Raw genomic sequence first — 288,358 nt, 5'->3', positions numbered from 1 at the left:
ATCTATGAACGCATTCTCACGGATCAACAAACTAGCACAGTCTCTTAATTACCTCCTTCACACTCTCAAGAATGTAAAGCAGTTACTGAAACCCACAAACTACGAATCAAAGTCCGCAGCCTAATCATCTCCCGCCTCAACTGTGGCAAAGCTGTTCGTGCAGGTCTTCTAATATCTTCTCTCCCTCATGAAGGCTGTCTTCCAAGCTACTGCGCAGCTCCTCTTCAAGGAACTGATCATATGACTCCGGTACTGAGGGTACTCTTGACTCCTCACCCACGCCAGAATACAATTCAAATTCGGATGCCTCACTGACCAGGCCCTTCATCTTCAGATTTCTCCCCTGGTCATGGCTCTTCTCATATCTCAGAGAGAGAGAGAAGTCATTGGAAGCAAAAATTCCCTCCTCTTACAAACTCTGTCCTTGGGCACATTCCTAGTTCAAAAACATCCATTCTCTGGGGCTGTTTCTAGCCCCTGGAGCTGCCTCCCTCCATCCATCAGAATCCAATGCGCCTTACCTTTAGGACACTTCGAAAAACCTACTTGTTCTGTCTTTACCTCAGCTAATTTCTTCTGATGCATTTAACTGACTCCCTTCCTCCCTTCGACTGCGTGTGTATCTCTTTCTGAATTTTATGCCTCTCTCCTGTTTAACATCTATTTTTTGTAAGTCACACTTTACACCTTCTTGGTATTGCCACGTTACAGGAGACTAAAGAAATAAATAAACTGATGGGGACGTCAATAATTTAATATACTTTGTAGCCATTCAGCATGTCACACAACCCGCACCTGCAGATCAAGAAACTAAACTAGCTGACCTGGACTCACTTGGGTTATGTGAAGTTAAGCACACTTGGAACCATGGGAAACACCAAAACAGTTTCTGCTCCTATGCACAAGTCTGACATACACTTCCTCGTGCCTTCGGGGGTATGGTGTTTGAACTGTAGTAGTTGCACGCTCAGCAATTGATTGGCATGCTAAGGAAAGAACCTGAGCTATTCTGCCAAGAAACCCCAATTTTTAATAATTGACTGCAGATCCTCGTGGGAGGCTTTCAAATCATTCGTATGGGGGAAGGTGATGACATACTTTTTTATGGCATCCTGGAACAGGCTGAAGTCTGCCACCGAGTCAGAGCCCTCAGTGTTAGAACTTAAACTACTGGTGCAGGGGAAATACTGACATACATGGAGATAGAAGGGACAAAATGAATCCAGAGTTAGTTGGCTAATATCAGAGAGCCACACATACAAATGTGGCAATATCATGGAAATTATTGTACTGCTAAGTAGGAGTGCACCGGCGTGTGTACCATTGCAGAGTGAAAGTTTGTCTGGTGAGCTTGCAAGTACAAAGGAGGGAACATGCAATAACTTTGCTTGATACTGTTAAGATCTGTACACATTTCAGAGGCAAGACTCCCATCCAGATCTATGGGAATTTTTGCAAAGCTCAGCAGTCAGAAGACTCTCCTGGACAGAGGTAAGATACTGAAGATATACCTCTTGGTCCAACGAATTATTGACAGCTCTAGCACACCTGCCGTCTGAAAAAAAAAATCCATGACCAAATGGCCTTCTATTTGAAATTTTAAGTGGCCGTTGGAGAAGTGATACTCCCCAAATCCTCCTAAAGCAGCGATTGCTGGAATCCCAAAGGCCAACCTTTAGACTGAGCTTCTTGTAAACACCAATTTTCTTGGTCAATTCAGAGGCCAAAATTCTGGCAACGGCTCTTGGTAATCCTCTGATTAGGATGGCCGAACTGTTGTGTCATTTCGACCAGAGTGGTAGAATGCGCAGAAGCTCACCTTTTTACAGCATCAGACCTCTCAAATATGCCCTGGTGCCGGCACCCAGACTTAACTGTCCTCTTGCAGATATGCCAGCACACCTAAGAAAACAGTTTTCAATACAGTGAATGGGATTACCTTTGTCTAATTGTTTGTAAAAAGAACTTTGACCTGCTGTTTTTGAGTTATGTCGAACTCCTTTACAAACTGTCAAAAGCGAACCTTAACATGAACGATGAACTATCAGCCATTTCCCACTAGTAAGGGCAAAGGGTAAGGTTGCTTCCTGTCCTCATAGCTCTTCGCTCTGTAAATCAAAACACTCACCATGCAGATTTGGACAGATACTCAAATGGGTTCCAGACCTGGAATACCGAGCATTTGTTTACACACATGATCTGATTTTGTACTGGGTAGCCTGGGACAGTCAAACCCTCAAGCAAAGCAGACCCTCAATAACATTGTGACTCTTTGGGAGTTCACATCCAGTGACCTAAATCAATTCTGTTTCCAGGCAGTGGAGCCAAAGAGGACAGCTAGATGGTAGATGCACCTCAGGGTGGAGACCATTGGTTAAACTCTCTGCAAGTGTTTGTTGAAAAAGACAAATCAATTTGCTTTGCACATGTTATGGGTCTAATGCTAAAATCCCTCAGGATTGATCTTTATGACCAGCATGCCCATCTTTTCCCAGTTATAGTTTGATTTGTCCTGTTTAAAATGGTAACTATCCCAAAATTGCTGTACCAGTTCCAAAGCTACCACTTCAGTTGATTCATCGAGATCCCTCAAGCAGGCTTATGCCATGATTCCATCCTTCTTAGGGGGGCAGTGGGTTGCCAAGAGACTTGATGGCCAAAATATTGTAAATCTTTATGTGACGGAGCAAAGTATAATGGGCATACACTTCTACTACTATATTTCCCATCTTACCATCATGAATGGTTGATGCTTCAGCACCATCCATGAGTCTGCTAACCACCTAGAATTGCAGGCTTTGGTGGGCATTAGGTTTTTAATACAGCAAACACATTTGAAAAACTCGCTGGAGATGTTGGCGTACTTAGTGAAGGCTGGCAAAATGTGGTCAAGATGGCAACAGCGATAGTGATGTCTCCACATTTCAGATTAGTACAATTCAAATCCTTATACAGAGTCCGCTACAGAAGTCAGTGAACCATGAGGTGTGGCTCTTCATTCTCTTACTTATGATAAGATCCGACTCTTTATCAGATTTTAGGATTTTCCATAATTCAGAATTTCTCAGTAGTAGTGGCTGGGGTCCTGTGGAGAATCCTGGGATGTTATCTCTTTCTCACTAGCATTGCACTGCTGGGACTAATGGTAGCCTAGATTTAGGTACACTAAGAAGTTTATAAACTTTGGACTGCTCATGGCAGCAAAGGACATTGTGCATAGCTGCTGTGCCAAAGAGGTGATGGCTGTTGGAAATTGGGAACATACACAGTGTGCAGGGTGATCATTCAGAGTTCTGGGTCCCCATCTCTTAAATAAACTTCCCTTTTGGCTAATTTCACAGGAAACTTGCGCTGTTTCTGTAAAATTTCTCCCTTGGTTGGTTGTGTTTAATGCTGGTGTCAACACGCCTTTGGGTGAAAATGTGTAATAAGAATAAAGACACAATAGCAAGGGTTAAATTGATGGTTACAAATGCACCCATCTACCAGGCAAGGTGCTGTCCGTCACCACATGACATGTTCTGGGTTTGTCAAGGTCTCATTTTAATCAGTACTAGATTAACCTAACCCTGATGTTAAAGCAGGGTATGAATGTTCTTTGGTGCAGCTGTAGTGGACTCTAGCAGGTATCAATAGGACATATTGTGCAGTGTGCCATTTGCTTCATAATTTGTGGCTGTGCATATATACTGTTTAATTTTGCTGTGAAAATGCAAAAAAGTTGTTCAAGAAACATTATGTAGACCAGAGTTGGCAAATTCTGCACCCCTTGAAAAAATCTAACAACATTTTTAGCTTAGAAAATTTAGGCCTCTATCATCCAAAAGTGTTGCAAAATGTGGGCTGGGTCCACTGATTATGTGTGACAAGATACATGTCAACCTTTCTTTGACTGGTATTTTTCTTCACATGTGGTCATTCCAACATTTGTGCATTTTTCTGCGGTAAACATCGATATTGCACAATCATCTTCTTCACTTTCACTTGCTACTAAAACTGAAAAACATTTTGACGATGATGTAGATGACAATCAACTTTGTTTGGTGTTGATTTGTCTTAACTGATATTGTCCTGTGGGTGTGTGTCGAACGCCACTTCTGGAACGTTAGGTCTGACATTTTGTCTTCTTGTTACACACTTACTTTTTCTTGCAAACCGATACAAAATGGGTCTCTTTCCCCACAGCTGCTGCATATCTGTCCAATGGCATAACATTTACCTTTGTGTGGAAACGACAGTCCACACCTGAAACACAACTTTTTTGGGTTGAGCGTAAGCGTTCGACCTCGGGTATACTTTTAGTATACTTCTTATGGCTTAAAGCAATTTCATTTGTTGGTTGCAGTGTCCTTTATAAATTATTGCTCAATAGTGGTCAGTTCTGCCTTTTTCTACCTCCTTTTTCTGTTTCAGACCAGTGACCAACTACTGTAATATTTCACTGTGGTTTCTTTATCTGTTGCTGACTTTTTTAGTCATTTTTGTTGCTGCCTTTTCATCGTGGGTGTTTTTAGCTGGTAGCTGCCTTTTTTAGTGCAGCATTCAGTTCCTCCCACCTCCTCCCATGTTGCTGACATTTGTTTTGGCTTTATTCCAGTGCTGTCCTCGTTTACCTCTGGCTCCTAAAATAAGCTTATTTTACAAAAGAAACACAGTCATTTAGCTAATTGCTCACAAAAGCCACAATATGCCCTTTCTGGTAGAATGTAGCTAAACCTAAAAGCAATGATGTGAAACTTGCTTTGCCTCGCAGAGTCCCTCTCTCATGGGCCCGTCCCTGCCAGCACCCAGGACATCACACACACAGGGCATTGATTATCTCCTTTATTGGGGCCATCATTCTTCCGAGGCTCCTGTGCTATTGCTAGCTTACTTAGAGCTTTGTTGAAATACATGGCAAGAAATCTTGCAAGACTTTTCATTCTATGAAAATAAAAATAAAATACCTTTCCAGCCTTGTTTTCCAATTTCTGTTCAGACATTTCTAATGTCAGTAGCCGCCAGTGACCATCAAAACATGGCAGGAAAAGACTAAATTATGAGACTGGGTTGACCAATTTATGTGCAAGAAAAAAGTCTGGTTCTGAATTCACAATGCCAATAGCTCTAACTCAAGAAAATGCGAGACTTACTGCATTGCAAATGCTTGTTTTCCTTGGAGACATCAACTTGTATCTTTTAGCTGTCGGTTTCTGCTTGCATTTCATGTTCATGACTGACTCTTTTTGGACACCTCTGGCCTCCATGTCAGCAGCTCGTCAGCTGGCATGCTCTTCAGCTCTAGCAGCCATGAGATCTTGCTCCTAAGAGTTTCAGCATTTGTCGTCTGAATGAGTCTGACAGACACCCATCAATAACTCTGAGACGCAGTGCTTCCTCATCATTAAATTAACTGAACTTACAGTGTTTGATAAGCGTGTCCAGCCGCTCAACAAATTAGTCTATGGTTTCACCAACTCTTTGATGCTCCTGACTGAATATGTACCTTTCGTAATCTACATTCAGCCGTGGATTGAATTTGAGATTCAAGGCTTCTTTAATTTGACAATACGTAACTTCATCAGCTCGCTGCATTTTCTTTATGACTTTTATTACACCATCACTGTAGGAAAGTACCATCTTGCCTGGCATGTTACCCCCATATTTCACTGTATGTATGTTGTTTTAGCCCTTGTGCCACTGGGATCCTGCCAGGCAGGACCCCAGTGCTCATAGTATGTGCCCTGTATGTAATCCCTGTGTGGTGCCTAACTGTATCACTGAGGCTCTGCTAACCAGAACCTCAGTGTTTATGCTCTCTCTGCTTTCTAAATTTGTCTCTGCAGGCTAGTGACTAAATTTACCAATTCTCATTGGCACACTGGTACACCCATATAATTCCCTTGTATATGGTACTTAAGTACCCAGGTTATTGGGGTTCCAGGAGATCCCTATGGGCTGCAGCATTTCTTTTTCCACCCATAGGGAGCTCAGACAATTCTTACACAGGCCTGCCACTGCAGCCTGCGTGAAGTAACGTCCACGTTATTTCACAGCCATTTTATACTGCACATAAGTAACTTATATGTCCTATATGTCTAACCTTCACCTGGTGAAGGATGGGTGCCAAGCTACTTAGTCTGTGGGCACCCTGGCACTAGCCAAGGTGCCCCCACATCGTTCAGGGCAAATTCCCCATACTTTGTGAGTGCAGGGACACCATTACACGCGTGCACTATCCATAGGTCACTACCTATGTATAACGTCACAATGGTAACTCCGAACATGGCCATGTAACATGTCTAAGATCATGGAATTCTCACCCCAATACCATTCTGGTATTGGGAGGACAATTCCATGATCTCCCGGGTCTCTAGCACAGAACCCGGGTACTGCCAAACTGCCTTTCTGGGGTTTCCACTGCAGATGCTGCTACTGCCAACCCCTCAGACAGGATACTGCCCTCCTGGGGTCCAGGGAGCCCTGGCCCAGGAAGGCAGAACAAAGGATTTCCTCTGAGAGAGGGTGTTACACCCTCTCCCTTTGGAAATAGGTGTGAAGGGCTGGGGAGGAGAAGCCTCTCCCAGCCTCCCGAAATGCTTTGATGGGCACAGATGGTGCCCATCTCTGCATAAGCCAGTCTACACCAGTTCAGGGATCCCCCAGCCCTGCTCTGGCACGAAACTGGACAAAGGAAAGGGGAGTGACCACTCCCCTGACCAGTACCTCCCAGGGGAGGTGCCCAGAGCTCCTCCAGTGTGTCCCAGACCTCTGCCATCTTGGAAACAGAGGTGTTGGGGGCACACTGGACTGCTCTGAGTGGCCAGTGCCAGCAGGTGACGTCAGAGACCACCTCTGATAGGCTCTTACCTTTCTTGGTGGCCAATCCTCCTTTCTTGGTAGCCAAACCTCCTTTTCTGGCTATTTAGGGTCTCTGCTTTGAGGAATTCTTCAGATAACGAATGCAAGAGCTCACCAGAGTTCCTCTGCATCTCCCTCTTCGACTTCTACCAAGGATCGACCGCTGACTGCTCCAGGACGCCTGCAAAACCGCATCAAAGTAGCAAGACGACTACCAGCAACATTGTAGCGCCTCATCCTGCTGGCTTTCTTGACTGTTTCCTGGTGGTGCATGCTCTGGGGGTCATCTGCCTTCACCCTGCACCAGAAGCCAAGGAGAAATCTCCCGTGGGTCAACGGAATCTTCCCCCTGCTAACGCAGGCACCAAAAGACTGCATCACCGGTCGTCTGGGTCCCCTCTCATCCTGACGAGCGTGGTCCCTGGAACACAGGAACTCTATCCAAGTGACTCCCACAGTCCAGTGATCCTTCAGTCCAAGTTTGGTGGAGGTAAGTCCTTGCCTCCCCACGCTAGACTGCAAACCTGTGTACTGCATGATTTGCAGCTGCTCCGACTTCTGTGCACTCTTCCAAGATTTCCTTCGTGCACAGCCTAGCCTGGGTCCCCAGCACTCCGTCCTGCAGTGCTCAACCCGCTGAGTTGGCCTCTGACATCGGGGACCCTCTTTTGTAACTTTGTGTGGACCCTGGATCACAAATCTCCCAAGTGCCTGTTCAGGTACTTCTGCGGGTGCTGCCTGCTTCTGTGAGGGCTCTCGGAGTTGCTGAGCACCCCTTCTGTCTCCTCCTCCAAGGGGTGACATCCTGGTCCTTCCTGGTCTTCAGCAGCACCCAAAAACCTCTACCGCGACCCTTGCAGCTAGCAAGGCTTGTTTGTGGTATTTCTGCGTGGGAACACTTCTGCAACCTTCATCACGACATGGGACATCTTCCATCCAAAGGAGAAGTTCCTAGTCCTCTTCGTTTTTGCAGAATTCCAAGCTTCTTCCATCCAGAGGCAGCTTCCTTGCACCTTCATGGGGGGTTTCCTGGACTCCTGCCCCCCCTGGACACTGTCGCGACTATTGGACTTGGTCCCCTTGCTTTGCAGGTCCCCAGGTCCAGGAATCCGTTTCAGTGCACTGCTGGTGTTTGTTGTTCTTGCAGAATCCCCCTATCACGACTATTGTGCTCTTTTGGGGTAGTAGGTGTACTTTACTCCTACTTTTCAGGGTCTTGGGGTGGGGTATCTTGGACACCCTGACTGTTTTCTTACAGTCCCAGTGACCCTCTACAAGCTCCCATAGGTCTGGGGTCCATTCGTGATTCGCATTCCACTTTTGGAGTATATGGTTTGTGTTGCCCCTAGACCTATGCTTGCCTATTGCATCCTATTGTAATTCTACACTGTTTGCATTACTTTTCTGACTCTTACTTACCTGTTTTGGGTTTGTGTACATATAACTTGTGTATATTACTTACCTTCTTACTGAGGGTACTCACTGAGATACTTGTGGCATATTGTCATAAAAATAAAGTACCTTTATTTTTAGTAACTCTGAGTATTGTGTTTTCTTATGATATTGTGCATATGATATAAGTGGTATAGTAGGAGCTTTGCATGTCTCCTAGTTCAGCCTAAGCTGCTTTGCCATAGCTACCTTCTATCAGCCTAAGCTGCTAGAAACACCTCTATTCTACTAATAAGGGATAACTGGACCTGGCACAGGGTGTAAGTACCGCAGGGTATCCACTATAAGCCAGGCCAGCAAGATTCTCCAGGTTTTTGATCATCTTTTTGTTATCTGTTCCTTCTAGTGCATCAATGAAATCATTAAATGTCTCTATCTAGGCAGTCCATCTATCACCAATATTTTGCTTTTAGGCAGTATTAAATGAAGGTGGTTTCAGGAAGGCGGCAGCAGTGTAACTGTTTACTGGATTGGCTGAGGCTGCGACTAGAGGTCTCTCAGACTCCGCTTGTCAGTCTTGCTGAATTTGTTCATGGACACCATCTCTAAGGCCTTGTCACATGCTGACCTCTGTCTCATCTTTGACAGTCTGTGGAACTGTGACCTCTTTCTTGGGGTTTATTAGAGTCCTTCACTTTCTGGAGACTTCTGACTTGTTTTGAGCCGCCCCTGGCAGGTTTGGTGGTGTGCCACTTCAGGTATTGGACAACTCAGTAAGCATAACCCTTGTGCTTCTTCTTGAGTCTCCTCACCCGCCACTGAGGTTGTAAAGCTCTTCTGCCCGAGGCTCTGGTAAGTGTAACAACAGTCTGCTTTATCAACTGCTCTATCAGCTAACGCTCTTTTCTGTATTTGTTTGTAGCTGCCTCTAGTGTTATCACTCCATTCACTGTATGGTTTTATATTGTATAGCAGCATTGTACCTCTCTGAATTGCATTGCTAGTAGGTTATTGGCCAACGATGCGTAGACTTCTTAGTGAAGCTTTCTTTATCATCAAATGCTTCTCATCGGCTGGAATTGTGCTTTCACTGCACATACACCAAACGTTGATTCTGCACTTCGATGAAGGCGCACATGGCACACGCAAGCAATTAGCTTGGACCACGGCAAACTCTCTGTTAGAGCAGTGTCGATCTTCAGGCTACTTGTCCCCTATCTCATTGCCCGGTGTAGCGTCCAAACTAGCCTGGGTGCCAAAGAACACGCCACACACAGAGCTATGTATTACATGTCCATTAGTCTGCGTGTAACCACAAACTAAGCATTATAAACCTGCATTCACTTCACCATATTCTAACACTTACGTCACAGCTGTACAGAGTTGTTCAGGAGCCAAAATGGTTCAGTTATTCATACTCACACGACACTGCAACCTTTACTCTTGTTAAAGAAAGCTGCTGCATTTGTTCATATCCAAACGGGAGACTGGATCCACATCCTATTATAAAAATATTGTCTCTCAACATCTGTGCTATTATGTACCAAGTCCAGATATGATTTCTGCTTCTGCTGCTATAAGTCTGGAATAGCCAACTCCGCATAATCGCAAAAGTAACACACTTACAGGAAAGCTGATTTATAAGATCCGAGGGACAATCTACTTGTAGCAAAAATTTTCTTGCCTAGAGAGTCAATGTGTTTGGATTCTCTGTCAAGTGGAATGCTGTGAGTATTGCCCAGCTTTAACTTTCTTGAAGTATGAAACTTGCTGGAAAAGGATGTGCCTAGAAGTAAGGCAGGTCCTGTAGGTGCAGGCCTGTACTTGGGTGATGCCCTCTTGAAACTATCTCATTTGATTGAGGCTTATTGCTGATTAGAGAACTAGTCTAGATATTCCTCATTTAAAATGTGTTCAGCCACATCTTGAGCAGCATTCGATTTACAAAAAGCTGATGCTTGCTTTCCTGATATTTCAAGTGAACGGAGAATGTTTAGTTTGCTCAGCAGAAACTGTATATTTCTGTGCTTGAAATTCCAATCAAGCTGTCTTCGTTGTTGGTATTTTGAAGAGCTGATAGGACAGCAGCGTCAAGAGTGGAGGGGACAAACTGTCCCCATTCATGTCGTCATCATCCTGTTTGTGCAGGAAAATAAATGTTATCAGATATAAACCAAAAGGTTTGGTCATTCTCATCAAAGACTTCTGCCTGGAAACCCGAGGAATGCTTGAAGACCACTTTCCTTTAGGAAGGCTTCAGTTTTGGACTTTGCTGTGTCAAGTTTCAACTGAAAAATAGAACAGACCTTGTCAAAAGCAGCACCACACAAGTGGAGCTCTATGTTGTTACTGGCTCCAGCTTTTAAAGATGTACAGAAATCGGTTAGTGAAGGCTTAAAAAATTCACAACCCTCCAAGGCGCTGGTCTGGAGTTCGGAGCCAAAGCTGAACCAGAGTCTGGAGTAGACAGGGACACCAGAGGTGCGACAGCGAAGGATAGTATGCCAGAGAACAGGGTGGCAAAAATAGCCAATACAGCTTATTTAAATGCATCAATCTGCTCTTAAAGGGCCTGTAGAAATAAGATCTGAGGCCCCATAACAGGAACTGGTTCTGACATGTCACAAAGAATGTCGTCTACACAATGAAAACCTCACGTCTCATCTTGCCACACCTTGCCAACCAACATAAACTGCAAGATCGTGCTAGTAATCTCCAAGCTTGAGAACAGCCTATAATTTATATTGCAGGGAACAAGGGTCATTAATGCATTTTTTGTTGTGACACGATGCAGGGCCATTAATTGTAAGCTAGCCTGGTTCTTACTTCTTCATGTATCTCAGGTTGTGCCAGAATTGGTGTGATTTTATATTGAGATTAGATGGCGCTGAATCGGTATGGTGGTTGGTAACACCTACGCCCCTTCCCCCCATTTTTTTATTACAGCATCATATAATGGTTGAGTTTGTCCCCCTTTTTTTTCGCAGCAGCTAGCAAGGAACCCTCTGATTCCCACTGGAACTCTTTATTTCCTTCGGAGGAGGTTTAAAGTGTTTACTAGTTAGACGCACATTGTTTTCCAGTCTGGACTTGTTTTTCTCTTTTTGTGATTTGCCTGCACTTTCTGGACTCTCACAGGGTCTGGTATCACTTTGCACTTTCCAGCATGGAGTATTGTAAAAGCACAGTTGCCTTGACACGAATTGCGTGATCATTGGGCCTCTATTTGTCTGGGTAACATGGGTATGTCTGTTTTAAATAGAGAAATAATTTTCTTGATTTTAATTCATTCTCTCCATTTCCTCCTCTTTCCCCTCCTTCACCCTTCAGCAAATTAATATGTCTAGGCTCTCAGGCACTATGACAGAGTCCTGATGATGATCCCATGCACATTGCCTTAAGGGATAGAAACTTCGACAATTTGCCAATCATAACATGAGTTATGGTACATCAGTGTTTCTGTTTGAGTATGGATACTGGCTTTACCTGACATATTTTGCTGTCTCTTATTATGTCCGCTCTTTATGTCTAAGTTTAATTAATGATTATCGGCACAAGTGTATATATGACTCCCATTATTTATCATTTGTGTACATACTGACAATTTGTGCTGAAAAAGTCATTTTTTATATTTTATGTGCCCCTTATGTGTTTTTTCTTTATTTTGAATAATTATTTATCTAATAAATATTGTATTACATACTATACATAGACTTCATTGTTACTCTATGTATAAAATTATGCTCTATCTTGCTGTTGAGGGACCCTTGTTCCCTGCAATATACTTTGACCCCAGGTCCCTGTACACTCTTGGGTTTCCCTTGTGTTTGTAAACTAACAACCTAGATCTTGGCACACCGCATTCATTCTACACAAAATACAACACATCTCAAAGGCTGCAGGAAGCCTTCACCCAAGAAATCGCATGACCTAGTCCTGATGTTGTATATCTATTTTAGGCATATATTAGACACAGTATTTTATCGAACTAGGCCTGCCTTTGTGCACTTTAGCCCAGTTACATTTTATTCAGCATTGCTTTATTTTTCTAGCAATAGCCACGTTTGTGGTGGTGTTTTATTTCTCTCTATCTAATTGTTATTTTGCCTAGGAAAGCAATACGTTCTCAATAGGACAAACATTTCACTTTGTACTTTCTTCAAGGCTACAGTCAGATAGGTTGCCGACAAAAGTGGTACGCTGTGTCTCCAACATTCACAGAAACATACACACTCACACATGGGGACCATTTCTTAGAATGTCAACTGTTTTATTATAAAAACACTCCTTTGCCCCATACACGTTAAAGGGAGATTCCAGCCAGATGACCACAACTGCATGCTGATTGCCTCGCTATAGATGCATGCTTTGATGGCTGAACCCCTGACCTACATGGGGACGGTGTCTTTCTACTGTAGACTACAGGTTTCTTTACTAAGGTATGAGGGATGATGTTTTCCCAGGGGGAAACCTGAAGGGCAGATTAGACTTGTTATGCTGTGCTCAAACATAGCAAAACTATATCTCACTCCTAGTGACAGTGTGGTGGGACTGTTTTTGTGTTTCACTCTCTTTGTCACCCTCTTGCTTTTATTGTGTTTTATCATCCTAGTTATTGCAGTCATGCTATTTTATATAAGATGCAGTTACTTCAATAAACCCTTATTGAACTTTATTCTGCCTCTGTTGTCTTTGCCTATGGGAGACCAATGTAACTGAGAGAAAGAGATAGGATCTGATCGACCACGAATCCCCTGAGGAGTCTTCCTTGTCATGCGCCTGGTTGCCTCAATCATCCCTGCTCTTGGGTAGAGATGAGGTGCTGCTAGTTAGCCAGGAAACCCGGATTAAGCCGACATGCGTCACATGGTGTGGAATTGTACTTAGTCCTCCACAGTCTATGGTATTCTGCTGCCCAAATCCAGTAGCCTCATTAGCATAATGAGAACGTTTGGTCGGGCACTAATTTTCAGATCCTCCTAAGTATCTACGTCTCACTAAAGGCTAAAGACACCTCAATACTATATATGGAGACGAACGTGGTATTGAGGATTTCCTCCTCAGCTAAATAGATAGTACCTATCTAAAGCTGTAGGTTGTTCAAGCTTGAACCTTAAAAGGATCAATCCCTAATTGGTGTCCTTATCGGTGAACACTCATTTACCATTAACATGGTGAGCCCGCAACAGGTTGTAATTGCAGTAAATATGAGACCGCCCCTTACTGCACACTTATTGGCAAATGACCTACCTGCCCAGGTGGGTCCAGACACATTTGTTGTTAAGATTCATCCAACCTACAGAACAGAATTTTGTTTATTCTTGGGTCACTTTTCCAGCAGTTGATGGGAACACAAACACATTTCATCACCATACACCTGCAAACATACCCGCCCAATACAGAGCTTATGCATAGTTAGAAATACCTTTATCTTATAAAGACCATAATAATTGGCTTGATGGCGCCCTACCACATTCAATATTACACGTTAGGTTAGGACCTCTGGTAACGATGGCCCGACCTGGCCTTTACTGGCCACATATACACCACACCCTGATGCAGCAACCTTAGCAGTAGCTGAGGTCCGCCGCTTATATATAGAGCTCACTGGAATATACAGACTGTTAGTACAGTTTGTAATGCAAACTCTAAATACTAACCCAGCGCAACCACATGCAATTACGCCCGGTATTACCCCGGCAACTGTACATCCCATCATGGGTAAAGCACCCACCAAGTGGGAAGAAATTCCGTTTTGGTTAGCTCAAAAAATAAACGCGCTGGAACCAGTGTTTCCCCATACAGGTACTCAGGACAAACATAGAATACTTACCATTTGGGATGGTTCCCACAGTAGATAACTGCAACACATGGGACACAGTATTTGTCGCACCCTATACTACCACACAAGTTACACCAACACTTGCCAATCTTCCGGAGATGTTAAAACAAATTTAAGATGAATACGGGCCTGCCCCGGCCCTGGATTTGGGGATGCAACTAATGGGCAACTTTGCCACTGTGTTTTCAATCATATTAAGTAACCTTAAAAGGGAAGAAGTTGGACTAGCAGTGCGCATGCGGCTCCGGGCCATTCCTGTAAAGGACCCAGAATGTGAGCTGCCAAAGATTATCGCTGAGACCTAACCTAGTATTGTTCGAGATAGTGTGAAGGCCAGACCAATCAAACCACAATTTTGAGGCAGATCTAATAAAGATTCTATTAAGCAAGCACCTGATGTTTCTAAAAAAACGCTGGGATAATGAACAACAAACATCAAAAAAAGAAAGGGGAGAATCTCAGCATTCGGAGACACCTCAGAATAGATATAATCTTAGAAATAGAGATAATATAAAAACGCCTGACAGATATCAATATACTGATACACACCAATCTCATTCCTTTCAGAACTCACTTGAAAAACGCAGTGAGAGAGGTGGCCAGTCAGAGAAGCGAACAGAGTACGTGAAACCGAGAAAGGACTCACAACGCTATTCTGAAGTTTCTGTTAAGAAACAAGAGAAAGTTCCCCAACAAAATCTCCAGTTTAAAAAGAAAAAGGTGGCAGCAGTTGTGATATGACATAACACTCAGGAAAAGTGCTTTACTGAAGAACAGGAAGTGGGCACTGGCACTGCTAGACAGTGCAGCAGAGGTCACAATAGTTTGCCAGGATCTTCAAGAGCATCTGGCGGTGAAAGCAACAAATGACTTCTTACAAGTTGAGATTGTGAGAAGCACAATCAGCGCTATCTTTTGGGACTGCGTCATTACCATTTATGATATTTTATTAGTCGAAAAAGATTGGCCACCAGAATTTGTCCATGATCTCCCTTTGGAGAAGAAGTTATTGAAAACTCCTTCATGCCCCTAGTTCCCCGACTGCTCGTTGAAATACACGCCATTGATTGGGCAGTGGCACAGACACCTGCGTTATACCGCAATCACACAAGGTTGGATAAAGATTTCCCCTATCACGTAATACCAATTAAAAGAGAATCTCAACCCAAATAGCCAATAAGGTATGAAGCTAAAACAGCTGTTAGGGAAATCCTCAAACAATTAGAGTACAAAGGTGTAAATTGAACCCTGTGTTTCACCAATGAATAATCGGTTATTTCCTGTCGCTAAACCCGACCATTCATATTGTCGCATAGGCTCTCATTATTCTAATGAGACTACTGGATTTTGAGCAGCAAGATCATCCACATTGTGGGAGACTGAGTCTGACCCACGGTGGGTGACACCTGTTGCTCCAAATCCGGGTTTTGCACCGGCTAACTAGCAGTGCCTCATCTCTCCTGAAGGTAGAGATGATTGGGCAGCCGAGCGCATGACATATCATACTTCTCAGGGAAGTCGTGGTCACTCAGGTCGCATCCGGTTCTCTCATTCACAGTTCGGTCTCATATATAAATGACAATGAAAGCAGTATAAGTTTTAAAGACTGGTTTAATAAAACAACTGCATTTTAGATAGCAAAGCGTGAGCTGCAATAACCAGAATGACACAATATAACAATATTAAAATGGTGACGATGAGAGTGAAGCATAAGAATAATGCTATCATATTGCCACTAAAGTCGATGGACTATTTTCTATCTGAATCATAATTTGAGCACGGCATGTTAAGCTCTAATCCTGCCTTTCAGGTTCCCCCGGGAGGACATCAACCCTCATACCTGAGCAAAGGCCTGTAGTCTGCGTTAGCATCTGCAGCGAAGCATTCAGCATACAGTTGTGGTTCCCTGGCTGGAATCTCCCTCTTAACGTGTGATGGGACTAGGAAGTGTTTTTATAATAACCCAGCTAATGTTCTAAGAAAATGTCCCTACGTAAGGATGTGTATTTTCTATGAATGTTGGAGACTAAACTTCTACCACGTTCACCGGCAATGTACCAAACTGTAGCCTTGACTGAAGCACAAAGTGACCAAGAATGTGTTGTTTGTGAACTTAAAACAAGACCGTAAAACTGGTTATTGTAAAAATAACAATGCGAAGCTGAATAAAATATTTCTAGGTCAAGGTGCACAGCGGCCTAGTGTATTAAACTAACGTGCATGGAGCTATAACTAAAATGGCTACACAACAAAATAGAATAGTTTTAGACTACAGATATTTAAACAGTCGCACATGCACATTTGCGATACAAAATGCACACAGCACAGCACTTATGAACAACATAGTGTGCAAAAAATACAAAATGATCCTGGATATTTCCAATGGGTTTTTCTGCCCAAAAATAGCACCTGATAGGAGGGACTTAACAAGTTTTAGCTCTTTAGGCTCTTAGAAAAAATTCTGCCAACTCCCACAACAATACAAGAACAGTCTAGGACTGTCCTCAGCTTGTGTTATATCTATTTTACACAACATTGATCCTGAGGCATTCTCATACGTGGATGACATCTAGCTCACGGACGATAACCTCATGCAACATATAAGACGGGTAGCCCTCATTGCTGTAGGATTTTCTGAAATTCAATTTAAAAAAAACAAAAATAGTCTTCCTTACTGTCCTGTTTTTGGGATACGAACTGTCGGATGAAGGCAAGAGCCTTACGCCCCAATTTGTAGAAAAATGTGCACAATTACAATCACCAAACACAATAAAAAAAGCTCCAGTCCTTTTTAAATTTTGGCAGAACATATATCCCAGATTATGCACAACGCATTAAACCATTGTATGACTTAATAAGTCCTGACTTTACCAGCAAATACTAGACAGTCAAACACACACATATTTCAGAACATTACAAAAAGACATGCTTGACGCAAAACACCTACATACAAGGGACAACAAAAAACATCTGGTCATCACAGTAATTGCTGGTGCCATTGGTTTCACCTATGTGACATTCAATGAGGGTGAGACCGTTCCGACTGCATACAAATCACATTTGCGTTCTACAGCAAAACAACGATTTGCTCCCACTGAGAAAATTCTCACTGCTGTTCAGGTGGCTGTCATTAAAGAGAGACCTCTGGCCCAGGGGAAACTTATTATTCTCGTATCCCCCATTACAACCCTCAAGGCTGTTACTAAAGCTAGTGTTCCTAACGCTAAAGCATTGCATTCACATTGGATCCAATGGGAAACGTCTCTGATGGCCACTGATGTTATGTGATGAATTACAAACCCAATAGTTTTTGCAATATGAACTTGAATATCCAGTTGCAGCAAAAACATTGCCTATTGAACAATATCAGACAATTTTGTACACTGATGGTTCAGCTCAACCAGCTATAGGCACCAAATATCAATATTCCGCCGCTTGCGCAGTCGTGAGTGGATACATGAAGGATGGCAAGTTCCATCCACAACATACTTATACGCAGACCCTAGGGGACTGCACTGCACAACTTGCAGAGCTCAAGGCTCTGGTGATGGCTCTGGTGATGGCACTGGAACATACGATCCTGAGCAGATGACGCAGATTGTCTGTAATTCGTACTATGGTGTCCAGTCCTTCAATGAATATCTGCATTACTGGCGCCAGAATGGGTTCATAGATTCAAAAGGGCACATCATTGAACACATACTTCTGTGGGGCAAAGTAGCAGATCTGAAAGAAACGCTACCCAATGGCCATATTGTACATACACTAGGACATCAGTGCGTTGGAATACACATAGCAGGCAACACCTTGGCTGATGAAGCAGCCAAATAAGCAGTAGCTACGGCTTCTATTGCTGAAGTAACTAATTCTAGAACGAAATTGGATGATGAAACACCGACAACTGTGAAAGCTTCAGCTGATGGCACGCCCTTACCAAAAACATATCCTGCTAAATACTCCTACCGCATATCATGCCTCAATAAAGCCCTAGTAGTGATACCAGGGGTGGAAAATCATGTAATTCCCAATAAAGACCAAAGACCAGAATTGATTAAAGCATCACAAGGGAGTTGCTTCTGCCCGTGCTGGTGCGGCAGCTACAATTTCATTGTTACACACATGTTACTGGTGGCCAGGTTTCTATAAACAGATTAAGCAGTATGTCCTTTGTTGTGACATCTGCCAGCAAATTAAAGGATCCACCGTCAAACACCCACCGCAGACATCCCTCCTTATATCCGACAAGCCATTACACTGTGTGTACTTAGACCATTGTGGTCCCCTGACACCTGATAGTCCATACAAATACATCTTAGTTGCTGTTGTTTCATGCTCCAGACTTCTGTTGGTTTGGCCACAACGCTCGGCTAACGCTCAATCTGTTATTAAAGATTTGCAAGTCTTTATCTGCCCATATGCTGTTGCGGCTTTCTACTCGGACCAGGGCCCTGCTTTTGCCTCAAGGGCTTTCAGGGATGCCATTGCTTCATTAGGGGTCCAACTGTGTTACTCGTCTCCATTTCATCCCAAGGGAAATAGTGCTGTGGAACAACGAAACCGGAGTTCAGAGAGCACTTAACCTGACTAGAGGGTCTCTGGAAGGGGCGTACTTCATACAAATGCCTGTTCAGAACACAAATGTATGTTCCAGATTGTGATGGTCCTGGCGTGGAAGTGGCAGATATACCTTTTGACGTAAATGAACATGTCATTGTCTTATAGGACTTACAACAGTTCCTTGATGACAATGCATCTGCCAGTACTGCCTCCTTGGGAGTAAGGGATGTACCAGTAACATCTACCGGCTGGATTCCAAAACTTGGGGATCTAGTGTGTGGAAAGGTTGCTGTGAAAAAGGAGTTTGGTCCTTCTTACCATGCACCGGTTCCAGTCCTGGGAATACACAGCACCAGAAATGTCATTCTGCAACCGCTGCCTGGTTCTAAAGAAAATCGCTCCGTCTCCATCGACAATGTCAAGCTACACCATGTGGCCCATCCTGCACAGCAGACCTAGGGGACTCCTGGGTAGTACCCGAATCCCTCTCACTACGGACCAGGATGTTCCTCTACAGGTTTTCAGCAGCAACGCTGACAACTCTACGAACTTGGGGAGGGTGGAAAATGAGCTTTCATTGGCTCCACTAACTTCTACTACTACGAATAACACTAATAATATTGATCAATTTTATTCAAATTCTACACAAACGGATGGCATAATCTACTATGAACCACCAAGGAAGTCTTCTGCAAGCTCTCCACTTCCAAACACGGCTCCAGTTTTTGCACAAACTGCTTCTGGATATTTTGATGACATCAATGACACTTTCAGTGACTTATCTGCCTCTCCTGCAACAGAACTGTCTAGAGAATGTAAGCTGATAATTTGCCTCAAAAATAATTACTTTATTCTTCCATGGAACTACCTATGGTTCTTACTAACTGAACTTGCCTTTGTCCTTTGGATTGGATTTGTCATTGTTTTCTTTTTACTCATACATGGTCATTACCTAGTCATTACCTAGTGGGTGAAGTCCTAAAACCACATTTTTCATCACATAAAGTCCGCAGAGACTTGTCCCTAGTGAACATTTCTGCCTGATGGGATTGTTTGGGATAACGTATTATTTGATATATATGGACCGACGGAAGTCATTCAAATTCTATAAATATTCACATTTTCTATAACATAGGTAATTACAGCTGGAGTAGTTTCTGATGATTGGGATGTGAAAACAGTTGATTCTATGATGTCTGATTTACAGTATTATACAGTATTTGAAAATGAAGATGTGTATCAATCCAAACCAAATGATGGTGATGTGTTCTGTTAGAATTATCATGGCCATTATTTTATTCACAGAGCATTAAACACAGTGGAAACAATGACCGACTTCACCAGTGGATCACACAGCAAGCACCCCAAGGACAATTTTTAATTATACACAGTGGGAACAATACTCCACCAGTGGAGAGTTTGAAAACGTATACTGAAAAGTTTGCATATTTTTCTGGGCACAATGTAAAAAATGCTGAGTCGTATTATTTCAAATTGCCTGTGATGGAAAGTCAACATATTTTATTGACAGGCACAACATTAAATTATTCTGATTCCTTTGTTTCCCTATTGGCTATAGAAGGCTATGAGTACAGGTTGAAGTCTATAGACTTGAAAAGTGTGTGGGGAACTAAAAAGTGGCAGATAAGGGGAAAGGAAGCTTTATTTAGTGCATGCGTGATACCTTTTCAAATGATATTTTAAATGAAAATGTACAACAAACTGGTTGTTTAGGCTTAACAAAAATTAAGGAATTGAATGCGCCCAGCATTCCTACCCCTGCCAAATTTTACAAATGACAAAAATATATAAACGCTACTGAACAACAGCCCGATGAATGGGTCCACAATGGTACATTTAACACATCACTTTCACGTCCAGGTGGGTGGTTATTCTGGCCAGTAGACACAAATGGGTGCCATACATGTTTTGTAAACTGCACGGGGGTTTTTAGAATGAATAAATCGGACCCTCGCTATGTGTCCTCAGAACACTCAGGTATAGTGACAACATATAGTTTAGGGAAATTATGCCAGCAATGGTTGAAAAGTTCTTCACCAGATGCTGTTAAAGAACACCTCAGTCTCCTGTCCAATGAAACAGATATACAGGATTTCCTGTTAGGCCCCAGAACACAATGCAGAAAACGCTTCTTATATGCAGTATAAAATGAGGTTTGGAAGCTTTCCCAACAAGAAGCCGCTGCCAGGTTAAGGCAAATTGATCAGGAAAACTTACAGTAAGCACTAGCTGTTGTAGATAATGGGATTAACACCTTGTCCGACTGGATAGACACATAATATTGTATCCACTGCAATAGATATAGTACAGAGTGACATGTCATCTTTACACCATGGACAAAGTCAGCTAAGGTCCATTATGCACGTAGGTTGGACACTATAAACTCTGAAAGCAGGTTGCGTTCCCTGGCAACATGTTAGCGCGAGGGATATTTTTTCAACATTCAATTTAATGCAACAACAACAAATAACGGCTAAGGAGGAAGCACCTTCATGCTAAACATCGGGAAATTAGAAAAGTTGCCTTTTACGGTGGCTGAAATATCATCTGCTGAATGGTTAATACACTGGGTTATAAATCTGCCATTTATAACACTTAGATAGTTATATACACAAGGTGTGGGAACTTGCCTTTTCTTACAAATGTTTCAATGGCATGAAAGAGGTCTTTCTTAGCTGTCCTTGCACAGGTTAGAGGGAGATTCCAGCCAGATGACCACGACTGCATGCTGATTGCCTCACTACAGCTGCTTGCTTAGACGGCCGAACCTCTGACTTACATGGGGGCGGTGTCTTTCTAGACTACAGGCTTCTTTACTAAGGTATGATGGGTGATGTTTTCCCAGGGGGAAACCTGAAGGGCAGATTAGGCTTGTTATGCTGTGCTCAAACATAGCGTAGGTAGGAGAACTATATCTTACTCCTAGTGACAGTATAGTGGGATTGTTTTTGTGTTTCACTCTCCTTGTCACCCTCTTGCTTTTATTGTGTTTTATCATCCTAGTTATTGCAATAAATGCTATTTTATCTAAGATGCAGTTACTTCAATAAACCCTTATAGAACTATATTCTGCCTCTGTTGTCTTTGCCTGTGTGAGACCAATGTAAAAGGGAGAAAGGGATGGGATCTGATCGGCTATGATTCCCCTGAGGAGTCTTCCTTGTCATGCGCCCGGTTGCCACAGTCATCCCTGCTCTTGGGTAGATATGAGGTGCTGCTAGTTAGCCGGAAAACCCAGATTGGGCCAACAGGCATCACATGGTGTGGGATTGTACTTAGTTCTCCACAATCTATGCGATTCTGCTGCCCAAGTCCAGTAGCCTCATTAGCATAATGAGAACCTAGGCAACACTGCAATCGCTCTACTGGCTACCTATAGCTAGAAGGGCAATTGTCAAGGCACTCTGCATTGTCCAGAAAGCCTCTCAATGAAAAGGACCAGTATACCTACAATTTAAATTCAGGCAATACAAACCAAACTCCAGGCTTGCACCACTACAAGAAAATTGTAGGAGGCGTTGGGTTCTCAATACATGCCGCCAAGCTCTGGAACTCATAACCAGCCAGCATTAAAAGAACCCAGGAGCATATACACATCTGAAGACAGCTGGAAACGTGGCTATTTCATAGACAACTGCACTGCCTGCATCCCGGGAACAGAGCTCAGAAAACAATTGAAGCCTCAAGAGCAATCCTCATCTTATAACCCACAAATTGCAAACAACTAAACCAGCAAACTGCTTTCGTTAGGAAGGTAAGCAAAAAAAGGGCTGACCTATGGTTTGCCCTGGTACTATATAGTTACCTATTTCCATATACAACTGTTATGGGTGCAATAATGTTAAAACCATAATATGCTATGATCAGCAACATACTGTAATATATACCTCTTAAATTCACGTATGTGCTTTGAGGGTTGTCCATCACTAGCACTCTACAGTCTAAAAGCGAGCATCACCAAGGGAACAAGCGTGGAATAACTGAAGAGATCTGTCACACTACAGGAAAACTTGGAGGATGACTTTAAAAGAGTCCATTCATTGCAGGTCACAAATAACTGGACAGTCTGACCACTTATTTACTTCTCGCAAAGACACTCCGATATAGACGGATAATAAAAATGCCCATCTCAGCAGATTTCTCTCTCCCACAAAGTATGCCAGTTCAGGACCACAGCTATACACTAAATCTTAGATTGGACAACCCAGTGCAGGAACCAGCTATGCAGACTATATCATATGAAATACCATTTAGACACCTACAAAGCTGTTCAAAGCTCTAACATACTGAGAACTATAACACTGAGGGGGTTATTCTAACTTTGGAGGAGTGTTAATCCATCCCAAAAGTGACGGTAAAGTGACGGATATACCACCAGCCGTATTACGAGTTCCATAGGATATAATGGACTCGTAATACGGCTGGTGGTAAATCCGTCACTTTTCCGTCACTTTTGGGACGGATTAACACCTCCTCCAAAGTTAGAATAACCCCCTGAGTGTCTGTCTCTTACACTTCTTCATCCAACACATTGCTTCCTATAACACGGTAACCGCACCTCTGTGGTCATCACGCACAACATGGAAACCCTTCCCACATCGGAATAAAAGAAAAACATCCTTCCAGCCACACATCCTGCACTGCGTAGTGTGCTACTCTTGTAAGCAAGTACTTCAGCGCGCCACATAGGGATAGCAAGCACTATATAGATGCTACAATACAATGAAAAGATCTTCTCCTTAGGTCTAACCCTCTTCATGCTGTGGTGTCAAGGAGATGAATGTGTTTATTTTTCTATGCTTGCTTAGATATAGTGGAAGAGCTGTTCCTAGTACTAGAGAAAGAGACACCATTTCAAAGAAAGTCACAACCTAATTGGCCTCTCTCACGCATATTGCGTTGGAATACAGAAGGGGCACAGACTGAGAAAGGGGGTATCATGGAATTTTCCCAAACTCCACATACGGTTTGAATGTTGATCAGCAATTGAAATACGCCAGCGACTAGATCCACATGGCTTATAGCCTAAAGATTTTAAAGGAGACCTCAGTAAAAAAACAAAAACAAAAAAAAAAAATATATATATATATATATATATATATAAATAAAGAAAGTGATAAAACGTCAATAAAAATTCAAAGTAAATTTTGAGTGGTTCGGATTCTACATCTTTGGAGGTGCAGAAAAAAAACACAAGTACTCAAACTGCCTTTTTTTAAAAAAAATGTTTTATTAAATTTTCAGTGCAGATCTGCTTTCCATCATTTTGCATTTACAATATCAGGATTTGGTTGAGCTGACATAAAATAAACATACAAAGCAAACAATAAAAACTTAACTTAGGTCTTATTATAATGCTCAGAAAGTATTTGTCTGTTGTGCCTGGGTGATAAGTCTTGCAGTGTGGTGTTAGTCGCCATGTAATCAACAGCTTGATTATGCTCTTTCCTGCTAGTGTATGATTTGTTTGTGTTGGTGGGGGATTCCGGTCTAGTATCTGTGGGTGGCATGTGGTGCAGTAGTACTTATTGTTCATATTCTAATTGTTTACGCCTCTCTTGTTAGTCGCTGTAGGTTGCAGCAGATTGAGGGTGTGGGAATGGGAGCGCTCTCGGCCTTTATAGTTTATCTCGTTCGGCTTGCTTAGTAATGTTGGAGGTAATCGGGTACAAGCCTATTTATCTCAAATGTGTCACTTAGTCGAGTTCATGGCAGCCTCTCATCATTCTTGGCCTCTAGTCTGCTTACTAACGTTTCCCAGGCTTCACATCATGTGTGGTGTTGGCCCTCCCTTGCTAATTTTCGTATTACCAGAGATTCTGTACGAGCCCACCGCAATGTCATGTTGTGCCAGGTTTTCAAATCTGGTGCTATGGATGCTTTCTAATTCATAGCTATCAATCTTTTGCACATCACATATGCTAGGTCTGTGAACTTATGTAGGTGCCTATGTTTCTTTTCTCTCGGTCTCAGCCCTAACAGACAGGATTTAGGATCCACTGTAAGCGCCAGCCTCGTCAGCTCTGAAACTTCTTCTACCACTCCACTCCACTCCCTGTTCACATTCCCAGACCATATGATAAAAATGTGCCAGTGGGGCTTTAGATCTAGGGCAGGCTGGGTCCGAGCCGGGGAACATGCGTTTAATCCTAGCTGGTGAAAGGTATGTTTGGTGTGTGTAGTTGAATTGTGTGTAGCGGAATCTGGGGTTTCTCGATACCCACGTGTGTGCTGTAAAACATTCGGCCAGTCCTCTTGTAGTATTGGGTTTGGCAGAACTGTGTTCCATCTTTCCCTTGCATTCTCCAGGTTAGGTTCTGGGAGTTTATTCAGGGTTTTATATAAATTCGACACTACCTTTATTTGATTGTCATACTGCAGCATGTGGTGCAGTGCAGGGGAGATCGCTGGTTCTTGGTTTCAAGCCTCCCATGCCTTCTTAATTGAGTGACATATAGCATGATATATTATAAATTGCCCGGGATTCACTGCTGTGAGGGCTTGTATAGATTCGAATGACATCAGTGTCCCTTCCTCAAAGCAGTCTCCTGCTGACACTATGCCCGCCTCTGCCCAGGCCGTTAGAGAGTGCATCCTAGCCGTGTTGGTCTGTCCAGGAATCAGTCCCAGTGGGATGAGCGGCAAATAGGGGAGCGCACTATGACCGTTTTGAATATATCTCTTCCAACATGCATGTGCAACTAGCATTAGCGGATTGTCAGACGCCCCTTTCGGTGTTTTGTTTGCTAGCCATATTATCAGAGGTTCTCCCAGTAGACTCGCCAGCACCCAGACAGACTCCGCCTGTGTGGGTCTATGTATCCAATTCAGTATCCACTGTAGCTGTGCAGCCACGTAATAGAGTTCGAAGTTGGGAGCGCCCAGGTTGCCCGCGTTTACTGGGCGCTGCAATGTGGTGAGTGCGACGCGCGCTCTGCCCCCTCCCCATATAAGCTGCAGCAGGATTGCGTTCAAGTCGCAAAATAAACTCTTGGGGACCGGGAGTGGCAGTGCCGCAAAGTAATATAACAACTGGGGCAATAACAGCATGTTTGCTACCGCCACTCTGCCCAGGGGTGACAATGGTAGTTTACTCCAGAATCGCAGCGACCCCTTCATAGAGGCCAATGCTCTCCCCAGATTTCCATCTCTAAGGTCTTCAGTTCTATGGTATATATGGACCCCCAAATATTTGAACGTGTCAAAACACCATTTCAGGTGTCCAACTGGGGCCATTTCTTTTCTCGACGGGGAACATATGGTTAATGGGAATACACACGATTTTTCCCAATTTACCACCAGACCCAATATCTCCCCGTATTCAGTCAAGAGTGAGATTGCTAAGGGTATCATCTCGCTACCTTTCCGCACGTATATCAGGGCGTCGTCTGCATATAATGATATAACGTGGTGTAGCCCATTCCTGGTTATTCCCCAACTGTCTTCCATGGCCCGTAATCGAGTCGCTTGTGGTTCCATCGCTATAGCGAACAACAAGGGGGAAAGGGGCATCCCTGCCTGGTGCATCTAGCAATCGGGAAGCTATCAGATATGACCCCTCCTGTTTTCACCTGAGCTTTTGGGCTGGTGTATAATGTCTGTACCCACTGTATGTAATTAAGGCCGATTCCCATTTTCTGCATGGTGGCGAACAAGAAGTCCCACCCTAGTGTGTCAAATGCTTTCTCAATATCTAGCGAAAGTACCATTTCCTCATAGGCATCCGGGGGGGTGCCCCCCATTACACTCAGCAATCTGTGGATGTTTAAAACAGTGTTACGTTTTGGGATGAATCCATTTTGGTCGTCGTGTATCAAAGTGTGTATGATGGGAGCTAACCTGTTAGCCAATATTTTACCTAGTATTTTACAGTCGAGATTTAGGAGTGAGAGTGGTCTATAGGATTTAACATCTGTGGGATCGTGTCCTTGCTTAGGAAGGACCACTATCATTGCCTCTCTCTGTGTGGGGGGCAGTGCCTTACGGTTCCATGCCTCCTGGAACATTTTCAGCAGGTGAGTCTTTAAGTGTTTTGAATACATCGCGTAGTATTCTATAGGGAGGCCGTCTATACCTGGCGCTTTGTTCCTGGGCATCTGTGCTAATGCTAAGTCCAGTTCCTCCATGCCCAGAGGGGCCTCCAGCTTCTCCCCATCCGCCTGTGACAGTTGCGCCAAGGGGGATCCTGCAAGAAAGGATTCAAGTTGTACGGCCGTGCAGACTGTACGTTTTGTACACAGGTTTGTGTAGTATTCCCAAAACGCCCCATTTATCTCTTCTTGCGTGGTGGCCATTTTACCGTCGTCTAGTTTTAAAGCCCCTATGGGAGACTGCTGTCAGTTCTCACGAAGGAGCCATGCCAGCAGCCTGCCCGATCTGTCCCCCTTCGATTGTAGGCGCATTAAATGATATTTGTGGTCGTGTCAGCGGAGACGAGAATCTACTTCATTATATTTTATGCGCACCTCTTTTAGCACTGTATAGGGTGTCTCCTTCTGTGCCACAGCTGTTTCCATTGTTCTCAGTTCCTTTTCCAGTTGACTAATCTCTGCGTGAAGGGCACGTCTCACTCCCCAAGTGGACGATATACAATGTCCTCTGACGACCGCCTTGTCTGCTTCCCACTCTACCTCTCTTGTGTCTGTGGAGTCTTTATTGATTTCCCAGTACTGACTCAGTGTCGTGTTCAGTCCCTCTGCGAATGCCTGGTCCTGGAGAGCTTCCACTTGTAATCGGCTTGTAGGGATCACCGAGCATCTCCTACCCCAATTTAGTGTCAATCTAAGCGGCGAGTGATCCGATAGTGTCTTGGCCAGGTATTCTGTCCCATTGGTCAGTGCGCATATGTCCAGAGTCCCCCATATTATATCTATTCTAGTGTGTACTTTATGGAGTATTGAGTAAAATGAGTATTCCCTCTGTTGGGGATGTTTCATGCGCCATAAGTCATAGAGTCTCACGTCTCCCGCCCATGTCAACAAGGGGCACCTGGCATTTCTATTTGTTGATCCTTTCGGGGGTGTTTGATCTGTCTAAAACTGCGTTCGGAATACTGTTGAAGTCACCCCCCCATATGGCCGGGGCTGCAGGGTTTACTAGTAGTGCTGGGGTGAGCATGCCCAGGAATTCCACTAACGCATTGTTGGGGGCATAAATCCCTATTATCGATAATTGTCTCCCGTCTAATTGCCCGTCTGTTGCCACATATCTGCCCCCTTGATCTATCCTATGCGAGGTTTGGGCAAATGGGACGCCATCTGCTATCCATATCAGCACTCCGCTAGCGAAGGCTGAATATGTTGTGCCTGTTATCTGCCCGCCCCATTTCCCGCAAATCTCCTGTAGATCAGGCTCCAGTAGGTGTGTTTCCTGTAAAATAGCGATATGTACTCTCTGGCGTCTGAGACGTGCATATACCCGAGCTCTTTTACTTGGTGCACCGAGTCCTCTCACGTTCCATGTGACTATTTCATATTGGTGTGTATTGAGATTTGCGTGCGGAGTCATGTAGTATTATATGATATACCTATATGAAACCCGCTCTGGGTTACAATGCCAGTCCGGGCCCCCGCCCTCCTCACCGAATATATATTTAAGGCTGATAACCACAGCAGTGTTCTCTCTGTTCTGAGTTGACCTATTGTATACAACTTAACTATCTCCCCCCCCTCCTCCTGCCTCAACTAGTTCCCTCACACAACTACAAACACGTAGTAAACTACACAACACACTACTACTTAAGGAAACCTGTATCCTTGAGAATACCTGTAGGGGAGCTATTTTGGCAACCAGATGTGGCTCTTATACGGGCCTCACATCCTTCCACAGACATGGTCTGCGTATGTATAAATGGGCGCTCCCTGAGTGTTAGCCCCCCCCCCCCGAACCGCATGCACAGTAATATTAGACAATGTTCACAGTGAAGAGGAATTAATTGTTCAAAAGATAGTCGTGGGTGGCAACAGCGTCCAACGAGTTGATTCCTGCATCGTCCACCCCTGCCTCCTATCAGCTTGTCACACAGTTCGGGTGGGGATGTGAACTAGCTGTTTACATTCACAGTGCATCTGCAGATCTGGGGGGTGAGGTTACTGTGGAGTCCGAGCTAGCTGAGTCTGAGTCCGAGCTGGCCGCGGGGGCCACCCGGAGTGGCTCAAAAGAGTTTTGCGTGTGCAGGGGGTTTCTTTCATCACTTTTGCCCTTTCCTCTGCTGCCTGTCTCTCCGTGGGTTGACCCTTGGGATGTCTCTTGGTGCGCTTCCTCGATGAGGAGGTTAGCCATTCCTCACCTTCATTCATTCCCTCTTGGGATTGTGCAAGGCCTTTGGCATGCAACCACGTCCAGGCATCTTCAGGGGAGGTGAATATGTGAGTGCGCTCTTCTGAAATTACTCTCAATTTAGCAGGGAAAAGAAGGGCATATTTAATGTTGTGCTCGCAGAGGCGTAGTTTAATTTTTACATAGGAGTTACGTTGTTTCTGTACCTCTTGCGTGAAGTCTGGGTAGGCATTACCCACTGAGTCTTCGTGTCGAAATGGGCCTTTGCTGCGGAATTGCTGCAATATTAGATCGCAATCTCTGTAGTTTAAGAATCTTGCTATCAGTGGTCTAGGTGGTTGACCCGGGGACGGCGGCCTCCCCGGGACTCTGTGCGCCCTTTCCACAGAGAAGAACTTCGATGGGGACCCATTTAATACTTCTTTGATTAGCCATTGCTCTAAGAATATTTCCGAGCTCTGTTCTGGTAGTCTCTCAGGAAACCCTAGGAAGCAAACATTATTGCGCCGGGATCTGCTTTCTGCTTCTTCAGCGCGTCACCATAGGATCTTCACCTCTGCATCTAGACGCTGGATTTGTTTTTGATTATCCGAGACTATAGGATTCGTCGCATTTAGCACATCTTCCGTCAACTTCACTCTCTCCGCTAGGTTGCAATGGTCTACTCTAAGTAGATTCAGATCTTGTGATACTGTGTCTATTCTGAGTTCCAGAAAGGATTTAGTGTCCATGATTGCCTGTAGCACATTTTCAAATTGTGTAGAGTGGGCTTGGAGTGTGCTTTCCAGCGACTGTAGGGTTGGAATTAACTGTTGGTTGCTCAGTGCCGGTCCAGGCGCATTTCGTTCTTGATTTTTGGCAGATTTAGATTTCCCAGCCATGTTGCGTGTCTATTGGGCAGCTCTCGTGATTTGGGGCAGCGTTGTTATGTGCTGCTTAAACGTCTGTATTCACTGGTGGCGCGGGCGCACTCCCAGGTGTGTGATTCCCCGCTGTAGCTCCGCCGAGCTTGCCTGCGACTCCCCTCGGTCAAGCCGGTCAGCGACGGCACAGGTCGAGGGCAAATGGGTGGTAAACACTACCACTGGTAGTTAAATGCCATGGGATAGGAGTGAGTGTGTCTTCCTCCTTCAATGTGCCCAACCACCGCCAGCCAAATTAAATTCTGGGCAGCCCGGGTAACCCCCTATGGTCCACCACAGACACCGCTCCCGGTTGTGTATGTGGCCTCTGGCAGAGACGAGGAAGGGAGGCCGGAAGGAGAGGCTGGCAGAGAAAAGATGGCGGGGCGGGCGGGGGGGAGAGAGCCTGGGCCCTCCTGCCCGAACAGCCCCCCCACCAGTACAGTGTTGTTGTTGCCCCCCGCTTTACAGGGGGGGAAGGAGTTCAATTTTATGTGGTGCAGTGGGAGCCGTCCCTCAGTCGTGTGGGTGCCACCCCCGGATCGGGGTGAGCGCCCGTTAGTCCGGAGCAGCTCCTCACCGGCCGCACCGTGACCCCGTCACCGCCTCCGCCTCACTTTGGCCGCTCCAGGGGGAAAAGGAGAGAAGCCGTACGTTAATGGGGTCCCCCCCCCAATGAGATCCCCCCTCCGTTTGGTCCCCCTCACCTCCTGCCGGTGTTCGCCGATTGCCGAGGCATGCAGCCCAGCGCCGTCTCCGCCGCCGCCCGAAGTCCAGCAGTGTTGTGGCCTCTGGCTGCCTCGCGGCACACGACCGATCCCGGCTCCTCCGTCCTCCCGCACGGCTCTTCAGCGGAGCAACGGCTTCCGGTTAAGTGCAGTGTTTTGAGCACGAGTTCCACTCCGGGAGCGCCCTGCAGGATAATTACCGTAAACCCGAGTCGGAGCTCACGGATTAGGCGTCTGACACAGCCGCCATTTTGGCTCCTCCCTCGTACTCAAACTGCCTTATATGTACCAGTGATGAGGTATTGCTCTAGAAAAAAAGGATGAATCCATTCTGATGCCAGCAAGGGGCTCACTTAAATAATTAGCAGAAGCTTAGTCTTAAAACCATTAGGGGCCTTGGATCTGGGTACTCATATATGAGGCACTACTTTTGGACTAACTGATAGTAAATGAAATGCCCCATCAAGCAGTGGTTCGAAAATGTAAAATTATCAAGGGACTTCTGGGTGGTGCAGTTTCACAGCATAAGGCTGCTTTGGGATTGTTTTTGAAGGATATATGTGGCTACACCAGAGCAATAAATGATTATGGTTCCCCAAAGGGGTAGGATTTTCATTTAGGACCCAAAAAGGAACAATTGTGGTCTCCCACTTGTATAGCACCTCAAAGGCTTCCAATAGGGCAGCACTTTTAGAGATGAGGAGAGCCCGTTCCTAGCCAAATGCAGCTGGGGGGATGGGTTACTTCACGAGGCCATATGTTCTCCCCATCAATCCCACAAACCTTGCATGTTCTGGTACAGGGGAAAACTCTTCGCTGTTGTAAATATTTCACCATTTGTGTCACTTAACGTCATAGCTTGTAGATTGACCTACACATTTCAAAATAAAGTAGTTCTTGGGCAGGGCACTAGTATTTCCTGGTTCTTTCACCAAACTCTTTCTGATATCCAACAATACTTTGCTCCACCAATAAGCTTTATCTTTTGATTTCCCTTCTTTCTTTTTGGCAAGTGGTAAATCTAGATAGGTGGGCAGCCGTAGATGGCGCCCCCTTGAAAAGCCAATATTACATAGAGCATTACCTTTTCCCTTATCCTCACCACACCCCTTTTAATTTCCGGTACCAGGTGGTTGGTGGGCTCTCTTCCAGTATCCATTCTTTTATACACATTAAGACTGCCTGGTTGGACTTAGTGACTACTCAAGTGCTTGCACCAGTCATTGTCTCAGATGCAGATAACTATGTAACAGGGTTATGCTGATGCAGCACCAGATCCATGCAGTCTTGCATGTCTGCAGTGACCCTACACAAGCAGATTTTGGGTTAATTGCTGCAGTCTGCAGACTCTGACCTCTACTGCATAAGGTATGGTGGAAGGTTGTGGGGATAAACAATGCCTGTTGCTGTGTTTCTTCTAGCACCGAGCCTGGGGCCAGATGTATCAAAGGTTTTTACCCATTCTGTATCTATGGGAAAATATGTTCGTACATATGGCCCTTAGTGTCTGCATCTGGTTCAGTTCCAATACTTGTCCTTTTGAAGACTGCGCTTCCTGTGAATACTCTTAACTGCGTGGCTTCCCACTCAGACACCCCCTATGACGACAGGACAAGTTTTCTTGGTTAGTAAGGAACGGTTCACAAAAGTCTTGGTTGGGCCTTACAGATAAGCACGTGTAGAGAGCAGGTTGTGAACATGGGGAATACTCCAACGGGGAGGAGGCCAATATTTGCACTCTTGGGAGATCTCTAACAAAGGTTCTAGTTGGGGAACCAGGGAGGGCTCTAGAGGTTGCCTCGTAAATCGTTGTCAGTACATCTAGAGTCAGTCTTTGCAGATGCTGCCAGAGGTCTATGCTGCCAGAGTAGCTCCTACTTCCAGATTTCAGCAGCTATTAGAGATCTTATAGTTTCTATACTGTACATCTTCAGATGTTTAATCCAGTCATGTAGGAAAGTGGCCTTTCTTCTACATAATTTGACCATACTAGTGTTTGCAAATTGTAACATTGAGGTCTGGTGTGTTTAACCCTCTGCTCTTTCAGCAGTATCATACATGTATTGAGGAACAAAGGACTGTTTCGGCCTTTTGCCTAATTTTAGTTAGGTTACTGAAAAAGGCCTCGGCGCTGACATGCATTTTTACTACTGCAGCCATAGTACTGGACTTCCAGTTGAAAGCAAGTGTCCATGTCTCTGGTACTGTGGTTTGTGTCAAGTCATCTTAACTGTAAATGGCCACCCTGGTTAAGTAGCCATCATTGCCATTTTGACAGTTGTATGCTTTCATACGTGGCCTACAGCTCCTGAATCAGGGTCTTTGCATTCATGTTCCTTGTTGATATGGCTTACTGGCAGTGCGGGGTAGGATTAAGGCCGCTCAAGTGACACGTTCCAAGCTACTATACAAGCTGTGGTCTAATTGTGTCCTTAAGAGTCATTTGCTAGAGTGTTTGTGTCTCCTGCAGATGCGGACCTCTTCTTCTCTTTGGATCCTGGAACCCAGTGAGCTATCTAGCGCTCCAATTTTGCTGGTTCTCCTGACGACACATTCATTTTAAGCTATATCCTGGAAAGCTTGAGGGGTTAGCATTTTGTTGCCATGCTTTACTATCCCTTAATACTATGGTGGCTTAAGCCCCCTTATCTCGTTAAAGGGTGTAGCCTATTTGTTTTTAGTTTGTCCCTGAAGCACAGCTTCATTTTGGCTATAGTGCTTACTGAAGGAGTGTTGGCCTCCACAACGTTTGGCTGATTGTAGAATCTGTGGATCCCAGTCCTTACACCGGATTAAAGATTAATAATTTTCGGTTCTGGCGACAAAGGAGAGGTCTTATTTCTATGAGGACTGTCATCTCGGTTTTTGTTCTAGGAGCATCTTCTCTGAGCCCTACTGTTAGGCGAATGGCCATCACTGCTTAAACCTGGAGAGATATGACTGCCCTATGTCAAGACTGGTCATGCAACCCCTAATTGCTGCACCCTGGCTTGTTGTACAAGTTACTTACCTTCAGTCACGAAATATCTGGTAGAGACATATTCTAGTTGCAGATTCCTTACCTTAGAATTTCCCCCAGGCGTCAGACTGTAGCCAGAGATTTTACTTAGAGCAATCTTCAGTACGATTAAGAAAGAACGCTGATGCTCTTTTTGGGTCCAGACAGTGGAGTCTCTCCTCCTCATGAGAAGGATGTGGGGGTGCATAGAAAGTAGGCAGGGTAATTGACTTGCCTACATGAAAAGGGGTAACCACCTTTGGGAGGAAGGAAGCCTTAGTGCGAAACACCACTATGTCAGGGTGTACATAAAAGTATGGAGGTTTGGACTGAAAGGGCTTGAAGCTCACTCACCCTGTGAGCAGAGGTGATGGCAACAAGAAAGACAGTTTTGAAGGTGAGGAGCTGCAAGGGACAATTGTGCATCGGCTCAAATGGAGTACACATTAAATAAGTAAGAACAAGATTGAGGTCCCACTGAGGCATGATAAATGGTGTAGGAGGAAATAAATGGGTGAGGCCTTTTAGGAATCTACTCAATAGGAGATTTAAAAAGTGAGGGCTGATCAGGTCACCTAAGGTAGTCCGAAATGGCAGATAAACACTCTTTAAGGGTGCCCAAAGCAGAGCCCTGCTGGGTCAAAGAAAGAATGAACAGAAGAACCTAGGATAGAGGGGCAGAGAAGGCAATCAACAGATTTCTTGGTGCACCATGCCACAAATGTATTCCAACGACAGGCATATACAGTTTTGGTTTAGGGATGCCTGGCTGCCAAGATAACATCGCAGACTTCGGGTGGGAGATCAAAAGTCGTCAACTGTCGCTGCTCAATCTCCACGCATGAAGGCGGAGGTTGGACAGGTTCGGGTGAATAACTATTCCCTGTTGCTGTGACAGAAGATCCGCCCGAAGAGGCAGTCTGAGTGGAGGATTGATGGACATGCTCAATAGCTCTGGATACCAGACTCTCCGTGCCCAGTCCGGACCCACCAACATGACTTGGGCCCTGTCGTTCCTGATCTTCTTGAGAACTCTGGGCAGAAGTGGTATAGGCGGAAAGGAGGCCAGAGTTTCACTCGAGACTAAAAGAGTCTCTGAGCAAGTGCCGCCTTGGAAACTCCAATGCTCAAAATAGCTGACATTGCGCGTTCTCTGCGGAGGCGAACAGATCTAACCAAGGCTCTCCTCAATGCTGAATGAGACCTTTCGCCACCTCCGGATGGAGACGCCATTCATGATCGGCTGTGCATCGACGGCTGAGTTCGTCCGCTCTGGCGTCGAGAGAACCCACCACATGTTGAACCAGCAGGGTAATGCCCTGATGTTCCAGCCATTTCCAGAGGCATAGTGCCTCCTGACAAAGGGTCCAGGACTCTACTCCGCCCTGTTTGTTGCAGTACCACATGGCGGTAGTATTGTCCATGAACACCTGCACTACTTTCCCTTTGAGAGAGGGAAGAAATGCTTTCAATGCAAGCCTGATCACCCGGAGCTCCAGAAGATTGATAAGGAACCCAGACTCCGCCAGAGACCAGAGACCTCTGATCTCCACCTCTCCCATGTGGCTGCCCCAACCCAGAAGTGACGCATCTGTCACTATAGATAGATCTGGTTGGGGAAGGGATAGGGATCTGCCATGGACCCAGATTCGAAAGCCACCACTGTAGGTTTTTCGCAGTCCCCTCCGAGATCTGGACAATGTTGGAGAGATTCCCCTGATGCTGCGCCCACTGGAACTTCAAGTCCTACTGCAGAGCCCGCATATGCCATCTGGCATGTGTTACTAGCAGGATGCAGGAGGCCATGAGGCCCAGCAGCCTCAGTCAGTTTCACCGAAACCAAAGACCAAGGCCGAAAGATCGGAATCATTGCCTGAATGTCTTGGACTCGCTTTTCAGGAGGATAAGCCAGAAAATGTCCAGAACAGCTCCGATGAAGGGGAGCGTCTCAGAGGGAGTCAGGTGTGACTTCGGCACGTTTATAGTGAACACCAGCATGTGCAGGAGGTTCGCCGTAGTCTGAAGGTGGGAGACGACTTTCTGGGGCGAGTCTGCCTTCAAAAGCCAGTCGTCGAGGTAGGGAAAGACTAACACCCCTAACCTGCGCAGATGAGCTGCAACCACCGCCATCACTTTCGTGAACACCCAAGGGGCGCTGGTAAGGCCAAAGTGAAGCACAATAAACTGAAAGTGCTCGTGACCTACCATGAATCGTAGGTAAAGTCTGTGGGCAGGCAGGATGGGGGTATGGAAATAAGCGTCCTGCAAGCCCAACGCTACCATCCAGTCTCCTGGGTCCAAGGCAGACAGAACCTGAGCCAGGGTGAGCAATTTGAATTTCTCCTTCTTGAGGAAGTAGTTCAGGTCCCGAAGGTCAAGGATAGGATGTAAGCCCTGGTCCTTTTTCAATACCAGCAAGTAGCAGGAATAACAACCACCACCTACTTCGGGCACAGGGACCTTTTCTATAGCCCCTTGGCCAACAGAGCTGCGACTTCCTGGCAGAGAAGTGCCAAATGATCCTCTGGAAGGTGACTGAAGGGTGGAGGCATGGCTGGTGGGGCAGATTCGAAAGGGAGGGAGTAGCCCTTTCGAACGATCTGCAAAACCCACCTGTCCAAAGTGATGGATTCCCAGTGGGGCAGGTGATGGCGAATCCTGCTGCCAACTGGATGGGAGTGATCTGTCCAGAGTCGGTTGTGTTCAGCCCACAACGGATAGTGAACTTTGCCACATCTCTCCCATCGTTCACAGCTTGGGAGATGATAGCACGGGCCTCCGCTGGTATCTGCGGCAGGACTTGCGCAACTGTATCCCACAAAGAGTGGGTATGGCAGCCCAAAAGGCATGCGGTGTTCACAGACCACAGCGAGAGACTGGAGGAAGAAAACAACTTCTTACCAAACTGTTTGAGCCTTTTGGATTCCCTATCCCGGGGTGCAGAAGGGAATGCGCCTGAAGAAGAGGAAGCCTGGATAACAAGACTGTCAGGCGTGGGGTTTTGGGACAGGAATTTAGGGTCGTTCGGAGTGGGCCGATGGCGGCATGCGATAGTCCGATCCACAGGAGACCCTGTGATGGGTTTGGACCAAGTACCCAAAAGGACATTTGTGAGGGCTTCATTGAATGGCACAAGGGGTTCTGAAGTGGAAGCCCCAGGCTGAGGCACCTCTGTCAGGAGACTAGACCTGACCTCTACAGTAGGAAGCTCAAGGCCAAGGACCTCAGCTGCCCTACTGACCACCATACCATAAGTTGCTCCCTCCGCCGTAGCCACAGTAGGAGAAGACAGCATGCCAGCATCAGGAGAAGTATCCCGACCACTGGCGTCGCCCAATTCCTGAGCCCAGTCAGGTATTCAAAAGGGTCCAGGGACCCCTCCAGTCTCTCCCCGAATTCGTACCCATAGGAAAAAGGGTCCAAATCCGACCTGGGGCGAATAGGCCCCATCGAAGACAAAGGCGGCGTCGGGTGACGCCGTTCCGACTCCGAGTCGTCGGGGATAAGGATCGGGTCGACGTCGATAGTGGGCACTACCGATGTCGGGAGCGTCGACAATCAACCTGCCGCCGGGGAATGTCTCAAGGGTGCGACCGGCGCCAGTGCGGATCCGCGAACAGATCAGGAGGAGACCTCGGTGGTCGGAGCCAAAGGCCCCTCAACTAAACCCCTTGGGCCCGAAGGCGCCGTATCGGGGTTGGGCCACCCAAAGATGAGGCGCATGGCCTCGTAGAACTCTTTAAGCTGGGAGTGGGTCGCTCCGGCTCTGGGAAACTCAGGGAAGTGCAGAGCGGACCCAGACGCAGGCTCCGAGGATGGAGGCCTTGAACGTCGACGCTCTTCCCGCTTCGCATCAGCCGAGCAACGGGGCGAAGTCGGAGAGCGATAGGACTGCTTTGACTTCTTCTTACCTGCACCTAAAGATTTAGAAGAAGACGAGTGGTGATGGCTCCGTGAACGGTCTCGAGACCTTCCTCTCGAGCGAGACCAGGACTTGAGCTTAGTCGATTCCCAGGCCTCCATTAGCTTTAGGAGACCGCTCCCTCAAAGCCTTCGGGTGCATGGCCCAGCACTCAGAGCACGACTTCGGGTCATGGTCGCGCTCGAGACACCACAGACAAACCTGGTGATAGTCCTCGCACTGCTTGAAACCGGTCTTCGGGGACATCCTCGATGCACCAAAAATTGTCTCACAAACTTGACAAAACGGTTTAAGTCGGTCAAAAAGAGACCAGGGTAGCTTTTCTCCAGATCAGCGCGTGGCGCAGAAAGAAAAGAACTGACGTCACTGTGGGAAGGCGGCGTCTATATACTACTCCCGACGTCATCACGATGACTATGACGCCAACGATGCCTGCAGAGTCGACAGACACAACCTACCGACGTGCAAAGGTACTGCTTGAAGAAAAATCTCCGGATCCAGTCTGACGCCTGGGGGAAATTCTAAGGTAAGGAATCTGCAACTAGAAGTCTCTATCAGATCTCCCATTTTCTTTGCAGAGGCGTTGCAGCTCTGGCTTGTGGCCTACAACTACAGAATTGTGGTTTTAGTGTAACAGTGGTCCTTACCAGTGCTCCCACGGATCTTGATGGGCAAGAGGGAGGCAGAGGGCCAATATTTGGGTCCTAATGTACAGGAGGGGCTGTGGTCTTACATGGGGACACATCAAGGCCTCTTTTTTAATTTAACTGCCACTCTATTGCTTGTGGTAAATCAGAGATAGTTTGATTTGAGAGCCATGTTTAATTTGCTCTCCCTACCGGTTTGATCACAAAACAAGGATGGGTTCTGCTATTGTTTGTAGGTGGAGTGGGATTTGGCAGTAAGCGATATTCAGAGTTACATCCTGGAGACAGCAGCTTTATGCGCTGTGTGCAGGCGAGGTTTTATATGCAATGCCAGTCAAAATCCAGTCTGGGCTTCCCTTGAGGAGGACCCTAATCTTGCTTTCAACTGGACATGCCCCGTCTTATCTCTTTCTTTAATCGGATGCCCTCTGGGTGATGTCTCTGCAATGGATTCTTCTGGCCTCTAGTTTCATGCACTACACATGTGCCAATTGATATGTGCTACTTGATTGAAGGTGCCTTGCTGCTGTGTTGTATATCATCAAATGAGGACTGCTGTCAGGAAATTGGGACGAAGTGGTAATCCTCGGATTACTCACTGGTAAATGTAATTATCTCTTCCCCTATTCTCTTTGCTGCAGTTCTGATGGCTTTCTTGTATGTCTAGTTTAACATTCCCATTCATAAATGCATGATTAAATGTACTATAGAACCACAAGTATTTGGCCTACTTACTGCTGACACTGAGATTAGAACAGAACATTAATTTCCGTGGCCTGCATTGGTATAGCGCAATGGCACAATCTGTCGGATCCCAAGATTATTTTCTGAGATTTCTCATTAACTGGCCGCATGGTGTTCAGATGTCATTAGGTTTTGTCAGTGAGGTGACGATAGGACTGTTTGACGTGTTGCTTAGTTGAGGACCGGCAGGGCCTTGTGGCACTGGGGGACCATTCAGAGGGGCCAATTCAGCCTGGTGCCAATAAACAGCTGTGTGATTGGCAATTTCAGGGGTCCTTCTAAGCATTCAGCAGTGGGTGTCACATCATTAGGTCACAGCCTATCAGACAGCACAGCTGTCTGGTTTGCTAAAGACATCTTGGGGGCTTTCAGAAAGTTGACCTAGGAATGCGTTCCAGTCATTGATTACCATTGACTTTGTGGTTTCTAACTCACACTTTGTGACTTTCAATTTGCTACCTTTATTTACTTTAGGCTCTACAGGTACAGTTTGTCCCTCCCGTTGCCAAAAATGTGTTTTCTTTATTCTTCTACAAACTCACCTTCTGTTAACAGTCTTTTAAATGTTTTTCTTATCTCGTCACATTTGCTGTGCATTCAAAAACCGAAGTCAAATGTCAGACGCTGTCTTCCAAGGGCGCTGGTTTACTTTTCTTTCTCTGACTTCAAAGTGAGAGGATTTATGTGACAATCTTGCTGGATACTAGGGGTAGGAAAGAGTATTTTTCCTAGCATGCAACATTTGAAGGAACTGTGTAAGTATTTAAAAATATATCAGAATTATAAACGCACAAATTAAGCACAGTTTTTGTTATTTCTGAAGTGTGTAGGAAACAAATATTTTAGTATGATCAAAACGAATCATTACATTAGGTGATTTTATTTCCACAAATTTTCATTTGTGCACTGCATAGTTTTATTAGTAAAACTACATATCTGTGCAAATGTAATTGTCATTTCAATTGAAAATGTGTTGTCGTTAATGGCAATGCGCTACCATACTATGCATACTCCACTTTACAACACTCCACTTTACTCTGCACCACTCCACTTTACACCATCCACGCCACTGCACTCTGCCATTTCACATCACACCTCTATACTCTACCACTTTACTCTATACCAATGCACTCTTTGCCATTCTACACCACTGCAGTCTAGGCCACATCAATCTACTCTGCACAACTCCACTCTGTGCCACTGTACTCTACGCCACTCTGCAACACTGCACTCTATGCCAATGCACTTTCCTCTCTTAGCACTCTACTCCGTATGTCTGCACTCTATGCCACACCACTGTTTGCCACTCTAATCTACTATGCTCCACTGCACTCTATACCACTTTACTCTACGCCATTACACTCTGCCACTCCACGCAACTGCACTTTACCTTGCACCATTCCAATTGATGCAACTTCACTCTACTCTAAAACACTCTAATCTGCACCACACCACTCCGTTCTATTCCATGCAACTGAACTCTATGCCACTCTACTCTTAACCACTACACTTTACGCCAATGCACTCTACACAACTGCACTCTGTCACTGCACCCTATTCTAGGCACCACTGCCCTATACACCACTGTACTCCACTCTACACCACTGAACTCTGATACTTCTAAACCACTCACTCTGGAACTCTACTCTGTAACACTGGACTCTATGCCATTGTACTCTACTCTGCAAAACTCCACTCTACACCACTGCACTCTACAGCACTATACTCTGCAACACTATATGCTACCCTACTCTGCGCTACCCTACTCTGCACCACTCCATGCCACTGCCCTCTGCTTCATTCCATTCTGCAGCAGTCTACTTTGTGCCACTCTAACCTGCCCCACCCCCCTCTACTATGCACCACTCTAATTTGCGCTACTGCATTCTACGCTGTTGCACTGTATGCCGCTGAATTCAATGCCCCTGCACTCTATACTACTATACAACACTGTGTTAATGCACTCTAGTCTAGTTCACTCTATGCCAGTCCAGTGTATGCCACTCTATGCGAGTACACACTATGCCACTCCAATTGATGACACTGTCTACCACTCCACGACACTCTACTCCACTCTTCGCCATTTCACTCTACCACACTCTACACAACTCTCCTCTAGGCCACTAACTTTTAGCCAAGCTGAATAGTAGCCACGGTGGTGTACAACTAATACACGCTGGCAGAGCCAGTAGCCCCAGTGAGACCTATTGGCTTTGCCGACGCTTGTTTTGTGTTACACCACTGGGCAGGGCCAGCATTGGGCATGGGTAAGCCAGGCCCAGGCCTGGGGCGACAATATTCCAAGGAGCGCAGCAGGGGGCTGTCTGACTTAATGACATGTAAACAGCACCTCCTACATCCCACTTGGTCATAATCAGGTTCTGTTAATGCCTTTGTAATTATCTCTTAATGTACCTTAGCATAGTTGTTAGTATTAGTTCCCTCCTCCTCCCTCCCCCAGTTCCCCCCATCCCACCCAAACAAAAAACACCAAATTTTCTTTCCACCCAGAGCGCAGTCCCGGTCCATCCTATTTAGGACCGAGGACCGGGCATTTTATTTGGGCTGGAGCATATGCCAAAGGACTTTATTTAATTCGAGCACCCTAGCCTGTGTTTGTGGCCCATTAGACCACAATTATAACTGTATTTTGCCCCTAAACTGTAGCTGTTTTTCTAAAAGACACGCAACATTTCCACAGCTTCTTTTAAAATGAAATACCATAATTTTTCAAAAACTCGCTTACGGAAAAATCATAATTTTTATGACTAACGTCTAGTTTGACAAAGCTGTGAGTTTCTTTCGTTAATCGCCGGCAACTAGGCAATTCACTTCTCTTTTAGAAGGATAATTATACCATTTCACAAAAGATGCATTTGGTACATATGGAACAAAAGGTGCACACAGATTTCTACGGCAAGAGTTCAGCTTGTTTGGTTATCTTTTCAGTTTATTAGTGAAAGAATCAATCGCAGGGTTGTGCTAAACTGGATCCCTTGTTCCAATAGCGCCCTCGCTAGTGCTGGTAAATAAAATGAGGCGGCAGCAGCTTCTTTTCACAGACCAATCCCTAGCTGGCTTCATCAGAGCAGCGACTTACCCCTGGATACACATCTCCGCGCCTCCCCCAGCTCATCTGACCCACCCACAAGGTAGCTGCGAGGCTGGCTCCAAGTGGGCTGGGGATGGGGTGTTGGTGTGTGTCATCAGGGACTTAGAGAAAAAGGGGGAAGGCGAGGTGGGGCCTGATGGGGATCTAAAAACAGCGGCTGTGGCTTGCGTGTTAAAAACGATTAGAAGCACTTTAAAGGAAATCGCTGGACCCAAGGTAGAGGGGAGCCGCTATTTGCTGGACCTTTATGAAGACAGTGTATTTCGGCAAACTGAATAGTGGCGCCCTGGGCCTGGGCTCAGCTCCCCGATGCCAAAAGGCGAGTGTGCTTCGGGCACCTCTGCTGTCGCCTTGTAGGTGGCGGCACTCCACGTCTCTGATATTTCTCCAAATACAGTGTTTTGGGCCTTGTATAGAACAGTGTAAGATACGGGGGCAATCTACAGTCAAAACTTCGTGTTCTCAAGATTATGCAAACGATTCGTTTTCCTTATAAGAGTCTGATTCTGCAGTGCGGCTGGGCCCACAATTCCAACCATAGTACATTAGGACAGAAATGAGCGGGGTCAAACGAGGACACAAGAAATGCAAGGAAGGAGCGCCACCTACTGCTCAAGCACTACAACCGCGGCTACATTAACAACGCAGCATTAATCTGTTTTATTCAGTTTGGGTAATCCACACTGAACAATTTCACAGAATTCAACACACACTCTTGAGTACATAAATTATAAGTTTTATTTGAGTCAGACTCGCATTACACCTGAGATGAACAGACATTAGCTTTACCCAGACCGCAGCCAGTGGCACCTCAAGAGATGATGCTCTATGAACCTTGTGTACTTTGGGTTTAAGCGCTGTGCTACAAACCCTTCCTTAGACTTAATGCAGAGCTTTGCCGCACAACTCTAGGAATGCAGCTGAACTCCGGGCCTACACCCCTGATTACTTACTGTGCCCAAAACACACTGAGGACCCAGCACACTGGAGACGCCTAATACTGTCCCATGTAGCAAGTTACCAGCAGCACCCAGAGCACATTACCGTCATGGCATACTTCAACACTGCAGTTGAAAGCAACCAGAGGCAGGGAAAGTTACTAGCTCTGCAACGATAGGCATTGCAAAAACACAAACTCAGTGACAGTGGACATCATTGTATAACAGAGAAAGATACAAGTGACTGAGGATTGCTGCCTATATGTTACGTACATGTAGCCGGTGGGCAGGAGTAGTACGCCCTTGTGTGCCGCTTAGGCCACTACAGCAGTGGTTCCCAAACTTTTGACTTCTGTGGACCCTCAGTTTATCATTACTGGAACCCAGAGACCCCCACTGAATCATAATTGAAATCTGGGGTCTCCACACTGAGTCATTACTGAAAGCTGGGAACCTAATCTGTTAATATTATTTAATTTTCTAAGCAGTCGTGGACACCCTGAGAAGGCTTCGTGGATCCCCAGGGGTCCACGGACCACAGGTTGGGAACCACTGCCCTACAGTATAGAACACAGCCTATACACATAGCTCTTTACCTACGTCCACAGAGTGCTGCAGTCTCAGAAAGCTGTAGGGCCTGTGCACAAGACTCCTTGTATCACCAGTAGATACGATTTCCTGCATCCCACACACGTATCTCTGCTCTAGGATGTAGGGTAACCATTCTCATCACTTCACACAGTGCACCATTCCTTTCATGAAGGCTAAGCAATGCTCAACATTCTCCACTGGCTGCGACGAATACTGATGAATCTCGAAAAAAGCATAACGAAAACATAACATGTTGGTATGAAAGAGTAGGCCACACATGGACTTTGGGGAGCACAGAAAGTTAGGATATGGAGGACTGGCCACAGTACACCTAAACACTGGGAGCAAAACCCTTATCACAACAAAGGGCGCCAGCTTGGGAGCAATGGGGTTCTGGGAAAGTGGATGGTGGGTGGGTAGGGGTAGCAGGAAGGAGAAGGGTTGTAAATCACAGGAATTGGAAGAGGTACGACCAAAATGGGTATCAGGACTAAAAACAAGGTGGAAGGCATGAGACAGAGAGATGGGGCTGGGTTCAACCTAAATAGGGAACTACACAGATACACACTGATGCCTAACCTAAAAGCAGACGGAGCTACAGGACTGTCTTTAAAGTTCACAGTTTTCACATTTGTGGCCCTTTTCATCAATTTAAAGAAGAACAATACCCCATAAACCTTCAAATGTTCTTCTCTTATTATAACTGACAGTGAAGAACATCAGAAAAATCACTGGCCAGGCTGTAAAGAAGGTGTAATGTATGCAGTTCAACAATACCACACTCCCTCTGGCGTTTTACAGTCAGTGAATATACAGAGTAAACGTCCCAGCAAAGTCAAGATGGGAATCCCTACCTAGTACTATAAGTGGGTCAGGCTTTAAGTCTGGCTTGAGCCAAATGTTGCTTGAGCTCAGCTCTACGCCTTGTTTAAGCACAACGCCAGGTCTGGGACTTGGCATCACTCACTCGCTCCTCACCCCGTGAGTTTGTTCAAAGAAGAAAGTAATTTATTAGGATGTGCCATAATAAATCCTGAGGAGCATGTGCTTTCTGCTGAACATGCAGTTTAGCATAAATGCTAGACAAGAAAGTGAAAATGAATCTAATGACTGCAGTCAAAAAGTTCTTCGCAGGTACATCCCTCAGAGAACATGCCACCCAAAAGCAATCTCCATGGGATTTCTAAATCCGAATTACTTTGCTGATCTAGGTTCTTGCCTCTAGTGAGGTTCTTGTGAAACAGTTGTGTTTGTTAGATCAGAGGACGCTAGAGAGAGAGAGAGAGAGAGAGAGAGATAGATAATAGTAATCTGCTTTCTTAATGTTTATTATTGTGACGATCACAGTTGCATGTTTTATTCAATGAAGAGTATTCGGCTGCTTTATGACCATTTTGGAGGTATACATTACATTTGGTGCTCGTCGCTATTTTGGGATTGTATTGTATCAGGGTTGCCTAATTTCTCCCTGTAAAATTTTCGTATGTAGTGTCAGGTTGATTTATCATGTCATTTGTATACTGTCAAAGTCAGCTTTATTGAACACAATGTAGTTATTTCACTCTTAATTTGGTGTGTGATTTACATGAGGTTTCTTTAGATATATCAGTTCCAGACTCGGCTCGGCCGATCAATTTTGTCTCTTGTCCACCACTATCTTGCACCCTGTGCCCACCCCCTTCACGTTCCAGTGCATCATGTGTGCCCTCGAACTGCACTGTGTCTCTTTTCGCAGCCATAAGTTCGACTCTAGCTAGGTGCTTTTCATTCCTTTCTGAAGACCTCCGACCGTGGCAGTAGATATGAGAAACATTAGCAATGAGAACCCATATCGAACCCCTATTACCACCCCAGGTAAACCACAGTTTTCTAAGAGCACACTTTGAAAATGGAACTGCTCTGCCAGATGGTGTGTAGCAGCCAGGTCAACTCTGCAACACAAAGATCAGCATTGCAGAAAATACCTTTACCCCAAATGTAAGAGGTGTGAGGCCCAGGTCCAAAGAGTACAAGTGTTCAGTATGCACACAGTGCAGAAAATTCATTAAGCTCGCACACTCAATAGCAGATTACTATACTAAAAATGTTATGGTGGGGGGGGGGGAAACGCTTTTGTAACTGAACCCAATAACGGCATATGTTTTCCCTGGAGTGTACCTGTCCAGCACGCCTAGAGAACCGTCAGCTCGGACACTGTCCCACTGGTCAGTATATGTTGTGTTGAATCTGCGATGAATGGTGACGCTCGTTGTCAGAGTTCATCATTTGACGTAACGGATTTACACCTGTCAGTTTTTTATGAATCTCTTTGTCCAAGAGGGTTCAATGGATTTGGGGCACGCTCTTGCTTACACCTTAGGCAGTAGGTAAACAGCTGTTCGAAGAGTCTAGAACAGGTGACCAAGAGAACACTGCTAGAGTCCACGGCACACAGGATATCAGGCAGAGCGTCATACACAAGATAACTACACGTGGACACCGTGGCGGGGTTGAGGAATAAGGAGAAAGAGGAAACCAGCACCACCCATGTGACCAAACGTTTGGGCAGAGCTCAAGGAAAGCTCAAGGCACAAGTGTTTGGGCAGAACCTAGGGCGACAGAGAGAGCTGCTACCATTCAATTATGCGTACAGCGTCTAGAGGCAGAGTCTAGCAAACAGGTGGAAAGACCAGGTAATAAGGCTGTTTGCAGCCGAGGGGTAGGTCCATGTATCTGTAGGCCAGAGCATGGTTCCTGTGTCTCTGAAGCATAGGGCATGTGGCCAGTGCCCTCGAACCACGGGACAAGGAATGTACTCTTGTGGGACAAGGCTCTGTCTCTATGCAGTGCTTGGTGTTTGTGCACGTCACCCAGCGCTCCATCTGTACATCGGTATGGCAAAGCTATGGGTCAGGGCTGATGTCTCAGTCCTATCTATGGGTATCTAATGTTTAAGTACATTTTCTGCGGGCTTCAAACTACATCTTAAAATTCACTGGAAGAGACATTCAGCCTCAGGAACACCTAAATATTTTTGAAATAACAATAGTTTATGTTCGTATACAACACTAGATTGTCCCGCTATTTGCAACCCATCAATAATTGATGAATTGCAGAAGGATGAATCGCTGAATAAGTGCTGCAAGAATGTAAACCTGTGACCTGCAGGTTACACACAGACAGACAACCGCACAGATCTCAACAATGGATAACGGAGGGGGGGGAGAAGGGGGGGGAGAGGGGGGTTTACTGTCTGTACCTTCTGATGAACCCAGAACAGGTCTCACATCACAAAGAAAAATAAAATGCACTACTCGACCCACCTGGTCATGCTTGGTCCGATTCAAAAGCTTAAGGGGGTAATGTCAGCAAAATGTAGACTATCAATGCAATACAAAAAAAAATTGCTATTTACTACTAAAATAGTTACATGTGTGCAGGTGCCCTTGGGTGATCAGTCCAGTAACTCAATCTGGATAATGCTGGACCAGCCAGCTGCATAAAAAACTTTGGGGCCAGCCACCTACTATTGCATCTCACTCTGTTTTTGGAAGGCTCCCACCTAAAACAACTTTGGTCTTTGTTTGCAGCCATTCAAATTTGGCCACAGTGACTTTGTTCACAAACTTGCAAACCTAAAAAAACTGGGTGAGATGGGCAAAGCTTCCAGCTCATCACTGCCTAAACAGCCAGAGAGAGGCAATGTAAGGGGCATGGTAATGGAGAGGGGGGGATAGGGCTTAGAGCCGATCATAACCTAAGAGGTGCTTCCTACCCTTGGGACTGAAGATACAAGAATTCTGGACCCAACCACTACGTGGCAGAATGATGTGCATCATGTGAATCCAGAAAAGACTGACGCTACAAAACAAAAGCTTCTGAATCTGCTTTCATTGTCCTGGGAAGGATGCAAAACTCTAGATGGACTTCGAAGGTGCACAGCCGTCAACACACAGACTGGACTCCTACTCTATGTAGGAGTTTCCAGCTCACCATAAAATATCACCTCCTTATCATGTCACCACATGAAATGTAAACAGGGAAGACCTGTAATCTTAGGAGCGAGAACCCTCAAGCATCACTCTGGATGACTAGCATCATCATTGGGAAAAGCTCCTCGCTAGGCCGGCGCTGCAATGCCTAGTGGGCACCCCGAAGTGGGGGCTCTCAGCCGACTTTTTAGGATAGTGACTGAAAAGTTAAACTATGCAAAACAAGGGTGCTGTGAGTCACCACCAGAAATAAAGAAAGAGGTTTAAAATTGGTTATTCATCCGTTAAACTCCATCATTTAATCAGTCTAATATAACAAGGATGAAGACCAAGGTTAAAAACATAGTTTTATTTAACTAAATGTAGTAGAGTGTCCTAACCGTTAAAAGGAACCTCTACAATATGGTTGACATGTTCCGGGTGGCTGTCTCCGAGGGTAGGTCCCACTACAGGACCAGTGACTGATTATTGTCACCTTGAGTCCCAGAGACGCTTTACCTATGGAGCCTGTTCTCGAGTAGGTGGTGGGTACCTGTATTACCAGTCAACTTAAGTAAGTGACCGGTCTTCTTGTATCTTTATCGATGATACACACTTTAAAGAGGTCTGTTATCTAGTTACGTAGGTCCTGATGAAGCGTCAATGGATCTGGATGGACCAATAGACGCGAAACATGTCGACCATATCGTAGAGGTTCCTTTTAACGGTTAGGACACTCTACTACATTTAATTAAATTTTTGAAAGGTTTTTGAGCATAATCCTCTACTTTACTTTCAAAACCTTGGTCTTCATCCTTGTTATATTAGACTGATTAAATGATGGAGTTTAACGGATGAATAACCAATTTTAAACCTCTTTCTTTATTTCTGGTGGTGACTCACAGCACCCTTGTTTTGCATAGTTTAACTTTTCAGTCACTATCCTAAAAAGTCGGCTGAGAGCCCCCACTTCGGGGTGCCCAATAGGCATTGCAGCGCCGGCCTAGCGAGCAGCTTTTCCCGATGATGATGCTAGTCATCCAGAGTGATGCTTGAGGGTTCTCGCTCCTGAGATTACAGGTCTTCCCTGTTTTCATTTTCCATTTTTTCTCTTGGAACAGTGTACCTTTATTTAGTTACTATTGTTGGGAGATCGTACACTGGACCATCAACACTCCCGGTCCCCTTTCTTTTGTTGTTAGCACCACATGAAATGTGCCAATAATGTGAGACACAGGGATGCACCAAATACGCATAAGAAAAGGGTGGAGTCTGGCTCTAGGAAACCACTCCACCTGGGGTCACAGACCCAGAGAGAAAGGGGATCGAGGGTTGATGTCAGCCACATTTGTTCCACTTACCAAGACTAAGCACCCCATGCCCTAACAACCATTGCCACAAAACCCCTAAATCTCTCATCACAATTTTCCAGACAGACAGAAGACCATCTATTCTTCCTACACAAAGCCCAGATCTAATTCTGACATACAAGAGACCATTCTATAGATTAGCACCTATCTCAGGCAATGTTCTGAAATCCTCAGGAAAATGAAGGCAAAAATGAATGGTATTTGCCCCCCCCCACCCCCCTTTCATTTTAGCAGCTTAACAATTTAAAATGCCTGACTACATCTGAATTACAACAGAAACTAGGAGGGTTTTCAACAGCAGCATTCAGCAATTCAATGCACCATGAAAGTCACTGGAAAACACTGAGCCTGCTCAAGAAGATCAGTGACCCGTTCCTCGCCTCCCCATGGCAGTTAGTCAGTGTTCAACTGCTCTTTGAGCTAGTTATCTGGAAGAAGTCATACCAGGGCCAATACCAGGAAAGAGGGCTTGAGGATGAGAGGTCATGATGAAGATCTAGTGACTGACACGTCCTGGAGCAGATGTTCATCTTACACACTGGTCTTGCCTGGAAGGTGCTGGTTTTGCAGTGATGTGCTTGGTTTGTTCCTTAGAGTTCACCACGAAAAGTCTGTAATTTCAGGTTAATTCTCAAGGAATGTTAATGAGATCTTCTGGATCTGGAGCAATAATGCCCCTTGCTCGCTAGAGTCATTAGGTGATCTTCAAATCACAGGCTGGTGACATCCTCAGTCCCCGGGTGAGGAGATGGGGGACCCACCACTCTGACAGTCAGTGAGGCTATACTATTTGGATCTGCCCAGAGTACATTGTGAGTAGCAGCATTATGGTAAATCCTGTCAGCAGACCAGCATTCTGTATTGCAAAGGCAGTCAATGCACGTCCGTTGCGCTCATCCTCCTTACTGACCTCATTCATTTCTGGGAACTGCAGAAACAATGGGGACAGAGGTTAAAGAAGAACAGAAAAAGCATGATCATCACACAATTCTTGCAAATAACATCAATGAGAAACTACAAGGGAATGAACCCAACAGAAGTTGTGCATGCAGCCAGTGAGGTGGGATTGAGTAAGAATCTATCTTAGTGCATAAACCCAGTTATGTGGAGTTGCTGAGCTGCTGTTCACATGCATAAGGCAATCTACATGGTAATTAGCGAGACTGCAGAAATATTTAGGGGAGTCACATGCATCTTCTAGAGAAAGCTTGCTTGGAAACTCCAACAAACGTTTGGACACTGCATGTTCTTGTCTGTGGTGAAAAACATAGCCAGGATTTTCCCTTTAGAAGATGCCCAGTGCCATCTCAGGGTGTAACTGCCATTCATGACCAGTGAGACATCGCCGGCTTGTCTATTTCACCCCAGCGTTTAAAGATATTATGAGGCGGTTTACAATCAGAGAGATGCCCTGACACCCCAGCCAACTCCAGAGGTGCATAGACTCATGGTATAGGATTCAGCACCCCACTTCACCCTGCTTGTTGCAGAATGTTGGACCTGGCCCTTTTTGCAGTGTTATCCCTAAACCTTTTGCCTTCTACCTCCTATTTTTTCTGACCTGTTTTTGTTGGCTTTAGGGCTCTAGGCACTTTACCTCTGCTAACCAGTGCTAAAGTGCATATGCTCTCTGTCTAAAGTATATTGGTGATTGGTTTATCCGTGATTGACATATCTGATTTACTAGTAAGTCCCTAGTCTAGTGCAACAGGTGTGCCCAGGGTCTGCAAGTCAAATGCTACTAGCGGGCCTGCAGCACTGATTGTGTCATCCACACGAGTAGCCCTGTAAACATCTCAGACCTGCCACTGCAGTGTCTGTGTATGCAGCTGTAAACTGCCATTTTGACCTGGCAAGTGCACCCACTTACCTGGCCCAGACCTTCCCTTTCACTACATGTAAGTCACCCCTAAAGTAGGCCAAAGGCAGCCCCATGGGCAGGGTGCAGTGTATTTAGAAGGTAGGGCATGTACTGGTGTATTTTACATGTCCTGATAGTGAAATATTGCTAAATTCGGTTTTTACTATTTGCAAGTCCTATCTATCCCACAAAGTAACATGGGGTTTGCCTTGAAATGTCTTTTAAGTGTAATTTCCCAATGGGAGCAGATGGAGATTTGGAGTTTGGGGTCTCTGAACTCACAATTTTAAGTTTGAAAATACCATTTTTGGAAAGTGGGCATTTACTTGCTTAACCATTCTGTGCCTCAGCCCGTCTGCTGAACATACGTCTGGGTCAGGATGACAGGCTGTTTGTGTGTTCACTCTAGAAAGCCACACAAAGGGAGCGGAGGTGTGCCCTGTATATCCCGATGGCCCATCACCAGGCTGATGAATCTTCCTGAGCTACAGTGGTGGGAGGAGCCGAAACTAGCACCTGAATAGGGCTGTGCCTGTCCTCACACAAAGCAGTCTCCAACCCCTTGATGTGTGTCTGGGCCCAGGACAGGGAAAGGCAAGGTCTTGTGCACTACAAAGACTTATCTTTGAAGTTTGCCTACTTCAAAGATAGAAATGGGTGTAAGTACTGGATCTCTGACACCCCATTTTTAGAACCTTTATGGACTGAGGACATTCTGCCACGGAGAAGAGCTGGATGCTGTAGGAGGGACTGCAACTCTGCCTCTTGCTATGTTGTGCTTGCCTACTGCTCGCTGCTTCGGTCCTAGGAGTGAAAGGACTTGGCTTGGCTTTCTACATCCTGCTTCCAAATGTTCTCCAAGGACTTGGACTGAGTATGCCTTCTGTTAAGAAGTATCAGGGACATCAAAGACTTCATCTGCCAGTCCCTGGGCTCTTCTGCTGAGAGTTCTGACTTTCAAGGGGGTGCAAACTCCAGTCCCTGGGCCCTTGGAAGTGTAAGCTGGTGATTTGAAATAGAAAATCCTCAATCAAAGTGCTGGAAGAATCGACGCAGCACCTATATCGCAGTTAAAAAATAAATAAAAAAATGATGATGTAATGCCTGCACAATCGACGCAGCGCCTGTCTTGCGGCTCAAAAATCGTTGCTGCGTCTACAGAATCGTCACAGCGCGTCTGGATTTTCCACGCATCGTCCATGGGCATCAATTTGTCATCAATCCCGCACCACAGTAAGAAACTGAGGCTTTGTGTCTGGAAATTGACACATCGTCTTTCCTGTCTGGAAATAATCAACATCACCTCCCCTCTCTGTAAGGAACCAACGCATCATCTCACCAGCGAGGAAAGATTTGACACATCACCTCACCTGCCATTAAGGAACTGATGCATTGCCTCACCTGTGAGGAGATAATCAATGCATCACCTCCCCTGCACAGTAAGAAAGCGACGCAATGGTTTGCTTTTCCAGCACCTCACCTCCCCTGTGGCCCGCTTTGTCTTTGTGTTTGACTTATCCCAGGTAATTTGTGCTAAAGAGAGACATCAATTGATTCCTATGGATTAAGACTTGCTTAAACTTTAAAAAAATATATATATTTTGACTTGTGTATGTTGGATTTTTGTCGTTCTGGTCTTGTTTTACTCAGATAAAGTTGTGGTGTTTTCACTGTGTGAGTGTACAAATACCTTACACATTGCCTCTGCGATAAGCCTCACTGCTTGAGCCAAATTACCAAGAGGGTGAGCAGGGGTTAACTTAGCAGTGTGGCTCCCCTACCCAGACTAAAGTGAGGGTCCCTACTTGGACAGGGTGCAAACCACTGCCAACTAGAGACCCCATTTCTAACACAGATCGACACAGTGGAGTGTGGTCCACGAATGCCTGTTCCAGCCTCCCCTTGGTGGACGGTAGGAAGGCCCTCAACACCAGGTGAATGGCGTGTAACTCCATTAGACTGATGTGGGGTGTGTTTTCTCCCAGATCACGCCCCCAACCCAGCAGGGATGCATCAGTGACCACCGTCAGCTCTGGTTGGGGCAAGGAGGGAGGTTTGCCACTAATCCAACTGTGGTTGAGCAGCCACCATTGCAAATCCTTCACGTTCTGCTCCAAAATGTGGATGGAATTCAATAGGCATCCTTGGTGCTAGGACCACTGAGATATCAGATTCCCCTGCAGACCCTACATGCGCCACGTGGCATAGTTGAGGCGCAAGACGCAACAGGACAAGAAGCATTAGAACCACTCATTTACACCCAGGTCCAAGGCTGTCCTGGACTTATTCTGTTGGAAAGAAGGCCCTGAAGTGTTCTGTATCCTAGACAGCTCCTATGAAACTAAGCCTATACAAAGGAGTTAGGTGTAACTTTAACATGTTGATCAAGAACTCTAATGATGTTAGGAGGTTCACCATTGTCTGGAAGTGGTCCTCAACGGACTGGGCAGCCAGTCATCAGTGTACGGGAAAATTGGTACCGCAACCTGCAAAGATGGGCATTAACCAAGGCCACTGCTTTCATGAACACCTGACGGGCGCTGGTGAAGCTGAAGGAGAGAAAGGCAAATTGAAAGTGCTTCTGGCGAACCACAAGTAACATCTGCAAGACGGGTATATGTAGAACATGTCCGGCAGGTCCAGTGCTACCATTCAGTCACCTGGATCTAGGGCAGACAGAACCTGGGCTTGCATGAGCATTTTGAATCTTTCCTTCCACTGTAAGGCATTTAGAGGACATAGATCTAAACTAGGATGAGGCCCCCATCCTCATCGGCACAAGCAAATAGCAGAATTCAAATCCCTTCCCTAGTTCAGAGGCACAGAACTTCTAGATGACTCCTTTGGATATAGATCTCGCACCTCCTGCAACAAGATATAAAGGTGTTCCACTGGTGTTTCCGCTGACGATCTGGAAGACCAATCTGTTGGAGGTGTTGGACCGCCACCCTGAGAGACAGTGTCGGATCCTGTCTTCCACTGGATGGCTGTGCACCACTAAGGGCAAGCTAAAGTGGTTTGCAAGCTGATGTCACAAGGGGAGGAACTGTGAAGACCAGTGCCCCTTGAGACCTCACTTTGTCTGCCTGATCCCCACTCCCAGACACAAAAGTGCTGAGGTGACTTCAGAGTGAGGGGGGCCTGCAGCTACACTTGCATCAAACCTCTGGAATGGCTTTTACAAGGCCCAAAGCTGATAGGAAAATTGTCTGGCATGGGTCAAAAGGGCAAAGAGCACACCGTGACCCAGCTTTCCTTGAAGTGCTCCAGGACAGAATAAGCATTTTTTGCCAAAATGTCAGGATTTGTCAAAAGGCATATCCACAACAGATGCCTGCATATCTCCACAAAAGCCTGTGGAATTCATCTACGCTTGGCATCGGAGCACCCCACTAGTTCGGATTTCTCGCGACAAACAATCAGTAGTATTCAGACCAGCCCATATCACATATTTGGCTGCAGCCTGACCACCTTGAATGGTATGAGTCAAGTAGGCCCTAAACTCTTCTGGGACGGTCAACAAGACCTAGCTAGCTATCTCCCAGATGGTGTATGTATAACGGCCTAAGAGGTAACTTGCATTGGTCAACCTTAAGGGAAGGCTGACCGAAGTGAACAAACATTTGCAAAAGGTCTTAATCTTTCCCCCCTCCCTTTTTAATTTCCTGCCAAAAGGGGGGGTGGGGTGTCATGGGAAACAAATTAGAATTCACCTTGCTTGATGGAAGTTTGAGCCACCAAACTCAGGTTTAGGATGCGGTACAAGAAAACCAAGGTTGCTAGGCACTGGTCAGTGGCGTCGGGCCACCTGCCTGTTCGCTGGTGAGCAAGAACAAGGTTTAGACCAAGTGCCCTTTAGAGTATCAGTTAGGGTTTCACTGAACGGTAATAAGGGCTCAAAAGAAGTGATCCCATGCTGTAGAATTTCAGTACGCACATTTGTTTGAATCTCAACAGAAAGAATATGTGAATGCAGGTCCACAGCAGCACGTCTGCTGACTACAGCAGAGGAAGTACTCTTCCATTGGTGGGCAATTTAACACTGTATCGGGGAAGTATCATGCCCACTGGCCTCTTGCAAAGTGGGCAAATTATCCTCATAACCATCTCCTAGTAGTGGCAAGCTCTGGTTAAAGTTGGAACCGAAAAGCTGATGGAGCAATTGAGCCCAGGTCAGTTGTAGAGGGAGTGTTTGTCTGACTGACACTGGGTGAGCAGGAGTGGAGTCAGAGAATAACATCAGTCTGGGTCGGACAGTGACGTCTGGGAGAGGGCCTCACTCTTGCCCCCGCGATCAGCGATGTCTGGTCCAGCATAAACAGAGAAGGGACTGGTGCTGGGTTTGGTGCCGAAATGGAAGTTGGCAACAGAGTTTGTGCAGAACATGAGGTGGTTTCCAGGTATCAGACAGCACCGAAAACAGATCCACTGGTAGTAGCTAGAGTGGAAGCTCTGTGGATCCTTGGGACCCAAAGGCACACTAGACAGAGCCAGAGCAGTGCTAAAAATATGATGCACATCCGTACTAAAGACTTCCTACAGCATCGCCAAGGGAACTCCAAGCACATCAGTATCAACTGTTGGTTCGGCACTTCAATCAAAGACCAGGAGCAAAATAGTAGCAGCTTGACACCCTCACAACTTCTCTTCAGATAAAGTGGTGGGATTAGGTCCAGCTTTGCCTTCTTCTGTTTACACTTCCATTTAAACTTCAACGTATGAGATGACCGACAGTTGTCAGGTCTGAACCCTGGACTTGATATAGGAACTCATTTCATCTAACTTTTTTTTTTTTAATTAAATTTATTTAGCATCATTACAATTGTTATACAGGTGTCAGAAGAGTATCAGCATCTGTACAGATGATTGTTCCATCCTACCCACAAACATCATTCTCCTTGACCCCTTTCTCCTCCTCTAATTTACCTCCTTTTCACCCTGCACACCCACTTCTTTTGACAGAGTGTTCAGTGGTATGCCTGCTGGGCCAATGTAAACTGCCCTGTTCAAATGGCCCAATTTCCTGAAGAATCAGATCACTCAAACATACTTATGGAAACTGCTCTTCAGCAAGCTACTTCTTTCTCTTCCCAGATATGGTTGCAAATGAGTGATACAATCCAGGGAAGCATCAGCACACTATTCTTTCCCACTATGTTCCTGCAAGCAGCAGCTGGTTTCCAGTTTTTTGATGTTGAGATGCAAAGGTGATGGTAAAGGTGGGAATGTCTAACTAAACTACAAAGCTAGAAGAGGGCGACTATTAGGTCAAGGGAAGCATTGAATGGAGCTGGCAGGACAAAGGGCATGGTAAAAAATGAGACTTACATACAATAAGCAAGTTCCTCAGCCTAAAGAGCTATTTCGGACAGCACCTCTCAATGTACCTCCCTATCTGACCACCATCACCCCCTATTTGTGGTTGCAGGACTGATCCTGCAATACTCTGCTGAAGTGCCCAGGTTTTGATAAAAAATAAAGTATCAAAACATTTAGGCCCTTGTTATGATTGATCCAGACAAGGGTGCAATATTAATTGGTCGTGATGAAATCTGGTACTGCAAGGGTCGGAAGTTATTGGGTGCAATAAATAGCACCTATCACATGTTTTGCCCTGAAAATGATGGTGCTTACCATGCAGCATTTGGTGATCACTATTTCAAAATATGAATGATCTTTCATTCACTTCTAATTCATGTACATACAAAGGAATTGTGAGCATCCCATTCTGCATATTTCTAGGTTAATAGTTTGATGGGTTTGTGCAATATATTTTTTTTGATAACCAATTTTATTGATTTTTGCCACAGTATTACCACACAGTATGACCAGTTAAACACATTTAGGCAGCAGGCATATATCCATTTTACATAAATCAAGAGCCCACATCTAGTCCATGGTAGTCCCACCACTTGTTCCAGATTATCGTGTTTGAGGGCAACCCCATGCTTCGTAAACCGGCTTTTCCTGGCAGCACACCAGTCAACTCCATTCCGCACATTAATTGGGTATCTGGGGACTTCCATTTGTGGGCAATGTTATGATTGGCCACCATTGTGGTCATTGGAATACCAAGGCATTGGAATACCAAAGTGGATTATGATATGGGAGTACCAAAGTTGATTATGGAGAATTTTATGTATATTGATCTTTTGATAGAACATTGAATTCCAATCATTTGAAGAACTGGCAACACTGGGATCTTGTGCTACTTTCAAGAACTAAGGAGTTTTTTGTTTTTTTTATAATTTCTAAAAGAGCTTGTTTAAGATTTATATGAAGGATTTATTATAGACAGAGACTTCTGATTCCGTTAATATATATATATTTGCCAAATATGGTATTGTTATATTGTAGTAATATGTGATATATGTTATATTCATCAAATTATCTATGTTATATGTTGAATATTTGTCAAATGTGTATGTCGGGATTTGTTTAGAGTGTGATGTTGAATGTTTGTCTTGACCTTAGTCTGTGTATTTGTATATTTATGTTGTGTTGTTGATGATTTCTGTATGATTTACAGTGAATAGTATTGATTTTGTTATGAATTGATCATAGGAGGGTAGGTGTAATATATTTTTTTTGCATTAAAGGTGGTTGCTATAGATTTTGGATTGTATCTGTTTTCATTGTTGTTTTTGGTACTTTAAAAAGGAGGGTGTTATGCTTTTTTTGTACCATTGTGGTCACCCCAATAAAGGTCCATTACCTCCTCCATCCCCCAACCTCTTCTAATAGACCCAACAATGCAATCCAGGGGGTAAGGTCAATCTGGCAACCCAGGATGATAGAGAGCTCTCTTCCTGTCCCGTCCGAGAAGGGGGTCAGTGCGGGACAGGACCAGACCATGTGAAAGAAGTCAGCTTCTACCAGGAGCAGTACGCACTGGGCTGACAGGTTCTGCCAGCGTGTTGTAGCCGCTGAGGGGTCACACAGGTGAGGTGTAGATAGTTAAGATAGAGCATGCGGAGAAATGAAGTGATAAAAATTTCCCTAGGGGCCAGTATGGCCTCACGCCAGTCATCATCAAGGACCCCCACCCCAGATGCAACCCTTGGAAGTGGTCGGGAGCATTAATGACTAGAGAGCCATAGAATCCTAGAGAGGGCTCCCTTTCCTAGTCCTCCCATCAAGATCTTAGCTTCAAGAGGGATACATTCTGGAATTTGTGTGCCCATTGGGACCTACGCCAGGAGGGGGTTGCACAAATGCAGGTATTGATGAAATTGTGTGCGGGAGAGCAGGTACTGCTCTTGTGTCCTGGAACAATAGCATGGTGTCACCTCGCCAAGCCTCCCCCAGGAGAGTAATCCTTATTCAGTCCCACCACCCAAAACCTTGCAAGCCAGCAATGCGCTGTAACCACGTTCCTCGCCACAACTGGATCATCCCAGTGAGTTTGGGGTCCCATTTTATGAATCAAAGTGCCACCCTCCAGCACAAGGTCACCACTGTACAGTCAGAAGTGTTTGGGTGGGTTGGGCCCCATAAAGCAGGCCCAGGAGACCATCAAGGCCCAGCAGAGTCAATGCCACCGATTTAAAGAATCTTTTATCCACAATTAAACCAATTATTGATTGTCACCAGTTGTGCAGCCAGATAATAACCCTAGAAGTCTGCTATTCCCAGCCTTCCATCATAGGGAGAGTGTTGGCCAATGACAAAGGCTATGCGCTGGGGACCGTCCGCCCAGAGAAAGGCAGCAACCTTCCAAGCCAGCGCCTGAAACCACTTCCTAGGGATGGGTGGGGGAAGTTCAAAGAAGTGCAGAAGACTAATCGTTTTAAACAGGGCTACCCACCCTAGTGGATTCAAGGGTAGCCGGCTACATCGTTGCAGATCTCTATTTAGCCCGGCCATCAGGGGATAGTTGAGTGGAACTGCGATGCACCAGCCAAGAATATCCCCTAGCATTTCCGTTAACTAGATCCACAGGGATTTAGATTTGTTAACTCTGAGCACACAGGCCTCTCCATAAAGACTGAGAATCTCCAAGAATCCAGGTCCCAGCTACTGTGGGTCCTCCAAGAACAGCATAATACCATCAGCGTATAGGGCTAGTTGCTCCTCTGGACCCCTCCCCAGGACCGTTCCAGCACCTGAGTGTCACAACGAGTGAAGCACGATAGCGGCGAGGAGAAGGGAGAGGAGGCAGCTCTGGCGAGAGCCTCTGCAGATTGGAAAGGTAGGCCAGAGAGTCCGTTTAACCTTAACCAGGGCAGTTGGGATGGTGTAGAGGCCTTGCAGGAGGCCAAGATGTCTGCAGAAGGAAAGCCAGAGACCTGCCCTCTGTAGTGTCGCCACCAAAAAAGACCCAGGCAATGGCACTGAAGGCCTTCTCAAAATCTATTAGGAGTAGAACTATAGGGCTGTTGATATGGTGGGCCTAGGATAGAGCCACATATACTCTGCCAATACAGTGGCGGATGCTCCAGTTTGGCAAGAATTCACATTGATCCGGGTGGATCGGGTAAGGTAGGGTCCGACTGAGAAGGGCAACCAAGACCTTTGTGAACACCATGACATCAGTGTTACGAAGGGAAACAGGCCTGTTCAAGGAGCAGCAGTCCATGGGCTGGTCCGCTTTTGAGATCACAACCCCTGGTCTGCCTTCTCAGTGTATAACGCCAGAAGGCGGGAAAGTAGGAGAGACCGGAAACGCGTAAGAAATTAGATTGGAAACCATACGGAGTATTTCCCAGAGCGAAAGCAGAAGGTGCCTCGCCAATCTCTGCAATATATTTATTATAACTCCATAATGCACACAGACGTTCCTATAGCGTGTGTTTAGTTTCAAAAAGAAAGAAAAGCATATTTTGTGTATCTAGAGTGCGCATTGAACACTGGCCCTTATCAGGATTTGTGACCCAGGATAAAAGAAGGCTCAATCCACTATTTAGGATGAACAGTAATGTCAGACTTTGGAAGATATTCTGCGGTTCTGTCACAATACACATTACTAAATATTTTTTCTTTGTAGTTAAATAAATCACCACAACTAGATAAGTAACAAATCACTGGTGAATAATCACCAAGTGTGGGATGACAATGATGACGAGACTAACAGTTCCAGTTTAGTGTTGGGCACCGGAAGCACATGGAATGTGCAAGGAATTTAGAAAAGAAAAGTTTGTTATTGATGTCATACCCTCCCAAAATGGCCACTTTCAGAGCACATTCTCTACTCTCCAGAGGAAATGTCAACTCACCATGTCTGCCAGTGCGATGTAAAGAAACATGCCACCAGCCAGCGCAAAGATCCAGTTGGCCGAGAAGTGGCTGCCAGCAAGGATCCCAAAGGCCAGTCCGAGGTAGCAGCAGCAGGCGGAGATGAAATTGAAGAAGAGGGCTTGCTGGATACTCATTCCAGCATTCAACAGAATCACAAAGTCACCTAGGGAAGGGACGGAGTGGAAAAATACACCAAATAATGTCAAATAAAATACAAGATTTAAGATTTCGAACAAAGAAACCAAAGTGTATTTCAACTGCAGGTCACCAAGTGCCACTGCATATTTCATCCGGCGACCTCAGACGTACAATTCAGCACTGGACTCTCAAACCTACAGCTCAGCCCTGTACTGCTATGTCTTCCATCGTTATAGACTACATCTAACAGAACCAAACTGCCAACCAATCTGATATTAAAAGAGGGTGCTTAAAATACTGTGGCAGGTATAAAGTAGGAGTTTGCTATAGCAACATTACACTGCTGCAAATCTTTTGTGAAGGCATGCAATACATTTAGGAGCTGCTTCCTTAGATGATGTGTGTTTTTAAAAAGTTCTCCAGATGGATTATTCCAGTACACAATCTAGCTTACTTAACCAAGCACACTGTGGCTCTTTCAAAATACAGCTACAGCTTGAAGTTTAAAAGTAGATCCTGAAATCGAGCTGCATAATGGCTGCTGTGTGACTGGAAATTCTTCATGAGTCTTGCGAGAGCGTTGGAGAGGAGGCAGTGGTGGACATGCAAAGCAGGTGCATTTTACACCCAGACAGAGCAGTCCCTTTGCAATACAGAAAGAGACGCAGCTAAATCCGAGTTACTAACACTAAAGGGTGGTGAGACTGACTGCAGACACATACGTTTTGTGACTTACGACCATACCTTTCCTCACAAACGTACATGTGTGTGACACTGTAAATGGGATAGAGTGCGAATTATTACTTGGGGGTGGGGACAGACATCTCAAGATCACAGACTCTGCTCCATAATGCTGGATTTGTTTAGAATATATTCCATTAATGGTTTTAATCATACAGCCACTAAAATTGAAGAGAAAATGCATTAAAGAAAATAAGACCCACAACGGGAAACCATATTCATACCTGATCAAATATCAGACACATTCCAATTTTGTATTAAAATATTTAGTCCAGAGGTTAAACACTGGTCTTGTTCAACTATTGGGGGGTATCATACTGCTGCCACTGTCACCAAAGGTGAGCCGGTTTCTGTGGGGATCCTCCATTTTCATACACTTGTTACTCTAGCATCCTACAGCGGTCAAGCCCCACTCATTCGTTCTCCATGATTGAGCCCTCTTTTTTTTTTTTTGCAAATGTATGTCCTCTTCTAATAAGGATTTTCATGTACCTATTAGAGCTCAATATTTAATTGTGCCATTTGTGTAGAGAGGATAATTGGACATTATATACATTTCAAGAGGATATCTTCTATCTCCCGCAAGTAGTTCTACAACACTCGACATCCCCAGCCAGAATACTGAAAATACTCCCTTCCCTCATTGAGTCTTCGACAAATAGAAGATGCTTCTCTTCTCATAGCCCAGAGTTTCTTCTTTGTATAGAAAAATAAGATGTAAGTATTTCAATTGGATTAGCCTATAATACACTGAGATTCCAATTTCTTTAGAGGACATCAAAGCATTGTGCCAGCCTTCATTCTCAATTGCGCCAATGTCTTCTTTACAGTCTTTTCTAAACTGCCGGGTGTATGTGGGGTGTGGATGACTAGTGATTTGTATGTTCATGATTTTTGTTTTGTCTGGAATGGGGGGTTATGGTGATATTTGCCTCCGGAGCACTGAATTCAGGGAGCTCCTCAAAAGAATTCAGATATTGTTTAAGTGCATGGCTGAGTTGGAGATAACTGGAAGAATAGGAACTGAAGTAGTCCGAATTCTTCCTGTAGAGAGGCAAACGTTTTCATAAATATATTGGTGGCCACACTTCCCAAAATGGATATTCCCAGTGTGTCCCAGATAATTCCTCCCACTGCATAGACTTTGAGCTGCTGTGTACTAGCTCACAATGGGGTCTGGTGACATCCATTTCCCCGGTGGTTCTCCCACCATACACGAAAGACTGTTTTTGTAGCTTGCGGAGAATAAGTATCCCTAATCTAAAAGGGACTGGTTCGTTACCCCCCCCCCCCCCCCCCCCCCTTCATTCCCCTACTCCAGTGACGATCTTTTTCCATTTATATGATGGGTTGGGTCTGGAGTAAAAAAAGCTAGTCATTTATTGCTATTAGATGTGCTGCACAGTAATATACGGAGAAACCAGGCATTCACAGCTCTCCAAAGAAGAGCAATTTTCAACATTTAGCCAAACCGAGAGATGGATTTTTACAAAAGTCCAAAAAAGACCTATTGTTAGAGAAAATTTCTGGGACATTATGCATTTGTACATAAAGTATTCTGCGGAGTGTAACCATTTTTATTAAGGCTATTCCATCCATGAAGTATACTGACAGCAGCATCAAATGCGAGATGCATTTTTACAGTTTTTCAATTTGCAGATTAATAATGTTCCTTACTCAGGATTGAGCTGGGTCTTCAGAAATATATTCCCAAAAATGTAATCCCTTCAGGTTTCAACTCTGAGTGAGAATGGGTGATCTAGTTTCCTCCTGCTTGATTTATTCCAGTTAACCCAGAGGTATGAACACTTACCAAACACATTAAGCACGTGCATTGCACATGATCCATATCTGTCAGGGTGTTTTATGGATATTAGGAGGTTGTCCGCATATCAAACCATGTCTGCAACCCACTCATCCAAGTGAAATCCACTTGTTCCAGGATCTTCTCTGATGAATGCAGTCACAGGTTTAACAGCGACCGTGAACACTAGTGGTGATAAGGTGCAACCCTGTCGGTTACCACGTGCAACTGGGATAGGCTGTGATAGCATACTATTTAACAGTCGACAAGCTAGTAGTTTAGTGTAGAGTGTATGGTAAAATGTTGATCCACTCTTTAAATGATTAAGTGATGCTAACAAATAGTCCTAGTCGAGGGATTCAAAAGCCTTCTCAAAATCAGTTTATAAAACTGCTTGGAGGGCATTTCATCTATTTTCCAGAGCCAATGCATTAGTCAGAGAGCTCATGATATGTCTGGTTCTCTATGTGGAAAGCCATGTTGGTCCATGTGGACCATCATCTCTATGATTAACATTAATCATTGAGATAGCATCTTAGCTACTATATTTTGTCTCAATACTGAGGAGGAGCATTGGCTGATAATCCCTTCTCTGCTGGTCTGCCAGGTTGAGGTAAGATTGTGATTACTGCTTTGCGACTACCCTTTGGCAGCTGTCCGGTCTCACTTGCACCTGTGAACATCATCATAAGCACAGGGCCAGAATTTAAGTGTTTGCTTTACCAAAAAAAAAACTGGGCCGCTTTAGTGAGAGAGTGTGCCACAGCCTTCTGGAATTAGCACAAAAGCCCGCTAAAGGGTTATTCTTTGCCAAAGCATGGCTGATCTGATTGCAAAGGGTAACTCAATGAAAGATTGTATGTTTGGTTGGGACTTTGCCGTTCTTTGCTCTACTGAAGCCCAAAAAGAGCTGATCAACCCACTCTGTACTGCTGTGAGCTGTCAATATAATGTGGCACAGCATTTGGAAGGAGGCGGTTGGGAAATTTAAGTTTTGAGGGAGCAGGGCAAGCAGGAGATGTCGGGACCTTGAGGTGATACTTTTGTCGCTGTTTTTGATGGTAGTAAAGACGTCCTTTAAAACCACCCTGCCCCAAAATGTGCAATACATTTGTTGGGGCACTTTGATCAGTTGTGAAGGTTGCCACATTTGAAACCTCATCTCTCCTGAGTTAAGCCTGTCAGTTTCATACCACACACAAAAGTGTACATTGTAAAGAATGTCCAATCAACAGAATACCTTAGCACATGCTTGCCTCTTTCCTAAAATGTTTTCCATCTCACCTGCAACCAGACCAACTTGCATCGGAGTAAACTGCACCATTAACATTAGCCTCCTTCGGTTAGGGAAGGATATACAAATATTTAACGTCTGTTGTTCTGCAAGTACCTTTAACATATCTTTTGGGTGTACTGAGCAATTTAAAACTTGTGTCCTTTACTCAATTGTATTGATAATATTTGTATGATTTTGGCAGTTGATGTGGACATGTGGCATCCTCACAACACCTTCCTATTCTAATTTCTTCAACATAGTCTTTTTAAATTCATATGTAGAAACGTATTTTAGTGTATAAAGGTACATCAATTGTTGCATTCCAGCTCCTGCATTAGGCAAGCCAATTACATTGTATTTGCTTGAAAAGGTGATCTTTTTTAATAAAGAAGATTTCGCAACTACACCTACAAGAGATTGAAATACCCCCTGGTAGTGCCTCAATGACATAATTCTACTTTAATGTGGTTGAATCTGGGAAGTATTAATATATCCTCAAAAACTAAATGTCACAGAGGGGAAAAATCTACGATAAATTTATCAATAAACAAACATCAGAGACACCTAGGAGTTCAATGGCGGAATGGAGGAAGCTGTAGGAGAGGACATCTCGCCACAAATGTCAATGGTATTGGAAACAACTTTTAAACTTTTGCACAACCGCAGCTACTTTTCTTATGTGTAACTCATGAACTCATGAAGGTGTAAAAGAACGTATTCCATCTAATTTCACTCCTGGTTGCGAGAGGTATTGAATTTGTAATCCATAACTGTGTAGCTTAGGCTACCTTTATCTATTGTGCCAAGCATTGTGCCTCTCTTGTCAGGAAGGGACCAGTAATGAAGCTGTGCTTTTTCAATCTCTTAAAAGCTGGCTGCAAATGACATACTGTAGATGTGAGATCCTGAAGAGCAAGCTGAAACTTTCTTTCCACCCATGGTGTTACCACCTTAGCAGTGGATAGAATCTAGAACGGATCTGCGCCTTAAAACACTCTAAAAAGCATTGGCAAAGGGAGTTAAATAGTTTTTTTTTTGGGGGGGGGTGCCTTATTCCTGCATAACCAGGAGTTAAGGGTTCATGTCATGTTGAAAGGGGATAGGGAGAGGGGTACATAAGATATTGCCCATTGGGATGAATAGTTATGGTAGACCTCACAGATTATTTCTTCACTGCCTTGATCACCATGGGTTTTCATGACAACATTACGTTGATCCTGAAAGGTGTAAGGTGAGGAACAAAGAACGGCAAACATTGCATTATGTGCGGTGAGGGAGGGACGGAGGAAGGAAGGGCGGGAGTGATCATCTTACTACAATGGAGGTGAATATGTGGGGACTAACTCCTCCTTGGGCCTTTTCTAATGAGATTTTCTGAGAAGTGTTTAGACCCCCGTCAATGGATAGTTTTGTATTTTTCTGCGCTCGAAGATTTTGAAATCTTTCAACCTCAAGAGCTACTGGGCACTGAAGAATTTTTAGTGAAGGGACCACCATAAAAGTTGGTGCAGGTTATGAAGTGTTTTCAACCAGAGGTCTAGGGGCATCTCTTATCCAAGCATGAAAGGCTCCATCTACAGCACAATGCTCAGCTCAAGAGCAATCACATTTTGCTTTCCACTCACAGCTTCCTATAACAGAATACAAATTAGTGCAATCTCATTTAAACATCATCATATGAAAGCTTAGTATTTCCCACTCTATGGTTTCAAGGAATTGAAGAGGAACTGACAGAAATTACACACTTTGTGTTTATTTACTCATTAGCATGGATGTCAAAAATATGAATGGCACTGCTTTCCATCTCTGTCCTCAAGAAGACAGCAAAAAAACATTAATTTGTGAAATTTGGGAGTTATACATACATGACGAGATAAACCACTGTGCTTTAAATTCTAAATCACCCATTACTGCGTAGATGTATTTCCACATCAGCAAGAAAGTGTAGGCCAAGCAGTACTGAGAACACTTTTCTAATCAACTGCAACTCCCACAGGCTAGCCACCGCTTTCATGGCAGGACTGCATTACAGTCTATACAGAGCATGTGTATCTACAGCCACACATGCCATCGAACAGAAAATGTTACTTACCCAGTAAGCATCTGTTCGTGGCATGTAGTGCTGTAGATTCACATACGCCCTCACTCCTCCTCAGACACCTTTGGCCGTTTCAGTTGCTTTTATATTTGTACATAGTTGTACATATGTATTATTAATCTGAAAGAATGGTTCTTCCAAGGTTAGTGCTTGGAGCTCACCAACATGCCTGAGAGATGCGTTAGCAACCAAAAAGGCCACTTTCCATGAGAGGTACTGAAGTGGACATGAGTGAAGTGGCTTGAATGGGAGACCTATCAACCTAGTGGGGCCAATATTGAGCTTTTTGCAAACGAAGCAAGTAACAGATAACGCCTTGTACAGTTGGTTTGATGGTATTAATGTGTTTGGGTTGACAGTAGAAAATGAATTGTTTCCATTTTGCAGCATAACATGCTCTGGTAGTGGGTTTACAAGCTTCCCTAAGGATGTCCATGCACTCTGCTGGCAGATCTAGGTAACCAAAATATGACCTCACGAGCCAATTCACAAGATTGAGAGATTTGTGATCTGGTGTCTGACCTGACCTTTGTTTTGAGTGAGAAGGTCCTGCCTGTTGGGAAGCTTCACATGGGGGACTACTGAGAGATCCAGCAGGGTGGTAAACCAGGGCTGGCTTGAGCGATGTTCTCCTGATACTTTGAACTAGAAATGGAATGAGAGGGAGAGGGAGAGGAGGAAAAGCGTAAAGCTAATTTCCCTGACCATGTCATCCACAGACCATTGCCTTAGGATTGAGGGTGTGGGTACCCGACGGTGAAGTTTTGGCATTTTGTGTTTCTGCTGTGGAGAAAAGATCTATCTGTGGTGATCCCCACTTTTGAAAGTAACTTCGAAGGACTTGTGGGTGGAGTTCCCATTTGTGGACTTGTTGCAGCGTCCTGCTGAGCAGGTCTGCAAAGTCGTTGTCTGTTCCCGGGAGATATCTGCAACTATATGAATGCAATGGTGGAGAGCCCATCTCCTTAATGTCTGAGAGTTAGGACAGTTGGACTGACTTTGTCCCCACCCCCTGTTTCTGAAGGTAATACATTGCTGTCATATTGTCTGTGCGGACTAGGACAACTTTGTGAGAGAGGTGATGAATAAATGCTTGCAGGGCTGGAAATAGTGCCTGAAGCTTCAGAAAATGTGTGTAGCAATTGGTGATGAAAATTAGAATGTCCCTGAACTGACCGAATCTGAAGGTGAGCGCCTTAGCCTGTCTGTTGTAAGAGTGATCTGAGGCACGGTGTCTAGAAAAGGCCGTCTCTTTTAGAGATGGATGGTGTTTCACCGTTGGACAGAGTGATGAACATGGCAGCTTAACAACACTAGATCTTCCTACTGACCCTGTGACTGAATCCACTGACGAGACAGACACTGCTGAAGAGGGCGCATGTGGAGTCTGGCAGGGGAAACGAGGGCATTGCATGAGGCCATCAGCCCTAACAGGGGCATTATGGTCCTGATTGTGTATGAACAATTCTCTCAAAACTGGGGAAGTAAAGACTGAAAGTTGCGAACACGTTCTGAATTGGGGTATGCAATTTCTAATTGTGCACGGAGTATAGCTCCTAGATGTGGCTGTACCTGGAGGGGTTGAAGGTGGGATTTGAGTAAGTGGAGTGTAAAACCTAGGTTGTGCAAGAGGTTCACTGTCATTTAAGTATGGTTTTGGCATCATGACCAAATGCTGGCTTTGATGAGCCACTTGCCTAGATAAGGGAATACGTGTACATTTTGTCTTCTGAGTTATGCTGCTACTACTGCTAAGCACTTTGTGAAAATCAAGAATCTGAGGTATTTGCGGTGTGCAGGGTGAATGGGTATCTGGAAGTAGGCATCCTTCAGATCTAGGTCCGTCATAAAGTCGCCCTTTTGTAGAAGTGGGATAACATCTTGAAGAGTGACCCTGTGAAAGTGTTCGGCTAGAATACAATACTTTAAGGGCCTGAGGTCCAGAATGGGCCTGAGAGAGCCGTTCTTTTTGGGAATGAGGAAGTATAGAGTATACTCTTGTAAGAAGGGATTGTACCTCTTGCTTGAGAAGGAGAAGCTACCCTGGTGAGACTTTGTGAGACAGAGGGGGAATGTTTGGAGGAGGAATAATGAGCTCCAGACAGTAGCCATTTTGGATAATGGATAGGACCCATTGGTCCGAAGTGCTGTAGGCCCAATGTGTATAGAAAGGTTGCAGTTGCCCACAACAAGTGTGGAGTGGGGGATGGGTAGGTGTAAGTAGTCACTGTTTAGCTCTTGAGGTAGAGGAGCGGGTGTTGGTGGTCTGACCGCCTACCTCTTGTGTTACCTCTGTAGGTGCCTCTATAGACACCTCGTGAGTAGGATCTGGAAGGCTGTATGGCCTGAGATATGGAGGCCTCTGAGGTCGTTGGTTTGTAACCGCCTCAAAATGTGGGGCGACTAAAAGTACCTCTTTGTGAAGGAGATAGTAAAACGCCCATGGCCTTTGCAGTATCTGTGTCTTTCTTCAGCTCTCAAGGGTGGAGTCTACTTGAGGGCCGAAAAGATGCATCTTATCAAAGGGCATATTTAAAACTGCTTGTTGTACTCAGGTTTAAATCCTGAGCACCTAAGCCAGGCATGTCTCCTAACTAACACAGCAGTGTTAATATCTCCTGCATCAGTGTACATGGCATCTAGGGCACATCTGATGGCATTGTTACTAATAGTATGCCCTTCAGTGAAAATGTGTTGTTCCCTTTTTCGGTGCTCCTCTGGTAGATATTGGGGGAGCTCCTTCATTTCATCCCAATGAGCTCGATCAGATCTCACAAGTAAAGCTTGAAAGTTGAAGATACCCCAGCGACTGGCTGCTTGCGTAGCCATTCTTTTACCTGCGGCATCAATCTTTTTACTCTCCTTATCTGGGGGGGGGGGGGGGGGGGGGGGGAAGGAATCCTCTGTGGCTTGGCTATTGGCTTGTTTATGTGTGAAAGTAGCCACAATAGGATCTGGTGTAACCTGTGAAAATATATATATATATATAATGTCACTTACCCAGTTTACATCTGATCATGGCATATTCCACTGCAGATTCACATGCTGTGCATTACTTCTGCCATTTAGTGTTGGGCTCGGAGTGTTACAAGTTGTTTTTCTTCGAAGAAGTGTTTTTGAGTCACGAGGTCGAGTGACTCCTCCTCTTCGGTTCGATTGCGCATGGGCATCGACTCCATTGTTAGACTGTTTTCCCGCAGAGGGTAAGGTAGGAGTGATAGAGTAAAAGAAAAAATATGTCCATGCTAATGCAAATATATATATGTACAAATGTTTTTAAATTTAACAACTACAGGCTCCCGGGGAGGTGAGAGGGTGCATGTGAATGTGCAGCGGAACATGCCACAAACAGATGTACACTGGGTAAGTGACATTTTCTGTTCGGTGGCATGTGTAGCTGCAGATATACATGCTGTGCATAGACTACAAAGCAGTGTGCCCTCCCATATAAATTGTGGTGGTCAGCCTGTAGGAGCTGAAGTTGTTTGAAATAATGTTCTGAGTACACCTTGGCCTACTGTGGCTTGTTGTCTTGATAAAACATCTACACAGTAGTGTTTAGTGAATGTATGTGGTGTTGACCAAGTAGCTGCTTTGCATATTTCAGCCATTGGTATATTGCCTAAAAAAAGCCATTGTAGCACCTTTTCTCCTAGTAGAATGTGCTTTGGGAGTAACTAAGTTGTCTTTTGGCTTTAACGAAGCATATTTGGACGCATCTTACAATCCATCTTGCTAACCCTTGTTTTGATATGGGGTTACCTGTATGAGGTTTCTGGAAGGCTACAAACAGTTGTTTAGTCTTTCTGAATGGTTTCATTCTGTCTATATAGTACATTAAAGCTCTTTTAATGTCTAATGTATGTAGAGCTCTTTCTGCCACAGAATCTGGCTGTGGGAAGAAGACTGGTAGTTCCACTGTTTGATTTATATGAAAAGGCGATGCGACCTTTGGAAGAAATGTGGGGTTTGTTCTTAGTACAAATTTATGCTTGTATACCTGGAAGAACGGTTCTTCAATAGTGAAGGCTTGAATTTCACTTACTCTTCTTAAAGACGTAATTGGCAGTAGGAAGGCAACCTTCCATGTTAGAAATTGCATTTGACAGGAGTGCCTGGGTTCAATTGGTGGGCCCGTAAGTCGTGTAAGCACTACGTTTAAATTCCAAGAGGGGACTGGAGGTGTCCTGGGTGGAATGATGCTTTTTAAACCTTCCATGAAAGCTTTAATGATAGGAACTCTAAATAAGGAGCTGTGCTGTATATTTTGTAAATATGCTGAAATTGCCGTAAGATTAATTTTTATGGAAGAGAATGCTAAATTTGATTTTTGTAAATGAAGTAAATAGCATACAATATCTTGTATTGATGCTGTAAGAGGGTCAATATGTTTAGATTGACAGTAATATACAAATCTTTTCCATTTGTTTGCATAGCACTGTCTAGTAGTGGGTTTTCTTGCTTGCTTAATAACCTTCTGATGGAAGTTGTACATATCCAAACTCTATGTCCTCAGGAGCCAAATTGCTAGATTGAGTGTTTTGGGATTCGGGTGCCTAATTTGGCCTTTGGTTTGTGTCAACAGATCTGGTCGGTTTGGGAGTTTGGAGTGTGGCACTACTGACAGGTCTAACAACGTTGTGTACCACGGTTGACGTGCCCATGTTGGTGCTATGAGTATCATGTGGAGTGAGGTTTGATGCAACTTGTTGACTAGAAACGGAATGAGTGGGAGAGGGGAAAAAACGTAAGCAAATATCCCTGACCAATTGATCCACAGAGCATTGCCTTTGGATAGGGGATGTGGGTGTCTGGATGCGAAGTTTTGGCATTTTGCGTTTTCGCTTGTGGCGAACAGATCTATGTTTGGTGTTCCCCATTGTTGAAAGTATTTTTGAAGTACTTGAGGATGAATCTCCCATTTGTGTGTTTGTTGGTGATTTCTGCTGAGGATATCGGCCAATTGGTTGTTTATCCCTGGAATGTATTGTGCTAACAGATGAATTTGGTTGTGGATTGCCCAGTTCCAAATCTTTTGGGCTAGAAGGGAGAGTTGGGACGAATGTGTCCCTCCTTGGTTGTTTAGGTAATACATGGTTGACATGTTGTCTGTGTGAGAAGAGGCTGAACAGCTTTTAGTGCTAGGAAGACAGCTAACAACTCTAAGTGATTTATGTGTAGCTCTTTGTGTTTGGCAACCCATTGTCCTGGAGTGTTGTGATTGTTTAGGTGAGCTCCCCAACCAATCATTGATGCATCTGTTGTAATTATGGTCTGAGGAACAGGGTCTTGAAATGGCTGCCCTTTGCTTAGATTTGTGGAGTTCCACCACTGAAGGGTCATGCATGTTTGGCGGTCTATCAACACTAGGGGCCAGATGTATTAAAAATGCCTTTTGCGATTCGGAAATACAGATTTTTAAGAAATCGCTATTTCTGATTCGCAAAATGCAATGTATCATATTTGCGATTCGGTAATAGCGATTTCTTTAAAATCGCAAATGCTATTACCGAATCACAATTTGCGATACAGCCCCCATTCGCATCTATGGGCCTGTCGGCCCATATTTGCGAATATTTTGCATGTCCCAAATTGCGAATTACTAACTGGAATTCGCAATTTTGGGAAATGCAAAGTCCAGGGTGCTGGGGGCCTAAGGCCCCCTCTGCTGCACCCCAAAACATGTTTTAACAACATGTAAGGTGCACACGTGCCAAAAGGGCATGTGTGCTTTACATGTACATTTTTAAAATGCATTTTTAAAATTTGCACACGGTTACCACCAAGTTCAACTTGGTGGTAATAGCGATTCCTTAATGCCCAATTCGCATTAAGGAATTGCTTCATACATGTGCTTTAGAAATCGCAAATAAGGATTCCTTATTTGCGATTTCTTATTTAGAGAGTCACAATTTGCGAATGCAAAAAGCTTTGATACATCTGGCCCTAGATCTTGAAGTTGACTGTGTGCCTGTGACCATTGATGTGCAAGGCACTGTTGTAAGGGCCGCATGTTTAGTCTTGCGTGTGGAACAATTGCAATACATGATGCCATCATCCCTAACATCTTCATGACAAATCTGACAGTGTACCGCTGATTTGTTTGTATTTGTGTGACTATATTTTGGAATGCTTGTACCCTTCGTGTATTTGGACATGCAAGCGCCTTTTGAGTATTTAGTATTGCACCCAAATACTGTTGTATTTATGCCGGTTGTAGATGTGACTTTTGGTAATTTATTGAGAACCCTAGTGTGTGCAAGGTTTGTATTACGCAATACGTATGGTTTTGGCACTGTGTATAACTGTTTGATTTTATTAGCCAATCGTCTAGATATGGAAAGAAGTTGTCTTCTTAGGTAGGCTGCGACTACTGCTAGGCACTTTGTGAATACCCTTGGAGCTGTTGTTATTCCAAAGGGTAACACTTTGAATTGATAGTGCTTTCCTTGAATGACAAACCTGAGATATTTTCTGTGCGCAGGATGGATGGGTATATGAAAATACGCATCTTTGAGGCCTAATGTTGCCATGAAATCTTGTTTTTGTAGTAGTGGGATAACATCCTGTAGAGTTACCATGTGAAAGTGTTCGGACAGGATGTAAAGATTGAGGGTCCTGAGATCTAATATTGGTCTGAGGGTGCCATCTTTTTTGGGAATCAGGAAATATAGGGCCAAATGTAGCAAAGGGTTTTACCCATTCTATGTCTATGGGAAAATGTGTTCGTACATATGGCTCATAGTGAGTAAACTCCTGTCCCTATTTGAGATTGTGGTACCGATTCTATTGCCTGTTTAAGTAATAGAGATTGGACTTCTTCCTGTAACAGATTGATGTGTTCTGTGGATAGTTTGTGTGATCTTGGTGGTATGTTTGGAGGAGTGTGTATCAATTCTAGACAATAGCCATTGCGGATAATTGATAGTACCCAACTGTCTGTGGTAATGTTTTGCCAATTTGTGTGGAACTGTTGTAGTCTTCCCCCCCGCAGGAGAGGTGTGGAGTGGAAGGGGATGAGACAAGTCACTGCTTAGGGTGCTGTGGAGGTTGCTAAGAGGTCTGAAATGTCACTCTATTTCTGGGGTACTGCCCTCTATACGTACCCCTAAAACCACCTCGTTGGTATTGTGGTTGGTTTTGCCTGAGATGTGGATGCCTCTGTTGTCTGTGGTCTGAATCCACCTCAAAACTAAGGTTTCCGAAAGGATCCCCTGCATGGTGTGGAGTATATTACACCCATTGCCTTAGCCGTGTCTGAATCTTTACGGAATTCTTCTATGGCTGTGTCAACCTGTGGGCCAAAAAGTTGTTTTTTATTGAATGGCATATTTAACACAGCCTGCTGTATTGCGCGTTTAAAGCCCAAAGACCTGAGGCCATGCATGCCTACGTATTGTCACTGCAGTATTGACACTTCTAGCAGCGGTGTCTGCTGCATCTAGGGCAGATTGAATTTGATTATCAGTAATGGCTTGCCCTTCTTCCACTACTTGTTGTGCCCTCTTCTGGTGTTCTTTGGGGAGATACTGGATTATGTCTTGCATCTCGTCCCAATGAGCCCGGTCATATTGAGCAAACAGTGATTGAGAGTTAGCTATCCTCCACTGATTTGCTGCCTGGGATGCAACTCTCTTCCCTGCCGCATCACATTTTCTGCTCCCTTTGTCAGGTGGGGGAGCATCTCCTGATGACTGGCTGTTTGCTCTTTTTCTGGCAGCACTAACTACTACTGAATCTGGAGGTACTAGATGTGTTATGTTATCAGGATCAGAGGGTGGAGGTTTATACTTTTTCTCTATCCTGGGCGTTATTATACGTGCCTTAACCAGCTCACTGAATATTTGATCCACGTATTTTAACATGCCTGGGAGCATGGGAAGGCATTGGTATTTTGAGTGTGTTGAGGATAGGGTATTAAACAAAAAATCCTCTTCCGGTGGTTCGGTATGCATGGTGACCCCCATAGTATGCTGCAGCCCTAGCTAGAACTTGATTGTACACTGTGCTATCCTCAGGTGGTGAAGGTTTAGAGGGATAGCTGTCTGGGTCATTGCTAGGAATGGGATCTGGATCATAAAGATCCCATGGATCTACAAGGTCCTGTTGTGAGTCAAAGGAGTGAGTGGGTGACTGCACTGGTGTAGGACTAGTAGGAGGAGAGGTAGGCAGGTGTGGAGAGAGAGGAGAAGACTGAGAAGGTGCTTTGGCACTTTTGATGGAGGCTGCATAGTGTCCAATTCCTCCTGAAAGGCTAGCTTTATCTTTGGTTTTAGAGGAGGTGCTGTTAGGATCCTGCCTGTTTCTTTATGGATGTGAATCCTGGCTTGCCTTTCGTCCATAACTTCAAGTATTGGTTTTACTTGATACTCCTCCTCTGAGGTTTTGTGGCTTTCTTTCACTCTCTTTGAAAGTCCATGTTTCTCTGTGTATGCTGGCCTTTTCGGCTCTGAAGCAGGCTTTTTCAGGATCGATAAAGATGACGCGGTTGATGCTCTTGGCTCCGAAAGCGATTTTTGACTCTGAAGAATGGTGTTTGCTGGAGTCGGAAACAGAGCCTTTTGTTGCCTACGATGTTTTGGGAGGAGTGGCCTTTTTCGGTGCCGAACTGGTAGTTTGGTCACCAGTGTTTTTTTTTTTGGGCCGAGCCATGGCCTTCCGGCAGTGGTGTACCCAAGGCCCTATGTTTTTGCTTTTGTGAGGGTACAGGGGCAGGCGTACTCACATGTTGTCCCGCTGTGACCGGTCTGTCTTCCTCTGATTCCTGTTCAGAGTCTCTAACGGAGACTGCTGTTTGCATGATTTCTTCCTCCTCCACGTCGAGATGTTCGGTGCTTCTCGATGCCATTTTGAGTCTTCGTGCCCTCCTGTCTCGAAGAGTCTTTTTGGAACGGAAGGATCGACAGGCCTCACAATTTTCTTCCCGATGATCTGGGGAAAGGCAAAGATTACAGACAAGATGCTGGTCTGTATAAGGATATTTTGCGTAGCACCGAGATCAGAACTGGAATGGAGTCTGATCCATGAGGCTTCCACGCGGTCGCCCGAATAGGCCCGAGTTGAGCGTGCGCACCCCGACGGGCGAGTAGAGTTGACTTCTCCAACGATACCAATGTGTTGATGGAAGATGTAAACCAGATCAATACAACACCGACAAAAATAAAGTGTTTTCAAAGTTTTCCAAATCGAAATCTCGGAGCGAGAGGAAACACGTCCGAACCCGACCGCGGAAAGAAAACAATCTAACAATGGAGTCGGTGCCCATGCGCCATTGAACCGAAGAGGAGGAGTCACTTGATCTCGTGATTCGAAAACACTTCTTCGAAGAAAAAAAACTTGGAACACTCCAAGCCCAACACTCGATGGCAGAAGTAATGCACAGCATGTGTATCTGCAGCTACACATGCCTCCGAACATATATATATATGGAAAATGTCACTTACCCAGAGTACATCTGTTCGTGGCATTAGTCGCTGCAGATTCACATGCTGTGCATAGTCCGCCGTCTGGTGTTGGGTCGGAGTGTTACAAGTTGTTTTTCTTCGAAGAAGTCTTTTCGAGTCACGAGACCGAGGGACTCCTCCTACTTTGGTTCCATTGCGCATGGGCGTCGACTCCATGTTAGATTGTTTTCCCCGCAGAGGGTGAGCTAGGAGTTGTGTATGTTAGTAATAGTGCCCATGCAATGGAATGACTAAGTATGTACAAAATGAAGGTTAAAGTAATATATTTACAAATGTACAAATGTTGAAGATTACTTCCAAACGGCTACAGGCTCCCGGGGAGGCGGGTGGGCGCATGTGAATCTGCAGCGACTAATGCCACGAACAGATGTACACTGGATAAGTGACATTTTCCGTTCGGTGGCATGTGTAGCTGCAGATACACATGCTGTGCATAGACTAGTAAGCAGTTATCTCCCCAAAAGCGGTGGTTCAGCCTGTAGGAGTGGAAGTAGTTTGAAATAAAGTTCTTAGTACAGCTTGACCTACTAGGGCTTGTTGTGCAGATAACACGTCTACACAGTAGTGCTTAGTAAATGTGTGAGGCGTAGACCATGTTGCTGCCTTACATATTTCGTTCATTGGAATATTTCCTAGAAAGGCCATGGTAGCACCTTTCTTTCTGGTTGAGTGTGCCTTTGGTGTAATAGGCAGCTGTCTCTTTGCTTTAAGATAGCAGGTTTGGATGCACCTAACTACCCATCTAGCTATACCTTGTTTTGATATTGGATTTCCTGTATGAGGTTTTTGAAATGCAATAAATAGTTGTTTTGTTTTCCTAATTAGTTTTGTTCTGTCAATGTAGTACATTAGTGCTCTTTTGATGTCTAATGTATGTAGTGCTCTTTCAGCTATTGAGTCTGGCTGTGGAAAGAACACTGGCAATTCTACTGTTTGATTTAAGTGGAACGGTGAGATGACCTTTGGTAAGAATTTTGGGTTGGTTCTTAGAACTACCTTATTTTTGTGTATTTGAATAAATGGTTCTTGTATAGTAAATGCCTGAATTTCACTTACTCTTCTTAGAGATGTAATGGCAATGAGAAATGCAACTTTCCACGTTAAGTATTGCATTTCACAAGAATGCATGGGTTCGAAAGGTGGACCCATGAGCCTTGTCAAGACAATGTTGAGGTTCCATGAAGGAACAGGGGGTGTCCTTCGTGGTATTATTCTCTTTAGGCCCTCCATAAACGCTTTAATGACCGGTATTCTAAATAGGGAAGTTGAATGAGTAATCTGCAGGTAAGCAGATATTGCTGCGAGATGTATTTTTATGGAATTAAAAGCTAGATTTGATTTTTGTAGATGTAGTAAATATCCTACTACATCTTTTGGAGATGCATGCAATGGTTGGACTTGATTATTATGGCAGTAACAAACAAATCTTTTCCATTTACTTGCATAGCAGTGTCTAGTGGATGGCCTTCTAGCTTGTTTTATGACCTCCATACATTCTTGTGTGAGGTTCAAGTGTCCAAATTCTAGGATTTCAGGAGCCAAATTGCTAGATTCAGCGATGCTGGGTTTGGATGCCTGATCTGTTGTTTGTGTTGTGTTAACAGATCTGGCCTGTTGGGTAGTTTGACATGAGGTACTACTGACAGGTCTAGTAGTGTAGTATACCAAGGTTGTCTTGCCCATGTTGGTGCTATTAGTATGAGTTTGAGTTTTTTTTTACTCAATCTGTTTACTAGATATGGAAGGAGAGGGAGAGGGGGAAAAGCGTACGCAAATATCCCTGACCAATTCATCCATAGAGCATTGCCTTGAGATTGCCGGTGTGGGTACCTGGATGCGAAGTTTTGGCATTTTGCGTTTTCTTTTGTTGCAAATAGATCTATTTGAGGTGTTCCCCCAAGTTTGGAAGTAAGTGTTCAGGATTTGGGGGTGAATTTCCCATTCGTGGACCTGTTGGTGATCCCGAGAGAGATTGTCTGCTAGCTGGTTCTGGATCCCTGGAATAAACTGTGCTATTAGGCGAATGTGGTTGTGAATTGCCCAATGCCATATTTTTTGTGTGAGGAGACACAACTGTGTCAAATGTGTTGCCCCCTGTTTGTTTAAATAATACATTGTCGTCATGTTGTCTGTTTTGACAAGAATGTATTTGTGGGTTATCATTGGTTTGAATGCTTTCAACGCTAGAAATACTGCTAACAATTCTAGGTGATTTATATGAAACTTTCTTTGATGTACGTCCCATTGTCCTTGGATGCTGTGTTGGTTGAGGTGTGCTCCCCACCCTGTCATGGAAGCATCTGTTGTTATCACGTATTGTGGCACTGGGTTTTGGAAAGGCCGCCCTTTGTTTAAATTTGTACTGTTCCACCATCGAAGCGAGATGTATGTTTGGTGGTCTATCAACACCAGATCTAGAAGGTGACCCTGTGCATGTGACCATTGTGATGCTAGGCACTGTTGTAAGGGCCGCATGTGCAATCTTGCGTTTGGGACAATGGCTATGCATGAGGACATCATGCCTAGGAGTTTTAAGACCATCTTTGCGTGTATCTTTTGTGTTGGATACATAGCTTGTATCACCTTGTGAACATTTTGAACCCTTTGTGGACTTGGAGTGGCTATCCCTTTTGTTGTGTTGATTGTCGCTCCTAAGTATTGCTGTGTTTGACACGGCAAAAGGTGTGACTTTGCATAGTTGATGGAGAAACCCAGTTTGAAAAGGGTTTGTATAACATAATCTGTGTGGTGTAAACACTTTGTTAGCGAGTTGGTTTTGATTAACCAATCGTCTAGGTACGGGAACACGTGTATTTGCTGCCTCCTGATATGTGCAGCTACTACTGCTAGACATTTTGTAAAGACTCTTGGTGCTGTCGTTATTCCGAATGGCAACACTTTGAATTGGTAATGTATTCCTTCGAATACGAACCTTAGGTATTTCCTGTGCGAGGGATGTATCGGTATATGGAAATACGCGTCTTTTAGATCTAACGTTGTCATGTAGTCTTGCTGTTTCAGTAGTGGTATTACGTCTTGTAACGTGACCATGTGAAAGTGGTCTAATTTGATGTAGGTGTTTAGTGTTCTGAGATCCAATATTGGTCTCAGACTTTTGTCCTTCTTCGGTATTAGAAAGTACAGTGAGTAAACTCCTGTGTTCTTTTGTGTTTTTGGTACTAATTCTATTGCGTCTTTTTGCAGTAATGCTTGAACTTCTAGCCCTAGAAGGTCTATATGCTGTTTGGACATCTTGTGTTTTTTCGGTGGGACGTTTGGAGGGAGTTGGAGAAATTCTATGCAATAACCATGTTGGATAATTGCTAAGACCCAAGTGTCTGTTGTTATCTCCTCCCAAGATTTGTAGAACTGGCTTAGTCTTCCCCCCACTGGTGTTGTGTGAAGGGGTTGAGTGACTTGTGAGTCACTGCTTGTTTTGAGGGGTTTTGGGCCCTTGAAATTTTCCCCGGTTTCTTGGGAATTGGCCCCCTCTGTATTGGCCCCGAAAGCCTCCCCTTTGATACCGTCCCTGGTAGGTAGACGGTGTTGTTTGTGAGGTGCTGGCTTGTGTGGCTTGACCTCGAAACCCTCCTCTGAAAGTAGTTTTGCAAAATGTGCCAAATGTGCCTCTGCCCTGCGGGGAATAGAGTGCGCCCATGGCTTTAGCTGTGTCAGTGTCTTTCTTTAATTTTTCAATTGCAGTGTCCACTTCTGGTCCAAACAATTGTTGTTCATTGAACGGCATATTGAGCACTGCCTGTTGTATCTCAGGTTTGAAGCCGGATGTGCGCAGCCATGCGTGCCTCCTTATCGTTACAGCAGTATTTATAGTTCTTGCAGCTGTATCTGCTGCATCCATAGAAGAACAGATTTGGTTGTTGGATATGTTTTGTCCCTCTTCAACCACTTGTTTTGCCTGTTTTTGGAATTCTTTGGGGAGGTGCTCGATGATATGCTGCATCTCGTCCCAATGGGCTCTGTCATATCGCGCTAAGAGTGCCTGCGAGTTGGCGATGCGCCACTGATTTGCAGCTTGTACTGCAACCCTTTTCCCGGCTGCATCAAACTTTCGGCTCTCCTTGTCTGGAGGTGGTGCGTCGCCTGATGTGTGCGAGTTGGCTCTTTTACGAGCTGCTCCTACGACAACTGAATCTGGTGTCAGTTGTGATGTAATAAAAGCAGGATCTGTGGGGGGTGCCTTGTATTTCTTCTCCACCCTTGGGGTTATTGCTCTGCTTTTAACTGGCTCCTTAAAGATTTGTTTAGCGTGCCTTAGCATTCCAGGGAGCATAGGAAGGCTTTGATAATTGCTATGGGTGGAGGACAGGGTGTTAAAAAGGAAGTCATCCTCGATAGGCTCTGAATGTAGCGATACGTTATGAAACTCTGCTGCCCTAGCTACCACCTGAGCATACGCTGTACTGTCCTCAGGTGGTGAGGGCTTAGTGGGGTACGACTCAGGGCTATTGTCCGATACTGGGGCGTCATAGAGATCCCATGCGTCCTGGTCATCTTGGCTCATGGTGGTATGAGCTGGTGATTGTGACGGAGTCTGTGCCGGTGATATAGGAGTTGCCGGTGGTGGAGTTACCTTCTTCACCACTTTTGCTTGTGGTGTTTTTTCTTGTTGTTGGAAATCTAGTTTCCTTTTTCTTCTGATTGGGGGAAGGGTGCTGATCTTCCCTGTACCACTTTGTATAAAGATCCGCTTTTGCGTGTGATCTACAGCTGTTGTTTGTAATTCCTCCTCAAACCTGTGTTTTTGAAGTTGGGAGAACAGTGATTGTTCCTCTGAGTAGGAACTGGCTTTCGGTTGCTGGGCGTTTTGGCACCGAAACCGTGTCTTTTGTTGTTTTCGGCTCCGAAGAGATTTTCCTCTTTTTCGGTGTCGTACCTTCTTGGCGTCGACCATCTTCGGTGCCGCTATCCCTGTGCCGAGCAGCTTCGGTGCCGCTGTCTCGGTGTCGACCCTTTTCTGCGGCAGTATCTCGGTCCCGAGATTGCTGCGTGCCTGTGTCTGGACCGGAGTCGGACGATCTCGGCACCAGCTCGCCCTTTTTCGGTGCCGATGGGCGGTCACCTACTTTATGGGTTGAGCCATGGCCTGTCGGCAGTGGCGTCCCCTGGGCTTTGTCTGTTTTTCTCTGTGATGCTTGTTTCGACGTCTTACTCACGGTTTCTTCGACGTCGAATTCTTCGGAATCGGATTCGTGGATGGAGAATGTTTCTTCTTCTCCCTCTTCCTCGAACCGTTGTTGTCCTGTCAGCGTGGACGCCATCTGCAACCTTCTGGCTCTTCGGTCTCGGAGCGTTTTTCTCGACCGAAACGCTCGACAGGCCTCACACGCTTCTTCTTTGTGCTCGGGTGACAGGCACAAGTTACAGACCAAATGTTGGTCTGTATAGGGATATTTACTGTGGCATTTAGGACAGAATCGGAACGGGGTCCGTTCCATCAGTCTCGATGTTGCATGCGGTCGGGCCGACCAGGCCCCGACGGGGGATCGAAATTACCCCGAAGGGCTACCGGAGCTCTTCAAGATTCGGTGTCGATTCCAATCTAACCCGATACCGAACGAAACAATACCGACGAATTTTCCGTTGATTCTGACTAACTTTCCGACCCGAAACACAGAGCAAAAAGGAACACGTCCGAACCCGATGGCGGAAAAAAAACAATCTAACATGGAGTCGACGCCCATGCGCAATGGAACCAAAGTAGGAGGAGTCCCTCGGTCTCATGACTCGAAAAGACTTCTTCGAAGAAAAACAACTTGTAACACTCCGACCCAACACCAGACGGCGGACTATGTACAGCATGTGTATCTGCAGCTACACATGCCACCGAACATATATATATATATATATATATATATATATATATATATATATATATATATGCATGCCAGGGAGCATCAGAAGAAACTGAAAATCCCTATGTGTTGATGTTAGGGAGTCAAATAGAAAGTCTTGCTCAATGGCGTCCCTTTGAAGGTCAACACTATGAAAGGTGACAGCTTTAGCAATCACCTGTTGGTAGGATGTAGTATCCTCTGGCAGTGAAGGATCATGCGGGGTATAGCTCAGGATCCGTAGAGATCATAGGATCCAGGGTCCTGGTGTGTGTCACCTAATTCTCCCCTAGTGAATAATGATGAACCCTGTGATGTAACATCTGCTGCAGTAGGAGAGGTGGGTGAATGAGGAGGGGTTGAAGGAGGAGGAGAGGAGAGGTAGTTGGTGGGGGCATTGAGGGAGGAGGAGGAAAAGGAAAAGGCTTATGAATGGAGGTAGTAGTTTCCTTGGACTTCTTCAGAGGTGGTGATGTGTCCAGTGCCTCCTAGAAAGAACATTTTCTCTTGGAGAAAACAGGCGGGAGGGGGCAGTGATGCTCCCTGTACCCTATTGGAAGTGTAAGTGGTGCTGACGAGCGTTCATAACCTCTAAAATGGGTTCAACAGGAGATGGAGTGGATGAAGATGGACTGAAGCCTTTCACTTCCGAAGAAGTTGAATACCTTGTTTTCACCACCAAAGTTTTCGATCTGTGCTCTTTCACTGGTAACAAAGCTGAGGTGGTGGTTGTTCAGTGCCAAGGTTCAAGGTGGAAGGAGACCGCTGTTTTGGACTGAAGATGTGGAGGTCGACCCCGAAGACACTGACTTTGTCTTGGCGATTTGTGGTGCCAAGCCAGTAGGCAGGGCTCCAAGCCAGCTTTTTGGATTTGACCATGGCAACAGTACTCACAGGTCGTGCTGGCTTGACTTTTTGACTTTCAATGTCCGAATTTACGTCATAGTGAGAGTCCTAGCTGGAGAAGACCCCCCTCCCCTCTTGTTTGGGCTCCTCCTAGGTGTGCTCCTCCCCGAAGATGTCCAGAGTGCCTTCCGGAGTCACGTTCGCCATCGTTAGTCATCAAGCCCTTTAGTCCCGAAGCATCTTTTTCAACCTGGTAGGATCTGCAGGAGTCGCAGGTGGCTTCTTGATGGTTGGGGGAGAATAACAGGTTACACACTAGATGTTGGTCAGTGTGCGGGAACTTGGAGTGGCACAGAGGACAGAATAGAAACGGGTACATTCCATCTGCACAGCATGCTGGTCGGTGCCATACGCTGAGGTAGGCCCGAATGGGCGGAGTGAACCGAAGGGCATTCGGTTGGTTCCTGGACCGACAGAGTGAGATGAACGCGATAGTAAGAAAATGCGATCCAAAACAATAATATTGATTTTAAGAAATAGGAAAGAAAGGTTTTGAAACTGGAGCAAAGGGAGAATGGAGAGAAGAGACACGCCCGAACCCGATGGAGGAGAGAAAATAATCTAACAAAGGACTCGATGCCCAAGCGCAGTATCATTGAGAAGGAGTCCCTCGACCCCATGATTCAAAAATGCTTCTTCGAAGAAAAACAACTTGAAACACTCCGAACCCAACACTAATGGCAGAAGCACGCAAAGCATGTGTATCTACAGCCACACATGGCATCGAACACTTTGCTTCCCTCCATTTCAGCTTTGAAGATGCCAAAGGCTTATAATTTCTCATCATAGTTTCATGCAAGTGTGAATTGTGGGGCAAGGATGCCAAATTTCAAGGTGCTTTGAGTTGCAATTTGTACACTTGAACTTCAGCTCTACAGATGTCCAAAAACATTTCAGTGTTTTAGAACATCCCATTCACCTCATATATAGAAAAAAAAAAAGTAATCCTCTTCATCCAGAAACGAGTTGCACATTGTTCTCACATGTGCCAACATCTTATCTCACAAGTGGAAAAACCTTCTCATCTAATGGAGTAGCTCTCCACGCCCACCTGCTTTTTGCGGCACATTCTACATCACTTGTGGAGCAAACCCTGGTCTTAATGTGCACACTGAACTCACCTTACAAAGTAAACCATTCTCATGGGAAATGTCCGGAATGACGACTCCGGAACAATGATTACGCTGTTAACGCAAGCGGAACCACGCTTGCATTAACAACAATTCCCTTTTTCTCTGCCATAGTGGTTGCATGGTTAAGGCAGAGAAAAAGGAAGAGTGCACTGGGAGAGGATGTGATCAGGTAAGTGGGGCTGGGGCAGGGCTGGGGGTAGATTTTAGGGTTGGTGAGGGTGGATTAAGGGCTTTGGGGCAGGGTGTCGGGGTAGTTTTTTTTGGGGGGGGCAGGGGTATCGGAGTAGCTCTGGTTTTTAGGGGTGGGAGGATCGGGCAGTTTTGTTTTTGGGGTGGGGGGTCAGGGTACTTTTGTTTTTGGGGGTGGGGCAGGGTAGTTTGGTTTTTGGGGGTCCGGGGATCGGTTAGTTTGGTTTTTGGGGGTGGGGGATCAGGGCAGTCTGGTTTTTGGGGGTATTGGGGTAGTTTTGTTTTTGGGGATGGGGTAGAGTGGTTTTTAGTGGTGAGGGGGATCGGGATAGTTTTGTTTTTAGGGGTGGGGTGGAGGGGGGAAATCTGTTGTTTTTAGGGCAGGTAGGGGAGGTCGGGGAAGGGTTTAGGCATTTGTGGTAACAACGCAGTCGTTGTTCCAACCGTGTTGTTCAGGCATGAGTGGTTCCAGCATTCGTTGTTCCATCATACATTCATTCTCATAGATGTTGTATGCCTTCACTTCACTATTAACACCCGTTATCAGTATCTAGAGACCAGGCAAAAAGGTAGAGTACATTGAATAGGTGTAGTAACTATTAGCCATCGGTGTAGAACACTATCCTTAATTTATACTGATCACCATCTTCATCATATATACATAGGCACGGCACCTACTCCTCCCCGCTTACTGGCAAGAACACCCTCCTCACCTCAGTCGGAACATTTGCTGAATATTCAACACATGCAGCCGAACCTCATATATGCTGCACCCCCTGCCTAATACATATATTATGCCCTCTACATAAAGCACACCTCCCAAATGCTGTATGCCATTCTTAATGGATACATGTAGAAAATCTTCCTTCTCACTTCATAAAAGCAGCACACCTTCTGTCTTACCTCATATGTACAGTACACCCCCTAACGTCATACATGTTGCATTTCTTCCTTCCTGACCTCAGGCTTGCTCATATCCCCTCATTCTCATGCCATTCACATATCGCCTCACTTCAATCATACAGTCTATACATTTTATCTTTCCCCTTCCACGTGCTATAGGTGCACTCTATTCCACCTGTCTGCAAATCATTTGCAAAACCTTTTTAGATCCCGGGAAAAAAAAAAAATCATACCCAGCTCATGAGGAAACTCTTCACACAGGATGGCAACAGACGTGCTGATGCCCTGGAAGACAGAAACAGTGAAGGAGGCCCCAATTGCAAGGCCATCGATGAAGTTGTGAAGTCCATCACTGAGAGTAATCATCCAAGCCAAAGTGGCGATGTCAGAGTAGCGTATACCTTTTAGCCAGTAGCAGGCACCCTGAGAGCCCGGCAGATCCTACAAGGAAAACCAGAAACAGTCATATGATAAACAGGCACCAATGACATCCACACCTGGCCAGCACAAAGAAGAACACAGCACAGGCGCCACACATGGTAAGGATAGCAGATGGACATCAATGAGATTTAGAATAGAACATGGGCAGAGGGGACAGGGGAGGAGCATACACACCGCAGAAGGCATTGATGGTATACTACTTTAAAAAATGGCAAGGACTGCATAAAGACACAGAAGAGATTGCATAGGTTAATCAAAGGTGGCACGGATGGTGCATTGAGAAACCAGAAAGGCAGTGATAAGACAGGGCATTCTTAGAGTAAAAATGACACATGGTACCCCGATGAGAGGAGTCGCACAGACACTGCAGGCAGCAAAAATAGACCTTACAGGAAACAGAACACATCAGTGTGGAAAGGATTGGTAAAAGATCATCACAGGGAGCCAGGGAGACAAACTTTCAACAGACAATGGAAAAAAAAAAAAAATCCATGTCAAATTACATAACAACCCTAAGCGTAAACCTTGGTGTCTTCTTAGTACTCTTTCTACCAACCCTTTTCACAATTGAGGGGTCTAAAAGTACATTTGCTAGCAACACTGCAGCCACTCCTCAAAGAACTGGAATCGTCTTGTCGCACTCTGGCTCACCTGTACTGAAAGGGATCCTACGATGACCTTCCCATCACCTACTGGACTCTTCATCTCGGATTCACTGGCATGCAGCGCCAGAATCATGTGATCCATGTCTCCATTCTGCAACTTCTCTGTCACTCCTTCCTCCTGGTCTTTCTTGGAAGCAGGGCCCTCAGGTGTGTAGTGGCTGTGCCCGTGATTGTGCTACAAGCAAAGGAAAAGGTTATTGGAAAGTTACATGGATCACAGAGAGAAGATTTTTCAGAAGAACATAGCAGTTCTTAGGCGGCAAGACAAAGGAAAGCATCACATACCTAGAGATGACTACATTAAAATATAGTGAAAAGGAAAGAAAATGAAGCTAGTGGTGCTGGGCTGCAAACTACAGACACCTGAGGATGCAACACAGGGGCTTAAGTTCCGAATATGCTGCAGATAACAGACGAGGGGTTCACCAGAGGAAATTACAACTAGAAAGCTTATCTGTAAATTGTCATGCAGGTCAAAGATCAAGGTTAAAGGAACAGGAAGACACAGACTCTAGTTCATGTCTCACAAGAGAGTTAGTTGTGATGGGATGAAAGGGGCGGATTAAATTAAACTAGAATCAAGGAGGAGACATTAATTAAATGTGGATAGAAGCTTTTGAGAAGGACTGGCGAACATAATGAATGAGTGTTCTTGGTGAGGCTGAAACAGAGAGAAGTTGAAATGTTCTTCGTTGGGAGGAAGGGTTGATGTCAGCCTTGAAAGGCTGTGAATTTTTTTTTCCAGAGATGTATTTGGATGACAGAAATTGCTGATTATCTGCAAAGATTTGACAAACCAAGAAAATGCGGCCTCCTTTATGCGTTTCTTTCCAATGAAACTCCTCTTTTGGTTAGGTTTATACATCCCAGTGTAAATGGTCATACTCTAGCACACCTGCTTGACCTCAGAGCTAAAAGAGGTGGGTGGCCATCATATGGCAACAGGCTGCAATAATGGACAGCGAAAGGGCCAAGTTTGCTGCTGCAGTCCTAATCTTAGGGAAGAGCCATATATTACGTAGCCAGGAGATCCTATGCTCAGCAGAGTAAATCTCTTTTCCATCTATGGAGCCTCTCTGCAACCTTCTCTAAAACCCATAATTATGTAATAAAAGGCACAAATAGAAAAAAAGGGTCCAGTACCAGATGTTAATGAAAAGAAAGTAGGAGGGTGGCTGCACTGTCAAGCTAAAAGGTTTGCGCTTTGGGAGTGGTTTACTGAGCAGGTGATCCCGGAATAGCTTGAACGCGCCTATTTACGAGAATCGGCGCATCTTCAAACCAGTACGGAGGAATAAGAGATGGTAAGAGCAGCTACAAAATTTGATAAGCAGGTAATATAAACAAGTTATTGATTTGGGACTACTCTGCCTGTTTCTAGCTAAACATACCACTCCAACCAAGACACTTCAAAACGGCGTCTGAGGCAGGCGTGGGTTCTTAGGATTACAGGGCTCTGCTCATCCACTCGAATCATTTTATACATGTATGGCATATCGGTATTGCCTACCAATATGGTAGATGCTTAGAACTAATAATTTGTATGGATGCTCCAGCGGCTGATCCATTGTTTTGTGGATATTTCCAGCTACTAGTGGCAATATTAATACAGGAGCAATCCTTTTCAGAGCAACTTGAAGGCAGCAGAATGTCATATAACTAACCCCTATTTATTGAATTTTTAGAGAGCGCCACGTGTTTGCTAAAACACATCTAGGGCAGTGGGTACATACAGACGGAGAAGTCAACATTGTTTGAGTTTTCCCAGTGTGTAATTAAGCACTCTATCATGCAGTTGCTCAAGACATCTGGACTGTAGCTGGATAAGGTTCCCCTGCATCACTGAGGCCTCTAGGGAGGAACTACAGTTAAAAGAAATCTTTAGAGAAAAATACAGAGTAACAGCTAGAGAGTCCTCTCTGTGAGGCATTTGAAGTATGGGGATGGTTAGGTAGTAAGGGAAGCTGGAAGAAAGACTGTGGCAGAAAGATGCAGAGACTGAAGAGAGTGTGCAAAAACAGTTTGAGAAGAGGCATGGAAGGTTAGGCGATGTGTCCTGAAAAAAGGTGAAAGGGAAGGCCCTTCTTCTCAAAGCTAAACCTTACCTCATCCTTCTGCTTCAGAATCATCTTTAGAACTTTCTCAGTGAAGAAAAAAAGGTAGAAGCCTCCAAAGACCACTGCAGACTTGGACACATAATAGTCCTCTAATGGGTTAAATCCAAATGCCTGTGGAGTAGCAATAGTAAAATCTGTAAGAACATCTTTTGCTTTTAAACCCACACCCCATCAGAGTGCAAAGATTTCACTTCCACCCCAAACGACCATTCTACACTGCCCCCTGTTGTGTCCTAAAACTTCCATACATACTAAGGGGCACCCCATCCAGACCCAATAACCCATAAAAACCACCCCTTTTATCTATGCCTTCCAGATACACTTCATCCAAACATAGAAGCCTTATTGCAGTTCCACTCTGTCCCTAAGGAATCAAAACTCCTACTTTTAATGATCCACATCCTGCTCTCTCCCAAACTCCCCTGAAAGATCTGGTTTGTAGGGCAGGTGGTACATTAAGCCAAGGGCAAGGAGCAGCAATATACACAGTCCAATAAGTGCATTACTCTAGTGCACTGTAACTACCTATCCATTCCTTTCAACAAATCAATACATGCATCAAGCCACAATGGGGTGCCCCACCTGCAAGCATCCCCACTTTAGGGACTGTCCCTGCCTCAATCATCACACTATCCCCTACTCTCTGCGTTAATCCTGGAATTCACAGGTGAGGGAGACGGGGATGTGCCTACCTCTGGGATCAGCTGAAAGAGGGCATTGGAGTAGAGGGTGCCGATCGCCAGGGCTATGAAGTAGAGCAGCAGCCGCTTGTAAAACCTTTTCTTCATGAAGGGGACGACACTGGCTCCAACCAGTGAGCAGAGAGAAATAAGGGTCACACAGAGGAAGCCGTAACCCCAAACTGCGTACAGAACCCCGCACCCACCCTTCACAGTCCCACCAAGAGGAGCCCATAGGGCAAGATTAACAGATCCAGGTGAAGTAGGCAGATTCCAGAGATAAAGTATCCAGAATTCCAGGGGAAAGCAGAGATTCCAACACCAGAAAGAGAGAAAGGGAGACATCTGATTAGTGATTTTGCAATACTTGCATTGTAGATAAAGACATAAAGATGATACGCAGAACAGTCCCGGAACTAAAGGCTTAGGTTTGAGGCAAAAGGTAATGGGCAGCTGCTCCAGCTCTTAGGCTACTGGAAAGGGCAGCACCCACAGATTCACAATGTGAGTAGGGGAAGGGGAATTAATCTTTGGAGAAGCGTATGGTTCCAGGACTGTGCCGCACTTACAGTTCATTGAATTCCTGTATGAAGGCACCTGCTCCAGCCTCAAGGCTCCGACTACTTACACGAGGAGGGTAAGGCCTGCTAACTGACCCACAGCTTTCCAGGAACGCAGGGAGGGACAGAAAGCCAGGACTAAAAGGGGTTGATGGGAGCTAGAACAGAAGCCCTATATTCTGAGGTATCCGGTGGGCGCGAGAGGGTTCACCCATAACAACCCCTTTGAGTATCATACCTTTGTATTTATTCTTTCTCCACCTTTACCAGACGTTGCCTGGTTCCATTTCCAGACAGTGTAGATGTTCTGGAAGGACGCTCCCTTCCACGGGGTACCTGTGTGGCATTAGAGGTGCACACTCATACGAGTGAGAGAGTCCTTTAAATAATGACAGTAGGTTAACTGTTCAAGAGTCTACCTGCAATTTAGCTCTTACGTACAATGTCGGGGAGATCAAAGTGTAGCATTCCTGTGGGTAGGTCATAGTTTACCATGGGGTTCAGCTTATGGTCTTGCAATTTGCCCTTCTTGGCTCTTACTCATTGCAACTTACTCTAGAAGACCCCGTTTTGGTGATCAGACTAACGCAGCCAGTCCGTGGCAGAATAGCGGCTTCTTTTTGGTGGGCCTGGTGACTATATAAAGTCTCCAGGCACCTCTATCAGTCAAGGATTAGATTACAGCACAATATTTCATTATCTGCCTGTAGTAGCATCTACTGATAAACATTCTTGCACTCGGGTATCTTTGTGCAGGTGGTGTCTCTTATTGAATGAAACAGCCACGACTGCTGCGAGTACACAATCAGGGAAGGCGTTTGTGTTCACTGTCTGTTTTGAAAAATGCTTTTTATTGCCTTCGCACACTCAAAGTGATGTCAAGGGCAAACTCAAGATGTGGTCTCATAATAGGCCATTAAAATAGGGTCTAGGTGCTATCTCGGATCCAGTGGATGAGGAAGGGGGCTCATTAAGTGAATAAGGAGCCTTGGAGATCAAGAAGCAGGTGCGAGTTCCTTTGATAAATAACATTTGATACCCATCAAGATTATTAAAACCATAGTAAATGACAATTAGAACACTAAAATTACAATATGAGAAAGCAATAACAAATCATACATTTCTGGAATTTAAGAAAAGTACAAATTTAAATCAGACTTTCCATTAGGTAAAGAGGAAAAGGGCATGCATAGAAGAAGGGCAAGAGGAGAACAACGAAAACAAAGTTTTTTTTTTTAATAAACAATGTTTATGGAATACTCCTCTAGCTACAGACTTCCCAGATTAAGAGACAATTACTGAGATTTAGAGAAAACCATGAGACCCAGATAACATTCTTTATAATCCAATAAGAAAGGAGCTGAAGGTGGGAATGAGTGAGAAAGGGCTTGTGTAAGGAAATCAACAGACGGGCAACCAAACCCATTTCCACACGTACAAAGTCTCTGCATCCCCAAATGAAGAACCACAGTGACGGATACAGGTGGCTATCAGCGAGGAGATAACTGTGCCTACACACCACACCCCTGCCTTTACCACTTACACTAAGCCCACACACTCCCAAAGTACAATGCAAAGTGGTACAGTGATCAGAAGCAGGGCATCATAGTCTTCTTCTTTTGGGGATGCAGAGGCCCAGAAAGTATGGAATGGGATGAGACGAATACTCAGGGTGGTAACATTCCATTACCTCCAATACTCTGGAGTCTCTGCATTCCCTGAAGGTAAGGACAGATGTTCGTGATGACTTAGAGTAGGTCATTGGCAGAGGTGCAACACTACCGTCCTACATAACCGGGTAGCTGCTGGGATTCCCTTAGGTGAAGCAGTCCTATACTAGGTACGTTAGGGCACAGACCCAGGGCAACATGGCTCCTGCAACATGACATGCTAGAGGGTATCACTGAGGTTACACAGCTGAGAGACTCAGGTTCCTCCCTGCCTCCCCTCCTCCTACACTAAAGAGCTTCGACAGGTTTCAAAGGGCCCACACCACATAAAATATCCAATCTCTTCCCATCTACTGCACCTCAGGGAGGAGCTGGAAAAGCGCAGTAGAGAAGAGTGTGCCGATGGACAATGCGATGAAATATAGGAGAATCCACCGGAAAAAGGACTTCTTGGTGCATGGCACGACGAAGACTCCCAGGAGCGAGGCCAGGTTTACCACAGTCACAGTGAGAAACCCAAACCCCCACACTGTGGAATAAGAAGAGATAGGGGGTTACAACACTACCCGGGGGACCACAGAGCAGCAGAAGCAGCACAGGCGGGCACAAAGTAGCAGACATTGATCATGTACAGGAGTCACAGATGAAAGAGGGGTTAGGATTGCATGTAAGCATCAGAAGCTGGGACTGCGGTGACTTCAAGACAGAAACACAGCATTTACAACAACGGACGGGGGTGCAATAAAGCCCAACTAAATTGACAACAAAAATCATTTTGCAAAAATAATGCCAAAGTGAGTCCTAACGATGAAATGCCACAAACAGAGACAGGAAATATGTGCTACCACCACCCACAGGCAAAATGCCACCATCACACACAGTGTAAACCTCCACTACATGCAGAGGAAACTCAATCACACACAGAATCTCAATGCAAGCATGGAAAATGCCTCCTCCAATATAGCGAGGCAAAACGCCACGCACAAAGCATTAAATGCCAGCACACTTGGGTTGAATGCAGAAAAACTGCAAACACCAGTGCGAGTGAAATCTGTCTTCCTCTACTGGCAAATCGACTGTTCTACAATTTTGGCTTTAGTCGAGAAATTACTCCGGTACAAAGGCTGAGCCACTAATGCCTTATTCGTCTAGACATATCTTTCAGTGTCGTATCCTGTCTCCAGAACGGGCTGGGAGTTACAGAACTGTGACAGCTTACTGATGTCAGGTCTGGACAATGATAGGTTTGTGCTTCTCTGCGGTCGTTGAACAATCGGAGCTACAAAACCCCACACTGCTCTTGCTTTCCTCAATACAGTTTTCCACATTTCAATTGTTTGGTCTTCATGTCTCTTTGACAAGTACCATGCGGATTATCACAGAGAGTAATAAGTCCTGTTGGGACAGCCCTGCAAATTGGTCATTGTTGATCATGGAACTGGAACAGAGTTTGATGTGTTTTCACCTTTGGCAGTAACTTTACAGCAAATTAGACCTTTGTTGTAAAGAAGGAGAGACTGACCCCACCAGCAGAAGCCACAAATCAGCTATAAGCAATCAAGGGTTCCCCAGTGGCCTTTTATCTGTATCTTACCCTCAATAAACCCTTCAGTGTAAATGAGATCTTTACTTGGGATTCTATGTGGAACACTTCAGTTGGTATCTACTGCCCTGCTGTACGCTGGCTTAAAGAGTAAGATTATTCCACTAACAGAACCAACACCCGCTTAAACAGAGTCTCATCCAGAATTTTTTTGATGAACCTTTGTTTCGCAGTTCTTAATTGGCAACTCTACATTTTTTTCATAATGTTGGGTTATACTTATACTTCTCAGATTCTTTAACTTAAGCATCCGGTCTGCATTTTATCCATTGGTTTGTCCTCATAATGACTTGCTTTGTTGAACAGGGACTTCATGTAGTTACCAGAAAAAATAACTGGAGGACTGTTTAGCCGTAATAAATCTAGTTTCTTTTGACGCAGGATAGGATTGATCATAATAATTTCTTCAATTTCAGATTTTATGCCATCAACTGTACCAAGCGTCATCATCGATACTGATCTTTTAGCTGCCAGAAAAGTGTATATATAAGTCTTTATTCATAGGTTCATAGATACATTCGAAGAGGATTGTCGAATGTAGAGCAAAGCACTGCCATTCATTGGTTCATAGATACATTAGAAAAATTGCCGAATGTGGGTCAATAACAACAGCCTGTTTTCTATGAACCTATGAATAAAGACTGAACATTCGGCACATCATCAAGTTCTTTCGCAAGTCTCTTTTCCAATTATCATATTGCTTACATTTTCGCCCAATCATTGAGAAACCTGTTTCAAGATTTTCTTTCCTCTGTAGAATCATTTACGTGGGCTCTAATCCTCTACTAGTTTTGGACTCTTCAAAAAGAAGCCTTTAACTAACTGATAAGGGGTGCAACAGCTTTCCAGCTGAGGAGTCCAAACTCTTTCTGGACGCGGTACTTGGTGGCAGTAGGGTTTCAGTCACTCCCAGCTGGACTGTTCTTATAAAGGAACAAAGCTTCAATACTGCATAAAGGGTAAGTGCAGCAGCTGGCACTATACTCAAAATGATATCACCACACGCAGAACAAAAATGCAACAATCACACGCAGGGTAAACACCACCAGAGTATATAGAGAAAACACCAACGCATGTGAGCTCCATGGGAGCAGGTCAGAAAACCACTAACTAAGCACACATCATGTTCACATACACATCAGAGACAACTGTTCAACTAATGCCACGTGGAGAAAGAAAAAAAAAGGAGAAAATGCACTACTCTGTTGTGCAGGAGGTATGGACCACAGAGACACCTTTCCTCTGAGCACAGGGTCTGCAAGCAGCGGAAGTCACTGTTACAAACTGCAGGGATAGAAACAAGGGATACGATTTCCATGCAACAGCCCAGACAGGGAAAGCCACTACTGCCATGCTCAGAGGTAAAACAAACAGGGATGCTACTACCTCTACGTGCTGGGATACAGGAAAAGCTCTTACTATTGTCAAGTAAGGTGCAGGCAAAGACAGACTACATTGCCACACAAACTGAAGGGATTGCAGGCAATGAAAGTCAATAGCTGGACATGAAGAGGTACATGAAACGGAAGTCACTACTGCCACATGCAGGAGAAGCCATCATGGTCATGTGCAGGGAGTACAGGGGCAGGGAAGCCACTACGGCCACATGCAGGCAAACAGACTGGCCAGCACCTGCTGCTGTGTGTTAACTCAGAAAAAGGCACGGTGGAGCGTGTTCCGGATTCAAGTCTCCCTCCAGGTCTGCCTCCAGCAAGAACACCCCAACTCCACAGCTTCAAGCAAATCCTTTAGTTCTGCTGCTCCTACGTTCGGTGCTTTCTCTCTTAAAATTTGGCCCAACTAGTAATGGACAAACTTCCCAGAAATAGCAGAGGAATTTAGTCTCCTATTAAAAAACCTCCATTGCCTGGTGGTCTTCAAGTTACAGCAGTAGAATTCAATCATATGAGCTACAAAGGACAACAGCGAATTACACCGATCAACACTTTCTAGTGACAGCAAAGCAGCCCATACTGCCTCGGTTCTCTGGGTCAAGTAATTGGCGCTGTCTCGTATAAGACTCAATTTGTTTAGAGTACGTCTTTTGGCATAGCACCTCCTCTCCGCTTATGTAGTTGGCTTTCACACAGAGAATGTTGAACAATGACAATTTATCACGTCACAAAGGTACACTTGAGGGGGTGACAATGCAGTTTCGAAACTTTGTAAAGGCTGGTAATAACTAGGAAATCATCAACAATCTGCTTGTGCCACAAAACAGCAAAAAGGAAGGATGGGGCAAAGGCAGCTTCCTGAATTTTGCCCTGCAGTGCCTAAAGAGGTAGGGCTGTACGCTCACACGGAGGACAGATCCTGCTTCCAGGCTGTCCAAATCACCTCACCCTCAGCTGAGGTTGGCTTTCCTTCCTCTGTCCTCTCATTTTCTTCATTCTCCAGGTTCTCAGCTGTGCACGCCCGAGACTCCAACTGCTGCAGGATGGTGGGACAGAAACCCTGGAGTACTGGCCCATCAATGCGAGAGCCCGCACTCAGATTGTGGACAGTGAAGATCTCTGAAGAGCTGAAACACTTTAAAAAACACAGTGTAAATATGCAATGTATACTGTTAGGACTTAGAATAGATGGATATCAACAATTTATCAAAATGAAACCCAGCATTGCCTCCAAACCAAAAGAATAAAATGAACTATGTTGAATCTGTCACTCTACATAGGCTGTCTCTCATGTGCAATGTGTAGGCTAGGAACTCTGTAATCTTTTGGGAAGACTGGAGCTACTTCAAAAGCCGTCAATTCAGAACTGTATGTGCTCCTATAATTTGTATGCAGTCTGCACGCTTATGTGGGTCTTTTCTGCATTAACTGCAGAACTCCTCCACCACCGTAACATTCCAGTACCCTGTACATTCTGGTTCTCATGATGGTGGAATAAATAGCAGCTGGATGCAGGTAGGTTGGTGAACGGGCTCTAAGGCCAATACCATTACACTTACAAGAGTAACATGTATTGTGCTTTCTGTGAAGTTAAAATGCACTTCTTATGCTTAGAGGCAAAGCAGAGAGACATATTAGTAGACACCATGAGAGGGGCTGTCATTGTGATGGCACCCAAGCCTCAAATAAACCCGACAGAGCTCAGCTCAGACCGACTGCTGTCTATATTAAATGTAGATATGATTTTTTTATTAACATATTAGCTAATAGATTGCTTCCTAGTACTGGTGCCCTGATCCACGAAGACCAATGCATCTTCATTCCAGGCTGCAACATGCTCATGAATATCAGACGGTTCAGACATGTAGGGCCTCAATGAAAGACTGCATGGGGGCCTACGCCCTGGTGGTGCTAGATGTTGAAAAGGCGTTTGACTCCCTTGATTGGGAGTATGTCTTTGAGATCCTTTGTGTGATGGGATTCGGAGGGAATTTTTTGAAATGAGAAGAGCACCTTTTTAATGATCTGATCGCCAGAATTCAATCAGGTGGGACAACATTGAGTAGCTGGAGAGTGGAGTGGGGGGCGAGACAGAGGTACCCGCAACTGCCTCTGTTATTTGCAATGTCAGTACAACCAGTAGCGATAAAAGTGTAGCAGGAAATGCAACTATGAGGAATACAGGGGGCTGAAGTGATGCATGTGTTGTCCCTTTAACCAGATGATGCCTTTGTGTACCTAGCTCAACCCAGACAGTATGTCCCTGTTCTCATGCAGTATATGGAGGAGTTTGCACCTATCTCGGGTTATACATTAACAAACAAAAGGCACTGCTATGTTCATTAGTATGCCTGAAAGACACAGCATTACAACTGCCCAACCTAGGACTACCATGGAAACAGACAAAGTTCTGATACTTGGGAATACGAGTGGTCCAGCACGATGCACATAACTTGGGGAGGGTCTCAGAGTCTCCATAAGGTTTTGGAACTCTCTATCGTGTGCAGAGTGACACTAGCAAAAATGTTGTTGTACATCGTTATTTATACCTATTGCGAAACACCATGTAGCAGGACTTGAAGCCTTTTTTCCAAGAAATGTACGGCCTGTTGGTCCTACTGCAATGGGCAGGGTAAAGGGGCAGGGAAAAGACACAGGGTGCGGATGGAGGCCTTGAAATAGGATAGAGCACAAGAAGGACTGGGTCTACTGGATCTGTAACTTAACTATATTGCTGTACAATTACAGCATGGAGCGAAGTGGTGCACTTAGAGCCTGACCTGAGACATTGGACTCCTGGTGGGGATGGGAGGGTGAGTGACCGGGGTCAGTGCAGGAGGGGACTCTGCTGGTCTGTCTAATAATAAGAGAAGCACACCAGCTCCCCGACATGCCAGATGATCTATAGCTGGTAATAACATGCTTCTGCCCCATGATACACAAAGTAAAAGAAGACATTGGAATCATAGGCTGAGGTGGCGTAGACATGAAGCATGGTTATACTTTCCATGTATATACAAAATGTATGCACACTTCTGATCCAATGCTGATGAGAATGGTTTACTTGTATGAACATGAGCATATTTTTACTGTTGATTATGTTGCTATCATGTTGGATGGCTGAAAATCTAGATAAAGATATTTTAAAAAGTGACGATGGGTGTCTAGGCATGTAATGGAATCAACCTATTGTAAGTATTCTGGGGGCTTTTAACCACGCCCATCACTTTCACTCGTTTGTGGGCTTGCCTTTCAAAAATCCCTTGATGCCATTGGTAAATGCTTTATGTTTGTCCTGCCTTGGGGGTGTTTTGTTAACGCCTTGCATACTGACCCTGTAACCTGGATTATCTCACTATTGCCAATAATCTTCAGATTGGGTGAACAATTTTTGCTTTTGTCTCTCCCCTTTGTGCTCCATGGCGCGAACAGTGAAGAGCAGCAGCGGGAACTCCATCGGCAGTATTGAAACGCTGGTCACATTGTTCACATTGTTACCTAATCAGAGTCATTTCTTTTGGCTCTTCCCTTCACGCTTTCACAAAAACACTAGTAATTGATCAATGCTTTATGTAAAAAAAAAAAAGAAATATTAAATAAATGAAATTCTCAAAGGGCTCCCCAACAGAGCGGGAGAGCTGATACAACAATATTCTCTGCACTTGGGCAGCTCGCCCCATAATGCTTTTCAATCGTTCTTTTACAAAACATTTTTGCCCATAACTCAGCCTGTGGTGGTCGTAGGACAAAGGAACCACCACCAAAATGTTCATGGCAACATGCTCTTTCTGTCTACATCATCTTTGATTCCCAACACTTGGTTAGTGGGGGCCCCAAAATAATAACCCCTCCTACCATTCAGTGTCTTTCTAAGCTCCCTCATGGCTAGAACTTTTGTTTTACAGCTGAGAGTAGTTAATGTTTTAAGGCAGTGGTTCACAACCTTTTGACTCCTGAGGACCCCCAATGAATCATTACTGGAAGCCGGGGACCCCCAGCAATTTGTGCGATTTAATTTTCAAATATTAAAACAGTAATTCGCAAAAAATATAACAAGTACACACCAAACAAATACTCAAATTACTAAAGATAAAATTATTTTATATTGAAAAAATATGCAAAAATCGAAACATTTTATTGGGAAGGTTGGCGCTGCATCTCGGCAACTACCTTTTAAATGTTTGGTTTTATTTAAGAAAGGTGAATCCTCAGGTCAGATTCTAAATTTCCAGAGCGATTTCTGTTTTTATTTCTTAGGTATGCAAGATCTGAGAAAACTTTTTCACATAAATAAGTGAAGGGGAAAGAAAGTAAACCATAAGGGCCTCTCATCTCTCCCTAGCCTCTCTGTCACATGTACTTCATTTGTTTTATTGCACCTCTCACACCACTGTAGGGTGTCAGGGCACTTTACAGGGGACTACAAGGTGTAGGATTCACATGTCATCCACACTGGTAGGCATTTTCTAAGAGTGCTTGGTCCGGAGAAGCACAAACGTAAGATTCAGAACACAGTACAGTGATTAGCGATGAAGTTAGCACAGTGCTTAATTTCTAAATAAAAACGTGCCGGTGCCCAAAGCCCTCCTCCTAAACACGTGGCTGCTGCAATTAAATGTGGGTACACGGAATACTGAGGCAGCATAATCCTGAAGCTAGCTCGGGACTCTTCAATCCATATAAAGCCACTCCCTGCCATTCAGCTCACTCTAGCAGCTTTTTACTTTCTCCCTTTGTGACGCTTTTTCGTTTTTCCCTTCTTCTGTCTTTCCCATATGTGTATTTTGCTTACAGCAAATGCTTGAGGCAGAAGAATAAGCCCCGGCCCTCAAAAATAAGTGCTGGTGCTCAGCACTGGAAACAACAAGCACAAATTAAGCACTGCGTTAGCAATAAGAATGTATTTCTACACAAGCAAACCTTTTTTAGCAGCATAAAGAAAATGAAAGACTAGGAAAAAAACAACTTTCTAATTTGTGCCATGCGGTTTGCATGCAGCTCTTTAATGGCAGTTCACAGCTCACTGTGCTAGATTACGATTATGAACTGCATAGTAACAAAAGAATCTCTGTGACAAAGCAGTAACCCACTGTGGCATGCACATAAAATACTGTTCTTTGCATGATACACATTCTTTGCAGCAGGCATATTAACCATCTACGCTACCTTTGAGTCAAAACTGCCACTGCACAAAACTCCCATCTCTCTCCAGCAGATACATTAATCACTTGAGTTAGCTTGACGCTTTTATTTTTGCAATACAAGGAGCTTTGCAGTGTGTTTAAAACTGCTCAACAAAGGAAGTAATAAATATGAAAACATGCCCGCACATGTTTGTCAGAGGCCCCAGCTGGAGAAGTGCCTTCCTCCCAGCCCAGGCCTGCGGACCCCATGGAATGCGTCACGGAACCCTGGCGGTCCGCGGACCACAGGTTGGGAACCACTGTTTTAAGGGCCTCGTTTGTAATATTGTTGCAGTAGGTCTACCAGCCCTGAAAATGTGTAATGCACTACATCCTCTAGGGGCTACATATGTGTTTGTACTCCATTATTTTCTGCCATTCTGTTTTCATGAGGTTATGCCCTCTAGGGGCTAACTATATGGTTACATGACCATGTTTCTTATAAATACTATTTTTATTCTGGTGTTCTCTGGGGGCTGTTCTGACCATTACCGTCAACATACATTATTTGCAGCACTCAGAAACTCACTTCATAATGCTTTGCAGGGAATTCCTTTTACAAAACATATTTGCTCCTAACTCAGCCTTTAGTGGTCCTAGGACAATGGGACCACCTTCAAAACGTGTTCATGTGCTCTTTCTGTCTAGATCATCTCTGGGTCCCCACACTAGGTTAGTGGCAACTCCAAAATAATAACCCATCCCACCATTCAGTGTATTTGTAAGCTCTCTTATGGCTGTAAATTTTGTTTTGCACCTGGGAGTATTTTGTGTTTTAAGGGCCTTGTTTGAAAACATATTCTAGTAAGCCTACCAGCCCTTTAGTTATATGCATGGCCACTGCAATTATGTGGCAGAAAGGACCAAAGCATGTGACAGGGTTCAACAATTAATGTGGCAAAAGAAGTCTAGTTATATATTTACAATGCCAATAGCTCCAACTCAAGTAAATGTAAGAGTTATTGCATTGCAAATGCTTGTTAATCATGTAATGAATATTGGCGATTGTGGACGCTGCACTACAGTATGCCTGTCTCTTCTGCAACACGCCTTCCTCTTTCATGACTGCTTCCCATTCCCACAAGCCTTTCAGACAAAAGGGGGCTGTTAGTGCACACTTTTAGGCAATAGCTCCGGAATTAGCAGCACCGCAAAGGCTCTTTTCCTCCGATTATGGTGGCAAAAGACCCAAGGACTAGGAGTAACAGTCCTCCTACTCCTACCCTTTCTCCTCTTTCGGTGGGAGACCATAAGACTTGAGGTGGCAAACTGGTTGTACATGGAGTGGAAATGAGTGGGAAAAAAAGCATCTATCGCAGGTCCTTCCCAGAGCTTGACAATGTAAGTTGAAGATGGGCGCTCTGCCGGTCTGCATTGGTGTCTGATTGCCACAATGTGAGAGCCCATTAAAAATATGCCACGCTTGCTCACCCATTTCCACTGCCAGCCAGAAGAGATGTGGAGAAAGAGAATCCACTTGTTTTTCCTCATTGAAGAGGGCTGTTGTGTTGTCTGTGTGAATTATAACGTCTATAGATTGCACTAGTGGAATGAAGGCTTTCAGTGCACACAAAGATGAACTTCAGCTTCAACAGATTTATGTGGAGAGAACCCGAAGCTACTGCTGGGGAGGTTCCCACAGTACAGTAAGTTGCGACTATAAGTTGCACAAGTTGCAGATAGAAAATCAGTCCTACAATGAGTTGGGGGGATGATTTCACCATAGCAAGGACAGAAGTTGTCATTTTAGGTAGTTGCCAGGACCTGAGCCACAGTGGATGGTACTCAGAGATGCAGAATTAGGCAGGCAGATTCATTCACACTTTTATGTTGCAAGGAAATATTTGAAGAGATATCCCTGCAGAACCGGTTCTATTACTACTGAAAAGAGAAGGATCCATGACCTCCAGAAGTTAGTGGGGAAGTGCCTGTTCAGATGTGGTCTCGATGCAGGAGGTTGATGAAGCTGTAGATCACAACCCTTCAAAAATCACAGTGTTCCAATTATGGTATTGGAGGAAAAGAATAGCCCCTACCCTGGCAGTGAAAAGAATGCTTCCCACCCAAGTTGGGTGGGGATGACCCTGAGGAGGATGGTAGACTGAGATGTTCAAGTCACTGGGATTTCCTGGCATTTCTTGAACCTAAGGAAGGAAGGCACCTTGGTTGTTTCCCCACCCACCACTTCTATTTGTTGACTGCTATTTGCAAGCTGAGAAGAGGGAAGAGCCTGCTGGTGGGCATGAAGGTCTTGAAAAAGCCTTCACTGGCTGGAATAGAGGTTGTGATTTTGGTAGTATTACAAGCATAGCAATCAACAATTTTGCAGTCACTGTTTCTGTTTTACACTGCTGAAGGACCCTGTTTGTTGAACATGTACCTCCGGTTAACATTGCAGTAAATTATGTTCTCCTTGCGCTCTTGAATTAGGTCCTAAGATTTAAACTAGGACAGCTGGTTTATGGACAGAACGGCGTTCAAGCTTCTGGATCTATGAGGTTCTGAGGCATCAGAAATAGCTACTTAGATGCTTCTTTACAGTCACCACCACAAACATGTAGGGCTTCCTAAGACAATGACTGAAGTGTTCTGAAACCAAATTTAAATTTTGCTATTCAGTGACTGACACTGCTCAGTGTGTGGCTTTCTTCAGATCTCTTGACTTGAGGACTTTGGGCTTGGTGGCCAGAGGAGGTTGGGGTGGGAGATGTGAAGCACCCACCACAACATACATGGTGTTCTTCTTTTGGTGGGGCACCAATACCTCAATGGGTACAGCATAATACTCAAGAGGTGGCACCTGGTCTTCGCTACAGTCATTTGTATTAGTGCCCTAAACCTCAAATGGACCTCTTGTAGGAAAGACACCTTCGTGATGGATCTAGAGGATTGTCACCTACCACCAATGCCCCTTCAGGGACACCCAACAGAGGATTTAGGATTTGCAGCAATTGCAAGTCAAGTAGAACACTGCAGACCAGAGTGGACCTCCAATTCTGGGAGCCGTCCAAGGATGCCCAGTGCTGTATCATGGCTCCAGCCTTTAGATTCATGGTCAGAGTGCACAAAATTAATTTGAGCTAATGATGAAAGACAGCACAGAGGAAACCTCTGCACTTGGGTCCAATGAGAGCTGGGAGGATAATCCTAGATTCAACTGATTCAATTCTGAATGGCAGGGCTAGTTTGACTTGCCTGCCATGGAGATCACCTTCCCAGAGAACAATGACAGAGCACGGAAGAGATGGTCTGCTAGCACCATCTTAGACTCTTGGGAGCCCTGAACATGCAGCTGCATTGGGGAGACTGTCAAAAGGTTCTGCTCACTCAAAATCAAGAATAGTAGTGAGGTATATACTCTGTAGAATAACATCATTTTGCTTCTGTGGCAACTGCCATATTGGAGTCCTGAAAGGTGAACCTACCCGGTTAACAACGCCTTTCTGTGCTCATATTTCTTCCTATGACTCTTATGCTTAAGGGGTGGGGTGGAGAAGGCGGTCTGCCCAAGCAGAGGGGGACCAAGGCTTCTTTTGCTTGCATTTGTCAAAGTGCTTTGTTCACAAGCCCATTAGCCAGCTCCCTGTCAAACAGCCAACTCAACTGTGCAGGAGGAATACAGTCAGATAATGGATCAAGGTGGATAGAATATAACACAACAGTTCAACTCGCCCCACCCAGTGCAAGCTGCTGGAGTCAACAGAGCAAAGTGTGACCTGGACTCTGAGCTCTTAGTCCAAGGAGGCAGGAAGGTTTGTTTGACTCCTCTGTGAAATTGGCCTGTAGCAACATGAACAGAAAGAGAAACTTGCTCAATACAATGTGCAAGGGCAGTTTAGAATTCCCTTGCCCAGATTAGAAACTGGATGTGATGGTGCAAGAGTCTCCGAAGTCGAAGAGGGAAATATGTTTTGTAGTACTGGAGAAAACTAGTTATCTACCCAGAGATTTGACCTTTCCCAGGAACGCTTGCTCCACTTGTTAAGGGCTAGGGAAGGATGACCTTGAAACGGGAGAGTATTCCCAAATTAGGGTTCTTTGTCACCTCACCAGTAGTATGAATACCAGACACACTGAACTTACCTCTTGTGTTTTTTCTATTGTCGCTTGTGCGAAAGGTGCGGCCCTACTCTGCAAAAAACAAGATTGTTTCAGTGGGATATGAAAATGCACTGTGGTTTCAGGTCACTGGGGCACACGACCGTTGACATGATGCATACCAGGAGTAATGTAGTGCAAGGTTCTTGATCTGACCAAAAAGTAGATTCGAAAATGGAAAATAAAAACACAAAAGTGCATCCAGGGTTACAGCCTCAAGAGAGAAATTACTGAACGTGAGAAGTAAGTTCTGATTTACTTTGTTTGACAGAAAACACAGGCATGCATAGAACAAACAAATAAATATTAATGAATTAACTAAGTGTCTTCCAGTACTGCCACGAGGTGGAAGGGTCTCCAGCCCACATAGGGAAAATGGGTAGGAGTCAGGAATTGAGAGTAAAAAGAGAATAACAACCAGAAGCATTTTAAACATTCACTCTTAAATTTTGAAAATCATTTGTTTTAAGTTTATATATTTAATAAATGTTTCCCCTCTAAAGATTTCCTCTTCCTCGTCTGCTCCTAAGAAGTTAAACTTCTCTTCTGTAGTGTAGAGCATGGGGCTACAACAAGTTTGATACACATGATTTTACCTGGACAGAGCCAGACAGGAGACACTATGGGAGCAAAACGATACCCCTTCATTTAAACACCCCGAAAATTTACCTGAATCAAACCTCCTACATTTACTTGATCAGATTAAACATCAAATTCATGAGGCAGTGTGTCCTGCATTAAGGCATCTCCCCAAACATCAAATCAGCAGAGCATAATATTTTATTAAATAATGGGATAAGCAGATTGAATGGACCCCACTCAATAACTGAGTTCTAGATCAATGAAAAGTTAAAGGTTTTTATTCCAAAATTTCAAAAATGAGTGGAACAGAGTCGATGTCATGAAGGCTCTCAGATGTACATTTATATAGAGTATGCCAACGTCAGAAAATATTCTAAGTCCCAATGGACAGCAAGCGGTCGGAGAGGTTTGGCTATGGTGGTGACTGAGTAGTCACTGCCGTAGCCAAATTGAAGGTCCACCTGTGTTTAAATCGGGCAGGCGGATCTTCATGTTGGAGGTATGTTTGCTCTGTCGCAACAGAGTATACATACCACCAACATATAAATCGGGTCCTTAATCTCTCCAAAAAAGCAACAACAGTAGTTCCCAGAACATAAGAAGTGGAACAATACAAGTCATTGACTGAAAAGCAGGCAAATTAGAGTGATAAGAAATCTAATCAATGATAAGCAATAGGCTGGCAAAGAGCCAACTGTAAGGTTTTGGTATGGGCGACAAGAAGTCTTAACAACAAGACAGCATAAAACTGTCTGTAAGCGAACCTAAAAAATAGATACCCAGAAGATTGCCCTTGGACACAGAAATGCACTCAGATGGGGTTGGAGGGCCCAGAGTGAAGTGCACCATGGACATCTAATTATGTGCTGCAGTAGGCATGGTTGATATGATCCTGGGGGTAGGAATATTGTTATTTTTGTTAACATACATAGTTGTAATCATACATCATCAACTCCCAACCATAAAAATTTTCCATTTACCATGAGACCTTGAAAACACCTCTTACAGTACCATTACATACATTCTCAGCGACAAAAACCAGTAACATAATAGCTCCCAAGTACAAAGACATGACAACAAAGACACAAAATGGTAATAACCAGCAAAGGGTAATCAACCGTGCATATAACAAATAAGGTGGATGTCACTTATCTGTGCAGTTAGACTTCCACCCACCAATCAAATCTTCCCTGAATGAATTATTTTCATGCACCAAAATAGAATGGAAGGATCGATAAACAGCCCCAGATGCTGTACGGCATCTGTGCTGGAGGACAAGGAAACACAAATTGCTCCTCACAAGCATGATAATGAAAATGTCACTTACCCAGTGTACATCTGTTCGTGGCATCAGTCGCAGTAGATTCGCATGTTCTGCAATAGCTCGCCATCTGGTGTTGGGCCGGAGTGTTACAAGTTGTTTTTCTTCGAAGAAGTCTTTCGAGTCACGGGACCGAGTGACTCCTCCTTTTGTCTCCATTGCGCATGGGCGTCGACTCCATCTTCGATTGTTTTTCCCCGCAGAGGGTGAGGTAGGAGTTGAATTGTAGTAATAGTGCCCATGCAATGGAGTGACTAAGTATGCACCTATTTAAGGTTGAGATGATACATATATAAATAATTGAAGGTAACTTCCAAACTGCTACAGGCTTCCGGGGAGGCGGGTGGGCACATGCGAATCTACTGCGACTGATGCCACGAACAGATGTACACTGGGTAAGTGACATTTTCAGTTCGATGGCATCTGTCGCTGTAGATACGCATGTTCTGCATAGACTAGTAAGCAGTTATTTCCCCAAAAGCGGTGGATCAGCCTGTAGGAGTGGAAGTAGTCTGAAATAATGTCCTTAATACGGCTTGACCTACTGTGGCTTGTTGTGCGGATAACACGTCTACACAGTAGTGCTTGGTGAATGTGTGAGGCGTAGACCATGTGGCTGCCTTACATATTTCTTGCATTGGGATGTTTCCTAGAAAGGCCATGGTAGCACCTTTCTTTCTGGTTGAGTGTGCCCTTGGTGTAATGGGCAGCTGTCGTTTAGCTTTAAGGTAGCAGATTTGGATGCATTTAACTATCCATCTGGCTATACCTTGTTTTGAAATTGGGTTTCCTGCATGAGGTTTTTGAAATGCAATAAAGAGTTGTTTAGTCTTTCTGATGTTTTTTGTTCTGTCAATGTAATACATCAATGCTCTTTTGACATCTAATGTATGTAGTGCCCTTTCAGCTACGGTATCTGGCTGTGGAAAGAACACTGGAAGTTCCACTGTTTGATTTAGATGGAACGGTGAAATAACCTTTGGCAAAAATTTAGGATTGGTCCTTAGGACGACTTTATTTTTGTGTAGTTGTATAAAAGGTTCCTGTATAGTAAACGCCTGAATCTCGCTTACTCTTCTCAGGGAAGTAATGGCGATGAGAAATGCCACCTTCCAGGTTAGGAACTGTATGTCGCAGGAGTGCATGGGTTCAAAAGGTGGACCCATAAGTCTAGTTAGGACAACATTTAGGTTCCATGAAGGAACAGGTAGTGTTCTTGGTGGTATAATTCTCCTAAGGCCCTCCATGAATGCTTTAATGACTGGTATTTTATATAGGGAAGTTGAATAGGTAGTCTGCAGGTATGCAGATATTGCTGCAAGGTGAATCTTAATGGAAGAGAAAGCTAGGTTAGATTTTTGTAAGTGAAGCAAGTAACCCACTACATGTTCTGGAGTTGTGTGTAATGGTTGTATTTGATTAATATGGCAGTAGCAAACAAACCTCTTCCATTTACTTGCATAGCAGTGCCTGGTGGATGGCCTTCTTGCTTGTTTTATGACTTCCATACATTCTTGGGTAAGTTGTAAGTGCCCGAATTCTAGGATTTCAGGAGCCAGATTGCTAGATTCAGCGATGCTGGATCTGGGTGTCTGATCTTTTGGTTGTGCTGTGTCAACAGATCTGGCCTGTTGGGCAATTTGATGCAGGGTACCACTGATAGGTCTAGTAGCGTTGTGTACCAGGGTTGCCTTGCCCAAGTTGGTGCTATCAATATGAGTTTGAGTTTGCTTTGACTGAGTTTGTTTACCAGGTAAGGAAGGAGAGGGAGAGGAGGAAAAGCGTAAGCAAATATCCCTGACCAGTTCATCCATAGGGCATTGCCTTGGGATTGTTTGTGTGGGTATCTGGATGCGAAGTTTTGGCATTTTGCGTTCTCCCTTGTCGCAAACAAGTCTATCTGAGGTGTTCCCCAGAGTTTGAAATAAGTGTTCAGAATTTGGGGGTGAATTTCCCATTCGTGGACCTGTTGGTGATCTCGAGAGAGATTGTCTGCGAGTTGATTTTGTATCCCTGGTATAAACTGTGCAATTAGGCGAATTTGGTTGTGAATTGCCCAATGCCAAATTTTTTGTGCTAGCAGGCTTAACTGCGTGGAGTGCGTCCCCCCCTGCTTGTTTAGATAATACATTGTTGTCATGTTGTCTGTTTTGACGAGAATGTATTTGTGAACTATTATTGGTTGGAAAGCCTTTAGTGCTTGAAAAACTGCTAGAAGTTCTAGGTGATTGATATGCAGTTTTGTTTGATGTACGTTCCATTGTCCTTGTATGCTGTGTTGATCGAGGTGTGCTCCCCACCCTGTCATGGAAGCATCTGTTGTTATTACGTATTGTGGCACTGGGTCTTGGAAAGGCCGCCCCTTGTTTAAATTTATGTTGTTCCACCACAGAAGCGAGAGGTAAGTTTGGCGGTCTATTAACACCAGATCTAGAAGGTGACCCTGTGCTTGAGACCACTGTGATGCTAGGCATTGTTGTAAGGGCCTCATGTGCAGTCTTGCGTTTGGGACAATGGCTATGCATGATGACATCATGCCTAGGAGTTGTAATACCATCTTTGCCTGTATCTTTTGTGTTGGATACATGCGTTGTATGATGGTGTTGAAATTTTGAATTCTTTGTGGACTTGGAGTGGCTACTCCTTTTGATGTGTCTATTATGGCTCCCAGGTATTGTTGTACCCTGCGTGGCAGAATTTTGGATTTTGTGAAATTGACGGTGAACCCTAGTTTGAAGAGGGTTTGTATGATCTGATTTGTGTGATTTGAGCACTGTTTGAACGAATGGGCCTTGATTAGCCAGTCGTCCAAATATGGGAACACATGTATTTGCTGCCTTCTTATGTGTGCAGCGACTACCGCTAGACATTTGGTAAAGACTCTTGGTGCGGTTGTTAATCCGAAAGGCAGTACCTTGAATTGGTAATGTATTCCTTTGAATACAAACCTTAGGTATTTCCTGTGCGATGGGTGTATTGGTATATGGAAATAAGCATCCTTGAGGTCTAAAGTTGCCATGTAGTCGTGTAGTTTTAGCAATGGCAATACTTCTTGTAGTGTGACCATGTGGAAGTGGTCTGATTTGATGAAAGTGTTCACTACTCTGAGGTCTAGGATTGGTCTCAGTGTTTTGTCCTTCTTTGGTATCAGAAAGTACAGTGAGTAAACTCCTGTGTTTATTTGTGTGTTTGGCACTAATTCGATTGCATTCTTTTGCAATAGTGCCTGCACTTCTATCTCCAGGAGATTGGAATGGTGTGTTGTTAAATTTTGTGCTTTTGGTGGTATGTTTGGAGGGAATTGTAGAAATTCTATGCAATAACCATGTTGGATAATTGCTAGAACCCAAGTGTCTGTAGTGATTTCCTCCCATGCTTTGTAATGGCCTATTCTTCCCCCCACTGGTGTTGTGTGGAGGGGGTGAGTGACCTGTGAGTCACTGTTTAGTAGTAGGGGCTTTGGGGCTTTGAAATCTTCCTCTATTTCTAGGGAATTGCCCTCCTCTATATTGTCCCCGAAAACCTCCTCTATACTGTCCCTGGTAACTGGACGGTGTGGCTTGTGAGGTGCTGGCTTGTGTGCTTTGACCTCGAAACCCCCCTCGAAAGGGCGGTTTACGGAATGTGCCGTAATTCCCTCTGCTCTGCGGGGAGTAGAGTGCGCCCATGGCTTTGGCAGTGTCCGTATCTTTTTTGAGTTTCTCAATCGCTGTGTCCACTTCTGGACCGAACAGTTCTTTTTCATTAAAAGGCATATTGAGAACTGCTTGTTGAATCTCTGGTTTAAATCCAGACGTTCGGAGCCATGCATGCCTTCTGATAGTTACAGATGTATTAATTGTCCGTGCAGCTGTATCTGCAGCGTCCATGGAGGAGCGGATCTGGTTGTTGGAAATGGTCTGTCCCTCCTCAACCACTTGTTTTGCCCTATTTTGTAAGTCCTTGGGCAGATGTTCAATGAGATGTTGCATCTCGTCCCAGTGGGCTCTGTCATAGCGCGCAAGTAGTGCCTGTGAGTTCGCGATGCGCCACTGGTTTGCAGCTTGTGCTGCGACTCTTTTACCAGCTGCATCGAACTTGCGGCTTTCTTTATCTGGGGGTGGTGCATCTCCAGATGTGTGAGAGTTGGCCCTTTTCCTAGCTGCTCCTACAACGACAGAGTCTGGTGGCAGCTGTGTAGTGATGAAAGCCGGGTCTGTAGGAGGCGCCTTATACTTTTTTTCCACCCTTGGTGTGATTGCCCTACTTTTGACCGGCTCCTTAAAGATGTCTTTTGCGTGCCGGAGCATACCAGGGAGCATAGGCAGGCTTTGGTAGGAGCTGTGGGTGGAGGAGAGGGTGTTGAATAAGAAATCATCCTCGACTTGTTCTGAGTGGAGGCTTACGTTGTGAAATTGTGCTGCTCTAGCCACCACTTGAGAATACGCGGTGCTGTCTTCTGGTGGAGATGGCTTTGTAGGGTATGCCTCCGGACTGTTATCTGACACTGGGGCGTCGTATAGGTCCCATGCGTCCTGATCTTGGTCACCCTGGCTCATGGTGGTGTGAGCTGGGGAGTGTGATGGAGTTTGTGCTGGTGAGACGTTAATCACAGGCGGAGGAGAGGGTGGTGGGGTAACTCTTTTCACCACCTTTGGTTGTGGTGTCTGTTCCGTCTGGAACTCCAACCTTCTCTTTCTCCTAATGGGGGGAAGGGTGCTTATTTTTCCTGTCCCCTGCTGTATGAAGATACGCTTTTGCGTATGGTCCACATCAGTTGCTTGCAGCTCTTCCTCAAACCTATGCTTCTGCATTTGGGAGGTTAGCGAGTGCTCTTCTGTATAAGAGCCTGAAGCTGGGTCGCTTGCAGTTTGTTTCGGCATCGAAACCCTGTCTGCGTGTTTTTTCGGCTCCGAGGTGACTCTTTTCTTTTTCGGGGCCGAAACCTCTCGGCGTCGATCTGTTTCGGTGCCGCTGTCTCGGCGTCGAGCCGTGTCGGCACCGGCATCTCGGTGTCGAGGCTTGTCTCCAGCACTTTCTCGGTCCCGAGAAGGCTGCGTGCCGGTGTCTCGACCGGAGTCGGACGATCTCGGCACTCTTTGGGCCTTTTTCGGTGCCGACGGGCGGTCACCGAATTTATGGGTGGAGCCATGGCCTGGTGGCAGTGGCGTCCCCTGGGCCTTGTAAATGTTCTTCTGAGTGGATTTCGACGTCTTACTCACGGTTTGTGTATCGTCGAATCCTTCGGAGTCTGAGTCTTGGATCGAGAAGGTACCTTCTTCTTCCTGTTCCTCGAACTCCCGTTGGGCTGTCGGTGCGGACGCCATCTGAAGTCTTCTGGCTCGACGGTCTCGGAGTGTTTTTCGGGACCGGAACGCACGACAGGCCTCGCAGGTGTCTTCGCTGTGCTCAGGTGACAGGCACAGGTTGCAGACCAAGTGTTGGTCTGTGTAAGGGTACTTATTGTGGTATTTGGGGCAGAAACGGAACGGGGTCCGTTCCATCGGCGTTCTTCAGCACGCGGTCGGGCCGACCAGGCCCCGACGGAGGATCGAAAAACTACCCCGAAGGGCACCGGAGCTCTTCGATCTTCGATGCGGTGTGGAATCAAAGTACGCCGATCCCGAACGCAACAATACCGACGAAAATCTTCCGAAATTAGCTAATTTTCCGTTCCGAAACTCGGAGCGACAGGAACACGTCCGAACCCGATGGCGGAAAAAAAACAATCGAAGATGGAGTCGACGCCCATGCGCAATGGAGACAAAAGGAGGAGTCACTCGGTCCCGTGACTCGAAAGACTTCTTCGAAGAAAAACAACTTGTAACACTCCGGCCCAACACCAGATGGCGAGCTATTGCAGAACATGCGTATCTACAGCGACAGATGCCATCGAACATAGCTAGATCTCTAACCTAGGGCACATAACTAGGGGATGACTTCCTCATACAGCAAGGAGTAGTATGGCTGTTGAGAAACAACAAAAGCAGCATAAGGAACATGGTCTGCTGTGTTCAACTTTCTGCTGGACATTCCTTTTCTGCCTCATGCGGAAGCGCAGACTTCACATTACAGTCCTGTCCATGACAGGGAGGAACGAAAAGGTGGCACCAGCAAAGAACTGCTTATGAATGACAACATCCTGCATGTTCAATGGAAAGCCGCTGAGGCCAGGATCCTGCGTTACTATCAACTGCTTCCTGGACAACCTCTCCCTTGTCCTGCAGACCATTGATCGCTAAAGGCCTGTCATGGAGCGACTGTGATACTGACTGGAGAGCCATGATTGGAGAGTCATTGGGTCACCAAAAGCAGTCACTGCAGGGGAACTAACCGCAACAGTGGCCTGTAAAGATAGCCAAAAGAAGGTCCAGCAATGAATCCCGCAGCATGTGGTCAAGCCGGAGCCACAAATTGCTCAAAAACTGTTCCAGCAGTCAGCACCTTGGTTGCAAACCTGAATGTCTCTCATCATCTAAGCTGTCAGGCACGAACATATGACTGGGCAGGGCACGAGGCAGGGTGCTAACATCTGACTGGGCAGGGGTCCCCAATGTTTGTCTGCCTCAATAGTGGATGTCAAGGACTAGAATTCTGCTGGCCATGAAGGTGGGTGAGAGACGCTACACAAACGGGCGTGTTAGTCTGCAGCCCAAAATCTCGGGCCTTCGTTCGAGCCTGGCCAACCCTTTAAACATCTGGCATTAGACAGCGATTCTATGCAAGCTGTGCTTAACACTCACTTCGATATTCAATTATTTTGAATGAGTAAAAGGAAAACAATGTTGCTCGTCACAGATAGGAGAACTTTGGCTTTTAATTCTATCACTTGCTACTTGTCATGTGCTATTGACTGAAATTGATAGTGAAATTGTGAGTGTAGAAGAAAGACCTGTGGCAGTACAGAGTATGGTAACTGAGGTCCTGAGTATATCACCATGTAACACCTTAAAACAACAAAGTGAGTTGCCCAAAATAGTATGTGCCTATGTCAGAAATCTGTAACGCAACGAGAATCCATGCATTGCAATATCCCTATGGATAACATCTCCATACTCCCTTGTCATGTCGTCACTTCCCTGCTAACAAAAAAGAAAAGAGGACACACAAAGGTAACCCGCCTGAAAATAAGTCAAATTAAAGATGGTGACTCTTCTAGGGAGATTCAACAGCATCCATGTACCAATATACAAATACTAATTGGAATAAAATATTGACATCTTAATAAGGAATTTGAATACCAAATTGTGCTCATTAGGTGTATATGTTAAGACTGTGCTAGAGGATGTAAGGAGCCAGAAGGAAACATTAGAGCACGTGGTTAACAGTGTTAAAGAGCCCCTAAGGAAATAGCTGCCAAAGAAAAAGCCAAAGAAATGAGGAGCATAATGAGGTGCATGGACAGGTCAGAGGGGGGCATTAAGTCTGGAAGCAATCGCTCTAAGAGGTGGTTTGAGCTCTAAGGGGTGGTTTGACCATACATTCACTATAACTTATAGAAGGATAAAGGAGTTATTACACACAAAACCAAGGAATAAGATGGCAATTCGGCACTTAAGATCTAACTATAGGTCCTAGCAAACAGGATGAATTTAGTACAAGCAGCCGAGACATATGTTAGCATATTTACAGTCCTGGAGAATATGCAGCTGTTTCTAAGGGATGCTCTGCTCCCCAAGTGGAGTCGATGGTGCCAGCCCAAGAGTGGATAGATCATTTTAATTTTTAAATTAGAATGGGAGGTAATGTAGAGCTATCACCCACTACTCCCATGGTAGGTACTGTCTGTCACCTTGAATGAGGTGATTATTGCTATCAATAAAACTGCAAAAGGAAAGGCAGCGAGCCCAGATGGTATACCAACAGACGTAAATAAACGTTTACCTGCACTCTGGGCTCCAATATCAACACTTATATTACCTGTGACTAGGACCAAGAGTATGCCATCTGCATGGATGGAATCAATAATAGTCCCGATTTGTAAGAAAGTCAATGGGATTTTTCTCCTGAGCTCATCTGCAAAGCTTATAGGAAGAGTTATTGAGAAAAGACTGGAATCTTGGGCAAATGAGAACTCTATATGGAGACGCAGTATGGATTAAGCAAGGGTATAGGTACTGTAGGGCACTGTTTAAATCTGAACTTTAAAATTGGGAAATATACTAATGATAAAGAGGAGCACTTGCATCTTTGCTTCATGGATTTGAGCACTGCCTTTGACTTGGTTGATCACCTCACGTAATGGCAAACCATGACTTCTTTGGGCACTCCAGCTGATATAGGGAGACCTCTGGCACGGATGTATGGGAACTTGACTGCCAGGACGCACTATGGTCCTAACTGGGAGTGTAATTCCTCATTCAAGGTAACATGAGAGGTCAGGCAGGGTTGAGTATTTGTGCTATAATATATATTTAATGAAATCAACAGGGAGCTCAAGGCCTTACATGGAGTATCAACACCCCCACCAGAACTGGCATTCAGCATGCCCCACTTAAGATCATTTTTCACATATAAGGAGGATAGGGATTTGAACGTCAATAGAAAAAAAAAAAAAAAAAACACTTACTTGTGGTAGGAGAACACCAAAGATGCACTACCTTCATTTCCAAGGCATGCTCAATGAGAGAATTCAATCCTTCCCCTATTTGGGGATAGTTTTACCCCCACCCCACACACACACACACGATATGTGCAATAAACAGCAAACCAGAGAAATATGTCCTATGTTTCCCATGCCCTTGCAGCTACACTGACATTGGTCATGCTATTGTCCATGGTGGAGGCTTATCACGCACTTATACCAGGCCTTGCAGGCTGATAGACCAACGTAACCCTTGAAGACTGAAACGACTTGGCAACAGGTTAGTGAGGACCCTATCACAGCCGGGAAGTGGGTCAGAGCACACAGGGAAGTGTGGTTTAACCATAATTAATTTAATATAGTTCACATCGCTTACCTCTCCCCCACGCAGTTACACACTATCTATCCCTCTAGAGACCCAAGGTGCGCACGTTGTAGAGGCACACATGCACATTTTTGCCATGTGGTGCGGAACTGATACCTGAAAGAAAAACATAGAAAGCTTAGCTGGAAATTCGCATTACTTGGATTAACTCTGGCTAAGCGGTGCATATCTTTTAAATAACTGAGCCCGAGATCACCCCTGGCGACGGACTGGCAAAGCGACATGATTGAATGGATAGGAGCAGAAGAGGTCCATATGAGAGAAGGGAGGTGCAATATAAAACTAGATGACAACCTTCTCACGTGGGGAGCTATGGTCCATGATCTGACTGACGAGAGTGCCAGTGCCACCCAAGATGACAGGGGGTGCTGGAAACAGAGGTGAGCTCCTGGATGTCCATGTCCCGGACACTGAAGAGGAGGGGGACACTGCAGTGCACAATGAGATTGTGCTGTACAAGATGTCTGGGGAAAGGTATAGTGGGACTTCCTTGTAACATCACAAGTACCCCTCACAGGCACTTTGACTGACTGACGGAGGACTGGGGAGCGGGAGGGAGACAGGAAGAGAATTTTTTTTCAAAGTAAGTTCACTTTCTGTTACCACAGTCTGTTTTGATGCACTTGAGATGTTTCTTGTACACTACTGAGACAGGGGCCCAGATATGGGACATGGGGATCCTACCATTATTATAGGGTGTAAACCCACTGGACAACAACATAAGTTGTATTACTGCATGTGCACTGAATGGAAATATGTATTTTTGTCCTGCATATTCCTCTTTTAGGAGGTCACGGATAGTTGCGATCTGCCATATTTTATCTATGACATGACAGAAGGATGCTACCAGGATTTTAAAAACGGACACCACTGAATGGCTAGTTTTTGTACTATCTAGATACCTATTGTATGCCTGGCGACTAAGATGTAGAAATGTGTAATTGGATATGCAACTTTGTTTCATTTTAAGTAGGTTTCCCATTTATGACCACCACTGGGAGGGTATTACCAAACAACATGGACCTCCAGGAGATAGCGAGAGACCGGGGAAAGGATCGGAAGCAATACCGTCTACCAACAAATGAGAACATTGAATTTGAAGCGATGTTATAGAAGGTTTCTGATGTGAAGTGGTTTGGAGAAGAAGATTTGGAGTATTAACTATAGAAATTTGGGATTGGAGTTTTTGCTGCATAAGATTGATGAAGATGGATGTGGTAATTCAATACAGAGTTTAATGGATGTACCTTGTCGATTAGTCCTGAGGAAGACTCACTGTGGAGCCGGGAATGGGCCCAAGAGCTAGTGGGGGTCGAAATGTCGACGACAATGCTTCAGCCTGGATTTGTTTTTTTCTCTCTAGAAGGACTAAAATTGAAGATGGAGTCCTATTCAAAAAAGTGTACTTATTCAATGTGATAAAAAGTAGCATCCTGTTGGTTGTTTATATAGTTTTTAACCTTACCTTCTGAATTGTATTGTGGGAAATTGATCATTCTTTGTCTTTCCTAATATTCACGAGCACTTGATCTAATTGCACCCTTTTTTCTGTCCTTTTTTTGTTGTTATGATGGGGGGACTGTACATTTTTGTATATAGATAAGTAAATAATAAATTTTGGATACAGAATAAAATAATTTTTTGTAGGAGTTGAGGTCTATGTTGTATGTTGTGGTATGGAAAAGCTGAGTGTGGGGTTAATTGGTTCCTAAGGGGTCCAAGTTGTTTGGTAATAAGGTTTCACCCAGACCCCTTTGGGTGTTTATGGGTTACCCTCTGTGGTTTGCAATATACACCACTGGGAGGTGCCACACCCTTAGCATAAAGGGGATGTTAGCACTTTAATGCATTTGTACTTTATTTTTAGTTGCAAATAAGCCGGTTCGAAGTACCGAAATAGCCAGGTCATTTTTGATGTCATTATTGTTACATTTTAGTACGAGATTGACAAATTTAAAAAAGCACAATCATCTTCTCTATAAGTCCCCCTATTGTCTCCTAAATAGCGACTGTTAGTATTTTATAATCTTTTAAAGGATCAAGTTTTTAATTTTTTGGATTCATAAGAACTTGTTAAATGTTGTTTCTAAACATAGCTTTTGACATTTGAAAACGAATATGATGCAGAATTATTTACATTATCTTCTCCTTATTTTTGTGCACTGTTTTAATACTTGCTTAGTATTTTGTAGTCGCATTGCTCGTGATTTTAAACTCTTGATTTGTACGAATAGTGACAAGATGACCAACTGGTTCATATTTAATGTGTCAAGGTTTTTTTATTTTAATATACATGTGTACACTTTTATGGTTTGTTTTTAAGCCGAATAAAGAATTTGAACTTTGATTTCTGAAATGCGAATACTAAAAGATTTTAAAAAATTTAAAAAAACAACTTTTGTCGGCGAAACCTTTTGCGCTCCATTTAAGGGGTTTTCAAGTTTGCGACAAGGTTAGGTAGTAAACCAATTAGGGTAATGTTGACCATTTATAAAAGTAAATGCTTGCCTATTGCTACTTATGGGGGTGGCCTTCTGGGTTTTTGGCAATTCAGAGATCTTCCAAATACTACAAAATTAATTACTGGATCGCCAACTTGCAGTCACAAAATCAACTTCAGCATTCACTATACATAAAGTTGGAGCTGGTTTCTATTGAAGCCTATCCTCTTATGGCACACTCTATGGAGCAAGGAAGAGACATCACTTACCATGGCAAATATAAAGGATTGCTTGACTCTTTATTACTTATTCTTAGAGATGTATTAAGTGATTTAAGGACTCCACCTTAATTGATCATCCAAAGTCTATTCTGAACTACTCAAAGAACGAATTAAAGTTGCTGCTTACTAACAACAGAGAGTGTATGAGATCCTTAAAGGAACTGGATAAACCCACTATAGGAAATTATTTACCTTCATTGTAGCTTGAAGCAGTACAATTATTTTATTATAGTTACCAATGTATAACATCAGTACAAATCAACTTGATTAGGCCGAAGCGTCATACATAACAAGTTCGCATTCCCAGAATTTGGAGCAAGGGTAGGCCAAACTGTGCAGGTGACGAGGAATTTAGACACATATCTTTGTACTTTTTTCTCTTTTGCAATTTTTACTTGAATTTAAGAAAGTTCTTTGTAAAACCATGGTTTGTAAAAAATAATTTTAATGATTTTAAGGTGGTGTTTCTGTATCTGTCTACCTTAAAGGATGCACAAGTCTTTTTTGCAGCAGCGTCCTTTGTGTTACAGGCATTGCACGAAAGAAAGACTCTTAGGTACTTAGAGCATCTGAACTATGAACTTAAGAAATAATTTAATTTACCAGTTTTGTATTATATATTTTACTAGTAAATTATTTGATGTATTGATGGTCTTTTATGGTTTATTATGTGTATAGGCCAAATAAAGGTTTTTGAAGAAACACAACTGCAGAACTGAAGGTACGGAAAAGAGGTGCCAATAATGTCAGAAATATTTTCCCACCTCAAGTTTATCCCTTAACACTTTGGAGTAAACACATCCAATGAGGTACAGAACCAGACCAGAAGGCAAAAATCTGCTTCCAAAAGTCTACTTCTAGTACAGTTGATGTTAGTCTGTGCTTTTGGTATACTGATGGACAGAGATCCTACCTGCATCTAAAGTCCCCATCATATCACAGCTCACAGTCAGTTGGGCCCCTTCTTCAGGGCAAATTATGATCACTAATCAAAAGTTGGATATATGGAAAACAGATAGAGTACAATCTGCAAGCATGAGATCAGGGAACCTGATAGACATCTGGTGAGCAAAAGATGAAGGAAGAGCCTCCCCACCTTTCTAGCTCATTTTTAAGTGAACACGTAAAAAATCACCCGGTAGGGGTCTGTGCAATAGTTGAAATGCTTGAACAGAACCTGCACATTTATCCCGTCTAAACTTCAGGACCTTGCAATCCAATTGTAAGATACCCGGGCAGACTTGTAACTCACTCTGCACCCACCCAAACCATGCCAAGTAGATTAACAAGGATCTAACTTTTGCCAAGAAAAGCATGGTGCACATGTGGAATATTACCAAAAACATATAATAGTTGTCGAACAATCAACATTCTGTAATGCAAGAAAAATAGGGGGTTATTCCATCTACCCACGGTCATTTGCAGTTCATTGGGCAGATCCATGTTAACAGCAAAGTGAAACTTTAATTTGCACTTCAAGATATCTGAAAGAATCGGGGATACATTAAACCAAGTGTTGCAGTTTAGATCTGTTACAGTCCTAGCACCATTCACCTAAGCAAGATGCTCCATTAAGTCAAGATCACCTGCATATAAGGAGCACCATCCACCTAAGCCAGATGCTCCATTAAGTCAAGATCAGCTGCATACAAGGAGATTTAGGATTTAATATTACACCCAGGTATATTAGAACGCACCATTTTCTAACAATACATAATCACTAGGGATTTTATGGGTAAGGTAAAAAACAATGAGAGCAAAGAGTAGCTCTGCTTCAATCTACAGTGAGTCCTTAAAGCAAAGGAGGCGGTTCTCCATCAAGGTAAACCCTAGCTAATGAGGATGTAAACAAAGACAGACTGCATCATCATAAGAAACAATGGCCCAAATTGGAAGTGTCAAAATAACTGAAAAAGGCAAACCCATGATACAAAGCCTAAGGTAATGATAACACAATAGTGCACCTCACCACACCCGCTAATTACATTGAACAGGTGTTTAACGGTTTGACTTCTGTGGATACCATCACGAATACTTGAAGCCAGAGAACCCCTCTTGAAGCAACTTCTACGATCTCAAAACAAACAAAAATACAGAAACAATATACATCAAACCAATACAGAAATTATGGAATACTTTATTTAATTCACAAACAAAAAATATGTGAAAAATCAAAGTTTTAATGGGAAGGGTGCAGCTTTTCAAAATTTAGATTTATTTCTAAAAGATGAAACCATATGCTTAACTCAAGCGGATCACAATGTCTTTTTGCTGTTACTGCATACCCTTTTTTGTTGGGGTGTACCAGTGCTGTTTCAATTGAGGACACCAACCTTCCCAAGTAGATTCCATCTGCTGTACTTGTGCTGCACCCAAAAAGCTAGCTAAGGATGTTATATATATATATATAAAAAAATGTCAAACTTTCTAGATTATTTCATTTGTTTATGTACTTAGTTAATCAGCTAATATTTAATTCTCTAAATTGTTGCAGACCTCATAAGTAAGCGTTGCAGAGCCTCTGGGTTCCACGGGCCACAGGTTAAAAACCACTGGTCTACGTTATAATATAGATGGTGGACCTGGCCAATATAATTCCTTTCTGGCTAGAGTGGATGAGAGAGGAGACAACCTGGTTAGTCTACTGGCAAAAACTGCAACCTCGATTTAGTGTCCACATTTATAAGAGACTGAGAGCAATAAAATGGACAAGATGCAGGGTGCCTAACCAGTTTGTGTAGGACAGAAACCTAGGCATCTTCAAATTCTGGAACAAATTGACTAAGAGTCAATTAAAAAAAGAAAATCAAACAGTGTCCTTCCTCACCACACCAGGTTCCTTACTTGATGAAAAAGGAATGCTTTGCCACATGAAGCTCAGAGACAGTCAAAGGGGAGTCCCAGCCCAATACGAACTGTAACTGCAGACCAGTACATGGTGTCCTGCATACAGATCTTCAACAACACCTAACTTGCCCACAGTCAATTCACTCTTGGCAGCTGAAAGGTCAATATAGTCAGAGTCCCCCTCCTCCACAAAAGAAAGCCATCATCCAAACTCCAACACTATACTTCCAGAAGTAGACACAACCTTTTCTATACCAGCAGCTGCACTCGGAGAAGAAAACAAACACGTGGAATGCTCAATGGGCTGTCAGAGGATCCCAGTGATGCCAACAAAGGACCCCAGAGCCCAACTCATCCAAGGATTCAGCACACTCCTTCCTACACACTGTAACTCTGCACTCTTCACACTATGAATACCGAGTTACCAGCGCAGCTGACAATCCTGGCACAGCTTTAGACCTAGCATTCAACTCCATAACAAAACAGCATATAATGCCAAGCGTCTAAAAAAACAGAGCACCACTGGAGACCAGGCCACTGTTATGTAGAATGCACAGCATACACTACTAAGCCACTGTGGAATGGTTCTGTATTATATAAAAAATACAAGACTGTTTTTGAACCATTATGCTATCCTCGATTATCCAACAAATTCGCCGTGGTTTTCATGTGAGGCATGTTCATTATAGACCTATAAAAAGCTTTTTAGTAGCTGAAAGGTTATTCAGAAAAACACACTGCTTGGCATGCAAATGACTCAATGCAAAATGCACTCCTTTGACATGGCTGCTGTCAAGACATACCTTAAGTTCTAGCAGCACTGTTCCCGGTCTGCTCGGTTGATGCACCATCAATTAGGACTACCCCATTGGATCAGCTGCTGTCAAATGAAGGATTAGAATGAGGGCTTCCTTACAGACAAGCTTTGGTGTCGAGGTTTTCAAACAGAAACCAAGTCTGGACTATATTGAAGCTTTAATTGTAGTCCTGCATTTGGTTTAATGTGAAAAACCTAGAAACAAATCCAGGATTATAATTAATTATTCATTACAATGAGGGATTAATTTCTGTGTTTTTCCATGTATCAATAAAAGCATGAGTATGAAAAAGGCTCCAGACAGCAAGGAAGCCTTCACTGAAGCCTACTCTAGGTGCGGCTGAGCTACTGGTCAGCTATTTAAAACAAGCTAATATCGCAAGAACTGAATTGAAAAATCTATAGATTACAATGTTTTTTTAATATATTCGGGGATCTCCTTCCCTGAGGCACTCTGCCCTCAATGTAGGTTGCAGTTGTGCATAGTGCAGAAATGTCGTCTCACTCAGGGCAAATTCCAGTTGAAGAGAGGCAAAGGGCATAATATCTCCATCCTCCAACAAATGCTCTATTTTAGGATTCCACCGAGGCCCCAAGCCTCACAACCATATTATTTCCGCCACTCTGGCAGCCATTGTCCCTCCAATCCCATGAGGGTTGTAACCTTACCCCAGGCTATCAGGGCCACCTGCGTAGCAGGGAGAAGATGCTGCCTCCCCCCTCTTCCATAAAGGTATTGTAGACATGATTTCCCCTCCCACTGGTACCTCTCCAGTCGGAACGTGGAATGGTCCCATAGGGCAAATAGCCAATCAATGATACTGATGCGGTGGGCCACCGAGTAATATTCTTCTGGGGCAGGCAGGAACAACCCACCATTATATTTGTTACTTGGCAAAGTTTTCAGGGCAATTCTAGAGTGTTTTCCTTTCCACAATTTTCTCCTAATTAACATGCCTGCAGCAGTAAACAAGAAGAGAAGTAACGCAACACACCATAAAATGTTCTTCAAAATAGTCTTTAAATTATCTAAATGAACCACCTGCCCACTACAAGATCTGCTTTTCAGGAAGCTGGCATTGTACATAAAGACAAGTATGTTGACTATAGTTATTATAATTTGCACTAACACAAGGAAAAATATGCTTCAGTCAACATTTCCAGGTCAAGCGGTAAGCGGCGATTTGTTTTTCAGGGAGAATGTTCCTCAGAGGAGAACTCAACATCTTGTTATTTATAAAAAGTTACGGTGCATTTTTCATGTTTAGTGTATGGTTAAGTTACACCAACCAGAGAAGCACGCCCTCCATTAAGGTTTAAAGTGTGGGGGGGGGGGGTCCTAGGTCACACTACCGAGTACCCTACTCATCAACTCTCTCTAGGTCCCCATCAAGCTTTAGATCTATTCAAAACCTGGGCATCCGGTCACATAGGTCATTGCTCAATCATTCATTACAATCTCTAGCCTCACTTTATTAGTTATCCCCATATCTTGCAGCCAATGTATCACCACCCTCCTCTTCACTATCAGTAAGGCTAATGCTACAAATGTATAGTACAATTTCTATTTTTTCAGTTTAAGATGTAAACCTTAAATACAGTGTTTCAGACTACTACATTTTGTACCACTCCTTTCAACTGACTTACCACTTGGGCCCAAAACTATTTTGCAAGATCATATCGCATGGATGAAATCTGCATCGACTAGGGTCCTTTGGGGCATTTGCTCATTTGGGTTGGAAATAACTTATGAATAACCATCGGCGACAGTCGCACCCAGTTTGTACTCGAACTATGCAGGACTAAATGGAGGTTTACTCAAGACAGTCTTCATGTATGCCAGGGCTTTTTCCCATTCAGCATCTGTCGACTCAGCGCCACAGTTGCAGTCCCATTTTGATCATTTTAGCAAGGCTGTGATATATAATAAGCACAACTGGTGCCCACCAAATTGGGACTCAATCAATAAATCAATCAGGGATTTGTAAAGCGCACCACTCACCCGTGAGGGTCTCAAGCCGCTGACATTAACTCGAGGAATTAACATGTCAGATTCAGAGATATACTAGGGAATCACTCCCATGTCACATGGGTAGCTTTAATAATTTTTGTGTGTTTTGCAAACAGTCCAGTTTTGAGGCCATATTTTCTTTTGAGAGACCTAAATTACTCTCCTTCACGCAGATCACCATCAGCATGCAACCCATTTCAACCAGCCACTTATATAGGGTTCTGGGTATAGCTATGTGACATGTTTCAAGCTACACAACTGGGAAACTGCAGAGTATGAGGATGTTTTCATCACTTGCGCCATTGCTTAGTTCCATATCTTAAACATAAACAACCAGTAGCAGGCATCAACATTTAGATCTCAATTGGATTTGTCCATGACATTCCTCCAGCAATGCCATCTCTCGGTTGGGGGGATATAATTAATTCAACCTACAAGGTGTTTGAGCTCAGCTGCCAAGTAGTAACATTCCATGTCAGGAACATCCATACTGTCACACTTGTAGGGCAGTTCAAATATCTGGAGTTTTACTCTGGGGCACTTATCCCAAGTCAGAGAAGCTAGCAGACTGTCAAAATCTCTAATATTTAGCCTCAATAGCAAGAACACCACTGCCTGAAACACAAAAAGGAATGGAGGAATCACTCTTTTAATGACTGCAGTCATAGGTGCCAAGGTTGCATATTGCTATGTGTGACATTTTTATAATTTCAGTGTAATTATGAGTGACATCAATGACTGAGTGACACTTTCTTGCAAGCAAAATCAAGCGATGAAGAACGAGGGAACCATATAAATGTCGTAAAATATACAGATTCCTATACCTCCCATTGTACACTAGTGCCACCTTGTAGCCTTTGATAAACACTGCTCAGAGCTTACCTAGCAAAGTGAAAAACTGGAACAAGAAGGATTTACAGCACTTCAGGACTTGCGTGACAATCTCAGGCATTGCGGTAATGCAGGAAAATGTTTGTAAATGCGTTATTGTAACGCAAGATGCATGACACTTGGCAGGGCTGTGCAATTCTAAACATTAGTGCCAGTGGAAAACTACTCCAAAAGGTCAACAGATTAATTAATGCTAACTACAGTGACACCCATCTTTATCTAATATAGTCCCCTGATCACGTGCCACCTGCATACTTGAGCACTGTAGTACTCTTACACTACATTACATTTCCAGCTTCTAGAACTCATCTTACTTTATACATCACATAACAATCGGGACTTGGACCAATCAGGGCGCAGACTCCACAGATATCCATATTAGTTTAAAAGGTCTGACATCCAGGGTTCTGAACTTGGTGCATTTGTAAATAAACAAAAGCATAATTGGCATAGAGGGACAAAGTTCATCATGCTGCCTATTTTGGCTCAAAAAAACACAAAGCGAATAACAATGAACAAAAGGGTAGGTTTGCCTCACCCTTCTCTAACACCCATCTTTCATAAAGCTTACGGTCGGTTTTCGTCCTCCCTGATAGACTAGCATCATTAAGTTTTAACAGACTCAGAAGATACCTTCTGAACCTAAATGGTTCCAAGACTGGGAAACAGAAACTCACATGCCAATGTATAAAATGCTTTTTTGATGTTGATTTCCACAACTCTACTTTTATAACAAGGGACAATTAAAATGAGTCGAGTCCATCTCAGGTTTAGTATCTACAATTATAACTGTCTCGGTCATTGAGTCTGAAAGCTGTCCCCTAGTGAGGGACTCCTCATACATGTCTAAGAGTCTATCAATGAGATACACAGAACTGCTCTCATACAATCCAACTGGAAGACAACTGACTCCAGGGGATTTCCATTGCAGCTCTTTTTTAAGAGAGGCAGGCAGTTCCTCGTGTGCCATAGGATCATCCTCACTTTATTCCTGCAACAGCTGAGGCAATGAGACTATGTAGATAAACTTGGATCAATCCCAAGGGCAGTGCTGCAGCGGAGAATAAAGGTAAATTCAGGTAATGGCATTCAGGTAAAGGCTGAAGACATTGTTTATTAATGACTGAGAAAGCTGGGCCGTCCTAGTGCCATCTGTTATATGGAAAATGAGATTTCTTATCTGAAGTAATTTTAAGATTGTAGGGAAAGGACTGTCCTGTGCATGGTATACGGGCATGTACCCCTTCCCTGAGTGTCATACTACATGCACCACTGATATCATGACATATTTTTGTGGCCCTGGTGGTATGCCAATTTAGCGTGAGCACAGAAGTCTTGACCTGTTCTGGAACATGCAAGATCCAGGACCTATCCTGCGACATGAAGGGATGCACCAAGTGTCCTCTCAAAGTAGATAACATACTATTGTCACAGATGCATTAGGAAGAGCAGTGATGGCAGCATACTGAGGTTTATGATTTGTAGTGTGACCAGACCTTTCTCTCTAGGTCAGTGAGTGGTTGCTCTCTGGACCCCTGTTGGGTAACTTTTCGATGTTGTGTGAAAACCAGAACTTAGCGCTGGCGTCATGTGCATATGCGATTGCTGCCAACTCTTGACACATGTATTGTGGAGAATCTGGTACAAAAGCTGGAGTGGGTCTGTTTGACGGTTAAGTTCTACGCATTTGTACCAGCCCTATCCTACAATATCCCAAGGAGATATCTATGGCTGCTTGTCCTCCCTAGCCTGAGAGTTAAGTGAGGAAAGGATTATATATGGCCTACTTTTCATGGCCACAGCAGGATGGAACCCAGAACACCACTGGCAAATAACCTCAACTACCACGGCTGAGGCTCTATAACCCGTCTACCCAAACAGGGTCTGACAAATATAAATACCACTGTCCCAAGCCTAAAGATTTCACTACTCGTAATAATAACTACTTTATCTTGCAAGCAATGTAAGAATCAATAAATCAAAAAGAAAAGGAAGTGCTGGAAAGGTGAATTGACTTCTTAATCAGGACTTTGAAGTTCATGGAGATTTTTTGGAACATAGGTGAGCAGAAGGATAATGAAAAAAGGCTCTTACATGCCTTTGCACCAAATGGTCTTGCGCCAGTCATACGCAGGCAAGGTGAGAGCAGAACAGATATTTTCCAAACTTTTTTTTTTTAACAGTCATAGAGGAGAACATATATTCAAACACATTTAGCCCATTGAGGAACAACTGCCTATTTGAAAAAAGGTGGCATCAAATAGAGTGTTGTGAGAGACTACAACCCAATCTGTTCTTCACAACAGGGCAGCAGGAAACCCAAGAATACTTAAATGCTCAGATAAATCGGCAGAAATCAACTCGGGTGAAATGAGGTGGTGTCCAGGTTAAACAAATGACTGAGGGGGGTCGGCTAGAAAGAACAAGCTACTCACCTTTGGTAATTCCTTACCTTGAATCTCTTCAAGGGGCCATACTGAATTTGAAAAATTGTAACAGTTCTCTTGGGCCACTATGTGCAGTCGCAATTCTGACCAGACCTCAGGACCCCCCCCCCCCCCTCAATGCCAGCTTCCACCCCACCTAACCCCGAATATGACACCGAGGAGCTGTATAAAGTTGCCACTTGGGGCACTGACGTAAGTTCCTTGTCCATTTTTCCACACTGTCCGAGGTAGAGACAATGCCAATTTGAGTGACAGAAGTTGCAGTGTATCAAACCCAACTTGGAAGATTGTCAAAAAGTTGCAAGACTACTAAGTAAAAAGGAGTCGGGACTGGTGAGGAATCTGCAAGACAGCAATGCCTTGTGAAAGTGTAAACTGAGTCCAATGTTGTGGCATGGCAAACGCCCTGGGCAGAGCCGAAGACTTTGCCCTGGTGGAATGGGACACTTCTTGGAATGGGCATAGCAAATCTTGATTTAAAGAAAGATCCAGTGGGGAACTGTCCGCTTCCAAGTCACCTTTTCCTTCTTGAAGCCAGTATAATCCAGGAAACATTGGTCATTGAACCGAATCTCACTGGCCCTATCAATATAAAAGCTGAGAGCCGAGGGGGCATGGGCAGAAGCTGAAGATAAATCGATGAGTAACCGTGAGGCTCCCCGTCTGGGCTAAGAATTCTTAGCACATGTGAGCACTGGGGATGCCATCCAACAGTGAGGTACTGACAGTAAGCCCACCAGTCCTGCAAGGATGTTGTTGGGGCCTCACAACCAGCAAAGACTCGGTCACTGATGTGCTGAACAGACAGGGAGGCACAACTACGATGGTCACAGAAGCCACGTAGCTGCACCTTAAACAGCCTGGAGAGGGACACTCTAGGAGCTTGAGCACCAAGAAGGGACGAGGTTCCCCGGCAGTACCTAGACAAGTGTCTAATCTCCTGGCTGTGAGTTTCCCTACCCATTAATAGTTCATGCTTCTTCCCTATGTTCTCGAGGATTTGTGGCAATGGCAGGGAGTACCAAGCAAATAAGAGCATAAAGGGAGAGGCCCATGCAGTCGACAAGGGCCTGTCCCCAAGAAACTGGGAACCTCTGGAGGCTTGGAGAGCGGGAGGACCAAAGGGCCTCTTGGAAAGCGTAAAGACAGGGAGATCCAGATCCTCATCACAAACCCTCAAGGTAGACGCAGAGGACATGCTCTAGCAGCATACCTGAATCCTGGAAAGGATAATGAGGCCGGTGAGAAACCCACTTATGCCCTGGAGACATAACCCGGGGCCCACCAGGGGATGCCCCTGTCCAAGGAAAGCAACCAAGAGATAGCAAGAGGCAAAAAAGTGCAATGGAGGGACTGACCCAAACCACCATTCCCACCCTCCACTACAGTTTGCACAGCAGACAAAGCAAAAGAGGGTGAGTGCAGCTAGTCTAGCAGCCATTATACATTTGATGGGATCCCACAGATAACCAATGCACAAATTAGAAAGCCTCTTGGGGGGCACCTACAAACATCCCAGGTCGATCACCTCCATGAGGGATGGTGGAAAGACGCCCCAAGAATACACACTGAAGTGGGCCTGCGCCACTTGGGTCTGGGGCTGTCTTTATAACCACTAGGCAAACAGCATACATGACGGGTGGGAAGGGGAGGAATGAAACCTCCATCGAAAGACCTACTACACCAGAATAAGGCATGGGGGTTGACGCAGAGAAGGGTGCCATCTCTGAGGTGAGCCCAGAGAGTGGATATGGAATCTTCAATGGACCAAACTCGGGAGGTCACACAGGACTTTCTACCTCAGGCCTTATGGGAGACCAAGGAAGACATGCAGGTGGTGAAGACAGACCTACAAAGGGACTTCGAGGATATGTGCCATGACAGATGAATTGGGTAGTCAAGTGAACAACCTAGAGAAAAGTCTTCATGAACAACTGGATGACTAACAGTCGGCAACAGCGCGTAGTCGCACTTAAAGAATAGCACATCATCTTCCATGAAGATGCAAGGATCTTAAGAATCGATCAAAGCAAAATAACATTCAGATCTGGAGTATACCCATGGAGGTAACTGGAGGAGACCTGAAACATTGCATCCAAAACCTATCTGAAGCCATACTAGCAGAGGCAGGCCAGAAACTGATTGAACAGGACAGAACATTTAGAGTTTTCAAAAGTCAGGAAAACGGGGAGCCGCCCCATGGGACATCCTGTCTCATGTCCACTTCTATGAGGAAGCGAATGCCATTGTGATTTGTGACAGAGAAGGCGACTCCATCTTGTTCAACAATATATATATAAAAATATGTGTCCTGTAACTTGAGGCTCCAATCAATCTTTCAGCTCCAGAGCCAAGAGTACCCAAGAAAGATTTAGCATCTTTAATTTTATCATCTGGAAAATTGTGTTCAAAACGTTGAGGTAGAGAATCGGTTGGATGCCACAATGTCCCTTGGGAAAATAAAATAGTTGTAGTAACACCCAGATCTGATTTAGTTCTCTAGAACCAACTCCACCACCCTTATGTTCAACAGAGAGAAGACCTCCTGGTGCAAGGTGCTGGGGGAAAGAAGGATGGGAGAAGGTAATACCTGAAAGGGAAAGGTGCAGCCTTGCTCAACAATCTGAAGAACCCAATGGATCCTTAGTGGTTGACTGGCAGCATACTAAGTTATAGGACACCCTCCTCCCCACATAATGCACATATTACCTCTACAATGGGGGGAGCAGTTTTGGGGGGGTGGGGGAGAAGAAGGACTGTTGCTCAATGTGGTCTTTTGAACTGCTGTATTCCCTGGAGTTGCGAAAGAGCTTGTTTTGCTGCTGAACAAGTTGTGATGGCTGCAGGTGCCAAAAAGGAAGTCATCAGGAATATCTCAGGAACTGCGTATCTTTCAAAAACAGGTTGGAGCACATCTAAGCTTGGTGGCAGCTGGCAACTGAGTAACCATGCATGGAGGATGAAGAAGTCTGCACAAGAAGGCTCTATAGGGAGAGATGAGCAGTCAAGAATTCTGAGCCTCCCAGGTGCTAGGCGCAGGTTACTTGGGGGTTCACAGCCAGAGCAGAACCTAATTTGTCCCATGCAACCAAAATGGGGTCCATAAATACCCAACTGAAATGGAGATGTGCCTTGAGTGTCGGAAAAGCAGACAGTAAAATTTCTGTGAGGAAACCTGTGGACAAACTGCAGCACAGTCGTTTTTTAGGTCGGGAGTGCAAGTGCTCTGAGGTGTTGTAATGTACCTGTGGGCTTTTAACCACGCCCGCCGCACGCCCATCACTATCACTCATTCATGGGATTTCCTTTCAAAAATCCTTTATCATCATTGGTAAATGCTTTATGTTTGTCCCTCCTTGGGGCGGTTTTGTACAAGCCTTTTGCACATTTGCCGATACGTTTGACTGCAAGCGAACTTTTTTCCTTTTGTGCCCCTCCTTTGCTCTCACTGCGGCAGTGGCGCTTTGAATAGGCTCGCTGATGTCAACTGTTTTACCTTTCATTTTCAATTTATGTGGCTAGAAAAGTCCAGTTAGGAATTTACAACGCCAGTAGTTCTAACTCGAGAAAATGTGAGACCCATTATAATGCAAATGCTGATTTATCCTGTTATGATAGGGGCTCCAAACGTAAGGTAGTGTATCCTGCTCAACTTATTTAAGAGATTTTTGCTCCTCAAACTATTTGGGTAGCAAAGTGAAGTCTTTAAAAATGGTTTCTCTGTAAGGCTGTAAACAGATCTGTAGACTTCAGCCTCCTCTCATTTGGTAATCTGGATATTGCACAAGTATGTTATGAATAATTATAGATTCATATCCCAGTTACTATGCTACAGCTGCAAATACAGTTTGCTTTGTTGGTCAAAAAAGGCATAATGTTTTATTAGGATTCAACAAATGTACTTGATGTTCTCAATGTCCATGCCAAAGATAAATAATTTCCTTTTATGAAGTCATGATCAGATTGTGGTATAATTGTCACAATAAGTCATTAGAAATGCAATTCCTCTATCACTTAGAATTACACAATGATAACCAAATAGTGTGCTATTTCCTCCACAATGAGTAGTTATCTAGGACATAGTTTGGGAAAAGAGCCAAAAACTGGCTTGGGCTGATAAGACCAAACCTGGGTTACTTTACAGCAGCGGTCTTCAGACTTTTTGAAGCCGTGCCTCCCCCCCCCCCCTCCCCCCAACACACACACACCCTACCCCCACCGCCCTCCCAGTAGAAAAAAAAAATAATTGTGCCCCCGACGAATTGTCCACAATTATGCTAGTAAATGAGCAATGTTTAAATATGTCTACACTTATATTGTATCTGATCTGGCAGGCCTTACTAACGTGTAAAAGCATTCACAGTGTGATTATTAGAAGTGGGGTGGATTGGGGGTTTTGAAGAGTATTTGGAGTTCCTTCCCTTTTGACACATCCTCCCAGCTTGGATATAAAACGACAAAATATGTTATTGATGCCCCATTAGAGAGCGGTTTACTGCTGGTCATCATTTTCAGCTTAAAACAAACCTTTGTTTTTAGCATAGTGCTTCTTTTGGCCAGAGCCTGGCGCCCCCCCGGGACCACTTGAGGTCCCACTAGTAAGGGGGGGGCTGCCCCTTAGCTTGAAGATCCCTGCTTCACAGCCACCTATGGTTTCCTCTAACAAAAGGTAACAACATTTATTTTTGTTTTAATTGAATACTTTCAAAGGCATATTCCTAGGAGCGCGTATGATGCCTGTGGGTATGCAACGGGGAAATTGGTTAAGCTGAAGCTTGCTGAGGGTCCCTAGAGTGATCATTGTGAACCCCTAGAAGAATCTATTGTCCATCTGTTTGGTTTTCTTATAGCACAACATTTCTTTCTCTGGACTGTGTTGAGGGCTTGCCTTGATTTTATGTCAAAGGCTGCAGGTGTGGAGTTCTAAGCGCTATTATTTTCTGCAGCCTGTTCATGGGAATCCTGTCACATATGTGGTTTGTAGTTTTCAGCCATGTCTATGGGTTAGATAGAGGCCATTGTGTGCATATCCCGGATGTTTGATTAAAGCTGGTGGCTTGACGCATGAGGTTTATTGAAAAGGGGCAGGTAGACCTGTGTGGGGTTGTCTCTACTACTCACTAAACAAACATTAGCTAATGTAAATGCTTTGGCTTTATAGTATTGCACTAGAAATATATACTGGTTTGGGTCCAAGGATACTTTACTGCACCAGGGCCAATGGGGTTTCGGCTCTTAAACTGTAAAACTTGTCAAAGTCCACTAATAACAATATGCTGATCCTGCTCAAACTTTCCACCTCCACAAACATGGTTGTATTTTTTTTTTTTTAATAGAGAGGGAAAGAAGAAACAAGCCTTCCAAAGGGTGTCTGCTACCAGACAGAAATATAAATGCGTATAATCGCTTTATCAACCAACCAGAAAGCTTCTTTGGGGCAAGTGTAGATCTTTAATTGATGGATTCATTTGAGGCTTCTTGGTGACAAAGATTTATTCTTTTTGAGAGGTAACCCTCGCTCTCTCTCTCTCTCTGTGCTGGTGCACTTTAGGCTGGCGCACCATAGTGTGACAGTATATGCATGAACATAAGCATATATTTTGTACTGGAAAGTGATCCTTCCAGTACACAAGCTATGCATTAATGCTTTACACGCTTTGTTTGGGTGCTGTACAGTGCAGCACACATGCAAAGTTGGAAAATGGGGCTTTTTTAAAAAGTTGCTCCATTGTTACGCCTGCCTTGACAAAGCATACGTTTTTGGTGCAAATCCATGTCTACCACTGTTAGTAGATAAATATTTGTGACAAAACCCATGGGTGGTTGAATGGGATCTCCCATGTATCACCGATAATATAGCATTTTGAAGCAACATAACACAAAGTAGTGCATAGGGCTATTTTGCATTAATTTACACAACTTTCCAACATCAATCATGATATGCACTGGAACGTAAATCCCACTACAACACTTTGTGCAAGGTTGTGTTACTTTTGTGATGCAAATCCAGCACCATTTGTTAGCAAATGTGGGCTATGGCAGCCTATCTTTTTTAATAGTACTATTTTTTAAATAAATACTTGTATATACACAGTGCTTTCAGTCACAGGACTAAACTTCATAGCACTATAGCTGTCACCATTCCACAGTGCATCACCCAGAATCCAGTTCTGCGACTGGTTACACAAACAAACATCTGCAGTGATCACATTAACCAACTGATCTTTCATAACAAAGGAACTGATGGGAAAGTCGTTAACTTTTAACCTGGCTCCCATAGCTTTTGATTATGCACTTCAAATAGTAGATGAACTGCAAAATAATGTGTAGGGGGTGAGCCCCAGCAGCAGCGCAATCCAGCACACACGTTGCAGCCTGGGCTGAGACATGCAACAAGAGGGGCAGAGGCCCCATTACCCAGTGGGCACTGCGCGCCTGGATAGGCTGATGGTTAACGACTTAATGACGAGGACTTGGGCTGGATGGGCTTTGAAGGTCAGTACACACCACAAACTTCAATAGGTCGCAGCTATTCATCACAGTCAGTGCACACGGTAAAAACGACTTACCCTGGTCAAGTTCCTCGGCTGCGGTCGCGAGCGAGACGAGTTCTCATGGCCCACACCAACATCCAAGCGATTGAGCAGGGCCTTGAGCTGCTGCAGGGACAGCGTATCATTCTCACCATAGCGGCGGAGCAGGTCTTGGAGGAAGGTGGAAGCTGTAATGCCTGCCAAGGGTGGCCTTGTCGTGTCTTCCTCGAAGAGGGCTGCGTGCCAAGAAGCCACAAAGAAAATGACTGTAGGTATCATACAGCTAGAACCAAGGGTCATTGTGACACGGCGTCCTGGGGAAAAAAAAGACACATGTACCGTTACATTCAGTGACTGTGGGAGGTTGTGCTCATTCAGCAAAACACAGGCAAACAAACAGCACATATCCGATAACAGAAACACAATGCCAGCGACAAGGAGCAGGCTCCGGGTCAGAGCTCACCATGGAAGCCAGGGCCGACAGGCTTTGTAGTTTTCTGGATCCAAGCCCTCGAGCATTACAGCGCTGCGAGCTAAACGTGCTCTGCCAAGGCACCTCAGCTCAGATCTGCGCGAAGCCCCACACGGCGCCCGGACAGTGTGCACTGAACTTTACCGCAGAATTCACTGCGTCTGAAGCGCTGTAACAACCGCATACACCTGCCAAGGCAACTCAGTCCTAATCAGCAGCACCCCTGCAGCTCCAAAGAAAAGGGTTCTGGCGCAGCGCTGTAAGTGCAGCTCAATCTTAAGTCATATCTCCTACAGTTACAGTATGAGGTTTAAGATGCTGGTGTTTTTTAGGTCTTGCTTATCAGGCAGCACAAGATGTGTGGTTCTGAAAGAGCTATTCTGAATTTATAGGAGGCTTTGAGGCTGCACACTGCCGATCAGCGGTTGACCCAAGTGTCCCTCATTTGGTTGCGTCTTTATTTATTTAATTGCTTGCCTTCCCCTTCTTGTATTCTCATTTACACACACACACATCGCCTCATTACCATGCTTTTGATTAGACAACTTATATCCTTCCACATTTAGGGAACTACTCTTTCTTTTTCATTCCGTACTCCATGAGAGAGCATGTTGTATTTGCTAGTTCTCTCCCCTATGTACAGCTTTACCCTCCCCCTTTAATTACACTTTTCATACACCACACCATGTTGTCTGTAAAAGCACTTCAACAGGGATAGGTTTGCTGAGGCACCATTGGAAAGAAAAAATACTTTGAGTTGTTCTCCTTTCTGAATTCTAAATATTACATGACAGCACTAGCTTTGGCACAAAAATCTATTTTCTTGTGCTGGGTGAAGGTCTATCTACTGCACTTATTTGGGGAGGCGGCACCAAGCGATCGCCAGTTGCTATTAATTCAAGCATTCTATCCATCACTTTGTTTTCTAATTCCCTAAGTGCGCTGGGTATGGACAGACATGGGTCCTGTGCTCACTGTGCCACTGGAATCAAGCTATACCTGCTGATGAGCCCATAATAAGTGCAAAACCGGTCCTAGCCTGCTTGTGTCCCAGTTCAGGGAGCACCTGGCTTGGCAGTTCGGGCTGGACTGTTATGACAGGGTCCAGACCGATTTGCATATAGCTAGGTCCAAACTGAGGTGACCTGGTGGGCAAAATAACAATGGATTGGGATGCGCCCCGAGTAATTACCAGTGGCTGAGAATAATTCAAGCATTCCTTCTATCACTTTCTTTGATACTTTATTTCACTCCAAGACAAAGGAAATCTCAAAACGCTTATATCAATTACAGGGGACTCAAAAATTCAGTGACCATTTTCAGATGGCAAGGATCGGTGGCTTGGAAAAGCCCTACACTGGGTACTGGGTGTCAACAGAATATCATTTAAGATTCCTTGCTTCCCATCCTTCCCTAGCGGGCTGTATTTGGGAAAAGGCACGATTAGTTGAAAAGGAAGCTTCAAATATGAAGCTCATCTATCTAGCCATTAGTTTTCCAGTTCAAGGCCAGTCCGGTTCTAATCAAAGGTTTGCATAAAATCCAGAGTCCAAATAGCTTTCTGCAGCAGTCCTCTATATTTACACTAGCCAAGCAACTACTCCAAAGTATTCCAAACATATGGCTTGCTAAAAAAGGTAATACCTACAGAAGCCTTCCAAATACAGCTCCATCTGGTTGCACAAAAACACTTACTGCCTGCCGTCTCATATCTTGAAACCCAGACTTTTACAGGGTATGCATTCATTCTAGTGAAATAGGTAAACAGAACAGAATTACAGGTCAACCACCTGGCTCCGCACATCAAGAAAGTAAAAAGATTGGCGTGGGATCGTAAATATAGGCCAGGTGTAGTTGGTGCAATTAGTGTTATTTTGTTTTTACTCTAATTACACGAAATTACGCGATTACATCACATAGCATAACTACGTGCCGTTCACGGTGAAACTTGCCTGCAAACGCACAGGACCAACGAGAACGACACAGTACAAAATGTGTTTTTTTGTTTTTTTTTTCACTTTTTTAGCACTAAACATAGGGCGACCAGACATCCTGGATTAGCTGGACAGTCTCTGTTTTTCAAGGACTGTCCTGGCACCCCATCACTTTTTGCAACAATAAATTCAGGTCCTGGGATTTAGAGCGGGTGAAGCGAGTTTGCACGTTTATCACTGATGTGAAGGTTCCCGTTACCACTAGCACTCCCAATGCGTCAGAGACAGGGTTTACTTGTTTGAAGAGTCTCCTGCGGTACCGCCTGACCTCATTCATGCAGCGCAGCACGATTTAAAGAGGGCTGAGTAAAACCAACGAGGCCCGAAAACCAAACCTGACCTTGGACACACAAATAAACACAGCTGGGAGAGCCACTGACATAGAAATGGGACTATATATTTTCACTGCACTTACCAGTCCCAACATTTTCTCCTATTTCGTTCTAAGAATGTGATCACCTAATGAAACGCAATCATGTGCAGACGCGTTTCGTGCTAAAGTACGGCACCAAATGCCAGTTTTGCATTCTAGCATAATTTTGCTGAAATTTGCTTTTGTTCAATTAAGCGAAAATACGTGAATTTCACGCACCCTACCTAATTCCCTGCTTTGGGAGGTTACGATGAAGGAGCGGAGGTTTAAGGAGAGCAGAAAGCGCTTGTTTGTGTGAGACAGGCACACACACTGATTGTGCACGCCGAAGCACCTGCATTCCAACACTAACTCCTTTATGAATTAACACAGCGCTGGCTGTCGGTGGTAAGATCTGATGTCAAGGGACACAAATTAGGAGGCTTGAAAGGGAGGCTTGAAAGGGAAGCGAAGGCTGCGTTGCACACAAAAGTATGTTTAGTTTACAAAGACGCGCGTGGTCTAAATTGCACTGCAAGCTGCCCAAATAAAGAGCGTCTTTGTTCACAGCAACCAGCAGCGGGGGTGGGAGATTCTAATACACCGAAGGGAAAACGCTACTTTGCCAGTGGGCAGTGGTTTAATCCTATACTAAAGCCCACATTACTAAACAACTATTGACAAAGATACTAGGTTTGTCTTGTGTTCAGTCCTGACTAAAATATAAAGACTGCTGCAGTGAAGAAGAATACGAAACAAAAACTGCTTCTTTTGTGTATACAAATGCACGAGTTAAAAAAAAAAACATATATATATATATATATATATATATATATATATATATAGAGAGAGAGAGAGAGAGAGAGAGAGAGAGAGAGAGAGAGAGATACTTTATGAGCATTTGAGATGTAAAATATTTCCTCTTGCATTGCAAAGCAACTACTCCATAGGAGGAATAATAATACAACAACCAATAAATAAATACCATATGTTAACAGAGTGGGCTACAGTACTGCCCAGAGAAATAACTGTATATTTTAAAGAAAATATAACAAGTCACAGAGAGCTGCGATGACAAGTCAGGCCTAAACGCATCAATGTGAGAGCTCTGGAACAGAGATCTGAAACAGAGGAACATATGAGCACCCCCCCCCCCCCCCCAACCTGCATACAACAACTAGGGCTGTCCCCCCCCCGTCGAACATGTCCAACAAGAAACTGAAAAAACAGGAACAGCCTCATAGTATTGGATTCAAAGATTATTTGGTTATTGAAAGGGTAAGGAAGAGGAGGACCTTGTTGGTGCGGAAGTGCAGCTGTCATTCCCCTCTTTAAGGGAGACCAAGGCCACTAATGTATATGAGGCGGGTGGGAAGGAGCTAAGGGGGGGAGGGTGTCGGTTAAGGTGGTCAGCACATATGTTCCAGCTCCTCAAAACCCAGTTTTACAGCTCACTGTGCCCGTATGAGAGAGAATTACCTCGGAGGTACAAATCCAAGCCCTTTTGGCCAAGGGAACTAGCGAGGAGATCCGGGTCCAAACCCTGAATAACAGCAGAGACAAATGAGCAGTGGGCCGATTATAGCCAGCCATAATTTCAGGGTTTGTGTGGCGCAGACCATCTCATTCCGGTATCAGCATCAAACTTTACACTGGAGTGAGGGCGGAGGAGAACCCACTGCTAGAAATACTTACTGAAGCAGACCAGGAAATTGTACAGTACATTTTTAAAATCAATCATGCAGCTATACTCATGAAAGCCAAAGGGTTGAAACCGTCGAGTGGCAGAGATTCTATATTCTTAACTCATCTGCCATGATCAAATTGGGCACCAAGGTCTCACCTAGAAACAGAAAATTATCCGGATACAATGTTGTAGGCTGTATAAGTCTACAGCAGAGAAACGGGCATGTCCAAGGAGTGGAATGGAGGACAGTGGAAATTTATTGTTGGGACAGAAGTTCTTTCATTCCCCTTTTGAATATGATGTATGAAGGGGCCTTTCTCAGGTCCACAGGAATGTTATTGCAATCCTTGGATGCTGCCATGGAAAAAAACAACTGCAAAGTTGTTTGTTTTCTGAAATTTGGGAATTTCAAGTACTAGTTCTCCATTGCTTTAAGTTTTTTGCCTTTTAGGCTATGTTGTTTTAGCACAAAATAACATGGGGGCTTGTGGTGTACATCCTTATAGGTAATACACACTGACCTATGTACAACAGTGGATAAATGGTAGAATGACACACCCATGGCAAAAGAATATGAACAACAGATATGGATGGCAACACAGAAACCAGGGAAGGACGAGGCTAGATATACAGCCCAAGAGCACGGAGGACACCTTTTAAGAGCAGAGGCCCACTGACAAGGGGGCAAAAACGACCAAGACCCTTGGACACGTCCAAATAAAAAGCCAGACAGACAAGCCAAAGAAACAGAGTAGGAAACATGCCAGAGACTGTTCTGGGCCATAGTCAATACTGCACACAAGTACTAAGTGCTGGTAACAGGCTATGATGTGACAGTGAGCGTTTTTGTAAATTACTGTCTCCTGGGTATTTCTATGGTCATCTTTATTCTACTGCCTTGGCAATGCCAATCAGTACATACTTTCTTTGTATTATGGCAGTCAGTATCTAGGACGCTGTATGCCCCTGGCAAGGAGCTGATGAACATTAGATGATGGGTAGCTTGCTACACTAAAGTGTGTGCTTGGTAGCACGAATTCTGAATTTTAACGTTGCCTATATAGGAAGTGTTTTAGTGTTGCTCGTGATCAGAGCGATGAGCTTATATATGATCTCTTGCTGTCCTTAAGCATGTTCTGGTCAGTGGAGCAAACAGGGGCAAGGAACAGGACAAATTACCTTTAAATTATTGTTGTGTTTGACTGGAATGGTGTGGGTTGAGAGTGTGGCCTATGTGGTCAGTGTTTTTATGTTGTGCACAACAAGTAAAAAATTACGCTTCCCATGTTGCAGTGATTGTGTAGCTCCACTTACGCCTTGAGTAGAATATAGTGAGAGATAGTTGTGGATGTGGCCATGCCTACCATTCTTGCTGGTTGACCTGGATCAGATTCTTGGATGGATATGTTAGAGTTATCTGATATCCATACTTTCCTTGTATGGGCAACAATCTTTTCATTGGTTGGTCTAATCCTGAATCATCTGTTTCAAATAAGCGAGTGACACTAGGAGGTTTTATTGGCCACCGCTTTGCAGAGGTTCTGGTACTTCCTAAAGCACCCTTGTGCTAAGCTCGGGGAAAAGCATGAGAAGAGGAGCCGCTGGTCTTTCCAATGCAACAGAGAAACATGGAGGAGGATGTGTATATCAAGATAGCTTCACAACTGTACAAAAGTCCAAAGACATTTTATAAACCCTCTGCCGCACCTCAACCCCAGCACCCTTCCAGAGTTTTTGCTACAGAGCAAAAGATGAGTCTTCTTTTGTGTTCACCTGCACTATTTCGGCCTCAAGCAAGGGCTTGGATTGGGGTTGATGGAAGGATGATGTGATGTGTAAAAGTAGGTACAGGCCTGGGACACATTTGCAGGAAAGGAAGGATACGGAAGAGATGCAGAAAGACACGAGTTGAACCTACCAACTTCACAGACTGACTGCTCCATGTGTACAGCTGCCATCATCCTAGACGCCTGGCATTGGTCTGCCCATCACTGTTCTATGCACAATAGGGCAATAGCCAGGACTCAAGGCTGAAAGAACAGGAGTTTTGCCAGCGATCACTCGGTGAAGGCAGTATAGGGCACTGGAAGTCTGTTTTTCCAGGGGCACATGGTAAAGAGAAGAAAAGATGGGTAATACAGGAAAGATATCATAGCACTGCTGCCCCATTGGTCTTGTGAGGATTAAAACATTAATCACCGTAGCTGTATAATGACATTATTAACGACACACCTGCATGTCCTACTGGAAAATATTCTGCTGCAAGTTTATTCATCACGGAATTTGTGTTAGCCCACAAGCGATCTGAGTTTCCATGCATATTAATGAAGCAGAAGTTTTTAGGTCTTCCTGAGAATAGAGATTTTGCACTGCAACTGTCTAGTACATCAGTTGCAGCACAAAATTCTTGTTGGTTGACAAGGTAGTCAGTGTTAAAAAACAAAATGAAAAATAAAAACAAGCACCAGCTGCTTTGTACCCCATCCTTAGTCGTCTGTGTCCTAAGACTCTGGTACAAGCTTGTGCACAATGGCGGCTCACGAGTGCAAGGAATGATGAGCAGCAGTCTGTATGGTTTTCTATGCACCTCCTGTAAACTGCTAGGTCACCCCAGTTTACAAACCCACGGGAAAAGTGCCCCAACGCCTGGCAGGCCTAATATGCCAGCGAGCATTTCCCCGGTGGGCAGGAGTCATTAGACGCTGCCTTTGAGAGCCAGGGCCGCAGATGCCTCTGTTACTTTGCCCCAGAACCCCAGAGTTAAGTGCAGCATGCACAGGGGGGCTTCACGATGGAGAGAGGCAAAGAGGAGGAAGAGAGCGATGGAGAAAGAGAAAAGGCGGTAAGGGAGGAGAGAAAGAGACCGGATGGATGGAAAGAGTGCTGAGAGGGTTGGGGCGGGGCTGGTTTGAGCATTTTTGTCAGGGATGCTATTGGTTTCCTGTTTGGGCTGAGCGCCTAAGTGGCGGTCTGCGAGTGCAGAAACGAACGAGGGCGGACATGCTGAGGAGCGAAGGGCAAACATATCCCTTAGACCCAACAATGCAAAAGCCACCCGCCACACAGCCTTGGGCAAAGGGCCCAAACGGATTCCTTCAGCAATGCAGAACCCGAGTTCACAGGCAGCACAGCGTGCATCCGCAGGCCTGGCCTAACAATCTGTCAAATTATAGGGTTTAGATTAAACTCAGGGCGAAAGGTCTTTAACACGTTTTGCTTACAACAGGAAAGATGGGAGGGGCATCGCAAAGGACAGCTTTGCCAGAGTGTCACCCTCCCTGTAAATCCGGTTTTGGTGGGGTTACTCCGTTAAGTGAGATCAAAGAACAGGTATTACGTAGGAATGGTAGGAGTAGGACCTTAAATTTAGTAAGAGGCGGGGCTATGGAGGGACAGTTCCGCGCAGGCATTTGAAGGTCTGCTTTGTATTGTAATGGGATGCCCGTCTTAACTCGGAGCTTGTAAAGGTTTTACAAGCCGTTGCGATGCTCCCTTTGCATCGCGCCTTTTATCTGAAGTTGCTAAAAAACACAATTACTGGCGATATCTTTCGGCTTTCGCAATGTTTTTTTAAGCCACGTTGTATATCCGCGTGGCTGCTGTGCAGGCTTGTGTTAAGTAAATTGAAAAAAAAGGTTCTATGACGTGGACAAAGCTAGCCGCGTCACAATGCTTTTATTGTAATTTCAACCACGCTGCTGTGTAACATGGCTTAAAAAAAGGAAAAGCCAATAGAGATCGCATAGCCGAGATCTACTGGCTTTGCCAATGCTTGTTCCATAGCGCACTGGGGGGGCTTCTTTGTAGTGCGTGGGCTGGTGCAGCTTGGAACAATGCAGGGCCACTGGAACTATGCATTTCTACGGCTGCAGCGTTTTTCACACAATTATGGATTTTCCGTATCTGCAACATAATTTGTACAGTTTAACAAAAAGAGATCTTTCTAATTCATACTGGTCAATTTTTACTAAATATGCAGCAATATGTGTTGCTCGCAGCGGCCCCAACGGTTGACCGGTCGCATTTCAGTGGCCGATTGCTGTGTTTGTGTCTTAAAGTGGTAGTAAGGAGGTGAAACCTCTGCTGAAAGTATTAACGCGGGTGAAAATAACAATATAATAAAGAAATACCGTCACAAATGTGCGGCATTGCCCTTCATAATTTATATAAAACGTGATTCCTGGTGGTTAGTCAGTTGGCTTGGTAACATTAAGTGTAATTAAACTGTAGAGCCAGGGTAGCAAAGATTATGCCCTTACCTAGTGGTGCGGAGGGGTAATGGAGAGACGTGGCACATTGTTACGGCACTCAGTTTGCTAAATACTAAAGTGCTGATTAGTGCTTTGGCTGCATTGGTTGGTATATGTAGTGCACCTTACACAATGCTGTCTAACGGTAATGAAACAGTTCACGATGCCAGGCTGGAGATGGGGTGTAATAGTTGGAAAGAAAAAGAAGATCCCGGTGTAATTGACATAAAGGTGATAAGGGAACCTGAATGAGGAGATAATATCATTAAGAGAAGAGATGTGGAGTGAGAGTATAAGAGGGCCTAGGCCAGAGCCTTGTGGGGCATGGGGATTGTTAAGGTCTTTGACTCCCAGCTGTCTGGGAATGCATTAACAAACAGGTAAGAGGTGATCCATTTGTATGTTAGGTCATGCGGCCTAGTGCGTAGAGCAGAGTAGGGTAGACAACAGTGCTGAAGGCCGGGCACAGGTCTAAGAGTACGAGGATGGAAAAACGTTGATTGTAATGGACAGCAGTGATAAAACGTGGAGTAAAGTGTATTAAAGTATGGTTTCCATAGAGTCTAGTGCATAGAAACAAGTCTGGATGGGGTAAGAAGCTTACTGATTGAAAGAAAGCGTAAGCAGATTGAATACCAGACCACTCAGCAACTAAGAGATAAAGGGAATTAGAGATACTGGTCAAAGAGTGGACCAGTATTAGATTTCTCCGGAAGAGGTGGTACCACTGTAGATTTGAGGTGAGTTGAACATACGCCAAATGTGAATCAATAGTTGCTAAGATGTTAAACAGAGGATAATGCTGGGTGTGGTTTCAAGAGGGCTGGTGGTCTGAGGACTGAAGTGTTCCTATGGATCTCAGGACGGGTTAGAAGCTTATATGGTAGGAAAGATTTCAATTATGGACGTAGCCAAAACAAATGTGAGACTATAGTTTATAAAGGGTTCCGTATAGGAGGTGGCGGTGGAGCAGTCAGTAGTGTAGTGTAGTGTGGGTGTTCTGTATTTTACTGATGTTTGAAAAGTATGTGAGAAAGTCATTAGCTGTTAACGGTGGGTCGTTGATGAGTGAGGAGAGTACTTTGTTGGTCATGCATGTCAGATGCTGCAGAAGACAGAAGGGAAGTGATAAGGTTTTGAAAGTATGACAATTTATCTTTATAGCGGCGGAGAGTGCACACAAGGCTTGAATTAAGGTGGTTTTGTGCTTACGCCGTTTATGTAAAAATGCTCTAATTTTGTTTTTGAGATTATAAATTCCACTTTACATCCAGGGTTGAGGTTGAATAAGTAGTAGGAGTATAAATGCGTAATGGATAATCTGCGTTAGAGAGTTATTTAGCTATAGTACTGAATAATCAAATACGTTGGAGTAGGGCAAGGTCATTGTAAATGTGGCGCAAAAATTCTGGTGGAGAATATATGGGAGCGTTTCCACTTTGAAAATGGATTATCAGCCAGATTTGTTTCACTTTAGATCATTTTGTTTTTCTTTAGGAGTCACACAAGCCCCAATGAACAATGTTTGTCTATGCCTAATTGATCATTTCAAGGCGGTGAAGGGTCTCTTGCTGCAGAAATCTGCGGTGATCTGAAGTCACCAGTTTAAACCCGGACAAGGAACACTAAAGGCTTCCATCCTTCTGATGTCGGTCATCAGAATATCCTTAAAGTGGGTAGCATTAGCATGTTATTTACAGCGTTTCAAATGTCAATTAGCAGTGTATGTAGTGACATGAGTGATTTTTCCTCTATGAAATCTGGCCCTAGGTCATGCCAAGGACGGAGTCCGCGAGGTCAGCATCAGGCACAACAGAGGGCGGCACTCGTCTGTCGATCACAACCGGAGTTTCGGGGACAGGTTTGACTTCCGAAACAGAAACCGGAACCACACCTACAATCGCAGAGACTACAGCGAGAGCTGCAATTCAAACGTTTCTCTTTTCAGGAACGTACTTTCACACCAACAAAACGCCAAACCTGTAAAGTGAGATGTGAAGTTTCTGCCAGTGCGAACAAGAGCACAAAGACAAGCCTCTGTTGCTTATTAAGTAGTATTGTTTTACCTACTCCGTCAACAGCAAGAAACAACACGTCAACCACTGAATGTACTACAAATAACCCCTTTTATACAACTAAAACAAGTCTTATATAGCACACTGCCAGCTATCACGAGATCTTCAACACCACTTTTCTACACAAATGCCACATGAAATCGGACGGGTCAAATATCTCACATAATATCCTACAACCCTCCTGGTTTCATAAAGTAATTGAAAACCTACAAGGTTAAAACATCACTTAAAGAGGAAATAGATAAAAATGCCAGACTAATCATTAAAGCCTACATTCTCCAATACTCCTTTCCATGTCTGAGGTTTCTGAAAGTTTATCTACTGTGACTGAGCTGTACCTTGTGGCTATGTGCAATGTGCTCCATTGCCACTTGGTTAAGCCAGGCTATCACTGTATCTAACAACACTCACTACCAACAAGACACCATACATACGTCCAATAAATATTAACAGAACTACAAATCCAAGGAAATGCAAAAACAAACCTGGACTGGAAAGGCATCTCACGCATGGAGCTGGGAAACTTGAGGACTCTGAAAAAGCCTTCCAGCCTCAGCCCAGACCAATATCATTCAAACTGGTCAGTGGAAAAGATACTTTCCTCCCCTCTACTAAGCGCCTTAAGCCAGATCTAAAGCTGCCGTCAGCACTAGATAAGCAAATAACACAACATAACCAAGAAGAGGACCAGAACACAACTGTTGGAAATTGGGTTTCTAGTGGCAGAGGTATGCACCCTGTCCAAGTAGGGACCAAACTCCCAGTTAGGGCAAGTCAGTAACACAAGATAAATTAGCCTGTGCTCACCCTCTGGTAGCTTGGTGCAGAGCAGGCAGGCAGGCCCAACTTAATGAGCAAATGTAATAGATAAAAGGGGTGGTGCCGGGACTTCTTGGCACGGGTGTATGATGTCCTGATGGACTACGGTTCTGTCCTGGTTGCACTCCTCTCGGGGAGCGGTAAGGGGCTAGAAGGGGGACAGCCGCTGGGTTTTAATGACAGCAGCGATCGGTGAATGTGAGCAGGGCCACTCCGAGCGGTTGCCAGATATAAGCGGCAAAGGTTGACAAAGCTGTTCGGGTCGAGTCTGAAAGTAGCAAGAGGCAAAGACTGACAAAAGCCACTCAGGTTGAAATTGAAAGCGGGCAGCAAGGGAAAGCACGGCTGCTCCAGGCCGGTCTAAGATGCGAGCAGTGAATTTTAGCAAAAGCTGCTCTTGTTGAAACTGAAGGCGAGCGGCAAAGGAATGCGGGGGCTTCCGGGCAGGTCAGAGATGCGAAAGGCAAAGTTTGGCAAAAGCTGCTTGGGTTGAAATTGAAGGCAGGCGGCAAAGGAAATCAGGGCCACTCCAGGCAGGTCACAGATGAGAGTGGGGAAGTTTGACAAAGCCGCTCGAGTTGAAATTGAAGGCGAGTGGCAAAGGAAAGCAGAAGCCGCTTGGAGTCACTATGGATTTGGAGGCCAAGTCTTGGGCTATCAGGTAGAGATCAGCAGACTGCAGGCCGGCACAGCAAAGCAGGGCAGCAGTTCCTGAGAGTAGTCACTCCTGGTATAGTGGCAATCCTGGCACACAGCAGCCTTCACTCCAGCAGAATTTTCTTGAGTCCAGAAGTGTACTGATTTTCTGAGGTCAGGGACCCAGTACTAATACTAGAAAGAGCCTTTGATGTGGGGGTGACTACCAAGAGTTCTTGTGAAAAGCACTGGTCCCCCTTTCAGGTCAGCCACGGCTCCAGACTATCAGTGGAAGGTAATCAGGCCCTTTGTATGGACTCAGGACACTATCCTTTGAAGTATAAGTTGGAGCCCTTCCTAACCTCCTCCCCAGGATGATCCATCAGTATGCAGATGCAGTTGAGTAACCTGTGTTGTGGGTGTATGAAGGGAATGCACAAGTGTAGCTGTCACCTAGTCCAAACCAGACGTGTACTGGAGATAGGCCCTGGGCACACAGGGCAGTGACTGTAGAGAAATGTGGCATTTCTAAAATAGTAATAATAAATCTGACTTGACCAGTAAAGAGTTTTTTTTAATTACCATTCCAGTGGTACTAAATATGATTCAGCTACTCCTAGGAGATCAGGGATTACAGCTTAAAGGTATTATAAGGAATTCCAAATGCTGGCATGAGAGGGGCATGCCTCACAGTAATGAAAACGACTTTGGGGACTTTTTCAGTACCAGGACATGAGAACTTAAAAGTAAATGTCGTGCCATTTGCTTACATGGCACCCTGCCCTTTGGGCTACCTAGGGCCTACCTTAGAGGTGACGCATATGTAAGAAAAGAGGAGTTCTGGGCTTGGCAAGAGGCTTTACGTGCCAAGTCAGGATGGCAGACTGCACACACAGGCCCTGCAGTGGCAGGCCTGAGACATGTTTACAGGGCTACTCAAAAGGGTGGCACAATCAGTGCTTCAGGCCCACTAGTAGCATTTAATTTACAGGCCCTGGGTATTCGGTATACCACTCTACAAAAGAGGTAAAATAATATGCCAATTGTGGATACACCAATGTTACCATGCTTTAGGGGAGATGCACATGCACTTTAGCACTGATCAGCAGTGGTAAAGTGCTCAGAGCCCTAAGGCCAACAATAAAATTGAGCAACAAAACAGGAGGTAATGCAAAAAGTCTGAGGTAAGACCACCCTAAGGATACCAGGTCTAACAACAACAACTGTAGCATCATAAACTGAATCAGGTTTGTGGTCTGCAATGTTAAAAAGGAACCCTTTGGCAAGTCAGTGGAGTACTGAAAGCTCAAAGAGGCTGCACAAATGTTAGAAAATGCACTATATAAACACCAATAACAACACTTCCATAATGCACTAAGGAGATCAGAGGCTGGACATGGCAGTAAACCACTAAATTCAATGAATAAGGATCTCCCAAATATCCCAACACGTCACAGAATGATCAGGACATTCTCCCAGTTACTCCATTCTGGCATGGTCTTGTGAACAAAGGGTAAGCACAGCGTGGCAGCCCCTCACTCTTGCTTCTGTGGGGGACAAATTATTGTACAGAGTAGTTCCTGCTGGCACCACCAGATTTATTAGACCTACATACTCAGAACCGCTACTTAGTTCATATCACCTGGACCCAGCCAGCAAAATAGTTAAGAACTTGTTGCAACTTCCTTTGTGTAACCAGCAGGTTCAACCCATGGTGTGTCCACTAAACCCTTCACCCGTCCGAGATCACCAAAAAGGGGTACCGCAACTGAAGACATTCAAAGGGAAGACAGTGAGGGACTCAAGAAGTATAGTCAGGGAGTTAGCGACTCAACTGGCAGGGTTTTATGATTCCCGACTGATAGCACCTGAGGAGGGTATACAAAGTTTTTTGCTGATTGCCCTATGGTGACACTGTCCCCCCTCCTCCAACAGTGTGCTGAGTTAGAAGAGGGCATAACAGAGGAAGAACTGACCTTGGCAATTGGCCAACTAAGACTGGGGAACTTCCCACAGACATGTGCTTGGCTACAATGATCTTGATCTCCAAGTCAGATAAACCCAGAGCCCGAAGCAAATCTTATTGTCTTATCGATATTGTTAGCAAATAGACTCAAAACGTTTATGACAACTCTGGTGCACTTAGATCAGAGTGAATTCATCCCAGGTCGCTCAACGGCATTACATCTAAGACAGTGCCAAAATAACTTAACACTGGTGAAGGCCTCCACTAAGGAAGGGCGATAGTCTCCCTAGACGCAAATAAAGCCTTTGACTCTGCAGAATGGACATACTTGTTTGGGGTCTTAGAAAAAATGGGCATTGGTCCTAAATTCAGTAGATGGGTCAGACTGCGATATGACAAGTTTGAAAGTGAGAGCTAACGGATATACCCCTGAAGAATTTTGAGCTGCACAGAGATAAAAGGCAAGGCTGCCCCCTGTAGCCAATGTTATTTGCATTAGCAATTGAGGGGTTAGCAAACTGGATATGAGTGGATGCGCAGATCAGGGTTGGCCAACTAACATGGATAGTGAGGAGCATATTTCTCTATACGCAGTTGACGTCCTACTAGATCTAACAAAGGTACCTTCATCGATCCAACATCTGAAAGATATTTTTCATGTGCTTGGAGAGGTCTCGGGATTTGCTGTAAACTGAGATAAATCCTTGTTGTTCCCCTTAGATACCTGGGAAAAGAACCAAAACATTGACACTGCCTCTTAGTGTAAAACTAGAGAAATTCAAATACTTGGGGATCTGGATCACTAAACCGCCAACCCAATACTATGACGCTAACCTGTCCCCCCTGTGGCGACCCTTTGAGAAAGAAGTCAAACATTGGCGGGCACTACTGATCTCCCTTATGGGAGAGCGGTAATGTTTAAGATTATAGCCCTCCCCTGCTTCCTTTACATCCTACAAAACTCACCATACAGAATCCCGGATGCCTTTTTTTTTTTTACTGGAGTTGAGGCACTAGTGCGCACCCTAATATGGTCGGGTGGGCAGCCGCGGGTGGCTCTAGGTACGCTGCGGGGATCTAAATATGATGAGATAGCGTACCCAATTATTCTTAAATATTACGAGGCTGCAAAAGTCTGTGTAGTTAACCATTGGGCGTTCGTATCTTGGGAGGATCTGGTATTTCAAACCGATAGAGAAGCTTTAGGTGGTAAGAGCTACCTACACTGGCTATATGGTGGGAGATTGGGCCTAACATTATGCCCGGCAATGGAGATAGGTATCTGGACTTGGAGGAAACTAAAGAGAGAAATGGGGTGGACTAATCGTCTAACGCCGAGAACACCCTTGCGGGAGGGAACAAAGACTTCCTTAGGTGACTGCCCTGCAGAGGTTCCAAGGCAGGGACGACATGGGGCTATCTAGTCTGGCAGAGGTGTGGAATGCTACAAGGTGGTACCTTTTGCTTACCTACAGAAGGCATACCAAATGTCCAACACACACGAAGAAAGATGCCCCACTGGAGCTGAGACTATTAGATGGCGCTGTGACAGAGAAATGGATATCACTAACATATGGTACACTGATGAGGAACACGCAAAACCCCTTTGGGTGATTTGTATGAGAAATGGAAGAGGGACAGTGGGGACTTTGAGTAGGCTGACTGGAGGAGGGCACTTATGTTCCCAGCCGAGGTGGTCATACCCGCATCATTCAGGCTAATTCAGCTTAAAATATTCCATTGCATTAATTATACCCATAAACTACTCCACAGGTTGGAAAGGCAGCTAATGCTGAATGCCTACGAGGGTGCGTAAGGGAAGGTACATTCTACCACACGCTTTGGAGCTGCCCCAAGATTGGAGGAAGGTGAGACCGACGCTAGAGGGCCCTACTGGAGTTGCTCTGGAGCTACATACGGAGATGGCCTTACTCGGAATTTGGGGGCAAACAGATCAGACAAGATACCACAAACTATTAATTAACCTTGGCTGAATGGTCGCTAAATGGGACACTGCTAGGAAATGGGGAGCGGAAACCCCCTGGAAAACTAAGAATGGTGGGAAGGCATGGGCCAATGTCAAATACTGGAGAAGAAATTTATCGAGGTAAAGGTTGTGAACAGAAATAAGTGAAAATATGGGGTGGATGGGAGGCCAAGCTGGCGTAATAAGGACGCTCACATTGTGGACATAGACCTAAAGGGAGCCATACACCTAGGGGGAAGTGGACTCTCAGAGAATCCATTGTCCCTTGGGCTCGTCTCAATGGAGATGTACAAGGCTCCTAATACGTTGGAACCCAAATTATATAGACAATGGAAGAGAAGGTACCATTGGGGGAGGGGAGAGAGGAGATGTATTACAAATTTGGTTATGGTGCCTACAATATAGCATACACTGTAAAAAAATAAAATATTTATACAAAAAAAAAGGAGTACCGTGCGGCGAGGTAGTAATAATAACATGTTATTCACACAAAAAACTGCAAAACTTGCAACAGTACCTGCAATACATATATGAAAAAACGAATTCTAAGGGTGAGAATAAACACCTAAGCTTACTGTGGAGGGACCTTCTGAAGAGTAACGGCTCATGGTGTCGTTTGTCTAGTTGGAGAGGTATATAAGCCTTGCATGGAGTGAAATAGAACCATTTAACTGTGTGCACAAGTGCTGTTGTTTTGCAAGAACATCACTCATCTCACCTGCAGCTTTATGCACAGGGACAAAAAGCAGTCAGTGTATGACTTCAAACATCCAGCACCCAAAGGCGGCAGCACCTTCTCACTGTAGGATGTGCACAGGTGGGGGCCGCAGCGAGACCGGTCATATCTCAAACTACTCAGACATTATACACCCACACATCCCTGACTGATTCTGCAACGACACAATAGAAGATGCTGTTATTGCGATAGAGAATAAAACATTCTCCGGCCGTATTTATTAGATCTCATAAACACAACAATTGTTTTCTTTCTCGGGTTAAGTTACAATATGTACAGAATAGCATTGTAATTATCACATGTACATAACTAATAAATGAAGTTCCTAGCAAATATTCAATACTAATATATAAACAATTTCCCAAAACATGAGGAGTCATGGTTGACCACTCCCCAGGCCCCTTGTGCCATCGACTGACTTGGACCCGGGATGAAGCCCTGCTGGTCCCTCAATAAGCTAACCTTTACAAGGCAAACTCACTTGTACCCCTCAAGACAGAGGGAGCTTGGGCCAGCATGACAGCTGGTCCCCCAAACAACCATGCCAGAGCACCCAATACATGGGACTCCCCTTGGCACCAATTGGGAGATGGGCCTTGTCAACCGGACATACCTCGTCCCCTGGCGCAGCCCATCATCCCCCAGTATCCCCACGGCCATGTAATGGAGTACCCTGGCCAGCTATAGACAATCGTGGTAGCGGACGTCCTCAGCCTTTCAATAAAGACCGCAGTACCCCTGCTCCGGCTTCAGTTAAAAGCTTAAAAGACTATTCCATCCTGAATTCACCTGCACTTATATCCTTGATGCCAAGGTTGTGTACCTGTTTTTGTGGCCAAACATGACTTCTCCTCCGCTGACTCCTTCTCCCTCCTCTGCTAGAACTGATAATTAACAACGGCACCTCCTCCAGTGGACTTAATACAGGGATGGGTGGGTGGGAAAAGAAGAAATCCGGTCTGTAAAAGGGGCATGGGGCGCGTCCGGAGTCACAAAGGGAAGCCAGCAGTGAAAAAGGGACGATCAGGTAGCCTTGCTCATTATTTAACTGGTGTGGCTGCCCCTGATGCCTGCCCAGGCGCCCCTGCCAATCAACTAGCATCCAATGGCTGTTGACCCTGGGTGACTGCCCAAATTCAAAACTAGGGTCACTGTTAGGTCACCACCCCTGACCGGTCTGATCCGGCCAGCACCTGTCTCAAGGGCCCACGAGCTCCCGCCTTGTCCCCTTGTCCAGGATGCTCCCACTACCAAATTTAGGGAAAAGAGAGCCATACACTCTTAGCAGACACAGGAAGGCACATTTGAACTGTTAAGGGTGAAATCTTATGCTGGGGCTGTAACCTACCTCAAACCATCCAGCACCTCAAATTGAAAACATGGTAAAATGAAACGTCCAGTGTGCGGTTTAGTACTGTTTTAATCACATGCTCACTACAAACTCTTCCTGATGGAATGGGTCTGTCAGATGCTTGCGAATGTGCAAAAGAAGCCCTAGATAATTAGAGCGCAACAAATCATTGAAATACTACTAAAAGCACTGGGATTATCGATGCATAAATTGAAAGGTTCCATCAAATACTAGAACACACCACAAAAAAGTTGGCAAATGAGATAAGTGGGCACTGCATTTGTACCACCACAGACCACAAAATACCTGCTTTCCCAATTGAAGCTAGCCTGCTACAACCCCCAGTAGTGTGGACACACGCTCTTTCCTGGAGAACTAAGAATGCAAATATTTGAGAACGTGCCGACAAGAATGTGAACAAACAGCGCGATGAAAGGGTAAAGAAATGTGACCTTGTCGGAAACCACAAAGGCAGTAGGGGCATCGAACAAGCAGAAGGTACTCAAGCAGGTTGCAAAGATTTGTCAGGGGCAGATTGAAATAAATATCTTGTAACTATGCGTTATTTGCATCCCGGGTTTTAAAGGATGAAATACTCACACAGAGCTAAAATGATTTAATTTAGGGATCAGCTCACAACCAACAAATTGTAAGGGACGCACATTAGTGTAGGACGCAGCCGTAACACCTACATAGAGAGACTGGCAGCAAAAAGCAAGATAGATTTGAAGTTTATCACCACCTTATTACCATCACCAGTATTCTGTGAGTTAGCTTTGTAATCGTCATTTGTGTTTACTTTTTGTACATAAAATGTCAACACAATTGTGCATGGCTAAATTATATCTGCAGCTAGCTAGCATGGGTAAATTATAATGTATGCATTAATAAGGTTAACACACTGAAAGCAGACAAAATATAATATTCTATCAATTACTGCAAAGAAATCTGATAACTAGTGAGGGTTTATAAGGTTCATTGAGTCATGGCACTTGTCATTCTGAACACTCCTTACTTTTTTGTGCAGTGTTGCCTTGCTCAGGTAATATTGCATTTAGAATATAGAGTTAAACATCAGCTGCATCACTGTTAGAAATGGGGTTTTTGGTTGGCAGATAGGTTGCCCTCTGTCCAAGCAAGAACCCTCACTCTAGTCAGGGTAAGTCACACACAATCCAAAATCAGCCTGTGCTCACCCTCCGGTAGCTTGGCACGAGCAGTCAGGCTTAACTTAGAAGGCAATGTGTAAAGCATTTGTGCAATAAATCATACAACACCATAGTATAACACCACAAAAATACACCACACAGTGTTTAGAAAAATATAGAATATTTATCTGGATAATTGTAGGTCAAAACGATCAAAGTTGCAATACGAATTTGTAAAGATATCACTGAAAAGTGATATTAAGAGTCTTTAAGTCTTTAAAAAGCAATAAAGTGTCTTTCAAGCACAGAGTACCTGGTTTCTGGTGGGAAATCTCCTCAGAGGGCCACAGGAGAAGAGATGCGTGGAAAAAGGGGTGTGTGCGTCGTTTTCCGCTCAGCACACACAGACTTGCGTCGTTCTTTTCCACGCGGGGAAGTCGGGCGTCGTTTTCCGGCGCGCAGACAGTCTCTTTTTGTGGATCGCGAGGATTACCAGATGTCCCGGGTCTGTGCGTGGATTCTCCTGCTTATTTTCCGGCTGCGCGTCGTTCTGCGGGGCTGCGCGTCGAAGTTTCGATCTCACGGTAGGCGTCGCGTCGATTTCTCCTTGGAAGTCGGGCGGCGTTGTCCTTGCGAGGCCGTGCGTCGAAATTTTGGTCTCACGGCAGGCGTCGCGTCGATTTCTCCTTGGAAGTCGGGCGGCGTTGTCCTTGCGAGGCCGTGCGTCAAAGTTTCGCACTCACAGTAGGCGTCGCGTCGATTTCTCCTTGGAAGTCGGGCGGCTTTGTCCTTGCGAGGTTGTGCGTCGAAGTCTCGATCGTCCCGAGGGCGTCGCGTTGATCAGCGTCGGTGTGCGGCGTGTTTCTCGCCGCGAAACAAGCTGTGCGTCGAAATTTTCGGCGCACGGAGCGTCCACGTGAAAGGAAGAAGTCTTTTTGGTCCTGAGACTTCAAGGAACAGGAGGCAAGCTCTATCCAAGCCCTTGGAGAGCACTTTCACAGCCAGACAAGAGTTCAGCAAGGCAGCAGGGCAACAGCAAGACAGCAGTCCTTTGGAGAAAGCAGACAGGTGAGTCCTTTGAGCAGCCAGGCAGTTCTTCTTGGCAGGATGTAGTTTCTGGTTCAGGTTTCTTCTCCAGCAAGTGTCTGATGAGGTAGGGCAGAGGCCCTGTTTTATACTAAGTTGTGCCTTTGAAGTGGGGGTGATTTCAAAGAGTCTCTAAGAAATGCACCAAGTTCCCTTTCAGCTCAATCCTGTCTGCCAGAGTCCCAGTAGGGGGTGTGGCAGTCCTTTGTGTGAGGGCAGGCCCTCCACCCTCCCAGCCCAGGAAGACCCATTCAAAATGCAGATGTATGCAAGTGAGGCTGAGTACCCTGTGTTTGGGGTGTGTCTGAGTGAATGCACAAGGAGCGGTCAACTAAACCTAGCCAGACGTGGATTGAAGGGCACAACAAGTTTTTAGTGCAAAGAAATGCTCACTTTCTAAAAGTGGCATTTCTAGAATAGTAATATTAAATCCGACTTCACCAGTCAGCAGGATTTTATATTACCATTCTGGCCATACTAAATATGACCTTCCTGCTCCTTTCAGATCAGCAGCTGCCACTTCAACAGTGTATGAGGGCAGCCCCAATGTTAGCCTATGAAGGGAGCAGGCCTCACAGTAGTGTAAAAACGAATTTAGGAGTTTTACACTACCAGGACATATAACTACACAGGTACATGTCCTGCCTTTTACCTACACAGCACCCTGCTCTAGGGGTTACCTAGGGCACACCTTAGGGATGACTTATATGTAGAAAAAGGGGAGTTCTAGGCTTGGCAAGTACTTTTAAATGCCAAGTCGAAGTGGCAGTGAAACTGCACACACAGGCCTTGCAATGGCAGGCCTGAGACAAGGTTAAGGGGCTACTGAGGTGGGTGGCACAACCAGTGCTGCAGGCCCACTAGTAGCATTTAATCTACATGCCCTAGGCACATGTAGTGCACTCTACTAGGGACTTACAGGTAAATTAAATAGTCAATCATGGATAAACCAATCAATAGTACAATTTACACAGAGAGCATATGCACTTTAGCACTGGTTAGCAGTGGTAAAGTGCTCAGAGGTCAAAAGCCAACAACAACAGGTCAGAAAAAAATAGGAGGAAGGAGGCAAAAAGTTTGGGGATGTCCCTGTCAAAAAGCCAGGTCCAACATGACCCCCCACCAGCCTAAAGCCAGGGGAGAACAATCACTATCCTGATGTACTTCCCTGTTTGAGGCGACAGAACAAGGACCCAGGCCCACAACAGCAGGGGCATGCTCCAGTTCTTCGCCTTCCTGACTCCAATTGGATCCCTCTGTCCATACTCTCAGGGCCCACTAAGCCCATCCATGGGGAACCTTTCTCCTTTCCTGCGGATCCCATCTGTGCAGCACCTAACCTTACATTGCTCACAGATGTATCCCAGGAGCAGGATAGTACCACCAGGACCAACACAGTGGTGTTGCCCATTCTATCCCCGGGGTGGGACACTTGTCCCCTCCCCAGGGATAACTCTGTCCACCCGGACAGCAAGCCACAGTGATTACTGACAGCTGCCAGGGATGAGAGCCAGGCCCCAGGCCTCTCAAAGCTCTCCAACCACTGTGGCTGTGGAGAGTGGGGGGCGGTAGCCCCAGGTGCTGGGCACCCTTTAACCACTCTCCCTTCCACCAGGTCAGGGATGACAGCCTGAACCTGGTCCTCCCCTCGGGGGCTTTGTACCCTCCCTCCTGGAGCGGTACCCCCAGAGTCCAACATGGCCAGGGGGCTTACAGAAGTCGCCCTGTACCATTCCTCCACCAGTGCAGGGCTGTTAACCTGCCACTGGCCCTCCAACCTGGGGTCTGTACCTTCAGGTTGGACTAGGGCCCGGGGTGAGGCTTCCCTCCCCCTGCCCTCCCTTCTGGGGTCCAGCACCCTCCAACTAGGAGTGGCCTCCTCAGAAGACCACTTGGTAGGGGCACTGTTATCAGTAGCCCCTCCCTCCAGGTCCGGGGGGACACCCTGAACCTGGTCTTCCAGCCCAGGGTCTGTACCCTCAGACTGGATCACCGCCTGGCAAACCAGGACTTCCTGGGAGGCACACCTACCCCCCACCAGGTCAGAGTTTAACCTCTGCACCTGCCCATTCAACTCAGAGTCACCACCCTGAAGTTGAACAATTGCCTGGCACGCCAGGACTTCCTGGAGGGCACACTGACCCTCCACCAGGTCAGAGTTTAACCTCTGCACCTGACCATTCAACTCAGAGTCACCACCCTGAAGTTGAACAATTGCCTGGCGCACCAGGACTTTCTGGGAGGCACACCTACCTCCCACCAGGTCAGAGTTTAACCTCTGAGCCTGGTTCCCCAACCCAGGGTCACCACCCTGAGGTTGGGCAATTGCCTGGCACGCCAGGACTTTCTGGGGGGCACACCTACCCCCCACCAGGTCAGAGTTAAACCTCTGAACCTGGTCATCCAACCCAGAGTCAACACCCTGAGGTTGGACAATTGCCTGGCACAGCAGGGCTTCTTGGGAGGCACACCTACCTCCCACCAGGTCAGAGTTTAACCTCTGAACCTGGGTATCCAACCCAGAGTCAGCACTCTGAGGTTGAACAATTGCCTGGCACGCCAGGCCTTTCTGGAGGGCACACGGACCCTCCACCAGGTCAGAGGTTAACCTCTGAACTGGGCCATTCAACTCAGAGTTACCACCCTGAAGTAGAACAATCGCCTGGCACGCCAGGACTTCCTGGAGGGCACACTGACCCTCCACCAGGTCAGAGTTTAACCTCTGAACCTGGTTCTCCAACCTAGGGTCACCATCCTGAGGTTGGACAACTGCCTGGTACACCAGGGCTTTCTGGGGGGCACACCTACCCCCCACCAGGTCAGAGGTTAACCTCTGAACCTGGATATCCAACCCAGAGTCACCACCCTGAGGTTGAACCATTGCCTGGCAGGCCAGGACTTTCAGGGAGGCACACCTACCTCCCACCAGGTCAGAGTTTAACCTCTGAGCCTGGTTCTCCAACCCAGGGTCACCACCCTGAGGTTGAACCATTGCCTGGTATACCAGGACTTTCTGGGGGGCACACCTACCCCCCACCAGGTCAGAGTTTGACCTCTGAACCGGGTTAGCCAACCCAGAGTCACCACCCTGAGGTTGGGCAATTGCCTGGCACCCCAGGACTTTCTGGGAGGCACACCTACCTCCCACCAGGTCAGAGTTTAACCTCTGAACCTGGCCATCCAACCCAGAGTCGACACCCTGAGGTTGGACAACTGCCTGGCACGCCAGGACTTTCTGGGGGGCACACCTACCCCCCCACCAGGTCAGAGTTTGACCTCTTCACCTGGTAAGCCAACCCAGAGTCACCACCCTGAGGTTGAGCCATTGCCTGGCATTCCAGGACTTTCTGGGGGGCACATCTACCCCCCACCAGGTCAAAGTTTAACCTCTGAACCCGGTTATCCAACCCAGAGTCACCACCCTGAGGTTGAATCTTTGCCTGGCATGCCAGGACTTCCTGGGGGGCACTCTCACCCCCCACAAGGGACACGCCGTCCCCAAGGGCCACACAAGAGTCTGGTTGGCGCAGGTCTCCCGACCTCTGCCCATCCGGCAGAGTCTGGGTTTCCCCCAAATCAGAAACGGTCTCACCTGGGTCATTCCTGGGGGGCTCTGCTCTCAGAGCTGACCCCTGACTTTCAAGATCCTCCACTGGGGTCTGCCACCCCCTCTCAACCCTATGTCTGGACTTCTGCACCCCCTCACTAGGAGTGGTACTGCCAGACACCAGAACTGTTGGGATGCTGTCTACAGTCATCCCCCCAAGTTCTTCTGACACTGCGGGGCTTCCCTCAAAAGGTGGCCCTACGGTACAGGTTAGGCTCTGAGACCTACCTGGGACACTACAATCCTCTCCCACCTCACTTGGTCGGGAACCACCTAGACCACTCCTTTCAGGAGCACCCCCAAATGCCTCTTCAGACTCTCTGGTACTCACCCAAAAGTCTGCCTCCACTGTAAGTTCCCTGGGGTCAGAGAACTCACACTCCACCTGGTGTTGGCGTAGCTCTGGAAAATAAGGACCAGACATATGCTCTCCAGCAATTACATCACTCTGCCCTTCACATGTATTAACCACAGTACCCTTCACCCAACCACCTAGTAACTCAGCCTTGGAAAAGCACTCTACATCACCCTCTTGAGACTGGTGAGACAGTTTCTGTCTGTCCCTGACACTCAACCCAAACTCTTCTGGGATGTCTCTACACTCTATATTCAGGACGTCCACCAGGGGGGAACCCTTTTCTCTGTCACTCTCTGCTATAGTCAGTAAAGTGTCCCTCCCCCCAGTAGGAATATGACTCCCTGTGCCAGTTCCCCAATTCTTCTCAGGGACCCTGTGCATAACGGGAACTACCTCATACCCTTGAACTGCCTGGGGTGTGTCAACTCCCTTCTTCAAGTTGGGCACCACATCTCTGGGCTTGTGCCCTTCTTCAGCAGTACTAGATGCAAGATTTTTGCTGCCACCATCTGAACTGGACTCAGCCCTTCCGGGCTCCAGTTTCAGCTCTTTACAGCTCAGCTCTTGAGCTGCAATCTTTTCTTCTTCCAGGGCTAAGAGACTTGCTGCCTCAGCCCTTTCAATAAACTCATCTAGCTCTTCCATCCACCGTGCTTGAGCCATGAGCCATTCTTTTTTCACTGGGTCTCTTTCCTCATCTGAGTCGTCCTCCTCCTCCTCTGAGGGGTACTTAGTCATTTGGTTTCTTGCTGCCTCTCTCTCTGCCCATCTGTCTTCCTCCCAGACTATGTAGGCATGTAGCATCTCTGCTTTAGTAGATCTCTTTGCTACAGGAAGGCCACATTCTCTGCAAAGCTTCCTTAGGTCAGCCTTAGTGAGGTGGTCAGTAGGCAAAAAGAATAAGTAGGTAAGCGATCCCATTCTGATAGGATCTTACCAGCAAAAACCAAAATCCAAAGTCCAAAAATATCAATAGTATATCCAGGAGGACATCAGAGACCAAAAGTCAAAAAAGAGATAAAAAAATCAAGTTGACCTTCAACTGTGGGTAGGTAGTGAAATACTTAGCTACTGTATGTCACTGCACAAACACAAGTCCTATCCTCACCGCTGATCACCAATGTTAGAAATGGGGTTTTTGGTTGGCAGATAGGTTGCCCTCTGTCCAAGCAAGAACCCTCACTCTAGTCAGGGTAAGTCACACACAATCCAAAATCAGCCTGTGCTCACCCTCCGGTAGCTTGGCACGAGCAGTCAGGCTTAACTTAGAAGGCAATGTGTAAAGCATTTGTGCAATAAATCATACAACACCATAGTATAACACCACAAAAATACACCACACAGTGTTTAGAAAAATATAGAATATTTATCTGGATAATTGTAGGTCAAAACGATCAAAGTTGCAATACGAATTTGTAAAGATATCACTGAAAAGTGATATTAAGAGTCTTTAAGTCTTTAAAAAGCAATAAAGTGTCTTTCAAGCACAGAGTACCTGGTTTCTGGTGGGAAATCTCCTCAGAGGGCCACAGGAGAAGAGATGCGTGGAAAAAGGGGTGTGTGCGTCGTTTTCCGCTCAGCACACACAGACTTGCGTCGTTCTTTTCCACGCGGGGAAGTCGGGCGTCGTTTTCCGGCGCGCAGACAGTCTCTTTTTGTGGATCGCGAGGATTACCAGATGTCCCGGGTCTGTGCGTGGATTCTCCTGCTTATTTTCCGGCTGCGCGTCGTTCTGCGGGGCTGCACGTCGAAGTTTCGATCTCACGGTAGGCGTCGCGTCGATTTCTCCTTGGAAGTCGGGCGGCGTTGTCCTTGCGAGGCCGTGCGTCGAAATTTTGGTCTCACGGCAGGCGTCGCGTCGATTTCTCCTTGGAAGTCGGGCGGCGTTGTCCTTGCGAGGCCGTGCGTCAAAGTTTCGCACTCACGGTAGGCGTCGCGTCGATTTCTCCTTGGAAGTCGGGCGGCTTTGTCCTTGCGAGGTTGTGCGTCGAAGTCTCGATCGTCCCGAGGGCGTCGCGTTGATCAGCGTCGGTGTGCGGCGTGTTTCTCGCCGCGAAACAAGCTGTGCGTCGAAATTTTCGGCGCACGGAGCGTCCACGTGAAAGGAAGAAGTCTTTTTGGTCCTGAGACTTCAAGGAACAGGAGGCAAGCTCTATCCAAGCCCTTGGAGAGCACTTTCACAGCCAGACAAGAGTTCAGCAAGGCAGCAGGGCAACAGCAAGACAGCAGTCCTTTGGAGAAAGCAGACAGGCGAGTCCTTTGAGCAGCCAGGCAGTTCTTCTTGGCAGGATGTAGTTTCTGGTTCAGGTTTCTTCTCCAGCAAGTGTCTGATGAGGTAGGGCAGAGGCCCTGTTTTATACTAAGTTGTGCCTTTGAAGTGGGGGTGATTTCAAAGAGTCTCTAAGAAATGCACCAAGTTCCCTTTCAGCTCAATCCTGTCTGCCAGAGTCCCAGTAGGGGGTGTGGCAGTCCTTTGTGTGAGGGCAGGCCCTCCACCCTCCCAGCCCAGGAAGACCCATTCAAAATGCAGATGTATGCAAGTGAGGCTGAGTACCCTGTGTTTGGGGTGTGTCTGAGTGAATGCACAAGGAGCTGTCAACTAAACCTAGCCAGACGTGGATTGAAGGGCACAACAAGTTTTTAGTGCAAAGAAATGCTCACTTTCTAAAAGTGGCATTTCTAGAATAGTAATATTAAATCCGACTTCACCAGTCAGCAGGATTTTATATTACCATTCTGGCCATACTAAATATGACCTTCCTGCTCCTTTCAGATCAGCAGCTGCCACTTCAACAGTGTATGAGGGCAGCCCCAATGTTAGCCTATGAAGGGAGCAGGCCTCACAGTAGTGTAAAAACGAATTTAGGAGTTTTACACTACCAGGACATATAACTACACAGGTACATGTCCTGCCTTTTACCTACACAGCACCCTGCTCTAGGGGTTACCTAGGGCACACCTTAGGGATGACTTATATGTAGAAAAAGGGGAGTTCTAGGCTTGGCAAGTACTTTTAAATGCCAAGTCGAAGTGGCAGTGAAACTGCACACACAGGCCTTGCAATGGCAGGCCTGAGACAAGGTTAAGGGGCTACTGAGGTGGGTGGCACAACCAGTGCTGCAGGCCCACTAGTAGCATTTAATCTACATGCCCTAGGCACATGTAGTGCACTCTACTAGGGACTTACAGGTAAATTAAATAGTCAATCATGGATAAACCAATCAATAGTACAATTTACACAGAGAGCATATGCACTTTAGCACTGGTTAGCAGTGGTAAAGTGCTCAGAGGTCAAAAGCCAACAACAACAGGTCAGAAAAAAATAGGAGGAAGGAGGCAAAAAGTTTGGGGATGTCCCTGTCAAAAAGCCAGGTCCAACAATCACTAAAACAGATTCTTCAGTTGTGCCCATTTTTGCAGTTCCCACGATCTATAAAGACCCAAGTTGATACCTGGCAAACTTATTCCTGGGCCTGGAATTCAATAATGATTTGTAACACGGACACTCAACAGGGAAAAGTTTACATCATGATAAGAATAAGCCAGCTTCTGTGGCATTAAAAGCTACATGATGAGGTGATGTAAAGTAAGGCAAAAATATTACTAACCAGAAAAAATAAAGAAATCAGAAAGCTAGGCAGCTGAACAGGATTACAAAAACCGAAGACAGAAAATGTATTACGATGGTTTTCTGTTTCCATCAGCATGCGGTGAATGGGACTTTTCTGGGCGATTAGATGCACTCTCAGCCCATCCTTCCGAATGTTCCTCGATTCAAAGAGGACCAGTCTCCAGTGTCTTCCTTGGCACATAAAAACCTGTTGATCAATGGTGGGTCAATGTCTTCTCTTTCCCCCACTTTGCCAGGCTAATATGCTATTGAAGTTCAATATGCGAACGAAGTCAGTGTGATCATGTTAGAGCGAGATACATGAGAGGGAGCCAGAAGCTCACCCTGATACAGATCAATGGAAGAACTCGAGTGGAGGCGGAAGTTTACACCCAATCAGTCAACAGAGTTACGTGTGACAAACATTCCACTGGCCTGAGTCGAGAGTTGAGTGACAATCTTTCAAACTGATAACTGAATGGAGCAGACACACAGAAAGCCAACGGTTGAAAGGAGGGGTCCCAACCCACTCTGTCGATATTGTAAGTTTGACAGCTATGTTATCAGAACTGGATGTGCGCGAAATTCGCACAACTTGCTTTTGAGCAATTAAGTGAAATTCCTGGAAAGTGACTCAAATAAAATACAAATCCGTCATTTAGCGAAAAATGTGTCCTCATGATGAATTCTTGATGTGAGAATGCCCTTTGCTCAAAAATTGTTCCAAACAGCTGCTCGTGTTCTAGTTGTATGTTAACACACTATATTTTGCCTTAGTGGTCGTTGTCATTATGCAACAAGGTGTCATTTTGCATAACAAGCGTAATGCAAAATTTCCAAAATTTGCTGGCTTGATAGAAACTTTGCACGGTCCTTGTGAAAACCTAGACCTAATAAAAATGGAGGCCTCTACGCAGAGGTGTCGATTTCGGTGTTCTGCTGAAAAAAGAACACTAACAACAGAAAATACCCTTAATGCATGAGACAATGCTGATGCGTGGCTCTCCTCTCTTGGCCCTACTAGCACTGAGTGAGGACAAACATACCAGCTCCATTGTTCGCATACATCCAGTCCAAACGCGGGCTTGCTTTTAAAATATGTGAGCACGCAAGGGTGCACGCCGCCGAGGTCACCAGCAATTCACCCTGCAGAGGGGGGGAGTTAACCTCCGGGGATTTCCTCAATTTGCCACAGGAGATAAAGGGGGAGCGAGGAGAAGGTAATTGGGTAGGGTGAGGTGCAATTTGTATGTTTAACTTCCTTCCGTTTCGAAGTAAGAGCCCCGCGGAGTTACTCAAGGCACCCTATTTGGATTTTAGCTATGCGAAAGATTGCAGTACATAAAGTGCGGCTGGGGGACAAACTAACTGCCCCTTTCCCTACTTCTGAAGTTCATCTGCTTTCCTAAATCTGAAGGAGCCGCACGTCCTTTTACTAAACGTACAAAACTGGGTATTAGCAGGAGGCGTTTGTAAAATACTTTCGCGAATCACATCCCTCCCTCCCCTAGAATGTGCATGGAGGGAGCACGAACGAGGCCCGGAGCTCCACACCGCCTGGTCGCGGCGCCGAGTGCAGCCTGCACGACTTCCACTGAGGCGCTGGCCTTGAGAGATTTTTCTCAGAAATGTTCTTTTCTTTGACAGCGCTGGTATTCCGTGGAGCAGCATTTCTGAGTTGTGTCCTAAAGGCGTGGAAGAAGGCAAGGCTATCCAAAGTAACACCTCCGTGACCTGCCAGAGCAGTTTGGGAACGCTGAGGTTCTACTGAACTCTGTATAAATGGCGCGTCCTCACCTCAAGCCCCGCTTCCGGCAATGGCCCACTTATGCACTGTACTCAGCGAGGAGGACCCGACAGGTCACCCAACAAGCAGCAAAAACACCCTTTCACCCCCCCCACACTGTGAGCAGCAGGTGAACGTCACTCCATATAACTTTATAAGCTTAACCAAGAACGGCGGCAGGGAAGGATTAATTGGGGTCCGGTACAATCACATCTGTATACTTCCCTAGGAGATGTGGCCATTACCTGCCACCCCACACTCCCTAAAATCTGACCTGGTACTGGCCTGGTGCTCTATAGGCTTCCACTGAAGGAACCCTGTAGCACCCGCTGTGCCCCTTTCCTCTCCTCCCAGACCTGCCACACGGTTTAACTGGCCGACAAAGCAGCCCTAGTATAACTTCATGAAGGAAAAGTTACTGCGATGTTGGACAAGAGAGGAGACTTTTGGCAATGGTCAACTGCAGAGCCTAGAGTGAGGTAAAAGAAAGCTACCCACATTGGACCAAACAGTCCAATTGGTAGCAAGTGTTTTCTATGGGTCCCCTCCCCCACAATGGCAGCAGAGCAACTACAACATGGCCTTGGTTAGGACAATGCCACACTTTGCAGGTCCAACTAAGTTTTTAATTATTTTAAGTAGCAGTTTGGGCTTCGTGAAAAGGAGTTTGTGTTCACAGTCTGCAACCGAACAGTTTGATACAGACCAAAGACAAACAGCGCACACACTCCAACAGCAAACAGAGGAGAAGTGTCTGCTTGTGCCACAATGTACCCACTGTCCTGGACCCATAACCTGGAGTGCGAGATTAATGAGCTGGCATGTGAATAGCATGTCCAGTCAGGAAGGCTCCACCTCCCCCTGCATAAATACGTGTAATAGAAGCAAGTGCTGTTACTGCCCATCGTATATGTGATCGAATCTTGCGACTAATGTCATGGCTGGAAGTAGTAAATGTAATCATACCTCAACTATCCTTCGGTGGTAACCCACTGATGCTAGATTCCTACACCAGACACCGTATATCACACAAAAGGTTGTTCCACTCATTCTTTCCTTGCTAGTAGACCACATTAGCAGACCAACGTTCTCTTCATGGTGCAGACACACTTCTCTTATAAACTCTACATTCAGAAAAGAGAACAGGAAGGCTCAATCTTTCTCAGGCAGTGCAGCTAGAATTTGTAACTCCTTCCCACTGGCCTTGGGCATTTCTGGGCCCTAATTCTGTTCAAGAAAATTCTAAAACGCCTATTATTTCAAAGATACTCCCATTCGAGTCTTTAACTGCTCCAGCTGCTCTGTCACTCACAGCTTTTTTAAACGCCCCCCTCCCCCCGGTCCAACTCTTCCTATGGTTCCCCGTATCAGAGACTTCCTCTCCCTTCCTTTGTGCCCTTCTCTTCTGCCCCCAAGGACAAGTATTCCTAACAAACTCCCTCGACTGTCACTTACCTGGATGCTTCCTAGCTCTTTACCAAATTACACTGGATCATTTAGGCAGCCTCATTCTCACTGTGATGTCCCTAAATCTACCCCCTTGGAAAACTATATATATTTACTGATAATTTCTTTTTAGGTCGAACGCGCAAGGACTCTGGCCTGTTGTAATCTCTCTGTGGGCTTTAAACCATGCCTACCGCATTCCCATCATTATCACTCGTTTACAGGCTTGCCTTTCAAAAATCCTTTGTTATCATTGGTAAATGCTTTACAATTGTCCATCCTTAGGGTGGTTTGGTTTCCGCCTTCGCCATCGATTCTGTTACATGGATTACTGCACTTTTGGCAATACGTTTGACTGCAAGCAATTAATTTTGTGTCTCTCCTTTACTCTCAAGCTCATGGCGGCCGTGGCGCTTTGAATCAGCTCGCTTATTTCAACTGTTTTATTTTTCATTTTACGTGGCAAGAAAAGTCCAGTTATGAATTTACAACACAAATAGCTCTATCTCGAGCAAACGAGAGACCCATTGCATTACAAATGCTTGTTTATACTCCCTCCCCTCTTCAACTTGTATTTTGACCTATGTTCGTTTTCATTTTGTACCATAATAATATATGCTGTATATTGTCAACTTCAGTCATGATAATTCAGTTTTCTCTTTAAGAAAGCGCTCCAATGACCTTCGCCCATTTTTGCGCAGTATACAACTTCATAGATTATAAATAAATAAAATAATCGCCAACTCCTTCAGAGAGAGAGCAAGAGACTTTCGCTGCTGCCCACTTTTTTTTATAACCAACGTGTTATAGTTATTCATTACATCGTACACTGCCCATGTACTGATAGCTGCACCTTGGCTGACAATCAATCAGATCATTTCCAGATTTAGATATGTATAGAGAGATCACTGTGGTTTATCCCGATCCTGTTTAGTTTCCATCGTGCCAAAAAAAAAAAAAAAAAAAAAACACACCACACACACACACACACACCCCCCCCCCCCACCCCACCCCTTACCTGCAAGATACTGTAAACAGAACTTTGCCTGGTAATGAATGGTTAAAAATGTTTAGGGCGTACATATGTGCCTCCAGTGTGTGAAAATGCCACATTCCAAACATTAAAGAGGTTGCTTATGAGTCACACAGTTACCGCCTGATTTCGGGTACAGCCAGTTCACCAAGCTCACAGAAAGAAACCTCTCCTGTCCCAGAGTTACATTCCCCATGTCATGCCGCGTGTCACTACTCTCCTCCTTTGGTCACAGTGACGACTCATCAACAAGGGCGTCAGGGTGTGCAAGCTAGAATAAGAGAGTGAGCAAAGGTGTGGAAGCATAGCAGTAAGAGTGTTTGAGTGAGTGAGTGAGTGAGCGAGTGCGAATCAATGCATGAAGGTAAGAGCACGACAGGTCATGAGTTGGTCTATGTGTGAGAGAGAGAGAGAGAGAGAGAGAGAATGTCATTCGATAAGACTGAGTGTGTAGCAGAATGTGCGTGTGGTGGCTGAATGAGAATTAGTGAAATTGAGTCAACACGAGTAAATGCCAGTCGGAGATCCTGAATGACAGTGTGTGGGTGCGAGTGTGAATGAGCTGTGTGTGTTACAAAGAGAGTGAAACATAGTGAGTGGAAGGTTAAGAGGAAGTGAGAATAATTGAGGCATTGTTAGAATAAGTAACAACGAGGAAGGGGGACAAAGTGAGTGAGACTGTGTGTGTGTACGTATATATGTTATGCTTGTGGGTCTACCACTAGCCACAGCATACTACTTCTTGGCTTATAGAGGTGACTCTATATATCTACTGGCCTGTTGGAAGGCAATTCTTAATGGGCGGTCAGCTATAGCAAAATGCAGGCCTTACACACTCAAGGTACTTCTTGGCATAAGTGGACACCCATGGCAAAATGCTGGTGCTGCCTGTAGGAAAGTGCCCTTTTGGCATGGTTACACATCCACTTTTTGCCTGGTATTGAGGCTGAGTGTGTGCTGGGATCCTGCTAACCAGGCTCAGCACCAGTTTTCTTTCCCCAAACAATACCATTGTTGCCACCATTGGCACATCCCTGGCACACAGCTAAGTCCCTTGTAAAATGTACCAGTGGTACCAAGGGCTCTGTGGCCAGGGAGGGTCCTTAAGGGCTGCAGCATGTATTGTGCCATCCAAGGGACCGGTCACCAAGCACCTGCACACTACCATTGCAGATTGCCTTTTTCTCCCCACCAGCACACACAAAGTCGACATGGCACCATTTCCAGGGTGCTATGCCCACAAGCCACGGTCTGTGGCATAGGTAAGTCACCCCTTTAGCAGGCCTTACATCCTTAAGGCGGGGTGCACTATACCACAGGTGAGGGCATAGCTGCATGAGCAATATGCCCCTAGAGTGTCTAAGTCCATTCTTTGACATTGCAAGTGCAGTGTGGCCATATTAAGTACATAGGCTAGGAGTTTGTCATTACGAACTCCACAGCTCCATGATGGCTTCACTGAAGGCTGGGAAGTTGGGGATCAAACTTTTCAGCACAATAAACCCACATTGATGCCAGTGCTGGATTTATAGTACAATGCACACAGAGGGCATCTTAGAGATGCCCCATGTATTTTACCCAACCCTTTAGTGTAAGGCTGACCAGTCTGTGCCCGCCTACCACTAAATGACACATTTCTGACCACATGGGGTGAGAGCCTTTGTGCTCTCTGGGGTCAGGAACAAAGCCTGCTCTGGGTGGAGGTGCATCACACCTCCCTCTACATGAACGTTTACACTTGGCAGCGAGCCTCAAAGGCTCAGGCCTCCTGTTACAGTGACCCAGGGAACTCCAGCTAGTGGAGATGCCCGCCCCTCCGGGACCCAGCCCCCCTTTTGGCAGCAAGTCTGGCTGGAAAATTAGGAAAAACAAGGAGAAGTGACCATTTCAGCTGGGACCACTCCTAAGGTGTCCAGCGCTGAAGTGAGCCCCTCCTTGCAGAATCCTCCATATTGTTTTGGAGGATAGGGACCAATAGGGTTAGGAACATGCCCCACTCCCCAAAGGGAGTGGACACAAGAAGGGGATAGCCACCCTGAGGGACAGAACTCCCTCTGATCCCTGTAACACCCCTAAATCTAGTTTTTAGGGGCACACCTGAACCTTATTCACCAGATTCCTGGTGACCTCAGAAGAAAGAAAGACTTCTAAGCCAACCCCAGCAGTGAAGGCTCCAGACGGCAAATGAGTTGGCCCCATCCCTACTGGCCTGTCTGCAGCTTCAAAGGCCCCTGCTCCAAGAAGGCGACGCATCCTGCAGGACCAGCAACCTCTACAAACCCCCAGAGGACCAAAAACTCCAGAGGATAGCAGCCCTATCCAGAAGAAATTACCAGAAGGAGTCCAGAACCGCCCAGGATCTGCAAGCCCTGCCAACTCTGCACCCGACGCCACAGCCCAAGTCCAGGTTGACCCCTCCTGGTCAACACAACTATCCCTGTAGCTAGATACCGGAGGACCCCCCTGACCACGACAGGATCAGATTAAGATTCCCAACACCCCAGGAGACCCCTGCACCCGCAGCCCCCCGGCATTGAGGAATCCTAAAGACTGTCCAGCAACATCCAGCGGGCACATCCCCTACCTGTCCAGCTTTTGGTTTCCCAGAAACGACACACTGGAACCAGCCTGCAGCATCTTTTATGACCTCCATGGTCCCCCTATGGAAAAGCACTGGGCACCCAGCTCTGTGTTTGTACCCTGCACCCAACCACTCCTGTGGTGCTGAGGGTGTGTGTTTGGTTAGACCTGTGCCACCCCTCCCCACCCTGAGCCCCCCCTGCTAGTGCTCCTCTAAACCGCTCAGGTCCGCTCCCCCAGGACAAAGGTGCTTACCTGCCAGCAGATCTTCTTTGAGTACCCCCAGTCTCCATAGGATCCCATTCTAAATCGGACATCAACTATAACCTCCACACCCAGGTGGCCCTGTGTTGCTGGTGGAGTATGTTTAGGGTCAACTTGAACTTGGACCTGCGCGCATCCTAATCCCCCGAGACTGGAACTGCAAGTCAAGTACTTACCTTCACAAAGCATACTAATACTTTTCCTCCCATAGGACTGCATTGGTTCCTATGAATAATTGCACAAAGTGTCAACTTTTGAAATAGAAAATTGCTACTAACTTGTAAACTGCTTTATCTGCTAAAACCAAACAAAGTACATTTGACACATATGATTTATACCTACCTACAACTGTACTTACCTGCCACAAAGTTCTTCTGGTTCTAGAAATAAAGTAACAAAATTTATTTTTGCTATATAAAAACAATTGGTCTGGAGTTTGTCATTGAGTGTATGCCTCATTTCTTGACTGTGTGTGTATGTACAACAAATGCTTTGCACTACCCTCTGATAAACCTAAATGTAAGACCACACTACCACAAAAGACAGCATTAGTATCATCAACTTTAGCCTCTGTTAAGCCTCTGGGAAACCCCTGGACTCGGTGCGCACTATAACTCATTTTGGTATAGTATATACAGAGCCAGCCTCCTACACGGGCAAATTGGGGGCAATTCTTGGCCTAAGGGACAGCAACTATGGCACATGGGGTCAGTATCAGAAGAGGAAATCCATGAGAATATGCTGACCTTAACATACAAGAGGCATTTTTTGACATAGTAAGTATCCATGACATATGCACAGCATGAATGGCAATATTCTTTTATCAGCATGTTTTATGGATTTCTAGGCATAAATCAGGGTACCAGTTATTAAAAGCTGGCGTAACACACTGGATGGATTTTTTACCATACAGAGAACCTCAGAGAAAAATTTGACTCGTGGTATCATTGGTTCTCCTTGGATATTTAATCTTTCACACCTCCTGACCTGCAATACTCAAATTATATCCTGCTATGTGATATTAATATATTATTCCCTGCCTAATGCACAAAAAACATCCATCATGCACTCAAAGAAGGAGTAAAATGGCGAAAATAATATTTCTAATCTATTTAAGACCCAGAGGGAGTGTTTGTTTGGAGTATTACTGGGTTCACTGCTGACGTGATAACATACCAACACGCAATCTAGAAAGAAAAATAAATCAATTAAGAACAGGGTTTCACAAGATTCTGAGCAGTGCAAACTACTACTGAAATGTCATTTAATGACATGTATAGATACAGGGTGGTATCACATCAACCAATAAAGGAGCCTCATAAAAATACTAATGTGCAAGTATTTCATTAATCAGCAACCAATAAAACGATCTATAAAACTCAAGGTACGGAATCCTAATCACAAGCTACAATAAAAAAGGAAAAAGATAACACATAATGGATACAGGAAATACAGCTATTTCATATAGTTAAAGTAAACAATTTGCATCCTCCGAAAAACGTGCCAAAAAAACCCAACCATTTGCAATGCAATAGATCTCGCATAAGCGAGAGTTAGAGTTGTTGGCGTTGTAAAGGATAATGACAACCTTGCATTTGGGACTTTATAAATATTTAGCCATGCAGCACATTATACCTTTATCAGAAATAAACTGTGCTTGTGCATTCCTTCATACACTTGACATTGACATGGTCTGAACAGCCCCTACAGAGCACCATAGTAAAAATATCATTTGGAAGAAACATGGTCATGTAACCATATATTCATCCCTTAGAGGGCATAATCACATAAAAATAATGATAAAGAACACTGCAGTGTAACCATATAATCAGCCCCTTGAGGGCATAGCGTATTACACATTTTCAGGCCTAGCAGGCCTTTTAAATATTTAACTGTGGAGTCAGTGGCACCAGGGTGCAGTGCTGCAGGTTGTTACTAGATGTCCCTGTAGAGTCAATAGCAGAAGGTGCAGCAGCACTGGCGGTGGCTAGATGTCCCTGTAGTGTCAACAGCAGAAGGTGCAGTACCACTGGTTGTGGCCAGCTGTCCCTCTGGAGCCAAAAGCACTCAGAGTACAGTGTCATAGAACACTGACAGAACTTCTTCTGATGTCAGAAGCTCAAAATGCCCCCCCCCCCCCCAAAACGGTAACGGCTGGAGAAGTACCAAGTCCTCAATGAAATGGCTGATCTATTTAGCCATGTCGTACATTACAACTTTATCAGAAATAAACTGTGTTTGTGCATACATTAAACCTTTATTAGAAATAAACTGTGTTTGTGCATTAGCAGAAGGTGCAATGCCACTGTTCGTGGCTAGATGTCCCTGTGGAGCCTACTGAGTTAGTAGTGCCTTGGGGAAATTATCATCCTTCAGCCCTTGAAAAGCATAGTGCAGATCAAGCAAGGCTGTCAGAATATTATTTTAAAAAAGTCCCTTGTAACACAAACTCTTCTCATCTGTAATAACAAAAGTTTCAGCTATAACAGAATTTAAATATGCATTGAATGGTGGAAGAGGTTATGATTTTTGGGCCCCCTCTAACCTAGTGTGACCCACAAGATGGCCTGGACAGAAAGATCACATCATTCTGAATGTTTTGGTGGTGGTCCCATTGCCCTAGGACCACCACAGGCTGAGTTATGGGCAAACGTGTTGTAAAAGGAATGCCTGCAAAGCATTCTGAGGTGAGTTTCCCTGAGTGCAGTGAATATTGTAGTGCTGGCTCTCCTGCTGTGCGGGGAGAGCCGCTGTTGACGAGTCACTTCTGTGTTCATTTCATGCTATATAGATTTAAAAATGTACAAAAACGCATGCACGACACAACTTCTTGTAATTACTGATTATGTAAAGGACCAAGTGATGGGCAAACAGGGAAAACAAACCCCACGCATGAACACGAGTCCTTACTGACAAATACGAGAGGCAGGAAACAAAGAAAAATAGTCAGTCCAAGCAACAGAAAATCATTACGGGAAGTGACATATTGTCTGCCAAACCAGTTAGGAGGCAGCAAACCAAGAGGGACACTGCCTTTAACCTATGATAAGCGGCAGGCGGGAGCAAAGTCCTATACTCCATCCAACAGGTCTTGCAGACAGCGCATGTGAGCTGTCTAGGCTCAACTTAAAAACAACGTGGACTGGACACGCCCAATACACTTAATAGACTTTAGCTAAACACCTCAGCAATGAAAAAATACAACAGTCCATGTAAACAGCTCGTTTGCACACTTACTGAGTGGAAGTCATTTGACTCAATTTTTCAACAGTCGAAGGAAAGAGTAGCAGTCTTTTCCGTACTAGAGTAGCAGTGTTTTCTGTACTACTTAACTTGAACCTAGAATGAGTTTATGCTGCCATTCTACCAATGTTTCGGTCTCGCCGGTGACAGCCCATGCACTGCTCTCTTTCAAGATGTTTGGTGTATAACAAGGGGCCCCACAGCCCACCCCTGCTTATAATTTGTTGCCTTCTTCGTCACCCTTATTTGCTGCATTGTGTGTCTCTGTCATCTCCTCTTCTTCGGCTGGAGCATTATCCTAGTGCAGATTGCTTCAGCTTGATTACTGTACTTCCACTGATCAAGATACTGTTGATATTTTTATTCTTCATGTTGCTTTCTTCAGGGTGAGACATAAGCGCAGCATGAATGGCAAAAATCTGGTATTGGCATGTTTTATGGATTTCTAGGCATAAATCGGGGTACCTGACACAAAAAGCTGACTGTGGCACACTGGATGGAATGTTTAACATAAAGGGGAACCTCTGAACAAATTCTGAAAACAGTGATGTCAGTGCCTGCCTTTTGTCTTGTGGTATAATTTTTTTCCTCCTTGGATATTTAATATTCAACCCAAACTACAACTGAAATGTCATTTAATGACTTGTGTAGATACAGGTTGGTATCACCCAATAATGGAGTCTCATAAAAAATACTAATGTGCAAGAATGTCATTACTCGGGAATCGATAAACAATCGCATAAACTGAAGGTTTGGAATCCTAGTCACAAGCTACAATAAAAAAGAAAACTTAATGCATACAGTAAACACAGCGGCTCAATGTGGTTGAAGTAAACAACTTGTATTCACAGAAAATCGTGTCAAAAGAAATAGGTGGCCTGGATGGGCTCAATACACTTAATATACGTTAGCTGAACACGAATAGCAATGTGAAAATACAGTAGTTCATAAAAGACAGCTTGTTTGCACACTTAATGATAGTTTTACCTTTAACAGTTGAAAAATGGAGTCAAATGGCTTCCACTCACTCTTTTCCATGCTACTTAAATTGAACTTGGGGTGGATTCATTATGACATTCTACCCATTTTTAAGTATTGCCTGTGACAGCCCATGCACTGCTTGCGCATGACCTCTCGCTTATGAGACATTATGTACAATAAGGGGCTTGCAGCACGCCCACTGTTTACCATTTGCTAGTTTCTTTGTCACTCTTTTTTGCTGCCTCATAAGTGGGCAGAGTGCGACGGTGTCAAATTCTATGTCAGGACCGGAGGCTCCGATTGTGCTTTCTCTTTCTTTACTGACTTAAACAGCAGCCAATCAAATACAAGTAAACAGAAAAACTAAACATCCCATGATGCCTCACATCTCATCACATGGTCCAATCACTAAGCATGACCTCTGTCCATAAGTCCTTTGACCCTCGACGTCACTTCCTCTTTCTTTGCTGCTTCGCAGCAGAGAAGTATACTCTATTGTTCTCTCTACTATTTAATGTGTTTTATAACATTGTTTATTTATTACTGTAGATTTTATTAGCGTAGCGATTCAGTGCGATTTTATTGTATTATTTGAAGCGCTCTCGTTGTTGTTTTCGGCTTGCCGTCAGATTTATGCCCGTTTTTCTTTTGTGGAGCGGGAGCGGAGCTGCGTGCCATACGCAGTCTCCTTTCCATTTCTTTCGCCCATGCACGCGTGCATCTAAACGAGCCGGTCTGTTTCCTTTTCTTGAAATAGATCGGCTCGTTGGTTTAGCGGCGCGTGTGTTCGGGTCTGTCCTGACCTTAAGGATTGTGCTCCCTGACGCCCAGCTATAAGACTAGCTTGGGTTGTAAAATTCTGACAAGGATTCTGCAGAGAGTGCCATCAGGCAGCTCCCTCCACACTTTATTTAGGGGCACTTATTACTTTGCCTGAATTGGGGTTTTTGCACTCCCCCTTGTTTTTCAAAACATTTTCAAAGATATTTGAAAAAGCTAAATAAAAATATACTTTCCTTTTATTAAAAGATTATTGTACTTTAACATTCTGGTCATGGCTTATTGGGATAACCAAGAGGCAGAATACTGAGGAGCTGGGCAATCAGCTGGAAGTAGATCTAGTGGACCTTGATACCAAGGTCCAGCAATCTGTAAATGATGCCCTGGTGAGAGCCTTGGGTCCCTTTTCTGGGCAACTTTTTGATTACGCACGGTCACAGGGTTGGGTGCAAGGACAACAACCTCAACCCGAAGGTAAAAAAGTAAAAGATAGGCAAACAATTTGGAGTCTAGAGCCGATGTTAGCGGAATTCACGCCGGCGCCTTTGAAAAACTGCATAAGAAACGTAGTGGGGAACATAATTATAGCTCTAAGAAGGAAGCCTCTTTCTCCCCCTCTTCCTCCGATAAAGATTCCTCTTCTGAAGCTTCAGAAGACTTGGATACTCAGGTTCGTAGTAAAAGAGCTAAAAAAGCGGCCCCACCTTGCCAGGTTTTGGACTTTGACCCCACAGAAATCATTCACCCCAGAGCTTCCAATTGGGTTCCTCCTCCTGAAGTGGCTCAGTATGTTCAATCTAACCTAAGGAAAAGTTTTGATAAGGAAGTCCGATCACGACTAAAAGCCGAATGTCCCAGACCAGACTTAGAGGGCAAGGTTTCTGATACCCCGGAAATAGACCCTACTATGGTCACTTTCATGAGGAAGTTTGCGAAGGACCCTAAAAAAAGTTTGAATCGATCCTGGCATAGTTGCCAAGACAAACTTTTGGATCTTTCCGGACCTCTGACCAAGATCCTTGAGATGGCGTATATAGCTAAAGCATCAGGATCTCCTGTAGACACAGATGTTCTTATCGGTTGGGCCCAAAGATCCCTTTGCCTTCTAGGAAACACTAATTGCGCTATTTCTGCAGAACGCAGGAAATCTATTCTAATGCGAATTGACCCAAAGTTGTCAGATCTAGCAACTTCGGAGGCGGGTCATCTTTTATTAAGGACTTGGCTAAGTTCTGTTCTACTTTTTCTTCGCTAGACAAAGCCCAAATGTCTCTGAAGAAGGTATTTAGACGAGGCCTTTTTGTCAGGGCCGGTCGTTACGGAGAACGCATGCCTGGCCGAGGAACATTCAATAGGCCCCAAAACCCAGAGGCAGAGGTGGTTGGTACGGTGAACAAGATCCCACCTTCTATCCCACTCGCCCCAGAGGAGGAAGTCCTCGCTTCCACAGAGGTTCTCGCAGGAGGCAACAAGGAGCCATACAAGACAAGTTTCACAGGTGAGTATTATTCATTTTTCTCAGGTCAAATTTGGGGGCAGAGTGGCATTGTTTTTGGTAAATTGGGAAAGGATCACCAGAGATCCGTGAATTCTCCAAACGGTCATGGGATTTCGCCTAGAGTTTATCAGTACTCCCAGGCAACTCTCTCCACCACTACAGATGTGTTTTTCCCTAGCAAATCAAGATTTTATAGACAAAGAGGTTCAGGCTTTGTTAGACAAAGGGGCCGTCCAGTTTGCTTCCCCTCATCCTTATGGTTTTCTCAGCCCTATATTTGTAGTAGACAAGAAGGGAGGAGGACAACGTTAAGTCTTGAACCTAAAGGATTTCAATCATTGGATTCTATACAGGCACTTCAAGATGGAGGGCATCCACATGTTAAGAGATATCCTGTTAGAAGGAGATTGGATGGTTCGGTTAGATCTAAAGGATGCTTATCTGTCGATTCCAATTTTCAGGTTTCTTCAATTCCAGTGGAAAGGTCAGTGCTTGGAGTTTCTTGCTCTCCCGTTCGGTCTGTCATCAGCACCTTGGTGCTTCACAAAGCTACTGAGACCTGTGATGGAATGGCTAAGAGCCAGGGGAGTCAGATTAATCATATATCTGGATGACATCATTCTGATGGCCCAATCTCCTCAAGTCCTCCTATCTCACTTGAACTGGACCATCAGTCTTCTGCAAGATTTAGGTTTCCTTATCAATGTGCAGAAGTAATTGTTGAAACCGACTCAGGTGATAGAATAGAATTTATCTGAAACCCCAGGAAATCTATGTCAGCTCCTTCTACCTTCTCAAAAGATCCGCGACATCAAGAGGGAATTGAGATTGGTTCTGACCAGTCCGACCGCCTCATTAAGGAATATAGCCAGAGTAGTGGGCTTGTTAGCTTCGTCTATTCAGGCGATCTTCCCTGCCCCTTTGCATTATCGTGCTCTGCAGAGACTCAAGATCAGGCATCTACAACAGGGTCGGAGTTATTCGGAACAGATTCCATTGACTGCCGAGGTAAGATCGGAGATTCAATGGTGGCTTCATCATATGGAAGCCTGGAATGGCAGAGCGATTTTCGGGTCTCACCCAGAGGTGGTAATAGAATCAGATGCCAGCCGATGGAGAGCACGCTGCAACTCCTTTGTGACGGGAGGCAGATGGTCAGAATGGGAACAAACTTTACATATCAATTGCCTTGAACTTCTGGCGGGTTCATTTGCCATTAAGAGTCTATCCCCTCAGAAGACAGACTGTTGCATACTATTACGGATGGACAATGTCTCAGCAGTGAGGTATGTCAACAAACTGGGGGGCATGAAATACAGGATTTTGGCAGAGATTGCCAAGGATTTCTGGCATTATTGTCTGACACAACGCCTAGTGGTCATAGCAGAATACCTTCCAGGGGACCAGAACACTATAGCAGACTGGAATTCCAGATACCTGACAGATTCCAGCGACTGGAAACTGGATCCTCTGATTTTTTCTCAGATAGTCAATGAATGGGGCAATTGTGAAGTGAATCGGTTTGCCTCCAGACTCAATTTTCAGATACCAACATTTTACAGTTGCCGTCCAGACCCTTGTGCAATAAAGACAGATGCATTTCTTCAGGATTGGTCCCAGTTTCAGGGTTATGCCTTTCCACCATTCCTGATGATTGCCAGGGTTTTGTCTCAGGTTCAGAGACAGAAGACAGAGATTGTTCTGGTGATGCCCTTTTGGAGGGCACAACCTTGGTTCCCCATAGCTCTACATTTAGCTTGTGCCTCTCCTCTTCTCATTCCACCTCGTCGGAATCTTCTCTTGAGTCCGGAGGGCCTTCAACATCCAATGATCTCGTCAGGGAAGTTGACTCTGTTAGCCTGGTTGATTTCAGGTCAAGATGGAGTACCCCAGACATTTCGAAACAAGCTGTGGATTACATTAAACAGGCCTGGGCCAGTAGTACCCATAAAAGATATGCCTCAGCTTGGCGCAGATGGACTGGTTGGTGTGATGGAAGAGGTGCCAATCCAGTGGAAGCACATATTGAATTGATTGTTAACTTTTTAGCAGAATTAGCTAGTTCTGATTTAGCTTATCGGACGATCAATAATTTTAGATCAGCCATTTCAGAGGGGCACTCTCATCTAGAAGGTAAACCTGTTGGAGAACATCCGTTAATTTGTAAACGTCTCTCTAAACCTCCTCAAGCTAAATATTCTGTATTATGGGATGTTAATGTTATTCTAAAATTTTTAGACTCTTGGCCTGCCAACAGGTATTTGTCTCGCAAGCAGCTTTCAGCTAAACTGACCATGCTTTTATGTCTTATCTCTTGTAAAAGAGTTTCCGATGTCAGAGCATTGGATTTAGCTGGTAGAGCTTATTCCCCGGATGGGGCCACATTTTTGGTGACAAGAAGGACTAAAACAAATTACAGGTCAGTATCTTACCCAGTATATACTGACAATTCTAAATTATGTGTAGTCCAATGTTTAAAGGATTATGAAGTTGTCACAGAAGAATTTAAACAGGATGTTAAAGGTCAACTGTTATTTCTTTGCACAAACCTTTTAAACCAGTTACCTCAGCTACGTTAGCCAGATGGATGAGATGGTAAATGAAGGAAGCAGGTATTGATACCTCTCTGTTTGGAGCTCATTCTGCTAGAGGAGCTATGGCCTCTAAATCTTTTGCCTTGGGTTCCGTTTAGAAGACATTATGAAGGCAGCAGATTGGTCTTCAGAAAATACTTTTGGTAAGTTTTATCACAAACCTGTCTTGGACGTTGCCACTGTGGTAATGGAACAGCTTTAAACTAGCATAATCGGAGCCTCCAGTCCGGACATAGAATAAAAAAAAAATCTAGCTTACGCGTCAAGAATTTTCAATTGTATTAAGGACACAGAGGCGAGGATTATCCCTCCCTTAAGTACAATAAGATATTGAATATCAAATTAATGTGGATGTTGATGATCTATTGTTATATTACCCTCCCAGTTTATTGTCATTTATAGAAATATAAATTTATTGAGATGTGTTCAATTCCTTTTGGATATTACCTTCCTGTTTATTACTTACACGTTCTGATCAGAAGAATTCCTGAAATTTCATGGCTTCACGGTTTCCCTGGTGTTGAGCTCTTCAAGTTATGGTTATCCGGTAGGAGTGGATGTTCCTGACTCCTGTTATTCGAGATGGCGTAAGAAGTTTCGATTCATTTTGAACTTTATCTGTTTTGACCAAAGAAAGCGGAAGTGACGTCGACGGTCAAAGGATTTATGGACAGAGGTCATGCTTAGTGATTGGACCATGTGATGAGATGTGAGGCATCATGGGATGTTTAGTTTTTCTGTTTACTTGTATTTGATTGGCTGCTGTTTAAGTCAGTAAAGAAAGAGAAAGCATAATCCTTGCCTCCGTGTCCTTAATAGAATTGAAAATTCTTGACGCGTAAGCTGGAAACTTTTTTATCCTCTTATTTGTATGAAGCATGGACTAAGTACAGATCGCTTCAGCTTGATTGATGTCCTTCCACTGATCGATGTACTATTTTTATTGATTTATTCTCTGTGCTGCTTCTTCGAGGGCGAGTCTTAAAAAGCTTTAGGATACTGCCAGCACTGACCATATCATAGAGCTTTTATTAAATTTCCCATTGCCTGTTTTCCCCCCCCACACTCCCGTCTGTTGATCCTGTTGCCTATCCTTACCTTAAAATGTGCTTAAAGGCTTTGAACGAAACAAAAAACAAAAAAAGCAATAAAACAGAGCAAGAAGCAGAAAACAGAAAGTACAGTACAGAAAGTACAAATTGTGAATGTAATGGAGGAAACACTAAACTATTGAGGCATATAAGGTGACTGTAGTCATGGTTACTCCTGTAGAATGTTAAGGACGTAATGTGATGAAATGTGGAAAACCGATGAGGCAGTTGACAGTGGCTGAAGGGCCTGAATAAAGAGTACCTTACCTGAATCAGTTCTCTATCCTTGGAGTGAAGCTGTGAACGACAACACAATTTGGCGATGAGGATGGAGTTTGTTTTTTTTAAAGTTTGCACACACAACAGACAACAACAATAATACCTTGGCACTTACTTTGTTTTTCAAAATAATATATTGAAGTGTTCAGTCAACTTATAGGCATTATTGTAGTACTATTTGATTACCATGTAGAATGCTACAGCCCCACTGTTTCTCTTAACATCATGGGGCAAACCAAATCTTAAATGGAAGTAAATGTTTGGGAATTATGCTTGAGTTTGTGGCACTAACTTCAGCTTGTAGAGAAAACATGCATTGGTATTACACTATTTAGGCGCAGAAGGGCAAGAGGTTTTGGAAAACCAGCCCAAATTGTCTAGGGAAGATACAAGGAATTCAAAGGAGTATGAAATTGTCATTAAAAACTAGATCTGAATTTCTAACCAAAGGTCAGTACAATCTTAGAGAGGCGCCACTTTGGGTTGAGAACCAAGGTAAAGAACAGTCAGTGAAAGATTTTGTGGCCAGTCTGTGCAAACTGGCAACTAGCTGCAAATTTGGTGAAGGACCGGAAGACAGAATTAGAGAACAATTTGTTTTAAAATGCAATAGGAATAAAATAAGAGAAGAACTTTGGATGAAGGATGAACGGTCTCTAGAAGAAGTGATGATAATGGCTAAATGTGCAGAACATTTGTTGAAGTGTGTGGAAGAGGTAAGTGTTAAGAAGGGTGCGAAAACTACTGTGAAAAGAGAGGATACAAGTGATGTATGTGTGTTGTCAAACCTAAGGGTGAGTTAAAGAATACAACGGATTCAGATTTTAAACGACCATAGGGTAGATGTAGAATGGAGGGACACAGATCCAATGACAAATTCTATACAGCTTTGTCTCTCGCTTGCCATGCGTATAGCAAGAGAGTCCAATTTAATAAATGTTGCAAGAAAAAAGGGAGGACATTTTTGCAGAGTAAGACTTCAGAAATCTGTCAAGAGTGGTACTGCAACTGGGTGGTGTATCCAAAACTTATCCAGCAGAAGCAGCAAAGGTTGACGAGGTGGAAGTGTACACAATTGACTAGTGTTCTCAAATCACTATCATTTGAAAGAAGAGTTTTCTTGAAGGTAAACGGTTACTGAAAGTAGATCTCAAAACAAGCAGCTAGGGTGGGTTTGTCGGTCAAGATGTGGGAATACTTTGAGACATATTAGAATTAAAAGGTAGATGTACAGTTGGCAAAGTGTGTGTGTCGCATGTTGGGGATGATCACCTAGTTTGTATTTATCATGGCAGTTTAGGGATTAGTTTGAATCCCACTATAACAATGAGAACAGGTATATAATCATCTCTTGATCCCATCCCCACTATTTTGGTTCCTTTTGAAAGACTCCTCACCCACTAACCTAGTTGGTGGCATGCTTCATCATAAGGTTCCCACCCCAGGTGCCTAGTGCCTTTGTGGGGTGCTTTCGCGCCTGATTACACCAGAGCAGGTCAGTTGTTTTTACGCACCTACGGGTTTCATGCATGAAATGAAGGTGTATGATTTTAAATTGTCTTACGGACACCAAGGTAATAGTGTATTTTTATTCTTGGTGTTCCTTGACAAGAATAAAAACTGTGCATGAAGTACGCAGAGATCTGATGTACTCCTACATCAGATTTAATGGTCGACATGTTTCAGCCAATACTCTACGTGCCCCGACAGGGTCAGTACGGCCATCTTCAGGACCTACTCTCTTATGCACCAGCTCCTTAAGACTGGTACCATAACTTTAACCTGTTAACTCACTGAACCCTTCAAAATGACACAGCTCCTTTCGAGGACCTGTGAAAGAGAGCACTGCAAGAATACCAGTAAGTTGACTGAACAAACATGCCTTAACACATTTTTTTGTTTTCATGGCTCATGTATTACCCCCACCAAGTCGCCACCTTCATTTGTGGGATCATAGTGCACCTCAGCGTATTACTATTATAACCAACCTCTACAGAAGTGATTGGCGACCCCTTCTACTCAGAGTCTGCCTCACCAACCGCAGACTATGGCTCAAAACAACATCAAAGTTTTAGATCATTAGCAGTCATAATGACTAATAGTGTCATAATACATATCTTGTGTCACTTTGCTTTATTTTAAGTATATGCTTGTTTTTGTTGGGGACTCATACTCTGCTCAGCGGTATTCTTAACCTTTGTGACCCCCAAGCAGCAGACAGTTGTCAACCATACTCTTTTCTTTGCTGCTTATTGCAGAACCGCATGTCACGCATTCACAAAATCACTGCATATCTCATATATCACATTGCTGATGCTTCTTCTTATTATGCTTGTCTTTCGGGGAATCACATTCTTGTTTGCGATATTTCTAATTTTCATACCTTACATGCGGTGAATGCAACACATGCAAACCTTGTGACACTCATGTAGGTACTGTTTTTTATATATGTTACTATTCTGTGTTAACTAAATCACGTTTCACTCATTCATCCGAAAGGTTTAGGTAAAAAAGTAAACACCTATGTGTGCCTAGATAGCATTTCGCCTCATGGAGGTCTGGGGTAGTGTGGGGGTGTGAAAGGGTGGGTGTTGGGGGGCCTGTAGTCACACATTGCAGAGGACACACTTGCGTTAGGAATCAGGTTCCCAGACCTTTTTAAATCAAACACTGCTTCTGAGTGTCCCACCTGCTGGAGTCAGCCCCCACTCACTTTGTCAAAGGTTGTCACCCGCGTTCTCAACTACATTGTTCCTCGGTCCTGGAATGATACTGGTGCCCTCCTCCTTTCATGGTTAAATATTGTTTGTATTCCCAAGGGTGTGGAATTTTACAAAGTATCTACTTTTCCATGGGACTGGCTATGCCATAAATATAGTTGTCCTGTAAAACAAATCCACTTATCCCTTTGGTGCGAGTTAGTGCGGCGACAAATTATGGCAGCAACTTCATTATATAAGAGCTCTGATAATAACCTCTCTGATTATGCCAGGGCTCATACTGTAGTACGGTTTAAATACCAGCAATTTCCTTCTTTTGCCAACTTTCCACAGATCACATACTGGGGCTGGAGGAAGTACATCCAGCAATGACAGCCCTTTTGAGTCTGTGCAAACCTACTAACTTTAATGTTTTTGGGGTTTTCATAAGCTCTTCTCTGATCTTTTCCCATGCTGAGAAAGGTTGGAAATTTACTCCTGACAACGGCAGAAGTTAAACTTCTTCCAGGTTTGGGGAAAAAGAGGTTGGAGGAAAGTGAACTTGTAAATGCTAATCAGATTTTCGCAAGAGCAAATCTATGCATGCATATTTGCTTGTGCTAAAATGTAGTGCACAAATATTTTCTAGGAGCATGAATGTCCGCAGGGGGGCGCTTGCCTCCCCTGGATTTAGGTACAGCCTGGTGTGCAGGCTCACAGTGCAGCGTAACACTGAGACTGCCGTAGTGTTATGCTGCCTGCACTAGTACGGCCGATTTTAAAATAATGTCCCCCCCCACCAAAAAGAAATTCTGTGGACGCCCATGTTAAGGAGTACGATTTCCTCCTGGCCTACTTATGTAAATTCTTTAGAATTTATGAATGCCATAAATCTGCAACAAAGCAAGGACATATACCATGAGTAGACTTTTGCAACTTTCTTTAAGAATTGGGCCCAAATTAGGTCTGACTTTATCCAAGAGCTTTTGTTTTTATTACAATTCTATCTCTCCATCTATCGACTGGTTTCACTGTGAGTGACAACATTCTGCTCTTGTACAAGCAGCATATCTGCACACAAAGTAGTTTTATTCAGCGCCACTGACTACTGAGCAATGTGTGCTTTTTATGACCAAAAAATATTTTTTCTTATAGCCAATGTTTGTTATAATGGTGCGGCCCGACAGCTCCCACTGCAATAAAGTTTTATAAAAACCATTGACAAAACCAAAAGGCTGACCCCAATCTGTTGGGTTTGGCTATGCTTTTTTATTTTCATGTTTCCCATAATCTTGTTGAGTGATTAAACTATTAATAATTGAAAATTAGTGTATCATGCATCAACATATTTTACTAAATGATGCGTGAAAGAAATGGTACCAAAAATTCACAGTAGGTTAGCAAAAACTTTTTTTCCTAGTTGCATTTTATATTAACATATGGACACAAATATTACATTAACTGCAGACAATGCCCTTCCCTGATCCATAATGTTGTACTGTAAATTGGCAGCCAAAGGGTTTGTCTTTCAGGGGGTTGGGTCTACTTGTCCAAAGGACAAAATAACCATGAAAACGTGATGTCCTTGACCCTAAACATTATGTCCTTGGCATAGGACTAGAGGAATTCCACACCCCTGTATTCCCAGAAAGTCGTGCCGGCGTGGTTCGGCCTGGCATGTTGGGGGAGTGTCCTGCGTGTGATAAAATCACACATTGTTCAACACAGCCACAACATGTCTGGTGGAACGACGTCAGCACGATTTCCCAGGAATACAAACCGTATTTAAGCACAATTTTGGGCATCCATTTCTCCTTAAAACCTGTGCCCTATGTCTTGCTTGTATGTCACCGCTTCTTTGCGCATACAAAGTATGTGTCTGTTTAAAACACTTCCATTTTGTGCAGCAACTACATCATTTTTTTCCTTAAAACCTATGACTAAGGGCCTGCTTCAGAGTTTGGCGAATGGGTTACTCCATCACAAACGTGAAGGATATCCCGTCTGCCGTATTACGATCCCCATAGGTTATAAAGATATCGTAATTCAGCAGAAGGGATATCCATCACATTTGTGACAGCACAACCCCCTCTGCCAAACTCTAAATTGGGCCCTTAGTCCTCATTCTCATATGAAGTACACGAAAAGCATTTCAGGTGCCCCATATTCATACGCACCTAGGTGCAAGAGATGTAACAGCCTAACTCCCGAAGCTCCACTCCACCCCAATCCAACCTACCACAATCAACCTCCCTCCATTCCAAACCAATCCAATCTACCCCACTCCACTCTACCCCACTCCATTCCAAAATTCCCCCACTTCACCCTAATCCAGCCCACACAATCTACCCCACTCCACGCAATCTCACCAATACACTCCTATCTACCCCATACTACTCCACTTCAATCTGCTCCATCCTACTCCAGTCTACCTCACTCCACTGCAGACTACCCACTACAATCTACCCCAAACTAACTCACTTCACCTCTACCCCACTTTACTCCAATCTACCCTAATGTACCCCATTCTACTTGAATCCACCCCACTCAACCCAACTTTACCCCAATTCCCACCACTCCACTCTACCTCAATGACTCCACTCTACCACAATCCAATGTAGCTCACACTTCCCCCAACCTACCACACTCCAGTCTACCTCCTCCACTCTACTGCACTCCAATGTACTCCATTACACTCTAATCCATACACTCTATTCCACCCAATCAACCCAATTTCCAATCTACCCTACTCCCCTCTACCTCAGTACACCCTAATCTACCTCACCCTAATCCACCCCATTCCAGTCTACCCCACTTCACCCCAATCAAATCTACCCCATTCTGCTCCACTCCAATCACCCAATCCAATCAAACCTACCCCACTTTAGTCTACTGCAATCCCATCCACCCTGCTCCAATTCACCCCAATCCAATGTACCCCACTCCAATCTACACCACCTCACTCTACCCCACTCCATTCTACCTCAGTCTACTCCACTACAATCTACCTCACTTTAATCTACCCCACTCCACACCACCCAACTCCACTAACCTTTAGCCTTGCTGAACATCAGCCACACTGGCGTACAACGGGTCTAAAACACACTGCCAAAGCCAATAGCTCTTGCACAAGCGAGACCTATTGGTTTTTACAGTGCTTGTTTTTGTGATGGGTGAGTGGGATATGGCTCCTTTTCCACAAAGTAGGCGAGGAACTGCTGCTTTCTACTGTAAGGGTGAGGTCTCCCAATATTTGCCTCATCATGGAAGCCGACTGACATGTTTAGGAAATGCTGTCCTGTATACCAATCCTGGGGCGCTAGCCTTTGGCGCCAAGATAACTGAGCATGCCATGCCCAACCACTTTTATCCTCCCCGTGCTGGTCATCTGGCCTGTGTTTTTTCATGCTTCACTTTTACCCACTCTGCTTTCACATCGGCAGGGATAGTTGCAGCACCATCCAGCATTATCTCTAGTCCTTCACCAATCAACCACCACTCTGCAATTATTCAGATAAATGCACAGCACAGTGAAACAACACTTGAGGTAAATAATCTTACCTAGAAGCTAAAGTTTCACCTAATAGCAAATGAAGCCATAGAGCATACAATAAATTGTTTTTAAATAAACCCTCACAGATGCTCTCCCTCTGCAAAAAGCCTTCATGTGAAGGGCGGATGAACTAGATGACCTAGGACTAAGTAAGAAGATTGAGTGCCCTTAGTTGAGAGTCCAATCACCATAGTCGTTCACATCATGGATTGTTTCAGTTGCACTGCGGTGTGGCTGCTAAAGCAAAAACAACATTCCTTGCCCAGGGTAATTTGAAAAGTCCTTGTGATAAAAATAGAGGCACAGATAGCAATGACATTACTTGTCAAATGTACATCAACCCAGTGTACTGGAAGAAAACTTCAGATAACACCTCAGCTAAACTATCAACCCCTTTGCATGAAATTGCCTCCATAGACAACGATGGCAATCTTCCAAGGCTCTCTCACTGGAATGCAACGTGTTCAAAACTGAACTCCATTGTGGACAAAGTTGATGCAGACTTTCCCAAACGTACTGTCTACTCTGCTAACAACACTCAGGCACTATAGACTTTAGTGACGTTTTACACATTACCGGCACCACATTCCTCAAATGCCGAAAGTAGATAGAACTAACATATGGAGTAGGTACTCTACAAACTCTTGTAATGTAGAAATGAGATTTCAAACCCTTCAAAAAGATGATTTGGGAATCACATCACTAGACACAGTGCTATGGTGTCACGATTATATTTTCATGGTGCTCTAATGTCAAAGGTTATACTTTCGGGTTCTCCAGGTTCATAAAATGATGAAGCTGTAACATGTTTGAGGTAGAACATTTCCAAAATATATATTTCAAAGGTGTAATCTGATTGGAGCGGTTTCTTCACACAGACAATATTTAAAAGTCATAACATTTACGGAGTTTTCTGTTGACCGTTGTTACTTTTAGGGGTAGTATTAGGCAAGGGTTATATTCTGTATGTGCTATATTTTGCGATATATCGCCATGTTGTACGTTTCAGTTGATACAGTCTCTAGAAACTATCTATGGAGGGGAGGGACACCTAGAAGAGGCCAGACATAAAACTCGTTGGGATCCAGAGTTTGAGTGATATATTTTATGGGTGTTCTATCATGAGGGTGTAAAACTCTTCAAGATTACATGTCTTAGCTTTTCAATACTATGGGTATTGCGTACACTCAAAAGTATCATGCTGAGGTATTACAGTGGTAAATGTTGTCTTGTCTCACAGTTTTTATCTGTGCATTTGACTGACATTTCTATGTCTGAACCATGTATAGGGGTGGAGTGCTTAATTTGAACAGGTGGTTGCAGGTGGGGTCAACAGCACTCATTTTTGGGCACCTGGACTTACTTATCATCATCATCACACTTTGGCCCAGAACAAGAGCAAGAAAGGCAGAAAAAGAGGAAAGAATGAGGAAGAGAAAGACTGGAAAACACTGACAAACGGAAAAATGGGTTTGGACAAGAACCTGCAAGAGTGAGATAGAGTTGAAGGACGTGCAGGGTGTGGGTGAGACGGCAATAGGTTGACTCAAGAGTTTGCTGTTCAACAATCCCAATATTCTTCTGCGCCAGTGACAAGATTTTGACAAAACACTTTGAGCCCCGGCATTTAATTCTTTTACAAATTAAGCACTGTAGGTGTGTGATGTTTGAATGCCTTGGGTGTGACATTTTAACACAGGCAGAAAACGGTTGCAATGCAGAGATTCAATGTCTTTGTTTTTTGTTTGCATTCAGGGATATGTAGTAAAGCATTAGAACTGCGTGTACCTTAATGTAATCAAAACAAGCAGTTACTGGAGTAACTGGTCACAGCAGACAAGGGACAACAGACCATCTAATGTTGAGCTCTACATGATCAAGCACAGCCATTATTAGTGCAACATGTACAGTGTCACCAGGGATGTGAGGTACCCACTCCACCCCAATTAGGGTAATGTTATACTACCAAACAGGGAGATACAGTGGGACGATTTTCATTTCTTGCATAAAGGCCTAAGGCACCTTTGCTACGCTAAATGAGATCTCTCAATTATCCGACTTCAGCAAATAATTTGCTTTCGTCTTTGTGGCTTGTATATGTGTGTGAGGATTCATAAAAAAAAAAAAATTAAGCACGTACTGATATTTTTACAACATAATGCAATCTAAAATTACTGCATGCCAGGGGTGAATAACACAACTGGTCTGTTTTTCTTTCAGTTCTTCCATTAGAAATGCAAAGCTGCAAGTATCAAAATGCGAAGCATGAAGCAATACTTGAACAATGTAAGGTCTAAACAAAGTTATCTATTAATATAGGAGCTGGATTCTGCATAATTTCATAAACTTCGTATTTAGGGAAACTGTGAAAAAAACTGTTATATATTTATTACAATACAGGTGCACATTATAAGACCTCGCATTATTATTTTACATTTTATTTAAAATTACTAATTCTTAGAGCTTAACGTGCTTCTAAATACATTTTCAGCGCTCACTTTCTACATTTTAAAGTCACCGTTTTAAAATGTTTTGATAAAAATACATGTTTACTAGAAAAACATTCCCTGGCTCATTATAGGGGTGTCTGATAAATACTGTACAAGCATGTTGAACAATTTAAATTGCACTGAATCTTAGAAAAACATTTCTTGAATGAAGGAAATGAAAACTATCGGAAATATTTGCTAATGGGAAATAAGTTTGGTATACAACAAAGGTTTACATACAAATCAAAGTTAAGGCATGAGCAAAACGTGTGAAAGGACGAGTTAGGTACAATTATTAGCGGCAGAAACCGCAAGGCTTATTGCTCCCAGCGCATTCTAAAAGAGTAGCAAGGGTAATAGACTGTCCAAATATACCAATAATAGGTGGCTGTACCACTGCTTTGCCGTGATGATAAAGTCCAATATTCGTTGCAACACATGCTACGTGTGGCATTTTTCAGGTCATTGTAGCAGTTTTATCTTGAAGGTAATACCCTACGGGCTTTGTTTGAGAAGGGGGGTGGGGGGGGGGGGGGGGTGCTTGCTCTATGCGTTCACGATGGAGAATTCTGCTAACACAAAGGTAACGATCACCTACATGGCGAACCTCACGAACAAGTCAAAAGGTTCCAGAAAGAGAGTCTTACCTCCTGTCTCCCAATAAATGACCCTCACACATCCGCTCGCCTTCTAGGAATCAACTTCAATGTGCGCGAGACCAGTAGAGGTAACCAGAAAGGTGTTTATTTAAAGGGATTGACAACCCAAGGGGCAGTACTAGGAGGGTTTAAGCGTCAGTACTTCCCACTAAGGCCCGCAATTGGTTATCCAAAAGGTCCGCCCCTAAAAGACTGCCCTCTCGTCCCAATGAACCTTTTCATAATGATAGAGAAGAAAACACCTCCCGCTGACCCGGAAGAAGTGGCCCAGCCGTACAGGAGCCGGTGCCGCAGCGGCTTCCACGTTGCTATCTGCACAGATTCTGACGTTCGTGGTGGAGGCGTGAGTGCTGACTGAACTGTGTGAGCATCTTATTCACTGTATATTGGCAATTTCACTTCCCCCGAAGTGACACTGCTATAAAAAAAAAAACAGCGAATATTAAGAGAAGGTGTAGGTAGGTATAACTAAGTTACCCAAATAATGGACAGGGTCTGCGAATATATTATACCTTCCCTCCTATTAGCAAAAGCACACCTCTCGTGTTTCTCACGTTCCTATTCGTGAGATCCGTATCCAGTGAGATTTTTGCGTTGTATTTAAGTAAACAGCTAAATATATGAAAATACTCTGTGAGTATTTTCAAATGAACGATGAAAGAGTCAAAACAATATTGAGCATTACGTAAATGAGGTATGTGCAAAAAAAAATGGAAACTGTGCCAAACCAATTCTATGTCAGGACCGGAGGCGAGGATTATGCATCATCTTTCTTCACTTTTTATTAACAGCAGGTTCAAAGGTCAACAATAAAAAAATGAACTACAACACCCATGGGACCACCTCCCCATGGTAACCAATGTCCAATCACTGTACTAAGTCCGTATGAATATCCATCCGTGTCCATGTCCGTCCTCTTTCTTCACTGCTCATTCGTCAGTTAAGTGCATTCCCTTACTGTCTCTGAGTTGGTAGAGTGCTTGTTTTGTACTTATTGAGCCTTTTCTTATTCTTGTTGCTTTGACTTGTGCTGGCTGCGCCACTGTGTGTTTATCCTCGCTGCCTTGGCAGCAGGGATGTGCGGTAGGCAATTTTGCTTTGCCCGAGTGCGGCTTTGATTTGAATCTACGTCGGGTCCACCAGAGGGCGCTCTTTCGCGCGCTCCGGTGCCCTAAGCGTTCCCTAAAGCGATCGGAGCTGCGTTAAGCGCTCGATCGCCTCAGAGCAACGCGCTAGGGTTTCTAGTGAGTTCCCAACTCAGTGTTAACCCTCCAACCCACGCAATTACACCGTTTTTGTGGTTGTACAACTCTCTTGCTGAGAGTGACATTGTGAATGCGGATCGCACGTTGAGGCCTTCGGTCTCCATATCACCGACAGGAGTGCGGGGGGGCTTCCCTATATATTTTTAAGGGAGTTTCTTCCTGTCATAAGCCTCTCTGTGTCCCTCTATGCAGTCCTCGCAGGACCACAACATTTACCCCACCCTGTCCCCTGGGGAGGGCTCCTCTCAGCGGACGCTGCCCCCTGAGGTGGATCTCCTCCTTACACAGGCCATCAGTAGGGTCTTGGCCCCCTTAAAGGATAGTGTGGCCAAACTATCGGATCATGTCTTTAAGGGGACAGGCACGTTTGGAGGGAAGTGGGGCTGACCATAGGGGTGCAGCGCCCCCCAAGAAAATTTGCACGCGTGACGCGGGGCACCTGGAGGGCTTCGATATCCTTACCGAAGCTTTCCATAAGAGTGCGCGCACGCTGAAGCGACCACCCTTCCGGGAGGGTTCTGACCCCGGGGAGAGACCGGTGAAGCGGTTCACCACATAACGGACCCTGAGACAGGGTCACCCAAGCGGGTCGAGGGGGACACAGAAGGTAACTCTTCCTCTGAGGAGGAACAGGATTCAGGGCGTCCGTGGCGTCCAACCTCTAATTTTTGTCTGACCCGCAGGAGGCTGAGGACTCCGATTCGGAAATGTTTCAGCCAGAGGATATATACCACCCTAGATCCTCGGAATGGCGCCCAGAGAAGAGAGTGGCTGACTATGTCACCAGTAAAATCCAGCAGCCTCTAGAGAAAGAGGTTAGAGCCCGGCTGCGGTCCGAATGCCCCCACCCTACTCTGCCAGACAAAGTAGCGGCAACACCGGAAATTGACCCGAAGATGTGCACATTCTTCCCGAAATATGTGAGAGACCCCAAAAAAGGGCATAGACCGCTCCTGGAGAGGTTGCCAGGACAAGCTGTTGGACGTCCTGGGACCTCTAACTCAGATTATACAACTCGCCGAGCACACAAAGCGCACCAATACTCCCATGCCTACGGATATCGTAGCAGGATGGGCCCAGAGGGCGGTATGTCTATTGAGCAATGCTAACTGTGACCTCTCTGCGGAAAGGCGAAGATCCCTTCTCATTAAGATCGACCCCAAATTATGAGAACTCTCCAACTCAGAGGCAGGGGCTATTGCCCAAGGGAATTTGTTCGGCGACCCCTTCGTGAAGGAGTTGGGCAAATTTGTAGCCACCTTCTCAGCGCTTGATAAGGCGCAAACCTCCATAACAAAGATCTTCCCGGGGAAGTTTTTTGGAGGGGCCGGAAGAGGCAGGGGTCGCTCCTCCGGCCGCACGTACCAATAAGGCCCCAGTTCCTACCCCTCAAGGAACAACAGATGGAGAGACGGCCGTCAAGGCACCTTCTTCCCCAATCGGGGTAGAGGGAAAGGCAGAAGAGGTACCCGGGGTGGAGCGAACGCCCCCAGAGGTGCCAACGGTGAGTATTACCCTTTTTTCCCCTCGAATTCTCGTGGGAGGCTGCGGTTATTCGCTCATAAGTGTGCCCAGTTAACATCGGACGCCTGGGTTCTCCAGACGGTGTCAGGGTTCCACATAGAGTTCTGGGGGACTCTGGTTCAGGAGGTACCACCGCGCCCTTTGGTCTTTTCGGAGTCAGACGCCGCGCTGATAGACTCGGAGGTCCAGGATCTCCTACGCAAGGAAGCAATTCGCGCGTATGTCCGTCACCCCAGCGGTTTCGTGAGCAATCTCTTCCTCGTAGAGAAAAAAGACAAGGGTTTCCGGCCAGTCATCAATCTCGGAGCCTTCAACGAGTGGGTTGTCTACCGGAACTTCAAAATGGAAGGTATTCACATGCTCAGGGATTTCCTGCAGCACGTAGATTGGCTAGTTCGGCTAGACCTCAAGGATGCTTACCTTACGGTCCTGATCTTCACCCCCACTGCCGTTTCCTGCAATTCCTATGGAGGGATCAGGTGTTCGAGTTCACGTCCCTGCCATTCGGTCTATTGTCAGCACCTTGGTGCTTCACAAAGCTGTTCAAACCAGTGGTGGAATACCTACGGTCCCGGAGGATCCGTTTGATCATTTACCTCAACAACATCCTCCTGATGGACCAGTCTCACACGCAGCTAATATCCAATGCAAACACAACTATTCAGCTCCTCCAGGACTTGGGGTTCGTGATAAACTCCCAGAAGTCAGACCATCTTCCCTCTCAGTCCATGACCTTTCTGGGGTTCCTCATCGACTCCCAGACGTCCTCCCTCAGTCTCCCGGGCTCTAAGATAACAAAAATCAAGAAAGAGTTGTCAAAGGTTTTGAGGCGCGACAGGAGCTCACTCTGGCAATTGGCCAGAGTGGTGGGACTCCTCTCATCCTCGATCCAGGCCATCTTCCCGGGCGATCTTTGGAGCCTCGCCGGACCTCGTGATAGAGTCAGACGCCAACCGTTTCGGCTGGGGAGCTCGATGTGGGGACGTGTCATTCGGGGGTCGCTGGACCCAACGGGAACTTAACCTTCACATCAACTGTGTGGAGCTCCTAGCGGGATCCTTCGTGATCAAATCCCTGACGCTGGACAAGGTCTCCTGTTGCATTCTCTTGAGAATTGACAACATATCGGTGGTGCAGAATATCAACCGTTTGGGGGGCACCTGCTCAAATGCCCTGGCGGAGTTGGCGAAGGACTTCTGGTACTTCTGCCCCCAACGGCAGATCTCAGTGACTGCAGAGTACCTTCCGGGCTCCCAGAACACCCTAGCGGACTGGAACTCCAGATATCTGGAGGATCCCAGCGATTTGCGACTGGACAGAGCTGTATTCCTCGCACTTATGAAGCACTGGGGTCCCTGTTCAGTGGACCTCTTTGCGTCCAGGTGGAATGCCCACCTACCACAGTACTTCAGCTGGCATCCAGACCCCGGCGCAGCGGCGGTAGACGCTTTCCTTCAGGATTGGGGTCGGGATCAGAGTTATACGTTCCCCACTTTCCTCTTGATCCCGAGAGTGACAGCGCAGATATGTCGCCAAGGGACGACAGTAATCTTGATTACTCCACTGTGGAGGTCACAGGTGTGATTCCCTTCCCTTCCGGAACTCTCTTGCGATCTTCTGATTCTGTTCTGATCTTCCCGACCATCCTTTTGAACCCAGAGGGACAGTCGCATCCGCTGGTCCTTCAGGGCCATCTCGCTCTGGTGGCTTGCAGGATTTCAGGTCTCGCTGGATGGACCACAGACTTTCACAGGAGGCTGGAAAATTTATCAGACAGGCTTGGGCCTGAGCACCTGTAAAAGGTACAGATCAGCCTGGGATTGCTGGGCTCGTTGGTGTGTGGGAAGGCATGTCGATCCCGTGGGGGCCCAAATTACAGATGTCATAAAGTTCAGCGAAATCCAGTCAATCTTACTGCTCGATTAACTCGGTTCGGTCTGCAATATCGGCGGGACACCCCCCTATTAACAATTGCCTGGTGGGGGAGCACCCATGGGTGTGCAAACTACTGAAAGGCATCAGATTGACCAGACCTCCTGAGCCCAGGTATTCTTCGCTCTGGGACGTCAACCAAGTTCTGCGTCTTTTGACCTCCTGGCAAGGCAACCAGTATCTTTCACGAAAAGAATTGTCAGCAAAGATAGCTATTTTGCTATGCCTCATCTTGTGCAAGTGAGTCTCGGATGTGAGAGCTCTGGACAAATCCGCTAGTGTTTTATCTCCTGAGGGTGTGACCTTCACGATATCCAGACGTACGAAGTGTAATACCAGGTCGGTAACTTATCCTACTTTTGAACATACGCCCAAACTGTGTGTGTAAGGTGTCTAAAGACATAGGAGGAAGTGACGGCCGAACTCCGCCCACCGGGGGAAAGACAATTGTTGATTTCAATTAAGAAACCCTTCAGGGCAGTCTCCTTCCCCTCCATTGCAAGGTGGGTCAAATGGGTCCTGATGGAAGCAGGCATTAATGTTCAGGTCTTTGGAGCACACTCCACTAGTGGGGCCATGGCCTCCAAAGCCTTCCAGGTAAGGGGAAGGCTGGAGGACATCATGAATGCGGCCGACTGGTCGTCAGAGTCTACGTTTAAAAAATTATATTTTAAACCTATTCACGAAGCAGCCTCCTTGGTGGTAGGTAAGCTTTAAACTTGCATAATCCTCGCCTCCGATCCTGACATAAAATGAGAAATTTCCTAGCTATTGAGAAGGAAAGTTTCAATTCTATTACCGACACAAAGGCGAGGATTATCCCGCCCGACATTACGGGCATGTCGCCCACCCAGGAAGAACTCACCGGATCTGGAGGTCGTATTCACTTTTCCTGATTTGAGACTGTGGTTTTTCTAGGATTGAATTGTTCAAGCGGTTAATGATGTTTGCAAACATTATTGTTCATTGTAATGAGGGGAGTGGGACCTCTGGATTGTTGTTTACCTCACCTGTTTATACGTTGAAAGACACGGGTCCCAATCTCATTGTTCACATTTCTTCCTAGGAACAGAAGCCGCACCAACCAAGCGACAACTTCACTTCCGATCGCAGTGAAGTCGAGGACGGACGTCGACAAGGATGGATATTTATACGGACTGTCGGATAGTACAGTGATTGGACATTGGTTACCATGGGGACATGGTCCCATGGGTGTTGTAGTTCATTTTTTTATTGTTGAACTTTGAACCTGCTGTTAATAAAAAGTGAAGAAAGATGATGCATAATCCTCGCCTCCGTGTCCTTAATAGAATTGAAACTTTCCTTCTCGATAGCTAGGAAATTTCTCATTCACACTGCAGTGTTACACAAAGGAAAGCAACAATTTCAATAATAAAACAAGCACTGGCAAAGTCAGTAAGTCTGACTTTAGCAAGCATGTGCGACTGTGATTTTTTTATTTTTTTATTTGCAAGCACATGCCACAAAAAGAAAAAAAAACTACAAATGGCTGCCTCATGCTTACATTAAAACATTTTAATTTATTTTAAATATTTACTGATTGAACAGTTTACACATTTTAGTATGATTGTCATTTGTGAAGAGAACCAGAATACTTCACTACAAAACCAAGCACCCAGAATATAATAACGTTAATTAAGCACTTTATAACTTAAAAAATAAGACAAAGTACATCACAGTCTAAATGGGCACCTAAAGTGCAGGCAAAATAAGTAGCTGGTTTTTAACATTACTGTACAAACAATAAAAAGACACTTTAAAACAGCTTTTTCACGGAAGAGAAAGGAACTGTTTTTAGGCTGAAGTGAACAATGTGCTCAGCTTTGTGCAGGCACTCCAAATGAAGGGAGTCAGTTGGAGAAGTGGACTGATCCATTGGCCCATGCTGTATGCTACAGTGGGCAGAAGAAAAATGTGACTGACCATAAAAAATATTCTAGCCTACGCGTCAAGAATTTTCAATTCTATTAAGGACACGGAGGCGAGGATTATGCTTCTCCTTCTTTGCTGTTTATTAACAAACACAGCAGCCAATCAGACTAAAGTTTGAAGAAAAACTTTCCCAACAGTAATAATCACAGTCTCAATGCCAATCATCGTAAACGCCGTCAATAACCACGGCGATCCTTAGAACTCTTCCTCTTTTTTTGCGATGAGGGAAAACGAAAGTCTTAAAACACGATGAACATAGAAACAGAAGATCCAGGACTGGAAACCAAGGAAGAAGACAGCACCTCCAGAACCTGACCGCTGAACCGGTCCAAGACGGCAGAAAATCCATTCTTGTCAACCAGACTTTTGGTCGGGAACTAGAGTAGCAAGGAAAAGAAAACAGGCCGTAACTTCCTATATAAGATTGTTATAAAGCCAAAACTGCACAACACTAAGTATTCAAGAGATCAACTCAATAAATGTATACATTATTTATAAAGTTAGGAGACAGTGCAAATCCAAGTATGAAACATTACAACATTCTTACTCATGTAACACCATTATGAGGGAAGGATATCTAAATGCTTGGGTGGGATAATCTTCGCCTCCGTGTCCTTAACAGAATTAAAAATTCTTGACGCGTAAACTAGAATATTTTTTATTCTATGTCAGGACCGGAGGCTTCGGATTATGCTTGTTTAAAGCTGCTGGAAAACAATAAAAGCCACATCGGAAACCGGTTTATAATAAAATGTTTTGAATGTAGACTCCGATGACCAATCAGCTGCTCTTATTATATCCTGTAACTGGGTACCCAGAGAAAAGGATTTTGATGCCATTGCCTCTCTCACCGAGTGAGCACCAAACTTAAAAGTGTCAACTCCTGCCTCTGACAGAATACATCTAACCCAACAAGCTAAGGTAGCTGAGGAAACTGGGTGAAAAGGTTTCTGTAAAGCGATCAACAGTTGACCTCCTGGAGATTGTCGAAATTCCCTGGTATGGTCTTCATATTCTTTTAAACAGTGTACAACACAAAACTTAGAATCCTCAGGAAAACATGGAAACGCTACTTGCCTGGAAAACATCTTCGTCCTTCTGGAAATGGCAAAAGTGACACCCGGCGAAAAGGTCGTCCAGAAATGTCTAGAGCTCTCACATCTGATACTCGTCTACACGATACTAAACACAAAAGCATCGTCAGTTTAGTGGAAAGTTGTTTCCTGGATAAATCGGCGTTGCAAGGCCATTGTCGTAAAAAAATTAAGATAATGTTAACATCCCACAATACTGTATATTTTGGATGGGGAGGATTGGCCAAACGGATACCTCTCATTACTCTACTTACCAAGGGATGTTCTCCCACTGTTTTGCCGTCGAAAATAGAGTGGCCTGCCGAAATAGCTGACTGATAATTATTAACTGAAAAATAGCTAAGACCGTCAGAAGCCATTTCTGCTAGGAAATTGACTATAGCAGCAATGGGGGCCCCCACGGGATCCAGACTTCGTGTGTCGCACCAACTCAGCCATCTACGCCAAGCAGAAGCGTAGCGTTTGGGAGGGAGTCTGACCATGAAGAGGCAATGAAGACAGTAGACTGTTCCGAAAGTTCCGGCAGGTGCCAACGTTGCCGGAAATGCGCCATGCCAGGAGTTGCATTCTGTCCTGACTGAGAAGAGGATGAGACTTCCCTGCTGGGTCCAACAATAATTCCAGAAATGAGGGAAACAGAACTGGAAGGTCCCTGGACATCTCCAAAAGTATGGGGAACCAGGGTTGAGCTCTCCAACAAGGAGTAATCAAAATCAACTCTGCTGTCTGGTGTAGAGTCAGAGTTGTGACCCTCAGAATCCTTATGAAGGGGGAAAGCATACAAGACGGAGCTCTGCCACCGCTGGAGGAACGCGTCAGTGGCTAGAGCCATGGGGTCCGATCTCCAGGAGAAGAATCGAGGGAGTTGAAGTGAGAGATGAGATTTAAATAAGTCTATTTGACATTGACCCCATTTCAATTGAAGGGCCTGGAACACTGAAGGGTGAAGTTTCCACTCGCTGGGATCTCTGAGATGTTTGGAGTTCCTGTCCGCTATTATGTTGAGCTGGCCCAGAAGGTACTCCCCGTCAACTAAATCTGATTCTGAAGACAATAATGCCACAGGGCTTTCGCTATCTCCTCTACAACCTGGGATCTCGTCCTGCCAAGCTTGTTGACGTAACGGACTGCGGAAACGCTGTCCATGCGTAGCAGAACACAAAAATTTGAGCGGGGAGCCAATGTTTTTATGGCGAAGGAGCCTGCCAACAACTCCAAACAGTTTATGTGGAGAAAAGACTCTTCTCCCGACCAGCGGCCTCCTGTGGAAAGGGAATTGCATCTTGCTCCCCAGGCCCACCTGCTGGCATCCGACTCCAGAATGACGTCCGGACGAGAGCCAAAGATGGCACTGCCGTTCCACGCTGACATGTTGTCCAGATACCATTGGAGCTTGCTTTGGGTCTCCGCGGTGAGATAGATGAGGTCTGAGTAAGATAGACCCTTCTGCAGATGGTGGATTTTTATATGTTTAAGCACTCTGTAATGAAGAGGTGCCAAAAAAATGGCCTGTATAGAGGAGGCCAGTAGGCCTACTATCCTGGCAAGGACTCTGAGAGAGGTATTGTCTTTGAGGAGGGTGGATTTGATGTCCTTCTGTATTGAGTGTAATTTCCTCAAAGGAAGCGAGAGAAGAGAAGATGTAGATTCGATCTGGAAACCCAGGAATACCATTTGACGAGACGGCGTTCAAGCCGATTTCTTGAAATTGATCAGAAAGCCTAGATTGTGGAGCAGACCGATCGTCCAGTCCAAATGGAGTATTAGAGTCTGGGCATCCTGGGCCATGAGCAAAATGTCATCCAAATAGAGGATCATTCGAACTCCCTTGGACCGAAGGTGCTCCACCACTGGTCACATAACCTTGGTGAAGCACTAAGGTGCGGATGAAAAACTGAAAGGGTGCACCGTGAATTGGAAACACTGCCCCTCCCAATGGAATTGGAGGAATTTCCGGTGGGGAGGAAAAATCGGAATTGTGAGATAGACATCCTTGGGGTCCAGACGGACCATCCAGTCACCCTTCCTGAGAACGTCTCTGAGAAGATGGATCCCTTCCATCAGTAAGTGTCGATAGAGGAGCCAGTTGTGGAACTGCTTCAAATTTATTACCAGACGAGACCCCGTCTCTTTTGTTTACCATAAAGATGTTGCTGCAAAACCACCACAGATCTGGTTGCACTAGGGCAATTGCGTCTTTGAGCAGTAATTGGTGTATCTCTTGTCGAATAAACTTGTGATCTATCTGGGAAAAATGAACTGGTTGTGGTAGAGACGGCTGCGGGGGATCCCCGAAAAATTCTAAATGAAAAACCTGCCACTGTCTCTATAGCCCATGGGTCTGATGTCAAAAGTGCCCACTTGTGTAGAAAAAATCTGGTTCTGCCCCCCTCCCCCCCCCCAATTGTACTGTGGAAGGGGAGATCAGACTTACCTTGCAAACTGGGAGTAGTTACTCCAGTAGTTGCCCCTGTTACCTCGGGCACAGCCTGCCCATGTCCTGGCAGGGTAGAAGGTATCCCTGGGATGGGATTGATATCCTCTGCCTGCGGAGATAAACCCTGGTTGTGGGCTGCTAGTGGAAGAGCGGCCAGACAGAGGCCCTCTACTTCTGCCGCCCCTCGCAAAAAGGCGGTTTTGGAATACCTTGCTCATGGGAGGTCTGTGCTTTGTCCAGGAACGTAAAAGTGTGGACCAACTTGTCCATGTCCTTGACAAATCTGGCCCCAAAGAGGAGACCATTGGCTAGCGGGCCGGGCTCCACGTTGGCGAGATCCGCCAATTTAGGATCTATCCTCAATAGGATGGACCTCCTCCGCTCCATAGATATGGCGCAGTTTGCATTTCCAAGCGCGTTGGGCCCAACCGGCAAGGGTGTCCGGTTCTATAAGGGTGCCTGACTCTTTTGCGTTCACTGCCAGATCTTACATATAGGACCTGCAGGATGGAGGACTTTGTCCTGACAGGACCTCCAAGATCTGACGATGCCCTTCTTGGGATCCTTGGTTGAGTGTTTTATAAAAGTCACCAGATTAGAGTCTAAGTCAGGCGTCATGGCACCTTGTCAGGGATATCAGGTCGAGGGCATTCCGATCGTAGTCTATTTCTCACCTCCTTGTCTAGGGCCTTCAAATAAGTGCGAATGGGTGTACTTGGCCACTGCGGGGAGAGGAGTCCAGTCTGAGGATCTGGGGTGTATAATGGCATCGGGATTAAAGGTAAGGGTTGACGTTGGGTCTACAGAGTCAGAGGGAGGAGGTGGAAGAACATGGCGTTTGTGAAGTTGTGCGTCGTCATTGGAGTCCGACCCAGTGGCGTGCGAGTCCTCACTGCCGTCACCAGGAGGGGGAAATTAAAGGGCTTGGGGGCTGGTGGAGGGATGCGCTGAATACTGATGGTCTGCTGGCGAAGCTTGAGAAAGCCTGGCCATGGTGGCTGAGTGGGGCCATTCAGGGCCTTGAGGAGACCGATCCTCAGATGTAATGGGCCTAGTGTTGGACTGTCCAAAGGGAGGTACTGTCAGGGCATAACTTTTGAGCTGTCGGGCTATCTATTGCAGGGCAGCCGCTAAAGCTCTGTTAACGGATTGCGTCACAGAGGCGTCTAGAGCATGGACTATATCTTCCCCAAGGAAGAGGTCCTGGTCTTGCGCGAAAGAGGCGTCTTCGCGGCTCTGTCCGTCAGCCGTGTCTGCGTCAGTCAGATGTGAGTGTATGGGAACAAAGGAAAACAAAAGTCTGTCCGTGCCACAAAAGAAACTTGTCTGGTAGCACCAGAGAATGGGGGGGAGCCCGAGAAAGAAGGTAGGCCGTATTGTTGAGGCACGAGTTGTAGGAAAAGAAGCTCCGCTTCTACCTCCTTCTAGTTTATCTTATAAACAATTCCCCTCAGGAACAAAGTCCCTTTTGTGGCCTGGTAACTGCCCTGGCTAATGGGCATGAGGGGAACACTCTACTCAACCGCCTAGAGCACGCGGGAGCTGACTCTGTCCTCCTGAGTCTCGTGGCGTAGGCGCGCTGACCAGAATTCAAATCTGGTAATCAGCCCTCAGCGCGAAGCGCATGGGCAGCGAGCCAAAAAGAGGACTACCATCCTCACTAAAATCTGTTCCCCTGTGCCTCCCTGCATCTCCACCGGGTGCCAAACAAAGTAAACAGCTGAAACGCCGCTGCCAGAGTGAAGCGATGCGTGTCCACCAGAGCTGCTGTCACTCCAGCCGGCGAAATCAAAGAACACACGGTCCGCGTAGCTCAGGGCGTTCGGACAGCCCACAGACCAAGAACCACAGCAACCACGAATGCCGAAGCAGCGCAAAAGCTATGCCACAATAAGAAATGAGAAGAAAGTCGAGCAGTACTTATCTGTATAACTCAGCAGCAAAGAAAGAGGAAGAGTTCTAAGGATCGCCATGGTTATGAACGTGTTTACGATGATTGTCATTAAGACTGTGATTAATACTGTTGGAAAATGTAGTTTTTCTTCAAACTTTAATCTGATTGGCTGCTGTGTTAATAAACAGCAAAGAAGGAGAAGCATAATCCGAAGCCTCTGGTCCTGACATAGAATTTTAACAGACCACAGAATGAAGCCCACTGACCAAAATCTCCTCTAACTAGATAAAGTATGTGGAAGCGGGGCCAAGCACAACATGGCATAGAACGCATTACTCATACTCTTGGTGCAGAGAGGCCCCAGTCCCACCTAAAATCCTGACACTTATGCAGCAAAAAAACGGATTTATTTGAACTCCCCTGTCTGCTCTTGTCTTGTCTTCACCGTACCGGCTATGTCTGCAAATTAATGCTGCCTGGGCGGTGCTGTGGGCAGGTGAGGGGAGCCCAGGATGGCTCTGGCAGAATCTTTTGACGCTCTGAGGGTTGTCGGGGCCTGGGGGCTTGGGGCGCCAAGCCTTGGTGCAGCCCGATCGAAGCAGGAGTGGGGCTGAGTGGGTGCAGCCCTCCACCAACTGACAGCCTTCACAGGCCGGCTGAGGTCTAGGCCAGGGACCTCTGAGGAAGAGAGTATTGCCACGTATGATTCTCTCCTTGCTGCGGTCGTACTGCGCCTTGTACCTGAAACAAGTGAAAATAGGGGCGGCACCCATCACCCTCGTGTAAATTGACACATGTCCATACGCTTGTTAATTTGCATAATTATTGGAGAGTCTTTATCGTGGGGTCCAGTTGTGGGTACTGTTGGATAAAATGTGATTCATTCCAGTCTTGTCCGAGCTACCTAGGTAGTCTTAGGATCTGGACGTATTGAAACTGGAGCAGTGACCACAGTTAAAGATGATGAAACCAAAGATTGGAAAGCAGCAGTAACATTTATACTTGTAGATGGCAAGAGTTTGTGATCATGAAGACCCTATAAACTTGAGAATACTGTGGAGAAACACTCTGGTGAAACCAACAGCATATTGATGGCAATAAAGGGATGCACAGTACCATCGGAACTAAAAAAATAGATTTGATCACAATTCATGTTGGTCGTCCGAGGAAAGACGACCACAGACTGTCTCAGAGAATAAAGGAGAAAGAATGTAAGATGGAGACACTGAGGCCTTCTGTGCTGGTCCTGCATGCTCAAGTGACAGAACTTAATGACTTTGTGAGGAATCTCCAAATTAGAACAGATGACACATAAGGTACTTCAAGAGTAATAATATCCGATTGGTGGGTTTGTCAGAAAAAAACATAGGGACAGTTCTCTGAGCTGTTCCTGGTGGAATGACTGATAACCACTCTTTAAGATGGGAGCCTGAATAAGTTCTTCACAGTGAAGTGGGTCCAAAGGGTTCTTGGATTATTCCTGCCACTGATCGTAAGACTGCTGAATTTTAGGAATCGTGGCCAGATTCTGTAGGTGGCTCAACAACACAGGCCCTGGACAGTTAATGGGAACAAAGTACACATCTTCACAGACTACACTATGAGGGTGCAGCACAAGGGGAGCTCCTTTATAGAGATTAAGCTGAAACTACAACAACTGGACCGTAGATATTAACTGATGTTCCCAGCAAATCTGACAGTTTTTTTTTTACAAACCTGAAGGAAGTCTGGGCATGGTTGGAGCACAACTGAGTCTCTGCAGATGGCAGGGATCTTGCAACACATTAAGGAGTGGACAGAGGAGGAAGGAACAGAAAACCAAAGCATGAGGAAAATTTACTAAAGAACATGCTGCAAGAGCAGTGCTTGTGGAAAAAATGACAGCTCGCAAGGACTCCTACAGACAGTGAGCAGGAGATATCAGAAAATGGTGAGGTGTCAGACCTGGATGACATCACTGGGGTGATGCAGTGGGGTCCCAAGCTTCACCCCCACGAGTGCTGTAGAGGTGGCATGATTTTACACATGCATGTCAATGAGACCCTTGAGCCAGATAACTACAGCAATTAGTGGCAAGGACTAGAATAATGGTGCTAAGAGAAGAGGGGCTCGATGTACGCATACACCCAGGTGCCCGGGTGCAAATTTCACCCCACCATGAATTTGCGGAAATCAAAATTTCAGAATGCATGAGTTTGCAGTTATTGCTAATGTTGAAAGTGACAGTGACAATGGAGTTTTTCATACCATAGCCTGGAGATATGGGAATGTGTTAACCAGACCACATGCATACTGCATGACCTGCTGTAGTGGGTACATCCACACTGCACCCACATCCTGCCTATGATGGAACTCTTATCTGACATACTACACATTAAGGTGGACGGCCACAGTCCTCTTACCCGCAACCACAACACTAAGGGCGAGATGTAGCAAAGGTTTTTACCCATTCTGTGTCTATGGGAAAAAGTGTTCGTACATATGGCTCTAAATGCCTAGTGAATAGCAATACCTCAGTGGAAATATGAGAGTGTTAGGCACTCCTGCTAAAAGGCAAAGGATACACTCACAATTGAAAGGACAAAAGGTCCACTTTGCATGTCTGCAAGAAATGCATCTCACCAAAACAGAAGTTGGCAAGCGGAGTAAAAACCATATGAGCAACTTATGGACACTGAGTGCTCAGCCTATTCCAGAGAAACACTAATTTGGGCATCCTCAGGAGGACCCTATGAGATTAGGAATGCATACATTGACAGGATGGCTAGTCCACTATGTCAGAGTTGAAGCTCCTTGATATTTGCAGTATTTATGCCTCAAATACAAACCAAATTCAGTTCAACCAATCATTAATCGCCACTCTATTGAGATTTCATCAGGTTCTCAGAAAGTGGGGGAGATTGCACTAAATAACATACTGCAAAAAAACAAAGGTGGATTCCTCCACTAAGGGGCATACACTGTAGGGGCAGTGCAATTAAATTCTCGCTATGGAGATATGTGCAGGCGGATCTGGAGTTCTTGTTCCACTCCCAAGTTCATAATGTACATACAAGACTGGACATGTGTAAGGAAATGCCTCCTTGGCATGGTTACCCCCTGACCTCTTGCCTTTGCTGATGCCAAGTTATGATTTGAAAGTGTGCTGAGGTCTGCTAACCAGGCCCCAGCACCAGTGTTCTTTCCTAAAACTGTACCTTTGTTTCCACAATTGGCACATCCTGGCATCCAGGTAAGTCCCTTGTAACTGATACCCCTAGTACCAAGGGCCCTGATGCCAGGGAAGGTCTCTAAGGGCTGCAGCATGTCTTATGCCACCCTGGGGACCCCTCACTCAGCATAGACACACTGCTTGCCAGCTCGTGTGTGCTGGTGGGGAGAAAATGACTAAGTCGACTTGGCACTCCCCTCAGAGTGCCATGCTAACCTCACACTGCCAATGTCATAGATAAGTCACCCCTCTAGCAGGCCTTATAGCCCTAAGGCAGGGTGCACTATACCATAGGTGAGGGCATAGGTGCATGAGCATTATGCCCCTACAGTGTCTAAGGAAAACCTTAGACATTGTAAGTGCAGGGTAGCCATAAGAGTATATGGTCTGGGAGTCTGTCAAACACGAACTCCACAGCACCATAATGGCTACACTGAAAACTGGGAAGTTTGGTATCAAACTTCTCAGCACAATAAATGCACACTGATGCCAGTGTACATTTTATTGTGAAATACACCCCAGAGGGCATCTTAGAGATGCCCCCTGAAAACATACCCGACTTCCACTGTGGGCTGACTAGTTTTGCCAGCCTGCCACATACCAGACATGTTGCTGGCCTTTGTCACTCTGTGACTAGTAACAAAGCCTGTACTGGGTGGAGGTGCTTCTCACCTCCCCCTGCAGGAACTGTAACACCTGTCAGTGAGTCTCAAAGGCTCACTCCCTTTGTTACAGCGCCCCAGGGCAGTCCAGATAGTGGAGATGCCCGCCCCCTCCGGCCACGGCCCCACTTTTGGCGGCAAGTCCGGAGGAGATAATGAGAAAAACAAGGAGGAGTCACTGGCCAGTCAGGACAACCCCTAAGGTGTCCTGAGCTGAGGTGACTCTGACTTTTAGAAATCCTCCATCTTGCAGATGGAGGATTCCCCCAATAGGATTAGGGATGTGCCCCCTCCCCTCAAGGAAGAGGCACAAAGAGGGTGTAGCCTCCCTCAGGGCTAGTAGCCATTGGCTACTAACCTCTCAGACCTAAACACATCCCTAAATTGAGTATTTAGGGGCCACCAGAACCAAGCAAGATATATTCCTGCAACCTGAAGACGAAGAAGGACTGCTGACCTGAAAGCCCTGCAGAGAAGACGGAGACACCAACTGCTTTGGCCCCAGCCCTACCGGCCTGTCTCCCCACTTCAAGAAAAACTGCAACAGCGACGCGTTCCCCAGGGTCCAGTGACCTCTGAAGTCTCAGAGGACTACCCTGCATCTAAAAGGACCAAGAACTCCCGAGGACAGCGGCTCTGCTCCAAAGAAGAAACAACTTTGCAACAAAGAAACAACTTTTAAAGGACTGCACGTTTCCCGCCGGAAGCGTGAGACTTTCCACTCTGCACCCGACGCCCCTGGCTCGACCTGCGGAGAAACAACACTACAGGGAGGACTCCCCGGCGACTGCGACCCTGTGAGTAGCCAGAGTTGACCCCCCCTGAGCTCCCCCAGCGACGCCTGCAGAGGGAATCCAGAGGCTCCCCCTGACCGCGACTGCCTGCTTCTAAGAACCCGGCGCCTGGTAAAGACACTGCACCCTCAGCCCCCAGGACCTGAAGGATCCGACCTCCAGTGCAGAAGTGACCCCCAGGTGGCCCTCTCCCTGGGAGCCCCCCCTTGCCTGCCTGCTTCTCTGAAGAGACCCCCGGGTCTCCCATTGAACTCCATTGCAAACCCGACGCCTGTTTGCACTCTACACCCGGCTGCCCCAGTCCCGCTGAGGGTGTACTTTTTGTGCTGACTTGTGTCCCCCCCAGTGCCCTACAAAAAAACCCTGGTCTGCCCTCCGAAGTCGCGGGTACCTACCTGCTGGCACACTGGAACCAGGGCACCCCCTTTTCCATTGAAGCCTATGTGTTTCGGGCACCACTTTGACCTCTGCACCTGACCGGCCCTGAGCTGCTGGTGTGGTAACTTTGAGGTTGCCCTGAACCCCCAACGGTGGGCTACCGTGGGCCCAACTTTGAACCCTGTAGGTGGTTTACTTACCTGCAAACTAACAAATACTTACCTCCCCCAGGAACTCTTGAAAATTGCAGTGTGTCTAGTTTTAAAATAGCTTATTGCTTTTTGCCAAAACTGTACATGCTATATTGCTGATTCAAAGTTCCTATGATACCTAAGTGAAGTACCTTTCATTTGAAGTATTGATTGTACATCTTGAACCTGTGGTTCTTAAAATAAACTAAGAAAATATATTTTTCTATACAAAAACCTATTGGCCTGGAATTGTCTTTGAGTGTGTGTTCCTCATTTATTGTCTGTGTGTGTACAACAAATGCTTACCACTACCCTCTGATAAGCCTACTGCTCGACCACACTACCACAAAATAGAGCATTAGAATTATCTCTTTTTGACACTATCTTACCTCTAAAGGGAACCTGTGGACTCTGTGCACATTATTTCTTACTTTGAAATAGTATATACAGAGCCAACTTCCTACATTGGTGGATCAGCGGTGGGGTACAAGACTTTGCATTTGGTGGACTGCTCAGCCAATACCTGATCACACGACTAAATTCCAAAAATTGTCATTAGAAACAGATTTTTGAAATTTGAGCTATTTTTCTAAATTTTTAAAAGTCCTGCTAGGGCCCTGTGTTAGTCCCTGTTAGCATTTCTTTTAGAGTTTAAAAGTTTTGTAAAAGTTTGAATTAAGTTCTAGAGATAGTTTTAGATTCTTAAAAAGTATTCCAACTTTTAGAAACTATGGCGGTCATTCTGACCGCGGCGGTCGGCGGTCGCCGCCTGCCAAGCGGTTCCCGCCGAAAGACTGCACCGCGGTGGCCATTCCGGCTTTCCCGCTGGGCCGGCGGCCGACCGCCAGAAGACCGCCGGCCAGCCCAGCGGGACAGCCCCTTCAACAATGAAGCCGGCGGAGTTGAAGGGGTGCGACGGGTGCAGTGGCACCCGTCGTGATTTTCACTGTCTGTTAAGCAGACAGTGAAAATCTTTGTGGGGCCCTGTTAGGGGGCCCCTGCACTGCCCATGTCAGTGGCATGGGCAGTGCAGGGGCCCCCAGGGGCCCCACAGCACCCGTTCCCGCCATCCTGGTTCTGGCGGTGGACACCGCCAGAAACAGGCTGGCGGGAAGGGGGTCGGAATCCCCATGGCGGTGCTGCAAGCAGCGCCGCCATGGCGGGTTCCCTGGGCCAGCGGGAAACCGGCGGGAAACCGCCGGCTCCCCTTTTCCGACCGCGGCTTTACCGCCGCGGTCAGAATCGACCAGGAAGCACCGCCAGCCTGTTGGCGGTGCTTCCGCCGCACTCCGCCATGGCGGTCATGGACCGCCAAGGTCAGAATGACCCCCATAATGTCTGCTGCAGAAGAGATAGTGATGGAACTCAACCTCACCCCTTACCTGCATCTTAGGATGTCAGAGTTAAGGTCTCTGTGCAAAATCAAAAAGATAAAGACTGGTTCAAACCCTACCAAAGTACAGCTCCAGAAGCTTTTGGCAGAGTTTAATAAAAACAACCCCTCTGATGATATCTTCACAGCGGGGGAAGCTTGGGATGAGGAGGGAAATTTCCCACCCTCTCTCCTAGTTAGGGAGCCCAGGGTTTCTCTAACCCTGACTCCAGAAGTGATAGTCAGAGATGTTGCTTCTCTCACAGGAGAGTCCAACAGCTCTGCAAGCATTGAGGGCAGCCTCAATGAAGATGACCTCCTGCTAGCCAGGTTGGCCAAAAGATTGGCTTTGGAAAGACAGATCCTGGCCATAGAAAGGGAAAGACAAGAGATGGGCTTAAGTCCCATCAATGGTGGCAGCAACATAAATAGGATCAGAGATTCTCCTGACGTTGAAAATCCCTAAAGGGTTTGTAACTAAATATGAAGATGGTGATGACATCACCTAATGGTTCACAGCTTTTGAGAGGGCTTGTGCAACCAGAAAAGTAAACAGATCTCACTGGGGTGCTCTCCTTTGGGAAATGTTCACTGAAAAGTGTAGGGATAGACTCCTCACACTCTCTGGAAAAGATGCAGAATCATATGACCTCATGAAGGCTACCCTGATTGAGGGCTTTGGATTCTCAACTGAGGAGTACAGGATTAGTTTCAGGGGGGCTCAAAAATCCTCGAGCCAGACCTGGGTTGATTTTGTTGACTTCTCAGTCAAAACACTGGATGGTTGGATTCATGGCAGTGGTGTAAATGATTATGATGGGCTGTACAGTTTATTTGTGAAAGAACACCTGTTAAGTAATTGTTTCAATGATAAACTGCATCAGCATCTGGTAGACCTAGGACCAATTTCTCCCCAAGGATTGGGAAAGAAGGCGGACCATTGGGTCAAGACTAGGGTGACCAAGACTTCCACAGGGGGTGACCAAAAGAAAGGGGTCACAAAGACTCCCCAGGGGAAGAGTGTTGAGACATCCAAAGGAAAAAGTAAAGAGTCTTCTACAGGGGCCCAAAAACCTGCTCAGGAGGGAGGGTCCAAAGCCTCTTCACAATCCAATTTTGGGTACAAGGGTAAAAACTTTGATCCCAAAAAGGCCTGGTGTTGTAGCTGTAATCAGCAGGGACACCAAACTGGAGACAAGGCCTGTCCCAAGAAAGGTTCCACTTCTAACTCTACTCCAGCTAACACTGGAATAGCCAGTCTCCAGGTGGAATCAACAGTGTGCCCAGAGCAAATCAGGGTTCACACTGAAGCTACATTAGTCTCTGAGGGTGGGGTGGACTTAGCCACACTGGCTGCCTGGGCCCCTAATATGCAAAAATACAGGCAGCAACTCTTATTTAATGGGACTAGCGTAGAAGGCCTGAGGGATACAGGTGCCAGTGTCACCATGGTGACAGAGAAACTGGTTTCCCCTGGTCAATACCTGGCTGGACAAACGTATCCTGTCACCAACGCTGACAATCAGACTAAAGTACATCCCATGGCAACTTTAGAGTGGGGAGGGGTCAATGGCCTGAAACAAGTGGTGGTCTCCTCAAATATCCCTGTAGACTGTTTGCTTGGAAATGACCTGGAGTCCTCAGCATGGGCTGAGGTAGAACTCAAAACCCATGCAGCCATGCTGGGTATCCCTGAACTGGTGTATGTCAAGACAAGGGCACAGTGCAAGGCTCAGGGTGATAAAGTGGTGTTGGAGCCTGGAAAAAGGGCCCAACCCTCCAAGAGAAAAGGAAAGAAGACTGGGGAACCAGCTTCCACACAACAAGAGAAAGAGAACCTCTCTTCCCAGAAGAAGTTCTGCCCTCTGAGGGAACTGAGCCCATGGAGTTGGAACCTTATCAGGTCGAACTCTTATGCCCAGGGGGACCCACAAGGGAACAGTTGTGTAAGGGGCAAGAAACCTGTCCCTCTCTTGAAGGCCTTAGGCAGCAAGCTGCTGAAGAGACCAAAGGAAAGATCATTGGAACTCATAGAGTCTATTGGGAAAATGGACTCCTCTACACTGAGTCAAGAGATCCCAAACCTGGTGCCACTAGGAGAGTGGTAGTGCCTCGGGAGTTTAGGGAGTTCATTCTAACCTTAGCTCATGATATTCCACTTGCTGGGCATTTGTGACAAACCAAGACTTGGGAAAGGTTAGTTAACCATTTCTATTGGCCCAACATGTCCTAGAAAGTAAAGGAGTTTTGTGTCTCCTGTGCCACCTGTCAAGCCAGTGGTAAGACAGGTGGATACCCAAAGGCCCCCCTCATTCCACTACCAGTGGTGGGGGTCCCTTTTGAAAGAGTGGGTGTGGACATAGTGGGTCCACTTGAACCTCCCACAGCCTCAGGGAACCAGTATATCCTAGTGGTAGTGGATCATGCCACTAGGTACCCTGAAGCAATTCCCCTTAGGTCCACTACTGCCCCTGCAGTAGCTAAAGCACTCATTGGTATCTTTACCAGAGTGGGATTTCCTAAGGAGGTGGTGTCTGACAGGGGTACCAACTTCATGTCAGCATACCTGAAACATATGTGGAATGAGTGTGGGGTGACTTACAAACTCACCACACCATACCATCCACAAACCAATGGCCTGGCAGAAAGATTTAACATTACATTGAAAGGCATGATCATGGAGCTCCCTGAAAAGCTCAAAAGGAGATGGGATGTCCTCTTGCCATGTCTGCTTTTTGACTACAGAGAGGTGCCTCAGAAGGGAGTAGGGTTTTCCCCCTTTGAACTTCTGTTTGGCCATCCTTAAGGGGACCACTAGCTCTTGTAAAAGAAGGCTGGGAGAGACCTCTTCATGAGCCTAAACAAGATATAGTGGACTATGTTCCAGGATGGCAGAGTACATGGAAAAGGCAAGTAAAAACCTTGAGGCAAGCCAACAACTCCAGAAGATGTGGTATGACCAAATGGCTGCTATGGTTGAGTTTCAGCCAGGGCAGAAAGTCTGGGTTCTGGAGCCTGTGGCTCCCAGGGCACTTCAGGACAGATGGAGTGGCCCTTACCCAGTGCTAGAAAGAAAGAGTCAGGTCACCTACCTGGTAGACCTAGGCACTAGCAGGACCCCCAAAAGGGTGATCCATGTGAACCACCTCAAACTCTTTCATGACAGGGCAGATGTGAATCTGTTGATGGTAACAGATGAGGACCAGGAAGCTGAGAGTGAACCTCTCCCTGATCTCCTCTAAACAGACCCTAAAGATGGCTCAGTAGTTGGAGTGATCTATTCAGAAACCCTCTCTGGCCAACAGCAATCTGACTGTAAGAAGGTCTTACAACAGTTTGCTGAGCTCTTTTCCCTAACCCCTGGTCAGACACACCTGTGTACCCATGATGTTGACACAGGAGACAGCATGCCTGTCAAAAACAACATTTTCAGACAGTCTGACCAAGTTAAGGAAAGCATCAAAGTGGAAGTCCACAAGATGCTGGAATTGGGAGTCATTGAGCACTCTGACAGCCCCTGGGCTAGCCCAGTGGTCTTAGTCCCCAAACCTCACACCAAAGATGGAAAGAGATAGATGAGGTTTTGTGTGGACTACAGAGGACCTAGGGCCAGATGTAGCAAAACTAGGTTTTGCGACTCGGAAATTGCGACTTCGAGCGACTCGCAATTTCCGAGTCGCAAAACCATATGCAGAAAGGTGTCTCAGACACCTTCTGCGAGTTGCTATGGGGTCGCAAAGACCCACCTCATTAATATTAATGAGGTGGGTCGCAATTTGCGACCCCATAGCGACTCTGGGCACTCACGGGGATGGAGGCCTGCTGGGAACAGCAGACCTCCATGTCCGTGACTGCTTTTAAATAAAGCAGTTTTTTTTTTCCAAGTGTAGCCCGTTTTCCTTAAAGGAAAACGAGCTGCACTTAGAAAAAAAAAACGAAACCTTTTGTTTCGGATTTTTTCAGGGCAGGTAGTGGTCTCTTGGACCACTGCCTGCTCTGAAAAAATATTTTTGGGTCCACTTACAAAGGGGAAGGGGTCCCCTGGGGACCCCTTCCAGTTTGCGAGTGGGTTACCATCCACTTGAAGTGGATGGTAACTGCGACTCCATTTGCGACCGCGTACGCGGTCGCAAATGGAATTGCATACCACTGCGACTCGCAAATAGGAAGGGAACACCCCTTCCTATTTGCAAGTCGGAAATGCATTTTGCGAGTCGGTTCCGACTCGCAAAATGCATTTCTGCATAGCAAACACACGTTTGCGACTCACAAACAGTTTGCTACATCTGGCTCTTAATTCTGTCACCAAGACAGATGCCCATCCCATTCCAAGGGCAGATGAATTGATTGACAAACTAGGTGCTGCCAGATACTTAAGTACCTTTGACTTGACAGCAGGGTAGTGGCAAATCAAAATGGCACCAGGAGCAAAAGAAAAGACAGCATTCTTCACACCTGATGGGCACTATCAGTTCACTGTTGTGCCCTTTGGCCTAAAGAATGCCCCTGCCACCTTCCAAAGGTTGGTGAATCAAGTCCTTGCTGGCTTGGAGTCCTTTAGTGCAGCTTATCTTGACGATATTGCTGTCTTTAGCTCCAGCTGGCAGGATTACCTGGTCCACCTGAAGAAGGTTTTGAAGGCCCTGCAAGCAGCAGGCCTCTCTATCCAGGAATCCAAATGCCAGATAGGACAGGGAACTGTGGTTTACTTGGGACACCTTGTAGGTGGAGGCCAAGTTCAGCCACTTCAGCTCAAGATCCAGACTATTCTGGACTGGGCAGCTCCAAAAACCCAGACTCAAGTCAGGGCATTCCTTGGCTTGACTGGGTACTACAGGAGGTTTGTGAAGGAATATGGATCAATAGTGACACCCCTCACAGAACTTACCTCCAAGAAAATGCCCAAGAAGGTAAACTGGACTGTAGAATGCCAACAGGCCTTTGACACCCTGAAACAAGCTATGTGCACAGCACCAGTTCTAAAAGCTCCAGATTACTCCAAGCAGTTCATTGTGCAGACTGATGCCTCTGAACATGGGATAGGGGCAGTTTTGTCCCAAACAAATGATGATGGCCTTGACCAGCCTGTTGTTTCATTAGCAGGAGGTTACTCCCCAGGGAGCAGCGTTGGAGTGCCATTGAGAGGGAGGCCTTTGCTGTGGTTTGGTCCCTGAACAAGCTGAGACCATACCTCTTTGGTACTGACTTTGTAGTTCAAACTGACCACAGAACTATCAGATGGCTAATGCAAATGAAAGGTGAAAATCCAAAACTGTTGAGGTGGTCCATCTCCCTACAGGGAATGGACTTTATAGTGGAACACAGACCTGGGACTGCCCATGCCAATGCAGATGGCCTTTCCAGGTTCTTCCACTTAGAAAATTAAGACTCTCTTGGGAAAGGTTAGTCTCATCCTCTTTCGTTTGGGGGGGGAGGGGGGGGTGTAAGGAAATGCATCCTTGGCATGGTTACCCCCTGACTTTTTGCCTTTGCTGATGCCAAGTTATGATTTGAAAGTGTGCTGAAGCCTGCTAACCAGGCCCCAGCACCAGTGTTCTTTCCTAAAACTGTACCTTTGTTTCCACAATTGCCACACCCTGGCATCCAGGTAAGTCCCTTGTAACTGGTACCCCTGGTACGAAGGGCCCTGATGCCAGGGACGGTCTCTAAGGGCTGCAGCATGTCTTATGCCACCCTGGGGACCCCTCACTCAGCACAGACACACTGCTTGCCAGCTTGTGTGTGCTGGTGGGGAGAAAATGACTACGTCGACATGGCACTCCCCTCAGAGTGCCATGCGAACCTCACACTGCCTATGGCATAGGTAAGTCACCCCTCTAGCAGGCCTTACAGCCCTAAGGCAGGGTGCACTATACCATAGGTGAGGGCATAGGTGCATGAGCACTTTGCCCCTACAGTGTCTAAGCAAAACTTTAGACATTGTAAGTGCAGGGTAGCCATAAGAGTATATGGTCTGGGAGTCTGTCAAACACGAACTCCACAGCACCATAATGGCTACACTGAAAACTGGGAAGTTTGGTATCAAACTTCTCAGCACAATAAATGCACACTGATGCCAGTGTACATTTTATTGTGAAATACACCCCAGAGGGCATCTTAGAGATGCCCCCTCAAAACATACCCGACTTCCAGTGTGGGCTGACTAGTTTTGCCAGCCTGCCACACACCAGACATGTTGCTGGCCACATGGGGAGAGTGCCTTTGTCACTCTGTGGCTAGTAACAAAGCCTGTACTGGGTGGAGGTGCTTCTCACCTCCCCCTGCAGGAACTGTAACACCTGGCGGTGAGCCTCAAAGGCTCACTCCTTTTGTTACTACGCCCCAGGGCATTCCAGCTAGTGGAGATGCCCGCCCCCTCCGGCCACGGCCCCACTTTTGGCGGCAAGGCCGGAGGAGATAATGAGAAAAACAAGGAGGAGTCACTGCCCAGTCAGGACAACCCCTAAGGTGTCCTGAGCTGAGGTGACTCTGACTTTTAGAAATCCTCCATCTTACAGATGGAGGATTCCCCCAATAGGATTAGGGATGTGCCCCCTCCCCTCAGGGAGAAGGCACAAAGAGGGTGTAGCCACCCTCACGGCTAGTAGCCATTGGCTACTAACCCTCCCAGACCTAAACACCCCCCTAAATTGAGTATTTAGGGGCCCCCAGAACCAAGCAAGATAGATTTCTGCAACCTGAAGACGAAGAAGGACTGCTGACCTGAAAGCCCTGCAGAGAAGACGGAGACACCAACTGCTTTGGCCCCAGCCCTACCGGCCTGTCTCCCCACTTCAAGAAAAACTGCAACAGTGACGCGTACCCCAGGGTCCAGCGACCTCTGAAGTCTCAGAGGACTACCCTGCATCTAAAAGGGCCAAGAACTCCCGAGGACAGCGGCTCTGCTCCAAAGAAGAAACAACTTTGCAACAAAGAAACAACTTTTAACCCCTTCGCTGCCAGGCCTTTTCCCCCTCCTGTGCCAGGCCTTTTTTTGCCTATTTGGGGCAGTTCGCGCTTAGGCCCTCATAACTTTTTGTCCACATACGCTAACCAAGCCAAATTTGCGTCCTTTTTTTCCAACATCCTAGGGATTCTAGAGGTACCCAGACGTTGTGGGTTCCCCTGAAGGAGGCCAAGAAATTGGCCAAAATACAGGGAAAATTTCGTTTTTTTCAAAAAAATTGGAAAAAGTGGCTGCAGAAGAAGGCTTGTGGTTTTTCCCCTGAAAATGGCATCAACAAAGGGTTTGCTGTGCTAAACTCAGCAGCTTCCCAGCTTTCAGGAACAGGCAGACTTGAATCAGAAAACCCAATTTTTCAACACAATTTTGGCATTTTACTGGGACATACCCCATTTTTGCAATTTTTTGTGCTTTCAGCCTCCTTCCAGTCAGTGACAGAAATGGGCATGAAACCAATGCTGGATCCCAGACACCTAAACATTTCTGAAAAGTAGACAAAATTCTTAACTCAGCAAGGGGTCATTTGTGTAGATCCTACAAGGGTTTCCTACAGAAAATAACAACTGAAAAAGAAAAATATTGAAATTGAGGTGAAAAAAACATAAATGTTTCTCTACGTTTTACTCTGTAACTTTTCCCTGCAATGTCAGATTATCGAAAGCAATATACCGTTACGTCTGCTGGACTCCTCTGGTTGCGGGGATATATAGGGCTTGTAGGTTCATCAAGAACCCAAGGAACCCAGAGCCAATAAATGAGCTACACCCTGCAGTGCGTTTTCATTCTATACCGGGTATACAGCAATTCATTTGCTGAAATATAAAGAGTAAAAAATTGCTATTAAGAAAACCTTTGTATTTCCAAAACGGGCACAAGATAAGGTGTTGAGGAGCAGTGGTTATTTGCACATCTCTGAATTCCGGGGTGACCATACTAGCATGTGAATTACAGGGCATTTCTCAAATAGATGTCTTTTTTACACACTCTCCTATATTTGGAAAGGAAAAATGTAGAGAAAGACAAGGGGCAATAACACTTGTTTTGCTAATCTATGTTCCCCCAAATCTCCCGATAAAAATGATACCTCACTTGTGTGGGTAGGCCTAGCGCCCGCGACAGGAAACGCCCCAAAGCGCAACGTGGACACATCCAATTTTTTGAAAGAAAACAGAGGTGTTTTTTGCGAAGTGCCTACCTGTAGATTTTGGCCTCTAGCTCAGCCGGCACCTAGGGAAACCTACCAAACCTGTGCATTTCTGAAAACTAGAGACCTAGGGGAATCCAAGGAGGGGTGACATGCGGGGCTCGGACCAGGTTCTGTTACCCAGAATCCTTTGCAAACCTCAAAATTTGGCTAAAAAAACACATGTTCCTCACATTTCTGTGGCGAAAGTTCTGGAATCTGAGAGGAGCCACAAATTTCCTTCCACCCAGCGTTCCCCCAAGTCTCCCGATAAAAATGATACCTCACTTGTGTGGGTAGGCCTAGCGCCCGCGACAGGAAACGCCCCAAAGCGCAACGTGGACACATCCAAATTTTTTAAAGAAAACAGAGGTGTTTTTTGCGAAGTGCCTACCTGTAGATTTTGGCCTCTAGCTCAGCCGGCACCTAGGGAAACCCACCAAACCTGTGCATTTCTGAAAACTAGAGACCTAGGGGAATCCAAGATGGGGTGACTTGCGGGGCTCGGACCAGGTTCTGTTACCCAGAATCCTTTGCAAACCTCAAAATTTGGCTAAAAAAACACATGTTCCTCACATTTCTGTGGCAGAAAGTTCTGGAATCTGAGAGGAGCCACAAATTTCCTTCCACCCAGCGTTCCCCCAAGTCAAGCGATAAAAATGATACCTCACTTGTGTGGGTAGGCCTAGCGCCCGCGACAGGAAACGCCCCAAAGCGCAACATGGACACATCCAAATTTTTTAAAGAAAACAGAGGTGTTTTTTGCGAAGTGCCTACCTGTAGATTTTGGCCTCTAGCTCAGCCGGCACCTAGGGAAACATACCAAACATGTGCATTTCTGAAAACTAGAGACCTAGGGGAATCCAAGATGGGGTGACTTGCGGGGCTCGGACCAGGTTCTGTTACCCAGAATCCTTTGCAAACCTCAAAATTTGGCTAAAAAAACACATGTTCCTCACATTTCTGTGGCAGAAAGTTCTGGAATCTGAGAGGAGCCACAAATTTCCTTCCACCCAGCGTTCCCCCAAGTCTCCCGATAAAAATGATACCTCACTTGTGTGGGTAGGCCTAGCGCCCGCGACAGGAAACGCCCCAAAGCGCAACGTGGACACATACAAATTTTTTAAAGAAAACAGAGGTGTTTTTTGCGAAGTGCCTACCTGTAGATTTTGGCCTCTAGCTCAGCCGGCACCTAGGGAAACCCACCAAACCTGTGCATTTCTGAAAACTAGAGACCTAGGGGAATCCAAGATGGGGTGACTTGCGGGGCTCGGACCAGGTTCTGTTACCCAGAATCCTTTGCAAACCTCAAAATTTGGCTAAAAAAACACATGTTCCTCACATTTCTGTGGCAGAAAGTTCTGGAATCTGAGAGGAGCCACAAATTTCCTTCCACCCAGCGTTCCCCCAAGTCAAGCGATAAAAATGATACCTCACTTGTGTGGGTAGGCCTAGCGCCCGCGACAGGAAACGCCCCAAAGCGCAACGTGGACACATCCAAATTTTTTAAAGAAAACAGAGGTGTTTTTTGCGAAGTGCCTACCTGTAGATTTTGGCCTCTAGCTCAGCCGGCACCTAGGGAAACATACCAAACATGTGCATTTCTGAAAACTAGAGACCTAGGGGAATCCAAGATGGGGTGACTTGCGGGGCTCGGACCAGGTTCTGTTACCCAGATTCCTTCGCAAACCTCAAAATTTGGCTAAAAAAACACATGTTCCTCACATTTCTGTGGCAGAAAGTTCTGGAATCTGAGAGGAGCCACAAATTTCCTTCCACCCAGCGTTCCCCCAAGTCTCCCGATAAAAATGATACCTCACTTGTGTGGGTAGGCCTAGCGCCCGCGACAGGAAACGCCCCAAAGCGCAACGTGGACACATCCAAATTTTTTAAAGAAAACAGAGGTGTTTTTTGCGAAGTGCCTACCTGTAGATTTTGGCCTCTAGCTCAGCCGGCACCTAGGGAAACCCACCAAACCTGTGCATTTCTGAAAACTAGAGACCTAGGGGAATCCAAGATGGGGTGACTTGCGGGGCTCGGACCAGGTTCTGTTACCCAGAATCCTTTGCAAACCTCAAAATTTGGCTAAAAAAACACATGTTCCTCACATTTCTGTGGCAGAAAGTTCTGGAATCTGAGAGGAGCCACAAATTTCCTTCCACCCAGCGTTCCCCCAAGTCAAGCGATAAAAATGATACCTCACTTGTGTGGGTAGGCCTAGCGCCCGCGACAGGAAACGCCCCAAAGCGCAACGTGGACACATCCAAATTTTTTAAAGAAAACAGAGGTGTTTTTTGCGAAGTGCCTACCTGTAGATTTTGGCCTCTAGCTCAGCCGGCACCTAGGGAAACATACCAAACATGTGCATTTCTGAAAACTAGAGACCTAGGGGAATCCAAGATGGGGTGACTTGCGGGGCTCGGACCAGGTTCTGTTACCCAGAATCCTTTGCAAACCTCAAAATTTGGCTAAAAAAACACATGTTCCTCACATTTCTATGGCAGAAAGTTCTGGAATCTGAGAGGAGCCACAAATTTCCTTCCACCCAGCGTTCCCCCAAGTCTCCCGATAAAAATGATACCTCACTTGTGTGGGTAGGCCTAGCGCCCGCGACAGGAAACGCCCCAAAGCGCAACATGGACACATCCAAATTTTTGAAAGAAAACAGGAGGTGCTTTTTGCAAAGTGCCTACCTGTAGATTTTGGCCTCTAGCTCAGCCAGCACCTAGGGAAACCTACCAAACCTGTGCATTTCTGAAAACTAGAGACCTAGGGGAATCCAAGGAGGGGTGACTTGCGGGGCTCGGACCAGGTTCTGTTACCCAGAATCCTTTGCAAACCTCAAAATATGGCTAAAAAAACACATGTTCCTCACATTTCTGTGGCAGAAAGTTCTGGAATCTGAGAGGAGCCACAAATTTCCTTCCACCCAGCGTTCCCCCAAGTCTCCCGATAAAAATGATACCTCACTTGTGTGGGTAGGCCGAGCGCCCGCGACAGGAAACGCCCCAAAGCGCAACGTGGACACATCCAACTTTTTGAAAGAAAACAGTGCCTACCTGTGGATTTTGGCCTGTAGCTCAGCCGGCACCTAGGGAAACCTACCAACCCTGTGCATTTTTGAAAACTAGAGACCTAGGGGAATCCAAGATGGGGTGACTTGTGGGGCTCGGACCAGGTTCTGTTACCCAGAATCCTTTGCAAACCTCAAAATTTGGCTAAAAAAACACATGTTCCTCACATTTCTGTGGCAGAAAGTTCTGGAATCTGAGAGGAGCCACAAATTTCCTTCCACCCAGCGTTCCCCTAAGTGTCTTGATAAAAATGGTACCTCACTTCTGTGGGTAGGCCTAGCGCCCACGAAAGGAAATGGCCCAAAACACAACGTGGACACAACATATTTTTTCACAGAAAACAGAGGTGTTTTTTGCAAAGTGCCTACCTGTGGAGTTTGGCCTCTAGCTCAGCCGGCCCCAGGAGGGGGGGGGGGAGGGCAGAAATGCCCTAAAATAAATTTGACCCCCCCCAAACCGCCCTGCCCAGGAACGACCCTTGCCTACGGGGTCGCTCCCCCTGCGTGACATTGGCGCCAAAAAACAAATCCCCGGTGCCTAGTGGTTTCTGCCCCCTTGGGGGCAGATTGACCTAAAATCGGCCAATCTGCGCCCAGGGGGGCAGAAATGGCCTAAATACAATTTGCCCCCCCAGGGGAGCGACCCTTGCCTGATGGGTCGCTCCCCATCTCTAAAAAAAAAAAAAAAAAAAAAAAAAAAACAACAAAAAATTCCCCTGGCGCATAGAGGTTTCTGCCCCCCCCCCGGGGGCAGAAATGGCCTAAAATAAATTTGCCCCACCAAATTCCCATCCTCCCCCCCCGGGAGCGACCCTTGCCTCAGGGGTCGCTCCCCCTGCGTGACATTGGCGCAAAAGAACAAATCCCAGGTGCCTAGTGGTTTCCAATTTGCCCCCCAGGGGAGCGACCCTTACCTGATGGGTCGCTCCCCATCTCTAAAAAAACAAACAAACAAAAAAAAACCCACAAAAAACAAATTTGCCCTGGCGCCTAGAGGGTTCTGCCCCCCCCCCTGGGGGCAGTTCGGCCTAATAATAGGCCGATCTGCCCCCAGGGGGGGCAGAAATGGCCTAAAATAAATTTGCCCCTCCAACCCCCCCACCGGGAGCGACCCTTGCCTATGGGGTCGCTCCCCCTGCGTGACATTGGCGCCAAAAAAAAAATCCCAGGTGCCTAGTGGTTTCTGCCCCCTTGGGGGCAGATTGACCTAAAATCGGCCAATCTGCCCCCAAGGGGGGCAGAAATGGCCTAAATACAATTTGCCCCCCAGGGGAGTGACCCTTGCCTGATGGGTCGCTCCCCATCTCTAAAAAAACAAACAAACACAAAAAAAAACACCAAAAAAAATGTCCCCTGGCGCCTAGAGGTTTCTGCCCCCCCTGGGGGCAGATCGGCCTAATAATAGGCTGATCGGGCAGAAATGGCCTAAAATAAATTTGCCCCCCCACCCCCACCCCCCCGGAGCGACCCTTGCCTACGGGGTCGCTCCCCCTGCGTGACATTGGCGCCAAAAAACAAATCCCAGGTGCCTAGTGGTTTCTGCCCCCTTGGGGGCAGATTGACCTAAAATCGGCCAATCTGCCCCCAAGGGGGGCAGAAATGGCCTAAATACAATTTGCCCCCCAGGGCAGCGACCCTTGCCTGATGGGTCGCTCCCCATCTCTAAAAAACCAAACAAACAAAAAAAAACACAAAAAAAAAAAAAAAATCCCCTGGCGCCTAGAGCGGGGGCAGATCGGCCTAATAATAGGCCGATCTGCCCCCGGGGGGGGGGGGGCAGAAATGGCCTAAAACAAATTTCCCCCCCCAACCCCTACCCCCCCCCGGGAGCGACCCTTGCCTACGGGGTCGCTCCCCCTGCGTGACATTGGCGCCAAAAAACAAATCCCAGGTGCCTAGTGGTTTCTGCCCCCTTGGGGGCAGATTGACCTAAAATCGGCCAATCTGCCCCCAAGGGGGGTAGAAATGGCCTAAATACAATTTGCCCCCCAGGGCAGCGACCCTTGCCTGATGGGTCGCTCCCCATCTCTAAAAAAACAAACAAAAAAAAAAAATCACAATTTATTTTTTCCCCCTGGCACCTAGAGGTTTCTGCCCCCAGGGGGGGGCAGAAATGGCCTAAAATAAATTTGCCCCCCAACCCCCACCCCCCCCGGGAGCGACCTTTGCCTACGGGGTCGCTCCCCCTGCGTGACATTGGCGCCAAAAAACAAATCCCAGGTGCCTAGTGGTTTCTGCCCCCTTGGGGGCAGATTGACCTAAAATCGGCCAATCTGCCCCCAAGGGGGGCAGAAATGGCCTAAATACAATTTGCCCACCAGGGCAGTGACCCTTGCCTGATGGGTCGCTACCCATCTCTAAAAAAAACAAACAAACAAAAAAAAAAACACAAAAAAAAAATTTGCCCTGGCGCCTAGAGGGTTCTTCCCCCCCTGGGGGCAGTTCGGCCTAATAATAGGCCGATCTGCCCCCAGGGGAGGCAGAAATGGCCTAAAATAAATTTGCCCCCCCAACCGCCCCCCGGAGCGACCCTTGCCTACGGGGTCGCTCCCCCTGCGTGACATTGGCGCCAAAAAACAAATCCCAGGTGCCTAGTGGTTTCTGCCCCCTTGGGGGCAGATTGACCTAAAATCGGCCAATCTGCCCCCAAGGGGGGCAGAAATGGCCTAAATACAATTTGCCCCCCAGGGGAGTGACCCTTGCCTGATGGGTCGCTCCCCATCTCTAAAAAAACAAACAAAAAAAAAACACAAAAAAAAAATGTCCCCTGGCGCCTAGAGGTTTCTGCCCCCCCTGGGGGCAGATCGGCCTAATAATAGGCCGATCGGGCAGAAATGGCCTAAAATAAATTTGCCCCCCCAACCCCCACCCCCCCGGGAGCGACCCTTGCCTACGGGGTCGCTCCCCCTGCGTGACATTGGCGCCAAAAAACAAATCCCAGGTGCTATTGACCTAAAATCGGCCAATCTGCCCCCAAGGGGGGCAGAAATGGCCTAAATACAATTTGCCCCCCAGGGCAGCGACCCTTGCCTGATGGGTCGCTACCCATCTCTAAAAAAACAAACAAACAACAAAAAAAATAATAATAATAATAATTTGCCCTGGCGCCTAGAGGGTTCTGCCCCCTGGGGGCAGATCGGCCTAATAATAGGCCGATCGGGCAGAAATGGCCTAAAATAAATTTGTCCCCCCAACCCCCCCCCCCCCGGGAGCGACCCTTGCCTACGGGGTCGCTCCCCCTGCGTGACATTGGCGCCAAAAAACAAATCCCAGGTGCCTAGTGGTTTCTGCCCCCCCCCCCCCCCGGGGGCAGATCGGCCTAATAATAGGCTGATCTGCCCCCGGGGGGTAGAAATGGCCTAAAATAAATTGCCCCCCCAGGGAGCGACCCTTGCCTAAGGGGTCGCTCCCCTTGCGTGAAATTCACGCAGAGAAAAAAGTCCCTGGTGTCTAGTGGTTTCTACCCCCCTTGGGGGCAGATTGGCCTCATCAAAATAGGCCAATCTGCCCCCAAGGCGGGTAGAAATGGCCTAAATATAATTTTCCCCCAAGGGGAGCGACCCTTGCCTAAGAGGTCGCTTCCTACCAAAAAAAATAATAATAGGCCGATCTGACCCCAGGGGGGGCAGAAAAGGCCTTCCCGAAAACATGCCCCCCCTGGGAGCGACCCTTGCCCAAGGGGTCGCTCCCTTTTGTCAGTATCAGTAAAAAAAAAAAAATCCCTGTTGTCTAGTGGGGTTTCAAAAGCCGGATTGCAAGCAATCTGGCTTTTGAAACCCTCGGAGAGACTTCAAAGGGAAGGAAATACATTTCCTTCCCTTTGAAGCCCCTCAGGGCCTCCCCCACGTGATTGAAAGAGAAATGCTTAGCATTTCTCTTTCAATCGCGCTGGAAGCTCTGCTTCCAGCGCGATGAGGGAGGCCCCTGTGACTAATCTTCCCCTTCCCCTTCCATCCCCGGCTTGGGGGGGGAGGGGGGTGCACGGGGGGGGCGCGCTAGCGCTCCCCCAAGTTCCCCTGTGCCATGGACGAGATGATCTCGTCCAAGGCACAGGGGAACTGTAGCCTTGGACGAGATCATCTCGTCCAAGGCACAGAACAGGTTAAAGGACTGCACGTTTCCCGCCGGAAGCGTGAGACTTTCCACTCTGCACCCGACGCCCCCGGCTCGACCTGCGGAGAAACAACACTACAGGGAGGACTCCCCGGCGACTGCGACCCTGTGAGTAGCCAGAGTTGACCCCCCTTAGCCCCCCACAGCGACGCCTGCAGAGGGAATCCAGAGGCTCCCCCTGACCGCGACTGCCTGCTTCTAAGAACCCGACGCCTGGTAAAGACACTGCACCCGCAGCCCCCAGGACCTGAAGGATCCGACCTCCAGTGCAGAAGCGACCCCCAGGTGGCCCTCTCCCTTGCCCAGGTGGTGGCTACCCGAGGAGCCCCCCCCTTGCCTGCCTGCTTCGCTGAAGAGACCCCCGGGTCTCCCATTGAACTCCATTGCAAACCCGACGCCTGTTTGCACCCTGCACCCGGCCGCCCCCGTGCCGCTGAGGGTGAACTTTTTGTGCTGACTTGTGTCCCCCCCCCCGGTGCCCTACAAAACCCCCCTGGTCTGCCCTCCGAAGTCGCGGGTACCTACCTGCTGGCAGACTGGAACCGGGGAATCCCCTTCTCCATTGAAGCCTATGTGTTTTGGGCACCACTTTGACCTCTGCACCTGACTGGCCCTGAGCTGCTGGTGTGGTAACTTTGGGGTTGCCCTGAACCCCCAACGGTGGGCTACCGTGGACCCAACTTTGAACCCTGTAGGTGGTTTACGTACCTGCAAACTAACAAATACTTACCTACCCCAGGAACTGTTGAAAATTGCACTGTCTAGTTTTAAAATAGCTTATTGCCATTTTTGCCAAAACTGTACATGCTATTTTGCTGATTCAAAGTTCCTATGATACCCAAGTGAAGTACCTTTCATTTGAAGTATTAATTGTAAATCTTGAACCTGTGGTTCTTAAAATAAACTAAGAAAATATATTTTTCTATACAAAAACCTATTGGCCTGGAATTGTATTTGAGTGTGTGTTCCTCATTTATTGCCTGTGTGTGTACAACAAATGCTTAACACTACCCTCTGATAAGCCTACTGCTCGACCACACTACCACAAAATAGAGCATTAGAATTATCTCTTTTTGCCACTATCTTACCTCTAAGGGGAACACTTGGACTCTGCACACTATTTCTTACTTTGAAATAGTACATACAGAGCCAACTTCCTACAACATGTTTTTAGGAAGTTCAGAGATTATAACGAAAACCCACAACACAGTATCCGTGCTACACTGAGACAGACCGTAACCCCCAGTGCTTAATGTGTGCTTGTTTCCGGTGCTGAGCACCGGCATTTATTTTTGAGGACCGTGGCTTATTCTTTTGCCTCAAGCATTTACTGCGAGCAAAAGACACAAATGGGAAAGACAGAGGAAGAGAAAAACGAAAAAGTGTCACAATGGGAGAAATCAGAAATCTGCAAGAGTGAGCTAAAGGGGCAGGGAGTGGCTCTTAATGGATTAAAGAGACCCGAGATGGCTTCACGATTATGACCTCTGGGGGCTTTTGGGGAGCGAAGGGCTTGCCCGGTCTCCCCCCGGGCTTATCGGGCTGCTGTGGAATGGTTCACGCGCTCGAGGGGGATTGGTTGAGGATCTGGATAGGGCGGTGTTTAGGGCAGGGATATAAATGTAGGGACTCGGTGTGGGCGGCCTCTTTGGCCGTTGTCACACCCAGTGGGCATTTGTCTTCGTGTCAGGAGTTGTTAGTGAGGCGTGATTTGAGGCAAGTTGAGGCGGTCTAAGGTTTTTTGGGCGGAGTTTTTTGATACTTGTTGGTGGTGTTTAAATTTTCGGGTACTATGGAGCCGAGCAAAGTGGTTAAAGCCCTCAAAGTCCTACAGGACGAAGGGCGGGAGGATTTAATTAAGGAAGGGGTACTGGAGGAGGCCTGGGTGGGCTTACGAAGGCCTAAAAGGCTTTCCGCCGAAGGTGTCTCGGCTGCTGTAGCCGCTTGTGCATCGCCGCTGAAGACATTTAAAAAGTTTAAGTCTGAGAGCGCAAACGGCAGGAAGGTTACGCGCTCACCTGAAATTTATGAGGTGGTGAGAGGCGATATTGTTGCTCTGCAGTCGTTGGGTGGGGTGCCGCGGCGTAGTGCCAGTAGTTTGCCCAGGCGTCAGGGTTCCTCGTTGCTACAGCGTGTGACGGCGGGCGGGAGAGGCTCTGGCCTCGTGTCTGCGGTGAGGGTGGGCGGCCGCATGGGGGTGCAGGTCCGATTCGCGCATGCGCGGATGGGAAAAACGAGGCAAGCTCGATCGCCTTTAGAAAGAGGTGACAAGCTTAATATGGGTGCGGTAGAGGAAAGGCCATTAGGAGGCACTTCCAAGGTGGCGGCGCCCAGTGTTGATTCTCGGCTGATTTCGGCTTTAAAGGAAAGGGAGTTGGGCACGCCAGTTAAGATGGCTGCACTCGTTTCTAATATTGAAGATGAGGTAGTAGTCATTTCCGATGATGATGAGGATGTGCAGGTGACCCAAGATAGTGTGTTAGTTAAGGGCACAAAGGGGGATGTGGGTTTTTCTAGACAGAGGGGTGGCAAGATTATGCAGTGGATTCCGAGGGTGGTTAGTCCGATGCTGCATAGGGTGCAGTCTTGGGAGGTAGGTAACCAGGCTGTTTTTAGGTTGGGGGAGCAGATTGAATTAGTTGATAAGAGTGGTGCTGTGCTTAAGGGCACAGATTGTGGTGAGGTGAGTAGTACTGGTGCAATGGGTAGGGCAATATGATTTTTGGCAGGCATATAATGGTGAGGGACCCTCTGGGTGTGACACATTCCATGCTTCGAGCGGACATGGGGTGCAGGTGAGTCATCAGCAGTTTGGGCGGCTGGTTGGTGAACAGAGCTTGCCGGTGAAGGTCAGGGCACCTTCGGAACACCGACCGAAAGGGAGGGTTAAACCCGGAGCGGTTTACCCGACTTCGCGGGAGACGACTTGAGTTAGACCTGGGGGTCCACAAATTTACTCCGATGATGCACGGCCATCCACTAGCCAGGGCGCTGGTGTTGGTTGGACGTGTATGGATGAGGACTTGCTTGATTATGAGGACGACATGGAAGACCCAGTGATGTCACGGCAGCGGGTTATGATGGCTGGAGACGTGCCTGGGGTGGTCCAGGGCGGCCATTCTAGGGTTCACCGCCGGGATATGGTGTCAGGCAACTTGCCGAGAGGTGAGGAGGGGTTAGTTGGGTCTGTTGGGGCGAACGAGTTGCGTGAGATGCTGGGGGGTTCGATACGGAAAGGTGCTTTGCATTTTAAGGGTGGTTCAAATGAGCAAAGGATGAGTAAGGTGGATGCATCTATTCAGGTGAGTTTGGTTATGGAGGCGGATGGTAAGTTTGAGGTAAGTGGGGGTAATCGTTCCGTGGTTGTTAAAAAGTCTGATTCGGGTGAGGATGGGGTAACGGCCACAGGTGTTAGTACGGGTGGGGAAGGATCGGGCTGGGATTAAGTCCAAGAGGTTGCCTTATATGGGAGTGTCGATGCCTTTGGGGGCGCATCTCACTCAGACTTTGAAAGAGAAGATACGGAAAGTGAAGTTTGTCGATATTTTCAATTTGCTTCATAGGGAAGTTCAGGCGAAAGAAGGGTCAAAGGAGGAGGAATGGGAATCAGCCAGGAGACCTAGAGTCCCAACCACAATTGAGAATTGGACGTCGGCTTTTTTGATCTACGCTAGTGTTTATTGTGAGAAGCATCAAGATTCTTGTGTGGCTTTGTTGAAATATATGGACATCGTGCGGAGGGCTCAAATGGATTATGGTGGTTTTGGTTGGTTTAGGTATGATGAGGAATTTAGGGCAAGGAAAGCTATGGACCCGAATAAGATGGGGGGTGAAATTGATAACGAGTTATGGATGCAGTGGTTACGGACTGCAAGGAATGCGCCCAAGACGCACACGACAAGTGGATTACCGGTCCAGTATAAGCCCTTTCAGGGGCGTCCCACCCAAGTTGGGGTGGGTTTCGGAAATAAAGGACAATTTCAAGCCAATGGGGCGTGCTGGTCCTTGAACAGCGGACTTTGTAATAGACAACAATGTAAATTTAGACACAATTCCTCCAATTGCGGTGGGAGACACCCACTGTACCAATGCTTTGGTGGGCTTCAGTGGGCTTGGCATGGACCATCGTCAAGGGGTAGTGACAGGGGTAGAGGACACATGCAACAATTGGCAGGTAAAGGGCCCTACGCCTATTAATTTTAATGTGATTGCCTATTGGTTGCAGTTTTATCCATGTTTTGAGGATGCAAAGGTTCTTTTTAGTGGGTTTGCAGAAGGTTTTAGGTTGTGTTATCAAGGCCCGAGGTTGAGGAGATGGGCTAATAATTTGAAGTCCGCAAGGGAGCATCCTGAGTTGGTGAGGGCTAAGTTGCAAAAGGAACTGGAATTGGGCAGGATTGTTGGGCCTTTTTTAGAGTGGCCGCTGCCGAATTTAACTATTTCCCCTTTGGGAGCTATCCCCAAAAACAGGTTGGGGAATTTCATTTGATTCATCACCTGTCATGGCCGGCGGGTGCTTCAGTGAATGACTTCATTGTAGCGGAGGATTCGGTGGTGCATTATGCATCGATTGATGAAGCTATTGCGTTGGTACGGAAGTGTGGGAAAGGTGCAGAAATGGCAAAGTCAGACGTTGAGTCAGCTTTCAGACTGTTGCCGGTCCACCCAGAGGACTTTTCCTTATTGGGAATGCAGTTTGAGGAGGCCTTATATGTTGATCGGATGTTGCAGATGGGGTGTTCAGTTTCTTGTTCTTTGTTTGAGATGTTTAGTTCAGTTTTACAGTGGTGCTTTCAATTTCAGGGTGGTGGCAGATTAGTGACTCATTATCTGGACAATTCTTTCTTTGTTGGACGGGCCACGTCAGGAGATTGCGGTAGAGCATTGCGATAATTTGAGAGTTTGATGTCTCTTTTTGGTGTTCCGTTGGCCAGAGATAAGACAGAAGGGCCTTCAACATGTCTCAATTTCTTGGGCATTGAATTGGATTATGAAAGAATGGAGGTGAGGTTGCCTAGGGTCAAGGTACAACAGTTGATTTCCATGTTGGACGAGGCTGTGAGAAAACCCAAGCTGGAGTTGTGTCAGGCCCAATTATTGCTTGGGCATTTGAATTTTGCTTGTAAGGTGGTGAGGGTTGGCAGGGCTTTTTGTCATAGGCTGGGCTTCGCTATGCGGGGTGCCTTTTTGCCACATCACCATATTCGCCTTCGGGCATGTGTGAAGGAAGATTTATGGATGTGGATTGGGTTCCTGAGGGACTTTAATGGTGTGACAATGCTGGTGGAGGACGAGGATTGGTTCTGGCACATTCAGATATTTTCGAATGCGTCGGGTGCTCATGGTTTTGGATTGTTCTGGGATGGTCATTGGGCAGCAGAGGCCTGGCCCGCGAGTTGGAAGCAAGCTAAATATAGCATTGCATTTTTGGAATTTTTTCCTTTGGTAGTGGCTTTGGCGGTTTGGGGTCGGTATTTGGCCAATAGGAATGTTATCCTCAATGTGGATAATCAGACAGTGGTTCATTTAGTTAACTCCCAGAAGGCAAAGGATGAGAATGTACTTAAGTTGTTGAGGATTTTCTTGCTGAATTGTTTGAAGTTCAATATTCTGTTTAAGGCTCGACATGTGCCTGGCATTAATAATGACATCGTTGATGCCCTATCTCGTTTTCAGTGGCAGAGATTCTGTGGTTTGGCGCCGGGAGCAGATGTTCAGAAGACGGTCATACCTGGGGAGTTGTGGGAAATAGGAGATTGAAGATGTTGGAGCTAGTGCAGCAGTCTATAGCTCCGTCGACAAGGAGGACTTATTTTCAGGCCTGGTTGGAGTTTCTGAATTCAGGTGCGGTACGAAGGTCGGGTGGGTTCGATGTGATCTCTAGGAGACAGGATGATGCTGTTCGTTTTGTTATGCAGCAGATTGAAGCGGGTTTAGCGGCGGTCACATTATCGGGTAAGTTATCTGGGGTTTCCTTTTATGGTAAGTATTTTTGGCGTTACGATTCTGTGGAGGGCAAGATTTGTAGGAGTATTTTGGCAGGTTGGGCTAGGTCAGGTGGTGCGAGGGGGGATCGGAGGTGCCCCATTACGTCTCACCTTTTGAGGGCATTGTTGGGGATTTTGGTTGACATTTGTTTTTCCGCTTGGGAAGTCTGTTTATTTTCTCTTTGCATGTCTTGGCTGTTTCATGGGGCCTTTCGTATTTCGGAGCTTTTGTGTCTGAGAGGGAGAGACGGTATTACGCATGAGGATGTTCAGGTAAGAGTAGAAGGTATTTGCATATGGTTGTGTTTTTTCAAAGGGGATCAGTTGGGGAGGGGTCAGGAGGTTATATTAAAGGCTAAACACCCGGCTGACTGTCCAGTGCGGTGTTGGAGTTCCTTTGCAGCCTTGTCGCCCCACTCTTCAAGGTTTGTATTTCTTCACCAGGATGGTACTCATTTGTCAGCTTCCCAGCTATTAGCTGTGTTGAGGATGTCTATCAGGAGGTTGGGGTTGGATCCCAATTGCTATGGAACCCATTCTTTTAGGATCGGGGCTGCCACAGAAGCGCGAATACAAGGAAAATCGGGTCAGTCGATTAAGGACCTGGGTACGTGGAGATCGCAATGTTTTCAGCGATACGTGTGCTCGTTTAAGTAGCAGGAGGCTCTTTATTTGGGGTATGAGTTTGGTGTATCTCTTCTCTTTCTGCTATTACCTGTCCTTACATCTACCCCTTTATTTTCTCCTTTACTTTACTATTCCATTTACCTTTCTATGGGGTTGCTACATGATTTGCAAGGCATTTTACTTAACATATTTTTTCTTGTAGGTTGTGTCGGGGGCCCTGACAAGGCGTGCGCTGTGTGGATTGTGGGACACTCATTTGTTCGCTGGGCGGAGAAGCGAGGATAAAAATTAGTTGGGTAGGAAAGAGTGGTATGAGATGGGGTGAGTTACTTTATGTATTAGCGTGAAGGATGGAACAGAGGGTTTGTCCAGATTTATTGGTTATACACTTAGGTGAGAATGACCTTGTTGCATTGTCGGGTATTGGTTTGTTGAAGGTGATGAAGTTAGATTTATGCAGGATTAAAGAACATTGGGCAGGTACTCATATTGTTTGGACGAGTCTGGTGCTGAGAAGGGTTTGGAGGGGGGGCAATTCCTTTAAAGGGATAGAGAAGCAGTGTAGGAAAATTAATAGGGAGATGAGGAGTTTTTGTAAGATTCAGGGTTTTCGGTTCTTACGCATGAGAACATAGTGGTTTCTGACGTGGAGCTATTTCGGAAGGACGGGGTGCACTTATCCTTTTTGGGTAATGAACACTATTTGTTGGAGCTTCGGCTGTTGATTGCTGAATTGATGTTTGTGGGGCAGGTAGATAGGGTTGGGTGGGGCAGGAAAATGCCTGCTCGGGTTTTCCTGTGTGGCCTTTCGGGGGGGAAGGGGTAGATCAGAAAAGATGAGAGGGCAGGGAGTTTTCACAGGCAAGGGTAACTGGAGAAGGTAACAGCAGGACAGATGGGTTAATGGGTTGGTCGGGTCAAGGTGGGGATGGGACAAGGGGTAGTGCGGGGGGGTCAGTTTAGAGGGAGGGGGAGGGGTTAGGTGATTAATTTGTATTAGTGAGGTTTGGGTAGTTTTGTAAGGCTTTTATGCCAAGGTTGTATTTTATTGCCAGACCTGTTCTATTAAAGCAGCCTTTTATCCCTTTTAAATGAGTGTTGTGGTCATTTCACTGTTTCAGCCCGATGAGGGGTTGGGGGGAGCGAAGGGCTTGCCAGGTCTCCCCCCGGGCTTATCGGGCTGCTGTGGAATGGTCCACGCGCTCGAGGGGGATTGGTTGAGGATCCGGATAGGGCGGTGTTTAGGGCAGGGGTATAAAAGGTAGGGGCTGGGTGTGGGCGGCCTCTTTGGCTGTTGTCACACCCAGTGGGCATTTGTCTTCGTGCCCTCCCGTGGGTTTTCTTCCCTTCCTTCTTTGGTTTCCTTGGGTTGGGGTGGTCATTCCCAGTTCTTCCTGTTTTCTTTTTCCCTTGGTCAGCAGTTAGCTGTTTAACGTTTTAACAGGGAAGGTCTGTTTTTGTTTGTGGTTACCTACAGTTTGATGGACATTTGAATTTTATGAAGGGGGGTGGTTATGCCACTGATAGTCAGGTCTGGTGGAGCAGGGTGGGTTATTTGTTCACCGAGGCCTTTCGGGGGGGGAAGGGGTAGATCAGAAAAGATGAGAGGGCAGGGAGTTTTCACAGGCAAAGGTAACTGGAGAAAGTGACAGCAGGACAGATGGGTAAGCCCTTGTTACTGTCCATGGAATGGGGCCGTGCCCCAATAGTGATTCTGACGTGGAGACTATTAAACGAGGCTCCGATGGAAGCTGTATACACGGCGACCATTGGGAGCACACTTTTACTGAGAATGAATGTGCAGCCTTAGCACCAGCTTCTGAATGGGATTATTTCAAACTAGTGATTAGGGGCATAGCCGCCAAGACTCCCTAAGAGGTGAAGCTGACACTTAATAGGAAAATCAGGGAACCAAAGAATGCTATGTGACTTCTTGAGAAGAGGGTAGTTAATGATCAGCAACGCGTGGGAGAATTACTGGCGACCAAAAAAAGTGTAGCACCTTCGAACACATACTCCGAGTGATGCACTATAAATTGTACACTGCTAGACAGAAAGTAGAAGGTGCTAAGGCTAGCCAACTGTTGGCCTGCCTGTTGAAAGCAGAAATGAACAGAACACCCATTTGTGCTGTCCGTTCGGAGACGGGGGACAATAACTTTATACGTATTACAGGCAGCTCCCTTTAACAGCTTCAACGAGCACACCAAGCAGACCTGAATGGTGTGCCCCTGACCTGACTGAGTCAGGAACTGACTGAAAACCTGGATGAACCACTGTTGTTAGTGATGGTAAAAGGTACAATAGATCAGCTAGGAAGCGGGAAGTCACAGGGGTGTGATGGGTTGCCTTAAGAACTTTGTACCACTTATAAGTTCATGTTGGGTCCCAAACTCTTGAATATATAACAGCATACAGCACTGTTATTCTCTTTCCCTCCACCGACAAACCATTGTGATAGTCTTGCCAAAACAAGTAGGGACTCACTGGACATCCGGTTGTGTAGCTCACTGTCACTACTGAATATATTGAATAGACTTCTCCCTTTGATTAACAACTTTATACACCTGGACCAGTGTGGGTTCATACCTGGTCGAAACACTTAATCTAGCCTATGTCCACTGTTCCATACTATAGACGTGGTCAAAAAGTCAGTGTGAATACCTGTGGTTGCCTCATTGGACATCGAGAATGTATTTCATATGCGTCTAAGGCCTTATTTATTTGTGAAACTAAAAATGACAGGTTTCAGTAACACCATATCCAGGTAGATTTGTCTCCCAGGTACAACCCTGGTAGCTAGAGTTTTTAAATTATGTATTTTCCCTGAAAATGGCCTACATACCTCAGTACCCAGCAGGGATGTCCTCTCTCTCCAATATTTTTCGCCATCACAGTGAACCTGTGGCAAGTAAGCTGCATTCAGGGGGTGAGGAATGGAGTATTACACTCTCCCAGGCGACACGTGGTGTCAATGTATGCAGAAGTCACTCTCTTTTACTTATGAGACCCAATAATGCTGCTACCAAAGGTCATGGAATAAATATTGGATGTCAGGGCCCTGTCTAGCCTCAAGATAAACTGTCTATTTCCTGATAGACTTAAGCAAGTAATAGGCCACCCAGTGTTGCTGAGCACCGCTTTCAGATGGGAAACAGAAATTTGTGGGGGCTAGAAATTTCCCATGATAAGGTGAGGCTCCAGGGACGTAACCTTGGGAAGGCAATGACTAGGATTTAACAGTTGGTTTCTTTATGGTGCGGGCTACCATTGTCTGCTCTAGACAGCATCTCCTTTGCTAAAATGATCCTCCTCCCCTGGCTAATGTACCATTTTGTCGCTTTACCAGTCATAATATATATTTTTTTTTTAGGAGATTAGAGTCTATTCTATCTAGGCTTATATAGGGAATATGAGAAAGCATTTGCCCTAACTAATATGTGGATACCATTAGAAGTAGGAGACATGGTAGCTCCTAACTGCAAAGCATATTTTGTAGCAGCACAGCTGCAGAGGGGCTCCAGGTGGATCGGAGACAACCAGATCTTCATGCGTAATTGGATCTGGGACAATGCAGCAGATGTGCGTATACATGAACTGGTTTTGGGTAGTAAGGGAGACAGGGGTGATAGGCCTAATGCTACACAAGTGTTATGCAGTTCCTATTTTGGTAATAAGACTGTGTGGTTAAGACAGCAGCACCACTGAGTGTGTGAGACTGAGTGCAACCCACGTTGCTTGATAGCTGTCGGCCTAACTCCTGGCTAGTCGCAGTGCTTCACGCAAACCTCCAAACCTGTTGGGATGAAAGGTGATTCGTGGCAACCTGAACCTGACACTCTGACTCCTCAGGGAAGTCGTTGAAATAGATCAAACCCCTTTCACTTGGTTACTTGTGCATGCCAAGGCAAGACACAAAATGCGAACTGGATTTAAATGAGGTTTATTGAAGCAGTCAAATTCTAGTGTAAAAAGAATGTGCCACAATCATAAGACAGATGAAACAGAGCATGGAAACCAACATTACACAAAAGTGAAGATGAACAACTGCTTCATTTTGTGTGATTCCAAACTCTATGTCTAGATCTGAGAGCATAGAGGTTGTACCCCTCTGTCTGGCCCAACCTAAGTGATTAGGTTGAATAGAATAGCATGGGTCTGCCCGTTGTTTGGATGCCAATAATCGCAGGAAGCTGAGAAGTCAGCACCAGGATCAGCAAAGCTGTCTGTCGTGAGGTATGCGTACCAGTACGGTCTTGCCCGGTATGCCCTCTACCCTCCTTGAGCCTATATGTAGTTTATATAATGGACCATGCATTGTACTGAGAACAGTTCTAATGTAATGCTGTGTCTCCGAGATAGAAGCTGGATCCTGGACTGACCATACAATTCAGCTTATCATGTACTGTACATGGCAGCCTTGGACAATGGTACAGATTACTTTTTGTTCAACAGATGATTAAATGTGCAGCGTAAACCCTGCCTTCCTAGAAGAAGCAGCTGATAAAATATATAAAAACAATTGCTAAAAGCAGGCTCACTAAAAACATTAATAAAAATGTGTAAGAGTGTAAAAAGGGCACAAATCGTGAAACTAAGCTAAGACAGGGGTGCCCAACCCGGGTACTAAAAGGATCCTCACAAGTGCTGATTCTTGTATCCCCCAAAAGGAGTAAAACCTCTATGAAATACACAAAAAATTATTTAAAAATTGTCCAAGTAGACAAGCAGAACAATCCAAAAGGATATGGCCAAATTAAAAGATCGTTTGTTTTGGTAAAAACAGTGCTAATTAAAAGTCATTGAAATCACACAGGAGGTCATCAAACACATCAGTAGCGATAGAATCCAAAAGAGACCCCACTTCGGCAGATGATATAACCACTAGAGCCTCATTCAAAAGGTCAAAGGAGCACATATGATCCCTAGCCTCAGCCATAGCCGAGGGAGCAGTATTCGGTGCTGTGCCAGATTCCGAGGCACCGGAGCCGTAGTGACCTGCTCCATGAAGGATTGCTCATAGAAGGCGTCACAGAGCAACCACTATCTCATAGGACAACTCTGGGAATTAACCCTCATCAGGAACATCATCAGGTGCATGTCAGTAGAAAATACTTGTTGCTGAACAAGATACACCTCCATTGCATTCTCGAAAGGGCACCATAAGCAACTGAAAACAGGCTGCACACAGTTGAACACTGGTTGAAATGACAGTGACCAGTCTTTATCAAGTGCCTCCAATTGTGATATTCCAAAGTACTGCATCATTTGTTCACAACACAGTTGGGTTGGTAGGAGCTCCATCGCTCTTCTTGTTTGAGATGGGGCAGCAATTGCGAATCAAAAATAATAACAGCAAGATACCATAAATTAATGCCAGTACAATCGGGAAATGTCCAAAAACACTAGAATAACGAGTATGGCTGATGGTATTATTCCAAAAACAATCTGGAATGTACTAACAAATCCAGACCCTATGGCCTTAAGAAAGTGTACAATCCCTGCAGTATTGGATGCAGGAAAATCTGACTCACCAATTCACCAAAGTGTCTTGGGAAGTTAGTATTTAAGAGGGACTGTATTTCCACTGATGAGCTTGCCACTTGTAAGTCATAGGTTTCCCGGGCAGGTATGAATGCCACGTCTTTTTGAAACAATAATGCTTTCAGCCTGCTCAGGTTCTCAAAACTGCCATTAGAAGTAAACAATGTGAAGCCACAAGTTTGCTACTTTTACTTCTTGCGTGGGAGGGAAAAGTACATTTCCACAGCAGGTCACTATTTGAGAAACGAAAATCACATGTGGGACATCTGCTCTCATCCCACAACAGCCTTTATAACTCAGCATCAAGTAACTCCCATTTGAGAGTAACTGAAATACCAGGCGAATCCCTTAGACGGGAATACCCTTCAAGTAGCAGGTTAAATTAGCCGCTGACGCGTTGCATGCGCCGTACAATACCACCTGTTTACAAGTCATTGAATGGATCACAGAAGTCTCATATTCCCTTCTGCTAAGAAAAAACTTTTTTCCCCTACTCGTACACTTGTAAAAGAAAGGGAGTTCCCATACCTCATGAATATAGCTCTCTCCTAAATGTTCAAACCTGCCAATTGAAAAATGTTTCAAGCACAAGGTGAATTAAAAAGTGGATATTGCCAGAAATATCACCCCATGTATTTACCACACTGATCATGGTGTTTCAGCTGCTGTAAAAGGCAATGTTTCTAACTTTTCTATATTAAGCACGCTGCAACTAGCTTCCTTTTTCACCAGTATCTGTTGTTTCTGCAGCAAATAACTCTTTGGAGTTCACATGCTTCCAGGCCACGCAATTCGCCTTAAGAACTTGCAAAGTTCAACTCATCTATATAATGGACCTGAGATGACTTTGACCATGTTGTAAAAATGACATATCATTTTGATTAATGTCAATAGCAGAAGACACAATGTTATATAATGTGTAGATATGAGTGGACAGTGTGTTCATACCATAATTGACAACGTCAAATACTTTCTCTAAGTTCTCCTTATTTATTTGCCTTAAATGACCAGTTGCTTCCATTTGTGAAAGCTTCCATATTTTGTTGTATATTCCATACAGGAATCTTTTGAAGCGTGGTTTTCTAGCACCTAACAAGAAATCTTGTTTGTCTATGTCGTCGGAAAGGAGAGAGAGGTTTACTTTAACAGCTGTTAATGTGGAGTGTTGAAACCATTGCTGAAATAATTTGCCCATGCTATATGTGGTGATTATACATGAATGTTGTGTAGTGATATTACGAGAGACCGGTCTGCTTGCTCTAAAACCCCGGGTGGAGTTAATAAAACACACATGACAACCATTTGTGTCCACTGGCCACAATAACTGCCCGTTGGGACCTGAAAGTGTTGAATTAAGTGCAGCGTTCTGAACCATACTATTGAGCTGGTCTTCTGAAAAATTGAGCACTTTTTGCCAATTGTCAAATTTAGCAATTGTAGGGATTACTGGGCACATTAATTTATTTAACTTTTGCTAACCCAAGGAAAGTTGTTTGCTGAATTGTTTCGTTCAAGAAAATAATTGTTAAAGGAATTAAACATTCTTTGAATGAGGCGTCCATGCCTTGTACCTTCCAATCTTTTGTTCCCCAAACCATTTTTAAAGCAATTGTCTTTTTCCGATATTCATAGCCTTGTATGGCTAACTAGAAAACAAATTAACTGATTAAATCAAATTAGTATCTGTAGGCAGGGGTTTCCTTACTTTTGCTTTTGGTAATTTTAAATAATATGACTCAGGATTAATAGCATCATGCCCAGAAGAATGTGTCTTTTTCTACATATGTTTTGGAACTCCCCTCTGGTGGATTCGGACAATGTTCAGGGGTGTGGAATACCAATAGCACGATGCCCAGGACATATTGTTTAGGGTCAAGGACAACAAGTCCAAGTAGACCTAACCCTCTCAAGCACAAACCCTTTGGCTGTCAATCTATACTACCATATTATGGATTAGGGAAGGGCATTATCTGCAGTTAACGTCATATTTGTGTCCATATGTTAATACCGTTCAAGCTTTTATTTATGAGCCAATAATGCAAAGCCTTTATTACTAGGGTGAGCACTCTAAGGAAATGTTGTAAGCTCGGACTGCACTACTGAGAGTGGTTCCATTATAAGAATGTGTACAGACATTTGCAAAGTTTAACAATATGAAGCTACGTATAATGCTTTCAGAATGCTCTCTGATCAGATGCAAATATGTAAAGAAGCTTGAAAGCATGTTCGATTCTTTGCTTAAAAGAAAGTTCACAAAAAATGCAACAAGTAAACAATGGTTTTGCTAAACTACTGTGAAATTTTGGGTACCATTTTTTGATGTATCATTTAGTAAAATATGTTGATGCACGATAACCTATTCATAATTGAAAATCAGTGTAATCACTTTTAACAAGATTAGGAGAAACATGAAAATAAACAAGCATAGGCAAAGCCAACAGGTCTAACATTGGTGGTCAGCCTTTTGATTTTGTCATTGCGTGTCTTGTTTTCACATGGTTTTTGTAAATCTTTATTGCTGTCGGGCCCACACCATTATAACAAACATTGGCAATAAGAATATATATGTTTTGGTCATATAAAGCACACATTGCTGAGTAGTCCCTGGCACTGAACAAAACTACTCTGTGTGCAGCTATGCTGCTTGTACAAGAGAAGAATGTTGTCACTCACAGTGAAACCAGTCGATAGATAGATAGGTAGAGAGATAGAATGGTAATAAAAACAATAGGTCTTGGATAACGTCAGACCTAATTTGGGGCACAATTCTTAAGGAAAGTCACAATACTCATGGTATGTGCCCCCGCATTAGTGCAGATTTATGTTTTTCATGAATTCAGAAGCATTTACATAAGTAGGCCAGGAAATCGTACTTCTAGACATGGGCGTCTGCAGATTTTTCTTTTAAGGGGGGGTGTTATTTTAACGTCAATGGCCATACTAGTAAACGGAGGGCAACACTACAGCAGCTGTAGTGTTAGGCTGCACTGTCTGCCTGCACACCAGGCTGTACCTAAATCCAGAGGGGCAAATGCCCCGCTGCTGCCGCCTATGCTCCCAGAAAGTATTTGTGCACTACATTTTAGCACAAGCACAAATGCATGCGTAGAGTTGCTCATGCGAAACTTCTGTTAAGCATTTACAAGTTCACTTTCCTCCAACCACTTTTTCCCCAAACATGGAAGAAGTTTAACTTCTGCCCTTGTCAGGAGTAAATTTCCATCCTTCCTCAGTATGGGAAAAGATCAGAGAAGAGCTGGGGAAAAACCCCTAAAACATGCATGTTAGTAGGTTTGCACAGACTCAAAAGGGCTTTTCATCCCTGGAACTATTGCAAGCTGCTATTCCCAGCACCAGTATGTGATCTGTAGAAAGTTGGCAAAAAAAGGAAATTGCTAGTATTCAATCCGTACTACAGTATGAGCTCTGGTATAATCAGAGAGGCAATTATCAGAGCTCTTATATAATGAAGTTGCTGCCATAATTTGTCACATCACTAACTTACACCCAAGGTGCATTTTTTTTGCACAAGTGTATTTTTTTTTACACAACTAGATTCATGGCGCAGCCAGTCACATGGACAAGTTGATCTTTTGTTAAATTCCACAACACCTGAATGTTCTCATTGTACATGATTAAAAACTGTTTGTGGGATCCTAGCTCTATGTAGCTAATGGTGTCCATAATAATGGTAACAGAACATTTTGCCATAATTTGATGAGTTCTTTTACATATCCCCACTTTCAAATACAGTATGATATTCAAGCTTAGAAAGCGTAGAATCAGCTGTTTTAACATTGCAGTCATCAGAAGCAACCCCAGGTGTAACAATGTAATTCATGGAAATTTTAAAAACATATGGAATCTGTAGCATTTCAGTAGGACCACACATATCGTATGGAACTTTATCCCAGACAATCTCGTCTGGAACTGGAACAGAAGAAATGTTTACTCAGGACAAGTCTCTGCGCGGCGGGAAGACAAATAAAGCTTTAAAACTTCATCCACCAGTTCAACAGCAGAGCGTTCAGGAAGATAATGCCCATGTATTAGCATAAAGAAGACAATAACAAATCCAGTCCGTAGGAACAAAGCAAGCAACACAAATATAATCCAGAGGTAATGCTCTGGACAAATCAAGTATGTGTGTTTAAGCCAATTGTAAAGCTTGCATATACCATGTACTGGGGCAATAGTTGAGGGAAAAATCGTCCCTGTCAGCAAAATAACCTGAAGCCGCCTGTGCAAAAACTAGAGCCAGTGCAGGCGGAAGAGAACTGGTATATGTATTCAATGGTGGTTTGTTGTAGACAATCCCATCAATTTATGTTGCATTAATAAATTGCAGATTAACATTTTTGACATTTCTTGTACTTGTAGCGGTAACTGGAATCAACAAAAGTTCATTCTTCGCCCTACCGAACCTTGGGGAAACAATTTCAGCGTTGTTTAATGCTTGAAGAGGTATGTTGTGTATGGTAGTGAGAGGGGTAAGGGAACTACCCAGGAACACTTGTGGTCTACTGTGCAGGATCGGCCACAAGATGTAATTTTATGTGATCAATGGAGACAAAATGTTTGTCTAAAGTGCCAGACAGCAGTGGTAGAATTACAGTTCCTGTCCAAGAACAGCCAACGGTGCCCAGAAGGAGGGGCCAAACTCCTTCTTCACAGGAACCTTTTCTCAAATCAGGTCCCCTACTTTTGGAATCCAGCCTGTGTAAGTTGTTTAATTCCTCATTCCCAAAGTGTCAACGTGTTGTGGAACGTTCATCATGGAACTATTGTAATTCCTGTAAAACATTGACATGTTCATTATGCCAAAAGGAGTTTCTGCTGCTACTGCGCCAGGACCATCAAGATCTGGGACGTACATAGGGATGCCAAACAGGACTTCATATGTGCTACGGCCTCCTAAAGAGTTTCTAGGCAGATTATTCAAAGCTTTCTGGCCCCTAAATAGGTGATGGGTTCAACTACGACCTGAACCTATAACTCTAGCTGTTAAGGATTTCTTAACGTCTCATTTTTTTCTTTCCACTGTCGAAATTCCCTCAGGATGGAGATGAATAATGCACTGCTACATCCAACGTTCCCCTGGTGTCCCTGTAAGCATTAATGCAAAAGCAGGGCCCTAGTCTGAATGCAATGCAGCAATTGCATATGTCCTGACAAAGACTTGCAAATCTTTAATAACAGTGCGGGCATCAGCCGATTGTTGTGGCCACACCCTAAGGAATCTGGAGCATGTCTTTTGCTAGTAGAATATATTTGTATGTACCGTCTGAATTTAGCGGACCACAATGATCCAGGTAAACACACTGCATAGGCTTGTCTGCGATGGGCGCTTGTTGGTGGAACTTTTTACTTGTTGACCGATGTCACTGCTAAGTGCTAAGCTAAGTGCATACTATTTGTCCTGTTTGTATAGGCCCAGCCACCAATAGCCCTCTTGTAAAAGAGAAATGTAGCCGCCACACCAGCATGGGCAGAAGCAACACCCTCATGAGTTGCTTTGATCAGTTGTAGCCTACGATCTTGGTTAGGGATCACACAATCACCCTGGTATTGATACATAAGGTATGTTTTGGGCATTCAAGTGGTAGGACTAATTTGCTGGTATGTTTTTGGTAAGGGCTTGCCATCAGCTGAAACGTGTACGGGAGCCAATATTTCATCACCCACCCTCGTATGGAAACAAGTTATCTGAACAACACTTGCTGCAACAACTGCAGATTTAGAAGCTTTGTCAGCCAATGAATTCCCTACAACCTGTATTCCAGCACATTGATGGTCCAGTGTATGTATTACATCAGCCTGTGGCAGTCTGTCTATGAGCTCTGCCACTTCTCCCAATGTATTTGTTGCTTTATGGTGTTCCCTTTAGAATGTCTGAATCCGTTAAGGTGCCAGTAATGCAGATTTTCATTGAAGGACTGGACACACTAACACAAGTCGCACACAATAAGTGTGGAGAATTCAGAATTCGTATGTTTCAGCGCCAAGATCAATTCTTTGAGCTCAGCAGGTTGTGCTGTGCAATCCCCTAGGGCGACAAAGCAAAAACAAGTGATGGACGGAATGCTGAACATTGTCAAACATTCACCCCCAGTACAGTGATCTGGGCCTAAATCCATCGTTTTTTTGCTGCCCATGCCATTCCAGTTTGGACCCAGCCATATGCAAATCAGTCTTGACCCTGTTCCCCATGGGAACAGTCCAGCCCGAACTGCTAGGCCAGGTCTTCCCTGGACTGGAAACAAGCATCCTGGGACCGGTTTCGGGGTTTCACCCCTCATCAGCCAGGCTAGCTTGAATCCAGTGGCATGGGAAGCACGGGACCCACGTCTGGGCATACCCTTCCCACTTAGGGCGACAAAGCAAAAACAACAAGTGATGGACGGAATGCTGAACATTGTCAAACATTCACCCCCAGTACAGTGATCTGGGCCTAAATCCATCGTTTTTTTGCTGCCCATGCCATTCCAGTTTGGACCCAGCCATATGCAAATCAGTCTTGACCCTGTTCCCCATGGGAACAGTCCAGCCCGAACTGCTAGGCCAGGTCTTCCCTGGACTGGAAACAAGCATCCTGGGACCGGTTTCGGGGTTTCACCCCTCATCAGCCAGGCTAGCTTGAATCCAGTGGCATGGGAAGCACGGGACCCACGTCTGGGCATACCCTTCCCACTTAGGGCGACAAAGCAAAAACAACAAGTGATGGACGGAATGCTGAACATTGTCAAACATTCACCCCCAGTACAGTGATCTGGGCCTAAATCCATCGTTTTTTTGCTGCCCATGCCATTCCAGTTTGGACCCAGCCATATGCAAATCAGTCTTGACCCTGTTCCCCATGGGAACAGTCCAGCCCGAACTGCTAGGCCAGGTCTTCCCTGGACTGGAAACAAGCATCCTGGGACCGGTTTCGGGGTTTCACCCCTCATCAGCCAGGCTAGCTTGAATCCAGTGGCATGGGAAGCATGGGACCCACGTCTGGGCATACCCTTCCCACTTAGGGCGACAAAGCAAAAACAACAAGTGATGGACGGAATGCTGAACATAGTCAAACATTCACCCCCAGTACAGTGATCTGGGCCTAAATCCATCGTTTTTTTGCTGCCCATGCCATTCCAGTTTGGACCCAGCTATATGCAAATCAGTCTTGACCCTGTTTCCCATGGGAACAGTCCAGCCCGAACTGCTAGGCCAGGTCTTCCCTGGACTGGAAACAAGCATCCTGGGACCGGTTTCGGGGTTTCACCCCTCATCAGCCAGGCTAGCTTGAATCCAGTGGCATGGGAAGCAATCCCCTGGGGTCTGTGTGTAGGTTTGTTGAGGGTGGAATTCATCATCCCTCATGACTCCGTAAATGGCTGCACACCGCTGAGTATTGGCGCTTGGTACCTACAGCAGGTTGAGCTGAACCATCAGTGTAGATGATGTATTTATAATGGTCTAGAGGTATGACATTAGTGGGCATTGGGTACTCAAATTCATATTGGAGAAATTTTGAGTCTTTAGTTTTGGACCGAAACATAGTCAACATCAGTGACAGTCAAGGAGGTGGCCCATTATATCTATTGTGGATGCAACGCTTTTGCGTTTGGAACAGTAGGTTTGGGATCAGCCTCAAGGGATGGGACTGGGATAATGACAATGATATGCTTACCCTGGGCTATTGGTCTCTCCTTAATGACAGCCATCTGAACTGCAGTCAGTATTCTTTCAGGAGATGCAAAATGTATTTCTGCATTTGAGTATAAGTTTGATTTGTACGCAATTGGGACGGTGTCACCTTCGTTGAATGTAACATGTGTGAATCCAATGGCACCCATAATTATTACCTATATGACCACATTTGTTTTGTTTTCACATGTGTGTGAGTGTTTGCTTCAAGCATGTCCATTCGTAATGATATGAGTATTTATGTGTGTTGTGGTATCTGATGTTTGCTTGAGAAATTTTGACATATTAAATCATAAAGTGGTTTTATGGGTTGTGCATAATCTGCTGTGTATGTTCTTCCAAAAGTAAATAACCCTACCAAGGACTGCGTGCTTGATGGTATTTGGTGGTTGTAGTTGTGTACACTTCTCCATGAAGTGTGGTGCCAGACTCCTTCCCTCATTTGAAATCTCATATCCCAAAAACAGGACACTGAGGAATGCAATTTTTGTTTTCTTAAAACTGAATTTATAGCCTGATCGGTAAATCCTAATACAATGTGATCTACCCTAGCCAGATGTATGTTGAGGTCGTCTTCCATCAGATAAATGTCATTTACATAAAACAATGCCTATGGATCGATATAATGTAGTTTTGATGTAACACGGGCAGAGAACAACCCTGGACTATTCTTATACCCTGGGGGGAGTCGTTGAGAGCTGAGCACAGAGAAGGCAGTCAAATCCCTGCTGTCAGGCTCTATATTTTGGCAGAAAAAGCCATTAGAAATATCCAAGGTTGTTTTGGATTTTTTACGGACAGTGCTGTTCATAAGAGCTGTGAAATGTGAGTTTTGTATGGCAGATGTACGTGTGTGATTGTTTAAATATCTGTAATCTAAGACTATTCTATAGGAATAATCTGTGTGAGCTACGGAAACAAAGTGTTGTTCATTTGTGATACACAGGGTTCAATTACTCCCTAGGACTCTAATTACGAGAGAATTTCTCTAACAGGGGCTTTTGTATCATGTTTTATTGGGTATTGAGGTTGTAATTGTGGGTTGGACTGTATAGGTATAACATGATAATGAGAGTCCCTATGCCAGCCCATGTGGTTGCAGTACAGAGCTAGTGCCTGTGATAGAGATCAATGTGCAGCATAGGCTTTTTTTACTGGGCTGGGAAATAGGACTGAGAAAGAAGGCAAAATGACATCTTCCCCTTGTGGGAGCTTTCCAACAAACTCTGGCGGCCTATCTTTTTCTGCTAGAAGAATGTTATAGCTGAGCATTAATCTTTTTCAGAAAATTACTTTAATTGTGCACATTATGTCCCCCTCAATTTGAATATTTATTTTATAAACTCAATCTGGAGGGGTGATGCGCCTGTCTGGGGTTTCAACTTCAACATAGTCATTAGTTGCTCTGAAATGCAGAAACTCTTGCAGATTGTGGCGAACTATTGTGACCTCTGTCATGCTGTGTAGCAGAATCACTGCCCTTGTCCTGTTCTTCAGCAAGGTCCTCAATATGTGTGGCTTATGTAGCTGAAATTCCCCCCAACCTTCTACTTTTTAAATTGAGGTTTTTGTTGTGGAAGTTTCTCTTCCTTTTTTTATCGTGACATCAGATGAGCAATGTGAGTCCTTCTTTGGTTTCACATTCTCTTAATTTCTACGTTCTGACCACCCACCTCTCTCGGTCCGCTTACTGGATGAGTACTGAAAGGAAGAAGGGCGTGTATGAGTATACTGATACCTGTCAGGTTGTTTCAAATAATCACAATTTCTTAGATTATAGCGTTTCTCCAACTGCAGAGATTCTTTTACTTTTTGTTTATTAGACTTTTGTTTGTCCCAGAGTTTTTTAGAACCCTCATTCACTTGCTTGGTATTATCCTTTTCGGAATTACCTTTAAATTGTGGCTTATTTGGTCTGGCCCCCAGATTATCCCAACCTATACTAGTTTAAGTCTTGGAGATAACTTTTGATAACTTACGTTCCTGATCTATTTGAGGAACGTCCTTGAGCCGCTGGCGTCCTTCCTACGCCGCTGCTTCCCCTTGAATATATCCTAAAATTATTGAGGATACTGTCTCAAAATTATCCATTAATTTCATCCACAAATCCAGGGCAGGGGAAGACCCGTGTTCATTTTGAATTAGTTTCAACACCTCCAGAAGAGTTGACAGAGATGGTGTACCATGCGTTATGGTATATACAGCAGTAAATACTGTGTCCCAAGTGGCACAGTCATTGAATGAGGGAACCATCCCAAATGCAAGCATATTGTCAGAATTCTGTGGTTATCAAGGGGCCCGTATGGGGAAACACTGCTTCCAACTGGTTTGTTTTTTGTGCAATTCAGAACAGAATTTCTTCACGTCTGGGGGGAATCTACCCATAATTGAGTTAATTGTTACCAGATTTATCCCCAGTGTAGCCAATAGTTAATCAGCTGGAACAGCCCTTGCTGGGGTAGTATTCAGTGTTCGCATAACAAATTGTGTTAAGCATCTGTATAAATTCACTGAATTAAATCCGCTGCCTGCAGATTTTGTAGTATTGGATATGGTGTAAATGTAGCCAGTACTGGCCATGTTGGTCCTTCATTGCTGAGGTAACCTGTGTAACTATGTGTGTGAGAGCTCCTTGAAACCAATTTGGTGTTTTTTTATATGATAGTGGAATTTCTAAGTAATTACAAGCTCTGTATTGTGCTAGTGAATTAACCACTGTATATTTGTGAAATGTATTTGTATTACCATCAACTGCAGGAAAATTGACCCATGAATAGAATGTTTCTTTTTTGTGTACGCATTGTGGGCCTCTACCACAGATGTAACGTCTCCACCCCGATTAGCAAGTAATTGTGTGACTGCTTGTCTACAATTTATTGGAATTACTACTGGTTGTGCCATATTTGTAAGATAGAATTCAGAAACGGAAACACCAAATGGGGTATCTTTTTAAAGTTCTAGGTTGAACAACCTATAGACTAGTATAGGTGCTACCTGTAACTGAGGAGGATTTTCCCTAACACCATGGAGGTCTATGTATAAGAGATGAATAGGGTACTTTTGGCACATGTGAGCTACTCAAGAGATCCATTAAATAAGTACCTAACCTTGATATGTTGGTGGTGCCATGTTATGCGGTTATTATTTTGGTAAGAAGACTGCATGTTTAGGATGGCAGCACCACCAAGCAAGGGAGACTGAGTGCAACCCATGTTGCTTGGCAGCTGTCGGCCTTACTCCAGGCTATCTGGCAGTGCCTTACCTAAACCTCCAAACCTGTTGGGGGTAAAGGTGATTTGTGGCAACCTGAACCTGGAGATCTGACTCCTCAGGGAAGTTGTGGAAACAGTTGTCATTTGGTTACTCATGCATGCCAAGGCAAGACACAAAATGTGAACTAGATTTCAATGTGTTTTATTGAAGCAATCACATTCTAGTTTAAAAAGCATGTGCTGCGATAATAAGGCATATTACCCATAGCAAGGTAACCAACATTCCACCCAAAGTGAAGAAGATGAACAACCCCTCCATTTTGTGTGATTCTTGAGAGTCCAGAGATTCCTACTAAAACCCTATCTCTAGATCTGAGAGCATAGTGGTTATAACCCCCTCCCTGGCTCGACTTAAGGGATTAGCCCCAGCCCCATACCTGAATAGAATAGAAGGAGTCTGCCTGTTGTCTGGATGGCAATCCTCTCTGGAAGCTGAGAAGTCAGCACCAGGACCACCAAAGCCGTCTGTCATGATGTACGCATCAGTTACAGAAGGTTCATAACTGGAATGCCCTCTATCTTCCTTGGACCTATGTATAGTTTATATAATGGCCCACGCATTGTTCGGAGAAAAGTTCTGATGTAATGCTGTGTCTCGGAGACAGAAGCTGGCTCCTGGTCTGGCAATACAATTAAGCATATCATGTACTGTACATGGCAGCCTTGGACAAAGTTACAGATTACATGTTGTACAACGGCTGATTAAATGTGCAGTGTGAAACCTGCCTTCCTAGAAAAAGCAGCTGATAAAATATATAAAAACAATTGCTAAAAGCAGGCTTGCTAAAAACATGAATAAAAATGTATATGAATGTAAAAAGGGCACAAACCATGAAACTAAGCTAAGATAGGGTGCCCAACCTGGGTACTAAAAGGTTCCTCATGACACAAGTGGTCTTGCATTCAAGTGGTCCAGCATTGCTGGCAATGGTTTCTGAGGCACCAACATAAAAGAGCTTTATTCTCACTTGAAGTGCTGTTTTGGTGCCTTCACTGATTCAGGACTCCGTCTCAGACATACAATAAGAAACCATGGAAAGACATTGAGGGGGTGATTCTAACTTCGGCGGGCGGCGGAGGCCGCCCGCCAAAGTTCCCCCACCAAAATACCGCTCCGCGGTCGAAAGACCGCTGAGGGTATTTTGGGATTTGCCCTGGGCTGGCGGGCGGCCGCCAAAAGGCCGCCCGCCAGCCCAGGGCAAATCAACCTTCCCACGAGGACGGCGGCTCAGAATTGAGCCGGCGTAGTGGGAAGGTGCGACGGGTGCAGTGGCACCCGTCGCGTATTTCAGTGTCTGCATAGCAGACACTGAAATACTTTGTGGGGCCCTCTTACGGGGGCCCCTGCAGTGCCCATGCCATTGGCAAGAAAACTTTTCCTTTTTCTCTTTTAAACGCATTCTGTTTTCCTTTAAGGAAAACGGGCTGCATTTAAAAAAATAAAAAGATTGCTTTATTTAAAAGCAATCACAGACATGGTGGTCTGTTGAGCCCAGCAGGCCACCATCCCTGTGATTGTAGCCATCCAAAATGGGTCACAAATTGCAACCTAACTCATAACTATTAATGAGGTCGGTCGATTTGCGAGCCATTGGGAATCGCTAAATGAAACTCCTGGAGCTTCATACATTAAAATAGCGATTACCTAATTGCTATTCGCAGAAAATTGGAATTAGGTAATTGCTATCCAGATAAATGACACATCTGGCCCCAAATCTCTAGAAAGTTTCCGGCTAGCCTGCACAGGCCTGCTTCTGTTGACCTGAAAGTGGTATCCAGATTTAATTTTGTATTTTTAGCTTACTCCCCATTGCTCATAAAGATGTGATAGAAGGATCCTGATCCTGTCTGTAAATTCCGTGTGTAAATGGTGGAGTGGAAGTGTGCGGGGAGAGGGTAACACAAGTGTTCAGAGGATTGCATTCTATTTACTGAAATCAACACTTTAGCAATGTGAAAATTGCTGACTGACTGCTGCTTACAGGAGGAACAATTGAGTCATGGATCTCTCCTTTGACTTCTGGTCAGAAGCAATATTATGGGTTTTGCATTTTTTTTTTTAAACAAAAACCTTGCCAGAATAGAAAACACCATCAGACGAGTCTCCTTACCAGTAACAACATTGTGCCTGCTCTCTGCCACGGTACAGATTATGGATTTCCTGATTTCTTTTTCAGGACACCCCCCCCCCCCCATTGTGCCATGACATGAAGCACCCAGCTTTCCTCACTGGCAAGTGGTTGGTGGTCATATTCAGTCTGAGGCCCTGTGCCACACATCTGGTTCAGCAATAGAGCTCTAACACGACTGCTGGAAGGAAAGCAGTGAGAGGTCTACCGTCTTCCTCATAGTCTCTTATTGGCTGTGAATGTTGTGGTTTTGCACCTGATTGGATGTTAAGACTCATCTTAGAGTCCTTAAAAAATGTGCCTAAGATCCAAAGAAAGGGCTGGACCGCGCTTGGCACGGTTGTCAGGATAAACCCTTAAATGTATCTGGACTGTTAAAAAAATTTTTAGACTTAGCAATCCAGTCTAAAGAAACCAACACGCCCCTGGATCCGAAGGTAGTATTGGAATGGGTTCAGCGTGCTATTTGTCTTTTAGGCAACGCGAACTTTGCCATGTCCACTGAATGTCGGCGCTCGTTCCTCATGTGATTGGATTCTAAACTGGCAGATCTGGCAAATAATGAGGCGGGTCCCTGATCAGTGGTATGCTATTTGGCGACAAGTTTGTCAGGGACCTGGGCAAGTATCTGGCGACATTCACTGCACTTGACAAAGCTCAATCATCTATAAAGAAGGTCTTCAATAATGCCTTTTTACCTGGGCCAGACGCTTCAGGGGTTGAGCGCCAGGCCGAGGTTTTCAGGCCTCAAGCATTGCGCACCAGAGAGGCAGAGGGGGTACCTATGGTTCCTCAAATTTCTACCCCAACTGCTACAGCGGTCGTGGCCGGGCCTCCAGGGTGTTCCGTGGAGGTGGTCCCAGTCAAGATGTCAATGCCTCAGGTAAGGATTATTCCATTTTCTGCAGTAATTTTGAGGGGCAGCATTCAGCATTTTCTCCTGGAATGGCAGAGGATCACACAAGATTTCTATGCGCGGCCAATTCAGAAGGTCTTTCCCCCTCTTCTCCATTTTTCCCTCGAAGATCGTTCTTTCATAGACGAGGAGTTAACTGCACTCCTGCAGAAAGGAGCTGTGGTACATTCCTTTCCTCATTCTCAGGGTACATCAGCACAATATTCTTGGTGCAAAAGAAAGGGGGCGGGTCCTGACTTGTATTGAACCTCAAACAGTTAAACTCTTGGATTATATACCGCCATTTAAAGATGGAGGGCATACATCTCCTCAGAGATTTATTAAGAAACTGTGATTGGTTGGTCCGGTTGGAGTTAAAAGACAACTCCCTTTCAGTGCCAGTTTTCAGACCCCACAGACAATTTCTTCAATTCCAATGGGGGCTCTACTGGTTCAAGTTCACCACAATGCCATTCTGCCTGTCCTCGGTGCCTTGGTGTTTCACCAAGATTCTGCGTCTGGTGGTCCAGTATCTGAGGAAAGAGGTGTAAGGCTTATTGTTTACCTCAACGACATCCTAATTATGGCACTAGATGGAGACATGGTCATTTGTCATCTCAATTGGACATTTCAATTATTACAGGATCTCGGGTTTCATCATCAATGCTGAGAAGTCCAGCATAGTGCCATCACAAAATATCGAGTTCTTCAGTTTCCATATAGACTCGGTCAAGGCCCTGCTATTGCTTCCCCTAACCAAGCGAATGGCGATCAAGAATGAGTTGTGGAGAGCCTTTGCCTCTCTGACTGTCTCATTGAGGACATTAGCATGCTTAGTGGGTCTTATGGCATCCTCAATTCAGGTCATTTTTCTGGGGCCTCTACATTACAGAGCCCTTCAGAAGCTGAAAATTTTGCATCTTCAGAAGGAGCTACAATACTCAGAGATGATTTTGATTTCGGAAGAAGCCAAGACTGAGATGTCTTGGTGACTCTCCCACATGGATGCATGGAATGGGAGGGCGATTTTTTCCTTAGTTCCGGACCTAGTGACATAGTCGGATGCCAGCCGATGGGGCTGGGGAGCACGTTGTGGCTCTGTGGAGACGGGTGGTCATTGGTCCCCGGGAGAATTTAATTACTACATCAATTGTCTGTAACTCTTGGCGGGGCGATCAGATCACTTTCCCCACGCAGAACGCTTGTTGTATTCTCCTCCGGATATGTTGGCAGTCAGATATATTAATCGCCTCTCAGGGACCAGATCTCGTCTTTTGGCAGAGATCGTATAGGATTTGTGGCCTTACTGTCTGCAAATTTCGGTGATAGCGAAGAATATCCCAGGTCGTTCCAATACGACAACAGATTGGAACCCTCGCTTCCTTTGGGACTTAAGGGAACTGGAAACTCAACCAGTGGATTTTCCAAGCACTTCAGGGGCAGTGGGGATGTTGTTAAATAGACTTGTTTGCCTCCTGGTTGAACAATCAAGTTCCGACTTACTACAGTTGGAGGCCAGACCCTCTTGCAGCAGGGACGGATGCATTTTTCAACCTTGGATAAGGGGCCTTTTATATGCCTTTCCCCCATTCGCCATGATTTGCGGGTCATGGCCCACATACTCCGCCAATCGGCAGAGGTGATTTTGGTGACTCCATATTGGAGAGAGCAGCCTTGGTTCCCATTAGCAACGACTCTATCATGCAAATTTCCGGTGCTGTTGCAGAGGGGCGAGGATCTTCTGTTGGATCTGTCAGGCAGAGCGCATCCTCTGATTCTGCAGTGTCAATTGTCCCTGATAGCGTGGAGACCTTCAGGAGATGACGGCAAGTGCCTGGAGATTCGGAATCAGCAATGTTTTTCTTATTTCAGTCCTGGGCCCCCACCACTCATAAGAGATATGAGCAAGCCTGGAGGAAGTGGCTATGTTGGTGAAGTGAAAGGAGTATGGATCCCGTTGGATCAGAAATTCATGTCATAGTCAATTTTCTATCTGACGTGGCCTCACAGGGTTTGGCCTACAGGACAATTAATAATTGTCGATCAGCTATCTCAGCTGCTTACCCTCATATTCAGGGTAAACCAGTGGCTCAACATCCATTAGTGTGTAAACTTATCAGAGGTATTCGCATGGTTAAACCCCCTCAACTGAGGTATTCTTCATTATGGGATGTTAATGTTGTCCTAAGTTTTCTCAAAACTTGGCCTTTTAATGAGGATCTTTCTTGTAAACAAACTTAGGCGAAACCCACAATGTTGCTCTGTTTACTTTCCTATAGACGAGTTTCGGATGTTAAAGCCTTGGATTTAGCAGGTCGTGTATTTACTCCCTCAGGGGTCTCCCTCAGGACGTACAACAACACCATCACGTTGTATTCCATACCTGTCTTTTCCTCATGACAAAAAGTTATGTGTACTGTAATGCATAAAGGTTTATGAAGATTGTACGCTAGAATTTAGACAGGATGTTTCTAGTCAATTACCTATTTCTTTACAGAAACCTTTTAGATCAGTTGCTACAGCAACCTTGGCCGGTTGGGTCAGATGGTTATTGTCTGAACCAGGTATAGATATTTCTATAGTTGGAGCTCATTCTGTTAGAGGAGCCATGGCTTCTAAAGCCTTTTCAACCTGGGACAAGATTAGAAGATATCATGGCTGCAGCTGATTAGTCGAGTGATTCTACTTTAAAAGTTTTCTTTATCACAAACCAGTTGGAGATGTGGTGTTGAAGGTTGTGAATACACTTTAAATTAGCATAATCCGAAGCCTCCTGCCCTGACATAGAATTAACATTTTTCTAGTTACAGCATCAAGAATTTTAGATTCTATTAAGTACATGGAGGTGAGGATTATCCCACCCTAGATATTGATGCTATACATAAAAAGTATTATGTTTTGTTGTGTACAATGAAAGTTGTTTTATCAATGGATTTACCCTTCCTTTTATAAGTTTGGATATTAGTTTTGTTTATTATCTTCATAAGGGGTGACCACTTCTGCTTCGTGAAACGGATTCAGATGTAGAATTTGTTTGAATTCAAGAATCCTGGCCTTCAATGGAGTTCAGTAGAAGAACCTGGCTCTGTGTGGCTGGCAGTGTTCCGGAACCGGATCATTGGACTGGTTGTCTGAAAGTTCTTTAAATTTGACTTTCTGTTATTATTGTTATGGCAAAGAAAGAGGACGGACATTGTTGCTGAAGCCTTATATATGATCAGGAGGAGGACCATGAATGGACAGCATATGGTTATCATGGGACTTGTAGTTTAAAGTTATACTGTGTTTTGATTGGCTGCTGTTTTGACAGTAAAGGAAAGAGCATAATCCTCACCTCCGTGTCCTTAATAGCGTCTAAAATTCTTGACGTGCTAGCTAGAAATTGTTTAATTCACGCACAACATCCATATTCAGAACATCCACAACTTCTAGGAGCATTTTGGAAACCAGATCTACTTCCTGTTGAATTGGGCCTGCACTCATTTTGGTGAATGAGAATCAACAAGTTTACCCGCAAAAGAAACCATCCACCCACTCGCCCCATAAAATGTTGGGCCTTTGTAGCTAAGTGCTTCACTTGACGATATTCTCACTCACCGTAAGAGCGATTCCAGAAGAAATCTGTGTTAACTACACCAATCTTTTCTTGATGCTACAATCTCAGATGGTATTTTGGTTGCTGTAAGGCAAGTGACTGACATCATTTAGAAAAGTATTTTCCCAGCTGTGGTAGCAGACAGACTTCCTACTAGCCTTCTTAAGTTCAGTTCACCTTGGTGGGCTAGATCATTGACGTTACTTTTTTACTGTTTTGAATGGTGGCACATCATGTAAGGAATGTAATGACTCCATCTTGCTGCTAATATTTAAGCGAGAAATAAATTCTTCGTACACTAGCGTGTTTTTTATGTGCCTATATGGGTGGTAAGTTGTTAAATGTTTGGCTAGATGGATGGATTAATGAGTAAATGTCTGAGTGTATGGATAGTATTGGGTGAGTGAGCTCATGGATGATTGAATGAGTGAGTGCTTTAATGAACGGTTGGATAGCTTCTGCAAATTATATATAAATATATATCTTTTTTCCCTAAAAACGCACTAGAAGGCTCATCTTAATACTGTGCTGCAGAAGAGGTATCCCAAATTTGCTATAATCGCTGGTATGAACATATTTTTTCACAAGCCTTATGATTTTAGTGAAGGGATGCCACAGGCCACCACCCAAGTGTTCAGCTCCTGACTCCAGTGCACTTCACCATCTGCCACTCTTAATCGGCATATGAATATCTTCACAGCAGTGTGATATTGACAGGTGTGGTCAAGGTCATAAAGGTTACAAACGACTACTGTTATTTATCACACAATCCCCTCGGACTAATGTCTAAAAAAGTTAGGTGGGTCACAAAAGTTTGTTGTTCTAAAATTTGGGTTGTGGTTCTATCCTTGTAATCCACTCCAGCACGGACAAAGATATCTATCTATCTATCTATCTATCTATCTATCTATCTATCTATCTCTATATATATCTCTATATCTCTCTCTCTCTCTCTCTCTATATATATATATATATATAAATATATATATGCAAAAAAAGAGACTAGAGAACTCTGGGTAGTTCCCAAGTTTAGGTGGAGAGCAGCTCTAGTAAGGAGCACTCTGCAACACCAGCGACACTCTAGATTTGCTCACCTCAAATGTCTGTTTATCTAGCAAAGTTTTTAAGCATTGGATCAGCACAGTGCTATATACGCCGAGCTAGATAGTGACAAAGGTGGTCATTACAACCCTGGCGGTCGGTGTTAAAGCGGCGGCCGGTGGTAAAAAAAATGGAATTACGACCGTGGCGGAAACCACCAACATAAACACCCAATTTAACACTCCGACCGCCACGGTCGTACAAACAAACACCGCAGCGGTAACCGCCAACAGACAGGCGGAGGACAATGTACCGGCCACACTATTACAACCCACCAATGCGCCACCTTTTCCAGGGTGGATTCACTGCGAACAAAAACACGACGGAAACAGGACTTCGAAGGGAAAACGCTCACCTCTACACACCCCACGAGGAACCAGGACGCCATGGAACCGGAGCTGCAGATACTCCCAGCCTTTATCTTCCTGCTCCTCTACCAGGATCACGAACGCCGGCGGCGAAGACAACGGTGAGTACTGCACCTACGACACAGGGGAGGGGGGGGAGGGAAAAGAGAGTGACACACGCAACACCCCCAACACCCACCCTCACCCACTACAACACACACGCTAATACATATTGATACATAACAGTTACACCCCCCAAGCCCTCCTGGAAGAATACAAGGACAAAAGGAATTGAGTCGAATAATTGTGATATATTCAATTACACACATCAAAAATATTTACAAATACATACATTTATACTGTATGCAGTTATATACACCAAGAACACAAGTCCAAGGGATTCCACCATTATAGTCCGTGGATCACTGGGCCCAAAGAACGAGTTACTTACCTTCGGTAACGACTTTTCTGGTGGATACATTAGCTACCTGTGGATTCCTCACCTGATGAATACTCCCATGGCGCCAGCATTTGACGGAAATCTTCTTACTAGTCTCTGCACGTCGACGAGGACGTCACTCTAACCCACGCGACGCCGTCTGACGTCATACAGGCAATAAGAAGTCCTCGCCGACGTGCCGATGACAGTACCAACATTTTTTACGTGCATGAGAATAATAATAATAACCCAATGCAATGAAAGAGCAAAGCAACATCTCTTAATATTGTAAATCACACAACATTGCAATAAAATAGCTGTAGATTTAATATAACCTTTTTTTTTTTTTTTTTTTTAAACAAATAAATATATTTATACATACGAATCATGTATATACCCAATATATATATAGATTTATATATAAATATACACATATATACAAATATCATACATGCAAAATGTATTGCAACTTTGAATACCAAAAGGAGCACACTCAAGGATTGCTTGGAGAGACCAAAAAGGCAACGGGGAGGCGGGTGGGACCGTGAGGAATCCACAGGTAGCTAATGTATCCACCAGAAAAGTCGTTACCGAAGGTAAGTAACTCGTTCTTCTGATGGATACAACTACCTGTGGATTCCTCACCTGATGAATAGAGTCCCAAAGCAGTACCACGCCCGGCGGTGGGTGCCTAAATGGTCAAACCAAGAAATCCTGCAGCACTGACCGTGCAAAATGACCGTCCCTTCTGACCTCAGAGTCCAAACAGTAATGTTTCACAAAAGTGTGAAGGGACGACCAAGTTGCGGCCTTGCAGATGTCAACCACAGGAACACCCCTGGCCAAGGCCGAAGAGGCCGACTTAGCTCTGGTGGAGTGAGCTCTAATGCCCTCAGGCGGATCCTTCTTTGCCAAAGAGTAACAGATTTTAATGCAAAGAACAACCCACCTGGAGAGTGTTCTCTTGTGGACTGCCTTTCCTCTCCTCTTGCCCACGTATCCGACAAACAGCTGATCCTCCAGCCTGATATCCTTCATTCTGTCGATATAGAAGCTCAACGCCCTTTTTGGGTCCAGGCGATGTAGTCTTTCTTCCTCCTTTGAAGGATGAGGCGGAGGATAAAACGTGGACAAAGTGATTGTCTGAGCCAAATGGAAGGGTGAAACAACCTTCGGAAGGAAAGCAGCCTTGGTCCTCAACACCACCTTATCCCCATAAAACGTTATATAAGGGGGTTTAACCGATAAGGCCTGCAACTCACTCACTCTCCTTGCAGATGTTATAGCTACCAGGAATACTGTTTTAATAACCAAATACCTTAAGGGGCAAGAATGCATAGGCTCAAAAGGGGACCCCATAAGGAAAGTCAGGACCAAGGACAAATCCCATTGAGGCATAACGAATGGTTTTGGAGGATATTGATTCAGAAGACCTTTCAAGAATCTGAGAACAATAGGGGATTTAAATAACGATGGTTGGTCTGGAAGACAAATGAAGGCTGACAAGGCCGACAAATAACCCTTAATGGTAGCTACTGCACAACCTTTCTGCGCTAGAGACAGTGCAAAAGACAAAACATGTGACAGATGAGCATGTAAGGGATCAATCTGTCTCTCTCCACACCACATAACAAATTTAGACCACCTATTAGCGTAGATAGATTTAGTGGAGTGTCGCCTGGCCGCTAAGATAACATCCACTACATCAGGCGGGAGAGAGAAGGAACTCAGGTTGCCCCGTTCAATCTCCAAGCATGTAGGTGCAGACTCTGGAGGTTGGGGTGTAAAACCTGCCCCTGCGACTGCGAGAGGAGGTCTGCCCTGAGAGGGAGACGGAGCGGAGGGCACAGTGAGAGTTGGAAAAGGTCGGAGTACCATACCCTCCTTGGCCAATCCGGAGCTATTAAGATGACTTGGGCCCGGTCTTGGCGAATTTTCCTCAACACTCGAGGAATCAAGGGTATGGGGGGAAACGCGTAAAGCAACTGGTCGCACCAGGTTATCTGAAACGCGTCCCCCAACGCTCCCTGCATCGGATACTGGAGGCTGCAGAATAACGGGCAATGCGCGTTCTCCCGAGTGGCAAACAGATCTATCCGAGGAAACCCCCACATCTGGAAGATTAAACAGACTTGATCTGGATGGAGACGCCACTCGTGGTCTGCCGAGAATTGGCGACTGAGACTGTCCGCACGTACATTCAAGACCCCGGCCAGATGATTTGCCACCAAGCAAATCTGATGGTCCTTTGCCCAGGACCATAGCCGAAGAGCTTCTCTGCAGAGAAGGTACGACCCTACTCCTCCCTGTTTGTTTATGTACCACATCGTGGTAGTATTGTCCGTCAGGACCTGTACCGACTGACCACGAAGGGATGGGAGGAAGGCCTTGAGAGCCAAACGTACAGCCCGTAACTCCAACAGATTGATATGAAACACCTGTTCCTCTGGAGACCAAAGCCCTTTGATCTCCAGATCCCCCAGATGAGCTCCCCATCCTAGGGTGGAGGCATCCGTTATTACCGTGGCCACTGGTGGCGACTGCGCGAACGGCTTCCCCTGTGAAAGATTGTTGCCCGCAATCCACCACTTCAATTCCACAGCAGCATCTCTGGAGATCTTGACAGTACCTTCTAAATCTCCCTTGTGTTGAGACCACTGCCTTCGGAGGCACCACTGAAGAGCCCTCATGTGCCAGCGAGCATGCGTGACCAACAGAATGCAGGAGGCGAACAGACCGAGCAGACGAAGGACCTTGAGGACTGGAACTACCGCTCCATTTCGAAACATTGGAACCAATTCCTGAATATCTTGAATCCGCTGAGGCGGAGGAAAGGCTCGACTCAATGTTGTATCCAGTACTGCCCCTATGAACAGGAGGCGCTGAGAGGGCTCCAGGTGAGATTTGGGCACGTTCACCGAAAAGCCCAGGTCGAACAACAACTGGGTTGTTGACTGCAGATGATGCGACACAAGCTCCGGGGACTTGGCTTTGATCAACCAGTCGTCCAAGTAAGGGAATACTGCTATCCCCTTCCTTCTGAGCTCCGCCGCAACCACTGACATCACCTTTGTGAAGACTCGAGGTGCTGAAGTAAGACCAAACGGGAGGACCGCAAACTGATAGTGCTGCGACCCTACCACAAACCGGAGATACTTCCTGTGCGACTTGAGTATCGGGATATGAAAGTAAGCATCCTGCAAGTCGACAGACACCATCCAATCTTCCTTGTTCAACGCCAAAAGCACCTGTGCTAGGGTCAGCATCTTGAACTTTTCCTGTTTGAGGAACCAATTCAAGATCCTCAGATCCAGGATTGGTCTCAACTGACCATCCTTTTTGGGAATCAGGAAGTATCTTGAGTAACAACCTCGACCCTTTTCCTGCTCTGGGACCAACTCTACCGCGCCCTTTGAAAGGAGGACTTGAACCTCCTGTTCTAGCAACAGGAGGTGTTCTTCTGAACAATAAGATGGGCGGGGCGGGATGAGGGGCGGGAACTCCCGAAAGGGAAGGGCGTAGCCTTTTCCCACAATGCCGAGAACCCAAGTGTCCGTTGTGATAGACTTCCACTTGTGGAGAAAACGCTGTAATCTTCCCCCTACAGGAGAGGAGTGAGTGGGAAACGGTGGAAGCCTAAGGCTGCTTCCCCTGCTGCACCCCTCCAGAGGACGAGGAAGAGGCAGAGTGCTGTTGAGAGGCTCCTCTGGTACGGACCCCACCCCTCCCCCTCCCTCTAAATGACCTATAGGGGAGGGAAGAGGCGGGTTGCTGGAACCTCCCCCGAAAGGAAGAGGAATAAGAGCCACGCCCAAATCCCCGAAACCTCCTGAAAATTCTAGAAGAGGCAGAGGAAGAAGGAGCTTGCAGTCCTAACGATTTGGCTGTGGCTCTGCTCTCCTTAAATCGTTCCAAGGCTGAATCTGCCTTGGCTCCAAACAGTCTGTCCCCATCAAACGGGAGGTCCAGTAGGGTCGACTGCACATCCGCAGAGAACCCTGAGTTTCGGAGCCAGGCCTGTCTTCTTGCCACCACAGTCGTGCCCATCGCCCTGGCCACCGAGTCGGTCGTGTCCAGCCCAGACTGGATAATCTGGGTCGCGGCAGCCTGGGCGTCCGAGACCACATCCAAAAGACCCTGGGGAAGCTCCGTGAATGAAGACGAAATATCATCCATCAGCGCATGGATGTACCTCCCCAGAATGCACGTGGCGTTGGTGGCCTTCAACGCCAAACTGCATGACGAAAATATTTTCTTGGACTGCGCATCCAGTTTTTTGGAGTCTCTGTCTCCAGGCACCGTCGGGAAGGAACCAGGCGCTGACTTTGAGGAACAGGAGGCTTGCACCACCAAGCTCTCCGGCGTAGGGTGTCTAGAGAGAAAGCCAGGGTCAGATGGTGCAGCTCGATACCTCCTGGCCACAGCCCTATGAACGGCCGAGGAAGACACCGGCTTCTTCCACACCTCCAACACCGGATCCAGCAAAGCCTCATTAAATGGCAAGAGAGGCTCAGCTGCAGCAGAGGCCGGATGCAATACCTCTGTCAGCAAATTCTGCTTTGCCTCTGCCACCGGCAAAGGCAGGTCCAAAAAGCTCGCTGCCTTCCTCACCACAGCATGAAAGGAAGCAGCCTCCTCCGTATATTCCCCTGGAGATGAAAGGTCCCACTCAGGGGAAGTGTCCAGCCCACTGGCTGTATCCAGACCATGCAGTCCGTCTCCAGAGTCCTCAATCTCTCCCTCCTCTAGGACTCGCTGGTACTCTTGCTCTTCTATAAGACGGAGAGCACGCCTCCTCGAATGAAGTCTCTCCTCGATACGCGGAGTCGACATGGCCTCCGCCGACGTCGAAGAACGGCGCCGATCTCCAGAAGCATCTGACGCCGCGTCCGGCGCCACAGGCAGCTTCGGCGCCGAGGCAGGAGCCGGAGGACGAGGTCTTGGAGCCGATGGACCAACCGGAGTCACAGGGCAAAATCCTGACTTCGACGGAGGGGCAACCTCCGGGGCCGAAACATCCGAAGCCACCGGAGCGGCCACCGACGCCGGCACCGGCGCCGAGCCCACATTCCCAAAAGGGAGAAAGGGCATAAAGGGTGCCGGCCGAAGAGGCGCAGGATCACCCAACGAAAAGGCCAAGGGCCCCGAAGGACCAGCCGGAGCAGCTCCTGGAGCCATCTGCTGAAAGATGGTATACATCGCATTAAGAAACGCGGTACTATCGGCTCCAGGAGTGGGAAAAGCCGGATACTGGGGTGCCTGGATCGAGGGCGACCCCGACGCCGGCCTCGACGTCTGCGACGCCGGAGAAAACACAAGAGGCTGCACCACCTCAATCACTGACGCCTGACCAGGTGAAGTCGGTGACGCCGGAGAGGGCAACGGCGTCGATGGATGCGGCGTGACCGTGGGGCTGACCTCCCAAGTCCTCCGACGCCGAGCCGAAGGTGACCTCGAACGAGACTCCTTGCTGGAGTGACGTCGTGAGTCTCTACGGCGCCGGGAGTCTCGATGACGCCGGTGAGACCTTGGCGAAGAAGACTTCTTATGATGTTTCTCCTTCTTCTTTGACTTTGCCATGAATAACTTGGCCTCGCGCTCTTTGAGGGCCTTCGGATTCATGTGTTGACATGAATCGCAAGTCGAGACGTCGTGGTCGGAGCTCAAACACCATAGACAGTCGGAGTGAGGATCTGTAACTGACATCTTGCCCCCACACTCTCGACAGGGCTTGAAACCCGACTTCCTCTGAGACATTGTTACCGCAGAGAAGACTACGCAGCAGACAATACACTGTAACCACGAAGGTAACAGTAACTCCCTCGAAGATAACCGTTTCGAATGCACGGAAAAAAGGGAACTGTCATCGGCACGTCAGCGAGGACTTCTTATTGCCTGTATGACGTCAGACGGCGTCGCGTGGGTTAGAGTGACGTCCTCGTCGACGTGCAGAGACTAGTAAGAAGATTTCCGTCAAATGCTGGCGCCATGGGAGTATTCATCAGGTGAGGAATCCACAGGTAGTTGTATCCATCAGAAAGGCATGGGCGAGGCCCACACTCAATACCCGATCAAAACGGAGAGAACACTGAAGGGGCATCAGATGGAAATAAAACAGGCACCTCAGGGGGAAGGGAAGGAGGGGGCACCTCAGCCGGATGAGTGCACGACGCCAGATCCACGAGGGGGGTCTATGCCCATTGATGTATCCTGGGGAGTGCAAAGCCACAGTCTCTCAAGTCTCTACAGTGGGTGGTTTGCCCACTGTTCAATCCTGGGGAGTGCAAAGCCACAGTCTCTCAAGTCTCTACAGTGGGTGGGTTGCCCACTGTTCAATCCTGGGGAGTGCAAAGCCACAGTCTCTCAAGTCTCTACAGTGGGTGGGTTGCCCACTGTTCAATCCTGGGGAGTGCAAAGCCACAGTCTCTCAAGTGGATGACAGTCTCCACTGGTTTTGGAGGGGGCCTTGTGCTCAGAGTGCTTCATCCTGTCCGTGGCGGACTCAGTAGCGTCGGAATCATTTGTGCTAACTGGCCTGTGGGGCTGCTGGCGGCGGTGTCCTGGGCAGCGGTGCTTGTGGCGGTGTCCTTGGCAGCGGTGCTTGTGGCGGCGGTGTCCTGGGCAGCGGTTCAGCTGGTGGCGGTCTTGTTCTGCCGTGCGGGGCTGCTGGCGGCGGTGTCCTGGGCAGCGGTGCTTGTGGCGGTGTCCTTGGCAGCGGTGCTTGTGGCGGCAGGGTCCTGGGCAGCGGTTCAGCTGGTGGTGGTCTGTTTCTGCCCTGCGGGGCTGCTGGCGGCGGTGTCCTAGGCAGTGGTTCAGCTGCTGGCGGTCTTGTCTGTGGCAGCGGGGCTGCTGCTGGCGGTCCTGTCCGTGGCAGCGGGGCTGCTGGCGGTCGCTTCCTGGGCAGCGGGGCTGCTGCTGGTGGTCGCTTTCTGGGCAGCGGGGCTGCTGCTGGCGGTCCTGTCTGTGGCAGCGGGGCTGCTGGCGGTCACTTCCTGGGCAGTGGGGCTGCTGCTGGCGGTCGCTTTCAGGGCAGCGGGGCTGCTGCTGGCGGTCCTGTCTGTGGCAGCGGGGCTGCTGGCGGTCGCTTCCTGGGCAGCGGGGCTGCTGCTGGCGGTCCTGTCTGTGGCAGCGGGGCTGCTGGCAGTCGCTTCCTGGGCAGTGGGGCTACTGCTGGCGGTCGCTTCCTGGGCAGCAGGGCTGCTGCTGGCGGTCCTGTCTGTGGCAGCGGGGCTGCTAGCGGTCGCTTCCTGGGCAGCGGGGCTGCTGCTGGCAGTCCTGTCTGTGGCAGCGGGGCTGCTGCTGGCGGTCGCTTTCAGGGCAGCGGGGCTGCTGCTGGCAGTCCTGTCTGTGGCAGCGGGGCTGCTGCTGGCAGTTGCTTCCTGGGAAGCGGGGCTGCTGCTAGCGGTCGCTTCCTGGGCAGCGGGGCTGGTGGCGGTCTTGTCTGCCGTGCTGTTCTTCCCAGACTTGCCGGTTTTACTGTGCCCCTTTCCCACCTTGGATGGTGTTGCAGCTGTCTCCACACTCCCAACTGTACCCCTGGGAGCGGCTTTGGTGGCTGGTTTCTGTCCCCTCTCCCGCCGGGCACTGTCCAACTTCTTATGCTTGACAGGTGGAGGACTGCCGTGCTCTGACTCCTTGCCACACTGCCTGCCCTGCTGCCTGGTGCACTCCATAATCCGGTGACTACTGGCACCACTGGTCCCGCCGATGTTGTGTCTGGGGTGCTAGGTTGGGACCTGGAGAGTCGGGACCTAGGAGACTGACGGGGTGGGGGAGGTGAGGGAAACAGGTCAAGGCTGGCCAGGAAAAGTTTCTTAGGAACACTGGAACGGGTAGCTGGAGGGGGTTTGGGAGTGGAGGAAGAGGTAGTGGTTGTAGGTGGTGTACGTTTGGTGACTTTGGGTGAAGGTGCATGGGCTGGAGGCTGTCGTGAGGTGGATGGCTGTTGGGTGGGTGTGTGGCTGCGTTTGTGTACCTTGGGCGGTGGCCTCACAGACACACTGGGAGAGGAGACGGGATATGTGAATGGTAGTGGGGGTGGTGAGTGCACGTGAGCGGGGTGTGGTGGTGGGTGTGCTGTGATGGACGTAGTGGCTGAGGATGTAGTGCATGCAGGTGTGAGAGGAGACGAGACAGGGAGGAGGAGGGAGACGAGGAGGAGGGGGACACAGTGGAGGCAGTGGATGTTGGTGTGTCTGCATGTGTGTGATGCTTGCGTGAGTGCCTGTGGGATGTGTGGTGCTTATGTTTGCCAGAGCTTCCCTTGTGTGTTGACGTGTGTGCATGCTGGTCTGATGGTGTGCTTGGGATAGGCTGAGGTACAGGGGTGTGGGTCTGGGTGGAGGAAGTTGGAGGGGGGAGGCTAGAGACAGGGAAAATGGCTGCCATCAGTGCTGAGGCCAGAGTCTGAAAAGCTTGCTGAAGGGCTGCGTGACCAGAGTGAATGCCCTCCAGGAATGCATTGGTTTGTTGCAACTGCCTTTCTACACCCTGGATGGCATTCAAAATGGTAGACTGCCCAACAGTGAGGGGCCTGAGGTGCCTGGGGCGAATGTAATGCCCACCTTCCTGGGTGAGCAGGCACGGAGCAAAGGCTGAGGGGCTGCTGGGAGGGCGGTGCTGGTAGGGGGGGTGGCGGCTGTACCTGTAGATGCGGGGGGCACAGATGGGGCCGCCACCGCAAGGAAGCTCCCATCAGAGGAGGAGTCCGTCTCACTGGTGTCAGCTCCTGTCCCCGTCGTGGAGCTCCCCTCGCCCTCCGTCCCACTGGTGAATTCGGAGTCTGTAGTCTCGCCCTCCAGGGCCATGTGGGATGCAGCTCCCTCCTGCTCCGGTGCCACTGCTCCTCTGCCTGATGATGCTAATGCACACAAGTACAGGGAGACCACAAAAAGGGAGGGAGACAGAAGAAAGATATGTTCAGTGCATGCAATACCGCTACCGTTGGTGGACACGACAGACACAGAAGCCCCCTGCACTACACCGCGCACTTGGGCTCTACTATTCAATCCCTGGGACATGGCTTACAAGGCTATGGCCGATTTCTGCACACATGGATGTCACAGGTAGGGTGGGGTGCCACAGGGCCTGCCTGAAAAAGGGAACTTAACTAGCAAAATCGCTCTGGCCTAGGGGAACCCACAGTCCACCTCCCCCACCCAGACACCTAAAACAGGTGCTGAATCAGCAGAATGAGAGTGTACTCACCCCCTTGTGGCTGCTGTGAGGCCCTCAAGCGCCCATCCAAGTCCCGGTACGCCACCGCCAGGATCCTGAACATCAGTAGGGTAATGGTACGACGGGCATCCCTCCCACGTTGGGAGGCCATCCCCAGCTGGGCCTCCGCCGTATTCTTGCTCCAGCGGCGAATGTCCTCCCATCTTTTCCAGCAGTGGGTGCTCCTTCTGTGGTAGACCCCTAGGATCCGGACTTCCTTGGCGATGGCACGCCAGATGTCCTTCTTCTGGTGGGCGCTGACCTACAGGAATTGTACAGGGAAAAAGAGAAGTAATTACCAACTGCACCGTCACAGTCATTGGCCCGCATCCCTACCCTTGCCATGACGCACATGCACTCACCGTCGTTTCATGCACGCCTCATTCTCACCCCCCCCCATCTTTCATCCATCCCACTCCACACAGGCATTGCCCATACAGCATTCTCACAGTGTACTTACCTGTTTGTCTGGAGGACCGTAGAGTAGCGTATACTGGGGGAGGACCCCATCCACGGGTTTCTCCAACTCCTCTGTGCTGAAGGCAGGGGCCCTTTCCCCAGACACACGAGCCATTGTCTCTTCCATACTGAGGTCACAGCAGCACTTGCAGTTTTTGTCCTCTCCTGTCGAAGATCAGGTATTGAGTGATTGAACAGAGAGAAAATGGCGGTCACGTCCGCGGTGGTGCGTACCATCACCGCCGGCGTACATCGTCATTGGCTCCTGGGACCCATAGGGCCCAATGTTAACCAATGCAGAATTGCCCCACGGTCTTCGACCGCCTACAGCGATGGTGTAGAACGCAGCGCAGTTACTTCATAGCCCCTTGTCCCACCTTACAGGTCAGGAAGCCACCATTTCAGGGGCCCAAATGGCATTATTTTTGACTGCGTCACACATACCTAGGCCTTGCCTAACCACTCATACAGGCAAATTTCGATTTATGAATATTTTCAGGGTAAGCTATGTTTACGTACCTCAGAGTTGGTTGACTCTCTGCTCGCTGTTCTCCTCCATAGGCACCATCCGCTGGGGCATGTGAGGAGATGGCGGCATCTTCTGGTGTACAGACCGCTGGTGGACCTATCGACAATGGAGGAAAGACATGTGATCATCACCTACAGGCTTGATCGTGCCACAATCCAGGAACTGTGTGCCCAGTTGGAGCCAAACCTGATGTCAGCTATCCGCCATCCCACAGGAATCCCCCCTCAAGTGCAGGTGCTGTCAGTACTCCATTTCCTAGCAAGTGGGTCATTTCAAACAACTGTGGCCATAGCATCAGGGATGTCCCAGCCTATGTTTTCCAACGTGTTGTCCAGAGTGTTGTCTGCCCTGCTGAAACACATGTGAAGCTACATCATTTTCCCTGAGGTGGAGGATTTGCCTACAGTGAACGGTGACTTCTATGCCCTGGGACATATCCCAAACATCATAGGTGCCATTGATGGGGCACATGTGGCCTTGGTCCCCCCCGCAGGAGTGAACAGGTGTACAGAAACCGGAAGAGTTACCATTTGATGAATGTGCAGATGGTGAGTTTGGCAGACCAGTTCATCTCCCATGTTAATACCAAATTCCCTGGCTCAGTGCATGACGCTTACATCCTGCGGAATAGCAGCATCCCTTATGTGATGGGGCAACTCCAGAGGCACCGGGTGTGGCTATTAGGTGAGCACCTGGACCCAAATCAGTGGGAATAGTTGTCTGGGTCTGTGGATGTCCCTATGAGTCAGTGTGTGTCTAACAGTTGTCCCTCGACATTTGCAGGTGACCCTGGTTACCCCAACCTGTTATGGCTACTGACCCCAGTGAGGAATCCCAGGACAAGGGCAGAGGAACGCTACAATGAGGCCCATGGGCGAACTAGGAGGATTATAGAGCGGACCTTCGGCCTCTTAAAGGCCAGGTTCCGGTGCCTCCATATGACAGGTGGTTCCCTATTCTACTCACCAAAGAAGGTGTGCCAGATCATCGTGGCCTGCTGTATGCTTCACAACTTGGCTTTGCGATGACAGGTGCCTTTTCTGCAGGAGGATGGTCCAGATGGAGCTGTTGTGGCAGCTGTGGAGCCTGTGGACAGTGAAGACGAGGAAGCAGAAGAAGAGGACATCGACAACAGGAACACAATGATCCTGCAATACTTCCAGTGAGACACAGGTAAGAAGACAACACTGCCTGCTACACCTGATTTTAATCCACTACCTCTCATCTGTCATTTTCACCCAGTGTATGGTCACTGAGTTGTCACATTCTCTTACGATTTCACAGATGTGGGTCCCACAGTGTGACATCTGCTTTGTTTCCTCATGGACTAGAGCTGTGTGACATAGGTATGTTGACATTACATTTGAAAGAGCATTTTGCCACTGTAATTGCTAATACACTACTCCAAAATCACAGACAGACTCCTGATTGTTTTGTGCTTTAAGGGTGTTTATTTTAGTGCTCAATATTGGAGGGGGTTGTAAAATGGTGTAGGGTGATGGTGGAGGAATGTCCATGGCAGAGTCCAGTCTATTAAGCTCACAAGTGCATTGTCCAAAGGGGCATAGGAAGTGGAGCAGGGGCAGTTTAAGGATGGACAGGGTGACAAAGTGGGACAGAAGGATGACAATCAGGGTGGTCTCATTTCTTGGCGGGGGTCTTGGCATCGTTCTCTGTCTTTGTCCTGGATCTCAGGGACCGTTTGCGGGGTGGTTCTCCCTCTGCGGGGGTGGGGTGCTGGTGTGGTGGTCCGGTGGTGGTACCTCCTGTCCACTAGCGCCGGCGGAGGTGGTGGGTAGGTCATCGTCCAGGCTAGTGTCAGGGGCCCCTTGTTGTGCCACAGTGTCCCTCCTGGTGGTGACGAGTTCCTTCAGCACCCCTACAATGGTGCCTAGGGTGGAATTGATGGATTTGAGTTCCTCCCTGAAGCCCAAATACTGTTCCTCCTGCAGCCGCTGGGTCTCCTGAAACTTGGCCAGTACCGTGCCATTGTCTCCTGGGAATGGTGGTAGGTTCCCATGATGTTAGAGAGGGCCTTGTGAAGAGTGGGTTCCCTGGGCCTGTCCTCCCCCTGTCGCATAGCAGCCCTCCCAGTTCCCCTGTGTTCCTGGGCCTCTGTCCCCTGAAGCGTGTGCCCACTACCACTGCCCCCAGGTCCCTGGTGTTGTTGGGGTGGTGGGTTAGCCTGGGTTCCCTGTAGTGGTGGACACACTGCTCATTGACGTGTCCTGGGGACAGAGGTATGGGCCCGCTGGGTGGGTGCTGTGCTGGTGTTTCCAGAGGGGGCAAGCTCTGTAGTGGCCTGTGCCAGTGTGAGTGGAACCGACTGTCCCGAGGTCCCAGATGGGCCGGGCTGGTCATCTAGATGCAGTTGGACAGAGCTGCTGTCATCACTATGGGCCTCTTCTGTGGGTGGAGTGGACATATCTGGACCCTCCTGTCCGGTGACGTTGGGTAGGGGTCCTGCAGGGGTGTAAAGGCATGATTATTGCATCTGTATGTGCCATGGTGTGCAATGGGTGGGTGACCGTGTACCCAAGTGCATTGAAATCCTGTGTAGGACCTTTTGTGATGATGGTTTAGGGGGGTGTATGGGTATGTGCAGTGGCCATGCATTGGTGATGGGTGTCCATGCTTTGGTGTTTCATGCAGGGCTTGGTGTTGGGATGTGTGCTTTGTGATATTGGGACATGTGTGAGGAGTAGGAGTGATGGGGGTGAGGACGAGGGTGGGGTATGTGATGGCATGCAGGTAGGGTGGGGGATGTAATAGTAAAGATTTGACTTACCAGAGTCCATTCCTCCAGCTACTCCTGCGATGCCCTCAGGATGCAGAATAGCCAAGACCTGCTCCTCCCATGCTGTTAATTGTGGGGGAGGAGGGGGGGGTCCACCGCCAGTCCTCTGTACCGCAAGGTGGTGTCTTGAGACCACGGAACGCACCTTCCCCCGTAGGTCGTTCCACCTCTTCCTGATGTCATCCCTATTTCTTGGGTGCTGTCCCACTGCGTTGACCCTATCCACTATTGTTCGTCATAGCTCCATCTTCCTAGCTATGAGGTGTGCTGCACCTGTGATCCGAATAGCTGTGGCTCTACCAGGATGATTTCCTCCACCATGACCCTGAGCTCCTCCTCAGAGAACCTGGGGTGTCTTTGCTGTGCCATGGGGTGGTGTGGGTGATGTGTGGGTGGTGTGTATTGTGAAGTGTGGGGTGATTTTAGAGGTGTGTTGTGTGAGGTGCATGGATGTTATGTGGGTGATGGTGTTGAGTGCCTGTGGATGCTCGTTTGTAGATGGTGGTGTCTCTCTGTGGCCTTCAGTCGCAAATGTGTGTGTATTTTGAGCGCAGCGGTGTGTACCGCCAATGGAATACCGCGTTGAAAGACCGCCGCGTGGATTCGTGGGTGGTGATAGTGTGGGCGTATTCCTGTTGGCGTGACGGTGGAGGATTTCTTATCGCCAGTTTATCACTGACCTTTGGTGTGGCGGACTTGTGTGGGTGTCTAGATTTTGGCAGATTCCGGGCTTTGGGTCATAAAGGCTGTGGCGGAATTCCGCGGCCGCGGAGGTGTGTTGGCGGTCTTCTGCACGGCGGTAAGCGGCTTTTACTGCCAATGTTGTAATGACCCCCAAAGTCTTTTGCCATTTATACAGCAAAATCTTTAAGCATAGGTTTGACACAGTGTCAACCTTGCCGAGCTGTAAAATGACAAAAGCCATTTACCACTCCAGGCACAGTATTACAACTTTGATCTGGTAAAATACCAGCAAAGCCAACCTGGAATGAGCAAAAGCAGCCCCTGACATGGGCTCATCGGAGTGTCTTAGCTTTGTCCAGACACAAGGGAGCACCCGGTATAAGTCAAAACAAATCGTTTTCAGGGTTAGAGTGACGCATAAATTATGCAAAAAAGAGAATAGAGAACTCTGGGTAGTTCCCAAGTTTAGGTGGAGAGCAGCTCTAGTAAGGAGCACTCTGCAACACCAGTGACACTCTAGATTTGCTCTTCTCAAATGTCAAAAGATATAGCCAAGTCAAAAAACGCTTTTCCTATGGCAACTAGGTCCTAACTATAACTACCTACTGGCAATCACTAGTAGGATATATATATATATATATATATTAATTAATTATATATATATTAATTATAATTAAATGAGGACGGCCGCACAAAGCCCCCCCCTTGGGCTGTTTTGAGGCCCGAGGACCACCACCTCACCAGGGCTAAATGAAAAAAAGTGTGGGGGTGGGCCACAAGGACCCCCCAGGGACCACCACCTCACCGGGGCCATTTAAATGTTTTGAAGAAGGATGGGGCCACGTGGACCCACTTCTCTGGCCAAATGCGACCCAGGGGACCACCACCTTCCTGGGGCTGGCCTGTGAAATCAAAGTATGGAGGGTGTTCAGTCCCCCTCCTGAAACCATTAATGGCCCGGGAGAGCACCACCCTCAGGGTTGGCACCTGCTATCTCCTGAGGTACACACTCTTGGGAGATAGCTGTTTGCTTTCGCTTGGCAGGAGCTGCAACAGCTCCTGCCAAGCAAAAGCAAACACTAACTCTACTTCCAGCAAGCGGGAGCTTTCAAAATGCTCCAACTTACTGGAAGAAGAGTTTTCATCTCTTTTCCTGCTCACAGACATGCAGGCAAGGAAAGAGATGAAAGTATTGCTCCCACATGCAGGGAGCTGCATTTTCCAGCAGCTCCCAGTGTGTGGTAGCAATGCAGGCTCTTGCAGGAGGCGGGGAGCCAGCTGGAAACCGTGGGAGCCTTGAGGCTCCCCCCGCAGTCCCCGAGATGTTTTTATAAAAAAGGTGGTCTCCTCTTGGATAAATACACATGGCAGGATTCATTGTGGCACAGTGATAATTTCAAAGTAAGTAAACATCAACTGGAAGCACTTACAGATATAAACAAAGCAGGTGCCCAAGTTGAAGCTCCACTTCAGTGAAGTACTAATCATCTTAACTTCTTGCACATGACATAGGCAAAGCATATGTTTTTTCTCTGCATTTCCACCTTGCAACATTTTCTGTAGTCTTTGATAAAGGTGTTTGCATCCTTGCTTTTTTCAAGCACAATATTTTAAGTAGTGACTGCCAGTGGTGTTTTTTTTCTTGTCGTCTCCTGTTGAGACCAGAGATTGTGTTCTCCCTTTTAAAAATTACAAGTATGTCTATGGCCTAGAAGCCCCATCCGTTTGGCCCCACCCCATATACATTTATGGTATGCAACGTCTTCCCCCAGTTTTCCCTGGAAGATGGACAGCTTACCAAAAGGACCCCCCGATCGCGTTTCCTGCTGATTTTGGAGACACGTTTTTGCTGCACAGCAATATGATCACATCTCCACAAAACAAAGAAGCACTTTATGAATGGCTTGGGGTTGGGTGGTTATAGGGGAGAAATTTATAGAGCAATTAGGAAGCCCGAGTGGAACAGATTTGGAGGTAAATGCTGTTAATAAAAAGACAAAGCTTGAGAAGAATAAGAAGACAAGTGAAGAAAATGTAGAAAAAGTTGGAAATTAATTTTTTGTTATAAAGATACTGAAGTAGCAGCCATGCAGAAAATTCAAATAATTGTCCAGTATTTGCCAAATGTAATAAGTCTGATAAGAAATGGCACTTTTTCCCGGTATGAAGAGTTAAAAAAGTCAGTTTAATTTAAAATTTTGAAAAAAAAGTTTTGATAGACTCTCGGAATACCTTACTCAATCTGCGTTTGGTACAAGATTGTTGAAAGAGTAGGAAGCTAACTTTCACTGACATACGTCCAGGAAGTTATACTGGGCACAGGTTAAGGTTAAATATGTTTGGTTATTTTTTGGTGTAACATGGATTTCAAAGGACACAGGACTAGAGGGAAATTGAATGTGGCTGACAAAAGAGATGTTATTTTGGACTGGCCGCCTCACCAAGGGTAGATGAGTATCAAAGGAGATCTCAGAGCTGATCCTCCTGTTTACACCATTGATGATGATCATGATGTCTCTAAAGACCATAGAAGTATGTGCACAATGGATGAGTTTATCTAGACAATACAAGGAGAATTATAAAAAAGTTTCACAGAGAAATTAGGAAAGTATGAAGGTTATACTATCAAAATGAAGGACAGAGCAGTCCGCATCAGACCTATACATATAGGGCCTCATTACAGTTTTGGCGGTCAGTGGACTGCCACATTGGAGGTGGCAGTCGCACCACCGCAGGCCCGTATTACGGGGTTGCACACCGCCACGATTTCTGGGGTGGTTTCACCGCCACAAAAAGCTTGGCAGAAATGAACAACGTAAAAGGGAACACTCACCTTCAGGAACAGAGGCACGTCTGTGAATACCATGGCACACGAATTGCAAGTCTTCCCAATGCTCCTGCTGGCCATTGATCTCCAGGACCAGTGACGCCGACCAAGACACCAACTGTAAGTTCACCAGCCTAGCACACACTGGAGGGAAGGACATCCGTGCACACAAACAACACACACACAAAATCGCACATCCACCACAGATACATGTAGAAGGAAAGCCAGGAGACTGTTGTCACCATTGCCACCAACATTGCTGTGGTCCAGATGTAATCGTGGAACAAGTATAAAAACCCAAACTATGTACAATAGGCCAAAGGGCCAGTCCAAATGTCTCACAGAGCCCCGAGAACACTGGGCACAGAATGATGCCCAACTTGACTCCTGACTGCAATGTGCTGACTTTAACAGGGCAGGGCATCAATGGGGCATGCAGGCACCTAAGAGATGAGAGGGGGATGGGGGTGGTTTTTGCTTGGAGGGAGGTTCCTTCATTCTGGACTTGGAGGGGGTTCTTGGTGGTGGTTTTGGAGGGGCGCTCCTTTGACTTGCCCTTGGAAGGCAGTGGTTTAGCCCGGAGGTGGTGGGCCTTTGCTTAGCATTTGAGGTGGAGGGAGTGTGTATTGGCTCGGGTTTGGGAGGGGCAACTGCAGACTTTGTGGGGGTTTAGGTCTCAGGTGGTGGAGGGGCATGGCAAGAACCAGAGGAGGACTAGGAGGTGGAAGGCAGGTGTCTGGGAAGGGTAGCAGGGTGCTTGGGTGGAACAGGGACTGGGCCAGTGGGGGTGAAAGGGGAAAACTCTTGAAAGAAACGTTTCTTAGGGGCAGAAGGTAGACCATATCAAAGGCGTTTGGGAGTGGAGGCAGAGGTAATGGTTGAGAGGTGTGTGCGTGGAGGAGCCTTGGGTGCATGTGCATAGGTGGATGATGTGTGTGCTGGGTGACTGTTGGGTGTGTGAGTGTGGGCATTTAGGTGTACTGGGAGGAGGGGGAGGAGATGCATGGAGATGGTTGGGGGATGTGTGAGTGAATGTTGAGGTGGTGTTTGCAGGTAGGATGGATGTGCTGCATGTGGTTGTGTTGACTGTTGTGGTGCGTGCGCATGTGGTGTATGGGGTGCATGTGTGAGGGTGTGATTGTGGTAACAGTGGCAGTGAGAGCACGTGTGGCAGGATCTGAGACTGTTGAGGTGGTGACTGCAGGTGTGAGTGGTGATGTGACTGTGAGGGGGAGGTGGTTGGGGAGTCCGTGCAAGGAGTGGATGTTGTTGTGTCTGCATGTGTCTGTTTTGTGTGTGCATGGCGGTGGTGTCTCCTGTGGTGTTTGTGTTTGCGATCTGGGTCTGTTGATGTGGATGCATGGTGGTATGAAGGTGTGCCTTGGATGGGTGAAGCGAGAGGAATGTGTGAGTAGGAACAGGTGGTTGGAGGGGTGATGGAAGGAGTAGGAACAATGGTTGTCTTCAACAAGGAGGCCAGAGCCTGAAACAATCTCTGTGGGGCAGACAGGGCACTGTGAATGCCTTCCAGGAAGGCATTTGACTGCTGCATCTGGAATGCCAGTTCCTGGATGGCATTCACAATGGTTGTCTGCCCCACAGAGATGGACCTCAGGAGATCAACAGCCTCCTCACTTAGGGAAGCAGGGCTGACTGGGGCAGGGGCAGAGGTGTCTGCTGCGAAGAAGATGTTCACCCTCCTGGGTGAGCGGGCACGGGCAACTGGGTGGGGAGCTACAGGGAGGGCGGTGCTGTTAAGGGGGGTGGCAGATAAGGATAATGCAGGCATGGGCCCAAATGGGTCTGCCACCGTCAGGGAGCCGCCATCGGAGGAGGAATCCAAAGATGTTGTGGTCAATCCCGTCCCCCCGTGGCACTCCCCTCGTCCTCCGGCCCACTGGTCCCCTCGGACCCGCTGGATTCAGCCTCCTGGGTCCCGTGGGCTGCAGCTTCCCCAGTCGCTGGGTCCCCTTCTCCTTTGCCAGATGATGCTGATGCTCACAAAGACAGAGGAAGAGAGGGAGAGAGTGAGGGTGGGAGATAGAGAGAGACAGGGTGCAATCGGTCAATGCTAGCACAACAGGCAAACAGTAACTACAATATCCTCTAATGCCATGCCATGACACGCCATGCCCTCATTTACACATGCTACAACAATGGAACACCATGGGGCCAACCAAAGCAATGCACATGTGAAACGCTGATGGTGACACAGATGCAATCGTGTACATGATGAGAGGCATACCTACCACAGCTGCACAGTACCTGGACATTTCCCAGACGCTTGGAGACACAGAATTCCTGAACTACCAAACCAACTGAATCCTGCATGGGTAGTTGGCATGCCAACTAGGTCATTCTCAAATTGCATTTTCACATCTCGGACAACCTTACCTCCTTACACATACACTACCTGCCTGTACATTGAGGACTCTACATTCACCCCTGGCACAGTGGTTGGCAATTACATATTACAATGGCCTGACACCCCAGATGCAATTACCCTGTTGCCATGCGCTGCCAAGCTTATCTTGGTAGTGGGTGACAACACAGATACCACATTGGGGATAAGTGACCCTCAACTCACTGTCTGCATGGCATGGTCACAAATCTATGATAAATATCATTCCCGGTTGTCTAATATCCATAGTGGACGTCTACCTAGCACCCACGCCACAGCCTTTCAATAGTGCACATTCTGAGCCACTAAGGCAACACATTATGCAAGTGAGAGTGTGCACTCACCCCCTTGTGGCTGCCTTGCTGCCTTCAAGCGCCCATCCATCTCAGGGTATGCCACTGCCAAAATGCAGGACATAAGGGGGGTCAGGATCCGACGGGCACCCCTCCCTCATTTGGAGGACGTCCCCAGCTGGGCCTCCGTGGTCTTCTGGGCCCAGCGTCTCAGGTCCTTCCACCGCTTTCTGCAGTGGATGCCCCACCGGGCATGGACCCCCAGGGTCCACACTTGCTTGGCGATGGCACGCCATATCCCCTTCTTCTGATGGGCACTGACCTGCATGGGTGACACAGACAGAAGGACAAAATCATGTAGCGTGGCAACACAGGGACAGCAGTGGGCAGCACACATCTAATTTCCACACGCTAATTACACCAATCCACATATCCTCTGACTCTTCAATCATGTCCATTCTCCAGTCACACTGCCTGGTCCCAAGGCCCCCGTCCCCATACGCACCACTCACAGACAGGACAGTGACATTGCACTCACCTGCTGCTCTGGTGCCCCATACAACTGCCCATACAGGGGTAGGACCTCGTCCACAAGCTTCTCCAATTCCTCCTGGGTGTGGGCCCGGGCCCTATCTCTTGCAGGATGTGGCATCTTGGCAACCAGAGTCAGAACACAGCAGCAGACGCAGTGGAGGTCTTCTGTGCACGAATGTCAGGAGTCAAGTGAGCCTGAGCACTTGAAATGGTGGTCACGTCCGCAGCAGACATCACCGTCACCGCCGGCTGAGATCAGCATTAGCTCCTGTCTCCCATAGGCAACACTGTTAACCAACGAAGAGTTGCACGGCGGTTGCAATCGACCTGCCGCCATAACGTGTTATACTGGTAGGATGGGCTCACTTTTGTCTGTCCTGTGCATGCAGGACAGGCGGTTACCATTTTACATGTGCAATGTGAATTGAGAGTGCATTCTAGGTGTGTCATTGGTTTAATTTTGTGACCTGTGCATAGCACAGCTACGTCCACACAGTCAATGGTGCACATCATGATCCCTACTCCCTCCTATTCCCAGGTACGGTGGAAGGGTGAGAATGAGGAATGCTCTGATGTACAGGCCCCCAGTTGACCTTGCCACTCTGGAAGAGCGACATTTCATTCAGGCCTATCGTCGGAACCATCAGACCATCATGGAGCTGGTGAGCCAGTTGGAGCTGGATCTGTTGCCTGCCAATCGTTATCCCAATGCCATCCCTCCCACAGTACAGGTGTTGTCAGTCCTCCACTTCCTTGCCTGAGGGTTGTTCCAGATTGCAGTAGCCTTGGAAGCAGGGTTGTCACAGCCCATGTTCAGCAATGTCCTGAGGGACTTACTATGTGCCCTGGCTAAAACATCTGCCCAGCTACACCAGGTTCCCCCAACTTGCTGATTTGGCCACCGTCAAAACTGCATTTTAAGAATTGGCACATATACCTCATGTGATAGGGGCCATTGATGGCACCCACCTTGCACTGGTGCCACCCAGGAGGAGTGAACAAGTGTATAGGAACCGTACAAACTTCCATTCCACCAATGCACAGGTGGTGTGTCTCGCTGACCAATATATCACACAAGTGACTGCAAAGTTCCCTGGTTCTATGTCTGAGTCATAAATTCTGCATAACAGCACCGTCCCACACAGGATGGCACCATTTCAGAGGGATTGGGCCTGCCTCATCAGTATGTTTCCTTTCAGATGTGTGCCCCTCTGCTCTCAACACCCTTCACAACCTGCCCTATCACCCTCCCGGAATTGACATGGCTCTTATCTCTTTGCACACAGGTGACTCTGGATATCCCAAACTCCCCTGGCTACTGACACCCATGAAGCATCCGACCACAGCTGCTGAAAACAGTTTCAATGAGGCCTACGGTAGGACAAGATGGGTAATTGAGAAGACCTTCGGCTTGCTAAAGGCCAGATTTCAATGTCTGCACATCTCCGGAGGTGCCCTACTCTACAGACCACAGAAGGTGCACCAGATCATTGTTGGCTGCTAACTGCTACACAATCTGGCCCTCAGACGTCATATCCCATTGCTGGATGCAGAGGATGTGGCACCTGTACAAGTGGCTGATGAAGGAGACATGGGGAGTGAAAAGGAGGAAGATGATGAGGATGCAGCTGATTCCAGAGCAGAGCTGATACGACAATACTTCCTCTGAGATACAGGTATGTGTCAGTTGTCTTGGATGAGACCTGTGCAACTGTCTGCCTTGTGCCATGCTGCCACCTGGTGTCTGTAATCACTGTATGGATTGGGGGAAGCTCTGACTCTGGGTAGCTTGGGGGTGGGTTACATGTGCCCATGAGTTGGTTCCTTACTGCGCACAGGTCAGTGCCATTCTGTACCCGATGTTGTGTTGCTGCACAAGTGATATCTATGTGCATGACCATTGTTGCCTGGACTTGCAGATCCAGTGCTTCATGTGTGCTGCACTAGGTGGATTCCTCTTTATGACATCCTCTCCTGGGAATTGACATTGGGGAGCTGTGCAACATCACTGTGTGTGCCAGTGGAAACTTCTTCACATCTGGATCTGTTTGGTTTGGGGGTGGGACCATTGGGAAGGTATGTTTTGGGAATGTGGATTTGTGATGAGCATATGTTTGGGGACTTGTGTTGCGATCTCAGCCTTGGCTTCCTGTACTTAAAGTGCATGTGTGCTGACTAGGCATACGTGACTCCTTTAGTGATTGGTATCCCTGTCTTCTTCCATTTACAGGGCCATGTTGTGGTGCAATCTGGTCCCTGCCTCACCTGGTACCTCCCTTGACAAATGTCTCTAGCTACTGGCCACTCCCCTGTATTCCTTGCTGCATGTTGTTCCTCCCTCTGTCACTCTCACATATGTTGGCATCACAATGGGTTGCCTGTGGCACATGTAATGGCGGTATATTTCGTACTCATGACAAATACAGAAATAGACAGTAATTGTGGTCAATGGTGTTTATTTGGGAGGTAAAAGTGCAAAGGGTGAAAAGTGGGGTCATGGTGGGTGGGTTCATCAGAGTATATAGGCCAGCAGTGGGTAGTTGCAGTCCATTATGGTGGCCTTGGGAGAACAGAGATATGACAGTGGACAGTCAACAAGGTGCCTCAGTGACACACAGGGAAGAATGTTCAGGAGAGGGTCACTTCCTGGCGATGATCTTGGTCTTGACATCAGTTCCAGCTGGATGTCTGGTTGGACGTCCTCGCTTGCGTTGGGGCTCCTCAGCTACAGGGAGAGGGGTGCTGGTGTCCTGCGGTGCCTCCATGACACTAGCTCCCACTGACTTGGAGAGCTCAGATGGGTTGTGGCTTTTGAAAGGGGCCTGCTGGTGGCAGGTGGACTGACATTGGATAATGGTGAGTTCCTTCAGTACCCCTGCTATGGAGGCCATGGTGGCACTGTGGGTCTGCCACTGCTGCATGTCCTCCTGATGGTGTGCAGTCTGCAGCCTCTGGGTCTCCTGCACGGTGGCGAGGATCTGAGCCATGGTGTCCTGGGTTTGGTGGTATGCACCCAGGACTTGGGTGAGGGCCTCCTGGACAGTCTGGTATTGTGGCTGGACCGTCCCTTGGACCACTGTACCACTCCCGCTACCCCTAGCACTCTTTGCTCCGGCACAGTGTGCACACTCCCAGTGGCCCCAGACCCTTCATTGTCTGGGGTATGTGCCCTAGGCACTGGCCCCTCTACTGTGGTGCACACTTCTGATTGAGAGGTCCCTGGGGCACAGGATTGTGGAAGAGGGGCTGACTGAGGTCTTGTAGGCACATGGGAGGGGGTGTCCGGTATGTTCACAGTTGTGCTGCTGGGAGTGGACTGACCAGTCCCCCCAGATGGCCCAGGCAAGTCAACCCCATCCAGACATCCTCTTGGGCCTTCATCATGGTGAGGGCTGTCTGACCCTGGCCTCCTCTGCAGGGCGGCAGTGGCAGGGTCACCTGTGGATGGAAAGGTGGAGAGTTTGTATGTGGCTGCATAGTAGTCATTTCCATGGTGTGGTGTGTGCAGTGGCATGGATTGCTTCCCAGTGATGGCATTGACAGCAGCAGTACTGCAGGCATTGATTTGGGTATGGGGATTTTGCCATGGTAACTTGTGCCGTGGTGGGTTGTGGATGGTGGTTGGCACTGCTGTCATTGCCATATGTTGGGACACTGTTGTGGCAACCAGCAGGAGTGGGCTGTGGTATGGTTGCCCATGCAACTATTCCACTTTGATGTAGAACTGTGATTTTTTTGCTGTGTGAGGATTGATGCGTTGTGGGAGTTGTGGTTCTACACATTGTGATTGTTATCCGTGCATGGCGGGTAGTGTGTGGGGATGGTGGAAGAGAGGTGGTTTGGCGTGCATGTGAGAGGCGTGGGGTGATTGGTAGGGGTGCAGTGGTGTGTGATGGGGTCGATTGGGGAGTGGTGGGGAGGCATGCTGGACAAGATTGTTTGGGGCCTTGGGGGGAATTCATTGACTTTCCAGAGTTGAGACCTCTGATGATACCAGTCAGGCCTTCCGGATGTATGATGTCCAAGACCTTCTCCTCCCAGGATGTCAACTCAACGGGAGGACGCAGGGGTCCACTACCAGTCTTGTTCAGGGCGATCTGGTGCCTGGCCGCCATTGAACAGACCTTCCCCCTGAGGTCGTTCCACCTCTTCCGGATATCCTCCCTTGTGCGTGGATTGGTGCCGGCTGAGTTGACCCTGTCGACGATCCTTTGCCATAACTCAGTTTTCCTTACCAACGATGTTTGCTGGACTTGGGCTCCCATCAGTTGTGGCTCTACTCTGATGATCTCGTCCACCATGACCCGCAGCTCGTTGTATGTAAACCATGGGTGCTTCTGGTGTGACATGTTGTTTAGGGGTGTGTGCTGTGTGGGCAGGGTGCAGTGTGGGGGGGATTGGTGGTGTGGGGGTGTGTGAAAGCGGGTGCTGGTGATGTGTGCAATGTGAAAGTATTTGTAGTTTATGGGGTATGCTTCGTGGCTTGTGTCTCTGTGGCTGGTCGTGGGAGTCGCAAGGGATTGTGGGTGTGGGGGGTGTTTTATAGTACTGTGAGCAGGTGTGTGTGGTGTGTGTATGTGTTTTAGGTGTGGGGGATTTGAACTGTCCATTGTGGTGTGGGCTGCTATTGGTGGTGTATTTTTGTAACGCGGCGGTGCGAACCTCCAATAGTTTACCGCAGTGCAAGTGCCGCTGTGCTGGGAACTGTCTCGTAATGAGGCGGTCAGAATGTTGTCGGCGTGGTGGGACTAGCGGTTGGTCAGTCACTCTTTCACCACAGTTCAGCCTGGTGGTGTTTGTTTTGTGGCTGGATTTGGGCTTTTACTTCCTTGTGACTCGTAATACAGCAGGTGCTGTACTGCCACCACTGGCATTACACATGGCCATCTTGCCCCAAAACCGCCAAAACCATAATGAGGGCCTTAGAGTCTTCACCATGGCTTGCACCAGTTGTATTTTCATTAAAGAGCTCAGCAGATTTATGTCTCTGTCGACGTGTGCAATCTTAATAAGGCTATGTGGTTAGGCTAACACCGGTTACCTAACTTGCATGAAATTATCTCAACATTAAAGGTGGCTACAGTTTTCTAAATTCTTAACTTTCCTAGTGTTTATCATCAAGTGTAGTTAGATTACAATTCTAAGCAAATGTATTGAAAGCAGTTTGTATGTCAGGTAAATTGGACACATGACTGACCTTTTTAATTATCCAGCTCTTTAAAAGGGAAATCGTGGGGATCCTAAAACGAAATTGCCTGATTTTGTTACTGGATGCCCTAATCAAGATGACTGGAATGATACTGTTAGCTAGGTTGTAATCGTGGGTTGAGGAATGTAAACTTTTATCTGACGTACAATATGGGTTTTGTATGGGATGATTGAGCAGTGTCATAACCTAAACCTATTGAATAACAAGTATAGGGTGGGCAAAAAAGGGATAATTTACATTGCTTGCATGGACTTGTCAAGATCCTTTAGCTGGGTAAACCATTCAAATGCTGCCTCTTGATTGTGATGATGGGTGGTAAAGATACCAATTGTAAACCTTCTTAGACAAATCTATACAGGCACGGCAGTAAAAGTAAGGTATGGAATTAATGGGGAATTTTCTGAGGCATTCAGTATTGCTAGACGGGTGGGGTGAGGTAGGGCTGCATCCTTGTACCTTTTCTCTACACTTTATAGACTAACAAACTTGGAGAGAGTGTTAATTGAAAGGTGCACAGGAATGCCTCAGATATGATATTGCCCCGTCCTAGCCCTCTTGTATGCCGCTAATGCAGTTTTAATGGCCCATACACCAAAAAGCCTACAGTTACTGTTGAATACTTTTGAGTGCGTTATGGAAAACCTGTACCTTAGAGTCAATTTTGGTAAAATCTTCACCATGTTCTGTGGGTCTAGCATGACCAGACACTGCAATTTTATTGCATATAGCGTCAGCTTAGGGCTTTCTTTTCTATCTGGGGGCTTAGTTTGGCTCGTGGAATGTATGGAAACAGCTAAAAACCAAAAGGAAACATCAGTTTGATAAAGCGATATCAGTATTTTTGAAAAAATTGAAATGGGCCTAATTTATCAAGCAAGGTGCACATCGATGGCTAGCTCTGGGTGTGGTGTCGGGGGACATGCTTATATAACTAACTTACAGATAGTCGCTCACAAGCCGAAGCTCAGACATTACGCTTACTACAGCATAAAGGCCTAATTTAAGACGGTGCCGAAGCCTGGGATATTTTTGTGGTAGCAATAGAAGCTAGGGACGACACATGCCCCCCCTAAACTAGCAATTGAATATGTACTATCTTTCCACTCAATCTCTATACCATGCAACTTCCAGTTGCCCACCTATCATTCTGTTTTAACATCTCCACACCCCTTCTCAGCGTAACAAAGTAATATTTCAGGGTGCTTCTCCTATGGCTGTGCTCCCATGTAACCCATGCCCAGTCTTGCTTACTACACTACTGGCTCTATGTGCCTTTCCACCCACAATCCATACCTCAACTTCGGCCTCACAGCTCCCATACACAGCAGATGTACCTCCCTCCTTCCCCTCCTGCCCTCCAACTGGTGTAGCCAGCACCATTTGTGACATCAGCATACACTATTCAGTATTCAGATGTAACTCTAACCACTTGTTGCACAGTTTTAAGTTGTATTTCTGCACGTCATTACGCAATCACACTGTGCAAGCTTATAAATGTGTGTAAACAGATTGTAAAATCTTTAATAGCGAAATGTACTGTTGTGTGTGCATAATACTTAATAAACAGTTAAAAAAAAAAAAAAGAACTTACAGATACTTTCTGAACTTGGTGGGGGAATCACAAACCCCACAAGCCCCTGGCAGGAGAAGAAGGCGAGCCCAGGCACCGTAAAGCTGTACACTGCATTCTACATTCCTGCTGCGCTGGACTTTTGGGACTTGGTGGCGGGACCACAAGATCCTAGGAGGAGAAAGAGGTAAGACCAGGCACAAAGCACTCTATAGCACATTCTACATTCCCACTGCACAGGACTCTGTAGACATGGTAGGGGGACCACAAGCCCCACACGCCCTTGCAGGAGAAGGGGGTGGGCCCAGGCATTAGAGCTCTGCATAGTATAGTCTACATCCTGATTGTGCAGGTCTGTCTGTTCACAGTGGGGGGACTGCAAGCCCCACAACCCCCTGGTGGGGGAAGGAGGCATGATGAGACACAAGAGGGCTTTATAGTTCATTCTACATTTCCGCTGCACAGAACTCTCTAGACTCGGTTGGGGGACGACAAGCCCCTGACAGGAGAAGGATGTGAGCCCAGACACCAGAACGCTATAAAGCGCATTCTACAGTCCTGCTTCACTCGTCTCTCTGGACTCGGTGGGGAGACCACAAGCCCCTGCCAGGAGAAGTAGGGAGGACCAGACACTGGAGCGCTATATGGCACATTCTACATTTCCATTGCACAGGACACACTCAGGTAAAGCTTGGGCCCATTCTGTGCCCATCCAGTGCCAGGAAGAGGCAGGGCAGGACCACCCCACATGGTTTGCTAGACAAATCATTTGTCACCAACAGCCACTATCCAGCCCTACATCAATTTGGTAAGATTTTGTTGCAAAACACGGTCCTTCAGGATTCCACAGTTGCGCTTAACATTGGATTCACTCCTTCTTGCTTCTGGAAACAATGAACCTTTAGAAAAGATGAGTGGCCACGTTTTGTTAACCACCAGTATCTACCTTGCACTTGTCCTGTAAACATTGTTCAACCATGGGGAAGAGAAAGGTGGTTGAATTATCTCTGTGCTCTAGCAAAGAACCAAAGGCTGTAAGACATGTGGCTGAGAACTGTACCCCTCAGGTCATCGGCGACTTAATTGTGAAAGTTGAGAATATTCTTTCATAAAGAGAGGAAACTGTCATTTACCAAAAGAAAATAATACAATTCTATAAGGGTACTTCCAGCATCAAAAGTGGCTCTTGCGAAAGAACTTCTCCTGCTGGAAAGACAGATTTAGAGACCCATCCCTCCTAAGAAAGGAGGAACAAGGTCCTAAAAAACTGATTAATGTGATTGGGGTCCAGCTGGCTGTCCTACATAATAACAAAGCCTTCCCCCATAAATAGGCATATTCGTCCCAGCATGGCTTAGATGCTTTAAGCTGTAGTAACTGCTAAGCCCCGCTTGAAAGCCACACTAGAGTGATTCAGTCCACTTCTGAATTTGAATGCGAGTCTTCTACCTGGGATAAAGCTGACATTAGGGCAGTTCTAGACTTCTTAAGAAACAAACATTCAGAAATTAGAAGGGCATTTTTTTAATTGAACACAAGGTTATCTGATCGTCAGGAGGCAGTTAAGAAATCAGCTGAAACACCTACAAGACATAGATATGTAAGCAAATCTGGCCACTAAACGGCAATACCCCCAAGTCAGGTAGGGGCAAGTCCTGCTTGTGATAACCATACTCATGCCCTAAGCAAGCCCTTGCTTCCTAGTGACAGCAGATTAACTATTGACGCAAGGAAGGCACAAAGGAGCCTATTCGATTGCACCAGTATTGAGAATCAAAATAGAACCAGGGAAAGCCACTATACCACACACAATCATTAACATCCCTTAATTCCCCACTGCCCTTCTAGATCTTCTAACACTAATCTGCACATTGGCAGAGGCATGTGCAGAATTGTTAACCCACGCTTTTGGGCCTTGGGTCAGTTAGTATGGAGAACCACCATTGAGATGAAAAGTGTAACTCTGCTTTTGCTGGTAACATTCCTCAAGCAGGACCCAATAGGGAGGCTGTAATTTACATGATAAATGTTCCTAAATTGAGGGGAGGCCAATGAGAAAATTCGGAAGCATTAATAAATAAGATACCCAATTGGATCAGTTCTAATCATCCCTGCTTCTCTCTAATACATTCTGGTATAATCCATGCACAATGTCTCTCCCGACATCAAAATCCCTTCAATGCTATTAAATTAATATTGAATGGTCCAGATCTTGTGGATGGATTATTAGTGTTGGAAGCCAGGACCTAGCCTCTCTTGGGCTCAAGCATATAATCCAAAAGTAGTCTAAAACCGAGGGATGATAAAGTACCAGTCCTTAAGAACTTAGACTCATCTAGATGTAGTGATCTGGTAGTATCTATACAAACCCCTATTGGACCCAGTACAATAGTGAATCAGAGGCCTCTAAGGTATCCTAATGTTGAAAGCCCCCTAGAATAGTAGTGGTCGACTGACTACACAACATTCAGCCTATGAAGGGAGGACAGAGAACTCCTTAATCAACTAGTATACCTCTTCCCAGATAATGATTCTCTTTATATTAAAAAACATCAGCCTTTTACTCCAGTAGCTTTGTTTGGTCAATGTTTAGATAAGGAAGATAGAACCAACTCGAGAATTTAGCATTATCCCTACCTATTGCACATACACCAGCTAGCTCCAGTTCTATCCCTCAAAATAAAACAATGGAGAGGAAAAGGGGTTCTGCTATCCTGAATTTTCTGTTCTGAAATATTGCAGGCCTATGTGATAAATTGATTGATCCAGCATGGGGTAATTTTATTAATCAATATGATATAATACTGTTGCAGGAAACCTGGTATACTGAACCATCATTTATTTCTAATTTTTCAAACTATAGCATCAAAGCTAGCCTTCATGTAGCATTCTGGTTTGGGGTAGGAACTCACTTAATTTTGGAATTAGAACACTGGGGACCCATAGCCCTGATGTTAATGGGCTGTCTTTATAAGGTAGTATCAGCTTAGCTGTGAATTTGTAAAACATCAACAAGCTTTTTGTCCAAAAAATGAAAACTCTTGCATTGCTTCAACATCTATTGAGTAGATTAGGTATTGAATCCATCACTGACACAGTGAATGAGGCAAGAGGTATACAAAGTGAAGTGACTGACCCACTTAAATCTTCGTTAGCAGCTGCGATTCAACTAGTGTCTATCTCTCTCACATATGGTCTGCATGCTTGTAATGACAGGTCTAAATCAGCCATGCATCGCACATGCACTGTCTCTAGAATATTGTACAACAGCAGTAAAGATTACATTATTCTGGATCCAGATTTATGGTACACCATGGTAGATTTTGGCATACTATAAAAATCAGAAAGCAGTCGTAATGCTTTAAACTGATCAATCCATGGGAATTTGTTTACAGATAACTTTACCATCTCCGGGCCCTGGTTTAATGGGAGAAATACATATTATCTTGTGAGTAAAAAAAAAAGATTTTTTAAAAACTCAAATCAAAGTGGGAAAAGAGATTATTTTAGTAGAATATTCAACAATTATTCTTGTTTCAGGTAACCATAATTTTGTGTACGAGGATGAATTTTCGTCTAAGGAATGGAAGTGTGCAAGAAGAGAATTCCTACTGATAAGACAAGAGAAAAGACCAAGGTTTCGCATTTAAAAGAGTAAGAAAATTCAGTGAAGGGACTATTTATGTGTGGAGGTAGATTCTAGCTCTGGAATCTTAATATTTTGTGTTGTAACATGTTCTTTAAAGTGCTGTATGGAGTGACATTAAAATATTAATGTATAATGCTAGCCTCCATGTCTTTAATGAAATTCAGATTCTCTAGGCACTTTATTTAGAGAAACTCTATTCCCCGTCCTGGAAATCACATATAACATGGACAATTCACAACCTACACCATGGTTACACCACATAAAATCTTATTTTCATGCTCTAGGATTGGAGCAATCCACCATCTATAAAAGGGGGCGGCAGGAATATTGTAAAATCAAGCTTTTCAAATCACATGATTGAATAATACCACAGACTTGTGAAGCCCAATGGCTTAACAGAAGGGCTATTGTCTCATGAATTTAAGCGTGAGCGAGACCCCTATATGGATGCCCCCATGCCGTCCCAAGACAAAAGCCTATACATCAAACTTAGGTAAGATTCTCCGCAAGTGGGCCGTTTTACCAGCAAGTTGAAGCAAAATGCTGATGCTTTAGCCCTTTGTCCATATTCTAAAGAAAGCTCATTGTATAAAAGTGCTAGACAGATATGGTTTGGACCACTTTGTATTAACTTGGGCATAAAGCATTATCTAGCTGCTTCCAGAATATTGGAATGAGACACCAGCCCCCTTAAATTTTTTACCCTGAGTAGATACTTATATGCTGTTTGGCTTCAAAGGAAGCAGCAGGGATAGCTACTTTGATGCATGGCTGCCTCAAAGTTGACATATCCTGTAGGTATATGGAGTGCACTTTTGAATCACAAATGCTGTTTGTAGATAGCTGTGTATGTTTGGATGTTCTTATGGACACTGTTTTATTCAGATTGATTATGGCTTATACTTATAGCTTTGTATATGAAGGTATTTTTACATTTTGTATGGAATGTGTTATCCGCAATATGATGTTTTGTGTTTTTTATAACCAAATTTTATTCAATTTACAGAGCAGGTATCATCCAATGCGATATAAACATCAATAGCAAAGTGACTCTGGGGTACAGTACTGTAAGAAGCAATTATTTCAAACACAATCTCGTCATAATGTTATCCCATGATCAGCCCACCACTTCCCCCATATTTAATCATGTTTCTGGCATCAGCCACTTGCCTCATATATCTGTTTCTCCTGGTGAGAACACTAGTCAGCTCCTTTGTGCTATACCTGCATTGAGGGGGGTGAGGGATGTTTCCACAAGTGGGCAGCATCTCTTTTGGCTACCGTGCATGTCATCCCTGATAAAATCCTCTTAGAGCCTGGTCCCTCAATTCTTGAATGGACATCAGAAACTCCCTGGTGGACATTCCCCAGATATGTAATTCTAATTCAATCACATTGGGTAAAGCCTTTGAGGTTGGACACCTGTTGGAGCCAGGCACCCTGCCACAGAGGAGTCAATTCCATCAGGCAGCAGTCCCACCGGATAAAGCGCAGTGCTGCCCTCCAACACAGCTCTGCTAAGCAAGTGCAGAATGGTATAGTTAGGGCCATTTGCCTTCGCAGAGCAGATCAAGAAGCCCTTCAAACCCAAGAAAATGGAGCTCCAAGTGGTGGGCAGGCTCATCCCAGCCCCCTGCAAACAATTCATTTATGGGCACTAGATGTGGCACTAGATAGTAAGCATAAATGCCTGACATACTGAGGCCGCCATCAAAGGGAGACTTTGGTACTTAGTTAAACGCCACGTGATGGCGCTTGCAGGCCGATGTAAAGGAGGTAAATCTGGACGTCAGAGAAAGGAACCACTCTTGGGGAATTGGATAAGGACAATTTGCCAGAATATGTAAATAACAAGGGAGGCACATCATTTTATAGAGTGCAATGCGTCCCATGAGGTTAAGAGGCAGGCAGGTTCCACCTGCAGACATCACAGTCCAGGATGAAGCCAAGGTTTGAAAGTTAAGGGTCCGGGCCAGGTTTGGGAGGAGCGATGTATGAATTCCCAGATACATAAAGGTGTTCCACCTGAGTGGTATGTTTGCTATGTTCAGGCACCAGTGCCACCCTGCCATGTCCCCTCCACTAGCAAGGATTTACATGTTTTGACCTGTAGACCTGGGACCTACCCATAGAGTGAAAGCTTTCCGAGCATCAGGGACTAGAAGACAAGGGATCAATGAGGAAAAAGACAATATTGTCGGCATAGAGAGAGAGTCAATCCTCAAACCCATCTCCCCACTTCCAGCTTGAGATCTGAGCATTACAGCGTACCAGATTTGCCAAGGTTCAAAAGGTAGGGTGAATGATAATTGGGAGCGGGGACAGCCTTGTTGTGTACCTCTATGGATCAGAGAGGAGGGGGTTAAGACTCCGTTGACTCGAACGTGAGCAATGGAAGCATTATATTGGAGGTGCACTATTCTGCGGCATTTCTCTTGCAGTTGCAGCTTGCTTCTTCAAAGCAATGCACATACTTTAACTGACGCGTTTGAACTGTAGCTTTGAGGCAGCAATAAAAAGTCAAGTAAGTCTTGTGATTATGTTTCTGCTACAAAAGAATCTTACTTTTGTCTAGTGGCAGTTCTGATGCCATAAAGTAGCACAGAAGGTTTATATGCCTACTGCAAAGATCAAATCTGTATTTTATGTCAATAGTTGAGTGGATTAGGAAAGCCAGCCATTACCTGCACTATAATACAATTGAAATGTATGTGCGAGGGGGGCTAAGGAGAGATGAAGGGCACTTTTGCTGGGTGGTGGTGAGGGAATCCGAGGAGGAGGTCATGGGAGTGGGAGCACCAATAATGATTGTTGGACGGGGTGCGAGAGGCGCTAAAGACTGACGATTGGTATGTGACAAGGTGAAATAATAGTGTATCTTTTTTGAGTTTCTTGAGAGAACGTGCTGATTGAGGGAAGAAGTGAAGGTAAGGTGACCTCTACTGTTGCACGTATCACACACACACCCACCAGCAATTTTGTGACTGTCTACGTAAGCTAGTGTTTTAGAGCGACAGTTTAGCCAGTAGCAGAGATGCCATCTTGTTGGATGACTGCTGCTCAAGGCCTATCTTGGGTTACAGAGGACAGCTCTGACATAGGATCAGAGACGGAGACAGCACATACTGAGACAGCATTTGAGGTATAGGACAATGGCGCAGACTCTGGGAGTGATTTTTGAGTCGGGGGAGTCCCATTCGATAACTCCTCTTCCAGTGATTCTGAAGGAGGTGATGAGGACAGTCCTGCTGTCCCTTCGCCAACATAGTCTGTGCAGCCGGACAATAGTGGGCTAGCCCAACCCAGAGAACAGATGCATGTGGCAGCAAGCACAGAGAGAGTGCTCTCTTGGGAGCTTCCCAATTTAGTTCAGCCCCAAATTCCACCGCCCACTCGAATTGTGGAAACATCAACATTATCTATCACAAAACAACATGGTTCTGTAAGGCAAGGACCTGCATTTTTGGTCCTGGGCTTGACGGCCACATAGGGAAACCTACCAAACCCAGACATTTCTGGAAACGAGACACCTGGGGGAGTGCACTGAGGTGTGACTTGTGTGGATTCTCCAAAGCTGTATTACCCAGAATACCCAGCAAAGGTGAAATGTTGAATAAAAACTCTATTTTTTCTTGCATTTCTGTCACACAAACTACAGCAATATCCTGGGACCTACAAAATTCCTACGACCCAGTGTTTCCCCACCTGTTCTGATAAAAACGCTACCCCACTTGAGTGCCTGTACCTAGTGCCTACGTCAGGAATGGATCACCCCAGGGTCAACAGTTGCCCTCATGTAAGGACCAACATTGACCATTGTGTGATCTATTCCTGACACTGGCACTAAGTCTACCCACACAAGTGAGATACCATTTTTATCAGGAGACTTGGGGGAATGCTGGGTGGAAGGAAATGTGTGGCGCCTCTCAGATTCCAGAACTTTCTATCACTGCAATGTGAGGGAAAGGTGTTTTTTTGCCAAATGTTGAGGTTTGCAAAGAATTCTGGGTAACAGAACCAGGTGAGAGTGCCACAAGTTACCCCATCCTGGGTTCCCCTATGTGTCTAGTTTCCAAAAATGCACAGGTTTGGTAGGTTTTCCTAGCTACTGGCTGAGCTAGAGACCAGAATCCACATCTAGGCACTTTCCAAAAAACACATCAGTTTTCAATGTAAAAATTTGATGTGTCCATGTTACGTTTTAGGGTGTTTCCTGTCGTGGGCACTAGGCCTACCAACACAAGTGAGGTACCATTTTTATCAGGAGGCCTGGGGGAATGCTGGGTGGAAGGACGTTTGTGGCTCCTCTCAGATTCCAGAACTTTCCATCACCAAAATGTGAGGAAAAAGTGTTGTTTTGCCAAATGTTGAGGTTTGCAAAGGATTCTGGGTAACAGAACCTGGTGAGAGCCCCACAAGTCACCCCACTCTGAATTTCCCTAGGTGTCTAGTTTCCAAAAATGTATAGGTTAGCTACGTTTGCCTAGCTGCTGGCTGAGCTAGAGTCCAAAATCCACAACTAGGCCCTTTCCAAAAAACAAGTCAGATTTCAATGTAAAAATGTGATGTGTCCATGTTGAGTTTCCTGTCGTGGGCACCAGGCCTACCCACACAAGTGAGGTACCATTTTTATCGGGAGACTTGGGGAAATGCTGGGTGGAAGGAAGTTTGTGGCTCCTCTCAGATTCCAGAGCTTTGCAGCACCAAAATCTGAGGGAAAAGTGTTTTTTTTGCCAAATTTTGAGGTTTGCAAAGGATTCTGGGTAACAGAGTCTGGTGAGAGCCCAACAAGTCATCCCGTCCTAGATTCCCCTAGGTGTCTAGTTTTATAAAATGCACAGGTTTGGTAGGTTTCCCGAGGTGCCGGCTGAGCTAGAAGCCAAAATCCACAGCTAGGCACCTTCCAAAAAACACGTCAGATTTCATGTAAAAATGTGATGTGTCCATGTTGCGTTTCCTGTAGGCCTAACCATACAAGTGAGGAACCATTTTTATTGGGAGACTTGGGGGAAACACAGAATAGCAGAACAACTGTTATTGTCCTTGTTTTTCCCTACATTTTTCCCTTCCAAATGTAAGAAAGTGTGTAAAAAAGTCTATTTGAGAATTTCCCTGTAATTCACATGCTAGTATGGGGACCCCGGAATTCAGAGATATGCAAATAACCACTGCTTCTCAACACCTTATCTTGTGCCCATTTTGGAAATACAAAGGTTTCCTTGATACCTATTTTTGACTCTTTAGATTTCACCAAATGAATTGCTGTTTACCCGGTATACAATAAAAACACATTGCAAGGTGCAGCTCATTTATTGGCTCTGGGTGCCTAGGGTTTTTGTTAAAGCTACAAGCCCTATATAACCCTGCTACCAGCAGGGTCCAGCAGAAGTAATGATATATTGCATTCAAAAATCTGCCATAGATGGAAAAAGTTATAGAAAAAAAACGTGGA

General features: G+C 45.9%; 1 protein-coding gene across 5 annotated transcripts; it reads right to left on the bottom strand.

Annotated features, from left to right (window-relative positions):
• Window positions 1-48,502: 48,502 nt before the first annotated feature.
• SLC39A14 (solute carrier family 39 member 14) lies at window positions 48,503-187,292 on the bottom strand. 5 transcript variants are annotated; one of them, XM_069214028.1, is made up of 11 exons: window positions 187,062-187,292; window positions 177,662-177,691; window positions 148,921-149,092; window positions 132,001-132,278; window positions 94,513-94,699; window positions 88,350-88,519; window positions 87,646-87,768; window positions 85,527-85,715; window positions 84,668-84,875; window positions 59,909-60,093; window positions 48,503-49,760 (listed from the first exon to the last, which is right to left on the bottom strand). In XM_069214028.1, the coding sequence occupies exons 4-11, from the start codon at window positions 132,262-132,264 to the stop codon at window positions 49,614-49,616; spliced, it is 1,473 nt and encodes a 490-aa protein (XP_069070129.1). In that variant the 5' UTR covers window positions 132,265-132,278; window positions 148,921-149,092; window positions 177,662-177,691; window positions 187,062-187,292; the 3' UTR covers window positions 48,503-49,613. The 5 variants fall into 5 exon arrangements, with proteins under 5 accessions (XP_069070129.1, XP_069070127.1, XP_069070126.1 ...); XM_069214026.1 differs by lacking the exons at window positions 88,350-88,519; window positions 148,921-149,092 and adding an exon at window positions 90,927-91,096; XM_069214025.1 differs by lacking the exon at window positions 148,921-149,092 and having other exon boundaries at window positions 187,062-187,291.
• Window positions 187,293-288,358: the final 101,066 nt, after the last annotated feature.

The sequence above is a fragment of the Pleurodeles waltl genome, chromosome 11 (assembly GCF_031143425.1).
Source record: "Pleurodeles waltl isolate 20211129_DDA chromosome 11, aPleWal1.hap1.20221129, whole genome shotgun sequence".
Lineage (NCBI taxonomy): Eukaryota > Metazoa > Chordata > Amphibia > Caudata > Salamandridae > Pleurodeles > Pleurodeles waltl.
The sequence above is the reverse complement of the archived record's forward strand: the minus strand, read 5'-3'. Positions and strand labels throughout refer to the sequence as shown.

Bases quoted from the DNA above. Each gene is read 5' to 3' on its own strand.
- SLC39A14 (XM_069214028.1), bottom strand. From the start codon at position 132,264: ATGACCCTTGGTTCTAGCTGTATGATACCTACAGTCATTTTCTTTGTG. The intron at 94,700-132,000 runs GTAAGTCGTTTT...TGTTTTTTAAAG, and splicing joins AGCCGAGGAACTTGACCAGG to TGTTTCAGCTCTTCAGAGAT. The intron at 85,716-87,645 runs GTAAGGTTTAGC...CTTTGCTTGTAG, and splicing joins TTCTGAAGCAGAAGGATGAG to CACAATCACGGGCACAGCCA.